The 242,989-nt window shown below is 37.7% G+C and overlaps 8 protein-coding genes across 10 annotated transcripts; 1 reads left to right on the top strand and 7 right to left on the bottom strand.

Moving 5' to 3' along the window:
- Positions 1–33,562: 33,562 nt before the first annotated feature.
- Positions 33,563–70,561, bottom strand: LOC127638365 (large neutral amino acids transporter small subunit 1-like). The gene is made up of 10 exons (XM_052119854.1): positions 69,715–70,561; positions 67,230–67,355; positions 48,237–48,342; positions 47,810–47,854; positions 46,963–47,086; positions 46,463–46,566; positions 46,103–46,199; positions 43,621–43,770; positions 38,255–38,432; positions 33,563–37,904 (listed from the first exon to the last, which is right to left on the bottom strand). Exons 1-10 carry the CDS (start codon positions 70,301–70,303, stop codon positions 37,849–37,851), a joined length of 1,575 nt encoding a protein of 524 aa, XP_051975814.1. The 5' UTR covers positions 70,304–70,561; the 3' UTR covers positions 33,563–37,848.
- A 13,444-nt stretch (positions 70,562–84,005) lies between these two features.
- LOC127638353 (carbonic anhydrase 5B, mitochondrial-like) lies at positions 84,006–97,453 on the bottom strand. Of its 2 annotated transcripts, none has more exons than XM_052119836.1 (7): positions 96,959–97,453; positions 93,422–93,619; positions 90,977–91,095; positions 89,371–89,466; positions 89,141–89,203; positions 88,742–88,900; positions 84,006–86,412 (listed from the first exon to the last, which is right to left on the bottom strand). In XM_052119836.1, the coding sequence occupies exons 1-7, from the start codon at positions 97,101–97,103 to the stop codon at positions 86,257–86,259; spliced, it is 936 nt and encodes a 311-aa protein (XP_051975796.1). In that variant the 5' UTR covers positions 97,104–97,453; the 3' UTR covers positions 84,006–86,256. The 2 variants fall into 2 exon arrangements, with proteins under 2 accessions (XP_051975796.1, XP_051975797.1); XM_052119837.1 differs by lacking the exon at positions 96,959–97,453 and adding an exon at positions 93,962–94,145.
- Positions 97,454–99,024: 1,571 nt separating this feature from the next.
- LOC127638247 (SUMO-activating enzyme subunit 2-like) lies at positions 99,025–110,379 on the bottom strand. Its single transcript, XM_052119689.1, has 17 exons — positions 110,206–110,379; positions 108,957–109,040; positions 108,802–108,872; positions 108,360–108,424; positions 108,152–108,252; positions 107,587–107,708; positions 107,338–107,405; positions 106,318–106,439; positions 106,090–106,189; positions 104,196–104,347; positions 102,721–102,814; positions 102,207–102,319; positions 101,894–102,049; positions 100,372–100,468; positions 100,161–100,266; positions 99,933–100,072; positions 99,025–99,815 (listed from the first exon to the last, which is right to left on the bottom strand). Exons 1-17 carry the CDS (start codon positions 110,344–110,346, stop codon positions 99,619–99,621), a joined length of 1,929 nt encoding a protein of 642 aa, XP_051975649.1. The 5' UTR covers positions 110,347–110,379; the 3' UTR covers positions 99,025–99,618.
- An 8,117-nt stretch (positions 110,380–118,496) lies between these two features.
- On the top strand, positions 118,497–120,135 carry LOC127637961 (C-C motif chemokine 8-like). The gene is made up of 3 exons (XM_052119234.1): positions 118,497–118,722; positions 119,761–119,878; positions 120,015–120,135. Exons 1-3 carry the CDS (start codon positions 118,653–118,655, stop codon positions 120,085–120,087), a joined length of 261 nt encoding a protein of 86 aa, XP_051975194.1. The 5' UTR covers positions 118,497–118,652; the 3' UTR covers positions 120,088–120,135.
- A 304-nt stretch (positions 120,136–120,439) lies between these two features.
- On the bottom strand, positions 120,440–156,963 carry LOC127638334 (septin-7-like). Of its 2 annotated transcripts, none has more exons than XM_052119812.1 (13): positions 156,680–156,963; positions 152,471–152,570; positions 139,684–139,790; positions 135,240–135,340; positions 133,109–133,243; positions 131,413–131,530; positions 130,460–130,552; positions 130,048–130,144; positions 125,753–125,804; positions 124,424–124,549; positions 124,166–124,301; positions 123,918–124,063; positions 120,440–122,420 (listed from the first exon to the last, which is right to left on the bottom strand). In XM_052119812.1, exons 1-13 carry the CDS (start codon positions 156,716–156,718, stop codon positions 122,381–122,383), a joined length of 1,290 nt encoding a protein of 429 aa, XP_051975772.1. In that variant the 5' UTR covers positions 156,719–156,963; the 3' UTR covers positions 120,440–122,380. The 2 variants fall into 2 exon arrangements, with proteins under 2 accessions (XP_051975772.1, XP_051975773.1); XM_052119813.1 differs by having other exon boundaries at positions 152,471–152,567.
- A 1,686-nt stretch (positions 156,964–158,649) lies between these two features.
- Positions 158,650–159,377, bottom strand: LOC127638058 (C-C motif chemokine 22-like). The gene is made up of 3 exons (XM_052119392.1): positions 159,241–159,377; positions 158,862–158,985; positions 158,650–158,749 (listed from the first exon to the last, which is right to left on the bottom strand). The coding sequence occupies exons 1-3, from the start codon at positions 159,323–159,325 to the stop codon at positions 158,650–158,652; spliced, it is 309 nt and encodes a 102-aa protein (XP_051975352.1). The 5' UTR covers positions 159,326–159,377.
- Positions 159,378–180,413: 21,036 nt separating this feature from the next.
- Positions 180,414–182,333, bottom strand: LOC127638608 (C-C motif chemokine 5-like). Its single transcript, XM_052120192.1, has 3 exons — positions 182,190–182,333; positions 181,847–181,961; positions 180,414–180,969 (listed from the first exon to the last, which is right to left on the bottom strand). Exons 1-3 carry the CDS (start codon positions 182,257–182,259, stop codon positions 180,858–180,860), a joined length of 297 nt encoding a protein of 98 aa, XP_051976152.1. The 5' UTR covers positions 182,260–182,333; the 3' UTR covers positions 180,414–180,857.
- A 4,305-nt stretch (positions 182,334–186,638) lies between these two features.
- On the bottom strand, positions 186,639–241,814 carry smpd3 (sphingomyelin phosphodiesterase 3). Its single transcript, XM_052119292.1, has 8 exons — positions 241,635–241,814; positions 209,227–210,934; positions 200,879–200,954; positions 197,545–197,706; positions 196,152–196,241; positions 192,411–192,474; positions 192,166–192,328; positions 186,639–191,079 (listed from the first exon to the last, which is right to left on the bottom strand). The coding sequence occupies exons 2-8, from the start codon at positions 210,634–210,636 to the stop codon at positions 190,978–190,980; spliced, it is 2,067 nt and encodes a 688-aa protein (XP_051975252.1). The 5' UTR covers positions 210,637–210,934; positions 241,635–241,814; the 3' UTR covers positions 186,639–190,977.
- Positions 241,815–242,989: the final 1,175 nt, after the last annotated feature.

Below are 242,989 nucleotides of genomic sequence, written 5' to 3'. Positions count from 1 at the left end.
CTCATAATAAATCTCGAACTGATTGACAAATTCACTTGTGAAATGGATTGCTGTGAACTGTGTGCCAATGATTGACTTATGTTCAATAATATGGTATTAAACAATATATTGTATTCTTAAGCCGCTTTTTGTATTGTCTTATCAATGATTAACTCTTCTGCCACAAGAATGTAATCCACTTTAATTATCTGAATATGTTTTTATTTTATTTATATACAGTATATATTTATTTATATATATTTTTTAAAATATTTAAAGACAACTATGTATCATTATTTCATCATTATATATTGAATTATTGTTATATGAGGGACTTTCTCAGCAAATATTTGTATATGCGATTAAACGCAATTAATTAATCGGGACACCATGTAATTAATTAGATTAAAAATGTTAATGTATTGACAGCCCTAATATATATATATATATAGTCACTGTACAGTAATGGAAATCTTTTTCCACATTATGGTAATTAGAATGGTGTGGGATGTGCTAAATTGTAATAAAAGTAATATCATAATGTAAAAAAAAAAAAAAACGTACATAATATTAAGAATATAATTTTTTTCGTTTTGGAGTGAAATATAACCATAAGTGAAATATGACCATGACATTTTCTTGGGTAGGTTTTGTGAAATTTACCAAGGCAGCTTTTGTGTTATTTGAACATTGTTTGAATGTTGTATTAGGGTTAGCACCTGCCATTCTGTGAGGTCATCATTATATTACACCTCTTAGTGACCGCCTCCTCCCCACACACTCTCTTTGATGAGATCATGAGAACATGCTAGCTCCTGCCGACCTCACCATGCACGCCTGAAAGCCACATGTGCGATGCTGGCATTCCCGACCAGACATTCAGAGACTGTTAAAAAAATTTCCCAACTGCTGCTTTCAAAATAAATATTTAAAAAATACTTTTTTAACTATTTGCAAGATGTCTGAAAAAATGCCGACTGCCTTGTTTTCTAAAAGTAAAAGAAAAAAAACAAGTTGCATGCTAAAGTATGTTTTAGTTTTGTATAGATAATCTTATCGTGGGAAAACTTATGGAAACATCTGCTAGTTTTGGACTGCAAATATCAATTCCATTTGGACCTACAGTAAATCAAAAACGTGTTATTGGGCAATGCCATGAAAATCTACGTAGTGCTGTGGTTTTCAACCAGGGCCCGTTGCCAATTAGGAACCCTTAGTAAACTTCCAAGGAGGTCTCAAGAAGTCTTATACCCTGTCTACACCAGACACGAGCGGTATGACATGGCAAAAGCAATTTGCTCCCATTAATGATGCTGTCTATAATGGATGCGCAAGTCGTGTCACTTCACAGCGCTACATGTGCTGGCGCTACTCCTGCCAACAAGACAAATAGACGGTTTAGAATGTTCGTTTTCTACACATCCAGTGTAGACAGCACCAAATCGTTGTGGTGAGACATCGCTCGTGTCCGGTGTAGACAGTGTGTTAAAAAGTATTTAAAATCAATTGTTATATTGAAATAATTGAAATGCTAAAACCATTAAACCTCACTGACATTTTTTCAATGCTGCATTCAACAAAATGTGTTTACTTCATCCCCTTAATTGTCAGAGGGTCTAATGTTTGTTGGGAAATTCAGATATATTTTTTTCATACTAAAAGGAATGTTGTGCAAAAGAAATTACTATATTATGTGAACCTCAAGAAACATAATACAATTATAAAAAAATACATGTCATAACCCATTTAAGGAAATGTTCTTGGTTTAATAAAAGTTAAGTTCTATGAACAGCATCAGTGGCATAATATTGATTACCTCCAAACGATTCGTCCCTTGTTTGTTTTAAAAAGCAAAAATCGTGGTTACAGTAAGTCGCTTACAAAGGAAGTAAATGGAGCCAGTCCATAAACATTATACATGTTAACATGATTTTAATGTGATAAAATCACTTTCTAACATTATCTGTGTAAAGATATATTGAACATTACAACTTCAATGCCTTGACGACTTAACACAGCAAGCACCACAAGTGATGTGAATGTGGCTATATTACGAGTTGTGACTATACTTTTAATACATTGTTTATCGATTGGCCTCATTCACTTCCATTGTAAGCAACTTACTGTAACCAAAATATTTGTCTTCTCTTTTTTTTAATAACCAAGGGACATGTCGAAATAATGTTTTGTGTCTTACATGTGCTGTTGACTGAGCTTAACTTGTACTGAACCCGAATATTGAAGGCTCCTTTAAATGTTGACTACAGAAAAATATTGAGATCAATCAAATATTGAATATTGACTTTGATGGGGTCCTTGGAGTTACAAAGGTTGAGAACCACTGACGTAGTGGGTCAGTCCAGACCGGGCGTGCCAATATCCTCAGCAGTATCTGTTAACCTGAGTAGAATGCTTTTTTGAGGTCACATAAAACAGGTGTAGGTTGTAGTATCCAACGGCCTTTCCGCCCGAAATCCGAACCGAAACTAAAACAAGTGAAACAAACAAAGAGGTGTTTTGTTTGTTTTTCTTGTCAGCTAACAGAACACAAAGACTCTGAGATGTTTTATAGCATGTGTGTATGGGCTTGTACCCCCAATTCTGTCCTCCTTGGCAATGATTCATTCACAGTTTGTGTGTGCTCTCTCTCTCCCTCCCTTTCCTCGCCCACCGTGCTCCCTTCCCCATATTTCTCAGTTTCTCTATCCAGCCGGAAAAAAACTATTAGACCACACAGAAAATTTACAAATGATAACCTATGCTGATGTGAAGGAATGCAAGCCAGGGCCAAATGTATGGAGTCATACATTGTTTCAAGGGATAGATCACCCAAAAGGTGTTGGCTTGAGTTCCTGGGTTAGGTTGCGACTGATAATGTGATGTGGTGATTGTACACGCTGACTGGCACACTTTGATAGCACAACGGCTGTATATGACCAGATTTGGTGGATTCTGAAGGGTCTTTAAAGACCCATTCTGCCGGCTCTTGTACCGTTGACCTGGATGTATCCATCACCCTATGCGCCTATAGCATGCCCAAGCATGCCCAGTTCTTTTAACTCTCTCTCTCTCCTTCTATCATTCAGTTCTTTACTTTTTCTGGGGGTCTGTTTTCTTTTTTGAGTTATATGGAGAAAATAATGAAAGTGTTTGAAAGTAAGCTCTTGTCTTGTGGTTATTGAGTCTGTTTTTCTGCTGTCATTGTCTTGTCCTTTACGCATTACAGTGGCGTCCAAAATCTGAGACATCTGCTGAAACTGCTATTATGAATCTTTAATGATTTAATTGTCATTACAATTTATATTACCAGCATTACAATTTGAGTAAAAAGTTAAATGGAAAAGTTTCACTATTTCTTAGTTTTTGGTATGTCCCAAGTTTGCTTTAATGGCAGCATGCACTCATTTACATTTATGCATTTGGAGACGCTTTTCTCCAAAGCAACTCACAGTGCACTTATTAAAGGGACAACCCCTCGGAGCAACCTGGAGTTAAGTGCCTTGCTCAAAGACACAATGGTGGTGGCTGTGGGGATCGAACCAGCAACCTTCTGATTAACAGTTATGTGCAAAACCTAATGATCCATGTTTTCCAAGCATGATTTGAGAATGTATCTTGAGCATCTTGTGTGCTTCAATGGATTCAAGGAAATCTGAGTTAACATGGTTAGCCACAAAGTTGCTTTTGACAAGTGACCTAGTAATAGAGCAGAATTTTTCCTATTTCTTCTTCACTTAACATCATAATCTTTCTTATTTTTAAATCTGTCGAAATGCTAAAACTTTTAAAAATGTTTAAATGCAAAAAAAAAAAAAAAAAAACAATCCCAGATTATCGATGTGGTCTGTAAATTTGACTTTAAAAAAATATTTGTCAAAGCACTTAATAGGCTGAAGTGCATTTAAGGTTAATTATGGTACAGTTTCAGGCTATATAATCAGTACAGACAACAGAAATGCAGTTAAACAAGGAAAAAGGGAACTAAAACAGGAGCTACATTCAGATTTCCCTGGTGAGGGCGTGTGGTTGCCATAGCAACAATCATATAGGATTCTATTCCATCATGTGAGAGGCGTGACCAATAATTGAAGATGTGGTCTGTCCAACAGAACACATGCATATGATGATTATCTTCAATATATATATATATATATATATATATATATATATATATATATATATATATATATATTTGAAGCATATTTTTATCAGAATGTCCTCAAAGGTATAAATAAACCTTCAGTACTTGATGGATTGTGTCAAAAAGAAAATTAAAATGCTTTGAAAACATGAATTACAGTCTGCAGGTGCACAAGGCTAATTAATTGTATCTTCAAAGTGACTCTAGTGTCCCCGTTTCATTTCTTTCTCTCACTTTCATCCTTGTCCTCTCTTGCAGTACCTAACCCCTGATGTCATCACTTGTACTCTCACATCAGTGAAGCATGAGTTGGGATGCTTACAAATATGCTAGAGAAAAAAAAAATGGTACCCCTATAACTGACTTCAGATGGTTCGCTCCTGTCCACAGAGACACCTGTGCAAAACCTCTCAATCTTAAAGCTCACAGTCCGTGTGTAAGAGGAGGAGATAGCTAACAAGCTATGAGAAGAAAATACTGGATCACATGTGTTATTAAAGGGATAGCTCACACAAAATTGTTAATTCTGTCATCCCTTACAAACCCTCATTTAGTTCCAAAGCATATGACTTTCTTCAGTGGAACACTGGAGATGTTAGGTACAATGTTAGCCTCAGTCACCATTCACTTTCATTTTTCCCATACATTGAAAGTAGATGGTGATTTGAGGCTAACATTCAACCGAACATCTCCTTTTGTGTTACATGCAAGAAAATCATGTTTGGAATGATGAAAGAATTTTCATTTTTTTGTGTGAATTATCCTTTTTAAACCATTTAGTGGACATAATACATGCACCCTACAAGCAGTAATTTCACTAATGTGCAAATACAGGCCAGTTAAATCTGTGGGATTCTGGAATCTCTAATTATATTACACCAATGCACTTCCTTTGACCCCGCAGGGCATTGGTGGCATTTTGCATGACTGCCTCGGTCTTTCGGATCATAATTGAGTGCCAGACTGGGTGCCTGTCTGTTGGGTGGACGTCTGGTAGGAAGTTAAGCCAATTTTGACTGGGATTATTGTAACAGAATCACTGTGTAGAGTTCAGCCTTGTCCCAGCACTAGAAGAGGATTATGTGTGATTTATTTAAATCTATTGGTAAGAAGGAAACAAAGGAGGGAATGACAGAGAGAGAAGGATGATTCATTCTCTCAAAATGGCCCTTATATTTGGGAGAAACTTGCACATCACAATTCACCCTAAAATTAAAATAAAAAATAAAATTGTATTTCACATATTGACAATGAAGCCTATTTTGTGACCATTAAGATTTTGGGCAGTGTTATATTTTTATGACAATAATACAATTTCAGCACAAATTGTCATTACCATAATGTGTCTGTATAGTTTACTTTTATTACTATTATTCTTATAAGATTCTCATTATTGTAATAAGAGTAAACATTTACTGTAATGCAGTGATTAGTCTATTTAAATCAGCATAAAGGCTATACAACAACTACCATGATGTACAAATACTTTACAATTTAAATAATATATCTTTATTTTATAATTGTTTATTTATTTAGCATTACCAGGGTTGCTGCAGTTAATATGGCTTAAATAAAATTTAAGCCATATTAATACTGTTTTCAAGATCTGAACAGATCAAATTCATACTGTATCCCATAACAAATCTAAAAAAAAAAGTATAAAATAAATGTTTCCACAAATATATCACATTAAAATTGGTTTATGTACCATTATATAAATAAATATATCTAATGATGGACTACACTCTTGAAATGGAATACATAGACTATCAATTCATTGCCAACAAAACGCTTCATTAACCAACTAACAAGGACAAATGCATCTATGTGAACTTCTGCAGTTAATCCAGGATGGACTTCAAAGACATTAGTCATTAATCTTTGTTTAAACATTGACCCTTAACACTTACTTAGTTTAATCATTTTAAACCATGACTTGCACTATACAGAAGTAATATTGGCATTATATTCATGATGTTAGCCAGAGGGGCACTGAACCCCACAGTGAGTCTGGTTTCACCCAAGTTTATTTTTCTCCATTTACCAACATCTTAGGGAGTTTTGTGTTCCTTGCTACAGTCACCTTCGGCTTGCTCACTGGGGTTATAAATACAATTATTATTTAATTACTTATTTTTAAACACAATTCACAATCGTATCTTATCAAACTACACAAAGATGAGTCTAAGACATTATAGATATTACAGTTTAATTTTCTGTTAAAAGTGCAATATGTAACCTTTTTCATGTAATATTAGCCTTTTTTGTCAATGTGTGAATGGCTTGTAATGCAACTTAAAAAATGAGGCCTTCCCAGACTTCCTGGGTTGCCTATTAAAGCCTGTAGACTTATTTCATGAGAAGGGAGCGGGTCGCTTTTGTCGGGAAAATTCAAAGAATGTGACGTTTATGCACGCTCCCGAGAGCCTTGCCTCAGACAGTAGCTTCTCTTCCATGTCAGCAGACACTCTGCAACATTATGTAACATTATCTTAGAGATGGAATCCTGCAAACGTCCGGCTCCGAGCCCAACACCAACTCCTACATGAACTCTGAGTAAGCCAAAAAAAACAACATTTATCTACTGAATCTGGCTAAGCGGGAACATGATCGCAGTAGAGCGAAAACTAGAGTGAACATCAGCAGGGCATTTGATTCCTGGTGGGACCTATACGTTTGGTTTTGGGGATCAAAACCAGTTTTAGGGATCAAAACTGACCCTGAATTGGCGTTCTTCTTATTGGACAGGTAGGCTTACATAACTGCAAAGCATGTGAAATATATTGCCATAAAGATTGGTCTGTGTAACTTGATCTTGCCTGCTAACGCTGACGAATTGCAAGCTACCTTGCTTTGTAACTTTCAAATAATTTCAACTATCTTCTCTTTATACTAAGTGAGGTTAATGTCAATGATAATCTGTAATTATTCAGCAAGGTAAACTACAATAACACATGAAATGAATGCTAGACAATGTTTAAGATAATGCAAAAATCTCCATTCATGAGTGTAACGTAAATTGGTTATACAGAAAATATATACATTTAATTGTTATAAAACAATAGTGCATTGCTAAATCAAAATGACAGTTATGATGGAATCACATCAATACTGAATTGTGTCAACATATTTATAATGTACAGACTATTTTATAAACTGCTACTGTCATCATCCATCAAATTTAGCTATTGATAAAGCTGGCTAGCTAACGCCGACATAGGCTATCATATAAATGCAGTCAATGTATCATGCAATGAAATGTGATTACTTCAAACTAGTCTCGCATGGTCAGACCTATATTTACCCTTTGTTTTAGCCCTGTTCCAGCACTGGAGAGTCAAATATAATGTGCAATCTCAAAGTTTGTAGTAAAACAATCATAACTGTGTAATTTTAATTTTGCTACCTCATCTGTCAGCATGATGCCATTAATCACGTTCAGTCTCTTTGTACGTTCTGTCATTGTTTTGGCTGATGCTCGCTCACTCGCGTATCTGTGGAGTGTGTGCACGAGCAACAGGTAGCTGGCTGCAGTTCACTTAATGGCCACAGGTGTCATTAATAACAAGGGTTTCTGAATCTTACATACTGCACCTTTAATGCATGATCTTCCGTAAAGCTGCTTTGAAATTATGTGTTGTGAAAGGTGCTATACAAATAAAAATAACTAGACTTGAAAATATTGGATTTTGCTGATACGATGTGTGTTGAAAGACAATTATTCTTCCAATAGATTTTAAAATCGTTAGCCTACATTAAACGTTCTTTGTCTTTCCATCCTTTGATTTGTAGGGCCAGACAGAGGCTATAAGAGTCCAAATTTAATTTAATTCCATATGCAGTTTATGGTGCAATCAAAATACTAATAACCAGGGAGAATTGTTTTTATTTTATTTTTATTCATAGTGCGGACCTTTTAACTTTAAAGGCTGAAATACACCAGGGACTTTTATTTTGAAATGTTTGCACTTCTCTGCTGTTTCCAGCTGCTCATTCAGACAGATATGGGAAATAAAATGTGCACTCCAACAATAATCTACAACTTATTACAATATAAACAATTAAAAGTCAACATTGTTATATTTCCTCAACACTATATCATGGCCTAATGATTGTAAACTGCTCTGCAACTGCTGAAAACACTCACAAGCCCCCGTGTGTTTGGAGAAAATACCACAGTGCCACATTTTCACTCTGAAGGATGCAGCACATGCATTTATTTAATTAAATGTATTAATTTCTTTTGAAGTTTGATAATCACATTAGGTCATATCACAATTCCTGTTTTTCCGCACCCAAATTTAAGACCTCTTAAAATTATAATTAAGACTTTTGTTGTATCATTTAAGATATTTAAGACTTTGAAAATTTTTGAAAACTGAATTTAAGACTTTTTAAGGATCCTCGGAAACCCTGATTACATTAAGATTTGTTTTACATTACTATAATGAGAATTTGGGGGTAAAATCAGTCTCTGCTTAAGTGAATATTATTACTTCCTGGTTTTCATGGGGCTAGAGGTGCTTCTGAATACCCTAATTGATGCTTCCTCATTTCCTCGCTCCTCCGTCCTCGAGCCTGTGACCCAGAAACCAATAAAAATCTGCCATCTTGAAAGACATATACATTTTCTAAATGCACCGCGACGAGGCGAGGACAAAGGAAGCTTACCAAGGAGGCTTGAGCAAGGAAACACAGGTGCATCCTATGAGGAATCTTTTTTATCAAAGCACCTCACACATGTATACATTCTCCTCCTCCTTCACATCTGACACAACTGTTTTAATTCATGTTTCACCTTTGCGGTTCAGAATAACCATAACTGTCACATATGTAATATTCATAATTGACACATATTTCAATAAATTAAGTGCATCTTAAATTATTAAGATTTAGTATGAATATATTAACATATATTATACATACACACATAATTATAAACATCCTAACACATCCCCACACCCACATAAAGACACACACGCATAAACTCATCCCTGATCCTCAAAGAGCACCTTGGATATGGCATGGCCAACCTTTTGTACTTTCTTCTCTTTGGCATCAGGGCCCACGTTGGCTTGGGCCAGAGCCAGTCAGTACTTATCAGTCTGAGATCGATAATCCAGCAGTGTTTCTCCAGGTTTTGCAGAGGGATGATCTGCATCTGATAGATAAATATTGATCTACATTAATATATGTCCAGATTATTGTATCTACATCCACAATAACCCTTCAAATGAAATAAAAATTGTCTTCTCTTCCCTAAAAAGATGAAATTAATAAAATTTTCCATCAAATATTAAGGAAAAATTAAGCGTTTAGCATAGTATGATTTAAAGCAGTGGTATTTTAAACCCGTAAACTCAGTTGACCCATCAGTGGGGGCCGCTATATTGTGAAAAAAGAGATAACATCACTTCTGCATTTATGTTACTTAAAATAACAAAATAAGGCCCCAAAACATTCAAGTTGAAATTTAGCGCCCCTAGAGGTAATGGGGTACTCATTTTTTATTAATATGGAAATTATGTCCTTCACATAGCACATAAATAAACAAGTCATATATCAAATGAAAGCTCTCACTCTCAGGAATGCGACTATATAGTTAAAGAAAGATTTTCAAAGGAATTACAAAGTGAAATATGATTTCTGTAAGTCATCAAATACAAATGTCTCTTTTATGCTCCGATCACTGCTGCTGTAAGCCCCAAATAGCCACAAACTTTATATATGCTTTTACCTCAGGCAGTTTTCTAAATAACTGGCCATTTTTTACATGTCTGTGAGCTTGCTTGGCTGAATAATCCAAATGTTTTAAAATTTTATCGTATTAAATGTTATATCATTGCGAAGGAGAGGATCTTACCTTTCTAATAGCTTCTAGTCCACTCAGAGGCCGAGATATTCAATGAGACATCAAAGGTGGTGCTTGAACTGAAAATTAGGCTTAATGTCTATGGACGAGCACATACGTGAGAGATAAAATGCGTTAGAGCGCCACCTATATTTCAGTTCTCTATATTGTGATGGATGGAGAAAAATATTCTAGTGCTTGCTGCCATCTAGTGGAATAAAATGAGACTCTTCAAAGTGAGGTAGAGTGAACAAACTCAAAATTACATGTTTACAAATTTAGGACAACAAAAAAAGTTTAGTTTTTTTCCCCAAAGAATTGTTTATCAAAAGATTATAAACACATACAATATTATTTATAAAAAAAATTGCAATTAGTCACAGTATGTGTGATTGGTGAGCTTTTAAATTTGAGTGTGAAATCCTAAAAATGCACCATTATAAGGGGTTAAAACTTTTTTTTTTTTACAAGAAACAATTTTGGTACAATGTTGGGTTGGCACCTGATGTCCAATATAAAATCTAGGTCTGAAGCAAAACTATCAGATCGTACACAAAACGCCACATAATAAGAATCAATACATAGGAAAGCGAAGTCTAATTGTTTTGCATGCTGGTAGATCATGAGGCAGCCACAAGCTAACAATCAGTGATGTTATAACAACTGACAAGCGAAACTATATCTAACAATAATGAATTTAAGCAAGAAGGACCCCAAAGCAAAACACACAGCTCTGGTTGTCAAAGAGAATCAGTGAATGTTGACCTGGGTCTTGGAAGCTAAATCTTTGTCATCTGCCATGTCTATCATTATGGACCTGATCCAGATCATGGCCTTGATCTTTAACATCAGAGTGGCACAGGTGTGTAAAGAATTATGTCAATGAAGTGATCTGCTGGATGGGTGTGCTTTAAAGTGTTTGGAATATTTGAACTTTGGAATGTTCAAGCAGGTGTGAAACAGTTAAATATATTTACATTTTTAAACATAGTTTATATAAAAACACTGAAAGATTTAAAAAAACAAATGTGAAAGACAAAATGTGACAAAATGCTTTTGAGAAACTGTATGAACAAAAATAGGTGGACAGTGCCAGGATTTTTACCTCCATCTTAAAACAAAAAAAACAGAATTATTGGTATGTTGTATTTTTTTTATATATATATTTTTCCTATTGTAAATTGGCATAACTATTCTTAACACACCAACACTTGAATCAGATGCCTGAATGAACCGTTTGCCAATTGTTTGAACTGTTTTAGATCAACTAGGCTTAGTCTACAAAAAATAAAAAACACACAGATCAGCAGTATGATATATTGGGACCGATCTGATAGAGTTGATAAAGACGTGTTGTTTCATTTTAAATTAAAATATTGTTGGGCGTGTTTTTCTTCGTGAAAATCTGACTAGGTGTGAATAGGCCTACAGCCCTGGATACGATTATTTTCCTTTTTATAAACCCTCTTTAATATAGAACTAGTTTAGATATGTGTTTTGTTTAATACATGCAGTATTTTCCTTTCAATGCTTTGCTTTTTGCCAAAAGAATGTTATTTTTTTACTTTCTGGGGTGCATTTCAACAAGAACCTCCTATTGGACCATTTTATGCAGGTCCAGACAGTAGAGATCTGTAGAGTAGAGAGGGTGAACTGACGAGCTCCCACCTCAAACATTCCTCCGTACAAGTACAACCGTGCTTCACTGTTGCCATGGCGCTGGAGCAGGGACAGGACTCCACCAGAGGAGCCATTCCTCCTCTTCATCTTCCTCCTCTTCTTCACTCTCCTCCGCTGTCTGCGTGGATGAAATGTGCTCCTTGATGGTCATAACCATTCTCTGTGGGACCCATTGCTTCTTCTTTCTCTTCTTCTATTTCATTTGTCTGTTCTCCCTGGTCTCCTGTCTTCTTCCCTCGATGCCTCTTTTTCTTGTTTGACTGTTTGAAGAAAAACTATTTATACAGCTTGTTTGTCTTTAACAAAGGGTTAACTTTAAATGTATTTTTGGCCTTTTTGACACTTTGATTTGTAGGGAAAATTAGGAAAAATGGCAGGAAATGTTGAGGAAAATGGAAGGCGGCCGGGACTGTGAAATGTTGCAAGCCGGATCTGTTATATATTATTTTATTTTATTTTTTATTTTTTTCTGATGACTATATAGGCTATAAAAAGCTTAATTTGGTAAATACTTATATATAGAGCATTGTAACGGAGCCAAGTCTCTATAATTTCATAATATTTTGAATTTCAGGGTTTTTTATGTTTAAAAATCCTGCAATATGCATTAAATATTCATATTTTTCTGTCCTCATTAGGATTTTACTTGCAAAATAAACTAAATTTGGGATTTTATTAATTTTGGACACTTTTAGCCTGTGTGTTTGTGTCCACTATAGTAAGGAAAGACTAAATCAATGTTTAACATTTAATAAATCGATTTGAAAAAACTAGGTTTTGAAACAGAGCTAGAGACAGAGAGAATGAGCCAGAGTTAAACAAACAATCACCGTGGAGGCACTAATGATGGTGCCTTGGTTTTCTTTGCCCTCCCTCCTCAGCAGGAACATGTCAGAATGGATGGTTCCTTTATCCACATCCTTCTGCGCTCTCTTGAAGAGAAAAGCAGCCAATACCACCTACGTCTGTTTACTCTCATGGGTTTACACAAGGACAGGCTCCTGGAAATGACACAATACCTAGCACACAGTTTCAAACGGTTGCAGTTACCATTAAACAGTCTAGCTAAATGTAACATTGCTTACCTAACAATGATTATTCATTTAGTATTCATTTTGATATTACTTGATGATGCTTACTGACACATAACACATGTAAAAACACGTTGATTTACGGAGGGAAGATATTTAATATACTGCAGACATTTTAAACTTTGCTAAAATGTAGTGCATGGTGTAATTAAAATGCTGAGATTGTACATATATTGTGTTACATTTATAAAACAGATAGTTATGTTTGTAAAATTATATACACACTTGTGGCCACTCATTGATAGGATTCTATAATTAAGTGCCAAGTTGCTTGATAAGTATACGCTAAAAAAAAAGTATCATGTTAATACCATGTTTTTTTTATAACACAGCCTCTTCAGGCTTATTGCTTTATTTTGCAAAGGATTACCAACCTTTATAAATTCCCTTGAACATCAGCTTATATTAAAAGGAACATCCTGCATTAAATACAACTTAAGAATACATGCTGCTGAATGCCACAGAAAGTAATTTCTACTTCTGCAGTTTATAAAAACATGTATGTTGAGTATTGCACTTACAATGGAAGTCTGTAGGGCTGATGTAACGAACAGTTTAAAAGTAGAAATGCAACCCTTTTTTAATTATTTAACACAAAATTAGGGCTGGGTATTGATACACATTTCCCAATTCGATTTCGATTCCCTTTTGCTTACATATGAAAGAAATTCTCTCCCAGCTAATGCTGTTAACTATACAGGGGAATCATCATTTTGGTTGCATTTTGGCTTTTTTTAAATAAATAAATTTGAAATACATTTATATTTAATATATAATTTTTTGTTACATGTTTATAGTTTATTTGCATAATTTGTACTATTTACAAGGATTTGATGTCGATTTATTGAACACGTGCAAGAAACCGGCACTGTCTCTTTAAGGAAACCCAGACTTTCTACAAAGAGCATCTGTAAATGAGTTATTAAATGTTATTAAAAGAGACATTATTTAAATGACAAATCAGTTTTGTGGATCTTGTCTATGGACATGCATTACACGGAACAACTTTTACTCTCGACACGCAGTGAAAGGATCTCGCTGCTGAATAATCAAACCACTATATTACACAATCAAGTGATTTCCTCTCATTGTAGTGGAGGGTTGTGCAGAGAGTAAAATATCGATCTTGGGACTTATGAATCGATGTCGAGATTGTTCAAAGGAAGATCTCAATGCATCGGAAAATCTATATTTTTACCTACCCTTATACAAAATGCTTGTTATTTGCTCTGTAAAGTTGTCTAAATTCTCCTAAATCATCTAAATAGTTCATAGAATAACCCTTAAGTGGAATCATGGTACATTTCATAGTAATGATTTGAAAATCAGTTAAAATCCAAACACATACAGATTTGGAGTATCCGCTGTAGATTATGACTCCATTGCTGTCGGGAGTGGGGGTCATCTGACAGGCTCAATGAGGACAGGGGCCTGTCCCCGATGGCTGGAGACGACTCCAGGTAAATGTGTACAGATTAAAAGCGTGGACATCATTGTAATAGATATAATCCCTGCAGAGTGGCAAACATGCATTATAACACATTAAATACATTATGCTGATTTTAAAGCTGCACTACGGAATAATATTGGTTAAAAAGTTTCAAAATGCCATTATTGATTGAGTACATAAAAAAAATCAGGGTTCAAAACAATGCCCTTGCCTTACCCCAATTCACTACGGTAAGCCTGGAAAGAAAATGTTTATTTGAGCTGTCAGGTCGAGTTTGACACGAAATCGCAGGGTTATATAATTCAACCTTGCGTCTTTACATCATGTCCGTAAACACTGAAAAGAAGTACCGGCTGAATAAGTACCATAATGTTACATATACCTTGTCTTGTTTTACCGTTGCCCCTTTGTTTACCTTTTTTGTCCCTTTTTTCATTCCATAGTTTTCACTTTTGTCCCTTGTTTTGTTCCATAGTCTCCTTGTCAGCGTTGGTGTTCTCTGTCATTGTTTTTACCTGTCCCTCGTTAACTTGCCCTTTGCCTCTGTTTATTCCCTCATCATCTTGTTGGAGTTCTGTCTGTTCATTGGTCCCTTGTTCCTGTGTTCATGTATTTATATCCTGGTTTTTGTTTCAGTCCTTGTCTTTCGTTGTTTGTTAGCCTGGTTTGTGTTCCCTGCCCGAATTCTCTGTCTTGTTCCTTCGTGTTTAGTTTTCAGTTTTCAGTTCTATTTTTCCCCAGTGAGGGTTGTTCCTTTGTGTTTTTCTTGCTTGTTTATTTAATAAAGTGAAACTGCATTTAGATCCGCATCTCCTCGTCTGCCTCGTCCTGCTGCTCAAGCGTTACACATAAAGTGCTCTTTCACAAGTTGCTTGCAATTTTAATTTTACCACAGATGTCGCTAGAAAGCACAAATGTCCATAGTGAAGCATTCATACATTTATTTTTACATTTTACATGTTATAAATGTATAAATTGAACTACATAATAACAATAAATGACCAACAGACAATGAGCATATATTAAAGGGATTGTTCACTAAAAAATAAAAATTGTCATCGATTACTCACCCTTATGTTGTCTCAAACCTATATGACCTTCTTCAGTGAAACTCAAAAGATGGGGCAGAATGACAGCCTCAGTCACCATTCACTTTTACTTTATGGTAAATGTTGGAATTAAAGTGAATGGTGACTGAACCTAACATAACATGATGACAGATTATTGTCAGATCATTTTGGGGTTAACTATGCCTATAATATTCTTATACAGCTTGTGTTTTGATTCTGCTTTAATCTATACCCATGGGGTGTAGGTCTCATTTCAGCTAAGGAGAACAACAAACTGCATTTTTCCTTAAAAATACTTTACAATTTTATACTTATGCTATACCCGAAAGTACTTCCATGAAAGCTTCCAAATACAAGCAGCTGTCTCTTGCTCAGGACCACGTGATGTCCACTCTTGCCAGACGGAGCACCAGGAGCTCTACGAGGACAAAACAGACTTACTGTATTTCAACACTGACTGCCAGCACAACAAGTCAATCCTGTTAGTTTAGTTCTTATAGAGTCAGAGCATGACGACATTAAAGTGGCCACAGGTCTTACAGTCCTGGCTGACATTCCATGAAGAGCAAAGACATTTAGGCTTCCGGTTCATCTTTAAGTATACTATGGTATCTGCACAGCACTACAAAGTATTTAAATTATTTTATTCATTTTACAATGGTATGATGTCCAAAAAAAAACATGTTACATTTTTGTTTGTGTAAATAGGGTCCATTTTGATTTCATGATGTTTTTAAGCACAATTATTTATCTCTTTGGTTTACTGAAGCTAAATATTGGACCATGTTTAGGCATAACATAAGATTAGATTGTATTGCAATACATTATTAAATACTCCACAGTCCTCAGTGAGTATTCAAAAGCAAAACAACTCACTTGATTTGTTTCCAAGTGCATGTTCCCATGGTGAAGCACCCACAGATCTTTGTAGTGATAGAACTGCTCAACATCAGGGGAGGCAAACTCCTCACCAAACACCCACATCTGTCCTCCACCCTGGGAAACCACCACCACCTACAGGGACATGATAGAAAGAGCGATTAGAAAAATATTTGAGACATTAGCTATTATGTTATGACAGTCTGCCCCCTGGTGGTAAAATCTAATATCTAATACATTTGGCTTGGCTACACACACAGATATGACAACAAATTCACTTCAACATAAGTTATTTCAACCATCGTGGGTTTATTCAAAAATAAGTAAAAAAAAAAAAAAACTATTATGAACCAAAGGATGATTTTGCTGTTTAAAGAAAGCCGAGGATGAGCACAATGCCTTGGAAGAGGGTTGGGTTTCCTGCCTTCACCCAGGTGTTCTTCTTAATGCTGTAGATTGTACAGAAATGTCTGGATGAATGGAAACATATAGTTGATATCAAATAAAATTCTGTTTGGAAAAAAAGGACATAGTTTGTGTTTGTTTTGACACTTCTATACAGTAGCACACAAATTAATATGCATAGTCATTTTTCATAACTTCAGCTTTTTCTGTTTCCAATTTTATATTGCATCATAATACAATTATTGAGACTTTATTGAAACCCTTACCATGATAAACAGTTTCTGCTCTAAATACCTTAGCCACTAAAGTTATTCTTACTTCCCTTAAAATGGTATAGTGAATACTTATGAATACTTATCATATTCATATAAGTGCTTTCAAAATTAACACACTAACACATGTGATTCATTTCAAAGGTTTAACGCATAATTTTTTCTTAATCACAATTAAAATTTTTAGCATTTTTCAATGCTAAAAGACTTGTCCTTAAGACTTGTTGGAAAAAGGCGAACCTTTGCAATATTACCATTGTGATTACACTGATGCACACATACAACAGTGATTGCATTTCAGCCATCAAATGATGGAGAAAGGACCTCTGAACCGTAATTTTTCATACAAAACAAACCCAGATGGGATGAACTGCTGGAGCAAATCAGCATTTCCCTTGCATTGAGCTCTAGATAATTCAGGTGATCATTATATGGACAGTGCAAGCGCTAAAAACAAGACGTTCTCTACAAGCGCTTTTCATGTGGAGTTCAAAGTGCTATATCATGTAAATGCAGCTTCACGATTGCTGTAGCAAATTGGATAGCCGCTATTAAAGATGCTGTAAGTGATTTTATCCATTCTAACTTCCACTAGACAGAGTCTTTGAATTAGCCACACCCCTTCAAAATAGTGCCCTCAACTGTTAATGAATCTGGATTCATTAGTGTTGAACTACAACACTATGAGAATGCACAAAATGATTGACAGGCAGAAAGCGTCAAAAACCGTGGCCCGCTGACACTTTTTTGTTTGCTGTCTAGAGCTGTAACAGAAACTGGTGAGGTATCTCAGGACACTTATTTTAGTCATATGTTTTCAGGAAGTAGGACATTTTCTGCATACCATTCCATAAAAAAATCACTTACAGCAACTTTATTATTGTGGAGGTTGAAAGTTTAAGAGATTTAATGCCCATTGCAATGAAAACGCAAACTACAGGGACTTATTCTTTCAATTTGTCAACCTCCCACTTTGGGAAATGTTTAATATAACTTGAATTGGTGCTATTTAAGTGCATTTCTATCTTTATACTGTGGAATTCTTTGTTTGAACAATGTTAATACAGCCTTGTTACAAATTGTTTTCTTTCTAAGAAAGAACAAAATCCATTTTGACAGAAAAATAATAATATATTCAGTCAAATTTCAGCACTTTCACAATCTGCCATTAATCTTGTTTAACTATGGAATATCATGCGATTAATCATGATTCAATATTTTAATTGACTGGGAGCACATATTCATATGTTAAGGTATTTGCATGATATGTATGTCCAAAATTCACATCACACCCTTGGTAAGACTATTTATTGTTATTTATGGTAACTCTAGTTACTATGCATATTGCCCAGAAACTACTTATGCATTAATTTAAAAGTATTGTAACTCATACCTTCTTCCCATTAAAGAATTCCCCTCCAAACAAAATCAGCTCGCCTTTTCGGGATGCGCGCACAGAGACGCGTTCAGCCTGCGGAGACAGAACGATCGAGCGATCAATCAAATGTCAGAGTCACGTGATTCATACCTGTACTGTACACATAAACACCTACCTGGGCAATGGAGATGTGCATGCTGTCTCCACTACCTGCATTTCCTTGGCGTCCAGAGACTGAAATTATGCAATTAAAGCCTCTAAATCCTCCTGTTTTCATAAAATACAGAATAACAAGATTATTTTTCTTATTCACTGGGATTACGGTGTTTATGTTCTTTTCTTTGAGGTCTGTTTAACCTATAGTGTCACTCACCTCTTCCCTTTTTGATTTTTTAACACTTTCTTCTACATTTTGTTGGCGGTTTTCTCTGCTCCTTTCACTTTCTTTTTTTTTTTTTTTTTTTTACTATTTAGATTTTTCTCTCAATGTTAATTCAGGAAATACGGGTTATTTTAATGTCAAATTGCACAACATCTGAGTTAAATTGTAAAACCAAACAGCAGGGGGCTCTGGTCGCTTTTCTCTTTAATTTCTCTACAACAAGATTGCTCAACCTTTTCCAGGAACCTCTCCACCAGAATAAAAAAGCTAGAGTAGTAAAGCTATATTTTCTCACTAACACGTTCTGATATCTTTCATTAATCCTAAAATGCATGGGTGTTTCTCCAAACATTATTACATACTCTTTAGGGACCCAGCATGAATATCTAATGTCTTACAAATGGATCTACAAAACGCCCAGATAGTTTCACATTTTCCAAATATTTTCAAGACAGTTAGAACATTCTGGTATATTTTTATATACTGATATATTTTGATGTTTTATTATTCATATATCAAAGAGATGATGCAACATATCTAGAACAGGATTCATTACTTTCTCAATGAAATTTCATGAGATGCAACTGGCTGTCATACACATATTGAGCAACACTTTACACATAAGCTACACATAAGTATTTTCTCAGGCACTTTTTCAGTCTAAATAGATGTACATCTTTCATAATTTCAGAAGTACACCCAAATGACAATAGTTATAGCACATTGTTCATGTGTTGTACTTGCTATAATTTACTTCCTCGTTGCTTCTTCATCAAAAAGCAATGTCAAATGTAGATCAAGTCAATCACGGACACATCAGCATCAGCATGAGTAACAAAAAGCATGTATAATATGTATATGTAACTGCATATGGAATACTGATAGTTCACCATTGCCTCACAGGAAATCACTGTGATATAGGACTCATGTGTCTTGATATAAACAAAAAAATATAAATCCTGTGATAGTAAACTTAAATAGGTATTGGAAAAATCATAAAAATAAAATTTATGGAAGTGCATAAACAAAACTGACACTATTACATAGGGCCTTTAATGAGTCCATAAAATTTTGGTTATTAAGCAGTAATAAAAAGGTTTTTTTTACATTTTATTATTATTTTATTTATTTATTATTACACTATTCATAAACAAAAAGTTGAGAAATACTATAGAGGTGCATAACTAAAAAAAAATGAATGAGGTACAGGGGGTGGAATGAGGTCCCGGGTCACTAAAGATCCGAGATATACAAATGTGTTAAAATAAGGATCTGACATTAATAACATGTTATAATGCTTAGATTTCATAATCTAATGTTCATTCAAATAGTAAAAAATTTAATGCAAATCTTTACAGAAAATTCGATATTTTATCCACCGATCATGTGGCAGCAGTGCAGTACATATAATCATACAGATACGGGTTTGGATCTTCTGTTAATGTTCACATCAACTATCAGAATGGGGACAAAATGTGACCTCAGTGATTTAGACCAGGGCATGATTGTTGGTGCCAGATGGGCTGGTTTGAGTATTGAGAGTATTGTGCTGATCTCCTGGGATTTTTACCCACAACAGTCTCTAGAATTTACTCAGAATGGCGGAAAAAAACATCCAGTGAGGGGCAGTTCTGTGGACAGAAATGCCTTGTTGATGAGAGAGGTCAACAGAGAATGGCAATTGTGGTGAGAGAACAACTAGTATCTAACTTCTAGTATCCAGGATTGGGTTGCACCAGCTGTGCGTCAGTTCTCACGTAAGTTAGGACTACTTGTAACTAAGTCAGTACTTAATTTGGTTCCACCACCTGTTCTTAAGGCAAGACTTATCTAGTAGGTCGTAAGCTCTCTGTAAAGTAATGTGTATAATATGATGTTTACCTGTATTGATCCAATAAAAAGCCTTCATATTTGTACACAGAAGTGTTAAAAAGCAGTGAATTTCAGTTTGATCTTGTTACAGTTGAAGTTCGGCCCTGGATATGAACAGATGAGGAGTCATTGTCAAAAAGTCATTGTGACACTGTAACACTGGCACAAGTAAAACACACTGATGGAACAGATATGTAAAAAATATATACTTTAATAGTTTGCGAATTAAGCATTTTCCTGATTCAGAGTCTTTGCTGTGTTTATTAAGAACAGTGTGTGTCCATTTGAGAAATTTCAGTTTAATCTTGTTCTCTGTTTGCTTAAGCATTGTTTGATATGTTTTTTTTTTTTTTTTATCAAAGAATAGTTGAGAAATATGTTCATAAACCTTATTGGGACACATGCTAAATCATACAAAATACAAACTCCAGATCCTGCATGACATCAACCTCAAGGAAAGTAGCGAGGACATATTCATGTTGAGCTCTGCAGTTGGCACCACCTATCTGAATCAACCGCGTGCTGTTGAAGGTGGTCAAAGTCCATCTGCAGTACCGTGACCGGGTTCTAGATAATATGCGGTACTAGATGATGGTTCGGAGAGGACAATGGAGCTGATCAGCCCCATCTAATAACTCCAACATAACCAGTACGCCTGGAACACTCAGGAGGACCAGTTGCTGTTCGAACTAGATTGGGGTGGACACTACAGGGTGCTGCCAGAAACCTACAACGGCATCCTAGGTCTCAGAACTGCTTTCTGACCTCTGTGAACCCTGAAACAGCTGAATTTCTGCTAAATGTGGAGAAGCTGTGGCAGGTGGACACCCTGCCAAATCAAAACAAAGAAACAGGTAACCTGATCACGAGAGGAGGAAGAAGTTCTCAATTTAATGGAAAGCAAAACCATCTGTATTGAAGTTGATGGGGTTCTGCGCTATGGCACACCTCTTCTAAGGAAGAAGCATTGTGTATTTTTGATACTTTGGAGAAGTAACGTGATCTTCCACCAGGTGTTCCAACTACCTGAAGATAAGTCCCTTCTTCATTGTGTGTGGCGAGACCTCTGCAGGGATGAGCCACCCACGGTATAAAAGTGACAGGTTCTACCTTTTGGGACTACATGTTCTCCTTGCTGTACAACGTTCGCTCTCCAGAAGCATGTCTACGATCACAGCAAGGAAGGTGAAGATGTCAGGAACTCAGTTGACAGATGTTTATAAGTGGACAACTGTCTACAAAGCCTATCATCAAAGCAATAAGCGAAACAAGTCCTGTTGGTATCAGGTGGCTTCGAGATCTGCCAGCAATGTCATAGACATCCTCAGCCATTTTCCCCAAGAGGCCCGCTCAGACAGTACTGAACTGTGCCTCACTCATAGCTCCCCTGATATCCAAGAGTCTACCCTAGGATTGAGATGGCACTGCCCCACGGATACCATTGCTACAAACATTGGCCTGAGGACTATGGCCTGACAACCATGCACAGTTTGTAATGCATATTGGCCAAATAATTTGACACTCTGAACAACATATGTGGGATGACCCATTGTTGCCCGAAGATCTGCTTCAGACTTGGAATGTATGGAACTGCCCGCGTTATCACAAATCACCTTACCTCCCTTCCACATCCCTGAGTATGGACAGTCCAGAAGTGACTAAAAATGTTCATGTATTCTGTGATGCTTATGAGAGAGCCTATGGTTCAGTGCCATACCTGCGCTCTGAGGAATCTCAAGGTAACGTCCAACGGGTTGTGCTGCAGTCACTGGAGCTAAGCCATAGTCAGCAAGCTCACTCTACCTATCAGGCATACCATCTTATGGTCAAACTCTACCACAGTTCTTACCTGACTCAAGTCAGATTCATGTTGATTCAAGGTCTTTGTGGGAACTAGGATAGCAGAGATCCAAGAGCTCACCGTTCATCTGGTTTGGAGATTTGAGAACTCAACCACAAACCCAGTGGCTGATCTGACTAGAGGCAAGACATTGGTGGAATTGGTGCAAAAAATAGGTGGAGTCAGGGCCCATCCTTCCATTTACAACCCCCTATTGAGTGGCCTGAGGCACCAGTAGGGCTAGGTGAAGAAGATCCTACAGAGCTGCATTGTTCCTCAATCTGTCACTTGATCACAATCAATAATGATACGTCTGTCCCTGATCCAAACCAGTATGCTACATGGAGTGATCTGGTGGATGGCACTGCACAGACACTTAAGAGTGGTGAAGCAGGGAAGATGGTTCTCCTCCTGCAAGATTCTACCAGCAGACACAGTCTTTCCTCATTAAATGGTCCCAACGTGACTTGACCAACTTGAACTTTAAACACCCCGTATTGCTGGATTTGAGCCATGGTACCACCAAATTGATCATCTAGGACTTCAACCATAAATTATGCCACCTGGGGCTAGAGCATGTCTTCTCTGAAATACGATGCTCATATTGGATACTGAAAGGATGAGAAGCTGTTATGAAATATCAACAAACCTGCCTTGAATGTCATAAATTGAGGTACACACGTCAGTACAGAAAATGGCAGATTTACCACCCGCCTCCTCCGCTTGTTCAAATCAGCCTTCTATTCCACTGGGATGGACTGCTTTGGACCATTCCAGGTGAATATTGGCAGGCAGACAGAGAAGAAATGTGGTAATATCTTCAAATGCCTCACCACTCAGAATCATACATCTGGATGTACTTAACTTTGTTGACTTGAATGCGTTCTTACAGGCCTTAAAGATATTTACAGCACACTGTTTTACTTCTGCTGAGCTTTACTCTGATCAAGGGACAAACTTCAGAGGTGCAGAGAAAAGTTGTAGGAAGCCTTCTCCTCACTGAGTCTGAACCTGAAGAGTGGCTGGCAAACCATCAGATCAGCTGTTTCAATTATCCTGCAGCTCTGCACTTTGGGGGAGTGTGGGAGTGTGAGATTTGCTCTGTGAAAGCTGCACTCTGTACAACAGTTGGGGCATAGAGCGTACCTGAGGAAGTGCTTAGGAATGGTCTAATCGAAGTTGAGGCCATCCTGAACTCCAAACCATTAGGTTATGTGTCAACAAATATCTCAGATGTAGGTCCGATTACTCCAAATCACCTGTTGATGGAGCGGCCTAGCAGTTCTTTACCTCAAGTGGTCAACCAAGACTCTGAACGCTTAAGTCGGAGGCAGTGGAGACAAAGTCAGATCCTGGTGGATCATTCCTGACCAAGTTCATATGGTACTCCTTACCCAGTCTTCACTCCATTAAAAAATACAAGGAACTACTGCAGACCTATCTGAAAGGTCAGTTGTGATGATGGTGGATCCCTAAGTGCCAAGGGCCCTTTTGTCAATCGATCGAGTGACTAAGGTGATTCCAATTGAATGTGCTGATGTGCACTTGAGAACAGCGGAAGATGACAAGATCTACACCAGACCTGTGGTCAAATTAATCAGGCTGCCTGAATTGACTGATGAGGCTAAGAATGTAATTGTGGGGGCAGCTGTTACAAAGGCAGTGTGAATGCCATCTAGTGGCAACCAGAGATGGGAAGATAATTTTACTGATTTGGATCTTTGAGACTTGTTTAGCAAAATGAACAAATCTTTATTCAAGTAATTTCATAAATTTTGTTCATTTGAACAGAATTAAATAAAAATGTTACATTTGTAATTCAAGTAGCATTCAGAAGCGATTGAGGACATAGCAAATTATTATTGAATGCAATCTGTTATATCTGAATGCTGTTCTTTGCATGATTAATAGTGAAGGTGCAGTCATTTGGTCAGGGAATGTTTATATTGAGTTGAACGCTGCTTTATTGTGTATACAAATCTGTTTGTATTGTCATATTGGGTCAGGAATTATGTTTAACTTGATTCATGCTGTATTTACCTTACATGTAACATTATTATTGTTACATGTTTATTTGCAGCCACACACATGCTAATCCTAATCACCTTTATAACTAATTAGTACATTTCTGTGCCTGAACTCACTCCTAAACTATATACTCCTAAGCACCTGTGGTCCTTCCTTTCACACAAATAGTAATATAAATGTCAAATCATCTGTTAAGTCTCTACATTCCCCTGAACAATGTGGAATGTGTTAACAGAGTGAACTGATGAGGTTATCATTCGTTTACCATGGGAACACTCCCATGAGCCGTGACCCACATGAATTTCTGACACCTTCCTCATAAGAGTGACACTAATTAACATGCAGGTCTCGTGCTGCTCTTGCAAAGCTTTTACTTTACTTTTTTACATAACCTGTTATGACACAATTTGTTCAACATAATAATTATGTGATATATCGCCTGAATATTGTTTTCATAGCAATGCATTATAATTTCCTGACATTATCAAAACTGTGACATAACTCTGTCACAAAGCACACATGTGGGAATGTTATGTGATGGAAACCAGTGAAAATTTATTTGAATCTCTAAGAAATATCCTCGTGTTGTTAACACCTAGTAGTAAAGGCTACTTATTGGATGGGCACGTTTTCATTGGCCAGTACTTTGAGAGTGTGTGTGTGTGTGTGTGTGTGTGTGTGTGTGTGTGTGTGTGTGTGTGAGGTTCATGAGAGAGACTGTATAAAATGTCATGCAGTATTTTTTTTAATAGAGTGGAAACAGAGAGACTTCGAAAACATACTTTACAAAAACAAACCAAGATACTTGACATTTCTTTCTAAAAGAGTTCACACCTGTAAAGTAGTACATTTAGTAATATTTGGGATCATTTTTGGATCAGTGTTGTCCCTCTTGATGGGTAGTGTGTAACTTTTTCAGTATTTAAATATTTTCTGCTAACCCAGATTAATATAAAGAGACAACTATAAGTAAGCCATTTGAGGTTGATTTCTCTGAAAAGTTTAAACATTTCCACTCTGTGGTGCTATACACATTTGCTCTGTATGTTTGAGCATCCCAACTACCCCAACACAGCAACATTGACTCAACCAGTGGGCTGGCTGGCTATCTGTCTGTCTGTCTGTCTGTCTATCGAATCTAAAGGACAAATAAATGTCTGATTTCCTTTTGTTTGACTTAACAGCTAAACACACGACTGCTCGGATCTCGCAGTCACCTGACCGCTATTGTGAAGTTGGGATTTGTGTTTGAATTCTGTGTCTGTTTGTGCATGTGCGTACACACACGTGAGTGTGTTAACCTCTCGGCCTCCAGACTTCAAGTCAAATGTATTACCTCTGATCCTTTTGACCTCTGTTCTTCCACCTCTTCCAATCCCAACCTCCTGTTTTTTCTGTTTGGTCCCAGTTCTTTCCAGGACAAATGAAGCAGAAGGACTTAGAAACGTCTCAAGGAAGCAGGAGTGATTTTTCAGGATAATTTAATTTAAACACTTAAATAGTGGTCCATCTGCACTGCTTGTTAAGTTCTGTGGTTTTAGCATATAATCACACATGACACTGCACTAAGAGTGTTCTGTGATGTACAGTAAATGGCAGCGTAATGTCTCGAGGGGTACATTGGCTCTGTGTGCACTTGTGTGCGTATGAGGTTGCATTACCTGAGGAAACAGACCCTTCAATACCTTCTGATATCAGCTGCAGAAAAGGCTTGTTTATTGAAGTCGTGACCACAGAGACGTCTGTGATATAAAGAAATGAGATGAGATCGGAAATTGCCTGTGTTGGAAATATTGAACACAGCGGCAACAAACGATTTTATCTTTGAAACGGAGGGAAATTACTTATGATTTCCCTGTTGCCAAGAGACTAAAGCCACTGAGCTTATTGGCTCATATCTTTGGTAAACACACACACATTAAACACTCAAATGTACACAAAATGTCAATACCTTTTTATCAAAAAGCTATTTTAGCATACTGTCAGCATAAGGCAATATACAAATATTAATGGGGCAATATAGCAAACATAATAGGGACTAGTGTACTTCTCTGTAGTGTATAGGGCCTATAATTTTGTTACATGATCATTTCATTTTATTGTGACTGGCATACAACCTTCCGGGAATAAGATGAGCTTTGAATTAAAAAACTAAACCTCAACGACCAGCCATTAAAAAACACAGAAAGACAAATTTCTCTCATGCTGTTACAACATGGTAACACCAATGATGCAGGTGTGTTACTTTATATGATTATAACCTTATGGAGCCATTTCTACCTGATCTAAACCATAAAAATCTGTTTTGTACATGTAACCCAATTTAGTCAATAATTTAGTCAAGTTGATTCAGCAATGTTAAATACATTGAATCAAACCAGTGAATTTAGTTGTTACCACATTTAGCACATGTTTGATCCTGTTTTATTTTGTGGTTTTTGTGGGGGTTTTTTCCTTTTCTAATTATTATTTATTTAATATGTATGTTCTAACTTGTACTCCTGATTTAAAAAAATACAAAATTATAAATTGAATTTTTTATTATATATTCATTCATTTATATTTTAACTATTGTTATTTTTCTATTGTTATTTTTTTCTCATTATCATATCATATCTCATCATATCTCATTATTTATGCACCCCCATGCCATCCCAGAACATAAAGATTTTTATAAGAATATTTTGGGTCTGTAGGTCAATACAATGCAAGTGAATGGTAGACAGAAATTTGAAGACCCAAAAAGCACATAAAGGCAGCATAAAAGTAATCCACGTGTCTCCAGTGGTTTAATCATGTCTTCTGAAGTAATATGATAGGTGTGGGTGAGAAACAGATCAATCCTTTTTTATTATAAATGTCCACTTTCACGTTTAAATTCTTCTTCTTTTGTTTTTGGCAATTAGCCTTCTTTGTGCATATCACCACCTACTGGGCAGGGAGGAGACTTTATGGTAAAATTACTTAAATATGTATTCTTTTCTCATCCATGCCTATCATAACACTTCTAAAGATATGGATTTAACCACTAAAGTCATATGGATTACTTTTATGCTGCCTTCATGTCCTTTTTGGAGCTTCTAAATTCCGGCCAGCATTTACTGTACTTGCATTGATGGACCTACAGAGCTGAGATATTTTTCTAAACATTTTTGTTTCTGTTCTGCAGAAGAAATTAAGTCATACACATCTGAGATGGCAAGAGGGTGAGTAAATTATGAGAACATTTTTATTTTTGGTGACTATCCCTTTAACCAGCAAGACTTTCTTGGTCAACCAGCTCCATCAAAACAATATGCAAGTTGATCACCTTTACCAGTTAGGTGCTGTATAGTCATAAGAATAGCTATGCTGGTTATGCACCAAACCAGCAATAAACTGCAATAACCAGCCTGTTCCAGCACCTACTCTTTTTACCAGGGTTACCAAGTATTTTTAAGTTGAATGTGATTTACTACAAAAAACCATACAAACCAGTGGCACTTCACCACAGCAGCTGTCAGACCTGTTTGTGTAATTTAAACTGTCACCTTAAATTAGCATATTCAGGTCTCGCCTAACACCTGGAGTCTCCACCACAGAACCTGAAAATCTGTAACTGTATCTGGAATATCTGGATATTCATCTCATGAATGCCAAAGGCGGACCAAACAATGTAGCCTAAATCAGCTCAGGCTACAAAGTGTGTCAGACATTGCAATGGGCATTGGCCAGTCCACTGTGAGACCTGAAGGTGCTATTGTTGCTGACAGATGAAACTGTCTTTAGACACGAGACTTATTGTCAAAAAGGGTCATCTAGTTTCTACATGTTAAATTCAACAGTGAAGTCCAAACAATGTGAGGATCCCAGTGGCCTACTCTGCTGAATGGGTTAGTGAGTTAGTTGCTCCAAGAGTGTTTACTCAAACACAGCTGGCCATACTTGACACAACTGTGAGTTGGTAAAGTCTTATGCCTTGAGACTTATCAAGTCATCTAACGGTCGCTTCATAAGCATTGGCACTTTTAGGGTACTCGTTAAAGTAATTAGCAAGTCATGTTTGTAATGTCAAGACATAACTGAGACATACTTTTGGCTCTTTTTCTAAACGTAAACAGCAGAATATTTATATAAAGCATACAACAACAGTAAGTAAGCCATTTGTAGGTTGTTTCCCTTAGGAAATTACTTATATTTGTTTTCCCATTTAGTACTGATAATGTCTCGAAAGCTATGAAAATGACCTTCCTGAATAAAGTCTTGTTCACAAAAGCTTAGTTTTGACATTCGCACTGTATCACTAAATCTGTCTGCCGTTTAAGTAAATATGATGGAACTAAAACAACGATGAGGATACCAAAAGGAGTTGGCAAATCTTTTCCTTACAGCTCACATGATGCAAGTGCTTTCCTTAGGCCATAGCAGCTGATGTGAGAGCAGAGCTACCCTTAGGAGAAACATGGCTTTTGGATCAGTTTTCATGAAGTAGACTGGCATGAGCTCTGATCATAAGCCCACTTTTCTAGAGTCACAAGTAACAGGAATCAACTATAAGAAATCAACTGCCCTGCTTAAAGGAATAGTTTACCCATAATATAATTTACTCAACCTCAGGCCATCCAAGATGTATATGACTTTCTTTCTTCATCAGAACAGGATTTAAGATTTTTAGGAAAGTATCCCAGGTTTTTAGCTTCATCCAATGCAAGTGAGTGGACACCAATTTTTGTCCAAAATGCATATTTAGGCAGCATCAAAGTAATTCACACAACTCCAGCCGATTAATAAATGTCTTCTGAACCAAAACGTTTGGTCATTTATAGAAACAAATCAATGATTATATACTTTTTAACTACAAATTTTCACTGCCGCCCAGCTCTGGAATGCACGTTCACGAGAGAGGTAAGTTCACGACCTCTCGCGTGACGTGGCAAGGTTGGGCAAAAAACTCCATCTCCTCTAACATGAAAATCCTCTGAGGTTTACAATTGTTTTGGACTGTTTTAGTTTGTGAACGGTGCTTGGTCTGTGGTCTATGGATGTTCCTCTTGTAAACAAAGTCGCGCCTCCTGCTTCCTCCTTCAAGCATGACCTTGCCAACGCGCTTATGTCACGCGAGAGGTCGTGAACTCACCCCTCTCATGAACGTGCATTCCAGAGCTGGGCGGAAGCTAACGTTTTTTGTTAAAAAGTATATAATTATTGATTTGTTTTATAAATGACCAATGGTTTCGGTTCAGAAGATGTTTATTGATCAGCTGGAGTTGTATGGATTACTTGTTGCTGCCTAATATGCTTTTTGGACAATCAAAAATTGGTGTCCATTCACTTGCATTGGATGAAGCTAAAAACCTGGGATTACATTTACATATTTGGCAGACGCTTTATCCAAAGAGACTTACAGTGCACTTATTACAGGGACAATCCCCCCGGAGCAACTTGGAGTTAAGTGCCTTGCTCAAGGACACAATGGTGGTGGCCATGAGGATCGAACCAGCTATCTTCTGATTAACAGTTATTTGCTTTAGCCCACTACCACCACTCCTCGAAAGGATACTTTCCTAAAAATCTTAAATCCTGTTCTGATGAAGAAAGTCAAAACATCTGGGATGGCTTGAGGGTAGGAAATTATCAGCAAATTTTCATTTTTGGGTGAACTATTCCTTTAAGGAACTTGTCTGTTTTAGGGAAGCATTCAATTGACCCATTCCCACCAGCATTATTACTCAATTTAGGCTGCCATTTATGCTTTGCTAAATTTAGATATTTTTGTTATACTGCCAAATGTCCTTATCTCTTAAAGATATTCCTTGCTTACTGGCACAAATAAATAGAAGAAAAAAAAATGATTCCGGAAGTAAAAATCCTGTTCATTTCTTTCATAGGGGAATTGATTTTTAACGATAAATTATAGGCCTTTAAAGACAGAGCAATCATGAACTCTGAGGTTGGTAATTGATGCTATATTCTTCTGTTTCAGCCATCAATATGAGATATTTCAACTTAAGTTATAAAATATTGTATTTAATATTAGAATTCCAGGTGAAGACCTACACTACCCATGATCCTGAGTGGGAAAATCCACCAATCAGAGAGTTGCGGCAAACACATGGCATCAAAAGAGCCCATCAGTGACTGCTTTCTTTCATGACACACTGTGAATAACGCAACTGAGTCAGTCTCCCTACTCTTTCAAACTACTTGTAATTTGTAAATATCTGAATAATTTTCAATAAACTTAAAATACACTCACTGAGCACTTTATTAGGAACACAATGGTCCAAATAAAGTGCCCGACTTTGTCTTCTGCTGTTGTAGCCCATCTGCCTCAAGGTTTGACGTGTTGTGCATTTTGAAATGCTATTCTGCTCATTACAATTGTACAGAGTGGTTATCTGAGTTACTGTTGCCTTTCTTTCAACACTAATCAGTCTTGACCTCTCTCATCAACAAGGCATATCCGTCCAGAGAACTGACGTTCAACGGGTGCCTTTTTTAGTTTTTTGGCACCATTCTGAGTAAACTCTAGACGCTGTTGTGCGTGAAAATCACAGGAGATCAGCAGTTACAGCAGGGGTGATTCTAGGGTCAGAGCTTTAGGGGTGCTGAGCACCCAATGAGCCCCACTGCCACCACCCACCCTCTTTTCACACAAAAACAAAAAATATGTCTATTGAAAAATAACTTTATCATTTTAACATTGGTTCAACTAACCCCAAAATCCAGATTTTTTTCTTCTTTTTTTTTTTTTTTTTAGACCTTTTCAGAGAACCAGCTTAATTGTGAGAGTTCACACAGACAGCCCCCTGTAACAAACACAAAACCTTCTTCACTCAGCTGGTTTTCCTGACCGTTAACTCCATGTGCCTCCTTTTGTATCAACAGTCATCAGATTGGTTAGATTAGATTCAACTTTATTGTCATTGAACAAAGTAACAGGTACTTGAAAATGTAATTCATCTTCTGTAAATTATTTACAAAAAATGGTTCTTGAAAGGCTCTTTTTTGTGTGCCAAACTGAGTATGAGGGTATTGAGACAGCTTTAACTGTTTAGGACCAGTGTCCTTATCCCCTAAGTCTGAACAGCTCTCTTCTGTCTCTGCTGCTTTGGCTTGGTGGTCTCTATGTTGCACTCCCTCTGTCTCTTCATTTCTTTTACTAGTCAATTCCCTCTCATCCCTTATGGACCCTCCCTGTTGTTTTCCTCCTCCTTTATTATGAAAAAATGTGGGGTAAAATAATGTTACAAAAAGTAAATGTAATATAGGCTACTTAATGCCAATAAGTTAGTATAGGAGTATGAGTAGTTACTGTTTTGCTTGCCACTATTCACTATATGTCAATTTATTGTTGTTGTTTCCTCACCTGGTTCTTCCTGCATGCTCTCCCTTTCCCTTTCTCCTTCTCCATCTCCCTCTCTTTCCCTTGGCACTGACAATCATACACAAATATATTGTAGGCAGGAGAGTTGAGGTTAGTTTGTCATGTCACAAAAATGTTATGGAGACCATTTACAGATTCTAAGGATATGATCAAAAGGCACACAGAGGCGTGCCATTTTAAATGTCTTTATTATTATTACTATTGGGCTTAGAAACTTTTTTAAATCACAAATTCCTTTCACAAGAGAAGCTGTATTCTCCATTGTAGGTTTGAAATAAATAAAATAAATAAAAGCAGGGGATTGCCTAGATAAGTAATTTGATACAACAACAGATAGCTGGTTTGCATTATCTGTTACTTTAGCTTAACACTTTTCAGAAGAACAAAAAAAAAAAAACAACAACAATAAATCCAGGAATGAATAACAATTCATTTAAAAAGCCACAGTGAGTGTTTTCACACATACTGGTGGTTTACAGTGATATGTTTGTTTTACTCTGGTCCAAACGCTTCATGTTTCCATGACGACTGACCAGCAAAGACGCACGTGATGTCATGTTTACATGACTCCCGATTGTTAAAATGAGTATCAAATTAACGATAAACTTTACCAACAGAGACACAGGTACGCAGTTTATTTGTCGCGCTGCTGTTTTTGTTTCACGCTCTAGCAGTTAATAAACAGAACTGCATGCGTCTTGCGGAAGAACATTGTAACCGGCGCTACTTCTCTCCGTTTATGACTATGGACGAGTCACCCAGGTCCTGTGCTACTCCACAGCGGCGGCGACCCGCTGGACTAAAATAGTCCGAAAATAAACACTTATTATAGGTGTACCATGGTGATTCAGGATACTGACCCCAGTACTCACCGATATGGTTTCGGAATCGGAACAACTTTAGGTAAAAGGAAAGAAGTGTGAGACACAGCTTTGGAGCAACTCAGTTGATTCACAACACTACATAACTGGTTCTCCCTCTGCGTGTGTTTCGCGCTGGATGACGGTCGTGCTGAGCGGTGCAGGTACAGAGGAGAAGTAGAAGAAGAGAAGAGGATGACACCATTTGCTAAGCGGGGGGTGTTTTCATTTTCATCCTTAACACTTACATTTTAAACCACAAACTACTGAGTATGTTTTGGACATTATTTAACCTTGTCAAAGACGAACAAAATTTTTAGAATAACAACATTTCTTACTCCAACTTTTAGGGGTGCTGAGCTCCTTTTTAGGGGTGCTGAATCACCCCTTAAAAGGGGCTAGACTCGCCTTTGAGTTACAGAAATACTCAAACCAGCCCATCTGGCACCAACAATCATGCCATAGTCGAAATCAATGAGATCATATTTTTTACCTATTCTGATGGTTAATGTGAACATTAACTGAAACTCCTGACCCGTATCCGTATGATTTTATGCATTGCACTGCTGCCACATGATTGGCTGATTAGATAATCGCATGAATAAGTAGGTGTACAGGTGTTCTTAATAAAGTGCTCAGTAAGTGTATCACTTATAATTGAGTTTTACATCTGGAACCAGACTGTTGCACTCCATGACAGAGCTTGCTGGACTACTTACCAGTATTTTGCAGTTAAATATCTTTTTACAGTAACTGCATAATTAACTGTTGTCTGAGTCAACCGATACTTCTCACATTAAATTAATTTTCCTCAAATTAATGCTTAAGTAGTCATTTAATACACATAATATAGCCTGCATTTATTTATTTATCTGCAATAATGACAGGCTTATTATCAGCAATGTGCCAAGGCAGTATTCACCCTTAAAAATGTTCCATATATCTGCCTAATAGATAGTTTGATGGATAGACAGACACAAGTACTAAAACTTTTGATTCATGTTTTAATTCTCTGAATATTCAACAATGTTCTGCACAAAGTAAAAATAACTTCAGAGCATGAAATTTTACATTTTGCAAACAAACAAAAAATTACAGTAGACATGAAACAAATACATAAAAAAAAATGAATAATGAACTACTAAGCAGGTTCTATTCATTGATGTATTTCATTCCTAAAACACTACACTTCACAGAGAAGACCGTTGAAAACAGTGTACAACGACTATTGTTCATTGAATGTAGCATACATCACACATAAAGGCTCTCTTCTCTCATATGGAGTTTCAAACTCAACTGAGGCGGAGTCTGCCCTCATGCAAAGAGATTGCATAAAACAGTATGTGAAAGTAACAGATAATGTTATGGGTGTAACTGTGTTGTGGATAAAATATGTTTATGTTGTATAGGTGTGTAAGAGTGTTTAATCAAAGATGGATTGTTGAAAGAAATGTAAATTGCTTAGTGAGCGGCATATTTTTGTTATACTTCTAAGGCACTACAAAAATCTAAAAATGTTGTAGTGATAATTGTCTAGCAGTCATTGTGATGTCATCTGTTGTCATACAGGGCCAGTGTCAGTGTTGGGCAGACTCATCAGCAGTTATTTTTGAACTATTAATGGGCACAAAGGGAAACTAAGCCAAGCCATCACATACAACATTTACAGTGTCATCAAAAAAAATATCATACAAATCAAAACGAAAAAAATATAAAGATCAGTAACATTTAGTTTTTTAGCATTTAATAAAAATGCCTGGTAAATATTAGTAGAGGACTAACTGAAGGACCCTACAAATAAATAAATACATATTTATTAATTTATTACTTATTCATAAATAAGTGCATTTCTACATAACTATTTAAATTAGATAAGATGGTCTTTGTTGGCTGGAGTGTTAGTCATACTGCTGTAGTTCTCTAAATAATACAAGCTTCACTATCTGAACACCCACTAAAAGATAAGAGCAATAAAGAAAAACAAACGTCTTTTAGTCCTTCCAAGCAGAAACTAGTGGTGCACCGATCGATCGCACACTAATCTAAATCGGCCGATCTTCGTCTTAAGTCTGTGAAGTCGTGTCTAGAATCAGGGACGGATTTTTTGGCAGCATGCAGGGAATCACATAAACACTGCTACTCTAATGAATGAGCTCTTTCCCAGCCCTTGATGCATGACAGTGACCTCTGGAGGGTGCATTGTTGGCAAGTATTCACACATTTAAACTTTCAGACATGCTGTTATTCAGATGAATATGCAGGTTTGCTTTTAAATGTGTTAGAATTACATGTGTATGAATATAAAGTTGACCATTTTCTAGAGTCATTACGGTAGTAATTCTGACTCACTGCACTGTGAGCACGGAGAGGATACAAATCGGAGTATATGTGATGTAACGCGAGTCATGACAATCATTAACTAATGTTAATTAATACAACTTTGATTTGAAATAAGTAATAGTATATGTTGTAACTAACATTAAGTTCATTAGTTCATGTTAATTACAGTAATGTTGTTAAATAATGTTAAAATTGTTTTACTTTTTTGTAAAGTGTTAACGTTATTTTACTGTGTGGGGCATAAACATATAACTGCACAATCTAACTTGCAAAAGTGAGGCAAAGAGTACTTTTTAAAAAGCGGTATCGGTATAAGCCTCAAATTCCTGATCGGTGCAACGTTAGAAGAAACCTTAAATTGTTCATAATCATAATAATCTTAATCATAATAACCAAAACTAGGGCTGAAATTATTAGCCGATGTTATCGACAACGTTGACGATAAAAAAAAAACTGTCGACAAAAATGTTCATGGTCAAATAGTCGCTTGATCTCATTTAACGTAACATGAGCTCATATGAACTCTAATGATGATGCGCGAGACCAGCACTGCAGTTTGCGCCTGACTGAGGAGAGGAAGAAATGCAGCTAACAGTCCAGACGCACACTAATCTTTCACAGCTTCAAGTGATGTAGCTCGCAAAGTATGAGGGAATTATACAAAAATACCAAATAAGTAAATACAGAAGCACTCTCGTTGTGGGATCTGCTGCTATGCTGAAGCAAAACTTGCACGTCATGCGTCTTTGAAGGAAACACCCTGCCGTTACATCTTTAATGCAGTTATATTGAATGTGTTATAGCTTTAATAAAGTTCAAATAATAAGGAAGCAGGTCATGTAAATAACTACAAACTCCGAAATTAGAAATGTTTCTGTGCATTCAGCGCCTCTTTTATGAGTTGCGCGAAGTGTCCCAATCTGAGGGGGAGAGATTGAATCTAAACAAAAACACTTGATAACAATAGGATTTTTGCTGTGAATTCTTTTACTGAATTTAACTTTAAAAAGTATTTGTTTCCTTTATTTCAGTGAATGTCATGTAGGGTAATTTTTAAAAGATGATTTTGTCCACTTTATTGTTAGTAAGCACGTGTAATACAACTTTTTAAGTCGGGGCACAAGCTGAATAATCGGTTAAGAGCTAATGATTAATCGTTGCAATAATTGCCCGAACAGTCAAATAATCGTTAGATTAGTGATTATCAAAATAATCATTAGTTGCAGCCCTAACCAAAACACAATGTTATTTCTTCGTCCTTGTGTCCCACCGCTTCTGTTTTGTCTTAAAATAACATCACCTTCATCGTCTGACTTTTTAACCCCAAACATTCCCAAAACCCCCAGACTTCCCCATCAAAAACAAAAAAAATCAAACAGTGTCTCTGACATACACAGCTGATTCATAACCAATCATTCAACCATTGAGTAAAACTAGGATAACTCAAAAACACTGCATTCATCTCTCAAGTGCAGCCATCCAAATCCAAAACACGCATTTTACAGCAAAATCATTGTTTTGTTTTCAGTCCAAAAACTGATGAGGCACTAAAATCTCAACTCTTGTTAGGGTAAATTTAACCATACCTTTGAAGGTGCAATATAAAGATGCAGTAACTGGAGTAACCAGCAGGCCATATGCACTGTAGTGCAACAGCAAAAAACCTTTTTAAATGGTGACAGCATCACCATAAACCTCTACAGTAACTCTACATCTGTTTATTTCAGAAATTAGTATCTTTAATGATACAAGAGGACATTTTTCTTGAAAGGTCCATAATGATCAAGAGACTGACTGCTTCAGAGGTAATTCATCATCGAATAGTGCCCCAGGGTCCAGTGCTAAGTACTGTACTTCATGTATATCTGTATTGGTCAACAGCTTCCAATCTTTTGTGCTCCTTAAAATCATAGTTAGGCGTACAAAATATACAATCAAATCTAGGAGTGTAATGTAAGTTTACTGAGTTAAGACAATGGAGCAAGGCTTTTGGTATTGGGCTTGATCGGTTTTCTGATGAATTTGTGAATACTGTATGTCTAAAACAGTAGTAGTAATAATAACAATAAGAAGAGGAAAAAGAAGGAATTGGGTGAAACCAATCAGATGACCAAGACAAAAGAAAAAGGGAGAAATTCCTTGAAATTCTTACAAACAGCATAAAAAAAGCTGCAATAACACATCAAAAATAAATCTGTTGAAGTATAAAGTCGTATCATAAAGATTGTACAAAATAATACATTTCTACACTGACAGACAAGGCACAGCAAACTTATCATATCTGCTGTAGAATAGCGAATGGCCAACAGTGTGTGTAGATCAGTGAAATTACGTCATGATCCAAGTTGTGAATTGTTTAAATTTCGTTCAAGAGTTGCAAATGTTTACATTTCGTTCAAGAGAAGATCATAGCTTTAACCATTGAAAATTGGCAATGGTGTCTCCAAAGAGCGAGATGCTTTCAGCTTGGTATGCACTTTTCCTAACATACATTTAGAAACAAAAGCTGAAATCACAATACAGGAAGCTCACTATCTAGCAAACACACCACATTAAAAGAAGGGCAAAACAAGGTACTAAATAAAGGGATGACTGAGAAAACCACTTGCAGACTTCAGTAATGATGCTGTATGACACATATATCTCGAATGGTCTAAAAATGTATCAGAAAACATGTAAATCAAACTATAAAATGTATACAGTATGATACATTTGATTGAGGGAAGGACTGACAAAACCAATTTCCAGAACTGAAATGCTCCTGTGACCTCTTAGGTCCAGACACTTGTCTTGTCTGGTCTCATTTGTTGTAATTAATATAGATTTTGCCAACATTATCAGCAGGATAAGACTTTCGTCTGGCTCACACATAAAGAGGTGAGGCAGTTGAGGAATACATTAAGGATGGATGCAAGGAGACTTGAATTTGTGCGCTGAGGGGGCATCTGTCGCTCCATTTGTTCTTCAGGACTCCTGAGGTACCACATCCATCATCTTCTGACACATAGCCGTAGCGGAGACTGGACAGAGAGAAACAATGAGTAAACATCTGCTTTCATACATGAAACCAAGTAAATAATCGTAAAATTGTCAGATAAACATTTCCAGTTAAGTTAACACATCTTACTCGAATAAGCTTTCTGTGTATTATACATACTTAAAAATTACACCAAATGGAGGGGCTAGAGCTTTAGCATTTTCAAGAGTTTTCAGAGATTGTAATTGACTGCTGGTTAAAGTAAAATTAAAAATTATGTTTAAAGATAATCTGTTAGCCTTAATCACCTGTAGTGCTTTCAAAATTTAAATGGCTAACAACTGTCCTTTTTTCACAAAATCGTAAAAAACACACAAGAGCAGAGACACTCACAGATGATCTGCAACAGCCACTTTGGCTTGGTCTGCCATCTAACGCCAAAGAAGTAAACAGGAACTCCTGTGGCAATGATTCCAAATCCAATGGCACACTCGACAGGCGTTTTCCAGATAGAAACCACAATGAGGAACAAGCAGGCCAATACAAACATAATTGGCAGCAGGATATTGACCTAGCAGAAAGAGAGAGGTGATCATAAGTAAGTGCCTTCGTTTAAACTGCTATCGCTTAAACTGTTGGGGCTAATAAAAAGTCTATGGGAGGAATTCATTAAGAATGAGGCAACATTTTTTTTGCACACCCTGTCTGCTCTGGTATAGTGCACAAAATATACTTATTATTAGGCAAGTGAGTATTTTGATCTTATCATTATTTCCATGCATATTTTACAACTCCAAACCATATAAACCTGAATGCTTATTGGATTAAATCATTTTCAGTTGGTATGTATTTGTGTAATGAGGGAGGGTGTGGCGAAATTGACTAATACCTTATATCAAGGTGTGCATAATTATTAGGCAGCTTCATTACCTCAGGTAAAATGGGCCAAAAAAAAGATTTAATTGAAAATTTGAAAAGTCAAATATTGTAAAATGCCTTTCAGACAGATGCAACACTCCTGAAATAGCTAAACTATTGAGGCGTGACCAACGGATAATCAAACGTTTTGTTGCGAATAGTCAACTGGGGCTCAAAAAACGCATTGAGAAGAAAAAGAGCAAATTAACTGCAAAAGACTTGAGAAGAATTAAACGTGAAGCTACCAGGAACCCATTATTTTCCAATGCTACCATTTCCAGAACTGCAACCTACCTGGAGTGTCCAGAAGTACAAGGTGTCAAGTGCTCAGAGACATGGCCAAGGTCAAGAAGGCTGAAACATGACCACCACTAAATATATTCACAAGTTGAAGCATCAAGATATAAAAGAATTACACGAAGACAGATTTTTCAAAGATTATATGGACAGCTGAAATTGCAAATTGACAATCTCAATTGAAATTGAGAGTGACACTTGATGGACCAGACGGATGGGCCCATGGCTGGATCACTAATGGACACAGGGCACCACTTCGAGTCAGGTGCCAGCAAGGTAGAGGAGGGGTACTGGTATGGGCTGCTTTCATTAAGGATGAGGTAGTTGGACCTTTTCGAGTTGAAGATGGACTGAAACTCAACTCTCAAACCTACTACCAGTTTCTGGAAAGTACTTTCTTTAAGCAGTGGTAAAGGAAGACGTACTCAGCATTCAAGAAGGCCATGATCTTTATGCAGGACAATGCTCAATCACATGCATCCAAGTACTCCACTGATTGGCTAGCAAGTAAGGGCCTCAAAGATGCCCAAATAATGACTTGACCCCCTTCCTCATCTGACTTCAATCCTACTGAGAACTTGTGGCCCTTCTCAAACGTGAGATTTACAGTGAGGGAAGACAATACACCTCTTTGGACAGCATTTGGGAGGCTGTGGTTGCTGCTTCAGTGATAGTTGATTGTGATTAGATCAAGAAACTGACAGACTCCATGGATGGAAGACTCATGGCAGTTATTGAACAGAAGAGTGCCTTTATTGGTCATTGAATATTATTGAAAGGCCAAAAATTTTATATAATTGTCATTTTATGTTACTTATTTGTTGCACCTACTCTAAAAATTGAGAATAAACAACTAAGTTGGGAGAAATTCTTTTGTGCACACTTGGAATACAATTTGCCTAATAATTGGGCACACAGTGTACTGAAGGAATTACACATATCAGGCAATTACACAAACGCGGCCAGAAAACCTGAGCTGAACAATGTGCAATTCTGATCTAGCAAGCCAATTCTGAGTGCTATATAGCGAAGGGTGCAGAACACCATCTAGATTGCAGGTTAGTGAGTGAACAAGATGCAGCTTTTTGCTGTTTTTTTACTATGCGCAAAAGTGGCGTAACAGTTTGGTGAATTCGCCTCTGAGTGTTTATCTTTTAACAATGCCTTCAAAAAGTTTAAAATGGTCCATATTTTGTTAATGTTACAAGATTTAACAAACTTTTATTAATTAAAATAATGTTTGATTAAAGAATAATAATTTCAGCAAATATAAATAAAAACATTACATAAGCAATTGTTCATTGTTCTTCAGTAGCTCAATTTGGACATCCTACTCTTTGATGTTTGGGTTGTGTCTTGTTTTCTCCATTGTGATACAATGGACTTATAATCAAGGTAGGTTCAAAGCTTTGCAAATCTTTTTATAACGTTCTCTTCCAGCCTTTTTTTCCTTCTAACAACTTCATCACAATCTTCCACAGCAGGAGTGATTTAATCTGCTGTATTAGTTTAGATTTTGTATAGGCCACTATTGGTTTAGCTTGTTGACAGAAGGGCTAACACTCTCTTCAAGGACTGTTAATGCCCTTACATGCAACTTCTACAAGGGAATGCAATGTAGCATTTAACCCTTAGGCTCTCGTTCATTGGAGAAGGTTTTTAAGCTATTTTATTGTTTAAAATATGTCAGCTTTTCTTTTTTGAATAGGTTTAAAAAATTGGGATACAAAACCTTTTTGATACTGACAACATGAAACATTTATATTTATACTAGATATGAGGATTAAATTATTTTTTTTTTTTATAGGATGTACATGTACTAATTTCACATTAGCACTGATATTTAAACATTAGAGCTACATTTCACTATTAATATTCTATTTATATTTATAGTTTTGGATATTTACATAAAAGTATTGTATTTAGTTTGTATTTTCATCCAACTTTATAATCATCTTTATTTTGTATTTACATTTATATACATTTTAAAGTAGATTTACATTGGATATTCTTCCTGGATTATTCATAGTTTGCTGAACTGTTTCTCCACTGCTGACAGTCTCTATTTTTGTTTCTTTTTTGTATGAGCTCTAGTCTATTTAATAAAAGACTTAGTTTTTCACTTACCTCTGCTCCTGTGTCTTCAGTACCTGACAACCTATGTGGGGACTAGCTCTCTTAATTAGTGAAACTCCCAATAAAACTTTTGTTAATAAAGCATTATATTTTTTTTCTTAAAGGGAAATAAATGCATTTTGACCAGAAAATAAGTATATTTTAAAAATCTGTGATTAACTACGAAACAATTATGCGATTAATCACGATTCAAAATATAATCGACTCGTAGCACTAATAATAAGTAACTAGCCAAATAAAAAATTAATAGAAGTGTTCCATCACTGAAATCAACAGTGTCTAAGGACAGTAAAGGACACATAATGCCAACCTTGTTGATAGTACAGTGAATGAAACAGACAATTAACTATTCCTAATGGGATACGAGACCGGAACATTCTGATCATTAAGCAAATGGCCTCTTTCACTCCAGTGCCTCCAAACCTGCTTTGATTAACAAGCCTTTGCATCTGACAGATGAGTCCAGAGGAAGAAACAAGAGATAGAATATGAATTAAAGAGGGAGGGCAGTGTGTACAAAATGTCTGTGTTACCCTTGTGTGACTGGCTATGCCCAGTTTCAAGGCGCCAACACACTAGAGTTTACGATGTGGCAGAGAACACTGCAAATTCATAGATTTCAACAGGGTTGGTGCATCGGAAGGACGGAGAGGGAAAATGAATGCGATAGTGATGCTCTGTCATGCGACCCAAGGTTGAGAACACTTAAACCTTTGCTGAAACACACCCTGACGTAAGCATGCGTTGACCAATCAGAATCTCGGAAAGGTGGGACTAGCTGCGCCGTGAAATCGAAAAAAGAAAGAAAAAAAAAACACGCAGAACAAACTCAATCATGTTGTGTATTCATTCCCTATGTTTCTTTGCCAGGCTACAAAGATGATTATTGTAGAGGGAGAGCCTGGAAAATTGTTTAGTGGTACATTGTCGAAAGGTTCTATTTTAGATAGCTATCTCTGTCTGTGATAGCCACTGGATTGCCGCTTGTTTTCAAACTGAACCGCATCTTTTCTAGGGTACATGCCTTCAGTGACGTGCGGTGATGTCTTAAAGAGGCTAGGCACTGAGTTATGAAAGCCAGATTAATTGTTTAAGCTAATAAAACGTAATAACAGTGAACATTACACACAAGCGTGGCATATCAAGAAATGTAAAAATCAGGATGTATATCGTGTACTCTCTCTCTCTCTCTCTCTCTCGCTCTCTCTCTCTCTCTCTCTCTCTCTCTCTCTCTCTCTCTCACGCACACACACACACACACACAAGTGCGTAAACAGTGAACGTTATGCATTTATCAGATCCTTCAAAACCTCTCGGTTTTCCTTTACCTTTTCATTGTGGTAGGTTATATTCAGCTTACCTTTGTCAAGTGCAAGGTCGATCCGAGATTTTCCAAAGGTTTTCAGTGTAATTTGACACTGGATGTGAGCTGACGACTTTTCATGCTTGGTTAAAGCTGCGGGCAGGTTGTTCAAATCACAATATCCCGCTGAAGTCCAAACAGTATGACTGGTTGAAAAAAGCAGGCAGGGATAGCAGTACAGCCGCTGATTGTTAGCGCAGCCACATAGCCAATCTTTTCTTACATACCAATCAGTTTGAAATGATCGGATACTTTTTGGGCCCTTTTGCTGTACTAGTCCATCTAAGGCTGGCGTAGACCTCCCTCTTGCAATTAACTCCTATTTGGAATTAAAATCGAGCTTGGAAAAATTTCTTAATTCCGTGATTACGGCTGGTGCTGTCATTTTGAATTTTGCGGGGATTAGGCATGTACGCTAGCTGTGGTGTAATGACGTTAGCTACGCAAATGTCCAGGAATATCTCGATTTTAATTGGTCCATGTCTGATACATGTAACGGAGATGATTACGGGCATAACATATTTACGTCAAAAGGCACAGCAGATTTGTGCTTTTTGCCGTACATGTTAAAGAATACAGGATCGGCGCGCATGCGTAACATGGGTTTTCCGCTTGTCGTCTGCAATGAATGGACCGTAAAAGCACTGCTTATTCTACCATTTGTTTTTAGTTGATTATGCGCTACTGCTACATTTGTCATCATAACGTCTAAACAATAGGAATAACACACATATTGCATGTATAAATCACAAGAATAAAAAGTAAAAATCCAAATACAAGTTTATTATTTAATAAACATTTTATTTTTGAATTTTGGCAGGGTAGGCAGTGCCTAGTTTGCCTACCCAGACCGCACGTCAGTGCATGCCTTCCAAACTGATCTTTCACATTCCGATGAGTCAAATGCACTATCGGTGCTTGGCCTAGTGTGTAGGCGTCCTCAGGCTGTGAGGAACTTTTTCACTATCAGCAATCCATCTCAATTAATTGGCAGATGTTTAGCCAATCAAATGTAATTTAGTTAATTATAACTTAACTAGCTTACCTTAATTGGCCGTTCCAGTTCAGGTTTCTTATAGCGTAACCACATCATGCCGATGATCGCCATCGCGATGCAGAGCCAATTAAAGAAGCTGAAGAAATTAATGACTGAGAATATGTCGTTGGAGAATGCGTAGAGGAGTGTCATAATACACTAAAAGAGAAAGGAAAGCAATGCAATTTAATCTCTCATTTCAAAATTGAATAATTCAGAAACATTATTACCAAGTTTATATATATATATATATATATACAGTGAGGAAAATAAGTATTTGAACACCCTGCTATTTTGCAAGTTCTCCCACTTGGAAATCATGGAGAGGTCTGAAATTGTCATCGTAGGTGCATGTCCACTGTGAGAGACATAATCTAAAAAAAAATCCAGAAATCACAATGTATGATTTTTTAACTATTTATTTGTATGATACAGCTGCAAATAAGTATTTGAACACCTGAGAAAATCAATGTTAATATTTGGTACAGTAGCCTTTGTTTGCAATTACAGAGGTCAAACGTTTCCTGTAGTTTTTCACCAGGTTTGCACACACTGCAGGAGGGATTTTGGCCCACTCCTCCACACAGATCTTCTCTAGATCAGTCAGGTTTCTGGGCTGTCGCTGAGAAACACGGAGTTTGAGCTCCCTCCAAAGATTCTCTATTGGGTTTAGGTCTGGAGACTGGCTAGGCCACGCCAGAACCTTGATATGCTTCTTATAGAGCCACTCCTTGGTTATCCTGGCTGTGTGCTTCAGGTCATTGTCATGTTGGAAGACCCAGCCTCGACCCATCTTCAATGCTCTAACTGAGGGAAGGAGGTTGTTCCCCAAAATCTCGCAATACATGGCCCCGGTCATCCTCTCCTTAATACAGTGCAGTCAGCCCTGTCCCATGTGCAGAAAAACACCCCCAAAGCATGATGCTACCACCCCCATGCTTCACAGTAGGGATGGTGTTCTTGGGATGGTACTCATCATTCTTCTTCCTCCAAACACGGTTAGTGGAATTATGACCAAAAAGTTCTATTTTGGTCTCATCTGACCACATGACTTTCTCCCATGACTCCTCTGGATCATCCAAATGGTCATTGGCAAACTTAAGACGGGCCTTGACGTGCTGGTTTAAGCAGGGGAACCTTCCGTGCCATGCATGATTTCAAACCATGACGTCTTAGTGTATTACCAACAGTAACCTTGGAAACGGTGGTCCCAGCTCTTTTCAGGTCATTGACCAGCTCCTCCTGTGTAGTTCTGGGCTGATTTCTCACCTTTCTTAGGATCATTGAGACCCCACGAGGTGAGATCTTGCATGGAGCCCCAGTCCGAGGGAGATTGACAGTCATGTTTAGCTTCTTCCATTTTCTAATGATTGCTCCAACAGTGGACCTTTTTTCACCAAGCTGCTTGGCAATTTCCCGTAGCCCTTTCCAGCCTTGTGGAGGTGTACAATTTTGTCTCTAGTGTCTTTGGACAGCTCTTTGGTCTTGGCCATGTTAGTAGTTGGATTCTTACTGATTGTATGGGGTGGACCGGTGTCTTTATGCAGCTAACGACCTCAAACAGGTGCATCTAATTTAGGATAATAAATGGAGTGGAGGTGGACATTTTAAAGGCAGACTAACAGGTCTTTGAGGGTCAGAATTCTAGCTGATAGACAGGTGTTCAAATACTTATTTGCAGCTGTATCATACAAATAAATAGTTAAAAAATCATACATTGTGATTTCTGGATTTTTTTTTTTAGATTATGTCTCTCACAGTGGACATGCACCTACGATGACAATTTCAGACCCCTGCATGATTTCCAAGTGGGAGAACTTGCAAAATAGCAGGGTATTCAAATACTTATTTTCCTCACTGTATATATGTATATATATATGTATGTATATAAATCTACTGTGTATATATATATTAAGGTACAATATTTCTGTACATTTTACTTCAAAGGTAATAAAATCCAGACAATAAACAAAAAAATTTCCAATTTCCATGACTTTTCCAAGAATTTTTGATTCCGGGATACAGATTTTATAAAATAATATTAATTCAGACCGTTTAGTGAACCGTTCCAAATACAGAACAATTCACTGATAAATGGGACATCACTATGGCTAGCAAGCCACTTATACTCAATAAAAGAGCAATATCTAGCTGATTAAATATTTTAGAGCAGTACATTACTATTACATTTGAGATTGTATTAATTTCCATGACAATTTAAAAATTCCCAGGAGTTTTCAGGACTATGGGAACCCTGATTTTAGCCAAAATACTGTTTGCATGTGCTTATTTATTCTTATTAGAGTACTGTGTCATTAGTTTGCAACATGCTAACCTCAAACTTGATTGAAATCAGGAGGTTGAGTCTCCTATGTGCTACATGTAAGGATTACTATTTGTGTGACAGTTCGGACAGCAGACAGCAAGGTGCCTTGCTAGGTTTCGAAACAGAGCAATATTATATGTGTTGTGGTCAGTCTCAGACACCTACAGTAAATATAAGAGAAGGCATAGGGGTCAGAAGGTCAGGGTGGATCATTGACAACAAGCTGGGAAGATGACCTTCTCTGGACCCAACGAAGAACAGCCTGAGGGAAAAGAGCACATAAAAAGACAGATCAGTTTTGTCCATTATTTACGTCTGTTATCAGATAACAGAGTAGGCATTATAAACTAATCCTTTCCCAGATAACCTGATCATCAATTGCTGTGGAAAAAGTCTGTAGGGTGATTGCAGAACAACACTAACAAGATTAATTAAATAAACAGCTTTAATGAAGGAAAGTGATCTGATTCATGCAACCTCTAACATGTAGGATTTGTGAGAAGTGTGTGTGAGTTTGTGTATTACCTGGATGAGGTAAACAGTGAGCCATTCACAGAGCCAAAGCATGACAACCCCACAAACACAGGAATTATCCAGGCCATTGGCCCCAGGTGGTAATTTCCAAAGTCCTGGAGAAAACAATTTATTCATTGAGTGATAAAAAATACATTAGAACAGCAAGTAAAATTGGAATGGAATCGAAGAGTAGAGAATAAAGTGTGAATCTTCTGAAAAAAAAAATTAAATAGAGGGAAACATTTGCATAAATCAAATTTTTTACAAATACTATCATTATGTATAACAAATCTGATTAGATTGTTTTTCACATTACAGAAATGAGAATGCAAAGCAATATCTTTATCATTCTAAGAATAGGTTTCAGTTTCACTATTTTTCTAAATATTGTTTTTCTGTTGATTTTGGGATTAAATATGTAACAGACATGTTCTTGAGATTCATATGAAAATAAAGAATTCTAAAATATAGTACTGGTACTGATATCAACAGTATGTGGTGACATTTACCACAGCAACAGCCTCCGATGTAAGCATTTCCTGTGGAGAGAGGGTGGTGAAGTAGGCCAGGTTGGTCAGCACATAGACAACAGTGACAATGGGGAGAGAGATGATGATGGCCAAGGGAAGATTTCTGTAACATACCAGCACATATGCAAAAATTATACAATCCATTCTTCCAAAAACCATCACTCTCAAGAACTTTACAATGTTTTCCAATTAACAGAACACATCCTTAAAGAATATTCCAGGTTCAATACAAGTTTAGCTCAAACAACAGCATTTGTGGCATAATGTTGATTACCACAAAAATGTATTTCGACTCCTCCCTCCTTTTCTTTAAAAAAAAAAAAAAAAAGCAAAAATTGAGGTGGAAGTGAATGGGGCCAATAGTTGGTGGGTTTAAAGGCATAAATGTGAAGCTTATAATTTAATATAAGAACTTATCCTTTTAAAACGTGTATTATTTGAGGTGTTAAGTACTTTGAATTGTTGGTTTTAGGGATTGTTGATATTTCATCGTCATGGCAACAAAGTTGTAAAATTGGCTATAACTTTACACAGAAAAGGCAATTTTATTGCACTAAAATCATGTTTATAAACATATTGTATACGTCTTGTGGCTGCACTTCTGAAATATTGAGTATTTTAACGTTTCTAGATTGGCCCCATTCACTTCCATTTTAAGTGCCACACAGTAACACAGATTGTTGCTTTTTTAAAGAAAAGGAGGAAAGTAAAATAAATTTTTGTGGTAATCAGTGTTATGCCATAAATGCTGTTGATTTGAGCTTAATTTGTATTGAACCTGGAATATTCCTCCTTTAAGGTTCATTTGAGCATTTATTTGACTTACCTGTATGGCTCGATCATCTCCTCAGTGACAAAATTCAAATAATTCCTTGTAAAAAGAGAAAATGAATTAGCAAAACAAATCAAAACATATCCTCTATTTACAAATATAAATAAAATGCAAATGTACAAACTAATACGTTTTCACTGTCTAAAGTGTGCCGTACTAGAGAGCGCTTTCAGAAAAGTGTTATTGTTGACATGGCCTTTCCCTTCTAAGAAAAGTGAAAAGAAACTAATAAAGTGAGAGAAATTAAAGTAGAAATAAAAATGTTCTGTTAAATGTCTATTTAACCTTTGCACACAGCCCATTGGCTATTGCGAAACTAAGAATGTAACACTATACTTGTGTTTTACTTGTTTAACATCAAAATTGCTTCTGCTTTAATAATCGTTCTAATTCAAATGTAATTCTAGTTCTTTAGTCTTACCATCCTCCATAGGCAAAAAGCCCACTGTAAAGAGCCAATCCGATGTTCCCAAAGTCCATATTGCTTCCTTTGAATGAATTGGCAGGCAGGAGCTCATAAGTATCACCTGTGATAAAACAAATTGTGTGAAGCATTAGTTTACAGTACTGTTGCAACCTTTAACACAAGCCTTCTCTTCAGAAACTGATAGTAGGGAATATTATGTAATATAAACAAACTGCACAAGTCATAATATCCGGAGACCACTCTGCAATTCCCAAGCTTGTGTGGAAAAGTTTTCCAGTTAGGGCTTACAAGGCGATTCCTGCTGTTATAATACAATGCATCTGAGCGCTACATATAATATGATTGCGCTGATATTATGAAGCTCCCACGTTGGTGGTATGAGACTGATTGTGGGCAGTGAGTCAGCCCATGAAGATCAAGGCCACAAATTCCACATCCAAATAACAAGAGGGATGTGAAAAGGGAAATTGAAGGGAAAAGATTTATGTTTATGGATGTTTCATGTTTAGTCTGTTCCTCACACCAAGCAATGGTTTGGCTTGAGAAGACTTGGAAAATAGTCCAATGTCAAATGGTACAATTTCATAGTGTTTTCGCATTATTTTTGTAGTTTGAAAGCCTTTATCTCTATTTATTGTAATTGCATGAAAATTTATGAAATCAGCGAATTCGTCATAATTTCTCCTTTTGTGTTCAACAGAAGAAAGTAAGTCATTTAAGTTTGGAATGACTAGAGGGCAAGTAAATAATGACAGAATTTTCATTTTTGGGTGAACTAATCCTTTAAGCACACGAAGCAAGTGAATTTCACACTGAATCACCAAATTAATTTGTGGTGAATGGTGTTTTTTCAAGCTGGGGCCCACTTTGTCACTCCTGTGAGAAAGCAGGGGAAGATCCAGCATCGACGTACATCCAGTTAGTAGATTTAGGGGGGTGTCCCTCAAAGAATAGGCCATATAGGTCCAATTTATGGACACGAAACTCCGCCCCTTTAACAGGTTCTACCAGGAGTGTGAGTAGTAGCATTGTTGTTTAGCAACAAATAAGTGCAGGTCAGAAGGAAACTCGCTTGACAACATCTGGTTGAGAGGGACTTGTCTGGTGTGTACGAATTAATAGAGTCCCAAAAGACTCAAGTGACAGACCAGTGTGAATGGTGGAGGCCTTTGCTTCCTGGTCACATGGCACGAGAGCGAGGTGTGTATGTTTGACTGTAGGCCTGAGGCAGTCAGGTAAAAAGCAAGAGTGAAAGCCTGTTTAGACTCATTGTATAAACTGAGAATTACAGGCTCAGACATGAGCTTGAGAGGACTACACCAGCTCAGAGAAGCACAATCTCTGTCTGAGAGAAACACTTTGACAGCAGATCTTAGCTTACATAGCCTAGATTCAATCTGAAGAGAGCAGAAATCATACACACAAAATTCAAACACTCACTTCTACTAACACAGTGGTTCTCAAATTGGTTGCAGGTCTGTCATCATATGGTTGCAGACGGAAGGAAAAAACATAAATACAAATCTGTATGATTGTACTTAGTTATGATACAAAAAACAGGTTTATGAACTTTCAAAAGGGAGGAGAAAACGCTTCCCTTATCCTTTGTTTTTGATGTCAAAGGCCTAACTTTACTACAATATTTTTCCATAAATTAAGGTGTCATTTGGTAGAATCCAAATTAGGCAAATGCCAACCTGGACAGATCCAGACTACTTTAAGTACAAGTTCACTTGCAAAGAGGATAAACTTAGATAGATGTTTTTTACTTAATAATAAGATTATTCAACATCTGAAGGTTTTGTTTGCTCTAACAACTGAGTATGTGGTGGCAGTTAAGTTAAATGAGTTAAATGAGCAGTGCAGAATCAGTTGTGTAACCATTAGAGCATCAATCTGATCAATTTAATGGACAAAGAGAGTCATTGGAGTCATTTTTACATGGCCCTCTGGAATACTTGATTCTGAATGGTCAATCACATCATTCTGCAGTAAATATATAATGTACAGTACAGCTGGCCATTATCACAATATAAACTCAGGGTGATTATCATTTGTATCTTTTGTAAGGGTCATTTGTAACTCTAAAGGTGTTTATTTGGAGATAATAACCAAAAGACTGTAAATCATCCTGCATATTACATAGCTACTTTCCAAAAACATCACAATAAATGGGCATGAAATAAATTTGAGTATGTGTGTGTGTGTGTGTGAGAGAGAGAGAGAGAGAGAGAGAGAGAGAGAGAGAGAGAGAGAGAGAGAGAGAGAGACATTAAAAAAGCTCATTATCTTGAGGTCAAAATACAGAAAATGTTACAAAACTTCAGTACCGGTGCTGTAGTCATGCTGGCTTGGTGTTGTGTTTCCATTATGAAATAGTCTTGTTATATACATTTTTTCAGATGATGGATCACAACCCAAAATCAGGTTTCAGGTCTGTTCTTAATGCAATAAATAATCAAATGTATAAATGCAAATTACTATATAATTGTATACAGTTTAGAATGGCAAAATAAATAGGCTTTTCAACTTTTAAAAGGGAGAACCTTTGCTGACATCGAAGGCTGTGCATACAAAACCAGCATATTTTATTTTTATGAAAATTCCTATATGGCTTATACAATATAATAATTTGCCCAGTGTTAAATAGGGTACATTTACTTATGCAGTTGATAATCCATTTACAACATTTTCAATTTTCTTATTCAGCCTACGTTATGTTTATAATTTCTGCATATTGTTGGACCTATGTCTGATTTAAAGAAAATTTTAAAAAGTTTATGATGATGACAATAATGTTGATAAGTGGGTGGAATCTAATTAGTGACCCAAAAACAGTTAGTTCACTTCCTTTCTCTAGGTGGAGCTGCAGTGCAAACATTGTTAGAGATTGTAGATAAACCATTGGTGTTTTGTTGCATCAGCAATGGCTGAGTGGGTCAGGTGTGATGATGTAAAAGAATTAAGCATTACTGCCTCTCTCAAAACAAGCACAGAGATAAACATCGTGACCTTTTCAGAACTTGCATTCTAAATCACTTTTCCAAGAAAAGTTTTTTGTTTTCCATTTAAATTCAAAATGATTATAGTTCCTTCTCAACCATAGTCACACAGCTTTCAATTGTTACACAAACAGGGTTTCTGCAGGTATCATCAAATCTAATTTAATGCTTTTTAATGCCATTTTTAACATATTAATGCCATACACGACCCATGACTAACCATGGATACATATATATATATATATATATATATATATATACACACACACACACACACACACACACACACACACACACACACACACACACACACACACACAATACATTTTTAAAATACCCATGTCCCAAATTCTGAATTGTAACTATTCAATTTGACAATGATGCAATGATGATAATCTTGGATATTTTAGAAAATGTGCATAATTTAAATAAACTGTATCACCTCTGAACGGAGTTAGAAATGGCTCAGGAGACAGCTTAAAATGTCAAAATTTATTTGCAGATATTCCATATTTAATTTAACAATGTACCAATCAACTAGATGCTGAATGCTAGGCATCCTGAAAAATAAGGCCATGACTGGAAAAAAAGCCATCAAGTTTCTGTTTGTGTAAATTGTATCACCATCGAATACAAGCGACTATAACCTCCTTCAACTATAACCCCAAATTCTATCAGTCTGGACAGTGAAGGAAAAACTGTTTTAACTTTGTGTAAATAAGAGAATTAATCCACGTGCCTTAGTTCATCACTTTTAGTTCCAACTCTGACTCAACATTTTTCAATTCATTGTTTTTATCCTTGTATCTCCACCTTAGAGTATTACATTTTGTGATCATTTTAGCCATAATTGTTTTAGATTTGTTTTCGGCCTGCTCAGCTAGTTGATCAGCATCCTTCTGAAGGCTGGCGGACACCTCCCTTTTCTAGTTCTTCCAGCTCATCTTCCAAAGCTTTTCTCTTATTTTGTATAATCTTCTCTTCTTTTAGGGACATTGTGAAAAACAAAGTGCATTGCTCTCAACAGTTTCTCAATATTCCATGTGGAGAAGCCAGTCTTGAGTGAATTGTGTAGCGTGTGCAGTCCACAGCTCCCAACAGAAATTAGCTGCCGACCTCCATGTAGATGGAGATTATTGAGGAACTTCAAGTTTACATTTGGGCAATCCATACTAATGGAAAGGAGATGCTTCAGGTCTAATAGGCACACCTTTCCTAAGAATAGAAATAAATAAATGATTTGACATCAAAAAGAAAATCTGAAAAGATGTTACTGACATGTTTGGTTTTTGCGAATTTGCTCTTATAATTTCAAAAATTGCTTTTTAAACACCATCTAAAAGCAATAAGATTCACTGAGGAATGAAAATGACATCTTGTATCTTGATTATGTATTCTAGATTTGCAATGCAAACATGGAATACTATATGCACTAATCAATACAAAGAGCACTGTAATACTTCTATATAAAACCTGTATCTTCATCCTTAATTCATCCAAAAACAATTCCATTAACAAAAAAATACAACTATACCTACTTTGCAATGCTGCAGCAGATCCTCTGTCTTTGAATGTCCCATGAACTGTGATCCAAGATAACGGGACTGGACACAACCAGCCTCCCAAAATCGAAAATGGACATCTAGTTGTTTATTTTTTGTCGACTGGTTGAAACTCTCATCAAACATCAACACAAATGACCCTGCATTGTTAATTGCAGAAGTCAGTTTATTTTTGAAGAATGTGGCAAGTCCAAATTTTGGTCCAAAAATGTAGCTGGTTTTGTCCTTTCCACATGTGAAAGATTTGGCTATTTGTGAATCAGTGTGAAACATTGTCTGGAACAACTCAGAAACACCTTCATTAGATGTTTATGATTGGTGCTGCATGCCAGTGTTCAGACACCAGTCACATTCTAACCAAATGCTGCTCGAAGGTCGCTTGATTTTCCTTCGGTAGTGGCTCTGCTGGAAGTGGTGGTCACTACTACTAGCGGTGGTAGTAGAAGTTGCTGAAGAGGTTACAACCGGTCACGGTTGTCTGCCTTTTACAGCCGATTTGTGGCCATCAGACTGCATATGAGATTTAGCGCCGTTGACACCTATTGTACCTAGCTTAAATACTTTTTTACAAACACTGCAATCTCCTTCTCCATGTTGACCAACGGGCTGCAACCATGTCCTAAATTCTTCATCTTCCAGTCACTTTTGCTGGAATTTGCACTTCCCCAATTTGTGCAACTTTGTATTTCTCTGCTCTAACTCCTCCAGGTTCCAGCCCGCCCCTGTCCAAACATCTAGCATTACAGCAATTTTGCACTGGCTGGAGGCAATTACCAAACTGGTTCTGAGTGTTTATCACACCAATGTACATATTTTGTGACAGCAAATCAAAGTTATTAATTATGAAGGCTATTTTCAAAATAAATTGGTAATATTCTTTTTCAAAACTATAAAAAAAATTAAATCCTTGTAGGAATAACATTTAATGCTTTTTAATGCCATTTAAGGAATTTGTTATTTTTAGTCTTTCACCCACAGAGGCCCAGAAGAAGTTAACCTAAATACTTACAGTAGAATTGAAACTTAGCTTGTTCATGAAAACACACACACACACACACACACACACACACACACACACACACAAACTTCTATCCTACTAATTGCTGAATGTTTGACAAGTTCAATTAGTGATAGCGAAATGATTAGTAGTTAAATACTAATTGTTAAATTATTAGTTCAATTTAAAAAAAAAAAAAAAGTATATGATGATTATTCAACACCACACCTTTAAGGAATTGCAGGAGCTTTTTAGGCCAATTCATTTACGTATGTAAATTTGATGTCTTGCATAATAAATTACGTCATCACGTGATTTTGCTACTTTTAGTGACATTTCAGTAAGCCTTTGGCGACTTCCCATGAGAAATAATTGGCAACACTGCTTGTTGTCTACTGTCTGCTTCGACGGGAATATTCTAAAGCGACATCCAAACTAAAATGGAACATCTAAAGGAATAAGTGACAAGTGACTGATTTAAAACAATTGGCACAAATAGTGTTTGTGATGTGAAGCTCCCGGGGATATATAAATCACAATTTATTACAATAATGTTTGATGTTAGCATGTTGCTAAACTAATGACGTGATACTCTAATAAACATAAAAGCACATACTGTAACACACACAAATATTGGGTAAAATACAACATTTTCAATTAAATGTAACTATTTTTATAAGAGCTATGAATTTAACATGTTAATACAGTGTGATTAATTATATAAAAAATAATGCATTAAAAACTAAAGTATAAGTATTATAAAGTATTAAAGTATATCCCATCCTGAGAGACTGAGCAAGAGAAAGAGAGGTGGGCAGTGCAGAATTATCGTTACAAGTTGTCATGTCGCTTTAAAATGTGTTTTCTACCCTGTTTCAGCAGTTCAGTGGTTTGTTTATCTTTGTAACCATAGTAACGTAGTACCAGCACATGTTAGGAAACAGGAAGAAAAATTCCTATGCACTAATTTGCTACAGGAATGCGCAAGCTCTACCAGTCGTCAGTTTCTGAGTCGATCGCTTTTCCTTTCCCCTTTTTGCTAAGGCAACGTCTGTGAGTATTTATCATCGTGTAACATTAGGTTACTGCTTATTTTAATTTTGTAAGACTATTGAGAAGGCTAATTTAGCTTTGTTTATTGCTGCTGTTGTTTTTTACTAGCTCTAATGTGTTAATCATATAAGCTGCACTGCTATGTTAGCTAATCGGTGCTATTTACACTGTTACTGTGTATTTGGGTTTGATTAATAATATAGACTTCTTATACTGTATTGCAGTTTCACAAAATTCCCAGTAAACTTCTTGGAAATGAATCAGCTGTGTCCTGGAGTTTCTTGGGAGTGTTTAAGCTGAATGGAATATAGTCCATGACAGTGAAAAGACGCCAACACAGCTAATGAGGGACACAAGGATTGCCATCCTACGAAGCAACTCAATACCGGGAGATAAGCGGCTAACACTACAGCACCCTGTCGGCTTCACACTAGCTTCCTTCCCCTGATATTGAAAACACTGTGAGTCACAATGTCACAACGTAGCAAAAGTAAAAAAAGGAAATGGAGATAACCAATCTGAGACTGTGCGTTCAAGAAGCAGTCGTTCATCTGGTACATTGTCCAGCTCGAAGATTAGCATGGCCGTCGCCATGGCAAAGGCAAAGGCTGAAGCAGCGCAAGCTAGAGCGGCACATGCGCTAAAAGAAATTCAACTTAAAGTGGAGCAGGCACGAGTTCAAGCTAATCTTGATGCTTTAAATAATGAAAAAGAAAAGGATGCTGCCATAGCAGAGGCAAATGCTCTTGTGGCTGGTTTACAAGATATGGTCTTTGAAGTATGTAGTAAGGCTAACAGCCCGGTCCCTCAATCGGTCAAAGACCAGCGCGTCGCAGCCTATGTGTCGGCACAAGCCAGCCTAAGCAGCAGGGGTCTACCCATCAGAAGAGGGAGTGACTATGTTTCGCCAACGCTTCATTCTCCACACCCTCAACCAATTAATGTAATCTCTTCAACACCCCAACCACTCAACGCAAGTCAAACCCAAGCTGTTGCTTCTGCCGACATTATGCCACACCAAATTCCTCAGGCCCCTCAGACCAGTGGGTCACCGCCACAACAAAGCTTCAATCAGCCTCTCAACTCCTCTCCAGCTCTTCAGCTTGGTGGGAATCGGCCGCAACAGAACTTCAAACTGGGTTCCTCATCTCCTACACACGCACCTGCTCACAGGATGCCTTATGGAGCTAGCTATGACCATTCTACGTCCACTGGAGACCTCATCAAATACCTCGCTCGCAGCCACCTGGTGACTTCAGGCCTCACCACATATGATGACCAGCCAATGAACTATTGGGCCTGGAAAACATCGTTCATGAACGCTATCATCAATTTAGACCTGTCTGCCGCAGGAGAACTCGACCTCCTCACCAAGTATCTGGGTAAAGAATCAACAGAACAAGTAAGAAGAATAAAAACAGTCAACATCAAGGATCCAGCAACTGGATTGCACATGGCATGGGAGCGCCTCGACGAAATATACGGCGCACCAGAGGCCGTCGAGCAGGCTCTATTCAACAAACTAGAAAACTTTCCAAAGGTCACAACAAAGGATCCACAGAGACTCAGGGATCTAGCCGACCTGTTGGCAGAGCTACAAGCCGCCAAGGAAGACGGCTATCTGGCAGGCTTGTCGTACTTGGATACCTCTAGAGGAATTAAGCCCATCATTGAGAAACTCCCATACAACATACAAGAAAAGTGGCTTTACTTTGGTACAAGATACAAACAGGAACATTTCGTTAGCTTCCCACCTTTCTCAGTGTTGGTAAACTTCATCGCCACGGAGGCAAGGGCTCGCACCGACCCAAGCTTTAACCTCTTCATGCAAGCTCCAGCAGAGAGAAAGAGTAAGTGGGAGAGGCCTACAAAGACATCCGTTTATGTTCACAAGACGCAGGTCTCAGGAACTGCTAAGGACGAGTGTAAAGAGAGTACAGAACGAATTGATCCAAATAAATACTGCCTTCTGCATAAAAAGCCCAACCCTCTGAGGAAATGCAGAGGCTTCCGTGAAAAGAGCATAAATGATCGCAAACAGCTTTTGAAAGCGCATTACATCTGCTTTCGCTGTTGCTCCTCCACAGAGCATCTTGCAAAGAACTGCACAGCTGAGATAAAATGTACAGAGTGTGAGAGCACCGCTCATGCGACAGCGCTTCACCCCTGCCCACCTACCTGGAAATCTAAGTCATTCCCTTCCACTTCAGATGACGGCGGGGAGGAGGACAGAGCAGAGATCCAGGAGGTCAAGTCGACGTGCACTCAAGTATGTGGTGAAGGATTGAGTGCCAGTGCATGTGCTAAGATCTGCCTCGTCAGCGTGTTCCCAAACGGACGCAGGGATGAGTCCAAGAGAATGTACGCCATACTGGACGAGCAGAGCAATCGCTCCCTGGCGCGGTCGGAGTTCTTCGAGGTTTTTAAGATCTCCGGAAGTTCCTACTCATATACACTCAAGACCTGTGCGGGACGTTCAGAGACAGCGGGGAGGAGAGCCAGCGGTTACACTGTGGAGCCGGTGGACAAGACAGTAAGCATTTCTTTGCCTACACTCCTCGAGTGCAACCAAATCCCTAACGTTCGCACTGAGATTCCTACGCCGGAAGCAGCTTACCATCATGCCCACCTGAAGCACATCGCAGATAAGATTCCGCCTCTGGATCCGGATGCCAAAATACTCCTCTTACTGGGCAGAGACATCTTACAGGTACATAAGGTTTGTGAGCAGATAAGTGGCCCAGGAGATGCTCCGTTTGCTCAAAGGCTTGACCTAGGATGGGTCGTCGTCGGTGATGTGTGCCTCGGAGGTGCCCACAGACCACTTGAGGTGAGGAGTTACAAAACAACCACCTTAGAGAACGGTCATACGAGTTATCTTCTGCCATGCAACAACCAGATCAGAGTGAAAGAGGTGTTTGGTCAAGTGCCTAAATCTCAGCATCATCCACAACTAACCTCCACCCGTGGCTCAATGATGCCCAGTGGAGACTGCTTGGGGCAGACTGTCTTCGCTCGTACTCCCGACGACCACAGACTCGCTCCATCCATGGAGGATCTAGAGTTTCTGAAGATAATGGAAGCTGAGTGCTGTCAGGACAGCTCCAAAAGTTGGGTTGCACCTTTTCCCTTTCGGTCGCCGAGACAGCGGCTGCCTAACAACAGGAAACAGGCTTTCGACCGTCTTGTCTCACTCTGGCGCTCATTGGAAAAACGACCACAGATGAAAGTCGATTTCCTAGAGTTTATGGAGAAGATGCTCCAGAAGACACAAGCAGAAGTTGCCCCGCCAGTGCAGCCTGGACAAGAGTGTTGGTACCTGCCCCTGTTCGGTGTGTACCATCCTAGGAAGCCAGATAAGATCCGTGTGGTCTTTGACAGCAGCGCGTCATGTGAAGGAGTGTCACTCAACGATGTCTTGCTCACTGGCCCTGACCTTAATAATAGCCTGCTAGGTGTTCTTATGAGGTTCAGGAAGGAACAGGTGGCGATCACTGCCGACATCGAGCACATGTTCCACTGCTTTGTCGTTAAGGAGGACACCGTGATTTTCTCCGCTTCCTGTGGTATAGGAATAACGACCCTACCTCCGACATTGTTGAGTACAGAATACGGGTTCACCCTTTTGGGAACAGTCCCTCGCCTGCCGTAGCTGTGTATGGTATGCGACGGGCAGCTAAGGAAGCAGAAGCTGACTATGGCAGTGATGCAAGAAGGTTTATTGACCGCGAGTTCTATGTTGACGACGCTTTAAAGTCGTTCGGCACCGAGGAAGAGGCCATCAGCGTCCTCGGGCGAGCACAGAAGATGCTTGCAGCTTCTAACCTCAGGCTGCACAAAATTGCTTCAAATCGACTGGCAGTCATCGAAGCATTTCCATCCGAAGATCGCGCCAAGGACGTCAACAGCCTAAATCTCTTTGTTGATGATCTGCCCATCCAACGTAGCCTTGGATTGTTCTGGAACATGCGCACAGACACCTTCATGTTTCAAATCAAAGATGATCAGAAGCCATTCACTCGCAGAGGGGTACTCTCAACTGTGAACAGCCTCTATGATCCTCTAGGGTTCCTTGCACCCATCACGGTTCATGGAAGACTTATACTCAGGAAACTCACCACGCAAGCAGAGGACTGGGATTCACCTCTTCCCAAAGATATGGAGATTGAGTGGACTAGATGGAAACAGTCACTCCAAGACCTAGAGGGGCTCCAGGTACCACGCCCTTACACGTCCTTCTCCACACGCAGGTGCGCTAAAAGAGAACTCTGTGTCTTTGCAGGCGCATCAGTCAAGGCAATAGCAGCCGTAGCCTACGTCAAGGTGACAAGCCACCAAGAACAGACCGAGATTGGCTTTGTCTTCGGAAGGCAAAGTTGGCCCCCAGCCTGGCTTAACTATACCGAGACTTGAGCTCTGTGCGGCTGTACTCGCCATCGAGATCGCCGAGATGGTAGTCACAGAGATGGACACAACATTCGACAACATCACCTACTACACAGATAGCAAGGTCGTATTGGGGTACATCCAGAACCAGTCAAGGAGATTCTATGTATACGTACACAACAGGGTCCAACGAATCCATCAATCACCTTGTTCCGGCCAGTGGAAGTATGTCCCAACGCATCTCAACCCAGCTGACATTGGGTCAAGAACTGTTACACCAGCTTTGCTTAGCAGCACAACTTGGCTCAAAGGACCAGCCTTTCTCCATGATGCATCTTCAGCATTCACCTGAGCTTCAAGAGACTTATAACCTTATTGAACCTGACACTGACTCTGAAGTGCGTCCCCAGGTGGTGACAAGTCTCACACATATTACCAGAGATGTGGTACACCCACAACGCTTTGGACGCTTCTCCAAGTTCAGCAATCTCCTCACAGCCATAGCGCACCTCATCCACGTGGCCCGTTCCTTTGCCCATTCCACCCAGAATAAATGTCAAGGGTGGCACATCTGTTGCTCTACAGAGGAAGAGTTGTTGAGGGCCAAAGTGTGCATTGTGAAGAGTGTCCAGAATGAGTGCTATACAGAGAAACTTAAGTGTATCAACTCAGGATCCAACATCCCATCTTCCAGCAGCCTGTGGAAATTGCACCCCACCATAGACCAAGATCAACTTCTTAGAGTGGGAGGTCGGATTGGACAGTCAGATCTGAGCATGAACGAGACTCACCCCATCATCATTCCTGGCCAGCATCATCTCGCAACCCTGCTCGTGTCTCACTATCACGAAGCAGTGAAGCAGTGGTGCCATTCGAGCGGCAGGGTTCTGGCTGGTGGGAGCTAAACGCTGCATCAGTAGTCTGCTTCATAGATATATCACTTGTAGAAAGCTCAGGGGAAAGACCGAACATCAGCAGATGGCAGCTCTGCCAGCAGAACGGCTACAAGTAGCACCTCCTTTTACCTACGTAGGTGTCGACGTCTTTGGACCATGGGACATTGTCTCACGCCGCACAAGAGGAGGAGTCTCCAACTCTAAACGATGGGCTGTGATGTTCTCATGCATGTGCTCAAGGGCAGTTCACATCGAGGTAATTGAAGCAATGAGTTCCAGCAGCTTTATCAATGCCTTGAGGAGGTTTTTTGCAGTCAGGGGCCCAGCAAAGCAGATCCGCTCTGACTGCGGAACTAACTTCATCGGCGCCTCTCGTGAGCTGGAGATGGGCAAGACTAATCCAGGCTTCAACAGTGTGGAAGAGTACCTGGACACTCAGAGCTGCACCTGGGTATTCAACCCGCCCCACGCGTCTCATATGGGTGGCGCGTGGGAACGAATGATTGGCATTGCTCGCCGTATTTTGGACTGCATGCTGCTCGAGCAGAGGAGGTCCCACCTGACACATGAAGTTCTGACCACACTCATGGCCGAGGTAGCCGCAATCATGAATGCTAGACCGCTCATCCCAGTGTCATCGGATCCGGAATCTCTTCTCATCCTCACCCCAGCAATGCTCCTGACTCTCAAGACAGGCTCTGCACCTCCTCCTCCGTCCAGGAAGCTTTGAGGAAGCGCATCTCGTCAGAGAGGAGTGGAAGCGGGTTCAGGGCCTAGCAGACATGTTTTGGAACAGGTGGAAACATGAATACCTCAAAACATTGCAGCTTCGACACAAGTGGCAAGGAAAAGGCCGAACCTCCAAGAAGAAGACATAGTTCTCTTGAAAGACAATCAGGCAAAGAGAAATCAATGGCCTACGGGCATCATCACAAAAACCTTTCCAGGAGAAGATGGATTGGTTCGGAAGGTTCAAGTGGAAGTCGTCAAGGATGGAATCAGAAAGACTTTTTCTCGGCCTATTACAGAAGTGGTTCTGCTTCTTTCCCCAAAGACTGATTCTGTTAATTGATGTGGGCTCTTTAAAGACCCCAAGCGGGGAGTGTCATGTTGCTTTAAAATGTGTTTTCTACCCTGTTTCAGCAGTTCAGTGGTTTGTTTATCTTTGTAACCATAGTAACGTAGTACCAGCGCATGTTAGGAAACAGGAAGAAAAATTCCTATGCGCTAATTTGCTACAGGAATGCGCAAGCTCTACCAGTCGTCAGTTTCTGAGTCGATCGCTTTTCCTTTCCCCTTTTTGCTAAGGCAACGTCTGTGAGTATTTATCATCGTGTAACATTAGGTTACTGCTTATTTTAATTTTGTAAGACTATTGAGAAGGCTAATTTAGCTTTGTTTATTGCTGCTGTTGTTTTTTACTAGCTCTAATGTGTTAATCATATAAGCTGCACTGCTATGTTAGCTAATCGGTGCTATTTACACTGTTACTGTGTATTTGGGTTTGATTAATAATATAGACTTCTTATACTGTATTGCAGTTTCACAAAATTCCCAGTAAACGTCTTGGAAATGAATCAGCTGTGTCCTGGAGTTTCTTGGGAGTGTTTAAGCTGAATGGAATATAGTCCATGACACAAGTTGTGCATGTGGCAGCCTTAGAAATAAAACTATAGAACCAGTTCACAGCCTTATTTACACCAAGAGACTCACAGCCAAGCAAAAGCAAGGCCTGAATTTGGCAGTCTTGGCTGAATTCGGTTAAGGCGGGCCAATTAAAAGAGAAGACTGCAGGCTTTAATTATCAATGCACAACATGAAGTCTTCATTTCATTTATTTTATTATCTTTTTCTTTATTTAAAGTGACCCGCTTGCTGTCTGACACTACATGTTCACTACTAATGCCAAACTTGGCGCAATGTGTCTTCATGCACCAAGCATGAATATGTGCAAGCGCGGATTAAATATCTAAAGACGCATCTCTTTCATGAGCCCTTGACACATTCCTTCTAATGTTTTCTTTTTCACTAAGGTCTCTCACCTTCCTCTCTACTGAGCAATTTGAAACTTTGCATTGCACCACTTCTCATGTTATTACCTCCTTATGATGAGTCACTTTTGCTGTATTACTCATTTTGTAAGTCGCTTTGGATGAAAGAATGAAAGAATAAATGCAAATGTGAAATGTAAATATCTTGAGAAAAGTTTTAAATGAAAGTGGCAGTATTTTACTTTTTGGCCTCAGGATTCTTTTTTCTCTATAAAACAACTCATGTCAAGTCTGGTGGTAAAGCCTGCCAGCTACTACTACAAATCTGTCAATTTCTTTCTTTTTTTGATTCATTCATTCACTTTAGACAGTTGGTGTCTGTGCTTTTGTAACTTAATGGCAACATAACTAAATGCTCAGAGCCTCTGTTCTTGCTCCAAATTCAGCAGGTCTAAAATTTGAAGACACTCTACTGATGTAAAACAGCACACATGCCTTCTATGAGTCCTGAGCCCACTGGTTTGTCCTCCTGTATGACTCAACATAAGAACAATATGTACAGTAAGGAGTGTTTTTGAACAAGGATGTTTTATTGCAGAAACCTGATCTCTCATTGGAAAACTTTTTGCAGAGCTAAGTTGCAAAGCAACATTAAAATTGAGTTAATCAAATCAAGATTTGTGTTGAGTGGAAAAATATACTCTGATTTAAAAATGCAAAGTCTAGACAAACCTGCTAGGGTATAAGCAAGCTCCTGAGCATTCCACTTTCAATTGCAGATCACTGTGATGAAAACTGTTTAGCCTGCTTGTCGGAATGGTATGTCATAACCGTAGCAGGAAAGAACAGACAGAAATTATGTCACTGGTGCTAAGGCCTACTTCAGCCAATATAACTTTATTCATGTCAGAAAACAAGATAAAATCAGTCCTGGAATCCGAGTCGTGTTCATAAGTTTCTGCGTTGATAAAAAGAGAGCTTCTGAGGATGAAATAATCACCAGATTTGTCCAAGTGTGCAAGGTTTGTGACATCAAATCTTTTAAAGATATTCTGTTTAGTTTGAGACACGTGGCATAAAATGAAGCGTATATACACAAGCAGAGCTAGATTTTCTGCTTTGTTTGCTTAGTTATGTATGTGAAATGATCTATAATGTGGTTTTCTGTGCTTTACTTGTTCTCTTTACACATTTTACGCTATTTTCTTATTTTTTTTTGCAATCGTTCGTGGAGACTCACTTGCCATTATATAAATAAATTTTTCCTGCATGTTGGTCTTAAATGATACATCTCGGATAACCCCACCCCTAAACACCCCGTGATGAAAAACCAGCTGTGATTGGTTGCTTTACATGTCAGTTAGACAGCTTTTCCTGTCTAAATAGGCAGCTTTTGGCCAACTGAAGCGGCTATAGACCCCAGACCTATGCCGTAGTCATAGGTCTGGCTACGATAGACTAGTTGTCATGTGACACATTTCAATTTACTATAGAGAAAAACTGTCATTATTCAGCATTGTAGTTAATTAAACTGGTATAAACTTTTGTTTGAAACTCTTAAAGTAATATTCCAGGTTCATTAAAGTTAAGCTCAATCGACAGTATTTGTGGCATAATCTTTATTACCGCAAAAATTATTTTGATTTGTTGCTTGTTTATTTTAAAAACTAGCAAAAATCGAGGTTACATTAATGAACTTACAATGGAAGAAAAAGGGGCCACTTCATAAACATTAAATAAGGTTTGTAAGCGATTTCATCACAAATCATGCTAACGTTTATAATGTTTATGTCCTTTGACTATATTTTTGAAAATGTGCATACTTTAATGTTTATTGACTAGCCCCATTCTTTATAATCTATCACACTATAATGTTATTCACTCTTGTAGAGAAATGAAAAGAGGAGGAGGAGTCTCTCTGTACGTGTCTGATTCATTTAATTATATTCTCAGAAAGGATTTAAGTAATGACTTCAATTTAACATTAGTAGAATCTTTATTTATTGAAATTCCTTCATGTTTTTTATTTAAAGGGAAAAGCATTGTGATTGGTTGTATTTATAGACGACCGGTTACTGATATAAATACTTTCATTGATGCACTTGACTCAACTTTAGATATTATTTCAAAGGAACATAAGCTCTGTCTGCTACACAGTGACTTCAATTTGAATATCTTACATGCTGATCTCACTGCTACACATGATTTTCTTAACACCTTGTACTCTGTAAATTTCTACCCTTTAATTACAAAACCTACTAGGGTTACTACACACTCAGCCTCTCTTATAGATAATATTTTGTTTAACTCATGTGACTATAAAGTGTCAGCAGGGCTGTTATGGTGTGACGCGTCTGACCATCTTCCAGTCTTTAAAATTATACACTCTGGTTTTGATGCTTGTACTATTAATAATGAGCATGTAAAATATCAAAATTTTACCCTTAAAAATATTGGAATATTCAAATCAGCCATCAGCTCTATTATATGGGATGAGGTCATGTTGTTGCAGGATGCTATTAAAGCCTATGATTTATTTTTGACTCTCTTTAATTCTGCTCTGGAATCCAGTTTTCCTCTGATAACTGTGAAATCCAAAGTAGTTAGAGATAAACCCTGGTTTACCGGTGAATTGAGGAAACTATCTAGAAAGAAAAATCGGTTGTATCGCAAGTCTGTCACCAAGCCCACTCCTCATAACCTAGAAACATACAAAAAATATAGGAACCAATTTACAAGATTAATTAAGGCGACTAAAAAAAAGTTTTACGCTGACCAGTTTAATCGTGTCTCCAATGATATTAAATCAACCTGGAATATTATAAATCAGGTATTGTGTCATAATAGGAAGGCTGCATCTGCACCTACAGAGATGAGGGACTATGATAGGTGTCTATCAGATCCCATTGATATAGCTGATGGCTTTAATAATTTTTTACCAAAATTGGTTCTGATTTAGCTCACAATATCCAGAAGACTGATATTGATCCATGCAGCCAAATAAATGGGCGTGCAGCTCCCTCTCTAATCTTGATCACCCAACTACGCAGGAGGGCCGTGATATTATTTTTTCTTTAAAAAACTCAGTCCCTGGCCACGATGGTATTAAGAGTATCCTCCTCAAGGAGACCACTGATTATATTATTCAACCTCTTACTTATGTTATCTCTTTATCATTTCAATCTGGAATTATACCCCAAACTATTAAAATTGCAAAAGTTATTCCCATTTTTAAATCAGGTGATACAAAGGTGTTTAGCAATTATCGCCCTATATCCATTCTGCCCTGTATCTCTAAAATATTTGAGAAACTCGTCTATGAACGATTAAATAAACATTTAATTGTTAATAACATAATATATAAACACCAATATGGGTTTCGGAAAAAATATTCAACTGAACATGCATTAATACAACTTGTAAATTATATATCAAATGCCCTTGACAAAAAAAATTTGCTCTCGGTGTTTTTCTTGATTTAAGTAAGGCTTTTGATACTGTTTCACATGATATTTTGATTTCAAAGCTTAATAGATATGGTGTGGAGGGTACTGCCTTAGTTTGGTTCCGCAATTACTTTATTAATAGAGAACAATTTGTTTATTTTAATGGTTTCTTTTCTAAAACTTCTAAAATTTCATTGTGGGTTCCTCAGGGTTCTATTTTGGGTCCTTTATTGATTCTAATTTATATTAATGATTTATTCCTTTGTTGTAAACATTTCTTACCCATATTATTTGCTGATGACACCAATCTCATTGCAGTGCACAAGGATTTTGTCACCTTGATACATCATGTTAATGACGAGTTAAAAATATTATCAAATTGGTTTCGCACTAACAAGCTAACGCTAAATGTCAAAAAATGTAACTTTATGATTTTTCACAATATTAATAAATTCTATCCCAGAGAATATGCTTGTATAGAAATTGATGGAGCTCCAGTTATCCAAGTGGCTTCAACAAAATTTCTCGGTGTCCTGATTGATGAGGGTTTAACCTGGTCTAAACATGTTGATCTAGTTTGTACAAGATCCTCTAAAATGTTAAATATTCTAAGAATTGTTTTACCTTCAATTCACTCATCTGCTCATTTAACGCTTTATTATAGCTTTTTATTCCCCTTTATGAATTATTGCAATATTGTCTGGGGTGCTACTTTTCCCACTTATCTTGAAAAAATTTCTAAAATTCAAAAGAAGTTCTTGCGGATGATTTCATACTCGTCTAAATATGCTCCTTCGGCACCGCTATTTCTTAGATTCAAGATTTTACCAATTGAGAAAGTCAATGTTTATTTATCATGCATATTTATTCATAAGTTTATTTACAAGAGAGAAGACCTTCCACCAACATTACAACACTTTTTTACTTTTATTTCTGATACTCATGTCCATCAAACAAGGCATAGTGAAATAAATCTTGTCTTACCGTTCTCTAGAACTTCAGGCTATAAAACTGACCTCAGCTTTAGGGGTCCTCAATTATGGAGTAAGTTAAGTTTGTCCCTAAGATCTATGTCTTCCTTGTTTGTCTTTAAAAGGCAGTTGAAAGACCTTTTGATTTTAATATGATAGAATTTGGTTATAGTTTTCTATAGTATATTTCATATGCTGCTCTTCACTTTTGATCCTCCTTTAACATCACCCTTTGACATCTGTAATTTTTAAGTTAAAAGGATAATTAGGTTTTTGAAAATATGTTTTTCCCCTTTTTATTGTTCAACTTATTTGTCTGTGTGCCTTTATTTTGTTTTTTTTGTTTTGTTTTTTATTCATGTAAGTGGAGTGGAACTCTGTATAAACCCAAGTGGGTTTCGTTCCCCTCCTTGTACTGTATCCTTGTGATATCCGTGCAGAACAAATAAATAAATAATAAAATAAATAAAAGTGCCTTACTGTAACCATGATTTTCTTTTAAATAAACAAGGGATGAGTCGAAATACTTTTTTGTTGTTACTAACATTATGCCACAAATGCTGTCAATTGAGCTTGAGCTTATCTTGCACTGAATGTGGAAAATGATTGTAAGCGCTTCCCTTGTTTAGATAACTGATTGATTGTTGTCATACATGTAGGAAATGTGTTTATGTGTTACTCACCTTTGCCGATCTTCACAAAGCCAATAATAATGATGAGGACCAGGGCCAGTAGCTTAGCAGCAGCGAAGGCATCTTGGACCCTTGTGGCGGCCTTCACGCTGTAGCAGTTGATAGCAGTCAACAACACTATGGGGAGAAATGGAGAAAGAGGGGTAGGGAGAAAAAGAGAGAGAGAGATAATTTGTTATTTTTAGTCTTTCACAACAGAGGCCCAGAGGATTTAACCTAAATACTTACAGTAGAATTTAAACTAAGCAGACTTCATCCTCAAAGTGCTGTCTACATTTTGCTGCCAACGTGTGGCAGCATGTTCTAGAGTACTACGAAAGTTTAAAAGGAAATGGTATGGCTGCCAAATTTGTACTCTAAACATCAGATTTTAATGGACTTAAAGACATATTTTTTTTTTTAGACTATCAGCACTTCATGCAAGTTTCAGTGACTAGAAATAGAATATACTATCTATAAGATGAGTTTTGATATTATTTAATGGTGGATCTGAGGCTCTTAAACCTGAATCACATTGCTCATTTGAATGTGCCCTACTTTTTTAATTACTGTGCTGTTTTGTTTGTTTAATTCTGCTTCAAAGCTATTAAGAAAAATAAAGTAACCAACTGCAACCTTTTTTAGGTGATTGCCATACCTTGCAATACAGGTGTAACAGTTCGGAGAACAAATAAATAGATTGTTGAGGAAATAAAAAAAACGGATCTGCTACCACTTCCACTCCCTGCCTGCAAGCTTCCTATAAACATGATTAACTAACGCACACTTTAAAGCAGCATTAGCTTGCACCAAACTGAGAGGCAAGCCCAGCACCCAATGACCCTAAGATACAAAAGGGGGTCTGTATCGAGTAGGACAGTAAGACATTGGTACCCTCATACAAGAACATTTACAAACACACACTGGTGTATTACTATGGCATTGCAACTAGTGTTCTTAATAAACTAGGGATCATCAGACAGAGGTTACTCCCTTAACTCCCCTATGGCAAGAACACGGTACCATTCAGGGGGCCTCTCCCATGAGTAGCTTACATTAATGCATCAAACCAATCCTGGAGTCCCTTTTTTCAATCATAACCTCAATACACATGAGAAAATGGGTCACTGGAACAATGGCCATCTGCTATGCCAACAGCTCCAAATCCAGTCTGTGAAGAGCAACTCAAGGAATTTGGCTATAAAATTAAGCATCTAGGTTGAACACTCAGTGTTTGCACTAAGTATGTAACACCCATAACCTGTTATTGCTCAGCTAAAGCCTACGGTCGTAGTCTTCTTTACCTCTCTCTGTCTCGTCATGTGGGTTCTTATGCAAGGATTAGACAAGCCACTTACAGGGTGAAATTACAGCGGATAGCCAGTGCAATTCATTTGCTCACCCACAATAACAAATACACATTCCTGTACCCCAATCAAGCATTCATCCGCTCTTAATTTGGAAAGATCGAAGGGAGAGAGAGAAAGTGGTGTAGTGGAAAAAGAAAGGAAACAAAGAGAGAAATATGGGTTTTAATTTGTTGGCCGACTGGTAATTAGGGCTTGAGCTAATTCTGCTAATCCTAACTGGTTTAAACTTGTGGGGGGACTGCATTGCTCAAATGGCTGCCATGGCAAATTCCACCCAGCCTCACCATATTGCTATGAGCACAGCATGCATGTCAAAGATCTGACTGCAGTCCTGCAGGGTTGCGTTCATCTTTACTCTCACAACAGGTTACATAGACAATTTATGGTATACAATTAACTATAATAAGAATACAATTAGTAGCCTGATCATTTGCAGTTAATAATATTAGTTTAGACAGGTCCTGTTTTTTGCATATGAATATTTAAGTGCAGTTTCTTAGGAAGGTATTACACATTGATTTTGTTATTTAAAATAAGATATTTTTATCTTGTTTATTTCCACAAATTTGCATCTCAACGCACTATAGTTTTTAGAATATTAGTATGATTAATATTGTTGTGAAAATTCGTATTACAACATCTGAAATGATTTGAATATATACAACAACGTGATTAGCAGAAAGCCCGCCATGGTGTTGTACAGCGCATGTCCATTCCTCCCTACATCATTCATCCGCGCAAATGATGAAATTTACAGCACTCTTTCAACACGACGTACACACGATGTTTCTGTATAGAAACACTGTGTAGATATTTGTAACAACACATTATCTCTCACAAAAGTAGTTTATCTTTACATTTAGACGAATTACGAGAGAAATATGCTTACGGCGAGTATGTGTGGAGATTAAAAATACTCTAAAAGGATGAGGCGGGCGAGAGGCACGTGGAATGACAGTCGAGGGGAAATTACAACCGTCGCAACGGAAACGTCAAATACCGTGGAGATTTAAAACGAGTCTCACTTAAACCCTCATTCACACTGCTTATTTATGGTGTTGAGCGTTACTAATAGGTCAAACTAACTTTTGTTTGACCTAATAAGGTAGGTTACAGGTTATACTTACGGATGCAGAGGCAGGCGACCAGTTTAGCTCCTGTTTCAGGGACCGGGCAGTCGGGAAATATGGGCTTGAGGAGGTAGGTAGCGAAAACATATGCCACAATATACTGCGACGACGGCCTGATGATGAGAAGCTCTATCCACAGCTTCAGAAACGCAGGTAGGGAGCCATAAACCTCAAGGATGTAGGCGTAGTCACCCCCCGACTTGGTGATGGTGGTCCCCAGTTCGGCGTAACACAGGGCGCCTATAGTGGAGAAGACGCCACATACAGCCCACACGACCAGCGACAGCCCGACCGAACCGGCTTCCTTCACCACTCCGGTTGGGGTTACGAAGATGCCAGAGCCGATAATGGTGCCTACAATGATGGCCACGCCGTTTACGAGAGTAATAGTTCTTTTCAGCTCGACTGTCTCTTCTTCTCCATCCGCAGGACTGATGCCTGCGGTTGGGCTTCCTGGTGTGCCGTCTCCTGGTCGGCTCATGTTGCCGTTTCCACCTCTGCTGGAGAGCATCTTCTCCGTCTCCTGCTTGTCGTCTTCATCCCGATCCGCGGAAGTATTGGAACTCCGTTTCTTCAACCCTGACATTGCTACTTCTTGTCAAACGAAGCAAGACGCTTCGCTATGCTGTATTAAATGTGAAAACGACCCTTTGTAGAGCACGACAGCTCTTCGAGACAGCGCAAGGTTTTCTTCACGTGGTTGTACCGTGGAGTCCGCACTGTCTCGGAGAAACGTGGTTAATGAAGCATGTCAATGTCTACAGACTCACAAAAGCATCTTTCGGCCTGCCTCTTTCCTCCTTCTGAGCGTGATATTAAATCGGATCCAGTTTTGGTGCCCTCTAGAGTCTCAATTACATTGTGGTCCAGCAGGTTTCACAAGTCTCGTTAGTTTAGCAACAATCTTTACAGTAATGCTTTACACGTTAAATGATTATTCAGTTTTTAGTACAGGTTAAGCTCGATCGAAAGCATGTGTGGCATAATTTTTATTATCATAAACAAATAATTTCGACTAATCCTCCTTTTCTTAAAAAAAAAAAATATGGGTTACTGTGGAAGTGAATGGGGGCCACTTTATTGAACGTTAAAATATTCTCCGTTTCAAAAGTATAGTCACAAGACATGATTCTAGTGTGCTAAAATCGCTTACCTTTTCTGTGTGAAGTTATAGCCCATTTTACAACTTTGTTGCCACGACGTTAACAAATACCTAAAAATTGACAAAACAATTAAACAGCTTTACAGCTCAATTAATACACAAGTTTTAACAGAAGACTTAATGCAAGTACTTTTCTAAAATTATAAGCTTCACATTTCTGTCTTTAAACCCTCCAAAAATTGACTACATTCACATCCATGGTTGGTGCCTCATTGTAACTTTTTTTTAAAGAAAAGGCGGGGCGAGTCTAAATAAATTTGTGTGGTAATCAGTATTATGCCACAAATGCTGCTGATTGAGCTTAACTGTATGGATCCCGGAATATACCTTTAATGTAATAGTTAATATGAACTAAAAATGAACAATATTTTTACAGTATTGTATTCTTGGTTAATGTTTATTTTAGCATCTACACTATACTGTACATATTAAAAGGGCTGGTTGAAAATAGTGATTTTCTGATTAATCGCAATATAAATTTTAATGATCCCAATAATGTTTCATAAAGTCCCAAGATCTATCTTTAAAGTTTAGTACAGTTTTGGTTGTTTTGATTATTATATTTGTTAATATAGCAAGAAAACATAAAAAATAGCAAGTGAACTGCATAGTTGGGGCCTGTTGTTAATTTTGAATCAAAGGGATAGTTCACCCATTCTCTCAAACTTCTCTCATCATTTACTCACCCTCATGCCATCCAAAATGTGTGACTATTTCTTTTGCTGAACACAAACAAAATTTTTAGAAGAATTTTTAAGCTCTGTATTTCCACACAATGCAAGTGAATGGTGGCCAGATCTTTGAAGCTAAAAAAAAGCACATAAAGGCAGCTTAAAAGTAATCCATATGACTCCAGTGGTTAAATCCATGACTTCTGGAGCCAAATGATAGGTGTGGGTGAGAAACAGGGTCGATGACATAAAAATCTTAATTTGTGTTCTGCTGAAGAAAGAAAGTCATACTCATCTGGGATGGCATGAGGGTGTGTAAATGATGAGCAAATTTTCATTTTTGATTAAAATCAATTTCACATTTGATTAAACAATTCCTTTAATATAAGATTCATATTTTCATAATGTGCCAAGTTAGATGGTTCCCTGTTTAAGCATTAGCTGAGAATGAATTTCTTTCCAATGTAAGCAAATGGACATTTTAACTGAAATATAACCAAATTAATTGCAATCTAATCAAATCATATTAGAATCTAATCTAATTGAGAGATTGTGAATTGGAATTTGAATCAATTGGGAAATCTGTATTTCCCAATTTGATTATAAAATACCCAGCACTAATTATTTTTACATTTGAAGTTGTATATGATCGTTATGAACAAACCATGAACAAATAGTATATTTATAAATTAACATTAACCAATATTGATACTGTAAAATTACTGTTCACTGTTAGTTCATGATACCAAATTATTCTGTACAGAATCTTATTGTAAAGTGGTAATTTATGTTTTTTTAGAGCAGGGGTTCCCAATTTTTTGTCAGCTGAACTCTGAAAAATATATTTTTGAGGTGCATGATAATTTAAGTAGCATTAACCTCTCAAATAGAATACATTTAGCATTTTTGCACTTAATTTTTCTTATTATTCATATATTTTAATAAACTTTTATTACATCTATTGTTCTTCTCTTATAATATTTATACATTTTATTTCATTTAATTCAACATTGGCATTTCTATCTCAATCAAGAGATTGCACTACATATAACCAATATCTGTCACAGTAGTAGATGTTACAACAAAAAACTTTCATTTCTGTTTTAATTTCCCTGATAATTTTATAAGCGTATCCTTCCATGTATGTATGTGTCTTTCCATGCATGTATGTACATTTGTATATCTTGTTATAATCAAACCCAAATACATTTTTTTAATAATTCATTAATAAAAATGACTTTTCCTAGAAGTAACAAAGCCAGTTCTGTACCATTATAACCTGGGTCTAGAAATATTTTTAGAAAACTGAAACATTACATGTACATTTTTTTTGAAAATTATAAATTGTATTTTAAGAATTTCGGTTGCCGTGCAAGGAAATAGTAGCTGGCCACCTTAACGACACTTTTAAAATGTTTTGGTGCTTTGAGTCCAAATCTATCAGCTTTAAGGTCTATAAGCTAGAGTACTTTGAAACATTGGCAAATTCGTTTTCAGCATTTAAAATATTCTGTCTCTCTCTTCCGGCTAATAAGACTCAGGAACATCCATGACATCACATAGAGGTTGAGAAACCTTGTCCAATCAAATACTTTCTATAATGAGAGCATGCCCTGTCGAAAGGGGTGTGTGTGTGTGTGTGTGTGTGTGTGTGTGTATGTGTGTGCGTGCGTGCGTGCGTGCGTGCGTGCGTGCGTGTGTGTGTGTGTAGGTTTTACCTATTGGCTATTTTTTTTTATAGCCAATAGGTTTGTGGGACAAGTCGTTCGGCATGTCCCGCCTCCACTTCCTGTTTGATTAGGAAATAGTAAAAACGCAAAATCAAATTGCGCTCGTCAAGGCACATCACAGGGACTTTAAAGCTGCATTCCATTCGAATCGGAAAGCGGACATTTCCAACTCCCTACTAGGAAAAGTACAATGAAATGCCACTTGATGTCAGACTTCCAACATGGAAACTCCTGCAGAAATCTTCAGCTCCGATTTTGCCAAGATGCAGGTGTGTGATGTCACACAAACATGTTGGCACCCAGATAGAGGTACAACTATCATGCCTGCAAACTCGTAACTTTTCGGCAAAATTCTCAATTTTGAATCAAAATATGTCATTTATTTGTTAAATAGAATTGAAATGGCAAGTGCAATAAACCTCACAAGAATCGGAATTCGGCTAATTTCCCTTAGACTGGAGTGAGACCATTGACATATCTAGAGCTGTCCCAACCTTTTTCTCAATAAAACCTTTGGTGCGGCACCTCGACTCTTGGCCAATCAGAATCAAGATAAAGTCATTGTCTTTTTTTCCATGGATCAAGACAACTTTTCGCAGTTTTTTCACAGTATTCTGAGGTAAGTTTTAACTAACTTAACCTTAGGTAACTAGTTGCTACAGTATCGTTAACTTGGCAAATCAAGTTACTTTGTCGGTAAGTAAATCAAGTAATTGTATCGTGATACATTTTTCTTAACTTTACCCCATCAAACCTTTCCCAACCTGTTGGTAAGCTTGTTAGCACACAAGCTAACTTCAGTGTATTACAAAGTCAGTTCAGAATGAATCAGAATACTTTTGCTGAGTTTAAGGCTAACTCCCACTGCATCCATATTTCTATCTGATTTTAGCGTCTGTCTTTGTCAAAAGTTCCAAGAGAAATAAAAAACAAACATGTAATGAAACAAGACCCATTGTGTTTTAATGAGTGTTGACCATGGTTAAGTGTTAACATGATCAGTGTTGTTTGCTATTGTATTCAATTTAGATATGTAAAAGTCATGCATTTTGTCTTCAGTTTTATGTTTCAAAGTCGTGAAACAACAATTTAGGTGTTTAATATTTAATACACTACATGTGCCAAATACCTGAAGAAAAAGCTGCCTTTGCAGAGCAAGACCCTGCAGTGTTTGTCTGCCATGGATCCAGTTTTGAGAGGGCACTCTCAGACTGGGTTTGAACTGAAGAAGCTCACACAAATGATGAGTCACATGCTGCCTCCTGATGCTGCCACTCACCAGGATATTCTTCAATACAGTGAGGACCAGACCCTGGTGTTGACTCTATCTTTGAAACAGGAAAATATCCAGGTCTGTGCCAAGCTGTAAAAGCTGCCATGTCAATCTTCCATGGTCCCTTGGTGGAATCGTCTTTCAACCTGATGGACGACATCATAGACCCCAGAAGCACCACCATGAACATCACTATATTTAGTGCCATCAAGACTGTGAAATACACTTTGCAGTACAGATAACAGAGTGCCATAGAGATGTTCAGTAGGGATGATGTTAAGTTTGGGGCAGTAGACATGGAGGCTGTGCAGCAACATCAATTCGGCAGGAACAAGAGACAAGGCCAAGCGACAAAAGGAGCTGCTCAAAGTCCGAGAGAGGAGGATGGAGTTTGACTGCCAGCCATCTACAAGTGCTGCAGAGAAAAGGCTTGAAGCTGAAGAGGAAGAAAATGTTGCAAGAAAGAGGCACATTACTAAGCAGCGAAAACAGGCATTTAAAAGACCTGTGCAGGCCAAAAGACTGAAGGAATAAAGAAATACATTTTTGATCAGCAAGTTGTGGCTGGTGTGCCAAAAAGTTCAAGTAAAGTGGTGTCAATAAATGTGTTTTTTTACTTGAAGCACATGTCTTTTCCCTTTATTTTCTTGTCAGAGTGCACCAGAATGCTTCGTTTGCATGTTAAAAATCACAAGAATTTTCCTCATGTGATTTTGCAGGTCTGAACTATGTTAATGATAAACATTCACTTTCATTAAATAAAATCGATCAATGATTATATTTTCCTTCATTACATGACATTAATGCTTTTTAACAAACATTTGCAGAGACAGGTGTTCAAAACAAGCACAAATTCTAGAGTTGACGTTATTTAATGGTGACCATTTTTCGTCGGATATTGTTTGCACAAACGATTCAGTAGCAACAACAAAGCCTATGGAGGACACCAGGATCGGAGCTACACTTTTGTTAGGGCCGTTTTACCCAAAATGTGTCTTCAGGTTACAGTCTTTACACTGGGCACGTGATCCGTGCTTGTGGTGCTGCGTCCCTGAAGCATTTGCTTTTCTCATGTAAATTAGATTTCATGACAGTTAAGTTTATAATATATTTCAATTATCCACTCTCGATAAACATCTTATTATTTATGTCCGTTATCCCATGGAACAATCCAGAAATCACTTTATTTTCAGTATAGTCACACAGCACAGACAAGATGAAAACATAAAGCCTGTCTTCCGCTTAAGTCAGACAGCAGCTCTGCTCACCCTTCACACACACATATGTGAAACAGGCAATACTCGGTGTACACTTTGTTGGTTTTATGTTATTTCTGTTAAAAGAATTTGAAAATTAGCATTAGAGTAGCAGGCTAACAGGTACACGTTCGTTTTCTCATGGAGGCTGTCAACTCTTCGCATTTCTTATTGCTTTGTGCATCATATGTGTTTGACCACAGGTTGCAGCACCTCCCACAGTCCCTTTCCTCCAAAATAGTACCTACCCCAGAGTAGGAGCTAAAACAAAATCTCTAAACGGCAAAGAGGAACTAAAGTTCCTCATGTAAGAAAGCAACAAAAATTAGTAGTTTGGAGTAAAAGTACCTAAAACGGCTTTAGTTCCTAAAGTGGGATAGGACCTATTGACACAAGGATGGTTAAAAAGATAATTGCTGCTCTTGGTTTCAGTTGTATTCTTATGGATTTTTAATTTTTTTTTAAATGATGGAAATATTTCAGCACGCAACCTTTTTACTCTATTACGAGCCCCCTGGATTTCCCTCAGGAACCCCTGCAAACCCCTGTTTGGGAAACCCTGTCTTAGAGCATGCAAACTTTTTCATGTGAGCTTTGTGTCGCCGTTTTGTTAGCCAAGTAATTTCCAGTTTAAATATTCAGACATTAATCCGTGACTAGACCTGAATGGCCATTACCTACCATATCTGACTCCTCTGTTCAAGCTCTTGAAAATTCTCAAAGGGCTTTTGCAGAATCTCTTGTTTAAAATCCCAAACTCCTGTGTTCATAATATGTGAAGATACATTTGAAAAGACAACAAAGTCATCCCAATTAATTTCCTGTTTTCAGATGAAGGGGGTTAAAACTTCTTGCCAAATTGTGCCTAGCAGGCTTTAAAGATTTTCGTTTTCAAATTAAACAAAACAACTATATTTCATCCACAAGCTTTTGTGTTTAATAGAAACAGATTTACATGGGACATGCTTATAAGGTATAATTCTCAGAAGACCTGGGGAGTATTATCTGCAGGGGAGAAGAATTTTTTTTAAATACTTATGAACTTCCTTACCAAGGGTTTCATTGAACTTGAAGGTTACCCATCAAGGCATACTTCAAATAATGTTATTACAAATAAAATGTGAGCTGCCTAACGTTTGTTACTAGACCCATGTGCTCTCACTGTGTATTCACATTTACACATTTTAAAGTTACCCTCCCCCATCACAAGAATTAGATTGTATTTATTGTGTGTGTTTTCTCAGCTTAAAGATGAATGAGACAGCATGTGACTTTTTATTTGATAAGTTATGTGGGTGCTGCTGTGTCATGCCTTTAGATGTGAGAGTTCAAATTTCTTTCTCAACAGGCGAGAGGGCGTGGGCGATTAAGTTCCTTGGTACCATGAGGGCTGGTTATAATTAACAGAAGAAAACAATCAGATCTCCTCTGTGTATAGAAATTCGGACTGACTGGTCAGTGAGATTATCTGAGAAGTCAGAGGATTTGGCTAATATTCAAGACAAATTTTAGACAAATTTGTAAATCTGATGATTTGGGGATATTTATACTGGAGATGGAAAGGCACTGAAACGAATCTAATCTATTTCTTAGTGGTTTGAAATTGGCACACAACATGCTATCGATACTTTAAAATTGTGACAAATACTGTAGGTGTTATTTCAGTGTTGTATATAACAGTCATTTTGTCACTTGAATTAATTAAAAGTTGCATTGAGAGTAGTGTGAAAGTGGTGTTTTAGTCATCTCACACACAGAGTTAAGTTCTCATTATTATAGGAAAAACTCAAAAAACCTCTCATCATCACCTAAAGTTCATTGATGAACTCTCAAAAAATCTCTGTTTGAAGTAAAGAGGTAAATGTCTCGGTTACGTATATAACCTTGATTTCCTGAGACGAGGGGAATGAGACTTTGCGTCACTAAACTGACACTATGGGGAGTATCCGTCTATACAACCTTTTTGATGGGTTTCCACAATAACGGCAATCCTAAAATTGGCTGTGGTGTTTAAGCCCCACCCTTTAAGTGCAAAGCTGTCCGGAATAAAAGCGGGTATGCAAACACCATTCCTCAGGATTTCCTGACTGAGGGACAAGAGCGCATTGCTCGCACCTCAAAGAACTATGGGTCTGTGGTGCTGCCAGTTTACGCAACGTCTCCTTCCCCTCAATCTTAGTTATGGATGTAACCTCGGTTCCCTGAGACGTTCTCTTACGACTCAGTACACTTGACATTGCGTCACTAAGCTCATGCCCGTGATGAGGCCATGACTCTAGTTGAATGAGCTTTAACACTAATTAGGCCATTCTCACCCTGTGACTCGCGTCAACAATCCAGTGAGAAAGTCTTTGCTTGGAGATGGATATACCTTTCATGCATCCTCCATAGCACACAAAGAGCTGGTCAGACAGTCTGAACTGGCGGGTGCATTCAACATATGTGTGTAGAGCTCGCACAGGGCATAACAAATGTAAGGACTTCTCCTCATCTGATTTAAATGGAGGAGGGAAAAGGCTTGAAGGTGAACCACCTGTGCTCTGCAGGGCGTGGTTAAAACTTTAGGCATATACTGTAGCCTTTTCTGGGTTTGACAGTGGCTTTTGAAAGATCTGGACCAAACTTCATACATGAACTGTCGACTGACAGTGCTTGCAAATCCCATCCCGTTTTTTCTGAGGCCAGAGAAAGCAGTAATGCAGTTTTAAGAGAAAGCACATGCAATTCAACCAGAGGCTCGAAGGGAGGCCCCACGAACAATTTTAGGACCAAAGACAGGTCCCAAGTTGTAACTGTAGCCGGCGAGGGGGATTTAACCGCCTCGCTCCCCTAAGGAACTTATGATCAAGTCTTGTTTGCCTATACAGGTGCCGGCTTCAGGTGCATGAAATGCAGATATAGTTGCCACATAGACTTTGATAGTTGACGGAGTGAGCCCTGCGTCCAATCGCTCTTGAAAAATGCAATATGGGGCACTTCACTGGGTCTTTGCCGTGTGAAAGCACCAATTAGTGAACGCATTCCATTTCAGTGCATAAAGGCATCTGGTAGATGGCGCTCTAGCCTGCAAAATGGTGATCATAACCAATTTAGCATGCTTCGTTCAGGGGCCACACATGCAGGTTCCACAGCTTTGGCTGGAGATGCCAGACTGTGCCCTGCACTTGAGAGAGGAGATCCCTCCTCAGCAGTATTTCCCATGGAGGATCATCCAGAATCTCAATCATTTCCGGAAACCAGGACTGACTGGGCCACTTCGGTGCAACCAATAGAACCGTTTCCTTGTCCGCTCTGACTTTGCATTTAACAGAGTGAAGGAGGCACACCGGTAGAATCACATTTTTGCATTTCACAGGCCATTTGTGGGCCATTGCATCCACTCCTAATGGAGCTTGGGACTTGGAATACCAGAGGGGACAGTGGGCATTCTCCATGGAGGCAAATAGATCGATCTCTGCTTTGACGAATATCCTCAGGACAGCTTGAGGATGAAGTCTCCATTTACCCTGCATCAATCCTTGGCATGACAATTGGTCTGCACCATAAGTCAGATGGCCTAGGACATGTGTTGCCCGCAAGGAGAGAAGATGAAGCTCGCTCCACAGGAGGAGGCGATGCATCAGTCTCATCATTGGCAGGGAACAAATTCCACCTTTGCAGTTTATGTATGCCACAACTTCCATGTTGTCCGAGCAAATAAGAACTTGATAATTTGCTATTTCAGACTGAAAAGCCTTCAAGGCTATGAAAACAGCCAACTGTTCCAGGCGGTTGATGTGGCACGGCCTCTTCGCACCTGTCCATGTGCCGAAAGCAGAGTGTCCGTCGCACACCATGTGTTGGAAGTGTCCGCGGTCACCACTTTCCAACTGAAAATCTGCCCCAGCATGACACCTTGCTCTTAGAAGGCAGGAGCTGTCCAAGGTGCTAGAGCCGCTAAACAGCGGCGAGATATAGTGATGCGCATGTGCACTTGGGGCCAGGAATGCCATGGCACACGACACTTGAGCCAGCATTGAAGAGATCTCATGTGTAAAAGACCTAATGGAATGACGGCGGATTTTGCTTTAATCTGCCTCAATGCTTTTTGAAACAGCTTCAGTGGAAGTGTTCTCCCCAGTTTGAACTGAGACAGAAACTGAAGAATGGCCTGAACATGCTCGTTCATGAAATGCGCATTTGTGCTCGCTCATAGTGTCTAGACTAATGTCCAAAAAGGAAATCTGTTGGCTGGAGGAGAGGGTTCTTTTTGCCCAGATGACATTGAGGCCTAGGCTGTTCAGATGGTGGAGCAATAGGTCCCTGTGCTGGCATAATATATCATGACATTGGGCCAGTAATAGCCAATCATTGAGGTAGTTCAAAATGCACACACCGCTCAGTTTCAGAGGGCGAGTGCCACATCGATGCACTTTGTGAATATGCGAGGAGCCAGGGACAATCCAGAGGGCAGGACTTTGAATTAATATACAATTCCCTTGAACGTGAATCTCAAAAATATCCTGTGGTGTTGTACAATTTGAACAAGAAAGTTGGTGTCTTTCAGATCTATTGATTGGAACCAACTGCATGGGCGGACGTGCGATAAGATCTGCTTCTGAGTAATAATTTTGAACGGGTGCTTTGCAAGTGCGCAATTCAAATGCCTCAGATCTAAAATTGGCCGGAGCCCATCTTTGCAACAAGAAAATAGCAGCTGCAAAACCCTTTGTGGACTTGAAAAACTGGAACAACCTCTATCATGTCCTTTGCGAGGAGATTGTGTATTATGGCTCGTAACACTGGCGCATCTTCGGACGGAACCATGGAAGACAGAACGCAATTGAAATGGAGCGGCCGTCATGAAAATTGGATCGTATAACCATGTTCGAATGTTTTTAACACACATTCGTAAATGCCGTAAGGGCTCACCACGAGTCCATGTAATGGGACCGAAGGCGACCTGGTTTGTGCATTGTATGACATAATGTGCCACACACCATAAGGAAGCAGTTGTACATAATGTGTGGGCGAGTGGAAGAGAGCTCTTTATTGAAAAAGTGTGAGCGTCTCACGCATTCGCAATGAGCGCTGTACTTTTTTTTTGCATATTTTATTGCATGTGAATGAATGTGAGACACAGAAACAACATTTTGAACAAGGGAAGAGGGGAACAGCATCATGTGTCTCTAATCGAGCCTTCTTTGGGACAGGTTCAGAAGGAATGGTGAGCTCTGCCTTCCGCTTCATAGGGCTGTGCGCGTCAAGAGCGCTTTTGCTGCTTTTTCCCATCTGCGCCATTTTCGCGCTGAGGCGTGCAAGGCTTTACCAGCTTTAACTTTCATGGCTCACAGTGCTAAGTCCATAGTGTTGCGAAGCCCTTTGAAAATATCCTTGCTCGTCCATCTGTTTGAGGAGCTTGGCTTGAAACACTTGAAGCATGGCCATCGCGCGGAGTGCCTAACCAGCTTGGCCCGCTGCTGAGTAGGCTCTTCCAGTCAGTGCAGATGTAAGTCGACACGATTTGGAAGGATGAACGGGGTGTGACTTTCAGCTGCTGAATGTGATGAGGTTGTGTGCTCCAGCAGAGGACCGAAGCTCGACATGCACATATTGTATCCGCATAGATGCTGTATATGGAGATTGAGGGGCTCGCAGGGCTTGTGCCGACAATAAGTCCACCTCAGCCGTGCCTCCTTGTGTGATCCCTTGGGAGTCACAGAAGAGGCGGGTGGGAGGGCACAGGAGAATGAATCGTTCATCAGAGCGAGGGCGATTCGAGAGTGAAGCGTCTTGAGACTCATGCCCTCACAGTGAGGGCAGTCTGTCTCCATCAGAGCTGCTACTACGTGTGCACGGCCCAGACAGCGAATGCAGCTTTCATGCTGATCTGATGGCGGGATTTGTCCCTCACATAATGAACATGTGAGGGCGACATCTTGAAAAAGACATGAACATGTAAGCGGCTCTTTTAGTTCTAATATATATACATATACACACACACACACACACACACACACACAATATCACATTAGCTTATAAGGATGCAAAACTCCTGTCGAAGCGCTGCGGGGAATCAAGATGCTGAAGCGTCAAGCGGCGAGTCATGTTCGCCGGAATCCAGTCTTCTCGTTGCAATGAAGATCCCACCCGCTGACTCATGTATGTCAATGGCGAAGTAGTAGAATGCTTCTAGACAAGAGATGAATTGCTGTCTTGACATTTACAGTTATGCATTTGGCAGACGCTTTTATCCAAAGCGACTTACAGGGCACTTACAGGGACAATCCCCCCGGAGCAACCTGGAGTTAAGTGCCTTGCTCAAGGACACAATGGTAGTGGCTGTGGGGTTCGAACCAATGACCAACAGTTGTGTGCATTAGCCCACTACGCCACCACCACTCCTCTTGAAGGAAGAAAATTGTGGGTAATGGTGTTTGCGCTCCCGCTTTTATATCGGACAGCTTTGCACCTAAAAGGGTGGGGCTTAAACACCATAGCCATTTTTTAAATTTCCGTTATTGTAGAAAGGTTTCAACCAGGTCATGTAGAAGGACTCTCCCCATAGCGTCAGCTTAGAGACGCAATGTCAAGTGTACTGAGTCATAAGGGAACAGCTGGACAGGAGTTTGAAGAAACATCTTCAAACTATAGGTTGCTGTTTATCAAAAGTCATAGGACTGAATGGAATTTTCTTTTTGTCTGAAAATAACCTGTAAAAACATTGAAAAACAAAACCATAGAAAATGTGATGCTTTCATCTGTGCTTTATATTCATTAAGTGATGCCTGATCATTGAGAAAAAGGAACCTAGCAGAGACCAGTGTCCACCATCCCTCAAGTTACTCCACAGATGCAGCAGGTTTTGGGTCACTTTCTTTATCACAGCAGAGATGAAGTCTTGTTGCTTCTCTTCAATCAGTTCATCTCTGTGGTTTGTTTTTCCTTTAGAGCTCAAACAGCATGTTCTCAAACTCTCTCATACAATGATGGGAAACCGTGGTGTGTTTGGGATACGCAAAAACCCAGTGTCTTGTCCCATTTTTGTAACTCATGCAGCCAAGAACAACAAACATTAAACAGAATCTTTTTTGAACCAAGGTTAAAACAAAACTCAATACAGGTCCCCTGGCCCCTCCAAACACCCACACCCAGGCCTTATTCTCTGTTTTGTCTTTAAAGGTTCTGTCTAGTCCAAACTGGTTTGTAACTTGTGCTCCACATGCTCCGATTTATTGCTTGGAACGGTCTTCACTCTTTAAACATCAATGGACAGCAACCATTATTATAAATTGAGTATTTATTTCACCTTTTGATAACTGTTCTAGAAAATGTACCCAGCAACAATCCTCATTCTAGTTTAAAAGCTCAAATGTTAAATTTTATTATCTGCACCAAAACCATAAAATGAACCAAAGTTCATTTTACTTTCAAATGAAGCAGTGCTTAAAATTTTCAAAGAGATCTTGGCATGGAATGGAGAAAATGGGCATTTTCTGTGCTATATTGTACATACACTAGCTGAGCACTTTATTAGAAACACTATGGTCCTAATAAAGTGCCCAATGTGGTCTTCTGATTTTGTAGCCCATCCGATTGAGATGTCATTCTGCTCACTACTATTGTACAGAGCGTTATCTGATTTACCTTTGCCTTTGTCAATTCAAACCAGTCTGACCATTCTCCGTTGACCTCTCTAATCAACAAGGCAATTCAGTCCACAGAACTGCTGCTCACTGGATATTTTTTGTTTTTTTCCAGAGTAAACTCTAGAGACTGTTCTGCATAAAAAAAAAAACAGGAGATCAGCAGTTACAGAAATACTCAAACCAGCCTGTCTGCCACCAACAATCATGCCACGGTCATAATCACAGAGTAAATTTTTTTTCCTTATTCTGATCGTTGATGTGAAAATTAACTGAAGCGCCTGACATGTATCTGCATGATTTTATAAATTGCACTGCAGCCAAATAAGCAGGTGTATAGATGTTCCTAATAAAGTGCTCAGTGAGTGTAATTAAGCTGTAACAGCTTTTTTAATATTTACACTGTATAAAAAATGGAAGCTAAAATCTCACTGTCAGTGGCAATCTAGAAACTTTAAATTGAAATGTAGATGTAAAAATATAAAAGTGCATAAATCAATTTACCAACGATAGTGATATCTGTGCTAAGCTATGCATAGGAGTCCAACACTGCACAAATAGACAACTTCACTCAATTTTGTTTTATTTCATTTTTACACATACAAATGGTTAATACACACATTTTAGACAGCATGAATGAGAGGTTACATTGACAAATGCCCAATGTTTGTCCCACCCCCACCCCTGCTAAATCCACCAAAACATGCACCTTTTAGTGCAGCTGAGCCGGACCCAACAAGCACCTGATGCAACAGTGCATGCTGGGATGGGGCCTCCATAAACCATCAGCACCACCCTCTTATCCTGCTTAAATCCCCAGGGCACAAGCTTGTGTCCACCCAACAGTTAAACAAAACTAAAATGACCCAAAAAGACCAATTTCCTAAACTAATGAATACAAGACAGTTTCTGCACACAGTACAAGAATCAAATCATATTGTCAAAGTTCTGCATACCTTTGCATCATTAAATGTATAGTAGGCAGCAATGGTAGGTAAGTGACAGTTATAGATAACTTTCTGGTGTCTAAAACAGTAAAACAAGTTTTAGTGTTAAACTGTGATTCTTTATTTCCATTAAAAATGGAGGGCTTCAAGCTACTTAAAAAGGACAAAGCAGAGGCAAATCCTACCAGATGGGTCGGTGGTGGGGGTTAAGCATGTCCCTCATGCAAACCCATTGCAGCAAAGAGTCAGAATGTCAGTTTGAATATTAACAACCTCAGTCCATAATTCATCCATTGCATAATTCAAATTCAAATTCAAACAACAAAAGGTGTCTTCGCATGCTATTCAGCGCCGTTTCAATAAGAAAACATTGTTCCAGGGCCTCCTGATGTGAAAGAATGTTCAATTTTTTTTTTTTACTAAGGGCAGAGAGCTGAAGACTTGGGCAGGTGGAGTGAAGGGATCCCAGCCTCCCTGCAACACAGTATTTGGACAGTGCAAATCCAGCTTTCAATCTAGTTAATATCACTCTGAATTTCAACCATCGACCCAATAGGGAGAGAACCAGGTGGCCCATTCAGATGGGAGGCCACTTTAGGGGCAGTTTGCACAAGAACATTGTTATTCAGCCATCACAAAAGAGACCAGCGTCTCTTGGCAAAGAAAAAAAAAAAAAAGCATGTCATACTTCTGCAATTTCTTCACCTCCATGTAACCACTGAACACTGAAGTTTTTTTGCAACCTAGTCCAAATATATCGCAAATCTAAAACCTTCCAACTCAATGAAATGCAACGAATGAACCAAATTATAGTTATCTTTAAAGGAAACAATCAGTTGGTCATACTTTAGTTCCCAAATCTACATTTTGTCTGCTCTCGTGCACCTCTGATGCCTCTAGTGGAAAACACGTGCTCAAAAATGGAGGTCCCCTCTTACCAGTATTTAATGAAATTGAGTGGACAGACACATCAAGATGCTCCCGAATAAATTCTACAATCATTTCTTAATTAAAACCTAACAGTATCTCTGCTACAAAATCAGCAACAATGAATACACTTTAAAGATACTGCTAAACCAATGACAAAAATGTTTACGCAATAATAACACATGTGATCTTAATGGAAAAGATTGGAGGCACATATATTTTGCCCAAAGGCAAATGTGGCCAACAACTTGTGCAATTGATCAGATTATTGATTACAATGCGAGCAATGGAGAAATAATCAGTGATTATGTACAATGCTAAAGGCAGTATGGATGAGGATAACATATTCAGTAAAAAAAATCTGAAGTACACACAAAGTACAGTAATGCTTTTTCATTAAACGATTGTGCGCATTAATCTACTCCTCTTCCCCTCATATTTCTATATTTCCAGTGCACCTTTAATAAAGTCTATATTTCTAGTCTTAATTACACTGCAATATTTAATTGTAATCTTATACATTTTCATTTCATCTCTCTAGATTAGACCGGCTCTTCTTAAAATACCTAAAAATAGTCAAAAACATTGTGCAGTTTCATACTTTATAGAAATTCTCTCAGGCAGATAAAAAAAAAAAAACTCCTTGAATTCCAGCACTATATTCAGTACTTGTACAAATACAGAAAAAGTTTAGATATAAAATTTTAGAAAATTTTAGGAATTTGAGCATCAACAGGTGCTTTGAGTAACTATATTTTTCTTTGCTTATCCCTTTCAACCAAATCTTTCCAATCTACACCTAAATGTCTAGCTGCTTAATGAGTTGGGCAATCTGGCAATCATGTCGAGCATTTAAAATCCAATTTAAGACCATATTGACATCAGCAAACCACTGACGAGAGTGACTGCGGAGTCGGTGCTTATGGATTAAAATTACAGGATTTTAGGTTAAGGCTCCATTGGTGGACCGTCTTGTAGAAAGGGGGTGAAGGAGGAACGGACTGTCCTTCCCTTCAAAGCCTGCTGGACACGGAAGTTGTTGACCATGCTTCTTTGGACCTGCTCCTCTGCAGATGTGAACAGCAAGCTGCGAAACACTGCCAACTGTGAAAAGAATGTCAGAGAATCTATAAAAATAGGTCTGCGCATGTGTCAAAAAGTTATGATTTAGATTGGGAGCAATCAATAGCAGGAAATTATTGCATATGTAAAAAGAAATAACTAAAAACGAAGTGAGTGGATAGCAAAACAGAAAACAGATGTCAGCAGGCAGCCATATGAGCTTTTTCATTCCATTTCCAAGGTTACCGTGGAGCAGAATAACAAAGTCTGAATGACAAACAGTCTCCCAGGAGTCACAACAGCCAGTGTGAAAATGGTTTCAAAAGAAATTCATAGCTTTTATTAATTGTTTTCACATTTTTTGCATTTCTACACAACGACTCACAGTAATTTTGCTTCTGTAATTTACATTTCACAATTATTTATCAGTTGACATCAACTTTTTTTGTTCATCATTGAGGTTTAAATAAAATGTATATGAATTTATAAAGGGAAATGTTTATTTTAAGATTTTAAATCACCTTTTAATTTTTTTTTGCAGTACAATTAAAGTCCAAATAGTTCATGTAGCATCTTAATACAACGCAACATTGTGGCTCCGGAAATAAAATTATTAACAATTTGTTAGTAACAATACCGTATAAAACTTTTAAGCTGCACTATGTAAGATTTTTTTGGTTAAAAATGAACAAATTGACATTATTGATTGAGTACATAAACAGTGTTCAAAACAATGTTCTTACCTTACCCTGATTCACTAAAGGGTTAGTTCACCCAAAAATTATTTCAGCCAAACACAATCAGAGTTATAGAAAAAATATCCTGGCTCTTCCAAGCTTTATAATGGAATAGAATGTTACCTTGGAAATGTCATCCATACGGCTCCAGGGGGTTAATAAAGGCCTTCTGAAGTGAAGTGATGCGTTTTTGTAAGAACAATATCCATATTTATAACTTTATAAACTATAAATTTGAACTTTGTATAAACTACAATCTCCATTTTTAACCTAATATACATGCGAAATAAATAAAATACAAATTCTAGAGTAAATAGTTTTCCTAAAAATATAAAAATAAAAAAAATAAAAAAAAGTTTATATTTCCAGGAATGTTGGTTTTTAATCAGACATTACATCTGATTAAAAGTACTGTCCAGCATCATTCAATCACTGCCAACCATGTTAAATAAATTCTGAATCGATGTACTGATTACCATTATTCCATGTCTGCCAAACATGTTGAGTGATCCAAACATCATCTGCAGCCTGAAACTGAACTTTTAGTCTGATTTATTTGGAGTGAATGCACTTAGCGTATAGAAACACATAGGATGCTCCCATGCTCCCTATTTAGTGAATGACTTAACCTCCAGTGTGCTGTCTGTATGCACTGGTCTCAGAACAGTTCAAAATGCACCTTATTTTCACCCAAAACCAACAAAGCCTCTGAAAACAACATTTTTCAGCTTTTGGATGAACTCATTGATTCTCATGTGATAATGCACAGTAAATATTGGATTTCTAAGGGAAAGAAAATGCACTAAAGCACACATAAGTGTACATTGTGTTTTGCAGACTCAAACAGGTTTCAGTGTAAAAACTTAATTAGGTTTCTTTGCAGATGTAGTTTTGTTGGCATTTCTCCCTAAGACAAACTCCAATGTGATCGGCACCATGTTGGGCTTTTTGTCACATGACTCCCATGCCAATATAATCTAACTTATGCGTTGCATATTGCAAAGCCAAAATATGTCGGGCTCGCACAAGGTTAAAGACCTCATTAAAGATTCATCGGTCCGTGTTATTTCAACTTTTTTTTTTTTTATCGTGTTTAAAAGCAGAATTCCTGGTGAACAACTACACAATCCATGATCCAGCAGATAAAGATCCACCAATCAGAGAATCGTGGCAATAAAAGCATAGCGAAAGAAACCAGCAGCGACCACCAACTCCTACGATAATTCTTTAGCTTAAAATCAATCTTTGTAATTTTGTGATACACCTCAGAGCTGATTGGTTTGGTTAATGGATTAGAACTCTTTTAAAACATATTTTTTAAATCCCTTTTCTCCCTTTGGAAGAAATTAATGGAAAAAATACTTCTGGAACAAAGACATCTGAAAAGTGGGTGGGCACTACATTAATTCACGTCACTGCTTGAAATGTCATGTTAAATTACCATTTTCATAAAAATGTGGCGTGTTATTTTTTTAAGGTATCCAATTAGGATCAGTCGACCACTTATTCAAGGCGTTTAATCTAAAAAGAATATTTAAGGCCAGCCAAATTAATTTCCTTTTTATATTTGCTACAAGGGAAAAATGTCCCCTCAATTTCCTGTCTTACATTCCCCAAACATATTAGCCTCATACCTGATCATGACTGACTTCAATGTGCTGTTTCATTAAGATCCATGTCACTGCCTCAGTAAGAGGAGGAGTAGTCAGAGAGCCTGCATATGTCCAATATTCATCAATGTTTTCCGGAAGAAGACATGCAGGGTCAAAATTGGTGAACTCTACCACACTGTCCTGGATGGAAAAGAACGAAGATATTACATAAATGTAAAACTGTTATCTTTCAAGGGTAATGTGAAACAAAGAATGCTTTCAAAATTGTTATGCTTACAGTGTACCAAATACCAGAAGATTCTTGCAACAAGATTATGCTCTGAGGTCTCAATATAAAACTCACAAAAAGTCTTTGAAAAGCAAAGGATCAATGTGTACAAAACACCTATTTCATAATGTTTAACGCTTTGTTGCCCTTGCCTTGTGCCGGACAGCAGGCAAGGCATCCACCAATTTCTGCAAACCCTCATGCCTCTTTCCAACCTGTGAAATGACAAAAATACAATCTTATTTTTTTACATAAATATTTGCGATTGCAATGGATACTAAACTTACAGTTCTAGGAACAACAATTATGGAGGATTAAATTGCATAAGTGTAATTATTGTCAATCAACTTGTATATGTAAGACTCTGATATGCAGTTAGTACCTTCAGAAAGACTCCAATAACAGCCAATCCATTTTCCTCCATAATAGCTTCTTCAAATAAACTGTACTTGTCAGAGTTCCAGTGAACAATATGGAGCTGTGAAGAGATACACACCCATGGTTATGTGAATGCTAACACTGGGCACTTTTCCTGTAATTCCTTTTATTTGATTAAGGTTACTACAATCGTCCACCCTGTTGCACAACCCTGTACACTGTGTTTAATGATGTACATTTGCAGAGCCACAATAACTTAGACCAACAACATCCATTCAAACAGACAGAACTCTATTCATTCTGGTCTGATTAGATTCAACCAAAAGGCGGCACTTTGCACAATGGAGCATACATTTACAGGACTGAAATCTGAGCCTTATTACTCGAACACAAATCAATCCCACTCAAGTGCTGAGAGCCGTAACAAGGTCACATTCTCATCACCGGTAACAAATGCAATCTGTTTTTTTGTTGTTTATTTTCTCCCCTTTTCTCGCCCGTTTGGAATGCCTAATTCCCAATGCACTTTAGGGCCAATTTGGTTACTTCAGAGACCTGGCAGGAGCCACTCAGCACGCTCTGGATTCAAACTGGTGACTCCAGGGGTGGTAGACAGAGTCAATACTCGCTGAGCTACCCAGGCCCCCAACAAATACAATCTTGGCTTTTTGTTATAGCCAAGTCTCTCACTCTTACACACCCCTCCTTAGTTTCGTAACAGACTGAAATAGGTTAAATGAGAATAGTGCTTGCCCTGGTTTTATGCCATATAGCCATTGTGGTGATTTTTCACATTTCGCAATAAAAATAGAGGGTTGGTCCTAAATGTAAAGTCACTACCTTCCTGCCTGTGTCGCAACAGAGGACTATTTCCTATTAGTGAAAAATAGCTTTCAGGTTCAAGTAAAGCCACGCTGTAAAAAATGTCCGTAATTTTAATGGTAAAAGACTGTAAAAAAATGCTACAGTAAAACATTTTTAACTTTAATTGGTTAATGGACTGTTACCTTAAAATATATGTAAAAACAATTATAATATATTTTAAAAGACAATGTAAAATGTTGTGAAACTGACCTTTTTTAGATGTAAAAATTATGTATTTAAAGTGTAATTAACGGTAAATTTAACAAGAGTACATGTAATTTTTCGGTAAGTTACTGGAAAAATTACGGTAAATTTTTTTTTAATAATCGGGCGTTCCCAGAATTCCCTACGTGACCCATTACATTTCATTACATTTTATGGGAACAGTTATGTGTCTTCTTATTTTTAATATAAGTTATGGTCATTGGGGTGTTCTGTTTTATATTTGATGTAGTTTAGTTCATGTTTATTACATTATTTAAATTTCACGTGTGTTACCCTGATGGTAATGCACTGTAAAATATACAAGCATCAAAATGACATCCCGTAAAGCCTGAAGTGTGGATAATGTATTTTTTATGGTGAATTTCTGGCAACCACAGCTGCCAGTTTTTTTACTGTAAATTTAACAGGATTTTGTTTGCAGTGTATAGACTCAAAGATGTGGCTTTCATTTGGAATTTTTTTAATTCCAAAATAAATCCAACAAATGCATTTAATTCCATGAGTTTATGGGGGTGAGGTACCTCAGCAGGGTAAAGACGGCGATCTATGGTGTGCTCTGAGCCCCAAGTGTTGTTCTCTCCCCAATGAAAATGAAACTGACACATTCTGAATTGATTCTCCAGTGGTCCTCCCTTCAGAGCTAAAAGAGAATCATATTAGTTTATTTATCAAGTTTCAGTTCTCACAACACAGAACAGATTGCTTCTTATTTCATATGCTATTTTTGTATTAAAAAAATACATACACATATATATTATATATATATTTTAGTGGTCGACTGATAGTAGATTTTACTGATAACTAAGGTGGTGAAAAGGGCTAATAACCAATTAATCAGATGATAGTTTTTAAAATCAATTTATTGTCTTTCGTGACTGTGATGGGCAATGACATAGAGTGATGCAGGTTTACAGTGCAACCAAAATCCCAATCATAACCAAATATAAATAAAAAATGAAGATAACATGGGAGTTTTAACTATAAACAAGCCCAAAAATACACTAAAGACTTATTTTGAAAGGTCTATGCTTTCAAACACAACATGGACACAATCATCTAGAATATATTACAATAAAAATACTATAAAATAAAGATTGTCACGTGGGCTAGTAAATACTGTATAAGCAGTAATTCATTAACAGTAGATCATCATTCATCAATAGTAGATCAACAGATTTTGCTTGTCAATTGACCAGTATTCCGGTATTATAAAATACTTTTTTCCCACCGTCAGTCAAAATCAACACGTCAATAAAGGTTACATAAATAAACATCCAACAAAGTCTACACTTAAAAAAAACATTTGTATTAATAATAATTTAGTCCACAAACAGTGATGATGACTGACAATCCTCTATATGTAAATATTCAGTGAATTAAGCTTTCTATAGCTTATATGCATTCCTCTGTTTTGGACATAAAAAAATAAAAATAATCAACTATTGGTGTTGATATTTTCTGATAACATATGTATATTTGGAATAATGTACAGATTTCATGTTGGATCATAATTTCTTTTTTTGTAGTAAGACCTTTGATATTAGGGTAAAAATAATATTCTTGATAATTTTTGTATTGTTTTCCTGTAAAAATATCTAAAAATCATTAAAATAAGATTAATTTGATTGTTCTTGTTTTAGGGTGTGTTCACACTTGGCAGGTTTGGTTTGATTAAAACGAACTCTGGTGCGATTGCTCTGTTAGTGCGGTTCATTTGAACAAGTGTGAACGCTGCTATCCGAACCTTGGTGCGCACCAAACAAGCGGGCCAAGACCGACTGAAAAGTGGGTCTCGGTCCGCTTCCAAAGAACTCTGGTGCGGTTCGATTGATATATGAATGCAACATGGACCAAAGACGTCTAAACGGATCAATAAAAGGAAGTCATTTGCCTTTAATACTGACCTCAAGTATTTTTCTCATCATATGAGCTATGTTTCCCATTACAGTTTGGTACAGGCGTCGGAACCGCCATCAGCTGTCCTTGCACCATATCTTTATTAGTGTGTGCTACGAAGTAATTTCTGGTCCTGTTTTGACTCCTTTACACATTTTATTAGCTCTTCGTTTGTTCTCAGCTGGTAAAAATACCACCATATATACATAAATCCAACGAGCACATTTAGCCCAGCAGCCAGCTTTGTTTTGGATGTTCGGCAAGTTCCGTCGCAAAATATACATCATAAAAGCTGTCTAATCAGTTTGTGACTTTCCGGATACCTTGGTTTTGTATCGTTAGATTCGGAGTTAAACATGCCAGTGTGAACGCCAAGTGAACCAGGACTAAATGTATAATTTCCTTTTTTGGTCCGGACCAAGAGAACTGAACTACAAGTGCGAACAAACCCGTAGAAACACACTGCATAAGATATTTAGGTTTTTCAGAGAATGTATTTTTAATGTGTATTTTGTCTTAACTGGACTGGCAGAGTTCTTATAGTCAAAACAAGTGAAAAATATCTACCAGTGCTGAAGAAGTAATCCAAAGTATGTAGAATATGTTACTAACCTTGAGTAATCCAACAGAATACGTTACAAATGACATTTTACAGCACGTATCCTGTAATCTGTAGAGGAATACATTTCAAAAGTAATCCTCCCAACCATATATATATATATATATATATATATATATATATATATATATATTATTATTATTTTTCCTTCATAGCAACAGAATAAACCCAAGTAAAACCAAAAAAAATCCATAAAAAAGTTAACTTGGCCCAATTACTATTCTCCCTTAAAAATTATTCCACTGTAATCACTATAGTAACTGTGTATTACTAATGTAAAACCATTAAGAGTTAATATTCGGATTTATTCGGATGATGTCTAAGCTTCTAAGTTACAAAATGTTTTCTTATAGCAATAACTGCAATTACATTTATATTAAAGCGGAAACTATGGTTACCATTGTACATTTAGGTTGGGGTTTCTCATTCTAGACATGAACAGGTCACTTACTGGATTTGTCGGTAGTGTCGTCGTACTCGACAAGAAAAGTGTAGCCGTTGTTCCATATCTGCTGGCAGGTCCTCGGGTCGTATTGCACTTTGAGGGGTTTGAGTTGCGGGTCAAAGACGCTTTTGCGCATCACAATGTCAATGGGTGACTGTCTGTCTCCACCGGGAACAGCGAGCGGCCCCTGCCACATCGGATGCACTGGAGCGAGAAAGACAGGTCTGTATAAGAAATCAGTGAACATTAGGATTGTGTCTCAAATCCTAGTGAGTTGGCCATTTACAGAATGTGTCGGCATCATAAACAAGGCGCGTCCGAGACTGAGTTTTTGGTAAAAATGCTGCAAATAAGCGCATATGATGCAAGAAATGTGAAAAAGAACCCGCCAATGATGATCAGGAATGCTGTATACTCTAGGAAGTCAGCACATTAGGTTTTGAGACACAGTCTACATCAGGAACAACATGCATACTGACTGACACGTCTTACCAAAGCATAGATGATCGGCAGATAGATAGATAAAGTCCTAACAAATGTACCTACATTTTATAGCGCACAGCGCAGCCTCATGCGTCGCGTTACACATTTGTTTTATAATTTAAATCTTAACTCTCAACAGGAACAATTAAAAAAATCAATCCAAAAACGAGAAAAAGGCGACTCTATCTGCTTGCAGTTTTCTTGTTTGCGTTAAAGAACAAAAAAAAGGAGGAAATGTATACTTCCTCCTGAGACTCGATGACTCAAATAGAATTGACAGGAGGAATGCCAGAGCAAGAGCCGACTAGTGCACAGAAAGACAAGGTTTTATGTTACCTTTAATAGTAGGCATGCCCTTGCAATCGTTTTATCACTGAGCAAACATGTAAGAGTTCCTTCAAACTGCGTAAAAATGTGTTAATGATACTGTTCTGACCCAATATAAAAGTTAAGATTAAGGATCAGCTCACCCAAAAATGAAAATGTTGTCATTGTTTACTCACCCTTATGTTGTTGTAACCCTATTACTTTATTTCTCGAAAACAAATGGAAAAAAAGTTGACGTCATAAAATTGCTAAGCTTGAATCTCGAGTCAGCAGATATATATAGCCTATATATATAAAAATGCCTCCTTACTTCAGACTTCAGATTTTTTGCCTTAAACTAGACAAGAGTTCACTTTAACATTATGTATTGTTACCCTTCTCCTTTTCTCATCGTAATCATAAGATAGAATATAGTTAATGTAATAATATTATTAGCATAATAATTATTCATAAATGTAAATTCTCATCAGCTGTACAAAGTTTTATTTTCTCAGAACACTGAACAACAAAAAAATTGTCAAACTGTATGACAAATGATTAAATGTGTCTTCATTTGTAACCATATTACCTTTTTTTAGAAGGCTAGTTATCTATCTTTTTACTTTATTTTCTTTCCGCATCAATGTCATTCAAAGTTATAATATTTTTTTAATATGAAATTTTTTTATTTTTCAAAAAGCGCATATATGTTTCTGTATTTAGTAAGACTCTGTAAACCTGACATCTTTGCATTAAATAAATAAAATAAAGCAAAAACAACAAAAGCACAACTCTTCAAGCTTCAAAACAATGCAAAAGTATAATTTAGAAGTCTAATAAATTATTCTATGAGACCTGTGATTGTAATGAAAGCATACAATAAGGTTTGGTGAGAAACAAAAATAAATCTAATGTATTATTTAGTGAAACTGTTGACAAACCGTTGATCTCCTTTGTGCGTGCATGATAGGGCTTGAGAGCAATAGTTCACGCACCCCCCTCGCAACATTGGGGCATTCAAGAGAAAACACATTTTGTTTATCTAAAAATAGGTCCACCACAGCGATAGCGACAACAGAACACAACACAGCTGCACACAAAACTTATTAAACATGTCTGAAGAGTATGTAGTCGAAGAATTGATGCATTTCTATGCCCAGCCTTAGTTTTTTTTAACAGAGTACTCGGACACGGTGTCTTAACCTGACAGCAAATGACATGTGATAAAACGTATACTTTCTATGGTAATTAAAGAGTTTTTGTCCTAACCAGCAGTGACTAGCAACAGTACATTCTATTGATAGCATGTTTTCTGTTTTCTGCATTGCGTAACTCCGTCCACTGTGAAATGGCACCAGTACAAAAACTTTAAAGTAAATAAGGCTGGGCATAGAAATGCATAAATTATTTGACTACAAACTCTTCAGACATGTTTATCAAGTTCTTTTCTCTGTTTATGAGTGTTATGTTCTATTGTTGCCATCACTGTGGAGGACCTGTTTTTAGATAGACGAAACTTATTTTTGGGCTGCGTAACTGTTGCTCTCGTGCCCGATCATGAACGTGCATAGGAGATCTACAGTCAGTGAACAGTTTCACTAAATAATACATTAGATATACACAATACGCCATATACTTACTGTATGGACCTACAGAGCTGAAATATTTTTCTAAAAATCTGAATTTCTTTTCTGCAGAATAATGAAAGTCATACATATCTGGGAAGGCATGAGTGTGAGTACATGATGATAGAATGTTTTCAAGTTACACCTTTAATAATTAATAGCTGTTATGTGGTTTAGACCACTACACCACCACCATCACTCCATGGTGAACACATAAGTGGTAAGATAGGTCTCCTACTAAATATAGTGTAAATTATTATAACTCCTTATTAAATGGACTTGTGAACAAAATCACTCTTTTAAGTCATATAAAAGATTTGTTCAAAATGAAAGGTAAGGGTCTCAGTTTATCTTTATTATATTACAGCAGCAGTTGTATGTCACACAACAATATAACATACATTTAAATACATTATCATATCTGCTGTACCTATAAATTATTCTTAGTAGTAGTAGTTTGGCACCCTGGATGAAACCTGCTTCAACACTTATAAAGAATATTGTACGCCTACTGATCATAAAGGACAAGAACATAAAAATACTTAACATCCTTTTTTTTTTTTTTTTGCTCAAATTAAACATGTTATTCCTTTAAGAAACTTGAAACACAGTCTCTGACATATTGCAACTTTAAGACTGGTTTCAATGAAATCTTCTGTAGAAAAACAAACATGACCCGTACATTCCCAGGGCGGGGCTTGAGGTGGAAAAATAGTCATGTGAAACAAATAAAAACCAGCCCACCATAAAATGACAGGGTTATTAGTACATACTGCAAAAATTATACTTCCCAAAATATATATCTCTATTTGAATAACAAATAACAGATTACTACAGCTGTTCTGGCACAAGCCATGTGGTTAACATTTCCTTTCATCTTTTATGTAAACATTACTGCTTACGCAAGACCCGGAAGTGTATAGAAGCGATGCAGGAAGGCGTTTTTTTCTGATAAACGATCACTAATACGGTCATAAATTACATTTATGATAACACCTTAGTAAGGACTGTTTGGAACATTGTGCACTACTGCAAGGACTGCTTACCCAAGCAAGGTTGAACAGTGGCTTTTAACCAGAACCAAATGGCTTCTATACATTCCGGTTAAAGCATGCACAAATTCACAAACCTTCTGTCAGGACAAATTTGCTGGAGCAGGCAGACAGGTTGCATCTCCGAGCAGGTATCCAGCGCTGGCATCTAACGTGTCTCACTAAATGTCTGCCAAAAATCTGCCGACCGAGAGGCGCTACGATAGCTGTCAGTGTCACCATGATGCCCTGCTGCGCGTGACTTCTTATAGCAAATGTTATATATATATTTTTTTTAAAAAAGCCAAGGATCAAAGCTTAACATCTATCCGCGAGACGCCAAGAGTCATTTGGCGTGTACCAACAACACTCGCTTCTTGCGTCCTACTGATTGGTGGATGAAATCAAACAAGGTCTGGTTTCCAACTCCCACCAAACGACTTAAAGGGCCTAGATGTTTCCTATTGTCTCGGTCTTACAAAACCCCGACACAGTTTTAGGGGTCGGATGTCCAGCCTCAGTCCAATCAGCTTCATCCATAGAGGGGCGTTAGATCTTAATTATATGCAGAGGAGGGACACGAGGATGCTTGTTTGGGTTGAAAAGTAATTTATGGAGCGGTCTTAAAAATGTAATTTAAAAAGGAGGAACGCGTTTATGTAAACACGGATTGGTGTACAACATTTTCCATTGCTGTCATCAACATCTTAGGTAAAAATAGTGTGTGCCAAAATAAAGTACTACTGTTGTTATTTCAACAAACTAGAATTGGTAACTTGATGTAACCTGATAAGAGAACCAGTGGCCTATGTCACAAAGCAGTATTAAGCAGCTAGGTAAGTTTAAACTTGGTTTAAGCTAACTCTGAGTTTGCGGTACCAGTAAAGTGGATAGGCTATCATCAAGGTTCCTCGCCATAGTAACATACGATAATTGGCTAAACTGCACCGGGTCAAGTTATGTTCCCAATCAGAGATCTCATCCAGATACTGAACCGATCAGCTGCGAGCAAAGTGACAGTCAAATTTACAAAATAAGCTATTTATGATCATTATTCAGGGCGTAGGTTCCGGAGGGGATGGGGGTGGTGGAGGGTACTATATAAAGTTACTTTCACATCGATATGTCATCTATTTTAATATTTTCATCAGATATTTTTTCTTTATATTGTTTCTATTAACCTTATTCAGAGGAGCACAATATTTATTTTTTGACGGGAATGAAATTCTCTGTTGCATGGCTGAGGCATTGAATAGTCCTCAAATTCACAATTCTGTTTGCGAAACGGTTAGTTGTAGGCCTACTCTTTTTCCGTTTCCTGAAATTGTTTTGTCTGCAGAATTTTTTAGGGAATATTATTCTTTATCAGCTGAATCAACACTTCATTGTTTTCATTCTCGTCTAAATCAATGGCACTACTTTTGAATCAGGTCTACAACAAAAATATAAAAAGATTTTTGTTTTAATGTGTTCCTATATTAACTTGTAGTTTTACAGTTGTAACAATAACCATGGTCAATGTATTTTAGTGCTTAAATACATAAAAGTGCTTAAAATGTATTTAAAAATAAATGTTTTTTAAAAGGGACCTCTGAAGCAGTGGAATATTTTTAAGATAAGTGGCGATTCCCCACCACCAACAAAGAAAATTCAGTTGTCGTCATTATTTGACTATTCAGAGTTAACTACTATTTTTTTTATGCCATATTAGTTTGAATGCTTAACTTAAAAGCATTCACATAAAAAAATAAATCGCGGGACACGCTGAAAAAAAAACCAAAACCGCTGGAAACAGCGCAACGGTCAAAGACGTCCGTTTAGTCTCTCATGTTTACATAGAAAAACAGCACAGATGGACGCAAAAGCGCGTTTGGTGTGAACGTTTCAGGGGGAACTTTTGGCAGTCACCAGCAAATATGCATGTAGGCCCACAGAATAAATGAAAATTTCACTCAAGTTATTGACTTGACAACTAAATCAGTCAGGCTGGCAACAAACACCATGTGACCAGTGAATTCTGACATCTAGAGCAGAATGTTCTTAACGCTTATTTGAACATTATAATGTAAACAACGAGCAATTAGGACATTATACCATTCCATAGACCATTTGGACAACTTTTAAGTAAATACCGTTGTGGTGAAACCCTTTTCAAAATGTGATGAAACCCAGTTTTATTTAGTTGCTCAAAAACTGAGGCAAGGGCTTCTTGAATTAAACAATATAAATATGAAACACAAGGATATAAATGCTTGATCAAGTAAATTTTCTTTAAAAAAAAAAAAATTACAATTTAATTTGAATTGTTTTTCATTGTGGTACTTAAGTAATGCAAGATGATATACAAGTCCACGAGTACTGGTAATACAGCGCTACCGTAAAAGGATTTGGTGATCTTAAATATTCCAAACGTTGGCAGCAAAAACAAACTGTAATAAATATGGTTTTCAAAGATGATAAAATGCACCGAAATACCAGGAGCCATTTTTATCAGCTTTTCTGAGACACATTGATATACCAGAAGACACTCAATGTAAAAAATAAATAAAGTTAAACAGCACTTTATCCTTCTGAGAAAAACCTAACAGCACAAATTACAAAGCAGTAATTTTCTGTTCTCAAAATACAAAGGACAAAAAGACATCAAATGAGCTTGAACCATTTTGTACAGATATATTTACATGTTTGGTAAGATAAATCATATGAAAATACAATGGAGGAAAATCCTCTATTGGAGAAGGACATTTGTATTGTCATGCTAGTCTAGAGCAATGATGTCGTCGTCATCGTCCACTGGCTGTTGGTCAAGGCGTTTGCGCTTAGACGCAGCATCGTCCATTTCAGCATCATGGTGCTTCCTCTTGCGATTACTTGTCTCTTGGGAAGCTTCCATGGTGCTTGAGGATGGTTCTTCGTCAGAGTCTACGATAAGGACATCATCGTCCTCTGCAGCTGCTGTAAAAATGAGAAAATGCATTAATTGCAACGTCAAAAAGGGATGACTTATGTATCATTCCTTAAAGTCAGTGCAGGTTTTGCCTAAAGTTTGCCAGCTCCCTGTGATTGCCTTACCTTCAGATGAGGTAGAAGGCTGGGCAGAATCTTTGTTACCATTGGTAATGCTTTTCCCCTCCTCTGGGGCACTTAGAACTGGCGCCTTATCTGGGGCGTCACCCACCACTTCAAACTCGACATCCTTTTCTAACTCCTCACTACAATTAATTCCAGATAAATACTTTAAAGATCAAGTTGGAAAAAAAAAAAAAAGTGAAGTTCCTAGCTTCATAGACAACCACTAACCTGTGAAGTATATTGACCAAAAGCGTGTAATCCTGAAGGAAGTCATCTACTTGAAGACGGCTCCCGTTCCGAATCCCAAAGTCAGCCAAAAATGTGTTATTGTTTGCTAAAGAAACAAAACACAGGAACATTAAAACAAAGCTAGGGTTTCTTAAAAGGGTATGATGTCCTCTAGACCCAGAGTTGTAAAATGCACCAGTTTAATTCACACCTTCAGTCTCTCCCTCCTCTGAGGAGATGAGGATTGTTCCTTTTCCATCTTCAATTTGCACATCTGGCGCCACCATGCCAAATTTTTCCTTCAATATCTGAAAAAGTAACACCACAGTTTCAAGATGAGGCAGTCTACTAAACCCAACAATTTAACAAACCAGTAAAAAAACACTGAAAATGCCAGTCAACATTAATAGCAAACCGCTTCATTATATTGAAAACAAAGGGCCCCGTTTACACTTGGCCACTTTGTGCATTTTCACTGATCCGATCATGAAAAGACCAGGTGTAAATGGCCTCCGAAACACATTTGAGACAGATTGCAATCCGATCGCTCAAACCACTTCAGAAGGTGGTTTTAAATGCATTCCAGATTAACTGGTCAAGTCTAAATGCATCTGGCTGTTCAAGGCACATATGAAAACTTTACCATGCCCAAATAGCGTTACATCAGCATAGGAAAAATGAGAAACACAACAACAGTCACCGAATATTTGCATAGGGCTTGCGTCACGCAGTAAATAATAACAATGGAAGAGATTAATGCATGTTGTAGGAGAGACAGAACATTTTTCCTAATTTATTTGATGCAAATCGCTGATCAAACTGAAAATTAACACTAACATGAGTGCAGCGGTGTCTTACCTACAAGAAGGCCAGAGGGGTAAAACACAAAGCATGAGCTGGGCAAATTCACTTGGAATAAAATAAAAGTACATCTTTTAAATTTACTGCCCGGAATTAGCATAATCCCGGAAGTGAACCGTTTTATTTGCATATAGTGCAGGAATTGAAGATCGGATTTACATCCACTTGGCGGAGACACATTGATGTGGTCGTGTAAATGGAGTAAATGGAATAAGCTTTTTCAATCAGATTGCAATCCAATCAGTAAAAACGCATGAAGTGGCCAAGTGCAAATAGACTCAAAGACTTCTTGGCATACAGTATTCCAAATTTTACTTCATTTGTAGCCCTCAAATGGCACTTTTCCACTGCACGTTAAGGTTCGACTTGACTTTGCTCTCTTTACTTTTCTGAGCTTGCTTTTCCACTGCAGTTTAGTGCAGCCTCAACGTGGGTGGGATTATAGGCTGATCGTCATAGATCCTCGGCTACTAATGAGAGGAACGTCTGTACCTCTTTTATTGACCACGGCATCGTTTTGCACACAGCCATTTCTTTTTACAATTCGAAAGTCACGTGAACAAATAATACTGCTATTGCTAACTTTAAAACTAGCGGGTTAATGTCCCGTGTAGCAAATCCAGTGACGCTGGTAGTGACGATTCTCTCTGACCAATTAGTGATCTGCAGGGTTTTGAAATGACATTTAGTATCAGCTCAGCTTGCTTGGAACCTCGACAAAGGTGGTACTAAAAAAGTACCAGATACTATCCAAAGTGGAAAACCCTCAAAAACCGAGCAGAGTCAAGTAATACAGTGCAGTGGAAAAGCCTCAAAATGTGAAAACCAACAAAAACAAGACACTTGTAGTGGATTCTAGGGGCTGTCACTACCTTGTCCTGAAGAGTTAACACAATGGTCTTGTTCACGTTCAGTTTGACTGTGACTTCAGGTTTGCTGGCACACACGTAACAGTTTGAATTGGGTGGGTCCAGTGCGCATGGTACCAGAAGCTTTTTCCTGGGGTTGGGCTGCTTGTTCAAAAAGATCTTGAGAAAAAACATGAAAAGCGATAAAACAATTGCTGAGTACCATCTTAAGCCACAGGGGGGAAAAAGTGTTGCAGGTTACACAGGACATAATGCAAATTGGTTCACACTTGTCAAAAGGTGTGATCAATATGTAGAAGCATTACTGCAAGCTCACTGTGCGACATTTCTCGAAATCGGAGTTGAGAATTTTCAGCGCCTCCAGAACAATGAGACCGGCAATGACCGCATTAGTGGTGGCTATTGCTGGAATGATGTTCCCTGCCATGGCTAGTTGAAAAGAAACAATGGTTTTAAGCCACATTAAATGCAATACCAATATTATTGCAAAATAAAAGTCTGAATTCATGAATTTCATAGCTAAAGTGTCTAGAATTCTTGAGTTACATGACAATAAAATGAAACATTTATTTGAAGCTTTATTTTTTTTTAAATACCACAAGCTCTTAGTCAATTTAGTATTAAAACATCTTTAATAGGCCTAAGCAGGTGTTATTTTTTTTTCCCATAACTTAAAAAAAAAAAAGAGCATTTGTTTAGCACAATTTGTTTTATATAAACAGTACACACTATCCTCTGCTACAAGTATGTTTCTTGCTTTTAAAAATTAAAAAATAAGTAAATGAAAGTAAATGTAAGCGCACTGACAAAACAAGTTTCCAAACACTTACATTTGATATCAAAGCGGCTTTTCATGTTCATACTGAATACGTGCATGCGCAAGTTTGCGGCCGACGTTACGAAGTCCATGGCTGAAGTGTTGTCCTAAAAATATTGACACACAAAAAAAGGGTTTTACACAAACACCTGGTTTCATTGTTTTTAAAGATTGTGCACACAGTAGAAATTAAAATACTAAAATATGGTTATAACGCTATAGATATTTCAGTTGTATGGCTGATATAATACAACTATTCTCTTGTCTGTTGTTATATACCAATATCTAGAACATAAATATCTAATGCCACACTTTTCAAACTGGGGGGCACCAGAGCATATCTGGGGAGGAGCAGACAATGATGATAAATTCACCAAGTAAAATAAAAACAATTAAAATGTATTGTGAAGATGAATAAAAATTAGACCATTGTCCAGCTTAATAGACAGTAGATCTATGGCTAATGTCAAAAGTAGATCCTGCTAATGTCACGAGGTGCGCTTTCAAATATAGGGGGCTCTTTTATGAAATCTCCCTGCTCTAGCTCAGAGTGCGCGTAGAGTAGCTCCACCTCTGTAATTCAAATATTCTGGCTCAGTAGACGTGGTATTTTGAGGGAGAAACAATACCAGATTTTGAGGTATCAATCCGCCGATTGGCCGGTAACTTTTTCTTTAGGAACAGTAGAATACATAGTTAAATAATGGGTATTGGAAGAATCATATTCTGATGCTCGCTGATAATATAAGAAATGTGAGCAAATCAAATCTATTATTAATAGAACTATTTATAGCCGTTAATCACAAACCTGTATGACACATTGCCCAATGAGTCTGTCAGACAGAATTTAAGGTTATTGATCATCATTGGTAAATTTCTCCAAAGCCTGAAATATGATTGATTTTGATAATTAAACACTAGAAGGCAATACCTGATCAAACTTTAAATATGTTGCCAGATTGTACTGCTGTTTCTTTAAAGATATTTTTTGGCATCTTATTTATTACTCACTTGGCTATTATTTTATTTTATTTCAGACTCAAAAAAAAGGTCCATAAGAAACATACAAAGAAGACAGACAGACAGATAAAAACAAAGGATTACTATAATCCATATAAACAATTTCTCCAGTGCCTCCAAAGCAGCGAACTGTACCTAGTACTGCTCTGGTCAGGCCATATAAAAACAATTATAATTTCATTTTGCGAGTCCATAAGTCTCATCATAAATTTATAAACAGCATTTCTTATTACAGCATTTAATGTGTTCACATCATTCTGCACACATAACTGGCTTGTACTGGTCCAATGAGGTACTTTCAAAAGAATCCTAAGAGCATCGTTTTATATAGGCCTAAACAACATTTTAGGGGGGTTAGGATTTGAAAACCCCAATCGTAATATATGTTAAGTTTCAAAATAAAATGAGACATGCCAAGTATATTTTTAAGTTTCACTTTTCTTTTTTCCCCCCATGGTTTACACTCACCTTGTCCCAAACTAGCTCTGCATCGTCACCCTTCTCTATCAACTGAGATCGGAGGGTTTCTACACTGTGTTGGAAGAGCTGAGTGTAACCCTGAACACCCAACACCTGCTGGTCCTTCAGACCTGTGCCACAGGCCACCTCCTGAGAACTTACTATTACACATACACACATACAGTGAGGAAAATAAGTATTTGAACACCCTGCTATTTTGCAAGTTCTCCCACTTAGAAATCATGGAGGGGTCTGAAATTGTCATCGTAGGTGCATGTCCACTGTGAGAGACATTTTTTTAAAAAAATCCAGAAATCACAATGTATGATTTTTTAACTATTTATTTGTATGATACAGCTGCAAATAAGTATTTGAACACCTGAGAAAATCAATGTTAATATTTGGTACAGTAGCCTTTGTTTGCAATTACAGAGGTCAAACGTTTCCTGTAGTTTTTCACCAGGTTTGCACACACTGCAGGAGGGATTTTGGCCCACTCCTCCACACAGATCTTCTCTAGATCAGTCAGGTTTCTGGGCTGTCGCTGAGAAACACAGAGTTTGAGCTCCCCCAAAGATTCTCTATTGGGTTTAGGTCTGGAGACTGGCTAGGCCACGCCAGAACCTTGATATGCTTCTTACAGAGCCACTCCTTGGTTATCCTGGCTGTGTGCTTCAGGTCATTGTCATGTTGGAAGACCCAGCCTCGACCCATCTTCAATGCTCTAACTGAGGGAAGGAGGTTGTTCCCCAAAATCTCGCAATACATGGCCCCGGTCATCCTCTCCTTAATACAGTGCAGTCAGCCCTGTCCCATGTGCAGAAAAACACCCCCAAAGCATGATGCTACCACCCCCATGCTTCACAGTAGGGATGGTGTTCTTGGGATGGTACTCATCATTCTCCTTCCTCCAAACACAGTTAGTGGAATTATGACCAAAAGTTCTATTTTGGTCTCATCTGACCACATGACTTTCTCCCATGACTCCTCTGGATCATCCAAATGGTCATTGGCAAACTTAAGACGGGCCTTGACATGTGCTGGTTTAAGCAGGGGAACCTTCCGTGCCATGCATGATTTCAAACCATGACGTCTTAGTGTATTACCAACAGTAACCTTGGAAACGATGGTCCCAGCTCTTTTCAGGTCATTGACCAGCTCCTCCCGTGTAGTTCTGGGCTGATTTCTCACCTTTCTTAGGATCATTGAGACCCCACGAGGTGAGATCTTTCATGGAGCCCCAGTCCAAGGGAGATTGACAGTCATGTTTAGCTTCTTCCATTTTCTAATGATTGCTCCAACAGTGGACCTTTTTTCTCCAAGCTGCTTGGCAATTTCCCTGTAGCCCTTTCCAGCCTTGTGGAGGTGTACAATTTTGTCTCTACTGTCTTTGGACAGCTCTTTGGTCTTGGCCATGTTAGTAGTTGGATTCTTACTGATTGTATGGGGTGGACAGGTGTCTTTATGCAGCTAACGACCTCAAACAGGTGCATCTAATTTAGGATAATAAATGGAGTGGAGGTGGACATTTTAAAGGCAGACTAACAGGTCTTTGAGGGTCAGAATTCTAGCTGATAGACAGGTGTTCAAATACTTATTTTCAGCTGTATCATACAAATAAATAGTTAAAAAAATCATATATTGTGATTTCTGGATTTTTTTTTTTAGATTATGTCTCTCACAATGGACATGCACCTACGATGACAATTTCAGACCCCTCCATGATTTCCAAGTGGGAGAACTTGCAAAATAGCAGGGTGTTCAAATACTTATTTTTCTCACTGTATATTAACAAAAGTAATTTACATTTATGGCCATTGTTATGATTACAAGTCTAAGTGTTTATATGACCAATCACATGTGAGCAAAAGTGCCCACGCTCCCATTCTTAACAAAAACTCACCATGCTGCTGGATTTCTGTCCAGTCCAGAGGAACTGGGGCTTTCCTCTTTTTCCACAACTTATCCATGGTCAACAAATACATGATGTCGTCTTTAAAAAGCTGAAACACAAAGTAGAACAAAATCAATTTAGACCACTTCTACAATATGTTTTCTGAGTTTAATAAAAAGTCAAGTGAAAATAGTCTAATTGTTATAATTTTGTGGCATTGGTAGGTTTTTAACTTACCTTATTGAAGAGTTTAACAGGATCATAGCCTGTGGAGCGAGCCCATTCTTTAGTGGACACTCTTTTGATATCTCCATCCTGGTCGGAGGCTGTAGCTTTGGCTGCTGCTTCTGCAGGGTTCCCTGTGATCATCAAACTTCACTTTCCAACAAAAATGGTACTAACACCAAGAACCTGTTTACACCAGGTATTAAGATGCATTTCGGGTGATCCGATCATATGTGTTCAGTGCTAAAAACAGGTCTAAATGGGGTCGAAACGTTTCGTGATCGGAATCACAAAAATCACATATGAATGTGGTCAAAAACACGTGACCACATCGGATTTGAGTTGTGAACGCTAATCTGTCCTGTAGGCATCCCGGCAGCAGTGAAGCACCACCCCATACCTGTCAATCAACCGCTGTACTTAAACAAGAGTTCAAACTTTGCTGGTTACGGGCAGCTTTAAAAGGAAATAACCGTCCGATTGGAAAATTAAACAAGCGGAAACATAATCATGAGAGCTTCACAAATCTTCTTCAGTTTTCTTCTGGAAATGTTGAGTCTGGGATTTGATAAAATTTCAGCCGCATCTGGGAGAAATAACACACCTTTATTTTTTCACACATTCCTTGTCTTATGACTTTTTTGCAGTTTATAATCTGATAATAATCTGAGGCAACACCGACAGTGCCGTCATGAAATCAGAGCCCCCCCCTTTCAAATCCGAACACAAGGGGTCAAAGAAGATGCATTTAACAACCAGGTGTAAACAGCGATGAGTCTTACCTGATCACATGTGAACGGATCATACGAGACGAATCTTAATACCAGGTGTAAACAAGGTCTAAACCACAACATGCTGAACATTTAGTCCACTTGCAATACGAACAGAACTTGTCAAATATAAAGTTTCCAACCATATAGAAAAGCTACTTTCACTGATAAACCAAACCCTACATTTATACTGCATGTATTTTTAAGCAGAAACTAGAAACTAAATGATAAAATGAGCAGGTGTTATTGTGCAGCTACTCACAGGTGGCCTCGGGGTCTGCTGTGTCAGGCGAAACCTCCTGATCTGCATCCTCCTCGCCAAAAAGCTGACTGTAAAGGCAAATTACCAAGGCATGTCATGGGTTATGCCAATTACTTCCAGTGGACAATAATTAGAATAGCTCAACAATAATAAAAAAAGCCAATACTTTCTAAGCATTCACATAAAGTGTTAATTTAATAAGAAACAATATTAATTTGTTATTCCAAATGAATATTGGAGAACACTTACTTGAAGAGGTATTTGGCCCACACGATGCAGTGAATGGGTTCAGAGGGCGTGTTGCGAATGGTGCACCCTGGGAAGGTTTTCTGTGTAGGTTTCGGCTGGCACTCGTAGCATTCTGTCTGACCCTGTGAATTGGAAATTTTCCAAATGTGAAAACTGTTATTCACAAACACCTATCCAAAACATTATTCCTTGTGCAACCTTTGGGATATTTTTGTCTTTCATTTTTTGATCATTTTGGCTGTTAATGCCAACGTCATACATTTTGCCAAAGGTGTTCTTATAATACACAAATTAGTTACACTCAGGACCTTAAGGACAAAAATGTCCCCATTAAACTGCAATATTTGATTCCAGTGCCATTAAAGCATAAAATCATGAATTCTATATTATGCATGCATTGATAGACCTGGCAGTTTTGACACAAACATTTTTGTCCTCTAAGGACCTCCGAGTAACTTTTTTAAATTGATGCACAAGGGTTAAACCAAAGCTTTTTTCACTCTTAACCTTGAAGAGGACAATATTTGTCTACAAATTGACTGTTGTTTTAACACATGTGCCTTGCCTTCTTGATAACTGTAACCTGTCCCAGATACCCCGCTGTGCCACTCTCAATGAGGGGAATGTCTGCAGCCAAACACATCCTGTTGACGTGATTTCTGGCCGCTGCAAGGACAACAGAATAACAATCAGTGGAGGCAACATTCTAATTTAGTTGGAACAAAAATAGTACTCACATTCACAGAAGTCTGTCTTCAGTGAACAATACATACCTCTATTATCCAAAGCATTCATGACAAGTTGGAAATTCCGGAAGAATTCCACATTGTAATCAGGGCTGTAACAGATATAAAAACATAAAGAGAAAACAAGAGAGCCATCAAACATTTTGATGGTAGATTTATTTAATGGTCTCTTAAAAATATAAGTGAAATAGCAGCTAAAGACCAAAGGAACTCTTGAAACACACAAACTGATATACTGATAATCAGTTTTATCATTTATATAATAATTTATACAATTTCTCACACTTTTTGACCATTTAATTTCCTTGAATTCTCAAATTGTTCATGATTATTGAATAGGATTTTTTAAAAGATTTTATATTTAGAAGACTCACTCACAAACAGAAATTTCTAATGAATAAGATATTTTATGAATATTCACTATAATAATCTCCATGACCATTAATTTAGTTTAAGTGATTTCACTCACTTCATGATGCTGTCATGGTAGGCAGTGATATTCGCAGAAGGGCAAAACCTAAGCACGCTTTCTTTGGCAACCTAAAACACATTGAAAAATCATTGGCATCTGACATATACATGTAATTCATTAATACATGGCTTGAAGTTTGTTGTGCCATTTACCTGAGCTTTGGACTTCCCAACATGTTTCTTCTGAAACAGGAATTGTCTATTGAGGTTGCTTACATCAATGGTGTCCAAGTCGATCTGTAAACAGGAAAGATCAATGACAAACAAATGCTACAAGCTGGTATCAGTCTAAAAAAAAAGAAAATTCACCATGATAACATTGAACATTTAATGTTTCCATCTTGTTGCAACTCCATGTCTTATAAACCGAATGCATGGTCTATACGCCATTTAAACAAGCATATTTACAGTTCAAATGTATTACTTCCTTTATAAAGGCTTTTTCTTAACTCTGATTTTCATGTTATTTCATTCAGCTGGTAAAAATCCCACACAAAATTTGACTTGATAACCAATTTCCACCAAAAATGCAATTGTTGCAACTATTGTTTTTTTTTCTTCTTTCATTTTCATCATTGTTACTGCTCTAAAATTATAACAAGCTGGTATGTTGTTTAATAGAAACTGGTTCAATTTCTTGACATTTTAATTTCTTTAACACCGTGGTGTCCAATAGAAAGTTAGGAGCAGTGTTGGGTGTAATGCATTACTAAGTAATTACTATAATTAAATTACTTTTTTCATTGAAAATTTTTTAAAGTACATTCTGATGTAATTGTATTAAATACTGTAAAGACTATAGAACAATTCTATATAAAACAACAGTGAATTTAAAATCTAAATTGAATATCTAATCTTAAAATATGTTTTCTAATGTAACGCTGTTTGAAAGAATTAAAAGAACAATTTCAAGTCTATCCTTTTTCATCTGGTCGAGGTTGATAAGGGTTTTATAAAATAATTAGTAATAAGCAATTACTTTTCATACAGAGTAATTAGTAAACTAATTACAATGTAAATGTAATTAGTGGTTAGTAATTAATTACTTTTTTAGAGTAACTTACCCAACACTGGTTAGGAGCTCTTTTGCACAAATAAAAAAAAAATCCGCCACTAATTTGACGCTCTCGCCGCTTCTGGTGTGAACGCACTGTTAAGAAAACCATTGTTACCATGTTAACCGACTGTTGAACGCCACAGAACATGGCGCGAAAAGGAAGTTCTATACGTCTACGTTTGCACCTGCAGCAGAAAACCCCTACTGAAAAACAAAATGCACCAGTATAACGCATGACTCTTGTTTTGTGCCTCTTTTTCATTGTAGGTGCTTATAAACGGGGGTCGGGTGATAATGGGGCCTTAAGCATCCAGCACAAAGAGAGTCCACCTTTCTCCGACTTACCACTTCAATATTCTTAAAACCGGTGAGGACCAGGTTTTTCAGCAGCTCGCAGCCGATGCCTCCCGCACCGACCACCAACACCCGACAGGAGGAAAGAGAGTCGGCAAGCTCTTTGCGAAGAGGTCCCACCAGTTGTGCCATTGTCGGCTCGGCGTTTCGCGGAAGAGGAGCAGTTTGATCCTGCGAGGAAGGAAGATTGCGCGCGGCCAGTACGCAGGCGCAGAGGATCCAGTGCGCGCGTAAACTCGGTGGAGTTTGAACTGGCGCACTCTGCTGGTACGGCTGAGCTCGAGGGATTTTTTTTGTTGTTGCATAGAGACTGAGACTGTGGCGTTGGGGACGAAACCTCCTTCTAAATAAATAAATGTGAAATAATTTAATGAACAAATAAATCAACACATTCATGCATGAATATTTAAATAAACAAACAAATTAGTTTTTTATTGATAAATGGACTTAATTGATAAATGATCAGTATTGCCTTTGAGCATTTTTGTATGGTAGATATAATCAGGGCCATACCATGGGTTTGTGAGGCCCAAGACAAAATCATGAAAATGGGCCCTACCGGTGTGAACATTTTAAAAACTTTAAAACATTATTTAAAAGCACCTAAAATATGCTCTGTAGATGACCAAAAAATAAAAACAAAAAAATTTCCAAAAATAGTTTTCCCCTCATGAAGATGTTAGGTTTAAAGAATATTCCAGGTTCAGTAAAAGTTAAGCTTGATCAACAGCATTTATGGAACAAAGTTGATTACTACAAAAATAATTTTCGACTTCAAAAAAAGAAAAAAATCTGGGTTCAAGGGAAGCACATAATAGGGAATTGAATGGGTGCCAATCCATAAACATTAAAATACTCACTATTTTAAAAGTAACAACAAGACTTATCAATATGCATGTTCATGATTTTAGTGTGATACATTCATTTAATAACCTTTTCTGTGAAAAAGTTATAACCAACTTTGTTGCCATGACGATGTAACACTGTAAACCCTAAAACAACCTTTTATAAAATTATAAGCTTCACATTTCTGCCTTTAAACTCTCCAACTCTTTAAATTGGCCCCATTAACTTTTGTTTTTGTTAGTCTCATGGTAACCTCAATTGTTGCTTTACTTAAAGAAAAAAGGAGAAGTGAATCAACAAATTATTTTTGTGGTAATCAACATTATGCCACAAATGCTGTCGATTGACCTTAACTTGTATTAAACCTGGAATATTCCTTCAAAAAAATGCATGAATGCATGAGGGAAAGTGTATGTTTATCTTCGTCTAAAACTCTTCATTTGTGTTCTGCTGAAGAAGAAAGTCATACACATCTAAGATGGCATCAGGTAAGTAAATAATGAGAGAACTTTTGGGTGAACTATTCCTTTAACATTAGTAAATGCATTAGGTATCGTGAACTAACAATGAACAATAATATGAACCAAGACAAATATATGCTGTAAAATTATAATTGATAAAAAAATCATATTGCATTAACAATTGTTATTTTAGCACATGCAACATATAATGTTAAAAATGCCTTACAGTGTGTAAACATTTACATAAACCAACTGTGTTGTAAAATGATTGTTCATTGTTAGTTCATGCTAACTAATGTTTTTAATTAATGTTAAGGAATAGAACTGTATTTTAAAGGTTTAACCATTACAGTATACAAAAAAAAAAAAAAACTGTTTAAAATAGTTTTAGATGAAGAAAGTATGTCACAACACAGGACACTGCTTGGAGTGCTTGAAATTTTAACTACCACATAATGTTTAAAGACCGTTGCCGCAATAGAGAACATTCAATTCTCAGTTGTAATATTCTATTCCTTCTACCCCAGGGAGGACTTTTGTCTTATTGTGTACAGATACAATGAATATTATAGAAAAGAAAACAAAAATATCACAAAAGTTAAAAATAACATAAGGGTGGGTATTATAACAGAATTTTACATTTTGAGGTAAACTAATCCTTTAAATGGTGACTCCCTTTTTAAGCACAGACCTTAACATGCCCAAAATAAAAGACCATAACCAGAATAAAATGGTTGCGGTTCATGAACCCTGGTATGGTTTGAAAGAAGACACTTGGGAGATTGTTATCCCAAGAAATAGTTAGAAAACTCAAATTTATTGTAAATTATTTGCAAATAATATTTCAAATACATGAAATTGTACTTGACACAACCTAAAAACACAATGGAGTCAAAGCCACAGGTCTTACCATGTTTTTGCCAGGGCTGAAATAGCAGTAGGCAGGCTAGGCAGTTGTCTTGGACCTTCATTAGTGGGGCAGGAAAAGCACAGGGGGGCACTTTTCCCTCCACCCAAACCCCCACCCCCAGATGGATGGCAAAATGCTTCGGGTGAACAGCCACACTTCTGGCACGCAGCCCCGCCCCACCCCCTCGGAAAATTTAGCACCAACCTGACCTTGGTTTCAGTTCAAATATGAGTGTTATAACTCTCCTACTGTTTGTTTTACAGATCATTTTCTAAGACAATGTCTAGTGAATTTTCAAAAGCTAGCCATATGACCACATTCATTCAGTTCACAGCCTAACCCATTTACACTATGCCCACATTCTCTTTCACAATAATTTTTGACATTATGAATCACGTCCTGTACATGACATATATTCATACAAAAGTTTGCAGTTAGTGGTAAGCAGTTTGCAACCGAAGTACGGACAAAGCAACATTTCTTTTTGCGGCATATAACATTATTGTATTGAAACCTGGAATATTCATTTAAGCCCCTTTTTTTACTTCACAAAATGTTTAATGAAAGGCGTGTTAAAGGTGCACTCGGTGACGGTCGTGTGGCAGCGGCGCTATGCGAGGTGCGGACGTGTGAATGGCGAACTCTGCGTACTTTGCTAGTTTTAATGCTATTTTATGTCATAAACCGGTGAGATTCGAGACACCCTGATTCTTAAATGTTCTAGGAAGACAATGATAAAGAAAATCTAAATCTCCTCAAGTTCTGAGACATTAAAAACATTTACGTGCTCAAGCTGACTCCCCTCAGAGGCAGGCTGGAAGCCCCGGATTCAATACGGATGGTGAACTGAAAGAAATCTGGCATGAATTAATGAACGTGTCGGCAATGTGGACGAAGGTTGTTGCAGACTTGGAGGATTTGGCTGTAATATGTCGATCGATCACTTCCATGGAGGCGAAATTCTTGGTTACGAGAATGTCGGAGGTCGAAAAACTGATTGACTATCTGTAGTCATCGGAGAGGGAATTTGTTAAATGCTAATCCACTAGAGAGCAAGACAGACTTGTAACGTGTTTGGAAAAAACTGGAGAATTTGGAAAATCATAATCGACAAAAGAAATTGTTGGAATTCCTGAGCATGAGGAAGGCAGAAATATGGTAAAATTCCTAGATGAGCTCTTCTGAGTTTGTTCAACATAACAGGCCATAAGCTGGAAATCGAGCGAGCTCAGAGGGTCCCGGCTCGGAGATCCGCTGAGAGATATGGGCCCGATCAATTCTGGCCAAATTCTAAGATCATCTTATAAAGATCTTATGCAAGGCGAGGAGTAAAAAAAAGCTTTCTTGGAAGAACCACAACTTTGTCTTGTTCCTAGACTTTGCAAATTCGAGAGAAACGTGAATCAGTTAGGGAATGCAAGAAATTCTTACATCAATGGAACCAAACCAAACTGAGAACTGATACTAAGGATGGGCGTAGAGAATTTACATGCCCACAGCAAGCACTGTTTTTCATAAAAACATTGGAGTATGCCATTTGGTGATTTTCATGTTGCCGCCTAGTGGACCTACTCATTGAACATACTCTTGACTGTTCGAGGAAGCTGAGCGCCTTTTCTTTTTGTGTTGGTTCCGCCTAGCAGCTGGAGTTTGTTTTGTGTAATATAATTTCTTCGGGACAGCTTGTAGATGAGTCTGCTCGTGTTGTGTGCTTATGCCTTCTTTTGGGTGGAGTTGGTTTTGTTGAATATTTCTTGAAGGAAATTAGAGTGAGTTTGACTGCCCGAAGAACTGAACAGCCCGTTTTTTAGTTTTTTCTTTGTGCTGGTTCCGCTAGTGGCTGGAGTTTGCTTTGTGGAGGAACACACCTTTGAGACAATTAAATGGATGAATCTACATGTTTTTTCATGTTTATTCCGCTTATGGGATGGAGTATGTTTTATACATTATATTCTGTTGCATAATTCTGTATTACAAATATTTGTATAGAAACACTGGACTTGAGCAATCCGATGGCAATGTTGTTGCGGGTACACTCGTAGGCATACATGGAATGTTTGAGATTAGAAGGCTGGACGCCAGTTGGTGTTGGCGTGCGTGGGGTTAATGTGCACATTTTTCTTTTTTCAGTTTTTTTTGTTCAGGGTTTGATTGTTGCACTTGTTGGAATGTTGTCTTTATAATTTTAGTTCTGACACACAATCTATGTTAAAATGTAAAATGTTAATATGGGTGAATTATCTCTCTCCACATGGAATGTGAATGGGCTGGGGCACCCCATAAAAAGAAGGAAGGTTATTTATTTTCTTAAACATAAGAAATATGATATTGTGTTTCATCATGAAAAATTTGGGAAGATATGGGGTGGACATGTTTTCTTTAGTGCTGGCTCAATTAAGAGCTGGGGAGTCATTACACTGATAAGTAAACATCTATTATTATTGTATATATATATATATATATATATATATATATATATATATATATATATATATATATATATATATATATACATACAGTATCTCACAAAAGTGAGACACCCCTCACATTTTTGTAAATATTTGATTATATCTTTTCATGTGACAACGCTGAAGAAATGACACTTTGCTACAATGTAAAGTAGTGAGTGTACAGCTTGTATAACTGTACTTTTGCTGTCCCCTCAAAATAACTCAACACACAGCCATTAATGTCTAAACCTCTGGCAACAAAAGTGAGTACACCCCTAAGTGAAAATGTCCAAACTGGGCCCAAAATGTCAATATTTTGTGTGGCCACCATTATTTTCCAGCACTGCTTTAACCCTCTTGGGCATGGAGTTCACCAGAGCTTCACAGGTTGCCACTGGAGTCCTCTTCCACTCCTCCATGACGACATCACGGAGCTGGTGGATGTTAGAGACCTTGTGCTCCTCCACCTTACATCTGAGGATGCCCCACAGATGCTCAATAGGGTTTAGGTCTGGAGACATGCTTGGCCAGTCCATCACATTCACCCTCAGCTTATTTAGCAAGGCAGTGTTCGTACATTCTTAATCTTAACTGCTGAACTTGGTGATGCGTGGCACTGGAATTATCCTAGGTTTCCGCTTAGATTCTATAAAACATGAGACCTGCATTCTTTGCTTTGATTGGCCTTCTTAAACAACATTGACGAGCAGTCTTAGCCCTCTGAGAATGCTAAAATTGTCAAGTGTAGGTGTGAATTTCAGCAGGGTGGGATTCTCAGAATAAAGACGCTCTTATTTTAATGTTTGTGTATGTGTGTCAAGTCAACCTTTATTTATAGAGCACATTTAAAAGCATAAGAAGTTGACCCAAAGTTCTTTAGAGATCAAACAAACAAAATGACATAGTGATATAAAACAGATTGATTTAAAGTTAACTATGAAACATAATAAAATGATAAAATAAATAAAAACATTTTAATACAAAAAACATTTCTAATTATTCAAATATCTATTCAAAAGCTAAACATTTTTTTTTTAAAGAAGATTTATAAATGGCTAATGATGAAGCTGACCTCACATGTAAAGGGAGACTATTCCATAGATAAGGACCTATCGCAGAAAAGGCACAGACACCCTTAGACCTATAGCGCAATGATGAACCTTCAATAGACGTTGATCGGAAAACCTGAGCGCTCTGGTGGGGGAGTAAGGGTGTAGAAGTTCACTGATATATTGGAGCGTGAGACCAGATATTGCCTTGTAGACAAAAATCTACACTGAATTTCACAGGAAGCCAGTGTAGAGATCCTGTGTGTATGTATTTCAATGAAATTAAGGGCCTATTGTGTTTCTTGGTTTGAACTAATTCAAAAATATAAATTTAAGAGACTAAAAGGTACATTTCTTGGTGTCGAAAAAACTTAGAAGGCCAATAGTGTGAGTCAACTCTCTAAACACATGCTTTTGTGACGAATAGGGGTCTGATTTGCACATTGCATATTATAGTCAATTTTGTAAAGGTTATGAGTCACACTTTACACTTACAACAAGCAAGTCAAAGTTTCAAGTAATAAGTCACCTGCTAATACCAAAGGAAAAGGGTTTTGAGGGTTCTTTGATGTTCTGCTGAATTTACTGATTTATGTTTTAATTAACTTTCTTTGTCTGCTATTCCTTTTGAATTAAGAAGTGAAGCTATACAAATACGAATAATCTGGCATATACATGCTGTTCTGCTAATTTATATATATACATATATATACATATATATATATATATCTTTGTTTTTGTCATTGACCCATATGCATACCTTTATCTATAATCATAAAAGTATCTAGCTCTCAGCAATACTTCTGAGAATGACTTGGTAATTTAGCAGAACAGCATGTATATATGTATGTATATATGTATGTATGTGTGTGTGTATATATATATATATATATATATATATATATATATATATATATATATATATATACACACACACACATGTACATAAGTATACACATATATACGTATATATATATATGTGTGTATATATATGTGTGTGTGTGTGTATATATGTATGTATATGTGTGTGTGTGTGTATATATGTATGTATATGTGTGTGTGTATATATATGTATATATATATATATATATATATATATATATATATATATATATATATATATATATATATATATATACACACACATGTACATAAGTATACATATATATACGTATATATATACACACATTTTTAAGGTTTCTTTTAGACTTTCATCCTTTTAATGAGGCTTTTCTTTATGATCTTGAATGGTTTTGCAGTTAAAATTCGTTTTTGAATAAAGTAATATATTCTGACAAAAAAAGTGTTATATCATAAAATATACAATAGGTACACTGTCAATACATAGACATAAACAGTGCCCTTTGCTTCACATCACATGACTGAGGTTTGCATGTCATATTGTATGACAAACCACAGGTCAAAAGTGTTTATTTTTGTGTTTAAGTGTATTTAACGCTACAGTGAACAGAGTCACACATTGCTTTGTTAATAATCTGCAGAAATGTTTTACTGAGATGCATCACCTTTTATCTGCAGGCTAATAGAGGTTTATATTACAAACTGAAATTACTTTATATGGTTTTGAGTGAAAAAAAAAGTGTACGTAACATGCAGTGCATGTTTTAAAAATTCATGCATGCAATATAAAAAAATAGGCCAAGACTTTTTTTAAACACTGTTATACTTAGAATTGCTCACAGAATCATATGTTTACTTCTTGTTTTTAATTTAGTTTATTACAAATTATAGAACTGAATGCTGAAAAATGCTTTCCAATGTCTTATTAATGTTAATCAGCTCACCAGATCAACAGACCAACTACAGACAGAAAGTGGATCTACCTTGACAAAGAATACAGGATGTTATTTTCGCAAACAAAAAAGAGAGCAAAACCATCGAGAGAACAATATACACCATTCAAAAGTTTGGGGTCACTTGACTGAAATGTTTCTCACAGGGCTGGCACAGGGCTGGCAATGAACTAAATATAATTATTCAATATAACTATTATAATTATATAAATTAATTTTTAACACCATTTATGAACTTTGCATATATTCATAGAAGGATAATTAAACTTTAATGCCCACATTAATAATCATTTTTGTTAATGACTTACAGTATTAGTTATTTATGTTATTACAAAGTTATTACAAAGCTACAAAACCTTTCCATTGTAGTTTTAGCTTTGCATATATGTGCCAATGTCAGTAGGCATGCTCTTTTTTCCCTTTTGCAAATGCATTCATTGATGGAAAAGTTAAAACAGGAACATGGAATAAAGATGAGTCAGAGGGTTTCGGTGCTTAACACATGAAGGCCCAGAAAACTGCTCTGTTATAAGAAAAATGAAGTAATTTCTATAGTAAAAAAGAACTTACAATTAGCCTATTATTGTTAAGCAAAAGTGCAAATCACTTCCTAATAGGCGTCATCAAAAACTGCAATGTCAGAAGATGCTCGCCATGAGCTGCAAGCCTCTGACACCTGCGTCTTATCTTCTCACAATCTGTTTGCAAAGAAGATGATGTGAAGATACAGGCTTCAAAGATGGGTTGGGGGATGAAAAAAAGATCTGTTCTTATCAAACCTCAAATCAAGTTTCTATTTTCCTCTAGCTGTGCACACTATAAAGCATTTAAAAGGGGAGGCACACTCTAATTGACTCAGACATCTGCAACAGCTCAACATTGAAACCTGCAAATCATCTTTAAAAACCATGAGAACAACGTGTGGGTGTCTGGTCCTTGGACTGGTCCTGCTGGTGGCATGGACTTCTGAGGCTCAACGTAAGATCACTTGTTTTTCGCTTGCCTAAATTATTAATTTAAATATAGGACATTGTTATCTACAGCACCTAAAGATGATCAATGTAATGTTACACACGTCAGTCCTACAGAAATCTTAATATCAAATTATTTAGAAACATGTAATTGCGCTTTAAACACTGAAAAAATCAATATGCTAATCTGAAGAGCCTGTAATGTCAAATCAAGATTTTTTTTTTTTTTTTAAATCTCCAAAGAACCATTAACCAACTCAAGAACCTAACTATGCCAAAAAGTGTTCTTGATTGTTCAAATTGAGCCTGAAATTCTGCAAAGACCCAATTTTACTGGTGATACTGGTTTTATATAAAGACACGTTAATTGTGGTATACTGGCATATAACTGTTATTTTGAAGAGAGAGCTAATAGTAAATCAAGAAATATTTATTGAGGTTTACACAAGAAATAATTGAGGCTTGTTCTTTGTTTTCTTAAAAAAAATAAAAAAAGAATCTTGGTTACAGTGCGGCACTTACAATGGAAGTGAATGGGGCCATTTTTTTTGAGGGTTTAAAAAGGCAGAAATGTGAAGTTTATAATTTTATAAAAGCACTTACATTAATTCTTCTGTTTAAACTCATGTATAATTTGAGCTGTAAATATTTAAAAAATCCGTCCTTTAGCGTAATTTCAGTGTTTGTCCAACGTTGTCATGGCAACCAAGTTGTAAAATTGCATATAACTTAACACAGAGAAGGTTAGTAAATTATTTTATCTCACTAAAACCATGTTAGCAGACATATTGTTAATGTCTTGATAATGGCTATACTTTTAAAACTGTATTTTATGTATGTATGTTTACGGATTGGCCCTATTTACTTCCATTGTAAGTGCCTCACAGTAACCCACATTTGTTTTAAAGAAAAGGGATAAGTCATTAATTCATGTGGTAATCGTCATTATGCCTCAAATGCTTATGATTGAGCTTAACTTGTATTGAACCCTTTAATTTCAGGAATGTGTTCAGGATTATGTACCATTTTTTTTTCTCACCAACAGCTTATGCACTAACAATTCCACTAAAATGCTGTTTCAACTTCATCGACTTCCCAATTCCAATCATCAATGTTAAGCTTGCTGAGAAGACAAGCAGAAATTGCCCCATGGAAGCTGTTCTGTGAGTATTAAACTCGATGACGTTGATAAGAACAATTATCCTGTGGTCTTAAATAACAGAAGAAAATATATTAAAGTATATTTCGTCTATGCCAGCCCTGTAAATTTAAATGGCAAATGTGAACTTTTCCCCTCAGGGTAACAACACAGAGGGGTGAATTTTGTGTGAAACCCAACGCGCGTTGGCTAAAGAAGATTCCTGTCATCTAAAATGCAACACCTGAATCATATTTTTTATTTTTTTTTTGCTAAATGCAACTTCTCTTTATTAGAAATGTTATTATATATATATATATATATATATAATAATATATATATATATATATATATATATATATATATATATATATATATATATATATATATATATATTAATAATATATATATATATATTCGCTTTAATATTGCAATGCATTATTAAAAGAATATTTTAACCTTCTTTTTGTACAAAATCTGTGTTGAAAAAAAAAGATTTGAAAATGCAAATGATTATTAAAAACATGGATATGAGTGTGTGTGTATATTAGCATAAATACTGACAGTAAAAGACAATGACTTTGGTTTAAGCATAACATCTCATGTTTAATAATGTACAGCTGGGCTAAAAGAATAACAGACATCAATACCATGAAGAAAAACAATAAAAAAAATTAAACCGTATGCACATACAAATAATAATAAGAAAAACATGTCTAAAGTCACGTTTAATCTAATATTAAAAAGAGGTGTAGTGTGGTTAAAGAAAAGTTGAGGAACGTTTTTCCCTCCTTAGAATACTGTTCAACTTAAAATCTTAAACAACACAGAGTTCAGAGCATCTGAGTGGCTTTGCAATCCAGAGTGTTTTAACTTGCATAATGACAAACTTGCAAAATATATAGGGGTGTACACAACACGTATGAGGCATAGACGTACTCTTGGTTGCCCTTTGCATTGGGTAGGTAGGGAGTTGTGTGCTGGTCCGTTGCTAGTAGATACATGCTAGCGTAAATGCAACGCTTACTTGGTGCAATAAATCGCAAACTTACCTGCACTGTTTGGCATGTAACAGACCCAGAACCTGCATGCTATCAATCTAACTATCTTACAGAAACAAAGAGGCTTAGATTCACATGTGCATATATGGAATATAGAGTGAGTTTATTATAAAGGGTCCAAGGTCAGGCAGCAGACTGTGTCTTGTTGTTTGGGTAGATGTGGAAAAAATGTAAATCTCTAAAATAATATCTTCCCTCAAATATTACACTTCTGTCATCATTTACTCACCCTCATGTTGTTGTAAACCTGATAACTTTCATTGTGTGGTAGAAGTATGCAATGGAAGTGAATGGTGACTGAGGCTGTCATTCTACAAAGCATCATCAAGAAAAACAGGTTTGGAACAACATAAGAGTCTGTAAACAATGACAACATTTTATTTTGGGTGAACCATTCTTTTAAAATATGCCCTGATCTAGAACCAGCCATACTGGCAGAAGCCCAAGTCCCAACTCTTATATGAAACAAACCCAAACTGGTCTCAGATCAGCTTGGAAATGGAAATATTCAACAATCTTTTCACAATAAAAAAAAAACAAACAGCAATTAAAAAATATTTATATAACAAAAAACACGAGCAGACAGAATTGCCGAAACAGGCTGCAATTTTTAAGGCAGAATGTTCCAGCAACTTGTGTAAGAACATCCTACAATATTATTGTAATTACTTTATAACCATCCATTTAAAAAATGACCATTGTTGTTAATGTTGACACCCATGCCATTTTGTATAACACCACCTATGGTAGGGATACAAGTTACTCTCTATGCACACAGCCAGCAAATGGGTTTAAAAAAATATTATTGTCATCATTTAGCTGTGCAATAATATGTTAAAACAGATCTTCAATGTCTATGACCCCCAAAAGACACACAACATCATGGCACACACACACTGAACCTTCTAGAATCCTTCTCATGCAAACTGCTTACAAAAAAACATGAATCATCCATACATTCAACTCAGCGTGTCTCTTTTTTCACTTGCCTCCATCAGTCATTCTCTCACTTATACAAACCTAACATAAGACCTTCTAAAAACTCTGCACACATATTAGCGGATGTGTGAAAACAGCAAACCTCAAAATGAACTCATTCTGTCAGGCTTGCTTGGAATGAACCAAGCTAAAGCTTCAGAGGAAACTTTGTAAATACCCTCCTCCTAATCAACAACTTCAGAAGATGCGCTCTGTATTACAATGGTTTTTGGACATGGGGTGTAATACTACAGTCAACCAGAAGAGGCCACTAGAGTTTTGTGTGATTAGTGGAAACTAATGGAGTGTACAAAAATGCTTTATGCAAGCTTTATGTGTATGGAATGTTGCAATAGAATGTCTAAAGCGTAGTTAAACGTGTGACATAACGTGTGTTCATTTGTTTCTCGTGGGGTCATAGAACACGTGAGCACCTCCGATGCGAAACGTTTCTAGTATTAATAAAAGAATGGAGTGTTTTGGCTTCTTTAAAAGATTTTTCCTTTTTTCTTGTTCTTTTCCATTGTCCTGAAAAACATACAAAATAAACAAAAACATTGGTGAATAATGTGATTACTCGTATGAACTCAAAATGTCTGTTTTCAGCAGACAAATAAATATAATGTGCATTCAGGAGCGACAGAAACTGGGTGATTCTAAAGAAAATGTCCTGGTCCTATTTTACACTAAAATAGAAAAGAAACAAAGAAATAACATTTTGAATAAAGAAAATAAATATTATAATAAATAGTGCCATTGAGATTTTTTTACACTGTGACATTTTCATGAAAGCTACGCATAATTTACCCCTAATAAAAAAAAATGTCATAATGAGAATCTTCATTAAAAACAACATTTAAAGGTAAAACATCAGGATGCATTGCGGTAATGACAACTGTGGGGTAAATGTAGGCTTTATTTTCTTTTTGCAAAATATAATTTCATATTTTGAATAGGGCTGGCTATTGATACAGATTTTCCGGTTCGATTAAATCCTGATTCACATGCTCTAGATTCCGATTTCGAATTTGATATCAATTAATATGGGTTTATATTAGTTATAATGTCCCTTTTACTTACATATTAAAGAAATTCTCTCCCAGGTAATGCTGTTAACTATACAGGGGACCTTCTAACTAGGAAGATTGCAAAAATATTAATTTAACTAATTATGTTATTCGTTTTTCATCATTTTGGTCGCATTTTAGCTTTTTAAAAATTAACAAATCAATGTATTCAATCAATAAACGTGATATTATATTGCACATATAATATTTAGTTACACGCTTATTGTTAAATTGCATAATTGTTTACAATTTGCAGGTATTTACATTGATTTGTTGAACACATGCTAAAAAATGTCTCTTTAAGAAAACCGACATTCCTGTAAAGAGCATCTGTAAATGAGCGCATATTAATGAGAGAGATTTGAATGGCATTATCTCATCCGTGCTATGCATGATTAGAATTAAATGTATATTTTTTGTTGTTTTTGACCAACAACTAACAGTACAGAACAGTAAGGTTATTAAAAGAGACATTATTTAAATGACAAATCAGTTGCGTGGATCTCGTCTTTGGACATGCATTACACGGAACAACTTGAAGTGAACACGCAGTGAAAGGATCTCGCTGCTGACTACACCACCACTATACTACACGATCACTGGGTGAGTGAAATCTTAACAATTACAAGCCAGTTGCCAAATATATACATTTTTAGTCCCATAGCATGACATTTGGTTGCAAATCCGAGTGATTTCCTCTCATTGTATTAAAGGGTTGCCACATAGAGTAAAGGATTGATCTTGGATTTAAGGATAGATATCAATATTGTTCAAATGAATATTAAGATGCATCTGGAAATATTTTTATATGTTAAATAGGACCAGGACATGTTTTGTTATCAAATCTGTTTGAATATGCTTCTGTTAATGAGTGCAATTCTCTACATATATATATATATATATATATATATATATATATATATATATATAAAGAGAGAAAGGAGAGAGAGAGACTCACTTTGATGCATCCAGTTTCTGTTGCTCCAGGATGCGTTGATGGGTCTCCCAGTTGACTTTTTCGTCCTCAAACTGGCGTCTCTTCTCCTCCAGCTCTTTATACTGGGCTTCTAGATTCTTCTTCATCTGTTCGTGACGTCGTTCCAACTGCACCAAGGAAGAACAAGGACAAACTCAGTTTAACATGCACTACATAAGCAATGAAATGAAATACTGAAATGAAATGCACTACATTAGTGGACCACACACCTCTGCCTCAGAGTCCTTCAGTTTTTGCTTCTTCTCTTTGACCTTCATCTCAAAGACCTGCTCCATCTCTGTCTCCATCTTCTTCATCTTCATCACATGCTCCCTCCTCTCCTCCTCCATCTGAGCCAGTGGACTCCTACAATGGTGACATCACAACAAGGAACAGATTAGAAATATATACTTAACTCTGAAGCAACCCACTGGAGACACCATAATGGAAGGTTAATAGATGTAGCTTAATTAAAATTGCATTTCTACTTTGTCAGCTGGCCCTTGTTCTTGGTGGCATCAACCCCATTGCAGGTGACGGCTGCAAGTTTCTTGCTGCGGTAGTTTTCATAGTGAACGTTATTAGTCACGTCCTTTAGATCCTGCATGTGTGTCCTGGAACAGCAACAAATAGTTTGATGACAGGGGAAATTTCATGTCGCAGGGGTTGATTTTTATTAAAACGACAGATTTAAACTTTTTGTTATATAAAGGTCACATCAAAACTTGACTCTTTCCAGGCCTTCATTGCTTTTTAGGCATAGATTTGATTGTTTTATCCTTCAATATTAAACTATAGGTAACATTTTACAATAAGGTTTTATTTGATAACATTAGTTACCATGAACTAACAATGAACAATAATTTTACAGCATTTATTAATCTTACTTAATGTTCATTTCAACATATATTAATACATTTGTCAAAAGTTCAAAATAAAATAGTTTTCAACATCAAAAGTTGTGTTTGTTAACATTAGTTAATGCACTATGAACTAAATATGAACAACAGTTTTTTTTTTTATTAACTAGCAATAGCAAAGATTAATAAACGCTGTAAAAAATATATATTTTTCATTGTTCGTTAATGATACCTAATGCATTAATTAATGTTATCAAATGGAATCTTATTGTATTGTGTTACCAAACTATGACAATCCATAATAAAAATACAAATTATTATAAGTTAGTGTACTTGTTAACCAAGACAACAAAAGTGTTGGAGAAGAGCATGAAAAACGAGATGAGGGACATTTGAAGAAAACTCAAGGTTAATATCACTTGTAAGCAAGCCGTATTTTGCCAAAAATGTGTGAAAATATTATTCAATTTTGCGCAATTAGGATACATAAAATGTTAGCAATAAAATTTGTTTTAATCAAGACAAAAGAGTCAGCCATTTTAATTTAAAAACATCAAAAATGTCATTTCCTTCACATAATTCTATTAAATACGACACAGAATTTGAGATGTGATGGGTATTTTCATGGCTTTCAGAAAAAATAACATTCATTTCTTGTGGCGCATGTGCATACAAAATTAGTGAGAGTGTGAAAATGTTTAACGAGACTTTACTTTCTAGAAGTTCACAGTGTTAAAAGTGCCTGAAGTTGCATCAAGAAATGCAACAGGCACTTGTCGTAACAGTGTTAAGCATTCCTGTTCATATTTAATTAATTTTTCTAATTAAAAATAACAAAAACATGAGCAGACTGAATTGCTAAAACAAGCTGCAATTTTTAAGGCAGAATGTTCAAGCAACTTGACATGATATGAAATTAATCTTGTTATCTAACAAATTATATGAGATGTTTCTTACCTGATGAGCATATTTCTCAGGACTGTGAAGTCACAGTGCTCACCGTTCTCCACTGAAACAGGAAAATATCAAGTTTTTAGCCCATTAACAGTAACACCATCTGAATGACCTTAAAGAATAGCCTAAACCTAAATTTAAAATTTCTGTTTAATTTTTCAGCAAGTACTTATACACATACTGTTTATTTTTGAAATATCACAAATTCTATATTCAAATCCAGGATCATGACATGTAGTGCTCAAATTGTTAAGTATAACAATAAAAACTGACTATGAAAATGCATGTTATTTTTGTGCATGTACTCAGTTATGATAGACACTTAATGTCTTTTAAAAAACAACATACATTTTTTTTTAAATACATAAAAACAACAACACAATGACAAACTATACATTGAAAAGCAAACAGGATCAGACATTTGGGTTGTCGACAACACAAAATGAAACAGGCAACAATCAAATAAACATATGCTGAACAAATGGAAAGCCAAGGACACAGGTTGGCAGTTTAAAATAATTTTGAATTAGATAATTAGATCAAATAAAAAAAGTGGGTTAGCCGTTCAAACCACTGTTATGTGATCATATGCAAGATCACATGTTTAGAAGCATGATCAAACAACTGTCAATCACACAGGATTCTGGAAAAGGACAAGAGACACTGCTTTTTTACTGATTGTTAAAGGATGGAAGTGATTTTACAATCCCTTATTCTCCTATACTTCTAACCTGGACTGTTACTAGAAAAGGACGTTACCTATGTGCAGAACTCAAGCTGATTGACCACCCCATGCGTCAATCATCTGCCACAACCACCTACCTGCGAGAGAGCAGTTGGAGGGGCGGGAATATGGAGCCAAAAGTCTTTCCTGTCGGAACCCCCACAAAACCTGTGATTCATGGGCTAATAAAACTAAGAATGACGAGTTGAAGGAAGGGTTACATGACAGTGATGACAAGCAGAGAGACACCAGCCAAATGGAGCTGGGAGGAGGGACAAGGGGCGGAGCCATATAGCCGAAGTAATCATGGGATTTGTAGTTTTTACAAGAATGTTTTTCTTTTTAATGGGACGAAAATAGAAAACATGTGATACTGACAGGTATGGATGGTGCCTCCAGTTGATGTATCAGATATTGGGTCATTTTAGCTTGATGGTTAGAATAGTGTTGTTCAGAGGTTAGGATGGAAACATTAGAACTTGGCCAACCCTGCATCAGAGTTCTGAGGCAAAGATGTTTATGACTATCAATGTTCAACTACTGTAACCAAAAAATAAATTTATGTAGAAAAAAAAAAACATGTTTTGACCCTTGACACAAGGTACATTTTGTCCCCCTCAATGTATTTACATCCAAAATGGGGATTAGAAATAATTAATGGAAGGCATGCATGTGTGGATACAAGGTTTTGTTTTAACATAAGGGTACTGTAGGGCTGGGCAGTATATTACAATTTTATGACATACACGTGATGAGTTTATTGCGATTTAAAAGGAAGCAATGTCGTGGATATTTTGGTGATTTGAAGGCACTTTTAATTTTGTCAGTTTACGTGTCCTAGACCATACAAGTTAGCTATTTTTTCATCCTCTCCTTGTCTTGTATGACACTATTAAGAGATATTTTTTCATCTGTTCATTTCCATGTATCAGTTAGAAAACACGTCTTCGCTCAGAAGTGTTCACGGAAATCTGTCCGGCGCATTTTACATTTTAACTATTTTACAAAAAAAAAGCACTTTATTAGGAACACCTGTACACCTATTTATTCATGTAATTATCTAATCCGGCAATCATGTGGTAGCAGTGCAATGCATAAGAATCATGCAGATATGGGTGAGGAGCTTCAGGTAATGTTCACATTAACCATCAGAATGGGGAAAAAATTAATCTCAGTGATTTCATCCGTGTCATGATTGTTGGTGCCAGACGGGCTGGTTTGAGTATTTCTGTAACTGCTGTTCTCCTGGGGTTTTCACACACAACAGTTTCTAGAGTTTACTACTCAAAAAACAAAACAAAACAAAAAAAACATCCAGTGAGAAGCAGTTCTGAAGACGGAAATGTCTTGTTGATGAGAGAGGTCAACGGAGAATGGTCAGACTGAGCTGACAGAAAGGCTACGGTAACTCAGATAACCACTCTGTACAATTGTAGTGAGCAGAATAGCATCTCAGAATGCACAACATGTAAAAACTCGAGGCAAATGGGCTACAACAGCAGAAGACCATGTCGGGAACTTTTTAAGGACCAGAGTATTCCTAGTAAAGTGCTAAGTGAGTGTATGTAGGTAAACAGTTCTGTATTACACAGTATATATGTTGAATTCCGACATATCTAGAGACTTGATTTATTTTTTCTAATATAATAACAATTTCAACACAAATCAATATTTTATGTTAATATAATACAAATATTTTACTTTTTGCCAAGTGAAGTTAAGTGAGGCTAGTTCTAAGAAAAGTTCTGGCATCCTTTTATACATTTGAAGTGTGAATTAAGTGTCATCTGATTAGATTCTTGCTTTTTATATGTTGTAAGATGTCTTTAAAATTTCCCGGACATGTGTGCAGTTAATGGTTATCCTAATAATCAAAAGAAACTAAATTCTTTTTTTAAAACAGCAACATTATGATATGAAACCACTCGAAATTTTGAGAGTTTGTTCATTTCTAATTAGCATCTTTTTTGTGATTGCTTCACATGTTTTGAACAGTGTTTTTCCTGTACGGTCTGTGAGTAGTGACAATGTTTTCAACTATTTTCATGCTGTAATGCTAAATGGATAAATTCTACAGTGGAAGACCATAATTAATAGATGAGACATGTAGAGTAGTGAGAACCTACTAAGTAGAGGGAATTGGGCATTCCAAATTGGGAGAAAAGGGGATAAATAATAATAAAAAAGAACCTATAAACATGTTAGAGAGCAGTGTTGCTATTTTCTATGGGGACTGCAGCTTATAGGTTGTTCCATATCTATTTATTGAGCACAAATTTGACAATCAGTATAGAGTCAGCATAGAAGGTTTAAGGGGGGGAGGGAGGGGGGGGGGCGGTGGTTGGGGGCCTTAACGAAGAAGAGCGTACAAATGAAAAATGGTTCTGTTTACCAATAATGCCCTCTGTCAGACATGGAAAAAGAGCAGACAGAAAGAAAAAAAAAAGAGAAAAGAATGACAAGTAAACAACCGAGGAAAAAAAAAAGAACACACACTCACTCACCACAGAACAACAATTCAAATTGAAAAATATTTCTCAGGGATGAGCTTCGTAAAGAAAGAAATGTGGGGAAAAGTAACACCACAACATCAAGTCAATTGTGGCTTGTGATGATAAGAGGGGGTGACAGTCTTTCTCATTTTCTAACAAGGACTCAATGATGTTTCGAAACTGGTGGAACTAAAGTTTTCAGGATACACTTCGTCCCCCTCCCTTTTCCAGAATCCCTCCAGTGGAACACTCAACCTGGGAGGGATATCTTCCAGCAAGCCCATGCATACATATCGCAATCCTCTTGAAACCAGCATTCAGTTAATTTGCATCAAAACACCTCCATTCATTTAAAGGGCTAGTTTACCCCAAAATTTAAATTCTATCATCATTTACTCACCCTCAAGTTGTTCAAAACCCCTATGACATTCTTTCTTCTGGGGAACATAAAAGCAGTATTTTTTATAACTGTTTTCCATGCTATTGCAATGAAAGGGAACTGAAGCTTTCAAGCTTCAAAAAGGATGCAAAGGTAATAATCGGATTGGTCTGAATGTTTCACCAACAAATTGGACTGATTCGGATCTCGAGTTCAACTCACTGACTCAATTATCAACAGTTAACAGCTCACTGAATGGAAAGATTATCAGTGACTAAAGACATACATTTAGATTTTTTTTCCTCATAAATCGAATTGCTTCAGATGACTTGGAATATAGGGTGCGACTTTTGGCTCCATAGTCCTGCCCCTCCAACTGCTCTCTCGCAGGTAGGTGGTTGTAGCAGATGATTGACGCATGGGGTGGTCAATCAGCATGAGTTCTGCATGCTTTTCTAGTAAAAGTTAGACTTCTAGGAGAATAAGGGACCGTAAAATCACTTTTATGGTACTTTTGCATCCTTTTTGAAGCTTGAAAGCTTAAAAACGACTCCTTTCGGGTTCCACAGAAGAAACTCACAGGGGTTTGGAACAACATGAGGGTGAGTATAGGACAGAATTTTCATTTTTAAGTGAACTATACACTAAAAATGTTTCAGTCCACACAACAAACTCAAATAGGTCATTGTGATTCAGCACGCACCTTCTGCCACGCCCCAAGGGTACTGGCGCCCTCTGACTTTCCTCCCGTTAACTTCGATCACAACGTTGCTACCGACCACGGCCAGAGGCATTTTCTCCTGTTGGTACAAATCACAGTTAATTACAGAGAGCCTGTATCGACCACACAAAGAGAGTAAGTGAACTGACGCAGGGGGTCTGACGTAAGTTCTCTTTGAATTGAGTCAAGGCTGGATCAAACAGCTAAATTAGATATGTAGCAGCATGCATTGATCAATACTAAAAACCACAAGTTGACCTAGGAAAAAATCATTGTGAACTCTGTTGGGACAATTACGAAACCAAACAATTATACAGGTTTGGGGGTGAATAAAAAATAACAATTCTATAATTCTCGGGTGAACTGTCCCTTCCAACTGACAGAATGTGTCTACCTTTATTTTACGTATGAGTTTGCTGTCCTCATCGTCTTCTGTGTCCGGAAACTCATAGATCTTGATTTTGTGCTCCTGGATCTCCTTCATAATCTAATGATGAGAGGACAATAACGCTTGAAAAGAACTTAAAGGGTTAAAATTGGGGTAAAATTCTCTCATCATATACACACCCTCATGCCATCCCAGATGTGTATGACTCTTTCTTTTGCAGAACACAAATTAGGATTTTTAAAAGAATATCTCCACTCTGTAGGTCCATACAATGCAAGTGAATGGGTGCCAACATATTTATGCACCAAAAAGCACATGAAAGCAGCATAAAAGTAATCTATATGACTCCAGTGGTTAAAGCCATATCTTCAGAAGTAATATGACAAGTATGGGTGAGAAACAGATAAATATTTAAGTAAAGTTTTGCTAGAAATTCTTCTCCCTGTCCATTATGGGGCGTATGCATGAAGAATAATACGTGAAAAAATTATGTGAAAGTTAACGTGGAAGTAGGAGAATTTATAGTAAAAATGTACTAAAATATTGATCACTTTATTGATCAATATTTTAGTACATTTTTACTATAAATGTACTAAAATATTGATCACTTTATTGATCATTTTAACCACTGGAGACATATGGATTACTTTTATGCTGACCTATGTGATTTGTGGAGCTTCAACATTTTGGAACCCATTCACTTGCATTGTATGGACCAAAAGAGTGGAAAAAAATCTTAATTTGTGTTCTGCAGAAGAAAGAAAATCATACACATCCGAGATGGCATAAGAGTGCGTAAATGATGAGAGAATTTTCCTTTTTGGATGAACTATTTCTTTAAAACCATCAATTGTGAAATCTGAAATCACACACACACACACACACACACACACACACACACACACACACACACACACACACACACACACACACACACACACACACACACACACACACACCTGTTTCTTGAAAAGTTGGCACTCCTCTGGTGTGAGTGTGTCAGCCTTGGCGATGAGGGGGATGACATTGACTTTGTCGTGCAGACGCTTCATGAACTCGATATCCAGAGGTTTCAGTCTGAAAAGATGGAACGTCTCTTCGTTAATCAACTTGAGTTGCTCAAAATACAAGTGCATTTCGTTTTTTAAATAGGGAGATATTTGGTAACACTTTAAACACCAGAGATCATGTTACTGTACATTTACACGGACAAGTCAGTCGCAAGTGATATTACATGATATAGTAACAGCTATGTTGTGAAACATCTGTTCACCATTACTCAACATCCATAACTAGTCATTATTTTTGTTGAAAAGCAATGTTATTTTATGTCAGGGATTATATATTCTAGTAAAAGGATAAATTTGAAATAAATTATTTGTGAATGATTGAAAAGGAAGGTTTGTGTCCTTATTATTTTTATTAAGTTGCTATAAACAGTGCCTGAATAGTCCAGCAAAAGACTTACAATTACAGGTAGAGAAACCACTATTTACTGTATATGTTATATTTAAAAAAATATAAATATATTATACATTAAAAATCATTATATGATCATAATGAATACTAACCAACACACACACAAAAAAAACACTGGATAAGCCTGCAACACATACGCATAAAACAAAACAATAGTGAAGTGATGCAATAGAAATGAAGCAAGTCAGATCCCAGAAGTGGGCATGAATAAACAGACTAAAGAGGAGAGAGGTAGTGTCAGCGCAGAGCATTAAACGTTTTCTCATCCTTTCCCTCCAAACTAATGGAATTATGTCATGGAGGGAATGAAGGCTTGTTCAGTGTGTCTCTATCCATTACTTTCATTTGGGAATCCAAACAAAGAGATTGTTTGTCTGTGTGTGTGTTTGTGTGGCTTTGGGGGGCCACGGCCAGCTGAGGGGCTGTTTATACATTTGAGGGATGTCAAAGTGACTTTAGATGTAACACAAAGTCATGAGATATGAATGTTGCTTCGTGGTGGCGTTCCAAAAAGGGAATGAAAGAAAATTATCTGGCCGTTTGTACACAAAGGGTCAGGGTGAAAGGGTCAGACTATTCCATACGTAAATGTAAGTAAACAGTGCTTTGCTTTTCTTTGCAGAGCAGTGTATAGATTTTCTATCAACTGTAAAATGTTATGGAATTAATTGATTTTTCCATGATCGAATGGCATGTTACATCACAAATACAGATGACTAAAAATTTGCCAATGGTGTAAATGTGCAACCTTGGGATTTAATTCCCTAAATGCTCTTGATGGCTCTGATTTTCTAATGATATATATAAAAAATAACAAGTGAGTCAATGCCCATCATACGTCAAGCCTTCTCAGTTTAGAGGGTGTCATTTTGTACGATTTTTCAATCTGGGTGTTGGTAGTATGCAACTCCATCTGTGCTGGAATTCTCTCACACTCTCTCACGTTCACCCTGTTAATAGATTTAAATCAATGCATAATCACATGTTCAAACGCCTTAATTTTACCACAGTCATCCAGTATTCATGTACAAAATTCCAAAATCATCCCACTGCTGACATAATGCAAAAGTTGTAAATAAGGATGTGTGTGTATTTGTGTGTGTGTTGAGTGGGGCATCTCTGTTTTAAGCTGCTTGATTCATGCCAGGCTTTTTGTCTGGAGTAAGCAGTTCCTACCCATGGCCAGAAGGGGCAATGAAGTACAAGCAGCAGTGCACTCTGTTGTCTGGCATTTGCCTCCGGTTTACGCGGGATTCTGCGTTCAGGAAGTCTTCAAATTTACTGTCGATGTAGTTGATGACAGGCTGCCAACTGAAAAATAAGGAAGAGGGGAGATGAAAAAGAAAGTTCACCTAATAAATCAAAACCATTCCAATTATCTTTCCAAATCAAATGACTGTGTCTAATAAATCATGTAATATTATAAGATTACATAACTGGAGAGAGTCACCAAAAATCTGAAATGTCCTTAAAATACTTCAAGGTGGAGTGTGAAATTTCAACATAACAAACGGACTAGCAAAAATAATGATTCTTCTCAAAAATGCTTTCTAAACTCCCACCTAGTCTTTAATTGGTCTGACAAACAGATAGTCATGCTCCAAAGTTCAAACTAACTAATAGTGCCACAGAGCCAGTATCAACATTTTTCTGTAAAAGCAACTCATAAATGGCTCAGTCACAGTTGTCTCTCCACATACAGTTGAAGTAAGCAGTTTACATACACCTTAGCCAAATACATTTAAACTCAGTTTTTCACAATTACTGACATTTTATCATAGAAAACATTGCCTGTCTTAGGTCAGTAAGGATCACTACTTTATTTTAAGAAAATGAAATGTCACAATAATAGTGGAGAGAATGATTTATTTTAGCTTTTAATTCTTTCATCACATTCCCAGTGGGTCAGAAGTTTACATATATTTAAACTTAGTTAGTATTTGGTAGCATTGCCTTTAAATTGTTTAACTTGGGTCAAACGTTTCGAGTAGCCTTCCACAAGCTTCTCAAAATAAAATGCTGGAATTATGGCCCCTTCCTCCACACAGAACTGGTGTCAGGTTTGTAGGCTTCCTTGCTTGCACAAGCTTTTTTTAGTTCTGCCCACAAATTTTCAGGTCAGAGCTTTGTGATGGCCACTCCAATACCTTGAATTTGTTGTCCTTAAGCCATTTTGCCACAACTTTGGTGGAATGCTTGGGGTCATTGTCAATTTGGAAAGACCCATTTGCGATGAGCTTTAACTTCCTGTCTGATCTCTTGAGATGTTGCTTCAATATATCCACATATCTTTCCTTCCTCGTGATGCCATTTCTTTGTGAAGTGCACCAGTTCCTCCAGCCCCAAAGCACCCCTACAACATGATGCTGCCACCCCCATGCTTCACGGTTGGGATGGTGTTCTTCGGCTTGCAAACCTCACCGTTTTCCCTCCAAACATAACGATGGTCATTATGGCCAAACACTTCTTCAATATTTGTTTTATCAGACCAGAGAACATTTCTCTAAAAAGTAAGGTCTTTGTCCCCATATGCACTTGCAAACTGTAGTCTGACTTTTTGTGTCGATTTTGGAGCAGTGGCTTCTTCCTGGCTGAGCAGCCTTTCAGGTTATTTCGATATAAGACTTGTTTTACTGTGGATATAGATACTTGTCTATCTGTTTCCTCCAGCATCTTCACAAGGTCCTTTGCTGTTGTTCTGGGATTGATTTGCACTTTTTGCACCAAACTATGTTCATCTCTAGGAGACAGAATGCATCTCCTTCCTGAGCGGTATGATGGCTGTGTGGTGCCATGGTGTTTATACTTTCGTACTATTGTTTGTACAGATGAACGTGGTATCTTCAGGCGTTTCAGAGGTCTTGGCTGATTTCATTTGATTTTCCAATGATGTCAAGCAAAGAGGCACTGAGTTTTAAGGCAGGCCTTAAAACACATCCACAAGAACACCTCCAATTCAAGACACCTCCTATCAGACGCTAACTAGCTAATTGCCTAAAGACTTGACATCATTTTCTGGAATTTTCTAAGCTGCTTAAAGGCACAGTTAACTTAGTGTATGTAAACTTCTGACCCACTGGAACTGTGATATCATCAATTAATGTGAAACAATCTGTCTGTCTAAACAATTGTTGGAAAAATTACTCGTGTCATGCACACAGTAGATGTCCTAAACTACTTGCCAAAACTATAGTTTGCTAATATTAAATCTGTGGGGTGGTTAAAACACGAATTTTAATGGCTTCAACCAAAGTGTATGTAAACATCTGACTTCAAATGTATTAAGTTGGTATAAGAGTTCACTTACCAGTTGCTGTTATCCACCGCATCTCCAAAGCCTGGTGTGTCTACGATGGTGAGCGTGAGCTGAACACCCCCCTCCTTTATCAGCACTTTGGACTGTTCCACCTGAAACCAGGACCACAATTTGTCACCAAAGAATATGTGACTTACCCCAAGATGCCAACCTTGCCAGTTGGTTCAACATTTGCATCATTAAAAGAGATGACAAATACTACCTGAATGCTAACTAATCAAACTAAAAAGACTTGTGTGTGCAGAATGAGAGTTTGTGTTTGGTTAATATTTATATTTGTTTGTATTTTTGCATCAAAAATGTATCTGCAAAGTTCATAGACAATTTTAGAGCATAAATATGGCTTAAGACCTTGGATTTATAGGTCATATCTTATGAAAGATCCTTATAACAAACAGCAATGTCTGTGTGTTGTTGTGCATGTACGTGTGTTGGTCATTTCTATATGGCAACACTTATGCTGCAAAACTCTCTTGAGATTCACCATAACCCTACCCTTTTGTAGCAGCAAATAACTTATCACAGGATATTCTGCATTGTAAGTGTTACTGTGTAGACATAACAGTGTGTGTTGGTTCCACTCTAGGGTAGGCCAGTGTGAGACACTGCGCCGAGATGAGAAATGGATGTAGTCATCTCTGATTTCCTTATGATTCAGCTTCATCATCTTGTAAATTTATTTCAGCTGCTTTCCCTAAAAACGCTTTATTCTCACAGGCCTGGTTATTTTTGGCTGATCGTCTTTTTCTAAAATTATATCTCATTCTCCTTCACACATGCACAAACACACATCCCCACTAACAAAATCAACCTCAACTTCTCTAACTGTTTTTAGTACATTTTGAATGTGAGAGAGGGAGGAAAAGGTTTGAGAAGGGAGAGCACAAGGGGAAGAAAGAATGAGAAAGACAAAACAAGATAAACTGAAGAAAGAAAAAAGGAGTGAACTTTCATAAAACTCTTCCTCTTTCACACATGATGTTTATGAGGCATATCGGGCCACTTCAGCTTGCACCAAAGAAAAAGGAAATAAATGAATACATATAAACACAAAGCCACAAAAATGTCAAGCTTTTTATTCTGAGCAACCCGAGTGGCCCTCGTGTAGCCGCTATGAAAACACAGCAGATTGTTTTGGAATATAAATAATCTTGCCGCTGTCTCCTTGTCCTGCCTGAACTGACCACAGAGGACTAGACAGCCACACAAAACAACATAGCATTTGGCAAATTTATACCATGGGCATTCATGGTGGAACTGTTTGAGGCAAAGTGCAACAGCGTCCTGCCACCAGGGAAAGCAACAGAGAAGGTTAAATGGGGCCTCAGGAGGAATGTGTGGACATATGAAACTTTTAAATGTTAAAGAAATCTCTTCCGTCAAAGGTTCCAAGTGAACCGATAGAAAGTGAAGGGACAAAACCTTGAAAACCTCAATGAAGCCATCCTCTTGCAAAGACAGAGGGGTGTGGCCTTGGATGAATGGTTCATTGAATTCCAGTGGCAGTGGTTTTGCATCATCTCTCCAAACCAGAATGGATTTGTTTATATGTTGGGTGATAGATTCCACAGTCATTTGTGGAGGTTGTGTTGTGCTGAGGTAGGTTTCTACAAAATGTTGAGAAAAGCAAATAACCCCAAACAGAAACAAACAAACAAACAGACCAAATAGAAGCAATCCAAAACCTGGTCCAAAGAGCCTAATATATCATGATTCAAGTAATCAGAGATAGTATGAGGAGGAAACAGACCACTTATTGTACATCACAATGCTCAACATGGCAGATGTAGAAAAGGAGGTATTTCCTTGTATGCCCTGCACATGCAGTGACTTTTTCGCTTGATGTCGTTAGTCTCTGTACTATGACGTTTCTAGTGGGCCTTAATACTTATAATGTCGCTTTAACGTTATAGGTGGACTGCACGTGCATGCGGTTACAGACAAATTACATTTGTAATTAGAACAGTGAAATGGCTCACAGAAACTTCTCTGCACTCGACTCCATATCTCAAAGGAAACAGCTGACATGAGCTCCACTGATACCCTCTTCTGTCCTATCGGTTGTCGCTCCCAAAAGTTGCTCCTCATTTGCATAAACGTAATCTTTTCTCAACATTGTTGTGTCTCCCGCAACGCTCACATCTAGCCACCAGAGGTTGCTCTCACCCGTGTTGTCAGAAGTCACCAGCTCTCGTTAAAAATTAATGAGAACTAGTCCCTTTGTCGCTGGAAGTCGCTGCATGTGTGTATGGGGCTTTAGACTTTTGGGGAGTCTATGCAGCAACTGTTGGGTAGCAGTTCACATCAGCAAGGGCTCTGCAATGGGTCCATCAAAAGGTCACAGTGGCCACAAAGGGAGTGCTCTGGAGTATTCTTCAGAATAATAAAATTACAAATGGAACACCCTATGGTCTTTTGTAATTTCCAGACATACACAATGAACAAATGTTACATTTATATATTTCTTTTCTGTCACTACACTCAAAGCACTTTACACAGTGAACAGGGGACTCTTCTCAAACACCACCAGTGTGTAGCATCCACCTGGAAGGTGTGACGGCAGCCATAGTGCACCAGTATGCACACAACACCCCAGCAATTTGTGGAGAGGAGAAAGTAGAGTGATACAGCCAATTGGGGATTATTAGGAGGCCATGATTGAGAAGAGACCAAGGGGTCAATTTTTGCCAGGACACCAGGGTTACACAACTACTCTTCACAAGAATTGCCCTAGGATTTTTAATGGCCCTAGAGAGTGAGGACCTTGGTTTAATGTCTCACCTGAAGAACGGTGCCTTTTTACATTGTCCTGTCACAATACTGGGGCATTAGGACCCACACAGAGTACCCCCTGCTGGCATCCCTAATACCTCTTCCATCAGCAACCTTAGTTTTCCCAGGAGGTCTCATTACCATCCAGGTAATGGCCATACTCAACCCTGCTTAGCTTCAGTGGGCAACCAGTTTTGAGCTACAGGGTGATATGGATGCTGGCAAAAATGAAGGCCATCGCAAACCCAGTGTAGTCAGTCTTTATTTTAAAATGTTAATTTACTATATAATTTTTTTCTGGATTTATTGCTGATTTGACATGTAAAAGAAACAATAGATTGGAAAGCAGTTCAGGAGATTTCAGTCTTACCCCTGGAGCTGAACTTGCATGACTGGAAATAGCTGCCTAGGGTGTTACCAAGATCACCACAGAGTGGACTGACTGTCTTTAAAAAGGCCCTGTGATCATATCATCCAAACTTCACAAGGTTCCAAAACCACTTAGATCTGAACCTCAACTGAGAACTTAGTCTTGAGTGCAGCAAAGGCCCAGAGTTTGGCTGTTTGTTAAGTTTGTACTTCGCGGTAGAGGGGGACTAAGAGTGGCTGCACATAAATGCCAGCAAGGGCTGGGTCATACCAGAACACTTCCCTGCTCTTGAATGATGGGAAAGTCAGTGCCGGGTGTTGAGTTTCATGAGAACATTCTTGACCTCCTTCTGATCCCTACTGGCCTCTGGAGGAACATAGTCCTCTTTTCTTTGCCCCTCCCGTCCTCTTAAAAAACACTCCAATTGAGTCAGTTCATCATTCCGCAAAGTCTTCGCAGAGTGTCCCCCCAATTTCTGATCTTGCAGCTTCACAATCTGTTTATCAATTCCATATAAGGGCAAAACTCTGCTCATTTTCCTACTGTGACTCTGGGAGCATTTGCTCTTGACTGAGAACCTCAGCAAGCACCAATCTGTTTGTGAATGTTTAGGCCCGATTGCTGCTCTGCACTCCAACTGTAGTCCTGAATGCATTCAGTTGTTGGTTGATTTGGCCTTTACAGCTGAACTGAGATCAGTTCTGCAAACTTTTTGCAGAGGCAAAAAGCCACCTTAGGCATGCATGAGACAAGATCGAGATTCCTTCCTCATAGTTATGCATCTTGTCTTATTTAGTGAGCTGACACTTCAAAAGTGATACAACAGTACAACTTAACTGACCTCCACAGTCTAGACCAATTATCCATGCAAACCATTGGATATTGCAGAGAATATCTGTTTTATTGTGTGACAGTGGGTTGTGCAAGGTCCATTATCTGTTTTGCAGAGGGCTGCGCCAGTAAATGGGTTAGATAGGCACCACAGTCCCACTCTAGATCACGGCGGTAATGCACTTTGATCTTGAACATTGAAGCTTCGAAAAAAAGGTGGCTGACCCCTGATCTAAGGTAAGGACACAAATTCAGACCACATAGAAGCCATGATGGAAGCACACAAAGACTCCAAAGGCTTCTAGGTCACATCTGGCTGCAAGACATTTGAAACGACATTACAAAAAGACAGCGAAGGTCAAGGAGAAAAGAGGGAACAAGACTATTAGAGAGACAGTGGTAGATAAAGTTAAGACTAAAAGATGTGTTTTAGGAGTCAAAAGTCAGGGGAAACAAATATACCTGAACAGTCTTCTTGATCCTCTGAGATGGGCCAGGGTAGTCATTGGAGTACAGGTCAGTCAGAAAGAGGGAATTGATGAGTGTGGATTTTCCCAGTCCAGACTCACCTAGAAAAGGAAATGAAATGTTAAGTGGCCATGGCCAACTAATGCAGAGACAAATGGCCACGTATAATAGACTGACCGAGATGAACATATGTGGTGATAAATGTGAAATTCTCCACAGATTCACAAAACCTTTCTCACATTCACTTGCCCGCAAAGAAACACACACACAATTAGTTTGTTGTTTCTGAGCCAACCAATGGCACATGTGGTACCCTGGCCAGAGCTTCTATTGTTTCTTTTAGAGGAAAAGCAATCAAAAAATTGCAGCTTCATGGGCACACTGGAAAACTATTTTGAAAAGACAGAGAAGACACAGAGAGAAAGAGCCTGAGAAAGCTCTTTATTCTGAAGAAATAAACGTTTGTCCCTGCATTCCCTGCAGCCATCTCCACTCCTTTTACTTTCTCTTAACTGATCAGAGCAAGGCTGTGTCCTGTCATTTTGAACATATCTGAGTTGGGGGAAGGGAGAAATTGGACTCATCTGGCAGAAGCATCACTGAAGTTTATTATGAACTAAACGAACTAAAACACGATCTCACCACAGTTTCACTCCCCGTTATTGACACAAGCTTGTTTCAAAGCTTCAAGTGGGGGTGTTGAAAGCTACTTCACTCAAACAATCTCCCCACAGACAATCCTCTGCTCCTCAGCTCCCAAATATTGCCTTCCTCATTTACTAAAATCCCCTGCATGGTTGAGCAAATCACAGTAAAAAGCAAACAGTCCTGAATCTGCCAGACACAAGGCTGAATAATGTTCCTTGTAGTAATATGGACAACACATATAAATACAACACATAAAGCTTCTGTAATGTGACATATTTCCAAGTGGAACAGAATATTCAGAAGGACATATATGTAGACTTGGTTACTTGGGTAACTTTACTATAACCATCAGGATTTGATTTGATTGTTAGGCTATGGTATTATTGGTTAATACTGGTTATTGGTTAATTTCCCAAAATTTAAAAGTTGTTTTAGAGGTAGACAAAGTCATTATATTTTGATGAAAGTTTATGATACGATAACCAGGTCAATTTTGATTTCATGCTATTTAAGCTAATGACACATGATTAAATTAAATAAAGTGCTATTTAAGTGGGATACAATGTACTACTGTATGAAATGTTTTACCAACCACACAGATTAAGATGGCTGGTCACAAGGACAATGTCTTTATTCCTGCAAGGTGATATCCAGACCTGACTAGCAATGCCTAAACATCACCCATAATTCTGACATTTACCCTTCTTCTGACCTTCTTTGTATTCTTTATTTTGCAAAGTAAGTTTCTATAAGGCGCAAAGCCAGCTCACCATTTGTGTGCACACACAAACACATGTGTATAAAGGTTCTCTGTTCAATGGCATAGATAACACACAGACACAAATCCCACCCACCATCTGCTAAGTAAATGTATTCCTCATTGCCCCAGACAAAGAGGACTTACCTAAACAAGACAGTGACTGGATTGTGAGAGCACCTATATAAGTAAGTGTGTGTGTGTGTGGGTGTGTGTGTGTGTGTGTGTGTGTGTGTGTTTGTGTAATATAGGGGGAGAAGATGGAAGAATGTCTGTGACTTGAGACAGGGACAACCAGTGGAAAAAAGAAAAAAGGGGGAGGAGAGACAGAAAGACGGGCAACACAGCATCTTCTCTTCCTTCTCTTTTATGTTTGGCAAATGCAGCTATTATATCAGTAAGAAGCCATTTTTCTCTTTAATGGTTTACAATCAGGAACCTTAGTAGGATTATTGGGATTAATAAGAATGTAAAAATACTTTATTTATAATACTTTATTAATTAATCAACCAATATTTTGCCATTTGGAGATTATCGCCATCAGCCAATAACGTGCCTGATGGGCCAATTAACAGAAGTGGTCATCCCACCTAGTTTCAGCTTCTAATTAGTTTAGCTGTATACCTGTACTTTACAGAAATACACACTAGTACTAACACTCACAGTAGGATGTGTTCATGAATTCTTGATGTCACGGCTTGAATGGGCAAGAATGAGTAGATTTGCAAGCTTTTGCAGACTCTCTATCACCCTATTTCTCCTTCTCATTCCCTCTTACCCCCTGAGGGCGAAGCCAGACCCAATTAGCCTCATCCCATCTTTTAATTAAATATCGGGCCACTTCATCTCTGTAAATGAGATGCTTCAGTCACACAGCATGGATCCAGATCGAGTTCACAGTTGGATGACCCTCGTCAGGGCAATGGATGAATGGAGAGAACTCACATCATGTTGCTTGGTCTCCTATTTCTGATGTCTCCATTTTTGTGCTCTTTTCATCTCTTTGCTCCAGTCAAAAGGAATAGAACATATGTGCCTCTCTAGTGAAGACAAACAGACACTAGAAGACCATAAGACTTAGAGAAAGTCTATAGAAGTGCTAATAGATGGGTTCAAGCAGAGAGGGCAGAAAAAAAGACCCTACATTTCCACTGGCCATACACTCAACTAGACCTGGACAGGTCACTCAGGGAGCAGACATTTCAGAACAAAATTTAAAACTAAGTGGTTAGTGTTTTAGATTGGAAAAGTAGAATAAATGGTATTCAAAGGCTCTCTTAATTGGCTGAAATCAATGAGGTTGATGATGATTATGAATAAAATGCATTGTGGGTATAAAGCCATAGAGGTAACACAATCATGATCTTGTAGTCTCAAAGGTTTGGGCCGAAATGCTTGGATATTGAGCTCAAGTAGAAGAAATAAATAGAACTTTCTGATGGGTGGGATGGATGGGTAGATAGATGGATGGATGGACAGATGGATGGAATGTTTTGATAGATAGAACAACAGACAAATATAATGACAGAAGGATCAATAGATAGAACAATCGATAGATTGAACGAACGGCAGATAGAATGAATGAATGCCAGGCAGAAAAAAAACAAACGGCAGATAGAACGAATGAACACTAGACAGAACAAACGATCATCGATAGATAGGCAAATGTGAAATATTGAATAAAATAATGATTGCAACAGCCCTGATGGTATGGATGGGGACAGATGGTCACATTCTTCAGGAGATTTCAGTCATTCTTTTAGACTTTTTACCTCTTCCTGTCATCATGCTATGGGCCAGAAAACACCCTAGGGGCAGTTATTGAGCTCAGATATCCTGGCAACCCCACCTCCACTGCCCTACCCCCGTTCAGACCCAGCTATCCACATCTTTTCCTCTCTTTCTTCCTGTTCTCTCACTCTATTTTCCCCTCATAAAAGGGGCTCTAGTACTTCTGCTAAACAAGTTGTTTAACCATTTAACAAACAGATAGCAAAGAAAGAGAGGCCCACCTCCCCAACAGATAAACAATTGAAACTGAATTGCTGCTCTAAAGAAGAGCAGGAGAACAGAACGCAATAACTTTAGTGAAGAAGTTAGAAACAGTCAGTCTTGTTCCAATTATGACAAATTAAAGTAAAAATAAAGTAAAATTAATAAGAATTATTTTCGATTCTGCACTACCTATAGGTTCCTAATCAATAGGGATGCCATAAAATATCAATATATCAATTATTTGTCTGCACTATTTTATCAATATATTTTTGAGGCACCAATATATTAAAATGAGCAGACATTTAAATTAGAAGCATATTTTGCATGCATTTCAATTCACTATGTTGGCCACTTTTTAACAGTCTGGCATAATAACACTAGGAGACCATAAGAGGGTGATCAACATTTAGAGAAGCTGATCACACACACACACACACACACACACACACACACACACACACACACACACACAATGAGCTGATGCGGCGCAGCTGATGACAGTCCAAAGTTATGAAGGTTTTTGTAATTCTTCAAGAATGATCAAAGTGATGTTGAGTTTGCAGGTTGTATGAAACTGCACAAACTGAATGATTAGAATGTTGATGGCAATGTTTATTATGTAATTTTACTGTATGTAGCCTTGAATAGGTCTTTCATTAAAGCTGTCAAACCACAAAATGACATATTTTTAACTGAAAATACATTGTTCAGGCTATATGAAAGATACATATACACAAAATATCATCCAGCAATGGCTAGTGAAAATAATCTTTGCCCTTTGATAATGATTTGGGTTGAATTTAATGGAAACATTTGCGAGTTGCACTCTGTAGCACTTCAGAATTTTGACACTGAGCGTCGCGTACCGGCGTTGCGGCGTATGCACACCTTTGTAGAAAATAATTGTTTCGAATTTTAGAACGTGCTATATTGTCCTCCAAATGAGTCTCTGTCCCTTTAATTTACCCTTCGCACTCAAACTTTACCAAAGTTGTTTTGAGAAAATGTTTTCAAAAGATAAGGACTACTATGCAACGAGCAGCCCAATTTACATCTAAAAACACCCCCAATATATATCAATAATTATCAGTGAATTATTAAGATTACCAGTGCATGGAAAAGGCATCGATCCCAAGCCTACTAATCAAATAAGCAAATTAGTGGCAATGACCATGTTAACTAATTTTTACAAAATGTAAAATCTCCTTGCTTCCATTAAAGCACACAAAATGGTCTTTGGAACATTTGCAGATAATGCTGGATAACATGCATCTTTAGGTTTTGCACAAAGTTGTGGAGTACATGCCAGCTCAAGTGCATGCTGCCATTAACGGGGGACATACCAAATACTACAAAAAAAATTCAAATTCAAAATGTATTAAATTAGAAAAGGGCAAAATAAAATCACTTTCACTAGTGGTCTCAGACTTTTTAATATATCGATTTGTATTAGTGGTTTATTGAGAGGGGCTTCTGTAGAGATCCATTGTTCTGCGTTGTGGCTACAGTGAAGGTCGAAGAGCATTTCTGAACAGCCTGAGATAACAATCAGCAACTCTGTGTCACACAGAAACACACAAATACTCTCAGGGACACACACATAGAACAAACCACATTCTAAAACGATCTGTCCTACATACAAAATGAAAGGGATAGAAAATTCTGTCATCAGTAAGCCAAATGGACAATACATTTACAGACTGGACAGGAAACAGATTCAGAAGGGATGAATCCCAAAACAACCGGACAGTATCAGCACATGTGAGGTTACAAATAGCATGTGCATAAATGCACACACACAGCTGGGGATGCTTGCATTGTATCTGCCCTAAGGACCATGTTTCAATGATGTGCATCAATTTCTCTTGTTTTATTTCCAGTGGCTGAAGAATTTGTAACATTATACTGTACATGATTCCACTGTTATATCATACATGCTGCAAATAACATCCAGCTTATGATAGCTGTAAAATATGCTTTACCTATTATAATAACAGCTCATCTAATGACTAATGTCTATATCTATTTAAAGAATCTAAATTATTCTCATTGATAGCAGCTTTCACATGTAACATTTGGTGTGTCAGGCACGTGGCCACTTTTCAGGGGTACACCGTCCATGCTAATAGTTTGCATGTCTTTTCTCAGCTCTGGCAGTTAACACTTTTTTGTCATGCAAGGCACGACATTAATGCTTGTCCGCTTGTCCTGTACAAGTGCATTCTTGAAGGGGCAAGTGAAAGAGAATAAAAAAAGAAATTACCAGCTATATTTGTGATAGCCTAGTTTATATACTTATTCAGCTTTTGAAAGTAATCAAGAGCATGTTATTTTATAATTCGCTAGCGATCTAGTAACAGCTGCTCCCTATTTGTTTGACAGGCGGTGTATGTGTATGTGTGTGTGTGTGTGCTGAACATGCATGTGTTTTCATTGCATTCTTGATGCAATAACATGATAAAAAAAGTAGATCTCATTTTATAGAACTATGAGCATCCCTGTTATTAATGGTGGCAATGGAGACTTTTCTTTACTTGACTACTATACATAACAAAAAATAATTACCATATGACAACAGCCTTCTCCCCTACCCAGTGCAGTTTACATTTCTGTTGCAGAGTATTTAGTTGATTGCATAGGTACACTATTAGGTTGGGCATCGGTCATAATTTAAAAAAAATAAACAACATAAACTTTGACATGTTACTTGAGCATGTAATTTAAATGTCCTTTTTTCTCTCTGAACAAGTAACTTTTTTGCTCATTTAAAAATAAGAAACATTCTGCATAAAAGAAAATGACGCATATTTAAGGACAGTAGAGAAAATAATTAACTTACTAAATTAAATAATAAATAAATAAAAAAATACTTAAAAAAAACTATTAAATAATTTTATTACATTTTATTTATATATCTTCTTTAAAAATATTTATTTAATTAAATAAATCAGCATAAATTAAATTCAGTACAACAAATGCTACCATAATGTATAAATACTTAACCATTTAAAATGTCAGATTATAAGATTCAGCCATCTACAATACACCAGTGTGGATTCCCTAATGGTACTTTACTCTAATCTTACTTGTGTAGGCCTACATGGATTCTATAAGGGCCTTCGGAGTGTTTATTCTGAAACTTGATAAGCAAGTTTGATTAAAAAAAGAAAAAGGCTTTCCATCTCAAACGGTACTCATCATTAGCTCGAGAAGAGTTAGTAAAGATCCCTTCATAACGGTATTACTCTACTTTGCACAATGATAGCTACAGAGACTTCAGAAAACGTCCAACATCTACTTTCCTTTCCAAGTCCAGAAGATTTTGATTTTGATATCCAGCATTCAATTTGACTGAAACATTTAAGGAGTGTTTGAAGACCCAGTGATAGGCTATTGTTTGTTTGTGCGGTTGCATTAGCATGCGTGTCGGCTAAGAGCGTCTAACAAGCTTAGCTCCATGACCGAGTTGTTAGACGGCCTGTTGGCAAGCCAGAGAGAGTATGCTTTGGCTTCATAATCCAGTGTTAAATCCCCTCTGTGTGTGTATCCATATACCATATTTAAGACAGGACTTTTTAAACTGACCAAAACCATGCTAACATACGAGAAACATGGCTAGTGCTAACAATGCTAGCACACCACCCCAAACATAACTTGACGTTACTATAATCATCTTTTTTCATGTGTAATGAGAGGAATGTTAGTTGTGTTTGTATGTTAAATGTATTGATGAGGTAATCCATATCAGAATAATTCAGATACCGATGGAAAACTCATCACGCAAAAACATCAGCACTGAAGATTTGTACGTAAAAGTCTCAATTTGAACCATAACATTTTAAAAACCTTTACATTTTCTAAAATGTATTTCCTCAAGAAATTTCCACATTTCGCCAGCTGCTTTGAGAGGGAAAGCTTAAGAAAGGAAATGCTTGTGGAGAAAAAAAACACAAGAGAGAGAAGAGGGAGATAGAGAGAGACGGAGAGAGAAAAGACAGGAAACAGATTTTTTTCCTCTCTGAAAGTTTGGAGGGAAAAATGGAAACCAGAGCCAAAGCCCTGTGGTGTCAAGATGAGTGGCAGGAGAACACAGATGACAGTTTTCAGTTCTGTCCCCTATAACAGGCCTTTGAACTAGCCTGAAAACAGTATTAAGTAATAGGAGGCACACAACCCAGCTGCCTCCTATTACACACATTCTACACAGAGAAAATTCAGCTACATCACACTTTCACCCCAATCCAAGGACTATTTATGCACAGGCTTATGTGGAGCAAGAAAGAGTTTGTGTGTGAATGGAATCTTGCTTCTGAAGTAAAGCTCAGTGGGCTTTCGTTATATTACTGAATGCAAAACCCTATAAAAGAAAGGTAGATATCTATCGTGGAGCTTCAACGGGTGCTGCTGTGGGATACATAGTGATACTAAATGTAGCTTTAGCTAAATAAATACGTCATGAACAATTTCAGGTCATTATCCAACACATGTTATTTGATATGGAACTCATCAAATCTCTAAAGCTTTAACCCAAGCTTTCACATTTGCAGTCACATACCGCAAAGGCAAGCTCCGTCCCTGGTAAGGGATAATGTACAGTCAGCCTCATTATCACAAAATAAACACTGACAGGGCGATAAGGACCATAATGTGATGCGGAGAGGTCTCATATTACTCTAATGGGGCTTTTCCACTGCACGGTACAACTCCACTCGACTCTGATCGCTTTTTGGGAGTTTTCCACTGTGGATAGTACCTGGAACCTGGTACTTTTTTTAGTACCACCTCAGACGAGGTTCCAATCGAGCCGAGCCAATACTAACTGTGATGTCAAAACCCTGCACATCACTGATTAGTCAGAGAAAATCGTCACTACCAGCGTCACTGGATTTGCGACACGGGACATCAACACGTTATTTTTAATGTTAGCTACAGCGATAGCAGTATCATTTGTTCACACGACTTTCAAATTGTAAAAGAAATGGCTATGGTCAATAAAAGAGGTGCAGACGTTCCTCTCGTTAGCGACAAACAAAATGATGTGACATTAAAAAGTCTTTCGGGAAGCTGTTGGCTGCACACGGCTACCACCGGACACTGTAGGGAAAAGTAAAAAATTAAATAAATTAAAAGTGACTCCAGAACCATCAAGGAAAAGTGGAAGTGGTTCAACCAAATGGACGCTATCTAGGCCAGCGAGCAATGGGAGGGATTGTGCCCAGAACTCCACGATGGAGGATGGTACGTTAATGCTATACTCTACATGAAAGCTTCACTATATTTAGTTGACCAGATACTGGAAATATTGATTCGAAAACAACCAGGCCAATTTAACTGTTACACTTGTGTAAAATCACCAAAAACTGCTTTATGCAGCATAATGAGCTAGTAGCTAACAGCTAGCGGTCATGTTATTGTTTATTGATTTGTGTCGCATTTAAGATGATGTCACGGCTGTAGAGGTGGCGCAAATATTATGATCAGCCTATAATCCTACCCACGTTGAGGCGGCACTAAACAGCAGTGGAAAAGCAAGCTCAGAAAAGTAAAGCGAGTAGAGTCGAGTTGAGGCAAACCGTAACATGCAGTGAAAAAGTGCCATATAGGGATTTATTGTGCGATAATGACCAGTTTACGGTACATTATCTCACCTAACACAAAGAAATGTACAAAATAATTACATACATTGAAATAAAATTTTGATTTGAGATTTAATTATTAGTTATAGACATTATTGTGAGAAGAAAGAGACTGCAGACAGAAAGGAAATCAGTTTTCTTGGGACAACTATCAATTCACACGATTGACCAGAATGAAGTATTCCAGACAGCCATGTAAAAGATAATTCTTATTATATTTAAAATTATGCAATCAGAGCCACAGCAGGTATAGAAGAGACCAAAGCTGTACAAGAACAGTAGATTGTGAACACACCTAGCTCTCTACAAGTCTCCTCATACAACTCAATCTCAATAGGTCAGTTGACCAAACAGGAAACCCCAAACTAAACAACTAACCTATACAACAGAGAGATGGAGGGAGAGAATGAGTGAAAGACAGAGATGGGATGAGTAACAGTTTATATAAATAGAGGAAGAGAGAAATAGAGATCGGATTAATTATTTCACACCAGAGCTGGAAAGTGATGCCACTAGATGAGTACAAACAGACATAGGCCTGGTTTCTATGGTGAAGTTCTTAGCAGCAGTTATGTCACTGACATCCATATTTCCTACTTTAGTCAAAGCATCCAAACAGAGTGTGTGTCTGATGATGATGACAACGTTATTGATTAACAAAACACTACTATCCAATCTTGAACGACTGAATCTGAACTTTTTAGAGCTCAAAAGTGATTATGTTAGCATGGACACCAGAAAGCGGTATATTGCGAGAAAGCAGCGTTCCCACTTACAAAAACAGTTTAAGTGGCATACTCTTTACTCCCATATACATGCAGCTTGATCAACAGAAAGTAATTTCCCCACGATACTTGGGTAAATTACAAACATGGTATCAGAGGAAGGCTTTGTTATGTTATTCTCTGTTACTTTGCTTTATTCCAGATATTCCAGAGTTGTTGCTGTTTTTGATTCCTTAAATTTCCATCGCAACCTGCAGCGGAATCGTACTGAAATAAGGGGGTTTCCCGCTTACTAAAAACTCTGGGATTCCCCCAATGCATACATGTGAACATGAGGGACAGTTGATATTTTCCTTTGGTGAGTATAGATGGGTATAGTTTATAGTGCATGTGCTTTTTCCCACTGTGCTTCGAGACATGAATTCTTTCCACTGTATTGACTTGTCGTTGGGCTCCATCCTATGACGTTTGTTAATCGGTCTGTACATGCACATGTGCACTCTTCAAAAACTCATCAGAATACTGCTTATAAACCCTGTATAAACCCTTGAATAAACCATTTTCTTAAGTGCATGTAAATGTGTTCAGTAAGGCCAGATACTTTACACATGTACTTGGGCAATGCATTGCCAATGTACAGTCCAGTATATAACATGCATTCTTGTATTACTGTGGCTGTAACAAACCTCAGTGCTCAAGGGGGCAATAGAGTTACCTTTTTAAAGTCTGCTTCATTAACCTGTATGTGTTTTTATTCAAGTAATATACAATAAATATATTGACTTCACCTTACTTGCTCAGTAATATTCTCTTCAAACTGTTGCTCTGCCATGACAGTAGTTGACTTGAAAGAGAAATCTCACCATAGAAGCGATGACAGTTCACACTAATGTCCGCTATAGCACCCCTTGTGGCAACAGTGAGAATGTAATGCATTCGTTTTGTTATGTATTGTAGACACATTTTGGAATGCAACAATGCACAGAATCGATCTTGAGTAGCTAGAAGCAGCCTTAAGGGTGGCTCAATGTCCAGTGTGAGAGTTTCGGGCCAATTGACGGAATTGTCAGTCACTAAAAAAACATAAATAATTGTACATTTGTAGTTCAATATTTGGTCCTCTGTAGGGTTGCAACGGTATGAGATTTTCACGGTACGATAACAGTCTCAGAAAATATCACGGTTTCACAGTATACGGTATTACACAATTTTTATTATCAGTTACAATGACCCTTAAAGCAGTTGAACAAATGATTTATTATAATTAAAACTTGAAACCTGAACTGGTTTTGTATTTAATGTATCCTGGGTCACATTTCCTTTAAGTTGCATAGTTTTGTTCATGGTTTTCAAGTAGAAGGACATGCATCAAGTGACATAATTTTTTGTTGTTGACGTCAACAACAAAAGCAACAGGAGGTTTTCTCTCCCCCTTTTTAAAAATTGAAGAGCATATTTATTTATATGAGCCCATTATTATCCTGTTTGTTTTCTAATTTCAAATATAATTAAACAGAACATACATATTACACAGGAGGAAATGCTAATCATTACCATGGTTAGGTCATGGCACCTAGTCTTAAATAATAATAATAATAATAATAATAATAATAACAAATTATATTATTTATAAAAAAATAAGTACTAGCTGAAACACATCTTGAAACTTTAACTACAACTGCCACTGTTGATTATAAAATGAGGTCTAATAGATTCTACATTTAGGTTAATTAATATGAAGTTATAACATTTTGTCAAAATATAAGTTACTTTTACTCATGTACAATCGTGAAACAATTTTGTAAAGGTGATGTATAATGGAAAACAAAATGAGCACATAGCACTGTGTTGCTCTTTTCCTCTTCAGTGCTGCGTGGCATGGACAGGGCTGCCTACTGTTTGAGAGGTTTGACTTGACTTCCTCCGTAACGCTTTAAACAAGAAAAGTCTCACTAGTGTTGAAATTGGTCACATAAGTTTTAATGTGTGCACTCCGCAATATCGAGGGAAGCCCAGTTGTTGCACGCGCACGCCAGAGAGAAGAACAGATCATGATCGTGAGCTGGTTCCGTTACACTCGTGCGATAGTGCAGATGAGAAGCCTTTAGCTGATAGCGAGATTATCATTAAATTTGCCTTGGCAGTCCTAAATCATTTGGGTGGCCGCCGAAATATCTTAAATGGGAGAACCATGGCATTGCTTTTTCCCTGCTGTCTGCAACCAAGTCCGAATAGACCTGCGACCCACCAGTTGAGAAACACTGCTTTAACTCACACACACTTATGTCAGACCCCTTCACCTCGCTTCTCTCTGACATTTTCTCCACTGCGTGTGTGGCGCAAGTTGACAAGTCTGACAGGCAGTCGAGGAGGAAAGAAGATGCACACACACAGGTGAGATTCTCCATCTGGTTGCCTTTTTTTCCTCAATACCGTAGATAAGCAAATGTACATGTATGAAAACTGTCAATTTTCATACCATGGCATACCGTGAAACCGGTATACCACTGCAACCCTACTGTGATTAATAATGCAAATAAACATTAATGTGCAAATTCAGCTGATGTGTCACCAAGTTGTAGTTATTTAGCAGCTAACATAGATAAGATTTTGGCAAATTGTGAGATTTACTTGTGATAGTGCTGGAAGGAATTATCAGTTAGAATAGTTTGAAAATGTTAAGCAAAACATATTATGCCATAATTTTTCAAAATAGGGGTTATGAATTTGTGGCTGTCAAGATGTTACATACAATAGCTGTATAATGTTCAGCTATTACTGCAGATAAAAATAAATAATTAATCAAATACATTTACGTTACCATTTTTTCTTTTTTTAAAGAAAACTACATTTAATGGAAAACTATACATTCATTCTGACACATATGTTTATATAAATAAAATGTATAATTTTTTGTGGATAGATTATTCACTACAAAAGAAGAAAACAAACAATAACAACCTCATATCCTCTCAAATATCAGCAAACAGATAAGCACCATAAACATTTTTGCAACTTACCGACAACCATGAGCGTAAACTCGAACCCCCTCTTCACGGACTTCCTATACACCTGGTTGGGAAGGTTGGCGAATCCAACATATCCCTCCAGATTCCTCTGCTGGAAGAGAACACAGATTTACTCCCCATTCCACTGATTAAAGAGCACAACAGCTCCTCCATTACGGTCATCCCTCTCTAAACAGGGCCTTAAGAAGATTTTACAGAGTACAGAAATGAAAGGCTATGCTAATATTAACATTAGTTACAATGGATAGTGACTAAGTACAGTAAAACTACTAATGCCACTTGCAGGGAAACTGCAATCTTTTGGGAAGTTGATATTTCCTGCAGTATAACATTCCATAAACCATCTAAAACAATGTTAAACAGCATTTAGCTAATTCTGTTATAATTATGCATGCCATGGATGTTATTAATTGAAGACTATGTGGAATGTTGTACTTTTAAAGCTTTACCACACAGCAGGACCAATTCAAATGAAGGCAAATAGGTGATTAAAAGTGTGTAAATCTTAAAATAAATAAACAGAACTTAAATCTACTTTTGTTTCAAGGAAATATAAATGTTGAATAAATATGCATTTAAATGTAATTATAATATATGTATATTTACATTTTAACCTAAAATCTTGATGTTGACCATAAAAAGTCCATGGACTTGCACCAAAGACCCACAAATAATTAGATTTGCATCAAGTACTTACAAAAGCGACACACCAAAAGAGACACTGGTCAACTAGCTGGTTGACAAAACACAAACTATTGGACAATCAGAGACTTGGGGAAGGAGGGTACAGGGGGTCCCATGACAAAGTGCCCTGGGGGAGTGACAGATTGGAGGGGAAGACACAGGAAATGATTTAACACGTGCTCAGTTACGTTTCGTATCAAATGCATCATGAGATCGATGTCATCATGGAGACAGTGGATTTCGCTCCAGATCTTGGCCAGCGCCTTGTCCAGCTGTAAATTCTCCCTCTCCTTCTCAAGCTCCTCCATTTCTTTCTCTCCCTCTTTTAATCTCATGCTCATCGGAAGCACAGTGCTGAAGCGCATGCTAGGCGAGGCAAACACAATTGATCGTTCTGCTTTGGCTGCAATGAGTTTCTCATGCATGGTAGGCCAATGGAAAACTGACTAGTAGGGGGCCATGCTGATCATGTAGAGAGATAGAGATTGAGGGGGAGGGCTACAGTCAGCAGGTTATCAGTTAACTATTTATGGCCTCAGATGGGTCTAATGCCAATAGTCTTATTGAGAAACAGCAGTGCAGCACAAGTGATTGTCAACATTGTGATTCAGGTTGGTTTTTAAAGGGATAGTTTCCCAAAAAAAGACAATTCAGGCATCTTTTACTAACCTGATCTACACTGATAGCCTCAGTGCCCATCCAGTTTGCATAGGGGAAAAAATGGCCACAGAACAGTTTATTTTATTTTTGGGCAAACTATGCTTTCAAAAGACCCTCTCCGGGACATGACAGAGTGATTCTCCGTCATCATAATTTTAGAGTGGCCAGTTTCATGACTAATAAGATTTCGACACGGTTTTCATTCAAAACCTCTGATGGCATGTGGACACACAGCCCAAAATGCACTTTGCATCTTATCCAAATCTTTACTATATAATTCATACAGCAGTCTACAAATAGATGATCTGTCAAGTGCTCTGGGCATCTTCTATGCTTTCACTCTTGAAACGCCCTTACATAAGAGCAAAATTGATGTCATGGCTCAGCTCCAAGCAAACAACACAACATCTGACCAAATAGGTGAATCAAATCATTGATTTTTGAACTCCTCTCAAAAGAGGACCCCTTAAAGTGAAAATCAGGACAGACTGAAGGATGCTATATTAACAGCTGCAATGAGGACATTGTCCACATTCATCAAACAGACCTATAAACAGTGGCCCTAAAAAGCATTTAAACTAGGGCTGTCAATTTAACACATTAATTCAGTGTGATTAATTATCTAAAAAATGACACGTAAAAACATTTATGCAATTAATCATGTCCTCGGACCGTAATAAGGAATATTTCTACCATCAGAGCAATTCAAACTTGAAGTACCACCTGTTTTAAGCAAGGGGCAGTAAGCTAAACTCCAGCTGTATAGGCAACGTGCAGCTGTACAGACAACAAACCAGACTTGCTTGCTTGAATCTAGTGACAGCACGAGAACACGCTCTTGCATTCAAACACAGCTGGATGGAGCGCAACTCTGAATTAGGAATGTAATGATTTCAAGGTTTCACAATATACCTCGGTTTTAAAACAGACGGTTTTCATACCATTGAAATATTCTCACTGAAGGTATTGCATGAATAAAAAGACAGATTTTTTTCAGAACTTTTCTAAAATCCACATCGGTTTAATGAAGACAGAATCTGCAACATTCTTGGCGAGATAAAATACATTTTCAAATTACGCCTTCATGTTACATTTGACTGTCACTCAAATTTTAAAGGCGACGTGCAGGTGAGCGAGCACAGCGCATCACGAGCACATCAGAAGTTCAGCACAAGAGGAGCGCAGCATGAGTGCAGTACAAGCGCATCATACAGACATGCCCGATCCTGAACCTTTATTTCCACTGCCAAAGCGGTTGAAGTCCACTGTCTGGGATTACTTTGGGTATGTTAAAGACCCACGAGGCACCATTAATGTAGCTGGTTACCCAGTCTGTAAAGTTTGTTGCAAAAAAGGATAGGCTCAGGCAGGAAACACTTTAAACCTTAAGCACCTTCTCCGTGAGCACCATTCCACAGAATTTGCGGAGATGGAAATCCTGTATACTGTATTTCCACTTACATCATTTTGGAGATGATGTAAGTGGAAAATACAGTATACAGAATAATAAATTATAGCCCGTTTCATAAAAACACCAGATTCATTGTAGTTTTACATGATATGTAGTGACTTGGTAGGGTGATGTTATGTTTATGCTTTCTATCACATTCACAAATGGAGCAAATGGATTTAAGCACTCGTTCAAAATTACAATGTGTCAACTGTTTGTTCATTTATAGCGCAATGGGGTGAGAAACAGATGTCTCCTCCCTGCTCAGTAGGGTGACATGCTTAAGTAATGCGAATGCTAAAGTGAAAGTGATTGAGAGTAAAACAGGACTTTCATATTGATCTGTTTCTCACCCATACCTATCATATCACTTCTGAAGATATAGATTTAACCACTGGATTATTATGCATTATTTTAATGCTGCCTGTATGTGCTTTTTGGAGCTTCAAAGTTTTGGTCACCATTCACTTGCACTGAGAGGACCCACAGAGCAGAAATATTCTTTGTTTATGTTAAGCAAAAGAAAGTCATCCACATCTGGGACTGCATGAGGGTGAATAAATAATGAGAGAATTTTCATTTTTGTGGGGGAACTATTCCTTTAACGTGTGAATAGGATTTAATTAAACATCACAAAATATCAAAGAATGTATGAAGTTATTTCATATTTGAAATGCCACATGGTTTGATGTTTTGATCAAATACAATGGCATTTATACATGTTTAAGTGGGGAATGTGTACAAATACTTTTGGGGCTACTCTGAATTCAAGATAATGAACAAGGCTATAATTTTTATTTAGTTTCAGAATATTTCCCAAAAGATTATTAATGTTTCTTGTGAGAAAAATAAAACAAAAAAACTCACTATATCTGCATTGGCACTATTTTAAATCCCAAAATGTCCCATAAATCCTAAAATGGCACCATGATATATGCTCAGTGACAGTTCTGGCTGCAGTTTTCTCTAACCCCATTGAAATGCATATTCACTCACTCCTCACTGCAAGAGAGCTGCGCATCATACATAGCTTGTCATTCTCATTTACTTCACCAACAGCTATCAACTGCTCAACTACCCCCAAAAACATACTCCTGTCTATCGGCCTTAGTGCCTGGTTATTAACATATTGAACTGTACAAGGCTGTATATTACATGAACTAAGGCACGTATAACACAATTCAGCCAGAGGCACACTTTAGTTAATCAATAGTAGATAAAAGCAGTGAGCTTTCTGTGCATCAAATCATGGACCACGTATAGGTAATGGGGATGGGGGGGGTTAAGTAGTCGGCCACCACCATGCAAATCCATGATTAAATAAGCCTGCTCTACAAACCAAATTTACATGTTTTGGAAGCTTTTTTTTCAGACAAAATGAGGAAAAATGCACGAAATGTACTCACTGCAACGCTAGAAACAGCTGAGTCGGGTCTCTCGATCATACTGTCCTGTGGCAACACCCACTCTGACTCTGAATAGATCAGGCATAAAAGGATGAGTCGACTCCCAAACGATCGAGTGCAATAGCGCTGATGAACCCTGGATTCGAATTTAATGCAACCGATTCTGAGTAATTCTAATCGAGTCTAAATGAATGAAATAGAACAAAACCTCCGCACGCGAACATCGGCCGGGAGAAAAAAAAATTTGTTACAATTTTGCGAGCATGAAAGGCGATAGTGCTCCTCTCAGAGAGTTAAACGCCTATTGGTTAAAGACTGGCCGCTTATCGTGATGTCATAGAATACGGTCCGCCCACGCATTCGATTGGCTCACTGCTTTCTACAATGAGTTGTGGTATTTGTAGTGCCAATTACGAGAACGAAGGATGAGAAAGATGCAGTATATGACGTAATTAATATCAACATCAAGTTTTTTGACAGAAAAAGAGAGATATTTTAATGATTCACAGACTATACTGAGGCGATTCCTGTGCCCTGAGATAATGTACGAGCGGCCTCTTGTGGACTATTGAAAAAGTGGTTGTGAAAGGGAAAGTTCAACCAAAAATGAATATTCTCTCATCTTTTACTCACCCTAATGCCATCCCAGATGTGTATGACTTTCTTTCTTCTGCTGAACACAAATTAAAATTTACAAAAATACATTTCAGCTCTGTAGGTTCTCAAAATGGTACCAAAAAGAGTACCAAAAAATTAAAGCACCAAAAAGACTTTAAGGCAGCATAAAAGTAATCCGTAAGACTCCAGTGGTTAAATCCATATCTTCTGAAGTCATATAATAGGGTGAGAAACAGATCAATATTTAATTATTTCTTTACTTTCAGTCTCCACTTTCACTTTCACATTCTTCTTCTTTTGTTTTTGGCAATTTGCATTCCTCGTGCATATCGCCACCTACTGGGCAGGGAGGAGAATTTATGGTAAAAACGGACTTAAATATTGATGTTTCTCACCCATACTAATCACACTGCTTCTGAAGAAATCGATTTAACCACTGGAGTAATACGGATTGCTTTTATGCTGCCTTTATGTGCATTTTGAAATGTAAAAATGTTGGTACCCACTCCATACAATTGCATTGTATGGACCTACAGAGCTGAAATATTCTTCTAAAAATCTTCATTTTTGTTAAACAGAAGTGTTAAATAAGGGGGTGAACAATCCCTTTAAGTGTACTTTTTTAGAAGTAATAAACAATAACACTGATAATGATAGTAATAATAATACTATGCTGAAATTCTAATGGTTTTAATGGAAACTATCATGTTCCCTGCATGTCTCTACTAAAAATATTATGGCTTTTATTGGTGCCATTTTTGTCTTGTGAATACTATGAGGGATCAAGCCATATCTTTAATGGAGCAACAAAATAACTATTAAATCCTACTGTTATTGCCCCAAAACACTCTAGACTTGTAATATTTGAAGTGAAACCCGTTAGAATTTCAGTTGTTTTGTTTTTGTTTTTTTCCAGCAGGGTAATAATAATATATTAAATGTGTTTTAAATAGTCTATGATAACAGATGGGCCTAAAGCACAAGAATTACAAGCCAATAGATGTGCATCTCAAGTGATGGTAAACACAGTTATTTAGGTTGGTTTTTAATAGTTTAGCTGTTTCTGTGATGAGAACTAGATTTCAAAATGTATTTAAAAAAAAAAACAGACAGTGTGTGGATACAGGTTCAAAATATAACTGCATCTTATCTGAATTTATAGTATAGTAGTATTAGAATTAGTAATAATAACACAGCTAAATTAAAGTTGACTTTTGATTAAAAAAACTTTATTTCTGACATATAGATGTTGAAATTAACTCATTGGAATAATATATTAACAATACATTTATTTTTAACAGAACACACTGAAATGTTACAATATCATAATTTAGTGTAATTTCTTTCCATTTTTACTGTGGTGATTTTGAAGCACTGTTCAGTTTGTTGATGGCCCGCTTGACCCAATCTTTATCAGGGTTCACACAGACTTTCCTAGATTTAGTTATGAACCTACAGCAAATGAGAGACAAATATAAAATGGATATGAGTAAATATTAAATCATTGTAGTAATAGTATCAGTATAGCTGTACATCTAAAAATGGGTATCTAGGGGATACTCACACAATGTGTCTGGTGGGGCAACTGCTACTTGTCCAGTAATAAGACACCAGCTGTGTCAGAGGTATAATGAATGTGGCTGCCTTTGAGCAGCAGTTTCTTTGTGCCGTTTCAATTGCAACAGGACCTGAAAAATTAAAGGTTCACACAATGTATATGTGTGATTTAACAAACACATCATTGCAAATGGGAACAGCACAACATGGCATAAGAAAAATATTGTTGACAGAAGCAATTATCTCATTCTGTACATTAATGTAGCCTATTTTTCACATCAATTAGATTAATTTACTGTAATAAGCTACTCTTCATGTTAGGTTCTTCTTTTAACTTTAAAACAAGTATATGTGACAGAACCATCACATACACACACCACACTTACCAGCCGAGGTATGTTGCAGAGCACAGCACAACATCAGAAACAGCATGGAAGACACAGCCCTCATTCTCCAAGTATCATACACCATTATGAGAGAGCAGACTGGATTTGCGATGAGTTGCTTGTAGAGTGAATGGACAGTGCCCCATTATATAGAGATTGTGAATAAGCTCTTTTGCTGAAAGAAATCCCCTATATATTGATTCTCTGGACCAGTCATGCCTGTCTCTTCTAAGTATAAGACAACACTGTGACTGACATCATCTCTACCTTCCTCTTTTTTGAGAAGTGGCTCTCTTTGTGACAAACATGCAGATAAGCTAATCCTATACACAGTACATTGCACGTAAATCCCCTATCAGGTAAACACCTAATGTCTTTTAATATTAAAATGGCCTCCCACTGATTATCCTAGCCCAAGACAGCAAATGTATCCTTAGCTTTCAAATATGCTCAGCTTTGCAACTTGCAAGTATACAACATTAATTACAAAGACACTACATGTTGTAACTTGTTAAAAAGCTTTGACATTATTTTGTGACAATTATCCTACACATGAATGTGCTAATTAAACAAATTTAATTGGTTAAATAAAACAAATGCAGATCTAATGTGATTCCTTATTCTGAATATATAGTAGGGATGAAGGAGTAGGAATGGGGTGGGCATAAGGGGATCAAGCAACTAAAAATGAACATCAAAATGTGAGAGGCAAAAAGAGCAAAAGAGTTTTGGGGCACTTTGTTGTATATCAATCATTACCAAATGTGTCGGTCTATGTACATTATTTAATTATCCTAGTTTGAAGCAAAGGTTGTATTTCTTTGACTGCTACATCTCAGGGGCAGGATTTATATTGTGTTTAGAGGCATAGATTATTTGTTACCATTGTCATGATTTGCTTATTGCCTCAAGATTGATTTACCTTTTTTGGACATTATTTGCCACCTTTTTTATTTTTTAAAGGGTGAAAATCTGTTCTTATTTGCCTACTAATTTCTTAAATCTATGAAATCAAATTTCTGAGGTTGTTACCCATCCTACCAACCACCAGCGGGAGTCCTCCCCAGAATCCTGATCTTCACCCATTCCTTCATTGCTCATTTCCTGTTTACCACATGCATATTTAGCCATGCAGGTCAGTTATTCCTGGCAAAGTATTGCCAGTTTACCCTGCCTTACCGAGCGTTTTCCATTGTTTGTTGATTCATGTTATGACCATTGCCTGTTTTTCTGGATTACCCTTTGTTTTATCTGCCTGGTTGGACTGTCTAGTTGGTTTATTTGATTTATCTGCCTTCTTTACGACTACGTCTCTCTGCCTGCTGTTTTGGATTGTTTGCTTGTGTCTCTTTTAATAAACTTGCTGCATATGGAACACCATCTCCATGGCTAGTTCATTACAGAATACTTCGCCTACCATGGATCCAGCGGAAGTCTCACAGCTCCATGCTGCATTTGCACACCAGTGTGAGGTTTTAAACGGTTATCAACAACCTATGAGCTGCCAACGAATGTTTGACACACTACACTCACTCACTGCCAGCTCCCTATGCTAAACCGGTAAGCTTTGCTCTTCCTGACAAGTTTGATTGTTCTGCTGAGAAATGCCGGGTTTTTTACGACATTGTAAAGTTTAAAGTTAATGTATTTCTCTAACCAACCTGAATAACTTTATCAAGACAGCAAGAAATGTAACTTATGATGTCTGCTTACCGGTAAAGCACTCGATTGGGCTGCCACTGTTTGGGACAAAGATCCTCAAATCCAGACCTCGTTTGACTACTTCATTCAACAGATCCACGAAGTCTTCGAGTATCTAGCGGATGGTCAAGATATATGTTCAGCTGCTTATTTTACGCCAGGGCCATCGATCTGCAGCAGACTATGCAATTCTGTTCTGGATGCTAGCGGCTCAAAGTGGGTTGAACAAAGTCGCTCTGAAAACTGTTTTCCGTGAGGGGCTTCACCAAGAGCTCAAGGCAGAACTGACATGCAAGGGTGAGGGTTCTACTCTGTCAGGATTCATTACATTGGCATTCAAGATAGATAACATGCTTCGTAATGCTCCATGGCCCCAGTTTCACTCCTCTTCAAAGTCTACAGTCTCAGTACAGGCACAGGCATCCACTGAATCATCCGAACCTATGAAAGTTGTTTATTTCTATGGAGGAACGCCAAAGTAACAAAAAACTTTGCTATTACTGTGGTGAAACGGGTCATCTCAATGCAGCATGCCCTCACAAGAAATCCCATGAATCAAAGCTGAAATTGAGTACCACAAACTTTGTATCACCTATCCTTCACAGTTTTTTGATGCCTGTAGAGATCTCCATTGTGATCATAATTTATTTTACAGCTTTAGTGGATTCTGGGGCTGCTGTGAATCTCATAAATCAAGAGATCGTACAAGAACTCAATATACCCACCATTCAATTCATTCCAACTATTAATATCACCACTGTTGACAATGCTCCCATTGGTACTGGTATAACTCAACACACTGTTCCCATAACCATCAAGATTGGTCTATTTAATGTGGAGAACATTTCATTATATGTCAAACTTACCCAATCACGCTCTTATCCTGGGTCAAACTTGGCTGGCCATCCACAATCCTTCTCTGTCCTGGGACTAGGGTGAGCTCACACAATGGTCAAATTTATGTCATGAACATTGTCTCCATGCCTTGTCTTACCACCAGCATTGAAATCCCTGAATTCCAAAACCGTAACCATGATTCCTGCGGAGTATGCAGAATTCAATAAAGTTTAGTAATGTCAAAGCTACTCAACTTCCTTCTCACCGTCCATGGGTCTGTGCCATTGAACTTCTGTCTAATACAGCTCCACCGAGAAGCAAGGCTTCTTGTCATGCCCCCCGAGACCCTAGCTATGGAAACTTTGAGGAAGCCCTTGCCTGCGGTTACACAGGTCCCTCCACCTATCCAGCAGCTGCAAGTTTTTTATTCATGGAGAAAAATTATTGAGGTCTGCGTACATGCGTCAACTATAGAGGACTAAACTTTGTCACCTTGAAATACCGTTACCCACTGCCACTTATCCCCTCTGAACAACTCTGTGAGGCTAAGATTTATGGCAATGCTTTATTTGGCATTGTTACGCATTCTCGTCATATTTGCTGGTTGGCATGGGCATATATTGCCTTATTGTCTTGGTGATGTGCACTCATGCCATTTGGGTGTTTTGTTGTCTTGTGAGAGCATGTGGCTTTGTTTCTGTATCACCGCATGTCTCTTTGTCTTAGGTCATACCCCGCCTCCTTGTTTGCCCATTATTAGTTTGTTAGTCACCTGCCCTGTCTTGTTAACCTGTTGATTTTCTCTCCCTATTTTAGTCTCCTCGTTTTTGCTGTTCAATGCCAGTTCGTCTTTTTTCCAGTCCCGTGTGCTTATTCCAGTTGGTCTTGTCTGTTGTCTCATTTTGGTCCTGTTATTTCCAACCAGGTCTGGTCAGTCCTGTTCACTTCTGTCCTAGCCCTGGTTTATTTGTTTTCCCCAATGGGGTCATTTGTTTGTTTTTCCCCTTGTGGGAGTTTTGGTTGGTTTTTGCCCTTTTTGTTAAATTAATAATTCCTTTATATATATATATATATATATAAAACTCTGCGCTTGGGTCCTGAGCCTCATCAGTCCCTCTGATCCTGACAACCAGGTATTAGGTTGTCCAAAGAGACTAAAAGGAATGACAATAACAGATTGCCTGCCACCGAGACATTAAGAGAAGTACATTCAACTTTTTCAAAAGGTATAGTTAACCCAAAAATGAAAATTCTCTCATTTATCCTCATGCCATCCCAGATGTTTATAACACTTTCTTCTGCAGAACACAAAGATATTTTGAAAAATATCTTCGCTCTGTAGGTCCATACACTACAAGTGAATGGTGACCAGACATTTCAAGCTCCATAAATAAAATGTCATCCATATGAATCCATATGAGTGGTTTAATCCACATATTCAGAAGCGAAACAATCACCTTGGTTAAGAAACAGATCAATATTTAAATCCTTTTTACTATAAATCTCCAATTTAACTTTGAGAATGTGAAAAAACGACTTAAATATTGATCTGTTTCTCACCCACACCTATTATATTGCTTCTGAAGTCACATATTAATCTACTGGAGTCGTATGTATTACTTTTATGCTGCCTTGATGTGATTTTTGGACCTTGAAAGGCCTGGTGACCATTCACTTGCAGTGTATGGACCTACAGAGCTAAAATATCTTATAAAAATCTTTGTGTTCTGCAGAAGAAATTTGGGGATGTGTGGCATGATGGTAAATTATGAGAATTTTCATTTTTGGGTGAACTATCCATTTAAGAGCACTCATTAAATCACTGCTACTCTCCTCAGCCTCTAGCTGGTTTAGATCAGTATGAATAATGGTCTTTCTCCTTTTCAATTTTCCCCAATTAATATCTTCCCCAAAAACCTGTTACCAAAAACTTTCGCTGCTGTACAGTAGTTCTCTGTGATGGTGTGTTTTCTCCACAGCGGCCTTTTTATCATAATAACACAGTACATGCAGAATCTCTGCATGTGTAATCAAATCACCTTGTCACAACATCATATTCACGAGTGTACAGAGGGTGAAAATCTTAGTGGATGCGCCACAACAATACAGTGTAATTCGACATACATATACAATTCACATAGGTTAATAAAAAACACCAACAGGCTCAATTACAGATACAATATGATATACAGTGCACAAGGACTACAGAGTGAGGTCAAGAGTGCCAATATATACTCTATTAATATGTTGCTGTTGATACATATGTGCATGTTGAGCACTGCAGGATGCAGTAGTGCAAATTAAATTGTCAAGGTGTACCAGAAGATGACCGTGCAATCAGCAATGATGGAAAGTATGCCTGTGCTGAGCTCCCCCTGACGAGCAGGGCTCATGCACCCAATAATTGTTTTAATGATGATGAAAATTGTAATTAATTGTAATTTTTAAACTAGTGCTCTCTCACTTTTGGACCCTACTGTATACAGTATATATTCAACATTCAGCATGTAAATTCAATCCTGAATATGCAAAAATACAGAATGTTCTTGTCATAATAGCAAAAAGTCAATGGAACATGATAATAGAGAAGTCTATTACTGTATAAGTAGTTAGTTATTTTTTGTAGTTAACTGTTTTATATGAATTATGCACTGTAGGTCTATCAGTGTCTCAGATATTAGAGCAAATAAATCCTGCTGAAATATTACTTGGTTTCACGACTTAAAAGAAGAATTTTATTACATTAATACTGTTAGTTAATAAAATCGGTGTAAAGAATTGTTTTTTTGAGTATCTTTGTTCTATAGCTTACTCACTGAGGGAGATATTCTTCCAACAGATATTCTTGTTAATGTACTTCTGAGTATCAACATATTGTAAAATGTGTTTTTTAGCTCTTCCTTTTCCTTCCTTCTGCATCCTTTTTCTACTTTCTGTTTCTGTTTCTGTAAGAACAGGTCCAGTCCTACGTTTTTAATTCACTGAAAATATTCTCCAGGAAAACAACGAGCTGTTTCCTGCAGTTGTTAATTTTGACTTACGCAGCAGTAAATGAGGAATTTTTCAAAGGGGAAAATATTCTGTAATTGAGAGACATTCCTCCACCAGACATTCATGAAAATCCTTTTCTAATTACTGTATCAACAAATCATTCTCTGGACCACAATCATTTATTATTATTTTATACAATTTAATCCCCAATTAAGTTCTTTTTTTTTTAAAACATGACCTATGAATTATGCATAATTTATGCGATAGGTACAGTACATGATGATGGACTATAAAGGGTAACATTTTCAAATGCCTCATTTACAAGTGTCAAAAATGTATATATATTCACACTCCCATTTTATTAATTCAGACACTGAAAACAAATAGCTTCAGATCACCTTCTTATATACAGAGTAGGAGAGATTTTCCTCCAAAAGATATTAAAGTTAATGTATTTCTGAGTATCAAAATACTCTAGAAGGCGTTAATTTTAGCACGTCCTTTTCATAATCCAGCTTTCTATTTTACTTCTCCACAGTGCTGCAAGAATGGCCCCTGACATTTTCTTTTATTTCTTGGATTCATTGAAAACATTCTCCAGGGAAAACAATTCAGAAATCAGTTTGATCAATTTCTTCTCATTGGATAGTGTGCTTATAAACAAGTGGTCATATGGGTGAATGTGTCAGGCAAATGTTCAAATTGGACATTTTGCGGCACAGAAAGGAATTACATTTTTAAATGAAAACGAATGTCATATTAAATCCACACCTGATCAAAGAATAGTATGAGAGTAAATATTGTGTGTATATTACACTGTACATTAAAAAAATATATTTTTGCACCTTGTTGAATTTAGTTAATTAAAATGGGCAAATGAAACACAATTCTTGGATTTGTTTTGTCACAACTTCATTTTATTGTGTGCATTCAGTTTAAATGTGTAAAATGGAAGGTCACTTAATTTGCATTGTGACAAATAATTTTCATTGGCAATAACCATATGTACTGTACATGTAATGTCAGGTTCCCAGATATGACATAATTAATGTCTACATTTTTTATTTTTATTGCAGTATTTGCACGGGTGGTGTTGTGTTTGTTGTCCCTTTGGGTTTTGTGTCATGTGAGTGCATCTAATTCCAAAAATATGATTGTTGAGTGTCACCATCAATGTGGTTTGTGTGTTGGATGTTAAGGACCTTGCATGCCAGGGGCCTTGGGAAGCTTAACGAGTATTGACACTGACTACCACCCCTGGAGTCGAAAGTTCAAAACCAGGGCATGCTGAGTGACTCCAGCCAGGTCTCCTAAGCAACCAAATTGGCCCGGTTGCTAAGGAGGGTAGAGTCACATAAGGTAACCTCCTCGTGGTTGCGATTAGTGGTTCTTGCTCTCAATGGGGTGTTTGGTAGGCAGAGAGTAGCATGAGCCTCAACATACTGTGAGTCTCTGCGGTGTCATGCACAGCGAGCCACGTGATAAGACGTGTGGACTGATTGTCTCAGAAGCGGAGGCAACTAAGGCTTGTCTTCTGCCACCTAGATTGAGGTGAGTAACCGCACCACCACAAGGACATTCCAAGTAGTGGGAATTGGGCATTCCAAATTGGGCATTCCTTGCATGCCTGGTTGGAAAACTTCAGATTTTTTGCTCTTACAATAACAAATGTTTGACAAATTAATAAATAAACAGAAATGGTAGCTATAAATTGTTTATTGAAGGCTTAAATGAAGGTTTTTATTTTTTGAGTGTAACCCCATCTTACAATATGTGTAAAAGTTTAGCAACCAGTTTCTTGTGATGTGATCTTTTTTAATTTTTTTTTTATGGTGAGCTTCTCACGGACACCCATTGATAATAAGCCTTTTTTCTGGCTTTTCTCAGAATATTCACATCTGCAAAATTCTCAAACCACCGGCCTCATTTACTGCTGAGCATGCAGGCCTGAAATAAAAGAGGAAGCAAGCAACATGTTGTTTTCTTGAAGCATGCTTTCAGTAAATCTAAAAGAAAAGTACCTACTTCATTCTCACAGGAGAAGAATTGGTGAAGAGACAAAGCAGAAAAAAAATTACAATGAAAAGGAAGAGCTCATTCTATAATATGTTCTTACTCAGAATTTAATTTAAATAATTAGCTATACTGTTCCTGTAGGAGCAATACTGTATCTCTCTATGCAGTGACTTCAAGTGGTGAGGGCTCTTTCTAAGTATTAAGACAAAAAACCTTTACTTTTCAAATTTTACATGGCAGTCTTGCTTATTTGCATTATATTTAGTTGCATAATGACATTAAAGCTCAGTACACAGAATCACAAATATAAAAGTGCTGATCTGTGGAGAGCGAGGCCAGGAAAGCTGAGTGGTTAAGGATTTACACCTGTGCTAAAAGCTGTTTGTGTTTTCAGTGAGCTGTGGAGATTAAAGGAGAGGAGACGGTGGCAAATGAGAGCGAGAATTGTGCTTCAACTGCCTGTGTGTGTGTGTGTGTGTGTGTTTTGGAGTGTTTGCTGAAAAGCCGTTTCCCGCTTCCTCATTCCCTGCAAATGAAGAATTTGTTACAGTGGTGCCAAAACCCGGGAATCGAGGAAGATTGAATTCATGGAGTCCTCGCTGCTGGTCAAAATCGTCAAGACCCTCACCGGCATCCACCAAATGCAACATCAGGCCCTCCTGGAGCTGCGGTCGGAACAGGAGCAACGGTTCCAGGCCCTGTTGCAAGCCCAGGTGGAGGACTGACAGGTGTTCCAGAGCGTGCTGCCACAGGGGGGGATACTCAAGCAGCGACCCAGACAGAGGCTGCTTTTCCTCAGATCACGCTTGTGAAAATGGGACCCCAGGCCTTCAAACTTTTTGAGCATACCGCAGAGGGGTCGGGATGGTCCCGTGCACAGTGGGTGGTCAGTTTATTGCTGCTGTTGTCGAGGAAGGTTCAGCTTGAGCCCCAACAACTACCAGTTGCAAGTCTGGACCTAAAACAAGCCATACAGCGACGGGTCAGCCGTAACCCAGAACAGCGCTTCCGTGCACTAACGTTTGGTGAGTTTGGCCACCATCGTCGACCGTCTGCCAAAGGGAACAGCAGAGTGGGTCCAGTACCACCATCTGGCATCGCTGGAAGAGGCAGTCCAGCTGGCAGAGGACCACTTGGCGATATGTCCGGGAGCTGGCAAATCCTTTTCTCTCTCCCTCTCTTTCTTCCCCTATGCCATACCATACTGTTCCTGTCCCTACCCCCAGAGATGGGGGTTAATTTCCCCAAAGCCTGCTCCCTGGACCCGGGGTGTTTCTATTGCCCCAACCCCCCCTTTCTCCCCAACAGGTTGGTGAATGCGGGGCTGCAGGAGTGGGGGTAAGGTCTAGGCCGGTGTGCTGGCGCTGCTGGGAACCGGGACATATCCAGGAACAATACAGGCATGTTACAATGCCAACAGGCATTTACACAAGTGAAAGCTGCACTCTTGAAAGCAGACAGGCCACTCTTGCATTCTCCTGACTTCCCTCTCCCTTTTTTGTTACAGACGGACTTGTCGGACAGGGGGTTGGGGGCTGTATTTTCCCTGGTAGTGGAGGGGGAGGAGTGCCCCTTGCTGTACATTGACTAATGACTAATGTAATGGAAGCTCTCGGTGCGAGAGAAGTACAGCACAATAGAGAAAGAGTGTCTGGCCATCAAATGGGTGGTCCTCACCCTCCGGTGCTACCTGCTTTGGTGGGCCTTCACCCTCTGTTCGGATCACACCCCACTCCAATGGCTCCACCGCATGAAGGATACCAATGCATAGATCACTCGTTGGTGCTTGGCACTTCAGCCCTTTAAGTTTGAGGTGTTCCACAGGCCAGGGGTGCAGATAGCAGTAGCCGATTTTATCTCTCTTGGAATGGGGCAGGGGGAGTCGGTGGCAGGCCGGACGGCTCCCTGGCCTAAATCGGGCAGTGGAGGTAAGTTGAGGCGGGGGTGTGGTCGAGCGGCGATATGTGGAGAGTGAGGCTGGGAAAGATGAGTATTTAAGAATGTACACTTGTGCTAACAGCTGTTTGTGTTTTCATTGTCACACCACCTGTGTGTGTATGTGTGTTTTGGAGTGTTTGCTGAAAAGAAAAGAGCTATTTGTAAATAAAGACTTACTCATTGCAATGGAGTATGCCGTCTCCCGCTTCCTCATTCCCTGGAACTAAGGGATATTGTTTTATATTGCTTTGAAACCCTTTGACCTCATTATAGAAATGTGCAGGTCATAAGTTATACATTTCATTCACAGTAAAGCTGCTTCCCTCCTACTTTCAATAGATTTGCATGTTTGTGCTCTCAGAAGCAAATTTGTTTTTGTAATTCTCATGTCTGAAAATTGTTCCCAGAAATGGAACTACCACAGTTTATAGATGTAAAGGGATAGTTCAATTAAATTATATTAGATTTTTAGAAGATGGTCAATGAAAGTAAATGTTGAGACTTACCTTTTGAAGTTCTAACAATCACATAAAAGCAGCATAAAAGTTATCCATACGACCCTAGTGGATTAATATATGTCTTCTGAAGCAATGCAATCGCTTTAGCTGAGAAAAGATTTTTCTTTATTTGCAATAAATCTCTACTTCAACTTTCAGTTTGTGAAAGTGAAAGTGGATATTTACAATAAAAAATAAATTCAATATTGATCTGTTTCTCATCCACATCTATCATATTGCTTCTAAAGACATGGATTTAACCATGGAGACGTATGGATTACATTTATGTAGCCTTTATGTGATTTTTGAGCTTGAAAGTACTGGTCACTATTCACTTGCATTGTGTGGACCTACAGAGCTGAGATATTTTTCTAAAAATCTTGATTAGTGTTCAGCAGAAGAAAGAAAGTCATACAAATTTGGGATGCATGAGGGTGAGTAAATGATGAGAGAATTTTCCTTTTGGTGAACTATCCCTTTAAAGTTGTTTTGTAGTTACCTCTTTAAATTGAATTGAAGTTCCATAATTCTTTGCAGTATTAATGTACAGTATACCTGTTTGGGCACTTTGGGCCACACACTTTTGGGTTTATCTTTTCAGGTATGCTGATTATTCTGATTATTATTATTATACGATTATTATTCAGATTATTATTATCTCCAAATGATAGCCAATGCTCTCAAAACAATTCACACAGCTGACAAAAAAGACTCTTACTTCTGCAGAACAGTTCAATTTCAATACATAATGAGACACTGAATTCTTTTCTGATAATTCATTTATTAAAGCTAAATATTAGCATCAAAACTCTAGATGTTTTTTTCTATACAATTCTTAAAATGTTCAGCTATAGACTCAAAACTCTACTATTGAAAAAACACTTTAATCATAAAAATCCTCAATAAAGACCTTCCATGTGTATCGAAGTTATTCCTATTCTTCCGATGAAAAGAGGATGAGGAAGTTTACAGTGAAAAAAAAAAAAACACTGGTCCAATACGGTCAATACTTTCATTCTTAACAAGTGTGTCATAAGTTCTGCCGGATGTGTTCATTCATATCAATCACTGCTTCTACTTGTCATGATAGAGGTCTTGACTGGTCATCAATTCCCACTAAAATATTTCAGTCATTCTGACTTTCACCACTAGATGTCAGTAGAGGATATACAACAGTGGAGAAGCAAGACGCTGTATCATCGAAAGACATCTGTATTGTTGATATACGACTAAACCTTTAGAGAAAGACATTCTCTTTATTTATTACTTTTGCACATTCAATTAATAGATAGCCTGCTATATACTATATATTCTGTTAATTATGCCAGATTCACACTATCATTGCCCACATGAGCAGCACAGCTTGATGTGCCGAAACGTGCCAACTGTTGGCCATAACAACTGATCAACATAATTACTTGAATAATTATTTATGTCTGATGGGTGATTGTGTGATTATTATAACGTTCTTAAAATTGGTTAGCCTCAATTTAAAGGCTCTAAATCTAAAGGCTACTTAATTCTTTTGTACATTTATTGCACCTGAAAGTTACACGTGACAGTGTGTCTTCACTCACATAGGTTACTTTTGTTTTGGCAGACAGAAAAGAGAACTGAGCTTGGTATATATTTCTGTCAACTTCTCAATTTAGACAGCGTAATACACATGACCACAAACTTTAACTGTGGTTAAAAGCGTCACTCTTAGTACGTCAGACCAAAATGGTCATAAACAGTTCCCAAATATCCCAGTATGTCTTTTCACATTACAATTAAAGGAATAGTTCACACAGAAATGAAAATTATGTCATAATTTACTCACACTCATGTCATCCTAGATGTGAATGACTTTCTTTCTTCTTCTGAACACAAACAAATATTTGTTTTTGAAAAATGTCTCAGCTCTATAGGTCCATTCAATGCAACTGAAAAGTAACTAGAACTTTGAAGCTCCAAAAAGCACATAAAAACAGCATTAAAATAATCCACACGACTCCAGTGGTTAAATCCATTAATTCAGAAGCAATAAGATAGATGTGGGTGAAAAACAGATCATTATTTAAGTCCTTTTTAACTATAAATTCTCCTTTTTGTCCAGTACGGGATGATATGGACAAAGAATGTGAATCACTAAAAACAAAAGTACAAGAATGTGGAAGTAAAAATGAAAGTGGAGATTTATCATAAAAAATACTTACAAATTGGTCTGTTTCTCACCCACAACTATCATATAACATCTAAATACATGGATTTAACCACTGGAGTCACATGGATTACTTTTATGCTGCCTTTATGTCCTTTTTGGACCGTCAAAGGTTTGGCCACCATTCACTTGCATTGTATGAACCTACAGAGAAAAAAATATTCTTCTAAAAATCTTTGTTTGTGTTCAGCAGAAGAAAGAAAGTCAGTAAATGATGAGAGAATTTTAATTTTTGGGTGAACTATCCCTTTAAGCTTGGTTTAACGACTATTAACTAAGGACACCATCAATCCTGGTTTAGGCAACACTTCTCTAGCACTGCTATTAATTTCTGGTGAATTACAGGGTCAAGTGTATGGTATAAAACTTTTTTAGCAACAGCAAACAATGTTTGCTTAATTAAATATTCATGTAGTTCCCCCCCCCCCCCACACTGTGTTTAGTTCCCTTTACAAAAAGCTTCACTTTGATGCTGCGCTTTTGCTAAGCGCTACGGGGAACAACTCTAGCTGTGAACCGAGCTGAATAATGTGTGAAGCACGTCAATGAACATTGACCGGAATTTATAGCCTCGGCTGATGTAATCATTAGATGCACCTGCGGCCAGGCTATAAATGGATACGTCACCAGGAGTGGGGGTAAGGTCTAGGCCGGTGTGCTGGTGCTGCTGGGAACCGGGACATATCCAGGAACAATACCCGGTGCCAACAGGCATTTACACAAGTGAAAGCTGCACTCTTGAAAGCAGACAGGCCACTCTTGCATTCTCCTGACTTCCCTCTCCCTTTTTTGTTACAGACGGACCTGTCGGACAGGGGGTTGGGGGCTGTATTTTCCCTGGTAGTGGAGGGGGAGGAGTGCCCCTTGCTGTACATTGACTAATGACTAATGTAATGGAAGCTCTCGGTGCGAGTGAAGTACAGCACAATAGAGAAAGAGTGTCTGGCCATCAAATGGGTGGTCCTCACCCTCCGGTGCTACCTGCTTTGGTGGGCCTTCACCCTCTGTTCGGATCACACCCCACTCCAATGGCTCCACCGCATGAAGGATACCAATGCATAGATCACTCGTTGGTGCTTGGCACTTCAGCCCTTTAAGTTTGAGGTGTTCCACAGGCCAGGGGTGCAGATAGCAGTAGCCGATTTTATCTCTCTTGGAATGGGGCAGGGGGAGTCGGTGGCAGGCCGGACGTCTCCCTGGCCTAAATCGGGCAGTGGAGGTAAGTTGATGCGGGGGTGTGGTCGAGCGGCGATATGTGGAGAGTGAGGCTGGGAAAGATGAGTATTTAAGAATGTACACTTGTGCTAACAGCTGTTTGTGTTTTCATTGTCACACCACCTGTGTGTGTATGTGTGTTTTGGAGTGTTTGCTGAAAAGAAAAGAGCTATTTGTAAATAAAGACTTACTCATTGCAATGGAGTATGCCGTCTCCCGCTTCCTCATTCCCTGGAACTAAGGGATATTGTTTTATATTGCTTTGAAACCCTTTGACCTCATTATAGAAATGTGCAGGTCATAAGTTATACATTTCATTCACAGTAAAGCTGCTTCCCTCCTACTTTCAATAGATTTGCATGTTTGTGCTCTCAGAAGCAAATTTGTTTTTGTAATTCTCATGTCTGAAAATTGTTCCCAGAAATGGAACTACCACAGTTTATAGATGTAAAGGGATAGTTCAATTAAATTATATTAGATTTTTAGAAGATGGTCAATGAAAGTAAATGTTGAGACTTACCTTTTGAAGTTCTAACAATCACATAAAAGCAGCATAAAAGTTATCCATACGACCCTAGTGGATTAATATATGTCTTCTGAAGCAATGCAATCGCTTTAGCTGAGAAAAGATTTTTCTTTATTTGCAATAAATCTCTACTTCAACTTTCAGTTTGTGAAAGTGAAAGTGGATATTTACAATAAAAAATAAATTCAATATTGATCTGTTTCTCATCCACATCTATCATATTGCTTCTAAAGACATGGATTTAACCATGGAGACGTATGGATTACATTTATGTAGCCTTTATGTGATTTTTGAGCTTGAAAGTACTGGTCACTATTCACTTGCATTGTGTGGACCTACAGAGCTGAGATATTTTTCTAAAAATCTTGATTAGTGTTCAGCAGAAGAAAGAAAGTCATACAAATTTGGGATGCATGAGGGTGAGTAAATGATGAGAGAATTTTCCTTTTGGTGAACTATCCCTTTAAAGTTGTTTTGTAGTTACCTCTTTAAATTGAATTGAAGTTCCATAATTCTTTGCAGTATTAATGTACAGTATACCTGTTTGGGCACTTTGGGCCACACACTTTTGGGTTTATCTTTTCAGGTATGCTGATTATTCTGATTATTATTATTATACGATTATTATTCAGATTATTATTATCTCCAAATGATAGCCAATGCTCTCAAAACAATTCACACAGCTGACAAAAAAGACTCTTACTTCTGCAGAACAGTTCAATTTCAATACATAATGAGACACTGAATTCTTTTCTGATAATTCATTTATTAAAGCTAAATATTAGCATCAAAACTCTAGATGTTTTTTTTCTATACAATTCTTAAAATGTTCAGCTATAGACTCAAAACTCTACTATTGAAAAAACACTTTAATCATAAAAATCCTCAATAAAGACCTTCCATGTGTATCGAGTTATTCCTATTCTTCCGATGAAAAGAGGATGAGGAAGTTTACAGTGAAAAAAAAAAAAAAAACACTGGTCCAATACGGTCAATACTTTCATTCTTAACAAGTGTGTCATAAGTTCTGCCGGATGTGTTCATTCATATCAATCACTGCTTCTACTTGTCATGATAGAGGTCTTGACTGGTCATCAATTCCCACTAAAATATTTCAGTCATTCTGACTTTCACCACTAGATGTCAGTAGAGGATATACAACAGTGGAGAAGCAAGACGCTGTATCATCGAAAGACATCTGTATTGTTGATATACGACTAAACCTTTAGAGAAAGACATTCTCTTTATTTATTACTTTTGCACATTCAATTAATAGATAGCCTGCTATATACTATATATTCTGTTAATTATGCCAGATTCACACTATCATTGCCCACATGAGCAGCACAGCTTGATGTGCCGAAACGTGCCAACTGTTGGCCATAACAACTGATCAACATAATTACTTGAATAATTATTTATGTCTGATGGGTGATTGTGTGATTATTATAACGTTCTTAAAATTGGTTAGCCTCAATTTAAAGGCTCTAAATCTAAAGGCTACTTAATTCTTTTGTACATTTATTGCACCTGAAAGTTACACGTGACAGTGTGTCTTCACTCACATAGGTTACTTTTGTTTTGGCAGACAGAAAAGAGAACTGAGCTTGGTATATATTTCTGTCAACTTCTCAATTTAGACAGCGTAATACACATGACCACAAACTTTAACTGTGGTTAAAAGCGTCACTCTTAGTACGTCAGACCAAAATGGTCATAAACAGTTCCCAAATATCCCAGTATGTCTTTTCACATTACAATTAAAGGAATAGTTCACACAGAAATGAAAATTATGTCATAATTTACTCACACTCATGTCATCCTAGATGTGAATGACTTACTTTCTTCTGAACACAAACAAATATTTGTTTTTGAAAAATGTCTCAGCTCTATAGGTCCATTCAATGCAACTGAAAAGTAACCAGAACTTTGAAGCTCCAAAAAGCACATAAAAACAGCATTAAAATAATCCACACGACTCCAGTGGTTAAATCCATTAGTTCAGAAGCAATAAGATAGATGTGGGTGAAAAACAGATCATTATTTAAGTCCTTTTTAACTATAAATTCTCCTTTTTGTCCAGTACGGGATGATATAGACAAAGAATGTGAATCACTAAAAACAAAAGTACAAGAATGTGGAAGTAAAAATGAAAGTGGAGATTTATCATAAAAAAATACTTACAAATTGGTCTGTTTCTCACCCACAACTATCATATAACATCTAAATACATGGATTTAACCACTGGAGTCACATGGATTACTTTTATGCTGCCTTTATGTCCTTTTTGGACCGTCAAAGGTTTGGCCACCATTCACTTGCATTGTATGAACCTACAGAGAAAAAAATATTCTTCTAAAAATCTTTGTTTGTGTTCAGCAGAAGAAAGAAAGTCAGTAAATGATGAGAGAATTTTAATTTTTGGGTGAACTATCCCTTTAAGCTTGGTTTAACGACTATTAACTAAGGACACCATCAATCCTGGTTTAGGCAACACTTCTCTAGCACTGCTATTAATTTCTGGTGAATTACAGGGTCAAGTGTATGGTATAAAACTTTTTTAGCAACAGCAAACAATGTTTGCTTCATTAAATATTCAATATTCACACTGTGTTTAGTTCCCTTTACAAAAAGCTTCACTTTGATGCTGCGCTTTTGCTAAGCGCTACGGGGAACAACTCTAGCTGTGAACCGAGCTGAATAATGTGTGAAGCACGTCAATGAACACTGACCGGAATTTATAGCCTCGGCTGATGTAATCATTAGATGCACCTGCGGCCAGGCTATAAATGGATACGTCACCAGGTGTTGTCAGAAACTCTTTTTTCAGAGCGATTCTGTTTCTGTGTGTTTCACAAACCCTGTCAAAACTTTCTTTCCTCTGTTAGAAGTTAGAATCAGTTAGGCAGTGTGCAGTGAACGTTGTTCTCTTCTGTTTAGAAAAAGAGAGAATGACCGAAAGCCGCAAACAGTGCGTGTTCCCCTCTTCTCGCTCTATAGCTGAAGAGGACACACATCAGTTTTTGCTCTGTTTTGTTTGGGGGTAAGAGCACGCTGCTCTCGCGTTGCAGCAGGGTGGGTGCGAGCACTGCGATTTGCTTTAACAGGCAAATTTGCTTTAACACGCTTGCTTCCGTGAGTCAGCACTCACAAAAAAAAAAAAAAAACGTTCGTGGGGCTCTTGCATGGATTTGGCTGAGGAGCAAGAGACGGGTTGATCCCTTTCTCTCACTCTCTCCCCAAACCCAGCTGGTCCTTCACACATGATCTCGACGCTTCTGCGGATCATGAGGTGGATCGCGATTCTCTTCCCGCCTCCGAGCTTTCCGTCCACGACAGAAAATCTACGGAGGAATTGCTCGATGTTGTTACTCGTGCGGTTGCCAGATTGGACTGGCCACGCGAAAAAGAGACCCCCAAACGCTCCAAATTAGGAAGGGAACGCCTCATGGGTCCCTTCCCTTCTTTGATAACCTCCATGAAGAGCTTTTTCGCTCATGGAGAACCCCCCAAAAAAAAAAAATATATATATATATATATATATATATATTCTTCCCGTGTTCGCATACCCTCAACGTCATTATATTCGACTATCGTGGGTGCTGAGGCACAGCGGTATTCAGTGATGCCGCTGGTCGAAGAGACGCTTGCGGGATATCTCTCGCCGGGCTCGGCATCGTCACTTAAGAAGCCCTCTCTCCCCTCAAAGCCTTGTAGGACAACCTCCACTTTAGTGGGAAGGGCTTATCAAGCAGCAGGTTACAGGCGTACCAGGCTGACCCCCTGGACGACCTGAGTGTGGGTTCTGCACTTGACGAGCAAGCCGCAGACCCGCCTCGGTCCTGACTGAAGGGAGGCTCAAAAGCAAAGCGTGGCGAGTCGTGCTCCTCCTCCCAGGGATTGGGGACAGTCTCGCCGCCCTCGCCAGCCCCCGAAGCAAGACCCAAGAGAAAACCCTGACGGTCTTGCACCTAGATTAGGGGTAGCTCCCTCGGGACGGGCGCGTGCTTCACTTCACCCCTCCCGGTACCCCCTCGAAGCCCCTCCATTCCCGCCACCTTTTGGTGTTTCGGGTTGCAGAGGCTTCCATCAAAATTGGGTGTTTTCGCTGTTCCTGCATTTTATTCAGGACATGAAACACCCGACAACCCCTCAACAGGAAGTGTTAAAATATAATACCCATCTCAGAGATCCTGGCAGCGTGGAAACTCCTGCCGGATATATTCTTTTCTGTGGGTCTTATAAAGGCGTCAGGATTTAATTCACTCGCCGCTTTTCCGTGTTTCAACGGCGTGTTCTCACTACCGTAAACCGGATTTCTTTTTTTGTAAAAACAAAAGACTCAATCTCCTGGTTAAAGGGGCCATGGTATGTGTTCCCCTTCCAGAGAGAGAGTTAGGTTATTACACTAAATACTTCCCGTTACCCGTGGAGGGTGAGGGGTGGCGTCTGGCTTAGATCTTAAAGCTTGAACTACCCGTGGGTGTTCAAGTCCAAGATGATGCCTGTCAAGACGGTCGTGTCTCAAGCCCTACAACTCGTTTGGCTGGTCACCATCGATCTTATGATGCACTTCAATACTTCATTTAGAAGTTCTGCCACAACATGGAAAGTTCCTGAGGTTCAATTCCGGGGGCGAAGCCTTCCAGGGTCAGGTTCTTTCACCCAGCCTAGCCCTTTTTACCCGCACATTCACAATGCATGATGTAGAGCTGGCTCCTTGCGACTCCGGGGCATCTGCATTCTGAATTATGTAGACGACTGGCTGATCCTAGCGCAATTCTAAGAACTGGCAGTTCAGCACAGGGACATTGTCTCAGCTCATCTGTTTCTCTGGGGTTGAGGCTCAACGCCAAGAAAAGCGTCCTCTCTCCCACTCAGAACACTGTCAATCGGGGCATCGTATGGAGTTGAATCACAATGCGGGCACAACTGTCTCCCGCTAGTATTGAGTCCATTCAGATCACCCTGAGCAAAGTCAGGCTAGGTCAAGGTTGCACTGTTATCAGTATCAACGATTTCCAGGTCTCAGGGTGAACGCGTCCACAGTGATCCCTCTGGACCTTCTGCTCATGAGACCGTTTTTGTTGTGGCCAAAAGCCAGGGGATTTCTTCCAAGGGCCAAAACCCCTAGGCTAAATAGGGTTACGCGCCTCAGGCTTCGTTCCCTTTCTATGTGGTTCAGACCCCGGTTTTCTGCCTTGGGTCCCATTCTAGGTGCGTCTTGTTGTCGCAGGCTGCTAACGACAGACGCCTCCCTGATGGAGGTTTGCCACGCCTCGGTGGGCGGGTGGGCATCCTTGCTAGGACCTCTTCATAGGGTAAGACCCCCCTTTTTTAAAACCTCTAGAGTCAGCGTTTGGTAGACTTCTGACTCTCAAGATGGTTTTTCATATGGCAATTACGTCTCTAAGGAGACTTGGGTACCTACAGGCTCTGTCTCTTTTGCCGGCCTGTTTTGAGTTGCCCCAGGTAGGACCAAAAGCATTCTTTGCACCCTCACCCTGACTACCTGCCCAAGGTGCCTTTCTCGACCCTTGGCCAGTCATTCTCTAAGCCTTCTGCTCCCTGCCGTTTGTAATGTCGGAGCAGCTAAATACTACTCAGACTTTGCCCAGTCTGTGCCCTTCAGAATTATGTCCACCGCATTTGCTAGTGACGTAAAGTCTTCACTTTGAAGCTGTGACCGGGTTGTCACTTTGGGTGAGGGACCTTACTGCCCCGGCCTACGAGGCGCGCGGTCAAGCTTCGCCAGTAGGTTTTAGGGCGCACTCTACCAGAGGGCTCTCCTCCTCTAAAGCCTTGGCTAGAGGTCTCCCTCTGCAGCAAGTTTGTGGTGTGGCAGGTTGGTCCTCTCCGCGCACATTCATTAAACTTTTATAGTTTGGATGTTCTTGCCACTCTGGGCTCTTACGCCCTTGAGTTGACACCGAACAAGTTTGTGGTGCGGCAGGTTGGTACTCTCCGCACACATTAATCAAATTTTATGGTTTAGATGCTTTGCTACTCCGGACTCTTATGTCCTTGAGTCGACATCTCAGCCCATGCCTAAACAAGTTTGTGATGCGGCAGGCTGGTCCTCTCCACTCACATTCATCAGTTTTTATGACAAGTTTGTGTTGCGATAGGGTTCTCTTCGCACACATTCATCGAACTTTATGGGTTAGATGCTTTGCTACTCTGGGCTCTTATGCCCTTGAGTCGACATCTCAGCTCATGCCTGAACAAGTTTGTGATGTGGCAGGCTGGTCCTCTCCGCTCACATTCATCAGTTTTTATGACAAGTTTGTGTTGCGATAGGGTTCTCTTCGCACACATTCATCGAACTTTATGGGTTAGATGCTTTGCTACTCCGGGCTCTTATGCCCTTGAGTCGACATCTCAAGCTCATGTCTGAGACCTCTCGTGTTTTTGTGAGTACACTGCACAACCGTAGGGGTCTGGACAGCCCCAAGTGCGGCGGCGTGGGTATTGCGTTCCCTGTAGCGCTTAGCAAAAGCGCAGCATCAAAGTGAAGCTTTTTGTAAAGGGAACGTCTCAGGTTACACGTGTAACCCTTGTTCTCTGAAAAAAGCAGAACGAGATGCTGCGCTTCTTTGCCGCACTGGGACGTCCCAGGACTGCTCTTCAAAAAGAAGTATCTGACGACACCTGGTGACGTATCCATTTATAGCCTGGCCGCAGGTGCATCTAATGATTACATCAGCCGAGGCTATAAATTCCAGTCAATGTTCATTGACGTGTTTCACACATTATTCAGCTCGGTTCACAGCTAGAGTTGTTCCCCGTAGCGCTTAGCAAAAGCGCAGCATCTCGTTCCGCTTTTTTCAGGGAACAAGGGTTACACATGTAACCCGAGACGTTTCAGCATCTGAGGGAAACATTTAAAAGTGTTGAAAAGTGAGTCTAATTTTTTTCTTTTTTATTTAGTATTATTTTTAAAATATTGACAATGTGCTTGTTTTGTGTTACTGTTAATGGTATTAACCTTGAAAATACACTAAGTAGAACATTAACTGAGAATTTACAAATGTAGAATCTCTAAATCTTACTTTCCAGGATTACTTACCAGGGTAAAGTAAGAAAAGTATGAAAAATGGAAGATAATCCAGAATTACATTAGCTATTTTAAACGATCATCGGTTACCAGTTTCAAGTGCGAATGACCATTAGAGACCAAGATAGTGATTACAATGACCAAGTTCATTTTAAATAAATTCAATCTTTAATATGGAGAGGTTAAGTTTGTGGCAAAAAACATTAAAGTTACATAAAATACAGCAAACACCCCCTTATTTATCCTTGTTTATCCTTTAATGACACAATATAAAAATAATCAGAATCATATCTTTTTTTCTATTATGTATTGTATACACAGAGCTAGAGGATATAATTGTAATTCTTCAAGTCAATAGTCTGCAATAATGTATCAGCAGTGAACACACTCTTTAGAAATACATTAGTAAGACAAATAAAAGATGAGTCAAAAATATAACATTCAAACAATGGGAAAAAGAAACCAAAAACACATTCGGGATTTAACCCATAGCTTCAGTGTGCTGATCAATTAGTGACAATGCATTTGTCGGTGAGTGCAGGTATTTTTTTTTATTCTTTCAAGTAGCTGTTTCCTGGCTTCACTCTTGGGAGCTTTCAAACGAGTTCAGAAAGCAGAGGATGCAGGTCACCATGGTTACAAATTCACCTGGGCACTGATGCGCCTGCTTTTAATAGTCTGGATGTTCTCCTGAACCCATGAGTCAGTGGGTCTGGCACACACCAGACGCCCTTTAACTGTCTTAAAGCTGGAAAGAGAATAACAATAGAGAATTTTAAGCATATTTACTTTATCAGCATAAGTAACTTTAAAGGAATAGTTCACATGGGGTTTTTTCCATATAACAAAAATTGACAATAAAACACCAAATCAGCACCAAAAAAGTAGTCAATAGAACTTGTGTTGTTTAAGTCTTCTGAAGTCATACAGTGGCTTTGTGTCCAAGTCATTATTCACTGATAATATTCCCCTTCGTGGGGGGGGGGGTCATTTTTGGAGCTTAAAGAAATATTCCGGGTTCAATACAATTTAAGCTCAAAATGAACAGCATGTGTGGCTAATATTGAGTACCATAAAAAAAGTCAACTTACAATGGAAGTCACTGACATTAATTATTCTGATAAAACTAATTTATTATTTGAGCTGTAAAGTTGTTTTACAGTCATTTAGAGTTTAGGGTTTGCTGACATACAATCATCATGGAAACTAAGTTGAAAAATTGACTAACTTTACACAGAAAAAGCTATTAAGTACCTTTATCACACTAAAATCATGTTAACATGCATATGCATATTTGGGCTATAGCTTTGAAATAGTGAAGAGAGACAAGTCAAAATAACATATTGGGTTAATCAATATTATGCCACAAATGCTGACGATTGAGCTTAACTGTACTGAACCCGGAAAATTCCTTTAACCGCAATGGTTGCTATTAATTGTTGTTGTATGGAAAAGATCTGTATGAAAATTCTACAAAATATATTTTTTATGTCCTTTAGAAGATAGAAAGTCATACATGTTTGGTACAATTTAATTCATTTTTGGATTAACTATTAATTTAATCTGTTAACTATTCCTGTAAAAATGAAAACAAGAAGTTTAGAGATTCGGAGGGAAATACTAACAGCACGGCTTCAGTGGGGCACTGCTGGCTTGTCATACTGTACTCAACCACATGTTTGGCTGGCAAGGGACGGTCCATAAAGGTATAACAGCATTTCTTTGCTCCAATACGCAAACCTGGAATGCAGAATACACAACCAATGATTTATCAGTTCGCATTGCTCTATAAACATGTAAACAAAACTGTAAACAACATTTGAACCAAAATAAATGCCAATATACAAACAAGACTGTACGTGTACAGATATAATGTCTGTACCAGTATAGGCCTAATGTTAAAATGATTTATATATTTAATCGTAGCAACTTTTTAATATACTAATCTCTAGTTCTCATTTATCCTACCTTCACTGAGCGTAATTGCGGCCAGAAGCACCACCACTGTCGAGAAAATACAAAAGCGAGAGGTAGTCATATTGGCTGCTGTGTTTGACTGGATGAATGAATGGAGAGTCTGCTGGATGAGGTGAAGCACTCAAGCTGGACTTGCTGCTGTGTGGTTCACTGTCCCAGTCCTCAGCCTTTATAAGGAGTGTTTAGTTCGGGGAGACCCCTCAGTTGTAGATAGGGGATTTCACTATGAATTCTACCACAGAATCCAGCGGTATCTGCTGCCCTCCCACACGTGCATTTGACCTTAACAAATCTAATTTAGGCCTCGAGGGAAACAAAGCAGTCTCGTTTAAAAAGGGACAGCCCTATTAGCAAAACTTTCAGTTCCTCTTTCGCTACAGGTTTTGAAACAAATCACTTGAGTACTAAACATAATGTGTCATTATACTGTACTAACTAGAAAGACACCAAGTCCTTTAATGTATAATAATAGAAAGATTATAATGAAATGATTAATTATAATAATTAAAATGTAACATTATAGTATAATTAAAATAATTAAAAAATAAAGAATATATATTATATACAATTATACATATTAATTACATTTTAAAATAAATTAAAATTAAAATTATAATATATATATATATATATATATATATATATATATATATATATATATATATATATATATATATATATATATATATATATATTAAGTAATTAAAAGTATAGGGGAGGATGGGCTAATAAACATTTCCACCGTTATTGCCCAGAAAATATACAGTTCATTAAACACATGTTGATATTCTGTGACAATAAGCCCCAATAGCAGAACTGTGTGGGAAAATGTAACTTATCCTGACCTGGCATTTTTAAATAATAACCTTTTCCTGGGAACACAGTATCATTTTTTGTTTAAATTCAAAATTATTAAATCGCAATGTGATTCTGCATTAAACATATATTAATAGTCCACTTGGCAATTGTTTAGTTGATATGAAAAACTTGGAAGATGAATTGTCCTGTGGTGTGACATGCTATACTCCATCTAAAACTAATTTGAACAACATTTTGCTATTTATTATACATGTAGCTTTTTTCATGATATTAACTGAAAGACTACATGGAATATTTGTACTTTTATAAATGTTTTTGTCAGACTGCAGGACCAATTTAAACGAGGAGGTAAAACTGTAATGTAGCAACTAAATCTTACTAGCATATTTAAAGAAACTCTGGCACTATGTTTAAAGGAGCCAAACAGCCCATTCGGTATCACAACCTCTTTCGAAAAACCATGCTAACGTATGACAAATGACATCAGCCACATTATAGCATGAACTGCTGACATTTGACTCATTCGTTTGTACTCGCTCGGTGCAGGTTTCTTACGGTTGCTGTTATTGTTTTTAATTTTTTAATATTGACAGTTTGATCATTGCAGTAACTTCAAGCTTCAAAGCCAAATCACATATTATTTGAGTGCGGTAAAGTTAGCTTTATATGTGACATTCGCGACAATTCCAATTAAACTCTCCGTGCAAATCACATTTCAAGCCAAACCAACCTGGACATGCAAAGGTTTTCTTTGCCTAGCACAAAGCTGAATAAAAAAAAATTGGTATTATGACATCACAACAAAAATATGATATGTTCTTAAATATATCCCTTTTGTGACACAAGACTCTGTTTGTGGAATTTACGTTCTATATGTTTTCAAATAAATATAGTAGTGTAAATGACTGTAATATTCTAATTCCATTAAACTCAATGACCGTTTGACCTAGAGACATGAAACCGTGTAAAACTCTCCGAATATTATTCTTCATATAGCACAAGACTTGTTTTTGGGAGTACACGTTCGGTCCTTTTTTACAGATTCAATTATCCCTATAAGAACGTGCATGCGCATACAAGCTATAATAGGCCCTATACAATGTATTGTCGTTTAATCTGAGGTAAAGACTCACAATTTATGATACCAGCATTGTCAGATTACTGCTGATTTGATCGTAATCTTGAATAATTGTTTTTTAGATTTCAGTCTTTACCCATTCAAGTAGATAGGAGATGCAATTTTATGATGACGCTTGTTTACATTGGAAAATAGCTGCCGAAGCTTCCAAAGATGGCCGCCTGTGGACTTGCTTACTAGAAAGACTTTGGTTTAAACCTAAACTTACCTAAAACTAACACTGTCCTTTTGCTTCCTTGCAAGCACTTTATTTCATCCACCAAATCATACAAATATAGTTAGCATACTTAGTTTATGTAAACTAATATACAAATGTACAAACTCTCTCTCTCTCTCTCTCTCTCTCTCTCTCTCTCTCTCTCTCTCTCTCTCTCTCTCTCTCTCACACACACACACACACACACACACACACACACACACATGTTGTGTTTCCATGTTTTATGGGGACTTTCCATAGACATAATGGTTTTTATACTGTACAAACTTTATATTCTATCCCCTAAACCTAACCCTACCCCTAAACCTAACCCTCACAGAAAACTTTCTGCATTTTTACATTTTCAAAAAACATAATTTTGTATGATTTATAAGCTGTTTTCCTCATGGGGACCGACAAAATGTCCCCACAAGGTCAAAAATTTCGGGTTTTACTATCCTTATGGGGACATTTGGTTCCCACAAAGTGATAAATACATGCTCACACACACACACACACACACACACACACACACACACAGAAGAAACCTGACATTTGGAAAATTCCACAGGAAATACAGAAGAGTAAACAAAACTCCCTGGCATCTCATGATTCATCAGGAAATACACAGACTTTGAATAATGAAATATATAATTAAATTAACAAAAGCACCTGAAAATCTGTACACTGTTGTCTTCATTCTTGAAATACCAGTTTAGTGGAGGTTGGTGTTATTGATGCAGACTGAGGTTATGAATTATAATAAGGCAATTCTAATACAAGATACATTGATGATAGAGGACAGCAGGCCATGTTAACTTTAGGTTTGCAAAATGAAGCAGCTGGCTGAATTCGTCCCACATTATTTTTGAACTAATTTAATACTTTTTGGTTTGTTTGTCATTATTTTAATGCATTTTCCCAGTTATAACTATTTCTGCACTATTAACTGTAATACAGAGTTTTTGTAAATAAAATGATTTCTTTTTTTTATGGGGTTGTAAGTAAACCAAGGACACTTGGTTTTATTGCTGCTACTGTCTGTATTAGTGACATTCTCTGATCCATAAGTCATCTCTTGGGTTCCATTGCCCATCCAGGTTGTAATCCCTGGGTATTTTGTAAACTGAAACAAGTCATTTTTTATTTAATGTTAGAAGAACAGAAGAATAATTTTTTGATTATATTCTAATTTCTACTTGTTGTAATGTTAAATATTACATTAAAGTTATACTAAACCAATATTTACTAATATATTTATATACATTATTAGGAGGGTTACTTTTGAAATGTATTCCACTACAGATTACAGAATACATGCTGTAAAATATAATTTGTAACATATTCCATTAGATTACTCAAGGTCAGTAACATATTCTAAATACTTTGGATTACTTCTTCAGCACTGGTAGATTTTTTCACTTGTTTTGACTATAAAAACTCTGTCAGTACAGTAAGACAAAATTCACAAGTTAAAAATACATTCTCTGAAAAACCTAAATATCTTATGCCTCGTTGTTTCTAAAGCATGATCAATCTAATTGATATTTAGATATTATTACAGGAAAACAATAAAAAAATATATTATCAGAATATGATTTTTGCCCTAATATCAAAGGCCTGACTAGAAAAAGGAATTATGATCTAACAGTAATTTTCTTGATAAAAAAAAACATGATTGTGTCTGGTATCAAGTGCATGTAAAATGGCTAGAAATAGCATATTAGCTTAGCATAAATCTGACAATTTACACAAGGTTTATTTCTATTTCAAGTATCATATTCTCTTTCAATCTATCGTTTTGGCCATGGCAAATTACGTCAGTCATATTAATAGAGTGATTTTCTGAAAACTTCTTGTTCTGACAAAAACTGAGCACTTTCATCCAGGGTTTAAAAGCCGCACAACTGTATGTTTAACCATGAGAAACTGAGCTGATGTGTTGAGCTGATGAACACAATTTACTGCTTGTATGCAGGGAGATTTGTCACTAGCCAGGCCAAGTTTTGCTTTTAAATAAAAATTTGAGAAAGAAAATCACTTTGCTAATGGTTGCTAAAAAATAAATGCAGTTTAATCCAGCCTAAGATGGCTTGCTTATCTTAGCTGGTTTATGCTGGTCTTCCAGCCTGGCCAAGCTGATAGTACCTAAAAACCAAATAAACCCAGAAAACCATATTTGTATTTCATGAATTTATTTATTCTAAAAGACAAAAAATATTTATATACAGTACACACTCACTGAGCACTTTATTGAGAACACTATGGTCCTAATAAAGTGCCCAATGTGGTCTTCTGCTTTTGTAGCTTATCTACTTCAAGTTTCAACGTGTCATGCTATTCTGCTCACTACAATTGTACAGAGTGATTATCTGAGTTAACATAGCCTTTCTGTCTGTTTGAACCAGTCTGGCTATTCTCCATTGAACTCTCTCATCAATAAGGCATTTCCATCTGTAGAAGTGCCACTCAATGGATGTTTTTTGGTTTTGGCACCATTCTGAGTAAACTCTAGACTTGTGTGTGAAAATTCCAGGAGATTCCAGGAGCAGTTAAAAAAATACTCAAATCAGCCTGTCTGGCACCTACAATGCCACGGCCGAAATCACTGAGACCACATTTTTTCCTTATTCTTGTGGTTGATGTGAACATTAAGTAAAGCTCCTGACCTGTATCTGCATGATTTAATGCATTGCACTGCTGCCACAAGATTAGCTGATTAGATAATAAGTATTCTAAGAAAGTGCTCAGTGAGTGTATACTGTGTGTATATATATATATATAAACCAAGTGCATACCCAACCATCCTAACATCAAAATTCATTACCTTCTATTACAGGACATCTGAAATAATTTTTGCTTTTGAAGAATTATATAAATTACTTAGACGAATGCTGTTGTGATGTGGCATTCTACCTTGTAACTTCTGCTTCCTGTGGAATTTTCTAAAATGAACAGAATGTGCAAAATGAAAGTTTTGGATAAGACTTTCTTATACAGGCTCACATGTCTTTCATGGAACTATCTTTCCATTTTAAAATTCATGTTAAGCATTTGGGTCTTTCTCAAAGGAACAGTGTATGCCGTCACTTTAGATTATGTTATTCTCAAACAATCTGATTCTAAAATGTTAGCCATTACAAAGCAAAACCTATCAATAGTAAACTGTGTATAGAGTTAACCAGTGGTAAATTCCACAGTGTATAACGTGAAACAACACTTCTAATCACACTTATAAATAGTTGAGAGTAGAAATTACTATGGGGGACAGGAACCCCAATGGCACAATGTAAGGTTTATTAGATACTGTATGTTTCTTCATAACACTCCTGATTGTAAATTTATGAAAAGTGGTTCAAAGCCTTAGTAATTTACCATTATTTAAAGCATTATCACATACTACATTTTTCCTGCAGAACAGTGCTAATGCCCCAAAAAGTTTTGGTGAAAATAACATGGCAGAAAGCCGTATGGCAGACATTGAAAAACTGTTCATAATAGTATTCTGCAGTGCCACAGAAATGAAAAGAGCAAAGAACTAGACTCCAAAGTGGTGATTATTATTGGCCATATTTTATGTACTTTGGCCAGTAGGCAGTGCTGTGACCAAACTGATCGAATACAATCAGGGCATTGTGCCAATTGATACATAGCAAGTTTCAGTCCTTGGCTCCAAATGAATTAGTAAACACACAAACTTTGAATCAAAGAGGGATTTTTTTTTTAATAAAAGCAGAACCAAAATGTATTTATAAAGAGCTGACATAGAGAAAGCTTTTCCCTTACCATATCCCCCTTAAGTACCTGGCCAGCCGAAAGCTTGCATTAAGCAGCATTCCTCAAGATTAACAAAGAAAAAACAAAATAAAAACAACAACAAAAAGTATATAGCCTTGAAAACAATATATAGATAACAGTAAGATCTTACTGAGAATTTGTGAAGCTTCATTATTTCACTGCATGCATCGTTACTACAGCTCTCCCTGTTTGACCCTTGACCTCTGATTCATCTAGAGATTACATACAGTATCTTTGAAGAGGATGGCAGTTTATGAATAGGGCTACCACTACCCAGAGATAAAATTGTCTTCTACCATCCCACAATCCCTTTTTAGCTTGTGTATTGGTGGATCTGAAAAAGGCTTATTATGCCACATTGACCTGATCCAAGAATGATAAGTGAGATTATAAATTAGTACCAGGTGGGGGCTTGCTGACTGGATCTGGATTAATGCTGCATTCCAACCAAAGTTAATTGTGAGATATTCCTACTTAATATCTCCGACTTTTAACCACAAAGTTGATCCAATTCTCATAATATGATGATAAAATGGTCATCCCAGCATTTGTTTTACAGGTGTTTGACTATCACCCTGTGTTACACACATGTCTGTATAAACGTTTGCTAAACAGGCTTTATTACTATGTATAATTACACAGCTCTTTGGAATACTTAATTCTGATTGGTTATTCCATAGTAAAATATTTTTGTATAATGATTAATGCTTGTTGTCCCTGGGAAACCAATTTTCTATATAGCTGTGCTACTTTCATGTATAATATTGCACTATGTGGCTTCTTTATTCTCATATAATAAAGTAATTTAAATTTTATTACCATTTTAACAATTATGTCCATTTATTTGATAACATTTAAGATGATACAAGATCTGACAAAAGTCCTGATCACTCAGACAGGGTTTATTTTGCGGTAATAACCAGCTAATTCTACACGATCCCTTATATGTTGGAACTCATACTCATTGAGCGTGTTTACATTCACCGATTATGCTAAATAAGCTGACAATGTACGATTAAACGTTTTTTCTTTATCAGGGTAAGGTCACAAACGGTTTAAGAAAAAACATTACATGTTGATTTTTGCACATTACCCTGATTGTTCGTTGCATGTAAACACATTTACTGGCATTTCCAAAGCGTGCAAATGTTGTGCACATGCCTGTTTACATTTTGAGATCCAAAAGCAGAGAACAAACCAATGATTTCAAGTCTCACGTGCATGCGGTTTTCTTGCGTTGACAGACAGCTGATTTTTGGTAGCATCTTGGTGTGCATGTAAAAGCACTCATTGATGCATCATCCATGCAAATGATTGCTTATTAACAGTGTTCATTGCTCTGTGTGACACCATGTTTGCGGAATTCCATTGCACTTTTCCAAGTAGGAAGACTTTTTTAATTGAAACGCAGCATTATATTGCAATGCTCATTAGCTTGCTGATTTGCCAATTAGTCTGTCAGTCGAAACAGGGCTGAGCTCTACACTACAGATGCTATAAACCTCTAACACAGCAAAAAGCAGATAAATACATCATGAGGAATGTAATCATTTGTAAAAAATCACATAATTTCAAATCTACGAACAATAGTAAGAATAATGATAATACCAATAATATTAATAATTATAACAACTTATAACAACAGAATTTTAGAGAGTATAAAAGCAACTGTGTTAACAGATGAAGAGAGAGTTTCGGTGGGTTTAACTGGGGATTCAGATCGGCCATTTTTGGTACTGTTGCCTGAAATACGCGTGTAAACATTTGCAGGGGACCACCATCTTGGCTCAAATATGTAAACAGTGAACACTGAAACGGGAGGCTTTCAGGGTATCATATGTCCCTGTAATGAAGCCACAACAATACTACGATAGGGAAACAAGTGTTGTTTGTGGTGGGGGGTGCTTGTGTGTTTTCATTTTTTTTGGCAGACTTTACTTCAAACATGCAGGCCACAATATGGCAGTGCACTTAGAAAACATGCGTCTACCGACAATTAGAACATCCAAAGGGTTAAATTCCCACCAACTGATGAGTTTTCCTATGGTGTGCAGATTTCAGCGTTTGGTCACTGTGTCCCAGCAGTCAATGCAACATGAACGAAATGTTCTGGACTGCACTTAATTGTTTGAGATCAACTTAGTGTTGTATGGGGCCATACAATACACCTGTATATCGGTATATAAACTCCCTAAAAAGATGGCACAAGGCCATAGAAACCTTAGAAAGATTTTAGAAAAGAAAGACACTTTTTGCTGAGGTCTTTTGAAGAGCTGAGGGATAGACAAGGGAGAGGTCTTGTCCTCTTGTGGTGGACTAACTTTAAACAAACAGACATCCATGTCCGTATTAACAAGAAGTACAGTCAACGTAGGCATTTTCCCATATAACAGATTTCCTTCGAAGATTCTCCGGGTCATGGCACACATGTACTTTGCCCCTTCATAAGCCTCACTGGAAAGCATTAGAAGTGCTAAGGTGAGTTAAATCTTTTATATTCTTCTATAGAGTTCAGATGTAAACATAGAGAGTCCAGGGATAGATGGAGAGTGAGACTGTTGTCGTGTCCATGGCATTAACAAAATGGTCCGGAATGTCACACACTCACATACTGCTTTCTGGTGATTGGTTGATTTCTCTCCTCTCTCTTTCTGTTTGCTTTCCATCTCAAGCCATCGATCGTTTTTACGACTCTTCAACCCTCTCAATCACTCTGCCTTCATCTGATGGAAGGCTTGACTAATGCTTCCTGCTGTTTTTTCTTTCACTCAAATTCTCTCTCTCTCGGTCTCTCTGTGGCATTGATTTTTTTGAATTACGGCTGGGTTCTAAGTCTCCTCTTCACTGGTTGACACTACCAGTCTTGCGGCCACTGAGAGGTGGTCAGTCAGTCCAGCCAGTTGAGTGATGAAGCTAAACTCTTCTATATCCTGTAAAGGGGATTGATCAAATCTTTAATAACTATTAAAAATAATAGCAAAATTATATCATCAGTGGATAAAGGTAGATTATACCTCCATGAATAACTCTACTGGAACAGTTGTATGAACTGCAGTTACTATAAATCTTCTATGAGGACAACTCGTTCAATGGACATGTAAACATACTATTCCAGTACTGCTCCATGGGACGGCAGCATAGAGCAGAATAAATATAACACTACTCCCTGAATACTGAAGAAGGATATAGCTGCAGACAGAGCCTCAAAAAGGGGTGGGAGCTCCGAAACCCCAGCAAAGATATAGGGAGCCACTAAACTACCCTTGCCCTAATTGTGTGTGAAAGTGACGCTCCCTTTTGGAGTTGTTGCAACCCCCTTTGGAGTAACTTTGCCCCCTTCTGGATTAACCCCATTGATTCCACCCCCATTTGGAGATCTCCAGCCTCCAGCTATACCTTCTTGGAATACTGCACAGTATAAACTGTTTATTGCTTTTTTAAAGAAAACAGAATGTGAAACACAATGCATTATGGTACAATATATGTTTCAAACAGTATTATGCTATCTTGATGTCACATGACTTTACGTTGCTTGTTTAAAATTGTAGTTAAATGTGGTCTGTTAACTTTGAGGACATATATGACTAGTGACTCCAAAAAGTTGACAAAAATAACCTTTAGCAGGCCAAAACAGACTAAATATTTAGACTTTTAGACTTATCTTGCACTACACCATTTTTTGTCTAATAAAATGCTTTCCATAATGAGAGGCAAACAACAAAACTTGGTTCATGGCTTGGATGTACCTAAAGTCTATTGGCTATTATTATAATTTTTTAAAGGGACGATTTGAGATGTCCAGCCCAAACGTCCTGTTTCAATAGGAAATACGTCAACAAGATAAAGCAAACTGAACTGTGTCTTCAATTCATCAAGTGGCATTCAGTTATTTTTGAAATAACAGTTCTAATGAAATTTGGTGTCAATTACAATCTTTTCATAGAAACACAACTTAGTGGTAAGTCGTAATCGCATAAGGAATTTGACAGGGAAACTGATCTTTAATCACAACTCACCACTTTCCAGTCCTGTTGCAGGCCTTCTTCTTTATACAAGATGTAGTCGATCCTCCTACCATTGCCCTTAAGGGGAATTTTGCGCCCCTTCTGGCTGGGACAGTGGTTCTTGCTGGCAGGGAAAACCAAGTACTCTTTTCTCCCCTCCTCATTCTCCATCACTCTATCAGACAAATGCCGTATTACCGAGTGTGTCCCATTAAGCATAATATGTGTATTTGTGTGTTTGCGTGTCTTCTACTCACTTTTGTAAGCTCTCTGGCGAGCTGACTTCCTCATCATACAGCCCGCTTGTGTCCAACAATGTACCTGTTAAAATGCATGCATATACAACAACAGAGATGATACATGTTTTATTAGTTGTTGACAAAGATATAGATGTACAACAGTAAAGATTTGTCCTGTTAGAGACCTCTGGAGAAGAGTATAGATATACAGTACAATGGCCCCTGAGTCATACATCCCTTCTAAATTACAGATTCCATTATTGACATTTTAATCACTATAGCACTGTACATATTTTCACCATACTATATTTATAGCATGACCGTATGAAGACTCTTGAGTTATTCAAGAAGCAGATATTTCACATCAAGGTGCAATCATGGTGTAGGAGCCAAATGTAATGATTGTTCAAACCACAAGATGGCGGTGTGCACCAGTGGTGTTAGGTGTGGTCACCTGTTAATATCACATGATATTTAAACTTCCCATGGGTTGTATCAGGAAGGGACAGGTGGCAGGAACATATGGTTCTTACCATAGATCCACATGCTTTAAACTCTGTAAGATATATATTTAATTAAATGGACAACAAAGCATTTTAAATTGATATTGCTGTGTGGACATTGTTTATTCCAAACTATGAGTAAAGAACATCTTATCACCTTGCCTTCTTAAAAGCCATCTCTAGAGACTATAACCGCCAGGTCTCACACACCATTAAAATAAGCTCAAGGGAAAACTCAATGAGTCAAACCAAAGTTCTGATATATATATAAAGACATACTGAGTTTTTATGGTTCTGACTGGCCATCCCCACCTAACACTTCTCTCTGTTGTTTATTGCTCTTAATACTTCACTGATCCCAGTATGCAAGATACTGTAATTACAGTAGTTCCAGTACTTTCCAGAGGTCAATATTCTAATGAAGTTGCTATTAGTCATCTCGCTGAATTTCAATGGGTTTCAAAAATGTCTTGATAATTTAAAAATATCAGGCACAAGGCCAGGTTCATTGTTAAATGAATATTTCAGGTTTTATAAAAGTTAAGCTCATTATTAGTGGCATAATGTTGATTAACAAAATGTTTTTTTTTTACCTAAATAAAAGGAACATTCAATGGAAGTGAATGGGGGCCAATTCGTAAACGTTAAAATACTCACTGTTTCAAAAGTATAGACACAAGATGTAAACAATATGTGTGTTAACATGATTTTAGTGCTAAAAAGCGCTTACTAACCTTTTCTGTGTAAAGTTATAGCCAATTTTACAACTTTGGTGTCATGATGATGTAATGATGTTAAATGATGATTTAAACAACGTAACAACTCAAATAATACATGAGTTTTAACAGAAGAATTAATGTAAGTGCTTTTATAAAATTATAAACTTCATCGGCCCCGTTCACATCCATTGTAAATGCCTCACTGTAACCTTGATTTTTGCTTTTTTTTAAAGAAAAGCAGGAATGAGTAAATTAATTATTTATTTTTTGGAAAGCATTGCTTTCTACCCATTAAATATCTAGCCAATAAATGCTTGAGAATTTTGTACTGGTCTATCTAAAGCCCTATTATTTAAACAGGAATAGTTTTCCATGAGGAGGTTAGGCATATTCGCAGTTATGCAAACTTGCTTTTTAATATTGTAAAACAGGTTTGTGTTTTCTCTTGTAACTTAAACATCAAATAGTGCATAAAGGGCTAGTTCCCCCAATTTTCTTACCCTCATGTCACTCCAAACCTACATTTCTTTCATGGAACATTTGAGGAGAAATGTTTAAGTACATTGACGCTCCTTTTTTCCCCCATACTATGAAGTGAATGTTAGGTGAGCCTTTTAGTCCTCTAACATTCTGCCTAATTTCTCCTTTTAATGTTCCATAGAAGAAAGTCGTAAGGAACAACTTGAAGCTGAGTAAATGATGACAAAATTTTAATTATATCTGTCTTTTTGAGATTTAAAATTATAAAACATTTCTGGTGAAGCTTTTCTCTAATAAAAATGCATCTAATTTTTTTTCTGATGTTAGTTGATAGAAACAGGGTGCACTAAAAAAGAGAAATGGAACACACCCTCAAATGGCACCCACTAAAATCAAAAGTGTCATGAAAGGCCTTCACTCTGTTAGATCTATTTCAGAATTGGGGCTGGGCAAGAACTTCTCTCCCGTGGTCTCCCGCCACCTCATCTGGTGCACCATCTGTGCGCGACCGCGGTGACATCTAATTTAGCTCTAACATGAAGGCTTCTCCAAACTCAACTAAAAAACTGCTTGGAATGTCTCTAATTCAGTGATAGTTTTTGAGATGTCCTGGAAAGTGACAACTATGTAGGTGTTTGCACTAACATGAGGCATGTTTTGAATAACTTGTACACGTCTGAGCAAAACTTCAACATTTCATATGTTTCTGGGTTTGTGAGTTCTTATATTTAGATTGTAAAGTACATTTACAATGGGAATGCATTCAGAACAGGCTTTCTACCACTGTGATCACTGCGTGAATGAGTCATTAGCAGCTCATTAGCAGCTCTAATCCGATAAGCGGCACTATATAACTATAGAAATTCAACAGGCCAGAGCTGAACGCCTAAAAGCTTTTTCTCCCAACATAACGACTATTCAGTTGGAGGCGGTAAGGGCAAGTTAAGCATGGTTTGCCAACCACCATAATATAAGTAAAAAAGAGGAGAAAGAAACAAACACCACATATATTTTCTTGCCAAATATTGCAATGGAGACGTATGATAAAGACTTTACTGCAGCATTCTGCATTCACGAGGACATCTGCACATTAAAGAGTTATTTGCTTGCATTTATTCATTCACATTTCATTAGAAATAATTATCACAGACATTATGAGCGAGCATCATTAGACCGCATATTCAAACAAATGTGACTTCCAAAAACTGTTAAGAATCTAAACCTGTGATTTCTTTTAATTTGCAGATAGGCTAGCCCATATTTCTTATTTTTAAACAGGATTATTAAATGTGAATTAATTAATTAATTAATTAATATGTATTCTCAGTACCACTACAAAGGCAGTCTGCGTAAGGCACCAATTCCCTGGGGGCACCAGCTTTCCAACCTACAATCAGAAGGTTGTAGGTTGGATCCCCACAGCCACCACCATTGTGTCCTTGAGCAAGACACTTAACTCCAGGTTGCTCTGGGGGGATTGTCCCTGTAATAAGTGCACTGTAAGTCGCTTTGGATAAAAGCGTCTGCCAAATGCATAAATGTAATGTAAAAAGATATTTGAAAAATAATCGCAATTTTCCATTACATGAATTAGGATGGAAGCTAGTACTGTGACCACATTATTTGTATAATATTTGTCTCAATACATGCGTTAAGAGTTTTACGCTACACATGTAAAACCAGAAACGCTATGCAGTTCAAACCTGTAGGTTACAAGCTTTATTATTCATTATCTGTTGTAGTATTTTATTACTAGTTAATATTTGCTTTTGACCAATGATACCCCAAATCTTGATAACACTGATTATTGTTCACAGTGATTATCGATTTTCGGAGTGACTATCCAATGCATCTTACAATATGTTTTTTTCTACATTTCCTCTAGAGCAACATGGGAGATGCTTTGCTCAAAGGCACGAAGGTTGTAACTCACAAATCAAACCTTATGGGACTTTTTCTTCAACGTTTGTGTTATAAGTTGTTGCAGACTGATATATCAATCGGGCCAATTAATTTAACGTTATTTGGTTATTAATAGTAAAAGTTGTAGAACTTACCCAAAGCCCATGGTTTGTCCTCTCCAGGACCAAGACGACAGGGGTCTTTATAATGAGTGAACAGGGAGTGCTGCTGTTCAAGCTTATCCTCTGAAAGAGAGAAAAAAGCATTTAGAAAAGGGTTTAACATTGCCTCCTTCTGGTCATACAACAATACACAGTTCATTCAAAACAAACTAAATTTACAAGACACCTTAGAAAAATCTAAACCATATAATTTTCTTGCCACAAATATATTCCTTGCTATAAAATCTGATTGATTTAGAGTTCAAAACTAAAATACTCACTGTTTAAAAGTATAGCCACAAGATGTAAACATTAAACATTTGAACATTTAGTGTGATAAAATGTCTTACTAACCTTATCGGTGTAAAGATATATCCAATATTACAACTTCCTTTTCATGACAAGGAAACCCTGTAATCCTATGTATTTGATATAACTTGAAACAGATAAGGTTACCAAGTGATTTAATCACACTAAAATCAAGTTAACACATATAACGTTTACATCTTGCGGCTATACTTTTGAAACTATGTGTGTATTTAGCATTTATGGACTGGCCCCATTCACTTCAAACACAACACAAAGGTTGATTTTTAGATGAATATCTCATCTCTGTAGGTTCATACAATGCAAGTGAAAGGTGGCCAGAACTTTGAAGATCCAAAAAGCACATAAAGGCAGCATAAAAGTAATAAATATAACTCCAGTGTTTAAATACATATCTTCAGAAACGATATGATAGGTGTGGGTGAGAAACAGATCAATATTTAAGTCCTATTTTACTATAAATATCCACTTTCACATTCTTCTTCTTTTGTTTTTGGTGATTCACATTATTTGTGCATATTCCCACCTACTGGGCAGGGAGAAGAATTTATAGTAAAAAAAGGACTTGAATATTGATCTGTTTCTTACCCACACCTATTATATCGCTTCAGAAGATATGGATTTAATCAATGGAGTCATGTTAAATCCTTTTATGTTTTATGTCTTTATGCATTTTTTGGACCCTCAAAGTTCTGGTCACAATTCACTTGCTTTGTATGGATCTACAAAGCTGAGATATTCTTATAAAAATTCTTATTTATGTTCAGCAGAGGAAAGAAAGCCATACACATCTGTGATGACAGGAGTGTGAGTAAATTTTTTGGGTGAACTATCCCTTTAATGTGTCAATCTTTTGTGCATGGAATGATCTTTGTACCCTTAAGTTTGGCTAATGAACTACAGTATTTTATGTGGCATAATATAATTATCAATATATTACATTATTTTTGAACATTGGTGTCTTTTATTATATTGCTGTTCCAACTGTTTTGTAAAATAAGGCTTAATGGGTTAGTATACTATTTAAATGCAGTGAAGTCTGTATGGAGCAAATGTTTACCTGAGGAGCAGTTGTCAAAATTGAGGTCTCCAAGGATGACGTCAAAGGCCACCTGATCTTCCAGAACTTTCTCCTCATCGGTGGGACCTAAGGTGGCCTTCTTAAACTCAGCGCCCCACTCAAGCAACATATCCAACTGCTCACAGCGCACCGACGAATCACCTGAGAGAGACAGAGAGCGAGAGAGATTTACACCAACAATGCCTACCAGGAAGAAAAATCTAATAAAACCACCAAATTCCATTTTACGTGGGATTTTATTCAATAAAGAGTGCACAGATTGCATTGCGAAAAACAGCTCATTTAGTTTGTGTATAATGTAATGAAATAGCATCACACTGAGGAGCCTTCAGTTTATCACATTTTTGCATTTCACACACTCTCGTTCTGAGGCGGTTTTGGCAGATGTAGCATTTTAATGAGGCCAGGTTGGAAAAATAGAGAAAGAGAGAGAGCAGTGAAGCATGGGTGAAGAGGAGATGATCTGTAACATCTCCCCTCTGCATTGGTTCGTGCAGACAGAGGCAGGTGAAGAAGAGAAAAGGAGAGAGAAAGTGAGGGGGGAGGGGGGACACCTCTCAAACAGCTGTTGAAAGATGAAAGTATGTTTCATGGAATCTTTTATGCTGCTTATATGTGATTTTTGGAGCTTCAAAGTTCTGGTCATGATTCACTTGCATTGTATGGACCTACAGAAGAAATATTTGTCTAAAATGAGGGTGAGGGCATGAGGGTGATTAGGGCCATTAGGTCTCCTGAGCTACAGTATGAAAGAGCAACCTCAGAGCAATAAAATATTCCTTTAGGTGCTGTGTAGGTTGAGGTCTTAAAACTGCTGGCTTAAGAAACCATATTTCAGTGTAGGGAAAGAAAAGTACTTCATTTACATGCATGTGTACGTCATAAGAATAACTTATTCCACCTCTGCACTGTCAAAGTCTATAACATAGACACTCACACATACATTGACAGGAAAACAACGGCTTGACAATATCCAGAGACAACGCTGCCACGTGCTATTAACCAAACCACACTTGTCCCTGTAAGTCCCTGTCCAGCATCACTACAACATAATCAGGTCTCTCTTTCCTTCCTCCCCCTTTTATTTCCTCATTCCCATATGTTTCATTTATCCTCCTGAAATAGCCCTCACTCTATAATTAGAACGGATAGCAGACACACAGAGGCGTAGGTGGATCCCGGAATAGCAAGTGTGTCTACGTAAAAAATGACCGCCTGAGGACGCAAGCTTTAAATAGAGCTGACGGCAGGATCGGCGAGAGCTCGTTGCCATGGGAACGGGGACCCTGTGGGCGAGCGGGACACGTTGATTAATCCGAGCAGGGAAGAGGAGTGGAGAACTGGGGTCAACATGCAGTGATGTCACAGCACCCAGTGTGTGAATTGTGAAGTGTCGATTTTGGAGTGTATGTGGGATTCAGAATAGGGAGTTAGAATGGGGCGTTTTTTTTTACAATGTTTTGACCTGTTTGACTTTCATGGGCAATGCCAGATATTTCTCTCCCTTTTTTTCCTCTCTCCATTTCCCTTGTTATATGTGGAAATCCACTTAGACGAGTAGTAGGATCAGGACAAACCTGTCAGTATCACTCAGTGTCACTGCACCAGTCAGAGTACTGCTACTGCTACAGTGTGTGTGTGTGTATTTTCCAGTGTCCCCATAATTAAAATCGCATAAAGAACATACTAAAAAAACTTTTTTTGCGAGGGTTAGTGTAGCAGGGTGGAGGGTGGGTCAGGGCCGTGATGCTGTACACCCTCCCCTAATCAGGCTGATCAAGCCCGAGGGGTATAAAGGTGACCAGAGGCGGCAGCTTGAGAGAGAGAGAGAGAATTACAGGCAGCTGCCCTGTATGTGTTTATGTTTAAGTTAATCATCAAAATATTATTTATATTGTTAAGCTGGTTCTCGCCTCCTCCTTTCCATTGAACTGTGTTACACTGGTGCTGCAACCCAGAGGAGGAGGGATGCATCGTAGTAGAGTCCTCGCCACTACGTACACCAAAATCGGAGCCGCCGCCGACTGCGAGGGGAGGAGGGGCTCCAAGCCGGCTGCCTGGAGCGGTCAGGGCCGCTGTCAGGGGCGGTTATATCCCATGTGAGTCTACCCTCCCTAGCAACCAGGCCAATTTGGTTGCTTAGGAGGCCTGGCTGGATTCACGCAGCACACCCTGGACAAGGTGCTTTTTAAACTGTTCAGAGACCAGTTTCCTTTAGAGTTCTATTCAGTCAAATATGCTGTCGTGGCAGCTGCCTACATTTTCGGATGCAGCCAAAGCTCTTGTAAAACAGCCCTAACAAACCTGTAACTCTGATCCTGGCATCCTCCATCGGTGTTGTTGATTTTGTTTTTTTGTTGTTGCTATTGAATCGCACGTTCCAACCACGTCAGAAGAAAAATGGTCGACACTAGATGACGTCACTACAGTGGTAACAACAGTATGTGAATGTGAATGCAACTGGGGAAAAGTCTCCTCAGGTGTTCTGTTTCTCGTAATAGTTCTCATTTAGAAAGTTACTAAAGGAAAAGTAGGGACTGGAGGTGGGAAAGGGCCTATTTTAATGCTTGTGTTACATGTGATTAGCTAGTGCAGTGGCTCACCTGATAGAGTGTTAGACTTTGAACTCTAAGGGCCACGGTTCGAGACCATTCAAGCATGCAAGCTGACTCTTGAGCCGAAAGCATCTTAGAAGCGACATGAGATGAAGTGGATTCTTCAGAAAAAGTGCTTTCCATGTCGCTTTTCATTTTAGACAGTATCAGTGAAGTTTATGTTAAAGGTTTAGGTTGGGGAGGTACGTTTTACTCATTAAAACCTCAATCTAATATTTAACTTAAAAGTCTTGTCTGATTACGACACAATTTGACTCGTTTTCAGCACACACCACTGCCATTTCACTGGGAAATTGCAGCTAAACATGTAATAATGCACGTATTTTCATTTTGCAAAAACTTTGCCACACTGACATAATGTTTATATTTATATCAACCTGAATATTAACACATCCATTATAATGGCACTGTTACAAGCCCACAACAGAGCTCCTCTCCAAGTCGCTATAATATTCTAATCCTTATTTATGGCTCGGGTCCCTCCTTCAATATAGGATTTTCTTTTGCCTGTTTTATCATCCTAAAAAAGTAATAGCACACCTCTCCTCAACAAGCCATATGATTTGGGGTATAATTCATGTAACATGCACAGTTAAATAGCTATTGTTTTAAAGAATTTAAAGAACAAAAATGTTGAATTCAGGTGTACTGAATATGTCTTATCAATATGCGTGCATCCAATTGTTATAGTCACCTACCTTCAATAGCATGCAAATGAGTACATGTGATATATCCAACAACCTGTTGTTCCTGAGCAGAGCATCCCACCTGCACCTGAGAGGGATAGAGAAAAGAGAGCATGAGGACAAAAGAGATTGAAGTGATAACTTTGCCACATCAAAAGTGAAACTGAAATGCACAGTACTGTCAACATCCTTTCTCTCACTCCATCAATGTCAGCCTGTCCCTCATCTGTCAAAACACTCTAGATTCCTTTTATCTGGCTGTAGCTTGTCTGGGGAGCATGTTAAAAGGTTATAGTCACAACATGCACACCTCTGAGCTTTTCAAAACACTTGCTCATTTAGGCACACCAAATACATAATTTTCTCTTGCCGGGGCTCAAGCATAATACTGCCTTTGTGATATCATGATCAGATGCACTGAATATTTGAATGACAAACTGATTCGTTAGGAGTAGAGCCCAACCAATATGTGATTTTTGAGACGATACAGATTTTAGAGGGGAAAATTCACCGATTACCGATATGGTGGCCGATATAGCTCCTTTTTGAGCTGGAATGAAAACAGACCTTTTCTATGTCCTCTCAGAAGGCTGCTTTCTTAAACAAATATTTTTATCAAAGAATATTTGACCTTATTATTATACACTGTCAACAAATTCTAGAAATGAACACTGAGAAAAAAAAGAGTAAATAAAAAAAACAACAAATAGCTAAATAAATATCAGTACTGTATGGTCAGTATCAGTCATTTGCTGACCATTTAAATAAAAAGTAAGTTAAAATTATAGCTAAATAAAAATCAGTATATGTTTAGTATCAGTCAGTTGCTGACCATTTAAATAAATAATCAATAAAAACACAATAACTAGCTAAATAAAAATCAGTACTGTATGTTTAGTATCAGTAAATGGCTGACCATTTAAAAAAAAACAAAAAAAATACAGCTAAATAAACAGCAGGAGGGCTGTATAGTATCAGTCCAATGCTGACTATTTTAATACTGCCAGTAAATTAGGAGCAGATTGTAAAACAAGAAGCATTTACACCTGCCTAGTCAAGAGATAAACAGCGGCAGTGGTGCTATACAAGTTCAGGGGAAACTTTCAATGGTGGAAAACTAGACTTTTAAATATTACATTTTGTAAACACAATAAATGGAATTGTTCAGTTGAAGGGCGTACAGTTTTGTGAATATATGTTTACACATTAGCTTCCACTGAGCAGACAAGGTATGAAAGTAGCTAAGTGGTTAGCTAGTTAGCTATAAGCTTGTTGTCACGGAGAGCAAAAGATAGGCTTTATTTACTTTCCAGCATTGCGTCTTAACAACTAGTTAACAACGTAGCTTGAAATCAACAAAACAGACACAATACACCATCGCACCGTTGTCTGCTGAGCTGCGAAAAGATGCTCTGACAAACTATAGCTGGCTAACATAGCCAACCGATGTGATCAACATGAGTGACATGGTTGTCAGGGACAGGGTTAAAGTTATATTAGTTATATAGAAAAGGGAAAATGATGGGGTCATTTTTTCCAGAATGTATTTCACAAACTAATTAGCAGCTTACCGTGAAGACACCGCTTAACTCCGCACTGTCTGCAAAACCACCGTCAGCTCAGCTCTGTAAAAAGTGGAGCCGGAGTGTGCTCTGCTGGACAAACTACATCATGACACCAATTCTAAATCACCCCAATATTGGCCGTTAAATCGCCCGATCGATAAATCGGTCAGGCACTAGTTAGGAGAGCAAATTAAACAAACCTAAAAGGTTGCAAATTCACACTGAACGATATGTGTTTGACTTTCATTCTCTACTGCTTAACCCCTCTCCTCTTCAGCTTTATGCACTGGAGTTTTTTGTTTCCTTGTTTTACTCAAATGGTGCATTTAGTGTAAACCATTCAATGACTTACATGGGCTCATCCCCAGCAAGGACTCCTATTCAAAAGTGCTGAGAGCTACAGTACGGCTGGCCAGTTTCTCTACTGCCTTTAAAACAAGAAAGACCCAAAAGTCAGTCTCCACAAATTGCAAGCAACAGGCAGTAATAAATGTCATTGCGTTTGAGGTGATTTGTAGATTTAATTATGTTAATGAGAGTCTGACAGTGGTTTGTACTGTGAGCTTATATCTTTGGACAAAACATGGCTGTTACTCTTTCATTTCACTGCTCACTTTGCTTTCCTATGTTCTCTTTTTCTGCCCTCCCTTGCTTTCTCTTTCTGCGTCTTTGTGTATGAATATTTCAAGTGTTTATCCATGCTTGGCTAAGAGTGTGTGTGTTTGCATTTAAAGACTAGAGGAGAAATTGTTATTTTACATGTGTGAGACCTTGCATAATGTTTTATTTGAGGTAAAGCTGAAGTGTGTAGTTTCTATGTTCAAATACATTCTGTAATTCCAGCTTAATATGCATAAAACATGACTGGTAAGACCTTTGTTGGCTGATTTCCCCAAAAGTGTAATGCTGTTAAACTTTGTTTGTTTGAGCATCCCAACCAGTCTGAAACAGCAACATTGACTCAACCAACTGTTTAGACTATCTGTTTGACTGACCAAAGGCAAGATGGGGAAAGTGTTCAGAAAACCTTTCAGCAATTATATTAGTGGACCAGAAATGACACATTTCAGTTTTAAAGTACAAGTGAGTGTATGTGTTTGTTGGTGCGTGTGTGTGCACATACATGCACATAAGTGATTATGAGCAGTGTGCTAATTGGAATTTTACTGCCACATGTGGGATCTCTAAGAAGGTTAAAGATTATTTGCCCAATGGAGGAAAAATCATCTGGCTCAGAAAGTCCAATGTGCAAACACACACACTCATAGTCTGGATGTCTAATAAACTTCCTCCATCCTTCTAATCCACTGCTAAAAGCAGCTTGAGCACTGAGTTGACAACATAGACAGAGCAAAGAAACAACTAAAACTGAAGACTGCAGTGTTTTACTCTAACAAATCTTTTTAAACAGAGTTGACCACAGCAGGAGCAATGGGTCACAACCCTTCAGTGCTATTTGCTAGTGCTATATTTAAAGGGCTGTGTTCTACATTTTATGTACCTTTTATATTATGTAAAAGCACTTACAGTAATTCTTCTGTTAAATCTTTAGTATTATTTGAGCTAAAAAGTCATTTAAATTTAGGGGTTTCCTCCATTATGTTTTCATGGCAACACAATTTTAAATAACTTTAAACAGAAAAGGTTAGTAAACGATTTATCATACTAAAATCACGTTAACATGCATATTGTTTAGGTCCTGTGGCTTTTGAAAACAGTGAGTATTTGAACATTCATTAAACATTACAGATTGGCCCCCATTCACTTCCTTCGTAAGCAGTAACCACATATTCAGGATTTGGGGGGCAACTTACCACGTGCCTAATTGAGAGCAAGAACCCCTAATTGCGACCACGAGGAGGTTACCCCATATGACTCTATCCTCCCTAGCAACCGGGCCAATTTGTTTGCTTATGAGACCTGGCTGGAGTCACTCAGCACAGCCTGGATTTGAACTCTCGACTCCAGGGGTGGTAGAGCTACCCAGGCCCCTGTGACTGTACCTTTAAGACATCTACAGTATATGAATTAAGCAATAAGGCATGAGAGGCCATGCTATATTGTGAATACAGTCACAGCTGAAGGGCATTGTTAGGCACGACGCGAAGCAGAGTGTCTGCAACCCCTTCAGCCGTGACTATATTCACAATATGGCACAGCCTCGAGTGCCTTATTGCTTTTATAAAACAGTCACCACATAATAAAAATATTAAGAACATTAATGTTAAATTAAAATGGTATACTTTGTAACCAGAAACTATATTCCCTGGCAGTAAACAGTGAACAGAATGTTGCTCGGCAACAAGAAACAGAATGTTGCTCGGCAACAAGAATAACAGTCAGTTATGGGTGTTGCGGAGTGATTCAAAAAGAAATTCTGTGAAGATGTGAGAGCTGTGCTTAATCATGAATAATGCACGGCTGTTGACCAATCAGCATCCAGAACCGGAACTATCTGTTTTATAAAAAAGCAATAAGGCATGAGAGGCCATACTATATTGTGAATATAGACACAGCTGAAGGCATTATTAGGCATGATGCGAAGTGGAATGCTGCGGAGTGATACAAAAAGAAGTTCCGTGAAGAGGTCAGAACTGTGCTTTATCATAAATTAAGCACAGCTGTTGACCAATCAGCATTCGGGAACAGAACTATCTGTTTTATAATAATGAATATGCATTAACAAGGCTGTTACCACAACAAACTTTAAAGTGGGCATGTTACATGTGATCTCTCCCAATCTTAATTATTTAGTTAAGTCATTGGGAATTGATTTTTAAATATGGACGGCCATATGTTAATATGCTGAAATTTGTGACATTGTAATGATGATTTCTTAATGACCTGTTTTCGCAGCTTAGTTTCCATAAATGTCCTGAGTGGCCTGGAATGGGAGCTTGCATTGCAAATGTTAGACTACGTAGTACATTGAACTTGTTATTTCAAAAGAGAAATACAACTCCTGTAATTTGTCTAAGATGCTGTGTGACACAGCACAATCACAGCCATTCAGAATATATTTAATGTTTAATATAGAACTACAGCATGTGGAGCAAGACATTGAACCAATAAGATTCCACCGCCCGTTATGACACGACAGAAATATAAACCAAGCAACTGACAAAATTACCTATGTACAGGAGCCGATTAACAAACAAATACACACAATATGCAAACCATGTTGCACACTCAAAAGAGTGCTCTACCCTTGACGTTGCGAGTGCAGATCGCTCTTGAATAATAATAAGAGGCTGAACATACATGCTGAAAAGCCTTAATTAAAGGGCCGCTCATTCCTACGGGAAGCATTTTTAATTAATATCTCCACTCCAAACACATCCCTCCCTCTCATCCTCCCTCCCCCCATTCATTTTCTAGCCCAACGCCCACCCAAAATCGTTTGACACAGAGGCTCCAATCGTAGGGTTTTTAGACTCACAATTCTTTCTGTACTGGGCCAATAACATTGGAGAGAGAGAGAGAGAGAGAGAGAGAGAGAGATTGACACTCTACAATCTTGTTCCATCTGAGTGAGTTAATTAAGCCAAAACCTTTATTATGTTTTTTTTTCCATAAGAACTTAAGTGTGAGTTTCTAACTAATTATCTTGAGTTTTGTCACCAAGCTCTTGTGGGATTTTCACAGCAGTTCTACTATCAATTACTGTATCTGTGTTAAACACAAGGTAACTGTGTGAACTGAATCACTTGCAGTTCGAATTAACTATGGTCCAAGATCTGTCCTCATTAAAAAGTCAACATAAAATAAAATTTGTTCTGTTTACTTTCTTAATGCATACTCCTGGTCTTGTTGTAAATGATTCATCAGTCCAAGTTTTTCCAAAGGAAAATATTTAATCAAAATGCAACAACATACTCTTTCTCTGACATTGACCAATGAATTTCCTTGAAAATGTACAGTTGTTAAATATTAACAATTATTTTATTGCACCAGTGAAAAGCTTTTGAGCTAAATATAATTAGAAACATTTCCAGATATAATTTTTAATATTCTGAATAGATTTTCCATTGCCATGTAAATGTTTTTAACCAATAGCCAAAAAAGCTATTTAAGCATTGTTTTAGGAAAGTCAAATTTAGTCTGGCTCCATTATGGCCCACTTTTCACAGTCCAAACAATCCAGTCGTACACTTTGTCCTGTTTAATATCCAGTTTACACTAAAATATGTCACATTGCAGAAGTAAAATGGGTTGTCAACGTTCATACTGACTATAACTTGACATAAAAAAATATAGTTACCCTAGTCCTATTTTGAAACCTTCAGGGCTTATTTTGTGGTTCAAATGCTAACACTAAGCAAAAAAGAGGCCAGAACCTTTTAGCAATATTCAATCAATAATTCTAGAAACAGCTGCGTAAACCAACAACACCATGATAGATTTGTAGCCTACTCAGTGTTTTCAACTTAATTTTGCTCAAATATGTTTTGTTTTTAAAAATGTGTAATGCGATTTCTTTTTTTTTTTAAGTGTCATTTTTTAAATTGTGTATGTTTGAAAATATACATTGCATGTTAATTCGTTTTCTTTTTTCTGGAAACTTCTAACTAATCAAATGTTATTATGGATATGATTGACTGCTTGAAATGGACCAATGATTACGGACGACGAATCGCTACAGCTGGGAAGAGTTTCCGGTTGGCCGATGGACAGCTTGAAAGACAGCAAGGAGGTTATTTCCCTTTCTCTCATCATTACTCATGACTTCTTCTGAGACTCTTCATTGTGCTTTCACAAAAGGATGATCAATGCCACCGAGGTCCTGTGAGTTAAGTTAATCTCCAGCGAAAGATTCATCTTAACCATCAATCATCATGTGTGTGGAAATTGAGTCAAACATTGCTGCTGGATCGTAACTTGATCTTAAACTGTTTTACACAAGAATTTTCCAATGGGTCCCAATAAAGAAGAGTAAATAAGCATTTGAGCTCAATATAAACTCTGAATTCTGGGTTATTTGTATATATGAATAAGTGATTTGTATGAACATTTGATTCAATTGCCCATTTGATTCATTCGAACACTGAGTCATGCTTTTTTCTATTGAGTGATTTGAGGATTCAGGGAATTGATTTAGTGAATCTGATTCATGTTACTGGAAGGTATATGGTGATTCATGTGAGTCATTGTTGATTAAATTGTTTCAACTGATTCAGAAGAGTTAATGTTGTGAGTTAATTTTTGTTATATCTACAAATTATTTGAGGATTTTAGAAGTGCATTTCATTTTATTATTTTCTTTGATTTTCTGTTGTATTAATAAATTGATATCGTGTTGATCACTGAAGAAATTGTGTTCTGTTGTGTGGTTTAAGGGGTATAGTTAAAGTAGTTTAAGATAAATAAGACACATCTAAGAAGATAAATAATGTAATTTATTTAGAAAACTTTAATATCTTACAGAAGTTTTCATTAATGAAGGCACCGCACCAACTGATTTTTTTCATGTTAATCATTTCATAATTAATACTGCAGGGTAAAACCAGTCAGATCATCATCAATAGCTGGGCTGCCAGGTATCCTGTCTTTTTGAAATTGTGAGTACTATGACGTTACCTTGTTACTAGAGGGTTACATAGTGAACGTCAATTCAAGTGAGAATCTCTGTAGAGAGAATTTGGCATTGACCTGTTGTCCTTCTGTGTACAGTTTTCAATATTTAACAAGCCCCTCACACACACACACACACACACACACACACACACACACACACACACACACACACACTCTCAGTGTTTGTATTTATCAGCCTTGTCTGACATACAATAGCAGCTGGCCTGTTGCCTTTTGGAAGGAAAAGGAGATCAGGTCTGGAATGTGGCCAGAATCAGCCAACATACTGAAAGAGTAATGACATCTCCAACCTAAAAGCCTGAGCTCATCATCACTCTAGATGAGAGCTACACATACAATAGCTAATACATATACAAATCATGCAACAGTTCTCACACCTTAACTATGTTCTACACCTGGCCTACCTAAGTATGTGCCACAGTACATAAAGATAAGGGAAACTGGCCGGGAATTTAATATTTGTTATTAAATATCACTTTAGTTCATAATCCATGAGTTAACAGAAATTTACATCTTTTGCACTACAATGCATCATGTAGAAAACATAGGCTGCATTGGAGAATGCTTTCAACAGCAGCTACAAGACAAATGATCCTGTCTGTACAAAATACAGACTATGCTAAGCATAAAATACTGTTTTATAGTCAAATTATAATTGCAATATAATCTCATCATAAATGCAAAGACCCATTAATACCATATCTAATGCAACACACTTCGGCAATGTACGTCTACCAAGCTTCAACAAAGAGAGGAAGCATATGTTTCTGAAGGCATGACAGATGAGTGTTTCAAACCAGCGCTCTGGGCTACAAAGGGCTAGTTGTAAATTATTCAGACTGTTTGTGTAGACTCAAACCACCAGTCCAGCTTTAACTAAAGGGAACACATGCCATGACACCTTTAAAAACAGGAACTGGCCCTAATGGCCCAAATTGTGCAAAGGGGCATTGATATGCTGGAACAGAAAAGGAATACACCATTCTACTAAAATGTTTTGATTTACAGTACATGTTAACAATGGGAGTAGAAGAAGGTGTCCAGATACCTTAGCCCATGTAGTGTAAATTATCACTTTTAGAAGTCCTTTTACCATTGCTGGTTTTGGGGTGTAGTTAATTAACTTGGAATGTAGCTAATCCACTTTTAAATGTTATGTCAAAACAAAGCTACATCAAAGAATATAAGAAACACACTCACCTTGGCAAAAAGAACTCCCTTAGCAGCCAGAGCATCCTCACTGCGCCCATTAGGAAAGCACTCATAACGGGCATCCAAAATGGGATAGCGACTGGCCAACAGCAACCCGCTGTTCAAGAACTTGAACTGGGAGCAACAGCCTTTCCAGCCATAGCGTCCCACGTCGCTCAAAACGAAGGGGAAATAGCGGTGCAGCTGTCTCCTGAGCCTGTCTGCAGCCCGCCTGTCAAAGACTTCCTGCAGACACAGGAAGTCCAGGTTGGCAGGGAAGAAGGCAGAGATCTCGTGGTCAAAGCCGTCATCACCATGACGTCGCTTGCGTCCAACGGGTCTTTTGAAGACTGAGGTGCGGTGCTGTGAAAGGGTGTTATTGGGCGATATGCCTCCATCAGCTGCATGGAATCGTACCAGGGATTCCCTAGAGGCAGTGCGGCTTTCTAGGCTACCTGTGTCTCCCTCCCTGGTCTGATGGCTACCTTTTTCAGCCTCGGGTGGCTCTGGATCAGGAGAAGTAATGCTGATCTGTACTCCAGCTGGATGGAGAGGACAGTCCTCAGAGTTTTGGGTGCTGTTACTATGCACTGGACACTCACTGGAGGCATGTGGGTCTGAAAACTGATGGACCGGACAGTCTGGGACATGCTCTTCTCCATTGGGGTGAAGGGGACACTCAGAGGAATTCTGGGCTCCAGTGTTATGGATGGGGCAATCCATGATTGTACCTCCTGAGGGATGGATGGGACACTCTGTTAAGGGCTCAGTCTCAGTTTCAGTGGTGGCTGTATGTTCGGGACGATGGTCCAGAGAAGAGGTGCGACGAAAGCCCTGAGTCGCCAAGCTGCAGAAGGATGCGGCACTAATCGAAGTATTAGTGGGCGAGTCGATGTATATCTTGATCTGCGGTCTACTGGCACCATTTCGGATCCGTTTTCCCACTTCCCGTGCCCGCCGTTGAGTATATGCCAGGTTATTGAAGCGGGCTAGTGAGTCTGGCAACAGGCAAACATTGGCACTCCCAAAGCAAAAGCTGCAACCCTGCGGGCGCCACTCAGCAAATGCCGCCTCATTCCCTGGAACTCCTCCCTGCTCATCGGCATGCTTGTCTGGTTTCTGGTGGGAGTAGATGTACGGGTTCCTGATGCTCTGCAATGGAGCCCACAAAATGAAGCCAAGAAAGGCCAATGGGAGGGATGCCAGTAGCAGCACTAGGTAGAGAGGTGTTGAGATCAGGACCCCTAGTGCCAGGAACGAGCAGGGATCCTGGGAGCGTCTACGTTTCTCCAGTGATGTTGCAACACAGGATGCCAGCAACCGGTCCAACAGCCAGTAGCAAGGGAAAACAAAGGCCCAAGACAGACGGCTCAGGAAGCTGAGGAAGGCACTGGGGTAGGGAGAAGTGTGCAAGACCATTTCTGGCTCACCTTCTAGACCAACTTCCCTTTTAAAAAACACTAAAAAAAGAACCACAAGTTAACCCGCCCCCCTGTGGTGGTAGAAGGTACACTACATGGTTCTTTCACAGTGTTCAATTTTGAATACAGGATATAATGGGTTCCGTGCCCAGCCTCAACCCTCCTTGGAGGGGGTCTGCAGTGCTACAGTCTTATGATGAATCTGATCATGGTGATGGCAAAAAAAATCCTCCTGGGATCCAGAATATTCCACACAAGGCAATGCAAAAGGTAGTGAGGCTTCGTTAGTGCAGAGCCTGCAGACAAGGGGGGTGGGGGAGGGGGGGGGGGGCAGAATAAACAGGCAATCAGTTGAAAGTGGAGGATAATGTGCAATCAACAAAGTGGATCCCAGTCAAATTTCAAACATTTCTGAAATCATGATGAATAATAAATAATGATAGCTTTTTATAGAATACAGAGTGTCAGGTCACCAAATGTAGCTGGCTGTGTAAGAACAATTCTAAAAGTTTTTCACATTTAGATTTTTTGTAGCCAAATCACAGATTTTCTCGATATAGATTGCTGTTCGGAAACAAGATAGAAAGCCAAAGAAAAGGAAGTCAGCTAATAACCCATTCATCAAAGGTTTAATAAACAGTATATATAGTTCAGAAGATAAGTTTGCATTCCCTTATGTCTCATAAATGTTCACACTACTTTTATAATTTATACAAATATAAGATAATTTTTATTTATTTATTTATTACTGCTCTTTAGATTCTACATTACATATATTTACATAAAGTATAGTATGCATTTAGTAGTGTGTTGTCATTTTGAGCATCAATAAATATTTTCACCTTGTGTAATAGTTGTGTACAAGTCCCACAATTGTCAAAAGCTTAATTATATACTGTATAGAGTATTATTTTGAAATGTCTGCACTCCCAGTTGTGAGCTCACTGACGGCTGATTCGCTGAAAAAAATTAATTCTGATTCAAATCGCTGACCAAGCTTCTGAGTTCAAAGCTTCAGTTCTTTTCAGGTGATTCATGAAAAAGATCCAGTTCAAAAGAGTCATTTGCTCATGACTCTGTCACGCTGGGTTTGTTGTTGCGTGCAGTGCAGTGCAACAAGCTCATCAGAAACAGAACGGGTGAAAAGCAGATTACTCCCACTAGTGCGTGCTCTAAAGATGTATTCAATAACTCACAAGATGATATCTGACGAAACCGCATATGAACGCACTCTAAATTATTAATTATTGTCGCAATCAATTATATTGGTCACATTTGTGTCCATTTTAGTCGCAGTCTGTAGCCCTGCCAGATGTGGCTTGTTTTCTCGAGTGACCTCGGGATTTCAACAAACGAGAATTTAGGATCATTACCATTTAAAAAGCTCCCACTGCACAGGTTTTACTCTAAAATATGATAACTAAGTCCCTTTGTGAAGTGGCTGTGGAAAGAACTGGTTGTTTTTTTCTGGTTGTTGCACATGAAATAAACATGCAGGAAAAGTAGGCACACACCATAAGGAATAGAGGAGAAAGATTAGACTGCGTCCTCACAAAGATAATTAAAAGTGGTTACTTAAAAGCAGACAAGAAAAGATATACTTTGTGATGTGGAAATACCAATTAAATTTAAATTGTTCTCAAACAAAGCATTCTCAAGAACTCTGTGAGGTGGTATAATTATTTAGTTTTTAGATCTTTTATTTTGTGTGATTTAAAATATGATTAATATAAACACAATGAAAGTTGCAGTATGTGATTTTTTTCAGTGTTAAATTATTCCATCTATCTTAATATTTACATTTATGCATTTGGCAAACGCTTTTATCCAAAGCGACTTACAGTGCACTTATATATATCGTGAAGAAGGGAACAAAACTAATTTATTCACACTCATGATGTATTTTCCCAGACAACTAAATACCCGACTGGTAGAGAATGCACAGATGAAGTAGGTTATTTGCCAGAGAGTTGTTGACAACTGTTGACAACTGTAAAACCATCTTTCAAAAAGAACAACACACATTTTAATTGCACTTATTTTTCCAGTTTCATTTGAAATTTTAGTTAAATTAAATACAAAATTAAGTTCTAAGTTTGAAATCAAAGTGTCTTGCTGTATTGTGTAGGCTTAACCCTAACCCTGCTTAATGAAAATTACCCCATAGTACCACCTAGCGTACAACCAGCGTTTTTATGAGGAGTTTTTTCTGCGACCAAACAACCAATCAAAACTTGGTCGACCAAGACTCTTCTTATCAACTAAGGTTTGGTCGACTATCAGGGGGCAGTCCTAATATATATATACACACACACACAGAATATATTTATTATTTATTTATGTAAAAAAAATTTAAATGAGGATGCCCCAAAAGGGAGGCAAGATTTTTGACAAATTTGTCCCCAAAGCGTATACTCAGATACACACATTCAGACACTTTAAAATCAACATGAAATCAAAATAGACCATACTTACTTTCAAAAATACACATTCCTAGTCTTACTGTGAACGATTCATGCTTATTATTTCAATGAAACACATTCAATCAGTATGTTAGAACTTGACTCCGTGTGAAAAAATTTTTTCAACTGATTTGATCAAGTCCACCCCTCCCTTCAAACTTCTTTTAGAGACAAGTTTTTGCGATCCAATCAATTCCTGATGGAAAAATTATGTCCCGCCCAACATTTTTTAGAAATTGACTGTCCTGTTTCCCTCTAAAATACATCCCTTTACCGAAGTAAAATGGGTGTCGAATGTCAAATTATACTAACTTAAAAACTAGTGATGATAAACATAATGAAACTAGTCTTATTCTGAAACCTTCAGGCCAGTATAGTAGGCTTACTCTGTGGATCAAAGGCTGAAAACTGTTTCATGTAGACTTTAAGCAGCACAGACACCTCTAATCAATCAATAATATCAACACATGCACTCACATACAATAGACCTTTCTCACACAATGTTTTCTTAAAATACGCATGCATAAAGCACATTACAAATAAAACCCAACCCTCTTGCTTGTACTTTAATGGTAACCCATAAGATTACAGTGGTTTACCTAGATAAGCATTACCGGCAAACACAGAGCATCACAAACACATAATCCCTTTGCATCCACACTCACCTCATCTGCACACACACACACACACACACACACACACACACACACACACACACACACTACACTGCACACACAATCTCTGGAATAATAATTTCCAGGGTTTTATACATCACGGCTGACTAATCTGCACTGGACCAGAGCACCGACTGAGTAGCGGCCTAGACATGAGGCGAAAGCTCATCATTTGGTGAGAGGGCTGATTTTGACAGCCTGCTGTGATTACGGTGCTGCGCTTGGGAGAATTTGAGCCATCCGACTCAAGAGAGTGACAAAAAGGGCCGTCTGCGCTGAAGAACAGCAAATAAACATGTTACAGTCTGCAGTTGTGCATGTTGTATACACACACACATTACCACACACAAACACGCTCACACATGTGCAGAGGGAGGTTAAGCGACCGTGCCTTTAGGTTAAGTATGCCTACCACTGAGCAGCTTTCAGGTCACACACACAGACACACACGTAAAGATTAAAATGGTAATGTGGTGCAACAACAATGTCCTCAACTCATGGACACCCTGAGATGGTCCTGCTGTTATTTTGCACCTACATTGTACACAACAGTAACACACACACACGCACGCATGCACGCACACGCACACACATACACATGTTGGTGCGGCTATCATTATGAGGGCTCTACATAGATATAATGATTTTGATACGAATGAACTATAGATTCTATCCCCTAACCCTACCCCTAATCCTAACCCTCACAAAAAACATTACTCACACCTGCCTCATCACCCCTTCTCACCTCCCTTCCTTTGTAATAACATGTAATGTAATTCAGCCAGTTCTGTGTCTGTGCCTCATTTGCCCCTCTACCGAGGGTTGCCACATAAAGTGAAAGATCGATCTTTGGATTTAAGAATCGAAATCGAGATTGTTCAAACGAAGAGTGCAATGCATCGGAAAATCTATATTTTTCTTTATACATTTTGCGTCAGTTCCAAGGAGAAAAGTCCACTCAGTGGTCCTAAAAGCATGTTAAATGTAGTCCAAAACAGATCTTTGACTTTTAAATCAACAAAACCTACCTCTTTACCCTAAACCTTAAAGGTCGTCATTAAATGGAGAATCAAATTTTCTTTGATATTTAGGCATAAGAGGTAACTGTACTATAAAAATATACTGTACATTTCAGATTTCAAAACATCCTCCCCAGTCCAAAAAGAGCATTATAGTTACCACCCTGATAAAACGTCTCGTTTTGAAATCTGTCTGTTTGTGACATCATAACACATTGCTCATTTGTATTTATAAACACATTGCTATCAAGTCAAGAGAGCAGGATGCTGGATCTGCTGAAGTTGTGTGAGGTTGGTTTATTACATCTGTTTAAATGAGATATGCCCATATTTGCACATGGTATATGATGTTAGTTTTTTAATTTGCCTTTTTATCATTAGACTAGACAGTTAAAAGTTACAGAGAACTGTTGAGAGACAGGGAGAATGAAACATGCCAGCACATTAACATTATGAGCTCAAACGCGTCTGCCGCAGACTGTTTAAATGAAACGGTGTTGCACACCATCTATTACTGTAGTAACACAATGGCACGTAACAACAAAACGAACTGTGATTGGTAATTTACATGCTTCACATGCAAGCAGGCAATTCTCAGTGCCCTCAAGAAACAAATCGGCCAAATGGGAAAATGTTTCGCCCAGTGCCGATAATTAAAAATTCAGAATATTGGCCGATTTATCATCCTCTGCAATATATTGGTTGACTACTTGTTGAAACAGTTCACATTGTATTCAGGAGGCTTCTATTTGCCTTTATGGTCACCCAAATGTGTTTACTTTGTGAGTATGCACTTAAAATGTTATGTGTGCCTTCAATAGCTAGCCTTCAAGGTCCAATATTGCTCCAGTACCAAGAAGACTGATAATCAGAAGACTGATAATCAAGGCAATAAACAAAATGAATGTGGACACCATCAGGAACTCTGTTAGCTAATACAGTGTTTAGAAAGCCTCACCTATAGATCTGTTTCAACACGAATCCTTCACCTTCTAATCAATACTGATCACAACTTTCCCCATGAGGAAAAGGGGGAGAGAGAAAGATAAAGACAGAGAGGGACAGAGAAATGCCACGTCAATAACTGAGACCATTTACTTTCTATAAGCGTGATGAACAAAGTTTGTTTTGTAGGAGCCAAAGAAAGGTTTTACGTTCCTAATTGTTTGATTTAAAGGCATTGTTATTATGTACTCTCGTAACCCGTTACGACTGTCATTCTGCCAAACATTTCCTTTTATGTTCCACAGAGGAAAGTAAGACATACAGGATCAACATGGGGTTGAGTAAATGACAGATTTTTAATATTTGGATTTTTTAGTCAATTTTTTACTCCATCTAAGAGCCTAAACTAAGACATCTATACAGATAATGTTTCTTGCCTTTACTCTGAAAGCTCACTCTTTCTGTTTATTTTTCCTTTCTGTCTCTCTCTCTCTCTCTCTCTCTCTTTCTGTAGTTCATTAATAATAAACCAATAGGATAGAACAACAGCCCCGCTTGATGGGTTTGATGGGCATCAAATTCTCAAGTTATAAGGTACAAAACAACTCACATACACGTATACACTTTATCACACACCATACAAAGACAAACAAACAATCAGTGGCTTGAGTGCTCACTGGAAGTTTCATACATCAGATTTAATTCACATCCTTCAAGTTTCACATTTATTTAATTCTTTCTCTTGTGGGTTAATGTTATTATAAAATGACCGCAACAGCATTATGATCAACGTAGTGCCCTGAGGTACTCAAACTTTTTTCTGCCTGTCTCTCTCATCTCCCATGTTGCCTATTAATTTTCTATTGAAGTTGGGTAATGCTTATTGTTGACTAATATGTATGTGTGTGTGAGGCAGAGCGAGCAAGTGACAATACACTGAGCACACACAAGGGAGTTTGTTGCCATGGCGACACTGCACTCACTCATGACCAGTATTGCTGTTGTCTGTCCAATGGCCAATGCCTCCCTTAGTATGACGTGTATACACAACGCACACACGCACACACACACACACACACACACACACACACACACACACACACACACACACACACACACACACACACACACGTTGTGTTTCCATGTTTTATGGGGACTTTCCATAGACATAATGGTTTTTATACTGTACAAACTTTATATTCTATCCCCTAAACCTAACCCTATCCCTAAACCTAACCCTCACAGAAAACTTTCTGCATTTTTACATTTTCAAAAAACATAATTTAGTATGATTTATAAGCTGTTTTCCTCATGGGGACCGACAAAATGTCCCCACAAGGTCAAAAATTTCGGGTTTTACTATCCTTATGGGGACATTTGGTCCCCACAAAGTGATAAATACACGCTCACACATACACACACACACACACACACGTTTTTCTATCAGGACAGGACTTTTCATTGACTCCTATTGTTTTTATACTGAGCGAATTACAATTTGAATACCCTGAGTTTTATATTTATATTAAAACTTTATTTAGTATGTCTACAATCTGTGGTTCTGAGGGAAACTGTGTGTGGTCCTGATATCGAATTGATGTCCTTTTTATTTGCCTCAGGAGTTTACCCAAATTTTGATTACGGTTGTAAATATCCACCCGAGGACTAATATTAATAATGCATCAGATATTTTATGTAAAACTGTACACCGGCTGCAGTGTATTTCACCTGATGCATCCCAGTTTTGTGATGGGAGATTTAAATCACTGCAATATAGGACAAGCTTCCAGCGACTTTTACCAATATGTGAAATGTCCCACAAGAAACGAAAAGTATTTGGATCTCTACTTTGGGTCTATTAAATGGGCGTCCAAGTCTGTTTTAAGAGCCCCCCTTGGCATGTCTGATCATAACACTGTTCATCTTGCATCCACCTACAGACCTGCATTGAAAAGGGGGAAAACAGAGAAAAGATTGGTTCCTGTGTGGTCTAAAGACTCAATTCAAAGCCTGAAGGCCTGTTATGAATGCAATGATTGAGATTAGTTTAAGTATGCTTGTACAGATTTAGATGATCTTATGGAGACAGTGACTGCTTATATTCTGTGAAGAATTAGTTATTCCATGATTTTGTTTTTAAATGTTCGAAATAACAAACCATGGATCTCAAGATCTGTGAAAATTCTTTCGTTTTTAACTGTGCTATAAAAGTGAGTATCAAGTACAACAGCGCCGCTATAACACAGGCCACCATCTTGATTGTTTTGGTTGGATAGACCACATGACTGTGTCACATGACAACAAAAACATCAAAATGTTTAGATATATCATTTTTCACAGTCCACACTACAATGTGAAAATGGCGTTTCTAAATGTATCTAATTTGCGTTTTCAAAAAGCTTGTTTTTCACAGACAAAAATGCCGTCTCAGTGTGGATGGAAGGCCAAAATGGAGAGAAAAAGATGCATTTTCAAACAAAGACATATTAGTGTGGACAAGGCCATAGTGTCTTAATGACTATAGGCTAGTGGCACTCACATCATCAAGACCTTTGAAAAATTAGTTAAGGATGAGATTTTAGCCTCGACACATTCGCTACTCGATCCTTTTCAGTTTGCTTATTGAACCGGTAGAGGAGTAGAGGATGCACTTGCACTCTGCTAAGCTTGGTCCTGGTGCACATGGAGGGAACCAAAAATCATGCAAGGCTACTTTTATTGGATTCTCCTCTGCTTTTAATTGTATTCAGCCCCACATTTTAGCTAGAAAGCTCATTGATCACTTTAACTTGGATTTTAAAACAGTGTGTTGGCTGGTTGATTTTTTTTTAACTAATAGATCCCAGAGAGTATTTGTCATTGGTGTGCTCTTTAGCAAATTGGTATCTTCTACTGGCTCTCCACAAGGATGTGTTCTGCCACCACTTTTATTTCCTTTATACACTAATGCCAGAGTAAATGTGAGGGAAGGTATATTATCAAATTTGCTGATGATTCAATAATTGTATCTCTACTTAATGATTCTGACAGCAGCCATGGTCACGTAGTAGATATGTACACACAATGTGATCAGTCTATTTTAAATATTAATGTTCTTAAGACTAAAGAGATGTCCATTGATTTCTGTAGGAATTCTTTTCCTATTTTGGCTGTTGTCTTAAAGTCAAGTCAAGTGAAGTCAACCTTTATTTATAGAGCACATTTAAAAACAACAGAAGTTGACCCAAAGTGCTTTACAGATCAAACAAACAAAATATATAAAAATTGACAGATTTAAATATGTAAAACATAATAAAACATATAGAAACATATAAATACAACATCATATATTTATCCACTTCAACCTATTCAATTATCTATTCAAAAGCCACAGAGTAAAAATACGTTTTCAAAGAAGATTTAAAAATGGCTAATGATGAAGCTGTGAAATAGGTCAGTGATATATTGAGGTGCAAGACTAGCTAGTGCCTTGTAGACAAAAATCCAAATTTGTAAATATGGTCCCTCTTTCTTGACCCTGTTAAAAGCCTAGCTGCTGCACTTTGAACAAGCTGTAGGCGGGATAATGCAGTTTGGGGCAGACCAATGTACAATGCATTGCAATAGTCCAGCCTAAATGTGATAAGTGAGTGGATCACAATTTCCAAGTCTTGATGGGAAAGAAAATGTTTTATTTTAGCGATAGATCTAAGATGGAAAAAATCTACCCTTGACCACAGCACTGATCTGCTTATTGAAAAGTAATGAAGAGTCTAAAATCACTCCAAGACTCCTCACATGATCTTGTACATTCGGCGACAGAAGGCCTAACTGGGCAACCAGGCCAGGTAAGGAGGACATGGAGGAACCTAAAATAAGAACTTCAGTTTTGCTTTCATTTAACATTTACATTTATGCATTTGGCAGAAGCTTTTATCCAAAGCAACTTACAGTGCCCTTATTACAGGGACAATCCCCCCAGAGCAACCTGGAGTTAAGTGCCTTGCTCAAGGACACAATGGTGGTGGCTGTGGGGCTCAAACCAGCATCCTTCTGATAACCAGATTACCAGTTATGGTGCTTAGACCACTACACCACCACTCCAAATTTAATTGTAAGAAATTGTTAGCCAGCCAATGTTTAATCTCTTTGAAGCAATTTAAGGCATTCTCAGAAGGGACAACCTGTGGAGGTTGTCAAGCAATACAAGTGCTTGGGAACTGTAATTGATGACAATCTGACTTTTGAGGCTAATACTGATGTTATTCGAGGTAAAGCTCTCCAGCAAATGTGTTACTTGAGGAAACTTCATAGTTTTAACATGGATGTCACTTTTATGAAAATTTTTTATTGTTTTATTGAATCTGTTTTAACCTTTTCTTTTATTTACTGGTATGGTCACCTTAACGTAAGAAACCAGAGTAAATTGTGTAACATTTTTAATATGTGTAGTAAGTTAGTTGGTCCTTAACTTACTAATCTGATGCAACTGTATGTGACTTGAGCAACTAGCAAGGCTCAGCTGATTCTTTCTGACCCTAGTTACCCTTTGTTCACTGAGTTTTGGTTGCTTTCCTTTTGTCGGCGATACACGTTTCCTTAATATAAGAACAATAGATACAAATACTGCTGTTACCACTTTTATAAATGATTCATTGTAATTTCTACTTTGTGTTTTTTGTTTGTTTGTTTGTTTTGTGTAAATTGAGTTGTTTACGTACTGTATGTGTATGTATGAACTGCGGCCAACATTCCAATTTTGCCTCTGTAGAGGACAATAAAGACTGAGCTTGAACTTGTACAAAGCAGTTTTCCTTGCCTACTAATTATTTCCTTGGAACTACATGTTACTATAGTTCTCAAAATTAGGAAACACAAATGATGCTCCCCAAATACAAACATGCAGGTGTAGAACTTGATTATACAAGCAGAAGCTGAACGCAACAAACTCTTCTGCTGAATTAAGCTCATGTTGTAAAAATAAGCCTTTTTAATTCTAGAATATAAAGCAGTCAGATTAGAGTTATTTGCTCTTCTGTCAAAGAGAGCTTTTCCATTTGCAAAGCGAATTAAACATTGATTTGTCAACAACTTGTCTGTTTTCTATTTTACGGTTAATAATCTGACAAACTTAAACACGCTCTTTTCAACAACATTAAAACATTTGAAACAAACTCTTTGTATTACTTTGATTATTTTTATTAATATACAAGTAAAAGGTAAAAAAAAAAATTTATGCAGTTTGCTTGTTTGTTGTTAAAGAACCATGAAAAACTAAGAAAAGGATTCATATTTAAAAGGTTTTCAGTACCTAAGCATGTCGCTAAGATGTCCGCTAAAGACAACATCATCTGGAAAACACTGCATTCTTCTTTTAAATGTTACAGGTGTGTTGTAAACGTCTGATACATTTCTTAAAAATGTGTATTTAGATACATTCTAAATCATAAACTTCGCAAAACATCTGCTAAATTACCTTCTATCATAAGACAGGTAATGTTTTAGTGGCATAAACATTATATCTTCCAGATAAAGCAACTGCATATGCAAGAGTAAATGCTAAAACGAAATCAATTTGGGTAACACTTTACAATAAGGTTCCATTTGTAAAATTACTTAGTTATTAGTACTAACTATGAACTTACAATGAACCATTCTTTTACAGCATTTATTAATCTTGGTTAGTGTTAAATTCAATATATAGTAAGACATTAAAAAAATTGTACAGGTATATGTTAACATTAGCCAATGCACTATGAACTAACATGAACTAACAATGAACAATTGTATTTTGGTAAACTAACATTAACAAAGATTTATAAATGATGTAAAAAATATATTGTTCATTGTTACTTCATGATACCTTATTCATTAACTCATTTTAACAAATGGAACCTTCTTGTAAATAGTGTTTTGGGCATAAAATGACTACTCATTACTGTATATACAGTGGCAAGAAAAGTTTGTGAACCTTTTGGAATTAGCTGGTTTTCTGTATTAAGTGGTCATAAAATGTGTGTTGGATATCTTGATAAATATGAGAATATATTTTTGCCTCAATGATGGCAAGCGGTTCAGGCCCCGAAGCAGTGAAGCAGCCCCAAATCACAATACTCCCTTCACAGTACTTCACCATTGGGATTATGTTTTTATGCTGGTGTGCGATGCCCTTTTTATGCCATATGTAATGCTGTGTTCTTCCTTAGTTCAACCTTAGTTTCATCAGCCCACAAAATATTTTCCCAGTAGCATTGTGGAGTATCAAGGTGGTCTTTGGCCAAATTCAGCCGTACAGCAATGTTTTTGTTGGAAAGCAACATTTACTTCATGGTATCCTGTCATGGACACCATGCCTATTTAATGTTTTCCATATAGTAGACTCATGAACAGAGATGTTAACCAGTTCCAATGATACCTTCAAGTCTTTATCTGTCACTCTATGGTTCTTTTTTTTACCTCATTGAGCATTCTGCATGTGCCCTTTGAGTCATCTTGGCTGGACGGCCACTTCTATGGAGAGTAACCACAGTACTAAACTGTCTCCATTTATACGCTAGTTGTCTAACTGTGGACAGATAAATATCTAAGCTCTTTGAGATAACCCTTTCCAGCTTTATGAAAAGCAACAGTTCTTGATCAAAGGCCTTCTGAGATTTCTTTTTTCAAAGCATGGTCCATGTCCAGGTCCAGGTGCTTCTTTTGAATAGCAAACTCAAAATGTCTGAGTGCTTTTTACAAATCAGAGTAGCTCAAGCCCACACATCCAATCATTGATTGGATGCCAGGTTTGCCAACTCCTGACTCTAATTAGCTTTTGTTGGAATCATTAGCCAAGGGGTTCACATACTTTTTCCAACATAAACTTTGAATGTTAAAATGATGCATTCAATATGTACAAGAACAATACAATAATTTGTGTGTAACTAGTTAAAACAGATTCTGTTTGTTCATGTTTGCAACCAGATTTTAAGACATATTTATACATAAACGCAGGTAATTACAAATGGTTCACATACTTTTTCTTGCCACTGTACTTGAAAAAATGCAAAGGACCTTCAATCTACAAAGTCCAAAATTAAAACATTTATCCTACGTCATGACACAAATTTAAATGAGATGAGGAAATTCCGTGAGTATCAAATTTGGGCTATTTGCAGTGGCAAAATGCTCATGATATAATTTAATCCATCAACAGATCAAATGCCATTTCCTCTGCACTGTAGATAAAGCTAATTTTAGATGATAATCAATTTGACAGGTTTGTTGAGGGATTATGACCATCTGATCCTCCATAATCCCTAATTTATCAATACAGGTCTAATAGGTCTATTTCTAATTAGTTTGGCAACCAAAATAAACATTTTTAAAGGCTGGTTCCACAACACACCGTTTAATGTATTATGTTTAATTGTGACATGACTACTGTTGGTATTAAAACTGTCAGTAACACTTTACAATAAGGTTCTTTTTGTTAACATTAGTTCATGCATTAGTAATCATGAACTAACAATGAACAATAATTATTTAAAGCATTTATTAATATAAATGTTAATGCTTATTAATATAAATAAAATAGTTTATTTTTAGTTTATGTTAGCTCATACTACAATAACTAATGTTAATGATCACAACTTTTAAAAAATGCATTACTGTATGTTGAAATTAACATTAACCCAGATTAATAAGCGGTGTAAAGTTCAATGTTAAATTATGTTAACTAATGTAGCTAACTAATGTTAATGAAAACAACCTAATTGAAAAGTGTTTCTAAACTGTATAAGTAAAACTTGAGTGATGCAAAAGTTCCATTAAACAAGGGTTTTGTAAGTGATTGCTTTGGCATTACTATGCAGTTGCTAAGGAGTTTTAAGATGTTTTTGAGCATTGCTATGTGGTTGCTAGGGTGTTCTGGGCAGTTGCTAGGTGGCTATTTACTGACCCATGCCAAAAGAGACCACCTCTAATACATCCCAAGTCTTCCATAGCATTGCAATGCGGTTGCTAAGGTGTTCTGAGAGTTTTTATCACATTGCTGTGTGGTTGCTAGGGTGTTCTAGTTTTAAGTCCCTCCTTCAAAGTAAGGCCATGTTCACACTAATACTTTTCGTTTGAAAATGCATTGATTTCACTAAGTTATTGCCTCCATCTCATCCACACTAGAATGGCATTTTCCTTCACTGAAAATGAAGCGATTCGTAAATTACTGTAAATAAATAATCTCTCCAATACTGCATACTTCAGAAATGATGAGTTTAAACTGAAAACAGTTTGTGTGGATGTGTCTAAGTGTATGGGATTTTTTTTGTCCCCCAGGCAAAAATGTTACATTTGATCAGTTTATTAATATATAAGAAAATGAATAGCACATGTCTCCTCGATATGATACATGACTTGAGGTATCATTCATATCCATAGCAAAAACAATGCAGGATGAGTTACGCACCAAAGATGAATAAGATGGGTTATTTAAAATAACAAAGGTTTTGAAAACAACTTGCCTAGCTAACTAAAGAATCTAATGAATAAATGACCAATGCAACTTTCATCGAGGCAAGACTTTAAATGGTTCTTTTCCTTCTTTGTGGAGTTTTAACCCTCAAATATGCCATTTAAATGGTGAAATGAAATCAATTACTGCCTTTAACAGAATGATCATCACGATTATCTGTCTTTCAAAGAGCAGCAGTAACTCAAGTCTGCTTCTGCCACCACTTTCATTCAGCGAGGAGCGACCATTACTCAGCCAGACTCCCTGACACCTGGTTACACAAGGTGACGAGTGCTTTTGCCGTGTGGGCGTTTGCGAGATTGAGTGGCATCCAGGGGCAAGATAGTCAGAGCGTGTTTTGAGTGAAGAAGTGCGTGGGATGGCAGAGGAGAGGCAAGGTGCTATTAGATATGGCTGTGCTACATTTTTCCTCACTGTTCATGTCCAAATTGAAAATCTGGGATTTAAAATCTAATTTAAACCTGTAGGTTTTTGAGAAATGTAAAACAAAGAAACACAATTATGTAAAATATGTAATATTTCATATTCTGCACTATTTATAGATCAAATCAAATTTGTGACATAGGTTGTGTTTACTACAAAAGGTCAGCACACAAGATGCTCTTAGGAACATTCTCAGATCATGCTGGATAACATCAGGTTTTGCACAAACATTTGGAGTCCATGCCAGCACAAGTGCATACTGTCATTTACCCTTAAGCCCTGCTGTGTTCATTTTGTGTTAACACATTTTGTGTTCCCGATCAAAAATGACCGGCCCACTAAGATTGTTTATAAATCTCTCAAATTGCATATACACGGATCAGCCACAACATTAAAACCACTTGTCTAATATAGATCCCCCTCATGCCGCCAAAACAGCTATTTTTTTCATACCAATTATATTCAGATTTGGTAAAGCCATAAAAAAGATGAGATAACCATATGTTTTATATTGTTGGACAAGTCTCAATTCGTAGAAAGCAATGAGCAAATTTGTTCAATTTAGTGTATGAAATTCCCACAGAAATACATAAATATAATAAACTGCAGTGTCTTTTTGTCATATTTTTCCTTATTACTTCCTGAATCATACATACTGTATAACAGACAAAGACATATCGTAACTTACAGCAGACTATCCTAATTCACACAAGCCAAAACACATCATAATATAAGTAGATCTTGAAATATTCCTCAAAGAGTGTACATGAAAAAAAATGCACAAAAGTGTGCTCAAGCTGTTTGTGTGTGTGTATTTGTGTACAAAGACTGAGGACTTTGTGGTCATTTAAAGGATTGAGATTTTGAACACTTCATATTTCTGTATTTTGTAGTCTAATCCATCCGTTTCCAATGACTGGTCATTTTTTTATGGGAAATCACGCCCAGACATCTTTCCAAGCCGTGTCGACAAATATCAGCACTGGCTGGAAAAGCTTACTCAGCGGCAGGACAAGCTGAATCAGCACTCCATGCAATGGTGGTGCTTCAGGTATTTCAAGCCAATCTCCTCAAGCAAATGGACAAGCAAGGCTTCGATCCAGAGACATTCAAAGAGCTCCGCACCACTACAGACTTAACGTTGCGTGCCACGAAAGTCACTGCAATCGGCAAGTCCATGGGCAATCGGCAAGTCCATGGGCAATCTGGCAGTTCTGGATCGATATGGCTGACCCTCACAGAAATCAGTGATAGTGAAAAAGCCACTCTGTTGGATGCTCCAGTGTCTCCAGCCAGCCTCTTTGGCGACTCTGTGAATGAGCGCTATGTCCTGATTCAGCAGCGGTCACAGGCTATGACACACTTTATGCCCAAACGGAGTACATCACCGCCGGTTCGCCCTCACTCTGTTTTGAGCCAGTGCCCGAATAAAAGCCCCATACCTGCTGCATCAGCTCTGCCACCTGCCACTGCCAAGCCACCGGTGACGTCATACAAGCTGTGGGCCAAACGGAAGCAGCCGTATCAGTGTTCAAAATGTTGTTTCTGTGTTTTGCACTCAAATAAATGCAAAAAAAAAATTATGTATGCAAAAAAGAATACAGCACTCTTTGCAAATGCTCAAGATCTTCACACATTCTCAATATAGAGCTCTTTTCCTCTTCAAAGCACCCACATTATGCTCAACCGTTTCCCTATGGTGAGCAAACCAAATTCCCCTTTGTTCTGTTACACAGCGCGTGGCGAACCCTAAGGGGTATTTCAGTATGGGTGCAAAAAAATAGTTATAAGATCCAATTTGCATGCCGGCCACCCCGTTTCAACAGTGTTCTGACTTCCACAGTTTCATCCGAAGACGCGCCAGTGTTATCAGCCAAAATCTCATGTGAAAAGCGCAATAGAGGTTGTGGCACATTTTCAAGTCCAAAAAGGGTATAGGTGCGAAGAAAGCATGGCACATCAACCTCCTAGAACTGTATTCCTAGATTTAAAGGCTTTTCAGTCAGAAATAGCAAACTGTCATGTCCTGGTTCGCTCAGACAACATGACAGTTGTGGCAAGTTGGAATTCATTCACCACTACTGTTGACACTGATGCATAACCTCCTCCTGTGGAGCGAGCGTCATGTCCTCATCCTGAGAACTGCATATATCCCAGGCCGCCTGAATTATGGCACGGACCTATTGTCATGTCAGTGGGTGATACCAGGTTAATGGAGACTTCATCCTCAAACTGTATTGAGGATTTGGGAAATATTAAGCAAAGCAGAAATCAATCTATTTGCCTCAGTGGGGAATACCTACTTACCCCTCTGGTACTCAAAGTTCCAAGACCTGCTGGGAGCGGATGCAATGGCCCACAAATGGCAGGCAAAACGCAAATATGCATTTGCCCCGGTGTGCCTGATTCACTCTGTCATATGCAAAGTCCGAGAGGACAAGGAAACAAATCCATGGTTACCGGAAATGATGGAGAATCTGTACAGTTCGCCATGGGAAATACCGTTGAGGAGGGATCTCCTCTCTCAGCCGCAAGGCACAATCTGGCATCCCCAGCCCAAGCTTTGGAACCTACATGTAAGGCCCCTGAATGAAGTATGCTAAACGTGCCAGAACTTATGCATTCAGTCATGAACACCCTTTTACAGAATACATGAAATTCTCATATTTCTTCAAGAGTGATTATATGCAGGACTCACTCCATCAATGCTCAAAGTGTATGTGGTGACTATATCTGTGTATCTTGCACACAAAGCTGGCACCCATATAGGCAAGCATGATTTAATCATGAAGATCCTTAAAGGAGCAAGACGATTAAACCCACCTCGGCCGGCTACAGTCCTGACGTGGGACTTAACTTTAGTCATAAATGCTATCGCAGGGCCTCCCTTCGAGCCCTTGAACTCCGTTGATTTGTGCGTGCTCTCCGTTAAGACCACACTGCTGCTGGCTCTGGCCTCAGTAAAACGGGTCGGTGAATTGCATGCACTATCAATCGCCAATTTATGTCTGGAGTTTAGCCCTGGTCTTTCAATAGCCACTGTCAAACCCAGAAAAGGCTAAGGTCCAAACCAAGCCCTTTAGAGTGCAGGTTGTTCACCTTCAGGCCTTCTTCCCTCCTCCATTGAATTCGGATGAGGAAGAATCATTGCATTTGTTATGCACTACACACATAGGTGGAGTGTACACGCCAGTTCAGATTGTCTGATCAGCTCTTTATATGCTGTGGAGGACACACAAAAGGAATGTCCATCTCCAAGCAACACTTTCTCACTGGATTGTCGATGCAATTGCCCTGGTTTATGAGTCGCAGGGTAAGACTTGCCCAACTGATGTTAAAGCACACACAACTAGAGTCATGGCCTCCTCATGAGCATGGATGGATGATGTTTACTTACAAGACATATGTTTTGCAGCATGATGGTGTCCTCAAAACACATTTGCAAGGTTTTACAACCTAGAGGTAACGTCTCTCTCTTCACAAGTCCTCTCTGTTTAGAGTGCTTGCTATTCATTGGCCAAATATATATACTTGTGCTCTTCACTTTCAGGAGGAGCATCCCATCTTTTTACACAAGCTTGTATTCATATATTCAAACTACAGTATATGACTATAGTTCATATATTAATTCTGAGTGCTCCCCTCCTGGTCCAAAATGAGATTCACTCACTGTGGCATACTCATGTCGGTCGCCATCCCACGAGACTGCGACATCATGCTTCCTTTCTGGGAGGTTATGCCATGTAGTGCGGCATGATGGTATTCTGTTCCCCATATGTCTGGGCCACTGTTTCGCCCATAAAACGCTTTTGTGTGTAGAACAACTTTTTTACATCACTGTTTAAGTGATCCTTCACAAAAACAGCTCAAACTTACTTTACTAGTTTATTGTAGCAGAAAAAATGTGTGGTTGTGACACTGCGCGAGAGATCTCATGTTATGATTTTAACATGGTTTATTTTCTCAAGATTCCTCTTAAAGTTCAATAACAGAGGGTAACAGGTGCACATTATGACCCTGTGTCCTAAGGGTCAATGAAGTAATGCAAATTTTTGTCCAGATCTATTCAATTAAAAATACATACAAAATACATTTCACACAAACTTTAATTCACCTCTTCTATGATGAGCATATTTTCCATTTCTGACTTTAAAATCATATTGACATTTTTTTTCTGGGGCTTGAAGTAAAAAATATGCACTGGCCCAAGAGAGACATTAAAAAAGTCTCATTAAAAGCTGAAAATTAATGTTGCCATGACTCTTTAATTGTTATTTCTTAAAAAATAAGTAGTGAATCAATTGTGATTTAAAATATGATTCATAAAACATTTTTTACTCAAAAACTCTCTTTTACTTTGAAACTTTTTACAGAAATGAATGATTATACTCTTATATATTCAATGATTTAATTGTTAAGTAAATCTTGTTTTTATTTATAGAAAATGCTACAAATGTTTTTCAGAAATTTATGAAACCAAATTGGACACCAAGATTACATTTCTGAGAACTTGACACAAGTGTTTTAAACTAGATTTTTAAAAGATTTCTCATCTTTATCCCCTTGGACAACCCCCATTGTACATATACAAACATACATCTATATATATTATGTTTATGGGAATAAGTTTGCATGTATTTGTCTATGAATTAATTAAAGCTGCTACGCAGAAATCCTTTGGTTTGTGGAATAACGTGCAGAGGATTATGTTGATGATTCAGTATTACCCTTCATGCGCTTCGACACTTGGCCCATATGAGCGCACCCCCCCTAAAGCACATGATATATTCTCTGTGGTCTTCTAACCCGGTTCTCTTCCTCTCCCCATCTCATCTCATCTCTGTCTTTCCATTTTTCCATCTGTATGGTTGACCCTGAGTGAGCCACACAAATACAAATTGCTTTCAGACTTCTACACAAAACAACTACTTGCAAATCAATAAATCCTGACCTGCTTTCTAAAACAGGCGTATGTGCAAAAAAAAAAAATGTAAAACACATGCGTTCACATGCGCCCATACTCTATCTAGAGACAACATATCGTCTTATAACATACAGATCTACAGTGCAGATATTCTTCTATATTCTATATAGTCTACAGAGTGTTTTCTCATTTTTTTCCAGTAGATTTAGCTACTGCATTTTGTAGACAGATTTAAAGTAGATTAAAGTCAACATAATGTCATCTAAACATTCATAGGAAAGGGAAAACAAGCCACAATCAAACATTTCATACAAATGTTCTTCAGCTGTGATGCAAATGATACATTTGCTTACTAGTCTTCATTGGTTAAATATATTTGCCACAGATTGAGTTGCCTACATCGATACATTTCCATTAGAGATGCACTGATATAGCTATTTGAACAATAATCAATATAATGACTGATATTATTAGATCTATATGGTTTTATGTGTTGTTTTAAAAAAGTGTTTACAGTGGAGTTCGCACTAGAATTGTACATCAAGTAAATCAGAAAATGAAACATTTTAATGTAAGATAGGAATGACAGATAACAGCTTGTAACCTGGCATAAATAACTTATTGTTTGAATTGGAAAAAAATCCTTCAGATGTCTGCTAAAACAGACTAATGCTGATAATACTACAAAATGCTAATATTGGCCAATATAATATAATAATAAACCATTTAATGTGCATTCATACTACCCATTCCATCAAGGTGAGATTAACATTTTTTTAAACTGTATATAACAGTTTATATAAATATGCGATTATTTAAATCAGTTTGATCTTATGAAAATTATGTGACTGTGGCAAAATGTTTTGCCTAATAATATTACATGGTTCTTTACAGGTTTTGCGGTAGTTCTGATGTGAAATATCCACTATGTGGTGCTAAAAGCAAGTTAATTTTCTTCCAAACATATGAAAGGGTAAAGGGTAGTTCACCCAAAAATGAAAATTCTCTAATTTTCTCACTCTCATGTCATCCCAGACATGTATGACTTTCTTTCTTCTGCTGAACACAATTTAAGATTTTTTGAAAAAAAAAAAAATGAAAAAAAAGTGATCTATGTAGGTCCATACAATGCATGTCAATGGTGGCAAGAACTTTGAAGGTCCAAAAAGCACATAAAGGCAGCATAAAAGTAATCAATACGACTCCAGTGGTTAAATTATTGTTGTAGCGCCTCAACTGTTTATTTCACCAGGAAACTGCTGCAAAACTAAATTCTTAGTGAAATGTAGATACAGTAACATGATTCTTTAGCTATGCATTCCATGTACATACATTTTAGGCCAAGCTTGCTGTCCCGGTATATTCAAAGTGTACCCATTTGATCAATGATCAGACCTAGTTTTCCAGACTTCATTTCAAATAAATGTGTATCTGCCCATGCCAATAATCTTAAAACGGATCAATATTGGCCCATTAATCAGCCTGACAGATTTATCAGTTTAGCACTACTCTAAGGTACTTCAACAACCCTCTACAATCATGTTGGAGAAAGAATCGTCATTGGCTAGTACATTTTTGTTTTTACTTGCCAGAATTTTGACAACATGTAAGCATAACTGAGAGAGGGTGCTTCTTTATATATATTCACGCAATATATATATTCGATTTTGCTTTATGATTTTAATCACATTTAAGCTTTTTAAAAATGTTAAAATTTCACATTCTATCAATTTCTATGATGTCATAAAATGTTGTCACTTTTTGAAATTTCATACACATTTTTATCAAAACAATTCACAAGGTAGGAACCTAATAATTAAAATTAGGGGCCACTATTGTGAAATTTGGCTGACAATTGTCAAACAAATAATTGCGATTATGAAGATTAATTGCCTGTTTTAGGGCTATGATGATTCATTGTCTGTTGTAGGTGTATGATTAATTACCAAACAAACTCACTATGTGTGCTTCATGCACACAACAAAGTCATTCATACAAATATAGCATGGGTCATATAATAAAATAAGGGTATATCATTTCCTTTTCAGGCTTCAAAAATGTTTGAATTACAGTCAAATATAAAAGTATTACATTTAAAATAATATTTTAACTATCAAAATATATCTAAATAACTAAAATATAACTCTCTTATTTGTCAGAATTACTTTTGATCCATTGGACTTTGTCAATATATTGTTTTCTTTTGCTTTTTATTTTAATCCAGCCAACCTGTATAGCTATTATATTATATTATATTATATTATATTATATTATATTACATTATATTATATTATGTAATAGTAAAATATTTCTGCCTTAAATTCTTCCCTTTCTCACATTATTTTAAGGCTCTCTGGTTAACTCACATGCCCTTATTTCTCGTGAAGGAAGACTTCGAGATTCTGTTTCTTGGATGTTATCATCTCCACAGAAATAGAACAGGACATCTCCTCTGTCTCATTGCGTGTTATAAACACTGCGTGAATAAACCCACATTGACCACGGAAACTGGAACACTTTGCGTTCACAAAATGATGTGTACACATCAGAGCACTTGAGAAGTGGTTCATCTTCACATGCTCTCTCTCTCTCTCTTGTGAGAGAGCTGCTCTTGTGACGTCCGCTGTGCGGTTCACTGAAATGCTCTGCGTTTTACTGAATGACACAAAAAAAGCTTTTTCCTGTGCGCTCATGAGACAGCATGCAAGGAAAGACGAGGCTGAATCCAGCTTCTTAATCTACTGCCTTTTATTCAGTAAAAGAGCCTCGGTGCTTTGACACTACACAACTCTATCACTGGCGAGTGAAATTTACTTGATATTTACTTGCCAGTGGCTAATAATAACAGACGTTTTTTGGTCTCATAGTGCGAAATGTACTTGCATATGCAATCAATTTACTCGCAATTTAGAGGGCTGTTCAATAAATACCATGGTCCTACCATAGTACATGCTCAAAGACATGCTACCTTTTGTGAATGCTTACACAGCACACATAAAATTGAGTTCCCAAAGTGTCTCACAGAGTTCAGATCATGCAGTTTGAAACAGTCAGTGTTTATGTCTCATAGAGAGCACCTGATCTCTTATGTCTTATTACATCACAGCCACAGCACATGAACAGAACAAGGCAGGCACAGCCAAGAGCTCAAGCAGAGAACGGGAGGGGTGGAAAGGGAGGTGTTGTCATTGCAAACTCAAACATACAAGAAGAGAGTTGCCAGGGAAACCACCCTAAAACCCAAAATGCACCGCTCTGGCAAAGGGCACAGAGGTGAGCAGCGAATCATATGGCCCTGTGGCAGAAAGGGAGAGCGAGGTTGTCCCAGCAGCTGAGAGACAGTACATGTTCTTTTCTTTCTCCTGCTGATCAGAACAAGTTCTGTGATAGCATACCAGCACCTACAACAACCCTCTCCTGCTGCCTGACACCACAGCAACCCACATTAACATCCATATGGCTCTGATGTGTAGAGCTAGTTTCCATGTTTATAATAGCAGGAGACCATCAAGTTCCTTAATTACATACATACACACATACACACACACATGCGCCTTTAATCAGTACACTTTCATGTGCCACACACAAAAATTATTTTAAGTCCCCAATGAGAAACTGCAATGCATTAAAAAAAAAAAAAAAACTTAAGTAGGATTAAATTTAAAGAAATATAGCACAAGCACTTTTCAAACAATAGACATACTGTTCAAAATGAAGACTAATTTCAGGTTGTCAAATGTTAGTATAACATGTCCATTGTTTCTTTCTGTACCACAAAAGGCAGAATGGCAGAATGTTGGTCTCCTTTGGTTTGACATTGTATTTTTTTATGTAATGCAATGAATTTCATAGATTTTAACTGTATCTTAAGTGTCCAAATACTTTTTGGAGCTACTGTACAGTACGTTTGCAAACACACATGTACATACATGTAATTCCAAAATTTGCACAGATGTACATCTCATCACCAAAGCTTCTCAAATGTTTTGAGGTCAGTTCATGTCCTGAAGGTAATGACAGACCTCATCGCTGTGCTCATTGGCCACTGACGGAAAGAGTAGGGTGAATTAGGGTGGTTCAGAACCAAAGCATCCTCTGTAATCTACCAACAGTCATGTCCTTGAGCGAACACCCACAACTGGCGTCTCTCTGCTGGGCTGAGAGTCTTAACTGGAGGTTCTCCCAGAACCACAGTCCTTAAATAGGATGAGTTAAAAAGAGCAAACACAAAGCATGGGTACAGCTCTTTATTGGGTACTGTAGCTCCATATAACCAGAGGATGATGGATGGATGGATGGATGGATGGTTGGATGGATGGATGGATGGATGGATGGATGGATGGATGGAATAATATCCATATTGGAACAAGAATATCATTGAGACTTGAAAATTAGCTTTTTTGGCTTAGGCAAAACTTAGACCCTAGCAACGCCATAGCAACCACCTAGAACACCCTAGCAACTACGTTTCAGCTGACTAACAAACACTCAGAACTCTTTAGCAACCCCAATAGCAATGCCCTGCCTACCACCCAGAACACCCTCACATTGTGGCAGCAAGCTCTTCAAAAAATACAAAAATTCTTGTTCTAAAAATTATATTTTTCTTTACTACTACATCACGCTTTGATATCGTCAGACGTGACAGCCTCTATACAAGTGGTTCCCACAATTATTATTTTCACCATTATTTTTAATAACATATCACCTCACCAAATGCCTGTCAATCCATTAATGGAAGGTTGGCTAGGTAATGTTAAAACCAGAGATGAGCAAAGACCCAATGTTCTACAAATGACCTGCCAGGGCTTTTACACACACAAACACACACACACACACACACACACACACACACACACACACACACACACACAATCATATCGCACTGCTCTGCAGATTAACTGAACAAAAACCAAATCCTTCTTTCTCGTTGCATTTATATTTCCCTGTGTACCAGCAGAGGACATCTAATCTGTCCATGTTCACACAGTCTGTTCACAGAGCACTGACAACATCAGCCGGCACACACACAAACACACTCATTGGTTTTACCATATTATTAAGGAAATATCAAATATGTCATGATTGTTACACAGAGATGATGATATTTGCTGAATCCCAACCCAAACCCTAAACCTAACCTTCAAAGAAAATGTCAATAGCAGACATTTTCAAGTAAAACATGATTTTATTCAAGCTTTTCTTAATTTTAAGGACCACTTCAAATGTCCTCAAGTTGGTTTTCGAAATGTTTCGACATTATTAGCGAGAAAACAAGGATATTTTCAATAATTTGTCCCTCTCGAGTGTATCAACACTCAAGCAAAAACAAACAAGCAAATAAAAACCTTTTCTTATTCAGTATTTCTGTCATTTTCCAGTGAAAATATCTAAGTCCATCAATTAAACAAGATATTCAATTCAATTAAATTCAAGATACAAGTAATAAAAATTCTATAATATAAGACTTTTTTTTATTTTTTTAAAGCCGCACTACATAACTTTGTGCTCTCTAGCGACATCTGGGGTTGAAATTTAAAATTGCAAGCAATTTGCGGAAGAATACATTACGTGAGTCGTATTTCGACACAATTTCTCTGGTGGATGAATCACATGATTTGAGGTTACCTGGACATTGCTGGTGTGATCATGGCTGGAAGATATGATTTCATCAACGATGACGAAGACGAGATGAAAAAGGCACATCATGAAGACATAAAGCATACAATTTAAGAAAATATGACGATAAAAAATTTACTGCAAGATATTAACAGTGCAAGATAAAAGATAAAAATGTTTGTAGGCTAACCGAAAGGTAAGGAAATTGTTTTGAAAACTGATTGTTTATGTACTTAATCAATAATAGCAATTTGTTCATTTTGAATAAAACAAATCACACATAGTGCAGCATTAAGTATAAACCTCGCCAATCTTTTTTGATTTAAGCTAAAAACAAGAAAACAAACCAATCGTGTACAAAATAGTTGCGAATGGTGTACGAAAACGAAACATTTAGAGTACACTCACTAAGCACTTTATTAGGAACACCTGTACACCTACATATTCATGCGTTTGTCTACTCAGACAAATGTTTGGCATCAATGTAATGAATAAAATCATGCAGATACAGGCCAGGAGCTTCAGTTAATGTTCACATCAACCATCAGAATGGGGAAAAAATGTGATCTCAGTGATTCCAAGCATGGCTTGATTGTTGGTGCCAGACAGGCTGGTTTGAGTATTTCTGTAACTGCTGATCTCCTGGGATTTTCACACACAACAGTCTCTAGTTTTTACTCATAATGGTGCCAAAAACAAAAACATCCAGTGAGTTGCAGTTCTGTGGACGGAAATGCGTTGTTGATGAGAGAGGTCAACAGAGAATGGCCAGACTAGTTTGAGCTGACAGAAAGGCTATGGTAACTCATATACCTACTCTGTGCAATTGTAATGAGCAGAATAGCATCTCAGAATGCACAACATGTGAGGTGAATGAGTTACAACAGCTGAAGACGGTACCGTGTCAGGCACTTTATTAGAACCATAGTGTTCCTTATAAAATGCTCAATGAGTGTATATACTCTGAAAAAAGTATTTAATATCTTTAATATGTGGCAATTTTGCTTCTGTATCTTGTTTTGAGGATGCTTAGATTTTTTTTCTGGAAAAAGAGACAAAAAAAAACTGAATAAGTAAATGATGTAAGAATTTTTGCATATATTTCTCAACTAAATTTCCACATGCAAACATTACTTTATTAATTTAACACTGTACTCACTCGTCTTCCACAATTGACATGTAAGTTCTTAAACGGGTGCAAGAATCTCTTTTGCTCCTCACAGCATGAAAAAAACAAGCATATAGTGTAGAATGCATTCACTGTGCATTCACAACCCCCTCATTCATCACTCAGCAGCATCCTTGAAATTCAGCACAGTGTTTGAATGAACCTGAACATACTGTGCTGTGCCCAAAACAAACACACTTTCACACACTTAATCTCAATCAGACACCTTGTGCCATTCCTGCCCTATATCTGGTCAAGTACTCCCCTTGTGTAACGTCTGTAGACCTGTACCAAAACTAAAGACCTGTCCTTAAAATAGACTTGAACGTCACTTTCAAAATCCACCCTGTTGCCACATGGAATTGTTGTTGACGGATTCTTATGACCGAAATTAAAGAAAATGACATGGTGAAATGTGCTATATTCAGCACTTAAAGCCCCGTTCTCCTACACCATATTATTTTTCTTAGGTAAGGAACAGTGTGGGTGGGTGTGTGTTTGAGGGTGTATGTGTTGGCATATGTGAAAGGACCACCGTCACAACATTAAAAAAAAATCAAAACATGAGTGGGCACACACACACTTACTGCTCCTGATCAAGATACTACACAAAATAAGAGGGTTTAGAAAAACAGATGGAGACCATCTATATACGGTCTCCTAGGTTAGAAATGAACACATGCAAAACAGAACGAGGTTAATAACTAATATCATGTTAACACACATATTGTTTACGTCTTGATGCTTTTTCTTTTCAAAAATTTAGCATTTTAACGTTTACTGATTGGCCAAATTCACTTCCATTGTAAGTGTCTCACTGTAACCTAGATGTTTGCTTTTTTAAAGAAACGGAGTGATGAGTCGAGATACATTTTTGAGGTAATCAACATTATGCCACAAATGCTGTCCATCGAACTTAACGTTTATTGAACGGGAAGGAGATTCTCATTCTAGAGAGCATTTTATTGGACAAAAGTTTGGATATGCCCCTTAGTGCAAGATAACTCATCAACATTTTTGGATCAAGAGAAAGACTTGAACTTCTAAATGTGTATTCCTGCTAAAAGTTCTTTTAGTCAACTTTCAGGAGTACACTATAGATGGCTTTAAAGCTAATAGCGTTTAAGAATTCTATTATATCATTCTATGAGAAAGACAAGATAATTATTTTGTGGCTTTCACTAAGGCACATCATTCTCAGGCAGATTAAATGTATCATGCTTTTGAGCTCTTAAGAAGCATTTAAGATCGACACTCTTCTCAGCTGTTCCTCTAATGGCTTCGGCATAATTATACTAAGGGAATGTCTATGGCCCACGTGGACACTTCTTGATAGCCATTTTGGCACACTGACAACAGTATTTGACACTAACCAGTGTTGTGTTGTTTCCTTCTGTTGTCTCATTTTCAGATAATGTGCTCTAAAAGTGAAACTTCAGCGAATCCAGTGAGAAATTGCCCTCTGTGTTGGATTAGCACTGCGTCATCGCTGATTTCAATACAGTGATCACATTTCCCCTTGCCCACTGTCGTGACTTGGCCTAATGCCTAATCTTGAGAGGCTCTCTAAAGACTAGAGGAAAAGTGGGCCTCTATAAATCTAGAGGCTACATGGGTGGTTTAATAGCTAATCCAAATCTAAAATGCAGTTTGCCACATTTTACTTGTGTAATCGGACGTATTTCCAAGTGGAAAAAAGATATTCATCAAGAAAACTGCAAGGCAGGGCTTGATTTTATCCATCACAAAGTGATTGGATCATGAAACTACATACCACACATACTACATACCTCAATTATAAAGATGTTGTTAAAATTATCTTAAAAGTGAATGTATGACAATTTCCTAAATAAATCAAATAAATAAATAAAACATCCATACGTACAAAACTTTTTCCTAAGTGCATCCCACTTTATAGTTTGCAATTCATCTTAAAATCATGCAGACTTTACCTACAGTATGGCCACAACTATCGTAATATGGTGAGACAGAAAACAACAAATGGGCATGCGCAAGATATTCATTCGTACATTTATTATTTCATATGGAATGTTTTTTGTGAGTGCAGCTACAGGGGTCTCCCCAAAAAAATGCATCCTATTCAACAACTCATCATCATCAGTTAATTTATTTTCATTATCAACAATAAATCCATTCATTGACTGCATTCACTCCATTCTTCAACCAATGTCCATATGCTAAACCTTAATTCTAAAAAGAGGTGTAAATGCTCTTTGAAATTCGACTAGTCTAAATGGCAATCGTGTTCTGTATAAACTGCATGTGCATTCTTTCCTGCTGTTCTCTTCTGTTCGCTTTTGCCATTGATTATGCTTCAATTTAATAAATCATTTTTATTAATGTATCCAACAACAGCAGACAAGAGGCTGAAGGATGAATAGATACAAACATTTTTGACAAGTTTTAAATATGAGACTGTTGCAGTGCTTTTTAACCATATGCATATTAATTTAGCTATATCTGTCCTCCTCCTCATTCCAAAAATGTTACATACATATATTAAACCTGCCTGTTACCTTGTATGTCTCAAAATTAATTTATTATAAAAACGTGCAGAAAGGTGAATACATATTGTGTTACAGTGGATATCCCAAATAAAACACATACATAATCTTAATAAGACAACTTTCTGAATCATATCAGAATATTCTTGTTCATATGAATGTGCTCGCTCATTGATTAATATATTCAGTCAGAAAACTGACTGGTATTTCCATCACTAAAATTCAAAAACTCAAGTCGGCACGCACTGGCACACCAGAGCATAAGCACAAAAAAACGTGTGTACACAAGGTTGCCAGTTTACGTACACATAAGGACATTTTCACATATAAAGCCTTTATAAATCCTGATTAATTTCTCTCTTTTGACGTAGGATCAAATGGAATTTTGGATAAAATCTGATCGTACATATGCTTTATAAATGAGGCCCCAGATTGTAACAGGTTTTTGAAAGGGAGAGGTTGAAATGTATAGGGATTTGTGCGTCATCCAGAAAAGAAACATGTTTCAGAGGCATAGCAAGTTATTACAATTTGATGAAAGATTTCAAAGACAACTCAAGCTTAAGTATAATTTATGTGCCACTAGCGTCCCCCATCTTCCATTAGCTGTACAGATAGTGTATGGTCAAGTTCGGAATACTACACTTACTATTTCTGCAATAGACAGACATGGCAGAAACTTTAAGAGTAGTACGGGAAGTATGCCATTCTGAACTAAGCCTATATGAACAATCACTACATGACACACCCACTACAAGGAACGACCCCTTAGGTCATAAAGCGATTCTATTAATTAATATAACTTTTAAAATACTATGCAATCACTGTATGATTCATTCAACTTTTAAATTATTTATCACATATAAATGGTGAAATTACAAATTATTCTGTTCTATTTTCTTCAGTTTGCTCTCAAGCTAACCGGTTAGCCTATTACCTTAGCCGCACCACTAGCTTCTTCTGCAGATCATTTTCATCGCATTTCTTCTCACTGTCGCCACCTAGTGACACATGGTATAATTGTATTTAGTAGAATTTTAAGTTGCGGAATGTTTATTAATTTTACAAACTTTTCTTTTTTTTACGTTTTTTGTTATAGTTAGGTTTAGGGATAGGGATAGGGATAGGGTTGCTGCAGCAGTCCAAATACACACCATAAACAGTGTTTGAATGTGACATCCTGTTGCAAGACTTATGCATTTCTCAATTATTTTAAGGGGCATAACTTGAAATTGTAGTGGGTGTGTCTTGTAGTGGCCGTGTCTTGTAGTAGTCTTGCAGGAGGCAGACAGACCCTTCTCACTGGACGGGCTGCTCAAATAAACAGAGGAATGTTTTGATAGTGCCACAGAGTTACACTTTAAGGTCACATCAACCTACAAATGGCTCACTTATTGTTGACTCTGCATTTTAAGATGGGATACGACAAAGAATTTCAAGATATAAAAACTGGCATCAGCTTTATCGGAACGTACATTTAAAAGTAGGCTAAATTGGGCTGCTTTTGATTTCACGTTGATTGTAAGGTGAAAAAACATACCAAGCAAAATAAATTAACAGCTAGAAAGGTTTGACTACAAAGGAAGTAATTAATATCTAATTCACTTGTAAACACACAGGTTGGTATCACAAATCCACCATGCACGCGTCTAACTCCGCCCCATTCGATGACGTGTCCATCAGTGAGAAGCGCACCTGAAAGAGGATCATGACTTTATTAAGGAAACATTATCAAGTGTTTATGGTCTGATTAAGAAAGAGATGATGTGCTTATCACGCTTAGCCAAGGATGGCAACAACTTTGAGGGCTTTTTAGACAGCGTGTGCCACTGTCAGTCCCTTGTAAAGGAGAATAATGTACCTTTTGAGTCTGAATAGTGTTCATCTGGTTGAATGGTTTTGGGAAGGTAGACGAAACAGTCTTTTTAAATGTCAGGCAAACACTGGCGCCGTATAACTGCCACACCTTAATCTGAGACTAAAATTGGACGCTAAATCAAACCACTATTACACTATTGAGTCTTACCTTAGAGAAGGCTCGAAAGAAAATGAATACACGGATTTAGGCTACAAATCGTGTTATATCTCGATAAACAGAAGATTTAAGGCTCGTTCATCCTGTAACTGTGAATGCGCCTTTCATATAGGAATTCGTTTTTAATTAAGAGGCATTATACTGAGGCATATTATTATAAATGATAGAAAGCCACGTTATACATTTGGCCAAAATTGATAATGCATACCTTGCCTATGCTGGGCGGATTCAAGTCGACTTACAGCCTTGTATAACTGCAGACGATATCAAAACGAAGCATGGCTCTCTGTGTGATCAACCAAATGTGCTGTAAAGAACAGTGTGGGATCAGCGGTCAATCGGTATCGCGCGTGCGCGCGCGCACACACAAACAGAAGCGCACCTGCTTTGAAAATCTGATCTTGTACAGCCTCACACATGCAAATATTATTCAAATGTCACCCTTCATAGAGTGCCACGAAAGCAGAGATTTAAAGCCAGTGGCGGTGCAGTTTTATGAAATAATGGATCAATAAACACTGAAACATAACAGTTATGTAGAGCAAACCCCTTCCAGCGAATGTATGATGTCGTGCAAGTCGCACAAAGAAGAGTGGTCGGTGATGCGGATGCACTCGAACACAGGCAAACCCTTCTTCCCCAGGATCCCCATTCTTCTCCCACCCCAACTTCTCATTTTTAACCCGGGTCGGGTGGCATATTTTTAATACTCACGATTCGGCGATTCCAACAAGTGAGGTTCTTGATTTTTCGCTATTTCCAGATAAATGATTTCGTTGCGCCTTCGCCGCTGTCCGCTTTTCCGCTCCGCGTTGCAACTGCTGACGACGGCGCTGAGTTTCTTTCCAGCACCACCGCGCTTTGAACAGCTCCACTGACGCCACTCCCCGCGAAGCCAACCAACGCCACGCCTTTCAAATAACGACCGAGCGGGACACTATACAGCCCGCAGCTCGCGTTCAGAAACCCCACCCAGCATACACTACAACATTTAACCCAGATGACTGCCAGGGACGTTAATTTAGTATGTGTGGGAGCTTACATACCACGGCTGCCTAGTGAAATGTAAATAATAGATCCTAATTGACCGAATTGGCCGAGCATTAAATTGTCCTATAGTTTCAGAACACAAAGATAAGTAAATTGATCGTGATTTCACAACAAACACAGTTAAACATACACGCACATGTGCAGCTTCCAATATGAATTGGGTTAGCCCGTGGAAAACGATGACAGTTAGAGATAAAAATACAATTAAAACCGTATTTCCTAGAAGTGTGCTAGTTTTCTTTCTGAAGTAGGGACCGTTCAGACCGAATGCGTTTTTGCGCTAAATAAAACAAACAAAACAAAAGTGCAACAGTGCCCGCCCACTTTTTTAGACGTTTGGGTTCCGGAAGTACTTTTCCCATTAATTTTTTGCATTGGCTTTTCAAAAAATCTTACATAAAAGTGTTGTAAGCTTTGAACCAAAGCAACCAGCTCCGAGGTGAATCACAAACTTATTTTGATGGCAAAAAAGTTTTTGGACAAAAATAAAAAGCTAAAAAAAGAAAGGTGTACTTACTGTCTTTCATGAGGGTACGAATTACAATCCCATGAAGCACTGCGAATGATGTAATTAAATAAAAAACTATATGAATATGTACAATTATTGATATTAGGTTATTGTTAGGTTAAAGTAATTTACGCTTATTGCAATTATTCCGATATACATAAAGGGTGGAGGGTGACCGACTTGGTTGCGTCATTCACAGTGTCAATGGAGTGTGCGGTCACTCCAGTGCTCATTTCACGGGCTTCATTGGCCGCGGTTCTCTGATTGGAGGCTTTCTTTGCTGGAAATGTAGTTCTTTACCAGGAAGTCCGATATCAAACACATGACTGATGTCTGCGTTATTTCAGTGGTGGGGCGTGCATTAAAAGTCTAGGCCTTCAGTGTGATTCATGCCATTAAGAAAACACAGTTTCACAATGAATAAGTCACCCTATGCCTTTGGACATCATACATTATGTCACAGCTAACTAGTAATTGACACTTTAAAAACACTCCCACGCATGAAAGACAG

The sequence above is a fragment of the Xyrauchen texanus genome, chromosome 46, assembly GCF_025860055.1.
Source record: "Xyrauchen texanus isolate HMW12.3.18 chromosome 46, RBS_HiC_50CHRs, whole genome shotgun sequence".
NCBI lineage: Eukaryota > Metazoa > Chordata > Actinopteri > Cypriniformes > Catostomidae > Xyrauchen > Xyrauchen texanus.
The sequence above is the reverse complement of the archived record's forward strand: the minus strand, read 5'-3'. Positions and strand labels throughout refer to the sequence as shown.

Excerpts from the sequence above, each read along its gene's own strand:
- smpd3 (XM_052119292.1), bottom strand. The coding sequence starts at position 210,636 with ATGGTCTTGCACACTTCTCCCTACCCCAGTGCCTTCCTCAGCTTCCTG. Across the intron at positions 200,955-209,226 it reads AGGGAGTTCTTTTTGCCAAG|GTGCAGGTGGGATGCTCTGC; the intron begins GTGAGTGTGTTT and ends TATCCCTCTCAG. Across the intron at positions 191,080-192,165 it reads TGCAACAGGACTGGAAAGTG|GATATAGAAGAGTTTAGCTT; the intron begins GTGAGTTGTGAT and ends TCCCCTTTACAG.
- LOC127637961 (XM_052119234.1), top strand. The coding sequence starts at position 118,653 with ATGAGAACAACGTGTGGGTGTCTGGTCCTTGGACTGGTCCTGCTGGTG. Across the intron at positions 118,723-119,760 it reads ATGGACTTCTGAGGCTCAAC|CTTATGCACTAACAATTCCA; the intron begins GTAAGATCACTT and ends TCTCACCAACAG. Across the intron at positions 119,879-120,014 it reads TGCCCCATGGAAGCTGTTCT|GGTAACAACACAGAGGGGTG; the intron begins GTGAGTATTAAA and ends TTTTCCCCTCAG.
- LOC127638058 (XM_052119392.1), bottom strand. The coding sequence starts at position 159,325 with ATGGTGTATGATACTTGGAGAATGAGGGCTGTGTCTTCCATGCTGTTT. Across the intron at positions 158,986-159,240 it reads TCTGCAACATACCTCGGCTG|GTCCTGTTGCAATTGAAACG; the intron begins GTAAGTGTGGTG and ends TTAATTTTTCAG. Across the intron at positions 158,750-158,861 it reads TGCCCCACCAGACACATTGT|GTTCATAACTAAATCTAGGA; the intron begins GTGAGTATCCCC and ends CATTTGCTGTAG.
- LOC127638365 (XM_052119854.1), bottom strand. The coding sequence starts at position 70,303 with ATGTCAGGGTTGAAGAAACGGAGTTCCAATACTTCCGCGGATCGGGAT. Across the intron at positions 46,567-46,962 it reads CATCGGAGGCTGTTGCTGTG|GACTTTGGAAATTACCACCT; the intron begins GTAAATGTCACC and ends TGTTTTCTCCAG. Across the intron at positions 43,771-46,102 it reads TGCCTTCTCTTATATTTACT|TGTATTATGACACTCCTCTA; the intron begins GTAGGTGTCTGA and ends TTTCTCTTTTAG.
- LOC127638353 (XM_052119836.1), bottom strand. The coding sequence starts at position 97,103 with ATGGTGACACTGACAGCTATCGTAGCGCCTCTCGGTCGGCAGATTTTT. Across the intron at positions 89,467-90,976 it reads GCCGTCTTTACCCTGCTGAG|CTCCATATTGTTCACTGGAA; the intron begins GTACCTCACCCC and ends ATCTCTTCACAG. Across the intron at positions 88,901-89,140 it reads TGCCTGCTGTCCGGCACAAG|GACAGTGTGGTAGAGTTCAC; the intron begins GCAAGGGCAACA and ends TTTTCCATCCAG.
- LOC127638334 (XM_052119812.1), bottom strand. The coding sequence starts at position 156,718 with ATGATCGAGAGACCCGACTCAGCTGTTTCTAGCGTTGCA. Across the intron at positions 139,791-152,470 it reads GTTTACGCTCATGGTTGTCG|GTGAGTCTGGACTGGGAAAA; the intron begins GTAAGTTGCAAA and ends TTCCTTTTCTAG. Across the intron at positions 135,341-139,683 it reads GGATCAAGAAGACTGTTCAG|GTGGAACAGTCCAAAGTGCT; the intron begins GTATATTTGTTT and ends TCCTGGTTTCAG.
- LOC127638608 (XM_052120192.1), bottom strand. The coding sequence starts at position 182,259 with ATGACTACCTCTCGCTTTTGTATTTTCTCGACAGTGGTGGTGCTTCTG. Across the intron at positions 181,962-182,189 it reads CGCAATTACGCTCAGTGAAG|GTTTGCGTATTGGAGCAAAG; the intron begins GTAGGATAAATG and ends TCTGCATTCCAG. Across the intron at positions 180,970-181,846 it reads TGCCCCACTGAAGCCGTGCT|CTTTAAGACAGTTAAAGGGC; the intron begins GTTAGTATTTCC and ends TTCTCTTTCCAG.
- LOC127638247 (XM_052119689.1), bottom strand. The coding sequence starts at position 110,346 with ATGGCACAACTGGTGGGACCTCTTCGCAAAGAGCTTGCCGACTCTCTT. Across the intron at positions 107,709-108,151 it reads AGGTTACAGTTATCAAGAAG|GGTCAGACAGAATGCTACGA; the intron begins GCAAGGCACATG and ends TCCAATTCACAG. Across the intron at positions 102,320-102,720 it reads AAGCCGCTTTGATATCAAAT|CCATGGCAGGGAACATCATT; the intron begins GTAAGTGTTTGG and ends CTTTTCAACTAG.